The sequence below is a fragment of the Bicyclus anynana genome, chromosome 14, assembly GCF_947172395.1.
Source record: "Bicyclus anynana chromosome 14, ilBicAnyn1.1, whole genome shotgun sequence".
Taxonomy (NCBI): Eukaryota; Metazoa; Arthropoda; class Insecta; order Lepidoptera; family Nymphalidae; genus Bicyclus; species Bicyclus anynana.
Window position 1 is genome coordinate 12,437,477 of NC_069096.1, and position 256,415 is coordinate 12,693,891.

Here is a 256,415-nt window from a genome sequence, read left to right on the forward strand (position 1 = left end):
GTATTTAGTGTTATTATTATCCCTATGCAATAGCTTATGATGCTTTTTGTTACAAAAACAGGTGACCTTTGACTTGCATGATCTTAAGTTGTGAAAAAGTGATAAGCAATTTATACACCCATTTTTTGATTTAATAAATTCAAATCTCGATAAAGGATCATTAATTTCTATAATTTTTTTACAATTATAAAGATTCGAGTGACTTTGATTACATAATTCACAAGAATTTGTCGTTGCATTGTTACTTGAAAAATCAGTCTGTGCAATCAATGTTTTGTAGGTATTACGGGAATTTGAATTTGATGTTTTTTGAAGCGAAGTGTTAGAACGTTCGAGAATTTTTACTTGCATTTGAACGAATTCTACTAATTGCGTGTATGTAGGTATATCAATATTTTTCGATTGCAAGGACATCTCAAAGTTTTGTATTATTTGCGAATCCATCTTTCTTAAGGCACAGTGTAATAAAATAAAATCTGTAAGATCGGAAATATCAATTTGTTTAAGTGCGGCGACTGAAGAAGAAAACTTTTCTATAAACATATTTAAACTGTTTACATTATTAGAACAGTTTTTCAAATCGAAAATATTATTTAAATAATGAGTAGCTAATGCGCGTTTATCTTGGTATTTTTTCACCAAGTTATTCCAAATGATATTATATGTATCGCCATTTGGAACTAAGCCTGCAGTAAAGGTCAATGCACCTTGAGTCAATTTAGAAATAAGATATTGAACCCTTTGTGAATCTGTTAAGTTTTTATTTAAATGTACGTTCGCCTTAAATGTTTCGTAAAATATAGCCCAGTTTTGTGGTTTCCCATCAAAACAGGGAATTTGTATTGGGGCCAAATTAATGTGGGTAGCTGGAGCTTCATTCTTAGTATTTGACAAATTATTATTAGTATTTGACAAAATTTTATTCCTAACTCTTTTCACTGTTGAGTACAGATCCTCAAATGAATCCAGCGCCTGGTAGTCAGGCTGGGCTTTCGGATTTATTTGTAATGATAAATCATTTATGCTATCCAATATGTTTTCGAACTTCGCATGTAATGCATCGATAGTTTCAGACTCGTTCATAAAAGTATCATTTTTTCTAGACTCGAAGGTAGAAATGGCCTTTGAACTATCATATAGCCTATTTAGTCTTTGGAAGATATTTTCCTTTTTGCAAATAAGTATATTCAACTGCGTTTTTAATTCACTGTTCTCCATCTTATTGAAAAGAAAAGAAAATGAGAATTAAATAAATTATAACTAATCTCGTGATGATATTACACAAAGATTGCGTGAAGCGGCGCGCGCGTGGCGGTAGGTAGGTATCGAACTTAATGTCGATCGCGGAGTTTACGAGAATACTTAGATATTCTTTACGTAAGTATATATAAATGCGGAATGACTTAAATCTTCATAATAACAAGAGATAAGACATGTAATTAAGTTATAAGCGTTCTTTGGATATCACAAAGATGGCGGAAGAAAAAACTATATGAGTATGCCTAACGTATGACGTAGGTATGAATTTTAGTTACTGTTAATAGCTAGAACACTATCCTAGGCTCGAATGGACCAAACTTATGGTGTTACACGTGTAAATAGTGTCCCACCTTTCTTGTGGGGGTTGATGCGTTTTACAAACTTTGATTAGCGGCGGCGTATATTTGAGTAAAGTACACCAGTTGTCATTTCATTCAAACATTACACGAATAGAACAGTAGATAACAGCCAATGGACTTACCTTGCTTTTCGGCTTTCTGCGGGCGTCGTGACTGGCTTCTGGATGTCCACGCTGGAATGGCACCACTATAGGATTTCACTAAGTTTTTAGTTCTGCGTAATGTGTAATGACAACTGTCTTTAAACTTTTAATGCGTTGCGTTTGAAGTGCACGACCGTCTTCGAGAGGCGCGAAAATCGGTGTCATCCAACTCTACAGCGCGTTTTTATGTTTTCATGAAATGACAACAAGTAGGTATATACCTACTTGTACCGGCTCAAGCACACCTTTGTATAACTAAATGTAATGTTTCTTCCAAATAAATGATTCTTATTGTTATTCTTAAGAAATTAAACATCACGTGTCTCAGACTGTGAAGGAAAAGCATCGTGAGGAAACCTGCATACCGGAGAATTTTCTCAATTCTCTACGTGTGTAAAGTCTGCCAATCCACATTGGGCCAGCGTGGTGGACTATTAGCCTTAGCCCTCTCATCCTGAAAGGAGACTCGTGCGCAGCTGTGAGCCAAATATAGGTTGTTCATGATGATGATTTTTAAGGTCGACTATAGCCTAAACTCTGTATTTTACATTATACATGCGGGCGCTTGGCTGCTATCATGCTTGACAGTTGGTAAGCGATGATGCAGCCTAACAATAATAATCGTTTATTTGCAAGAATTATTGTTCTTTACAACATTCAACTAAAGTAATAGTGTGCAAATATTATACATGGTGAATAATAAATAAATACAAACAGTCACAATTACCAAAGTAAATGAAATGAAATTAAGAAAAAGATAAATACAATCAGTCACAATTACTAAATAAAATTACAAATAAAAAAGAAAAAATAACACTAACAGTCATAATAACCAAATTAAATGAAAAATAAAATAAAGTTACAATTGCAATATAACGAAAATGATTATTTTTACAATTGTTATTTTAATAGTTCTTTGACGTATAACGGACATCGTCGTCATTAACCCATATTCGGCTCACTGCTGAGCTCGAGTCTCCTCTCAGAATGAGAGGGGTTAGGCCAATAGTCCACCACGCCGGCCCAATGCGGATTGGCAGACTTCACACACGCAGAGAATGAAGATAATTCTCTGGTATGCAGGTTTCCTCGCGATGTTTTCCTTCACCGATTGAGACACGTGATATTTAATTTCTTAAAATGCACACAACTGAAAAGTTGGAGGTGCATGCACCGGACCGGATTCGAACCTACACCCTCCGGAATCGGAGGCAGAGGTCATATCCACTGGGCTATCACTGCGCTCGGAACGGACGATACGACGATAACGGACATAATAATAAATTAATAATTTTAACATCATAGTCATTAAGTAAATTTCAATAATTATAGTGTATTATTTGTATATATAATTTGCATGCTATTTTGTAGCAAATTGTATGCCAACATTTATATCAAGATCTGTATTTAACAATTTGCAAATAAAGAATTATGAATTATGAATAGGTTTCCAATGGTGGAACGCGCTTGCCTAGAAGATGCCTATTCACTCTGGACTTAAATATAATTATCCATTGTAAGTGGTAGGGAAAACGAAAACTGGAAGAGCATTCCTTAACTTCGCAGTGCGGATCAGAAACGAAGAGCCGAAACGCTTCTTACTTAGAGGAGAAGGGATATGGAGCTTCCACCCACCACACTACTCGAATGCGAGTTACCGGGTGTAATCTATATATATACTAATAATATAAACCGCGAAAATAAGTCTGTCTGTTTGTTACCTTTTCACGGCTAAACGGTTGAACCTATAAAGATGAATTTTGGTATTATGATAAAAGGGATCTTGGAGCAGAACATAGGCTACTTATTATCCCTAAAATAAAAAGAAAGGGCGTGAAATAGGCGTTAAAACTTTGTATGGAAAGTCGTAAATTTTTAGAGCAACAGTTTTAAAAAATTTCTAAACAAATATGAAATATAATGCGAATCAAGTTTTTTTTTAATTCAATCCTTAAAGTGGTGTAACGGACGAAGTCGTGAGCGTCCGCTAGTATAATATAATTTTACTGCCCATATTTTTTTCATACCGGGGGCTATATATGAAAATCGATACTTAAGGAGTCTACTCCATTTAAACTCCATTAAGTTACATTTTATTTATCACGATATTATCAAAGATAGAGGTAAAATAAAAACATATAAAAGTCATGAGGTATCTGTTAGTAGATAAAGAAAATTCTTACTTATGGTATTGACAAGATAGCGAAAGAATCACAATAACTCTGAATTCCTTCGCTCGGTTTTATCAACGTGCGTTAAAAAAGCATTGGAATGTAACAAATGGGTAGCCATAGATTTATTTACACGTTTGCGTATTTTTTATCGCGTAGTCGTATTTTAAGGTGCAAATCCTTTGGTAGATAACACAGAGAATACTTGTACAATACATATTTGTCGTAAGATACTTTAGATGGACTGACACAATGGCTATTTTGGTTGGCTATATTATAGTATATTTTTTGGAGTTTATTGAAATGAAATGAAATGGTAATATTAATCTTAATAATGAAATGGTAAACTTAATCTGGTACTTCCACACTAAATATAATAATTTCAAATGACCCGCGAATTGAAAATAGAAAAAAGAAACGAATGAGTTAAAAATTTGATAAGAACTTTTTCGAATTTGGAATTAAGCACGCCGATAGAGTTTTCAGAGGAACAATCTGCGACTGACTACGAACTTCGCGTAACTTCGCAGTTTGTTTGGAAACTGCTTGCTTTTAGAGCGTATTGTGTTTTATTCGGAAATGCGGTGTGTGGTGGCACATACAAAATTTTGGTGGTGCATGTTTTATTTATATTGAATAGAAACAGGTGTAACTTTACGGAAGTTTATTGTGAATAGAGATTTTTTTTCTTATCTTCTCGAAAATTCGATGAGTCCGTGATAATAGACAATGAACCATAAATAATATTGTTTTGCTGAAGCTATTAAGACGGTGTTAGTGTTTTAGTTTGATAGGCTCAAGACAGCGCAAAGATAGCTAGCTATTCTACCAATCTGTGTTTGTCGAGAGTTATTTTTTTTCTATGAAGCCGTATTTTTTATAAGCCGTATCATTTAAATATATTCCCATTGATTCTCCGATTTGTCGTTGTCTAAGTTAGCCCGCTTCCATCTTAGATTGCATCATCACTTACCATCAGGTGAGATTGTAGTCAAGGGCTAAATTGTAAAGAATAAAAAAAAATTAGAAAAGAAGAGAGAGAATAGAAAAGAAATATAGATGCTTTTGGCATGAACTTCATAGATGCAAAAATGTACCAAATTACAAACAACCCTAGTTATGGACCTTATACACGTTATATAGCAACCAGTAGGGTTGCTAAAACCCTTTCAATATTTTCAGTAAAAGCACGGACAGCCTGTCTACGCGCCATTGATATGAAGAAACAAAACGGGTCATGCGTCACAGAATACCGATTGCTCATATAGATCGTCAAAGCTGGTATTCGTATGAAAAACTGACCAGATACGACGTCCATTTGCACGTGCTAGCTGCCAACGCTTCAGCGCATTCGTTTTTCAAACTGAATAGATTTCCTCGGGAAGTACCTACAGTCCTGCATACTACAACTGCTGTGATATATCTATCTATATCTATTATCTATTATCTATCTATTATATATATAAAAATGAATTGCTGTTCGTTAGTCTCGCTAAAACTCGAGAACGGCTGAACGGATTTATCTTATCTTGGTCTTCAAATGTTCGTGGAGGTATAGGGAAGGTTTAAAAGGTGAGAAAAATTAGAATAATTGCCGGGAAAACCATAAAAACAACCTTTTTCTATTTCCCATACAAACGTTTAAGAGTCAAGGGGTAGGGTATGGTAGGGGTAGAGTAGTGTAGAGTAGGGATAGAGAAGAAGTGCACATAAGTCAAAGCGAAGCTTGACCGGGTCCACTAGTTCATAATAAAACTGTAACAGGACAATTTTCTGTACCTACATTGCAGTAATTTTGAAATGTATGTTTATTATGGGCATGGGCATAATAGATACTTACTGAAGCGAGAAAAAAAAATGTTTTTATCGTCTGTCTGTCTGTGTGTTTCAAGAATCCAGAAGCCTATTTTTTGTATTCGTAGGTATATAATGTGAGAAATGTCCTTAGACACTTAATTTATTGGCAATTAGTTGCTAAAGACCCTTCTTTACACGATTTTTTTAGTAGTCATCATCATTATTAGCAATTTATAAGTATTCGGCTCACTGTTGAGCACGAGTCTCCTCTCAGAGTAGGAGGGGTTAGGGCCTATAGTCCACCACGCTGGACTGATGCGGATTGACAGACCTAGAGAGTTAAGAAAATCCTCAGCTATGCAGTATCCTCACGATGTTTTCCTTCATCGTTTGAGACACGTGATATTTAATTTCTTCAAATACATATAACTTAAAAGTCGGACCTCGGACTGGGTTCGAACCTACGCCCTTCGTCTATCACGTCTCTCTTTTCTAGTAGTAATCTCACAAAAATTAAGGACCTTCAAGATAGGCCAATTAAAGAATATATCGCAATCTTTTTTGTCAATTTAACAAAAGCTTTTGTTTACAATCTTGACTAATTTCTGGATATGCTGGGGCAGATTTCCATACAATTTTCGATAATGTCCTCTAAGATAATTGATGTGTTTTTACAGAGAATAGTTAAAACGAAACATCATTAATTCACATTAATTCACACAAGCAAGAGTGGCTTAAAATCCCCCCGAAGTCGAAGCCAAAGGATTTCCAGCACCAAAGCACCTCATATATTATTCAGCCGCCGTCCGCGGGCGTAAATGAAAAAGTTCCAATGTTCAGCGACTATTGGAACACCGCCAAAATACTCGTAAACCGCAGAAAAGTTTCAATCAATCGAAAAATCAAAAGGTTCACAAATTTATAAGGATTTTTGTATTCGGCTCGCGTGAGGTTCTTGATGGATACGTAAATGGACTGACTGACTCATTAGATAAGGGATAACTTTGAATTGGAAATTGTTTGAGTAGAATTGCGTTTGTCGATGGATTTTTTTGTCTAAAATTCCCCAATGTTGCATGTTAAATGCGTATGGTAAAAGTAAATTGTCGATTGTTTATTTTGTTTGGAAATTCTGACCTTATTTGTTTGTGAATTTACTTTTCGGTTTAAAGATATTTATTTCTCATTACATTGTTTTTTCAATATTTTGTTCAAGTTTGTGAGGATGTAGGATTTAATCGATTTCTTGAATGCTTTTATGTTGTTTAACTCCTTAATGGAGTTTGGCAGGTTGTTATATAACTGAGCACCCTCACATAATATATTTTTATTTCCATAGGTTTTGTCCTTGGTCGCCAAATATTGATTTTATATTTATTCCTGAGATTGAGTTTGTTAGTCCTATGCTTAAATGTTATAGTAGAATGTAGTGTGTTGGTCATGATTTTTTTAATTATGAGACAAGTTGTATGTGTATAATGCGTGATATAGAATAGTTTCAGAAGTAGAACGAAAGTTGAGTTATGTTAACGTTTGTCTTCAATCGCTATTAATAATTACCTAACGGCTAATATCATGTCCTTTATGACAAGGTGTAGATTAACAATGGCCTGTTAAAAAGTGTAGCGTTGTTGCCTTTCCCATAGGAATCTGGGTATAATAATGTATAGATATATTTGAAGATGAAGCTTTTCGAAAGGTGAGGGAGTTTTTAAAATAGATTGAGTATGAGTAGAGTAAACAAATTTGACGTGTTATAATATTTGTTAAGATCAGGAAAAATATACAAAGTATAGTAGTTTATTGTTGCTTTGTTACTTAGAGCAAAAATAAATAATAAAAATCTGCAAAAAATTAAAAAAAAAATACCTCAATTAATAATATTACTATCATTGCTCCAGCAATGCAAGTCAATATCAAGTCATAATCAACCCATTCATCATTATCAACCCATATTCGACCACTGTTGAGCTCGAGTTTCCTCTCAGAATGAGAGGGGTTAGGCTAATAATCCACCACGCCCCGTTACCATGTTGCCATTGTAAGTAATAGATTTAATTTGACAGAGATGAAGGAACTCATAACTATTATCAATGTTGAAAATATCATATTTCATAATTCACATTTTTTTACAATTGAACAAAAGATTTTATTTATAAAAAAAAATTAAAATCTTAAAAAAATACTTTAATTAAAAATTTTTCTATCATCGCTCCAGCAATTCAATTTCTCCATATCCCGGCTCCCAGAGCTAGGCGATACATTAGTTCGCACACGGTTAAACAGAACTTCGATAATGAAATGAACGGACCGTAGGGAATTGTTTTCATTAGTCTGAAAGCACGTGTCGATTGTTTTCTACGCTCCATATTGAAATAGATTTTTGTTATAAGAAATTCTTAAAGTAATATATTTATAAAAATAAATATAAAATGTAAATGTGTGTAATGTTTTATATTTATAAAATGAGGTTTTAATATAAGTATTGATTGTACCTTTACATTTAATAAAGTGTGTCTCTCAGTCTGTTCACGCGGTTTTTCGTGCGGTTTTTACTAATATAAAATTCACAAAGAAGTTTAGTAGTACTCCAAGGTTTTCTTTCATTTGACAAAAATATTGAAAGTGCTCGAAAAAATTATGCAGCCTGGGAGTTTATACAAAACAAACATAGTTTTCCTTTACCAAAACAATGCATGATGATTACAATACTTTTATTTGTACAGCGATTTCCTCGCAGACGAAGTCGGTAGCGTTTGCCAGTAATATCTAAACTATTATTATGTAAGCCTGGCATTTTAATGTTCATATACTATGTGCTTGTAAATCTATAAAACGAAAGGCGTAAAGTGGTCAACATCATCATCATTATCAACCCATATTTGGCTGATTGCCGAGCTCGAGTCTTCTCTCAGAATTTGAGGGGTTAGGTCTTAGTCCACCACGCTGGCTCAATGCGGATTGGCTTCATATACGCAGAGAATTAAGAAAATTTTCTGACATTATGCAGGTTTCCTCACGATGTTTTCCTTCACCTATCACGGATCAAAAAGTCACGTAAAGTTGTACCTAAAAATGGCGTTAATTCGTAGGCAAAAGACTTAAACTGTGAATACATCCTGAGCTTTAGAGCTAGATAGTTTAAGTAAAGCTATCAAGGAAGAAAACTGCCACAATGTTTTCCTTAACTACGCGATTAACTTGGCAAGTAAAGCCGCTAAGGCTAACGGTTCCTCAATGGCGATAAGTAGTTAGTACTTAGTAGGTAGGTAATTACCAGGTAATTTAAAGCTAAGGTGTGATAACTAGCACTAATTTTTATTAAGATCATAAGTGAAAAAAGGGGAATTTAAAAGTAAAACTTGTTGCAATTTATATGGAGTTTTTAAAGAAGTTTTGTCTTTGTACTAGAGGACGCCTACGATTTCATTTGAGAAAAGCCTCAATCGGTCTTCTTTTTATACCCCTTTTTACAATTTAACAACAGACAATTTATTTGAAGTCTCAATAGCTCATCTATATCTATACCTATAATAAAACTGGTCGAATTCTATACATTTGTTCGCAAATTGAGATTTTACTTATACCATTTGTAACACCAAACTTTGCCGTGGCATAACGGACGCCAGCGCCATTTAGAATTCATACCTATAATACGAATTCTGTACATTCTGTACATTGAAGATATTTAAATTTAAAAAAAAATAAATTTTTTGTTGCAGGGTATTTATTATACAATCGATACTGAAGCCAAAAATATTTTTTTTTTATTTTTTGTCCGTCTGTCTGTCTGTCTGTCCGTGTTTTTTTGTTATTCGGGCATCACGCTGAAACTACTGAATGAATTCATATGAAACTTGGCACGATCTAAGACCATAATATTATGGAAAAGGTAATAGGATACTTTTTATATAAAATAAAATAAGAAGGGGGTGAATAGGGGTTGAAAGTTTGTATGGAAAATCCTTCATTTTTTAGAGTTACAGTAATAAAATTTTTATCATAAATCATAAAAAAATACGAAATATGATGTGATTCAACATATTTTAAAATTAAACCTCTTAAGTTTTAAAATAGGGCTTGAAAGTTTACATTGCTGTTCATCAGGTTAAGACCTAAAGAATAATGAAGGATTTTTGTACAAATAAAGCAACGGCGCGACTTAAGAAGACAAAACACAGTGTAAATACCGGACTAATGTATCAAAGGAGGAGACGTCGCTAATACCCACTGACAGCGAAAAGCGGTAATTGCAACACAAACACTCGCCGACTCGCAAAGAGTGAAGCTGTAATACAAAGAATGTAGCTGTAATACAAAGAGTGTAACCGACCGTGACTCCAGTTCAATCTATTGTTCCAGCGGTTTTTCATTTCACTGGAGACAAAGACACTTTTATTGTGGGAGCTTCGATAATTGCAACGAAAACACTACGAACGTTTAACACTTCCGACTTGTTTGAGTGAAAAAGGAGTGTTTGCTGTGTGTGTGCTGACCATTATTTTAGTTAATCTTGAAAACATAAGTTGATAATATTATTTACTAGACTAAGGAGGGTGTACTTTCTCTAAGACTACGTACCAGACTCCTGCAGTGTTACATATGGCTGTGAAGCATGGACCCTAGTGGAAGACCTACGTAAAAAGCTGAAAGCACTTGAGACGTGGGCGAACCGTAGAATGCTCCGCATAAGCTGGACGGCGAAAGTGTCTATCACTGAGGTTCTTGCCAGAATGAGGAAGAAGACCGAGCCTGTTAAAAACATCAAGCAACGGAAGATCTCGTATCTCGGACATATTTTTCGACGCGAATACTTCAAACATTATGAAGGGCAACATTGCAAAAGAGGAGTAGGGAGAAGGAAGAAGTCTTGACTACGAAACAAGGGAGTGGAGTGGCATAAAAACAGTCGAAGAACTTTTAAGCCTATTAATGGGCTATCAGAAATTTAGAAAGCTGACCACCGATCTTCATAAATGGAGGGACACTTAAGGAAAAAGAGACTGGTATATATGTTAATTTGTTCTCTTTTTTTTTATTCTTTACAAGTTAGCCCTTGACTACAATCTCACCTGATGGTAAGTGATGATGCAGTCTAAGATGGAAGCGGGCTAAGTTGTTAGTAGGAGGATGAAAATCCACACCCCTTTCGGTTTCTACACGGCATCGTACCGGAACGCTAAATCGCTTGGCGGTACGTCTTTGCCGGTAGGGTGGTAACTAGCCACGGCCGAAGCCCCCCACCAGCCAGACCTGGACAAATTAAGAAAATCTCAATCTGCCCAGCCGGGGATCGAACCCAGGACCTCCGTCTTGTAAATCCACCGCGCATACCACTGCGCCACAGAGGCCGTCAAAAGCTTATAGCTTGCAAACTATTTACGCCATAGGTATGTAACTAATGAGGTATTGTTGAACCTAAGCGTTGAGATTTTTTGAACTAACTATAAGCTCTCTGTTGTTACGATAAAATGGTAAGTGGCGTCTTCTTAACGGCGACTGCCCATTCCGAATAATTTATACATAAAATTTTCAGATAAGAAAATATTTTTTTGTTTCTAGGTATTTTGTAAAGTTTGTGAGTTTTGCAGTTTGCAGGGTTTTATTTTAGAACTTATTGTTATTTTTTTGGTCAAACCGCCTTGAGTTTTGAGCTCGAATAACATGAACAGAGTAATTTCGTTGAATTTTTTGAAGATTACATTGATTACATGGTATTTTACAGTATAAGATGACATTTAACAATTTTTCAGGCATCTAGCTATAAATTGTGTTTTTTTTAATTTTGTGAATGATAATAATCAACAACAAGGGACGAAAGACAGTGGTGCCAACGGAGTAACTAGGTACAATGCACCTAACCGTGTCTAATTACGCGCTGTACTGAAATTACCACAATTTTCCAAAACAAAACAAACTCTGGCCGGGTCACAAGAGGCAAATAGTAATTACAAAGAGTGCACGTACCATGACTCAAATTTAATGTACGATATATTTCTCTCCGTTTTGTATACCAGTCATGGTAAGTCAAAGAAGACTATATGTGCGCCGCGGTTTTACTCGCGTAGACCCCACTTTTGTGATAATATAAGGATAAAAAGTAACTTCTTAGCTACGAGTATGTAAAAGAATATCTCTGAGCCAATCGAGCCAAAATTTTATCCAGATCTATTCCGTTAAAGCGGTGGGAAGATTCCTATCGGGGTGAAAATAATTCGACAATTTCGATTATTGTCTATTGGACAGGTTTTCATCACCGAAATGAAGGCAATCAAGAACAAACACACAAGAATAACTCTTGGCCGCGGCATTGTTAAAACCACAGATATAAGTGGTAACTAGATTTATAAAATGTCACTTATTTGTATTGAAACCAGCGTACCCAGGGGCGTGGCCTAAATGGCTGTTTAATATTTAGTGAAAAATGAAATATGTCACCCTTACTTTAGAGTTCAATATTATTTATTCCTTTTGTCACAGAACAAAACAAGACTGCTAGTACATGCGCGGACACGCTTGCGATGTTCCGCACACCCGGGTGTACGCGAGCCACGCCCCCTTGCTACTTCTATTGCTAAAAGCGTTAGCTTTTAGCGTTGTCTGTTCTGTGGTTAAAACAATTAAAGTCTCTTGCCCATTACTTACAGTCAATGTGATTCCTTCAAAAAGTGCCGATTTACACTTTGAATCTCGTAAATTTGGTGTTTAGGTGGAAGCAATCGAAATTATTGCCACATGTTTATTTGTTATTCTAAGGCCACACGAATACAGCGATCGTCTCGAATAATACTAATAATAATAATAATAATAATAAATAATCTTTATTACCATACTTATTACTAGGCATACATAAACTCTATTTAATTTTAATGATTGTGCTTAAGCTATAATGCATAAATTAAACAAAAAGAAAAGAAACTAATTATTATTACTCGCCTACCTAGTAACATGGCAACTGGTCGCAAACTCAGCCTTTTGCTGTGCATAGTGCACAGCGCTGATTTTCAGTTTGCTCCGTTACAACGGTCTAACGTGCACCGTGCTTACTACTAAATTATTTAAAAGAAAAATAGAATAGGATAAACATAAACTCAATAAAATATACTTTACAAAATCTACACTATAATAATATACAATATACAAAAATATTACATAAAAGTATAAAATAATACATAATAATACATATATGTATAATTACACATATCTACACATATACATACCAATAAAAATTAAAAATAAAAAATTTTAATAAAAAAAATTCAACCGACTTCCAACTCAAAAATTAACCTAAACTAAAAAGCAAAAAATAACATCTTACCTATGTGCTACCTTCTGATCAGTTTGAAGGCGGTGCCAAGCCAGTGATGTTTTAATTGAAGCCGTTTAAATTACAAAATTTCTGTGGTTCTTTCAGAAACGGCTTTAATTAAAATATGACACTAGATTGGCACCGCCTTCAAACTGATCAGAAGGTAGCACATAGGTAAGATGTTATTTTTTGCTTTTTAGTTTAGGTTAATTTTTGAGTTGGAAGTCGGTTGAATTTTTTTTATTAAAATTTTTATTTTTTAATTTTTAGTGTTAGCACACCTACAGAGTGTGAACAAAAATTAATAAGCAATTAGTTGAAACGTTTTTTTTTTATAATAAGTATCTAAGTCCTACAATCCCAATTTTAAAAATACTACCTTAACTCATATACAAAATTTTACTCCCCCTTTATCCACACGTAATATGAATATTCAGAAAAACATGAAAGGTGACTGTACTCCGTTTTCATCACCAGACCCCCTATGCAGTCACAATCCACATGGTTGGAAAGTTCTCATCAATATAAAATTTATCAAGTCCAAATACAAGGTAGCTACTGTGAACCATCGAGGAGTTCCCTTAACTATCCTTCATCTTCGTCACCAGACCCCTAATACAGTCACAACCTATCCAGGTGGAAAGTTCTCATCAATACAAAATTATCAAGTCAAAACACAAGGTAGCTACTGTGAACCGTCGAGGAGTTCCCTTAACTATCCTTCGTCTTCATCACCAGACCCCTAATACAGTCACAACCCACCTAGGTGGAAAGTTCTCATCAATACAAATTTATCAAGTCCAAACACAAGGTAGCTACTGTGAACCGTCGAGGAGTTCTCTTAACTGTCCTTCGTCTTCATCATCAGACCCTTAATACAGTCACAACTCATTTAGGTGGAAAGTTCTCATCAATACAAATAAATCAAGCCCAAACAAAAGGTACCTGCTGTAAATCGTTGACGAGTTCCATCGTCTGTGTTTTGGCTCCATCATCAGACCAACTCCAGACCTTCATAAAATTGTAGTGGTTTAAAATACCTTATGGAAACACTAACAAACGCACTAGCCGTCCCTACAACTTTCAAAAGATCCCCTCGATTTCTCCAGGATGCCATCATCAGATCCTGACATGAAAAAAATGGGACCACCCTGGAATCAAACCCTTCAAAACAAAAAAATAATTTTCAAAATCGGTCCACAAATGACGGAATTATCGCTGGACATACATAAAAAAAAAAAAAAAAAAAAAAAAAAAAAAAAAAACATACATACAGTCGAACGTAGAACCTCCTCCTTTTTGGAAGTCGGTTAAAAATACAAGTTAAATAGATATTTATTTCATAAATTATTATAAACAAATCGTGCTGCCTCTATTTGAGAATTAATGTAAAAAATTCTCACTTTGTATTTAAAGGTAGCTTCGCTAACAATCTTACCCTGATTACGGATTGGAGGTGGGAGGTCATTCCAAATCTTAGCCGCAGCGAAACGAAAGCATCCCTTATCGCTGCATTTCTATAACTAGGAATCACCAGTTTGCATTGGTTGATCACCCGCGTCACTCCTCGATCCTTCCGCCAAAGCAGTCGCTCACACAGGTAGGTGGGTCGCTTACCTTGCAATTTTCTCCGTATTAACGAATAGACGAAGATTGAATTCAAATGGCGGCGTCCAACGAAAGACGGGCGCTCGAGCGCGGTGAGGTGGTTTTTCCAAATGCACTCTCAAAATCGGAGACAAAAGAAGCTACATTGAAGAAATTTCGAATGACGAATTAAATTAGGGATATTTACGAACAACCATGATTGAGTAACAAACATCCATAACCGACAGGCCGTAGTTTTCTGAAATCCTGTTAATTTTTCGTTTCAGAACCTTCACCCTACAAAGTACTAAAGAAGAATGGCGAGATTTCATGTATTTTGGGACTAGCAGATAGAAGTAGCGTACATAGTTGAAACCTATTAATAGTTGTTTATCGTGATTAAACTAAGAAAAAAGCAAATGGTAAGCAGTCTTGAAAAGCAGGAAGATCAAACATTAAAAGTAGGTACCTTAAAAGTAGGTACCCTATCATTAACATTAACGTGAAAAACACCGCCGCTGACATACAACTGCGTGATTGCTTCATAAATACAACAAGGCGTTTCGGTCATAGGCAACAATATTTATTAATGAAATACACTTTTTTTTCTTTTCATTCCCGTTATGTAAAATCTAAATATTTTTTTACAAGCATCTTACAAAATAATTGTTTTATCTAATACTATCTTACAAATGTATGGGTGTACGATACTTCAGAGTGTGACTCCCACTTTCGCCAACCTCCTTTTTATTAATGTATAACTCAAGCAAAAGGTTGCCATGGGGTTACGAACAAAAATACATTCTATACTTGGACAGTTAGGGATCTGGAGACTTGAAATCTACTTGCTACCAAAGGCACGACGGTGTAAGCTCTACTCCATATTTCGCTACCGAACTTATATATGGCACGAGCATGAGCTGACAGACTTTCAGCCTTTCTAAAATGAGGTATGTCTGGCTATCGCAGGCATTTTTATCTTTTCCGGTTATTACCGAGTCAAAAAGAGTGAAGTGAAGTTATGATGTCACAAAGTCGAGGGAGGGCAATCGAGCATGAGTTACACAAGTTAGTCTTTTGTTTTACGGTTTCATTTAACTGCTGACAAAGTGAATTTTAGTTTTTAAGCTGAATTTTAGAATGGACAATTTATAAGGATGAGGACAATTTACAGAACCGTGCGACGCCACACTAATGTAGACATTATTTCGCAGACTCGTACGTGTTGAATCTTTAGTCAAGTACTCCATACCTCAATGGTCCCGTGGTTAGCTGGTTCAGCTACGGGCAATGAGGGCCAGGGTTCATATCCCGGGTCAGGCCCAACGGGTCAGCCAATTTTCTTACAAGAAAAATCTTAATAGCACCCTGAGTTGGGAAGTTGGTACACCCCCGTGCCTCGGACAGCACGTAAAGCCGTTAATTATGCGCCTGCTCTCTTATTGGTCTGCCGTCCCATCGGAATAAGAGAGTGAGGAAAAAGAGAGTGAGAGTGCCACCGCACACACTTGTGCACTATAATATCTCCTGCGTACATCTCTCACCAAAAGATAGGCCGTGGCCAAAAAAATAAGAAACAATTGAGGCGGTAGTATTTATTAGCCTATGCTGACCACGAGATCCTAGATAAGAGTTCTAGAGCGGCCTATTCTAAGGAATAATCACTTAGCAGCCTGGGGTTAGTATTTCAATGGTATTAATGGTACTCCAAGGCAGATAGGCCTTGAGTACACCGGAGTACCGTGTTGTAAAGTAGCGGGCTGTTTAAAAAACCTAATGTAGAAATCAACTCGGTTCAGTAGTAGTCGGTACTTTAACGTCATATGCTAAATATTGACTGGTATTCGCATCAAAGGAGTATCATTGTAATTTTATGTAGTATCATCATCATCATCGTCATCTTATCAGCCCATAGTCTTCCACACCAGGACACAGTCCTTTTGTAGGGACTTCCAAACATCACGATCCTGAGGCGCCTGCATCCAGTAAATCCCTGCGACTCGCTTGATGTCGTCAATCCACCTGGTGGGGGCTCGACCAAAACTGCGTTTTTTGGAGCGGGCTTAGCATTTCAGCACCTTGGAACCCCACGTTCATCGGCTCATCAAACTATGTCCGCCGTCTATCGCCACTTCAGCTTGCGCACGTTGACTTGTGTCGGAGGCTTTGGTTCAAGGTTGTAGTAATCAACTTTTTATTACAAAACTCACAGTGTTAGTCTAATGAAAGGCATGATCAGATCAGCGGGCGTATTATGTATCTCGGTGTATCATTGATAGCCACTACATCGTATATCATCGTATTTTCGTTTTTGTGATCGTCTAATATAGTTATTTCACGAAATAACCTTAACTGCACCATTTTACATTAAGCGGTAACGTTTTTTGTGTCTACGATCATCTCACATGACTATTTCAACGAAATTACGTAAATACCAGTTTTTCGTCAAAAGAACATTTATTACCTGCCATTACCACTATACTAATGTTATTTTACGTAAAATGACGACAATTGTCTCATACCATTAAAAATACAATGTTAGTTGATTTCAAAAGCGAAAATACGATGAAAAATGATGTAGTGACTGATTACTTGAATGGTACACCGATGTACATAATAAACCTACAGATCAGTTTGCTTAGTTTCTAGGTAACTTTAAATTGAATTTACGATATCTTTAGGCACAGTGGTATGCGCGGTGGATTTATAAGACGGAGCTCCTGAGTTCGATCCCCGGCTGGGCCGATTGATATTTTCTAACTTGGCCTGGTCTGGCTGGTTGGAGGCTCCAGCCGTGGTTAGTTACCACCCTACCGATAAGCGATTTCGCGTTAAGGTACGATGTCGTGCAGAAACCGAAACCGAAAGTTAATCCGTTTCCATCTTAGATTGCATCATCACATACTATCAGGTGAGATTGTAGTCAAGGGTTATCTTGTAAATAATAACAATAATTTATATTTCTATGACATGAAAGCATTCTAGCTTGTCATTAGTAAAGAAATCTAACGAGTCATAAAATGAAAGAACCATTTACAAATCCAACATAATGCTTTATTTTACAAACACTACTGTACGAACTAACATTACGCCATCGCATTATAGTACAGGAGACATCGCTTAATATGTACAGAAATTTCAACATTCAAATACAATATTACGTAAAGATATAAGGCACATTTATAACGTCTTAACCCAAGGAGAATAATTGTAATCTATATTATGTTTTTCGATTTTTACGTTTTTATTTAAACAAAATATTTTACTATGGTCGAAGAGACGAGATCTAATAGCCAAGATTTTAGAATGGAGGTGGCTTTTTCCATATGATTATATAACTTTTTCTAAAAATATTATTAATGTCATAATTTAATTAAGTCGGCCGGTGCGTAGCTTGGTCAGAAACAAGAATTTGATACTCATAATTTAAATTACTATTGTTATAATAATCGGAGATTGCTATAATAATAAAATGATTATCTTAACAAAAAATGGTAATTTTACTGGTGCTACTAAACTAGGTAATTATAGAAAACTGAAATTTTCTAACACACTCCTAAATATGATAGATTTGTCTATTGGTTGGATAAGAAGTTTGACACCAATCTTTTTGCATCAAATTGAATCTAGAGTCATACAAAATACTTTACAGTTATATATGAATGTACTTCGTCCCTCCGACTATGTTTATTAGATTTCTAATACAAAGTTACTTGTAATTTTCAATAAAGAAATTGATGTTTTCATGTAATTTAATAACTTTTAATAATAGCTATTTGAATACCTATATTTTGTTTTGATTTTCGTTTTATGCAAAATTATACCTAATGTTAAAAAGAAGAAATACAAAGATAAAGTATTAGAACAGTAAATTAAAGTAGAGAACGAGATTGAAAATATCTGTAATAGAGGAAACGGGTAATTTTCACAAAAATCTGTGAATAAATTATATTATTACTGTAACAGAATATAAATACTAACACAATGCCTATTGTATTATTAGCTATCACATATAAGGCGTGACAACTGAATAATACCTACACAGATATATAAAAAAAGGTGAATGAATAAAACAATGTAATACAAAAATCTTAAACAAAAATACTGGCACTTTAATTTCTAATCATTAATATTTTACAATGTGATATGATTCCTGAGCAAAGACAGAAAAATTTATAACACTAAAATTTACACTTTTTATTTTACTTAAAACGTCATTTTTATCCTATTTTTGCATACAACTGGCAGTTTTTTTCTACGCATAAAAATACTATATATCCATACATAAAATCACAAATTGGAATGTTACTTGTAATCAATCTATTATCAGTAAATAAAAATAAATGAAATACTTTAATAAATAATATTTTCACAGAAATACCGATACTAAATTTCTGAAGAATAATCATTTTATGCAAACAAACAAGATCAAACAAAAAGTATACCTACCAATATGTACATTTATTTAAAATTAGAAAAAAAAATAACGAAAGAATAAAATCAAACTAAATCAGTCATATTATTTTAGTCAAACCTTGTTTTAATATCGTACAGTACAAAATAGATCGAGACAAAAATAAATTCGCTTAAATTCATGAACCCTCGAATAATACAAAAATATATCCTTATCATAAATAGTAACTAAAATATTAGACATTTTCATTGTTATTGTAATAATCTACAATATTATGTTATAAATATATTTCACTAGATCCATTTTCTAGGACAAATTTTAAGACTAATATTTAATTGAAGAAATCACAATTACATTTAGCGAAATATACGCACAATTTTGTCGCGTTAACGTTGAATTCATCGTAGTTTCGCCACGATTTTGAAGCGAATATCGAAACGAAACTGATGTTGCCTTTTATAGCGTAAATATTTCACTATGATTGTATATTTTTCCATGCAATTAAGGTGACGATATCGCTTCTCTTTCGAATTTCATAAAAACCCAACGATCGACGAAACTACAGAATTTCGCTATGTTTATTTTATTGCCTTGGAATATTTTATACATTATGATTAACAAACCGTGGCATTTGAGAATAACAATTCAAATATAATATGTAGCAAGATATGTACAGTACAGTTTCGAGATTAATTCTAATTAGTATATTTTATTTAATACTTCACATAGAATACTATTACAATGTTGATATAATATAATTGAAAACTAATACAGATTCGTTATAGTCAATCTATTCTGGGAAGTCCGTTTGAGATTTGATGTAGGTAAGGCCGGTGCTACACGACCAGCTCGAGCAGTTAGCCAGTGATCAACATACATGGACTGCACTTGCTATCAGAGGCAGTAGCTTGAAGCTGCCATTGATAAGTGTTCAAGCAGTTGGCAATTTAAATTTTAATTCAAACCAATAGCAACATGGATTGAACAGTAGACAGCTTGAGTCAGCCTGGCAACTGCTTGTTGGCACGATGGAGTATCACCGTGCTACCAACTGCCCGAAGCATTTGCAACTGCTCGAGCAGTTGGTGTATGTACGTATGAAGAAATCTGTAGTTCATTATACAGCCACAGTTTGAAGCAGTCAATCCTGATTGCTTCAAGCTGTTCGTATATAGCCGGCTTAAAACGACCGACTTAGCGCGTTAGTGTGTATAACTGAAGGTTCGTTTCGTAAAAATCTACATATCCGCACCGATAAGTATTGAACCCATCGCATTGAATAGATTTTTAATTTTAAATTCATGCGATCCGTACGATGCGGATCATTGGACGCACATCTTTCTATACAAAGAATAGTACGGTATCCTTTTGATGCGATGCGTCCGATACTTACGAAGCGGATATATGGACGTCCACCATTCAATAAAATTTCTTCATCTATACATAGATGACTTGTCTGTAAATTGTTAATGTCAAACGTCTTTACCATCACAACTATTTTTTTATCACTACATCTAAATCAAAACAGACTTTCAAAGTAGACAAACTATACAATATAAATTTTACAAAAGACAGCTGATATGTCACAAAAGTATTACATTTTACAAGGGAAACGTTTACTAGTAAACAATTTAGTAAAGATTTAAAGTCACCAAGTAAAATGAAAATTATAAAGTCTACATACACAGTCGCAATCGAGCTCATTAAAGAGAGAGCAAACTTAAACTGAGAAATAGAGAAGGTTTTCAAATGTATTACAAACCTAGCAATTAAAGTCTGATATTGAAATAACAAATTAGGCCAAATTGGGGTCAATCTAGGGGGTCTAAATTTTAAAAGTAAAAGAAACAAACAAAAACGTCCATCACTCCATCAAAAGTCGCATACATTAAAATTCACTTAACACACAATTTTTTAATAGACTATACACAAAATGCGTTTAACAACAAGTGATACTATGCACTCACATTTAGTAACTTGTCCGTGTTTCATTATTTCTATAGAAGTCCACTTCAAATAATAAACTATAGCTGAAACCTGTGGAGTCTTCAGTCAGTGTATCCCATCAACAAGAGCAAATATGGACAGTAGTTCAAAAGTATTTGAACAAATATCGACCATGATGTCGGTTTTAGCTATAATTTTATTCATAACTAACAAAACACTCACAATTCTTGAATAGTCCGCTGCATAATAGTCCTATAGTCTTTATTTATATGAACATTATTTCATCGTAGGCCTCCCGCTACTCGACCATGAGTTCTGGACTGAGTCTGTCAGCGTTGAAATTTTCCATGTTCCACATCTGTCTATTCTCGGATTCATTGCACGTCTCCATGACTATCTTATCTTTGTTCCGTGATATCGCCATACATTTTTCACTGGATCCGTGTTTTATTAACTTCGTCTGTAACAAACAATCAATCAATCATTAGGTAAGTATTTTATTTAAGTCGAGCTCAAAGTTCACAAATGTTTCGTTCAACTCCATAGAAAGTAGACAAAACCATAGTAATATTTTGTAATATTTACAGTTCTGCATAAGTAATTAACAGCGTAGTAATTTTTCGCAAAAAGAGAACAAAATAATTTGGTAAAATTAATTAAGCTTTTAAAGTTACTGTAATCTTAAATTCCAATTTTCCTGGGCTGAAGTTCCTTAAAAGTTTACACAAAAACTTTTATGCTACCAACATATTCAAGCCAAAATTATCTCTGAAATAAAATACATCTACCATCTTCGTAACCATTAACGTGACGGCAAAACAAGCCTAAACATTAATCTTTATGGAATACCATGAAAAAATAATAGTTAATATGTATCTATAAAAGATATACTTACATTGTGGTCATAAAGCCATAACTGATTGCCCTTGGCCCCATGACAGGGGTACAACACGACGTCGTGGCCCGAATAATCCAGGCAAGTCTCATCGCGGCGTATCTCACCATTCTTTGAGTACATCCAGTACTGAAAAATGTAAAATAAATGTTATAGTATTGTTATTGATCTATGCTTGGAAGTCCAGGCTTTTGATCAAGATGTTAGACCAAGCGCGTTTGTGTGTACAAATTGAAGGTTATACATAGGCACGCTCCCGACCGAAATCGGCCACTTTAGCCAATCTCATGTTGAGACCAACCTGTACGTAGGTGATATTATAGTGCACAAGCACAGGTGGACTCTCTATTCCCTCACTTTCATAGTTGGAAGGTGGGGAAGTTACTTCACGACTAACTTCCCCATTTCCCGAGTGTATCAACACCGCCAACTTCCCCATTTCAAGCTGTTATTAAAATTTTCTTGGAAGAAAAATCCCAATAAGGTTGGTCTGCAGCGGGATTTGAACCTTAGACCTCATTGTCCGTAGCTGTATAGATTAATAATAACAATCAAAGAAAGTTCCTTCAGTTTTACACACCAACGCGCTGTCTGTCAAACGCCAAACCTTATCAGATGTAACCAGACTTCCAAAAGTAGATAACATATAACAAAATATTATTGCACAAAAACAGTCAATAGTTTTGTTTTGTAACATCTGAACTAAATAGTATCTACCCAAACCAACCCAAATAAGAGATGACACAAGAAATTATTATATTATCTGTGAAATCTTTGATAAAATTATATTGATATAAACCCTCCATCCATTGGCATTATCTAAAACAGTTATACAATATGCATAATGAAATGGAGATAAATATAGTATTTTGATGAAAACAAAGTGTGGTTAATAGATCTTCGCGTATTTAATAAACATGTAGGTGATGGAGAATTTATAAAATATGCGTAATTTATGCAAGAAATTATAAATTATTAAATAAAAAAATAAATAATTCATTTAATACAATTTGTTAACTAAGCTTACATACTATAAAATATACCTAGCGGCAGTACCAAGAGTTTAAAAAAAATCATTTAAAATGTGTACCAGATGATAACGTCGGTTAATAAGGAGAAGTAAGTATTGATTTTCCACCAATAATTTTAACGTGTATGATAAACCACGATGTAAATACTAAAAAAAATATGTAAAGACCTGAATGAGTGACGAAAAATATTTCGTTAAAATTATCTTAATATTGCATTAGTATAAATGAAAAATACGTTCCAAAACGTATGCGTGCGGAATAAACAACAAATTTATCAACACGCAACAGTTTCGTGGATTAGTTATAACAAAGTGGTGTGATACAAAACATAATAAGGGTTATTATTTTTCTAATAAATTATTATTAGCCACTCGCGGCGAGCACCGCAACCTAAAATATACCAAAAGCAAAAGCATAGAGTAAATCAGTCTCGGCGTAAAATAGACAAACCTGGTTGCCGTATTCTCCGTGGCACGGCCATACATTTACAGGCTTCTTCATATCTTCCGGCCCGGCTGCCGAGTCGACGCACATATCCGACGTTGGATTCGCGATCTAATGTCATCCATAATTTAGAAAGGCGTGCCAAAGCAAGCGTGCTGGTGACACTATTACTTGAAGCATTTTGTTAAAACTTCGCTTACTCTACAAGTAATAATGTCCGGGTGAGAATGTAATGAATGATGATTGAAACAAAAGTGTGCCGCTTATTCATCATACAGGAATAAGTTGAGTGGTGAATTTCGATAAAACCCATTTCTATTGAACACGTCACTCGCATTCCGATACCGATAGTACCTGCTTGCCACCTTCACCGTGACACGAGTCTAACATTAAAGGAGCTGCTGTTTCTTGAAATTCCTCGAAGGATACACCGTCGATGCAGTAAAGGAGATCGTTCGCTTCGTTTCGAATCTAACGATTCATATAAACAATATACTAATAAAAAAATGTAATGAAAAGTACGTGCAAACGACTGTGCTATCAGACAAAAAAAAACCGTGCGATTTAAAACATGCTGGAAAATCAGTGTGCAGACAAATTTAAAACAATAAAGTGGTCGAAATGATTTTTCAACGTGGTACTGCCGCAACAGGTGAAATTTTAAACGACAGAAGACCTGATTTCCTCCCTGCCGGTGACACGGGTAAAGTCCGACGGGCTTATGATGGTTGGATTTGTGGCCTGGCGAATCCAGACATGTCTTATCGAAGCCGACATTTCGTATCTGCACATGTAATAATTTTGAAAGAAACGTACACTTATAGCACAGTTAATAAAAGTACAATAACTATTTTAACTCTGAGTTCGAACATCAATTCAACAAGAAACAATTCATCAGTTCCAAAAAAGAGTAGACAAACTTGACCTACTTGAAATAAATTAATTATAATTGTTTTTTAAGATGTAACAAACCATAAAATAAATTCAATCTAAAAGGAATTCGAATGTATTTTTTACCATATCCTTTAGGGACTTTAAATTATGAACTGGGTGAATTGAAAACAATTAGGCAAGTAATCGTTTGATGGAAGCAAAAATTATACAAACCTCGCCATGGGCGACAGATTCTCCCGGGATGAAAAGTTCTGGATAAATGTTTTTCAAATACCACTCAAAGGATTTGCATCCAAGTTTTTCTCTCAACGCTTTCCGGCTACTTATGTCACCGTAGTCACCTTTGTCGTTACCAACTCGCTGATAATAGTATTTGGCATAGTCATCCAACCAAACCTAAAATACAGAAAACTTAAATAAAATATAGGTACATTTTCGGAAAACAGTTTTAGTTGTAATTTTAAAGTGCAGACAAAATGAGGACTGGCGTTTTGTCTGTGAAACTAAAGGTAAAACAGAAACGTGTTTAAAAATTATCATCCGTCTGTGTGTGGTAAAAGGGGTTTCAATGTCACACGTTAACAATGGGTTTCTGATAGCCTGATATTCCTTTAGTACTTTTATTTTTAAAAGTAAAACTTATTGTCGCGGTAGTCTGTCACTTTGCTATTACATACAAATCCAATCTGTTTTTTTTTAATTACTATAAAATATATATAGGTACATAATATAGAAATTAAGTAATACAATCATGACACACTTGAAAGAAGAAAAATATTCAAAGTCTAAATTAAAATCATACCTCAGCCAATCTAACAGAATTCTTCTTGAGCACATTCACGCCAGTCCGCCATTTGTAGGGCGATCTCTTTCTGAATATGTGACCAACGTGAGAGCACGGAACGATTTCCAAAGTTCCACCACACATCCAACTCTTGAACGACAGTTCTAAATTCTCTCCACCCCAGATATCAAAACCGCTATCGTAAGTACCAAGTCTTTCGAAGAAGTCCTTGTCAATAGCGAAGAGTCCACCAGCCATTGTTGGGGAGTAAACTGGTTCAGCTGTATGTTTGTGTCTAGCTCGCTCACTGGCAGGGACGGGATGCCAATTGAACTGTAGATTCCAATCGAAACCGCCAACGTTGACTGACGACGAGTCCCGGTAGTGATACTCTAGGGTATTATCATCGATAACGTCAATTACTGGACACACTACTGTCGTTTTGTTACGAGCAATTCTATCTAACAAGGGCTCCAGCCAACCTGAAAACAATTTCTGATAAATTTTCTTTTTTGGCTATCGTAAATTTTTATCATTGTAGCATTGCTGCAAAGGCATACCTAAATTAAGTAAACAATTATATTTCTTGCAAGGATATTTCTTTAAAGGATACCTAATCGAGTAGTCAAGTACAAGGTATACGGATATAGGGGATACGGATAGTACCTGTTTAGCCTTAAGGTTGCTGTTAATTACCTTGGTGATATGATTTCATATTCCATCACCATCTGATAAGTGTCAGAGAGCTATATATGCACAAGTTTAGTTTTTGTCATTTGACATAAAGGAAAAACGTAACAAAACTTACGGTTAGACTATCGGAAAGAATCAGAAAGGGGAGAAAACGGTCCTTAATGTAATATAAATGTCACTTACCCTCCGTGCATTCGCAATGGCTGTCTAGATACGTGAGCACAGGAGCGGTGACGTACCGGGCCCCGAGCAGCCTCGCTCTGATGAGCCCCTCTCTGCGGGTGGCGCGGACTATCCTGACTTTGGGCAGAGACGACATGTAATCGTCTAACTGTTGCATCAGGTGTGCTGGAATCAAGATTTAATGCATTTTAGTTGTAACTATACCATCCTTCACGTTCTCACTTAGCTATATAGTATGGGAATATTAAATGGATGGACATTTTTAGGGAAATTGAAGAAAGATCATAGGGAAAAGGTATGACAAAAATTGGATAAGCTTATCAGAAAATGTCAACATATTTCCTTTATTAAGATGTTGAAAGATTGATCATTCTAACTAAATTACCACTTGATCATTTAGCTACAATGACAATCATTAATTTAAGGTTTATAAATATAAAAAAAGAAATATTCAAATACAAATTCCATGCTTAAAAATGCAAAATACAAAATTGGTTGAACCAGCAATTAGCAAAAATCTTGAGATTTTGTGTTTCTACTGTTGGATATTTGCCTGCAAAAATTGTAATAAAAATATTTCAACAACATTTTTAATGTTATTTTTTTTTTATTCTTTACAAGTTAGCCCTTGACTACAATCTCACCTGATGGTAAGTGATGACGTAATCTAAGATGGAAGCGGGCTAACTTGTTAGGAGAAGGATGAAAATCCACACTCCTTTCGGTTTCTACACGACATCGTACCGGAACGCTAAATCTCTTGGCGGTACGTCTTTGAATGTGAAATATGATGATGAATCTCTTGTTCCACGACTTTCCCAGATATGAAAATAAATTGAAAGAGGAACAATCAAGTATACATACGCATGTCCGAGAAGTCATCAACAAGGATGATTTCCTTTATCAAATGCGCCGGTGACCTGTCGATGACGGAGTGCACGGTCCGGAGCAGCACCGACCACGCCTCGTTGTGGAAGCAGATCACCACGGATGTCTGGGGGAGATCTTCTAAGTAGCGGCCTGGTTGCTTACACCTGGTAAATACACATATCTATGGTTATTTCACATATAGATTACCTAATAGATAATAGTTGGATGCAATCTTTACGACGTCTCTGATATAATGTATTGAGCGTTTTAAAGTGATCCGTGGCAGCGCCGCAAATACCATTTAAATCCCTGTAGCTCCGAAAGTAATGATCGCACACACCCTGTTACTTTTTCAAAATTGCTTTACTATTAACATACTCTTAATTTATATACAATTTAAAAAAACTGTCATCATCCCTATTTCCATACAATGATGAACGTCCTCTTAAAATATTATAAATGACATATATAGAGTCAGTATTCCTCAAGAGCGGGGATCTGGAGCTTACACCCACCACGCTGCTGAACAAGAACTGCTTTATTATCATTATCAACATCCCCGCGTAATGTGATGCAATTCTTATTGCCTACGATGTGTAATGGCATCTAATTCAAATATATTCCGTATGCTATACAATAAAGTGATTCGCGTTAATGAAGTCGTGGTCAAAAGTTATACATAATTAATATTAATTAATCGGAAATTAATTAAGTGCGTCCTTCACACCAATTAACTCAACACGGTGAAACAACGAGTACCATTAATAATCTCTCACCATTCATCCCTCGGGTCAGGCAACTTCCTCTTGATCGATATCAGATCGCTCGCGTACTGATTGAAGGCGTTCTTCTTCCACCCTTCTGACACGGCTAGTTTCGCTTCCTCGCTCATGTTGGTCGGTAAGACGACCGGTTTGCCGAGTTCACCAGGCGCATTGTCTGACCCTGGGGCAGCTATCACTCCGAGACCTGCATAAGGATATGTTATTTGAACTTCTAAAAAGTTACGATTTGATTTACTGCCTGTTTGTTAGTTAAAATCCACAGCTACTGGACCGATTTTTAATTTTTTTTCACCGATATAAAGCTATATTTCTTCCACGGGAATGGGATCTCTGTGGATAAAACCGTAGGAATCTGCTAGTATACCTGCTTTATTTGCTAGCGCTTGACTGCAGACCCGCTTGATGGGAAGCGAAGATGCAGATTAGAAGAAAGAGTTGTACCATAGATTTAGGAATGAACAGTGTCACCTAGTGACTCATTATGCGACACAGATGTTTTGAAGATACCAAAAATCGAGGCAGTATTTTCGTTTCGATTTTTTGTCTCGTTTACTGAATACTGATGTAATATTTCTTCAACTGGGTCCACAATTCGGTCCTGTATAACTCGTGCGCATTGACTTGACACCTGGCTACCAAACGCAACCAATCTAACAGTACAAACATCATTCAGGCCAGTTCAGTGTCAAGGTAACCCGCACGAACTGTAAAAGACGATGCCTGATTCTATTTTTTTTTTCGTTTTTACTGTCCATTTTTTAAAAGTTTATCATAGTTTACAATATACAACCCCAAAGTTTCACCACCACCACCACCATCCTGTTTTCCCTTAGTAAAGTACATTACAGTAAGCCAACGTTTATTATAATAATTAAATTTAAAAAAAAAAAAACCAATTATTTATTAATCACACAGTAACAAATTTCAAAGCAATTCTCTTTTTTTTATCCAATATGGTGCTACCACACAATTATAAATTTATAAGCGTACAAGTAAAAGAATATAATTGTACATTTTTGTTCAATATATAATTAATTAACGTTTAATATAATATATCATAATTGAAATGATTTTATGTTATGTTTGTGTGAATCTAAAATTTTATGTTAGTAAAAGATGATATTAGTATAAATTAATGATAATTAATGTTTTTAAACAGCTAGTAATTACTAAATTGCCATCAGCATTAAAATAAGATCAACAAATTACATTTATTGTTAATATATTTTTTTAATTTAACCGGAAGGTACTTTTTTCTTATCTGTCCATAATCCACATTGTGTACTGTTTATATTGTTACTTTTTTCACAGAATTCAAAGGGGATTCTTTATTTGATTACCTAATATGTTATGTAAGTCCGCAATTATCTCAAAAATAACTCAATCAATTGTGATGGTAGTTCTTGTTATTTAAATGCACATCTTTTAGCGCAGGTTTTTGACACTACATAGAGACAGTTGTTTTTACAAGTTAGCCCTTGACTGCAATCTCACCTGATGGTAATTGATGATGCAATCTAAGATGGAATCGGGCTAACTTGTTAGGAGGAGAATGGAAATCGACACCCCTTTCAGTTTCTATACGACATCGTACCAGAACGCTAAATTGCCGAAGCCTTCCCACCAGCAAAACCAGGACCAATTAGGTAAGTCTCAATTGGCCGGGCGGGGAATCGTCTTGCAAATCCACTGCGCTTGGCTCTGAGTCACTGAGGCCATCAAAAATATAGGTAGATATCATAATTATAGGCCAATTTACACGGCCCAGGCCTTCCTCCATAACAGCAGAAGTAACTATTTACATAGGAGTCGTAAAAACAAAGAATGGATAAAGGAACATTATTATGCATTAAGAAAATTCGTAGATATATATCGTATTAATATAACTATATGTTTGATACAACCTGACCATTAACTAAGTAGGCATTTTCATGTCACGCAAGGACTTATCGGCGGATACGGTGGATACGGTGGAACCTAAGCACTGGCCCATATTTCAATCGGAAATCCGTCAACATGTCACGTCCGATACGTGTGAAATAGGTCTAATGTCGGCCATTAATAATATCCCATACCCTCCACCTACCACTAGGATACCGCAGTATTAATTGAAGTTTCAATTTAAATTACGGACAGCACTTACAATGATGTTTCTCTGAAAGGCATTTAATCGCTTAAGTAAAGATGGGTTAATTGAATTCGCTTCTGCTTGAGATTATAGTCTAGTCGATGATCGTTTAATACAACAAGACTCCGCTGTGTTATTATTTTTAACCAATTTTATAACCGGACTTTCGTTATTTGTATGTAGGTATGTATAAGTACATAAGTTTGTTATTTACGCGATTTTCCTAAACTACTGGTTCGATATCCAGCAGGCTTAAGATAAAAAGAGAGAATTTTAGGTACGTATCACACTCTTTTTAATTCTGTCTCTTTCGTTGCGATGGGACAAACAGAGAGAAAGTATATAGACAAATTTAGATCATCGACTCTTGTTGGGTATATCTTACGCGGAAACGTTTAAAGGTACGAGTAAGTATATAAATTGTTGTTTTTAAAATATGCGGACATATACTTTACGTAAATACTTTAAAAAAAGTTGACATTTACATTCAGTTACCGTAAGCTAACTAAAATACATAATGTAAATTGTACATTATCTTTGGGCATTGAATTTTTTAACAAAACCTACAGTACGCTAAAGAAAACGATCGGCAATGTAGTATTGAATTAACTAAACTTCGTTATTGTACTCTATCTACAAGCACTAAAGATGACTTATTGCACTATACAAGTAACAATACAAGTTACATAACTATTATATTAGGTATCTAGTATCTAGATATAGCACAGGCATATTATATAGTATACTAAAGTATAAATGTTTTGCTTTTCACAAAGCTAAAAATCACTATTACAAAAACATAACAAAAAAAAAACTACAAAGAATATACTGAATGCCAAAAAGCAATAAGAATATTACCTTCTCTCCCCAAGATCCGACCCATCCAATCGAGGCGCGTTGATGCTGTGGTGGATAAAGGAACATTATCATGCATTATATCTACAAAAACTAACAGTGAGTACATAATTTTACTAGACTTCTCATGGTTAAACATAAAAGTATGTGCTCAAGGAGCTCATTCATACGTATCCAGTATAATTATGTACATGTGTGTTTTTACTATTCAGGGGTAACAATCTCAGAAGATAATGTAACATTGAGATAATTTGAAAACATAAAACAATAAGAGCAATAAAAGAAAAATCTGCTAATGTCTAATTATTAACAGAATGTGCAATAAACAGTTAAATAGTGAAACTAAAAAAAGATGGAATACTATGCAACAAATTTAAAGTTTCTGGTGCCTTAACTACTTGGACATGTTACACAAGACCCAAGTAGTAGAAGAACCAATACACCGTGTATGGTATATATAACTTTGAATTCAGTAAACTATGACGCACGAGCAAAGCAAATGTTGGATCACACAGTTTTAATTTTCAACTGGCACCTTGAACTAGACGAAAATCCAATACTAAAACGAATTACAATAAAAAAGAACGTGTATCAGTAGGAGTGTTTTAAAGCCCTTGGGATAGTTTCGTTTAACATTCATTGGAATTTGTAACGTCTCTACTCATTACCATTTCTATTGCGGGGGCAAGCGGAGAGACAATCGCAGAGTTTCTAAGGAACTAGGGACAATACGAGCCGGGGAACTCTAATGGGCCCGTGATTTACAGCGGTCATAAAATCGTGACAGGCGATATAGCTTACGGAGATAGCGGAAAAGGTGAAATTTACAGTGATTAAATTACATAAAACAGACGTGGCGTCGACATAAAAAATAATGTCTTGAGCAAATAATATAAAAAAAAACTAAATTGACACAGATATCACACCAGATCGAATATGGATGAAATCTAGTTTCGAGATAGATTGTAGTCTGGAATAGTACATATTACGGATAATATGTTCTCGAGAACTGGGTGAAATCTCGAGGTAAACTAGTAACATAATAAAAAAAACTACAAATCGCAGATTTTAAACTTAACATCAAATATAAAGTTTATATAATATACAAATGTAATAGTTAAAAGAAAACCTGTATTTGTTAGCAATATATAAATTCATGCGTAACATAAAATGTCGAACAAATATATTATTAGTGTTTAGTACCTACACCAAGAGCTCATGCAAATTTAGTCGTTATTAGAGAAATTTCTTACCATCGGACAAATTATTGCCATATGACTCGCTTTTCTTTTTGGTCGATGTTGGTTTTGCCATTTTTAGCGGCTTAGCCTCGGGATCTTCATATTCGATGGGCGGAGCGCCAATGGCATTTCTTGCTCCACCATTAGTCGTTAGCAATGCTACCATAAACCATAAAGCTGTCAGAATCAGTACAGCTTTCAATATTAACGTCCTCCTTCGTAAAAAGAACATGCTGTAGTATTTCATTTTATATTTTAATTAATTCTTTTATATTTACTACGCTTCTTATTTGTCTATTTGCCTCAATATATCAATAATTATATTTCAATTAATATCTAATAGAATAATGATAGAATATATTTTACATGTCTTTTGAGCAATAATGTTTAAACTATCTATTATAATCACAAATAGGCGACTAGAATCAAATAATGAGATATGTCCAAGATATTAAGAATGATATTTGTTAGGATATGTTTCAAGGTAAAAGTTATTCCTCTTCACATGCTTTGGCAATTTCAGATTCTCGGCTATAAATTTGCCTTATCGTGGCCTTGATTAATAACTTTCTTTCTAGTTTTTTGATTCATCTCTAAAACCTCTTATCGTGAAACCCTCTTCCATGGCATAAAATCTGAAAATTAAAATTAAAAAATTACGTAACAGCGCAACAAGGATATCAGTTAATTAATGAAAAAGTATTGTTCAGTGGACAACTTTACTTTGAACTCAACAAAACACAATACTCGCTAGTTAAACAAAAAATAATAAACAAACGCAAAGCGAAATAACGAGGAGAGCTTGGACGTAAGTAATAAAGCCTTGATGTTTTTGTTTTCAGTTCAGGAACATTATTATACATTTAAGCATTGTTCTTTAAATTGAGACTGTTGTTCGAGCATTCGATATACTTTCTAAACATTCGCTTGTGAAATAAGAGAGTAGAAACCGAATTTTGAATATAATTGCTAAAAAAAATTTTGGGGCAATGAAAAAAGACCAGCGAAATACAAAAACAAAACCATTTTCTTCAATTTTTTGTCTTATTTGCCTTCGGATTTTCATGCAGTTTTCACAGACTAAGAAAAACATAGTGCAAAATATACAATTTTATTTAATCGAAATTGAAAGTAAACAATTATAAGTTTGAATTATTTTTAAAAAGCTTATTGTTAACTTACGATTAATAATATTGGTTTTCGTCGTAGAAAACGTCACTCAGGTGGATTCTGAAACAAAGAAATATGACATAAATATCTAATTGTCTAAAGAATAAAATGAATTCCACCAAATCCAAATAGTAGGTACATATAAATTGTAGTCAAAAACCGAGATAGTGGCAATAAATTCGATTAAAATCTTTACGACTTCCAATGTAACGTAAATAACGCTAAATCGAGTTTATTTGAAGAAAACATTTTTCAGTGATGCAGCATTTGGAAAAATATCACAGTTTTGTATGTAATTCAAATGAAGGTAGGAGGATTTACAGATTAAGTTAGTGATGTAACTGATGAATAAAAAATATCTAGTCAAGAAAGTGATTGAAATGAACTCAGACAAAAGATATTAGAACAGGTAATATATCTTTTAAAGCAAATATATGGAGATACATAATTGTACAATTCCGTCTCCGCAAGGGTGTAAACGCTACGGCACTTAACGACCCCATTAGAATTCCATACGATGTCCGGGAATAGAAGATATATACTAGAAACACAACACCGCAAATATATAGGAACGATTAAAACTATTCAAATACGTTTCCAGAAACGTTTGCTTATTCTACACCGTATAATATGTTAAACAAAAACGTGCTAAAATTAAATTTATTAAATTGACACAATTTAATTTTGTTTTCTAGGTTAGCATTGCACAGAGCGATGAAAGTCACATTACAAGAAGAATGTAGAGAGGAGAAGTAGAATGTGGAAGTGGTGATCTGTCTAAAGAGAGCAGATAAATGGTCAATGTGAATCAAAGACAATGACGTATTATGCCAACCCCGCTTATGTGGGCTAAGGGCAAGGAAATGAATAGATTTTCCAAGAACTTCTATTACTTTGATTCTATCAATTGTTTGGAATTCCTTAGCTACTCGTATAATATAACTCAACTACTTACTGACAAAATCTTTTTAACAAAAAAACTTCAACTGACTTCAAAATTACAAAAATAAACTAAAAATCGCCTTCAGAAGGTAGCACATACGATGTTATTTTTCGATTTTTAGTTTATATTTGTGATTCAAATTCAAGTCGGTTGAAATTACAATCCTAGCAAAGTAAACGAAAGCGCCACAGAACAGGCAATTACGTTATTTTAATTTTACCACTTAATTACTGAGCCGATGTTCATACAAATTAAATGGTACTTTCGGGAAGGGGAAGCATACTCTTTCAAACAAAAAAATAATTTTCAAAATTGGTTAAAAAATTACGAAGTTATGAGGTAGCAAACATTAAGTAACATACACATCGAATTGAGAAACTCCTCCGTTTTTTGAAGTCGATTAAAAATTACATAAAACTGCATCAACAAATTTAAAGTAAAAATTACAAGGAAACAAAACACCTAAATATTTTAATTTTATATTTCACTAATTCGAAATGGCTTCTTGGGGACTCGGGACGTAGTTTAAAATTCGTCAAGAAACAAAAGCTAGAGCGCATTCAAGTTTAGTGAACTCTTGATATTATTCTTGTTAAACTACCCACAGTAACCACGCTCTAGCAGTATATTATTATTAATGAAGAGTAAAGAACCACCAGCGTATCTATATGCATTACACTGAGACTAACTAGCTCATTAAAATAACAACCTAAACTTTGCAGAGAGAGTGATTTTCATAATTCAAAATTCATCGAGTTAAGAACAACGCTATATAACTCGACATTTCGACGACGATGTCATTAACATTTCTTATCTTCTTCTTCTTTTTTTTTAGACTCCATTACTGAAGGTCGTTGGTCAGCTTTCTAAGCTTTTCTTTGTCCATGGCTAGGAGGAAAAGTTCTTCGACTGTCTTTATGCCAGTCCACTCCCTTATGTCTCGTAGCCAAGACTTTTTCTTCTTCCTACTCCTCTTTTGCCTGCAATCTTTCTTAAGTGGGCTACATATGTTCAGTTTTAACTGAACAATTCTACTGTAAAAAAGTCCATCTGTTTTCATCATTATCAAAAAATTGCACAGTGCTCAGTTGAACTGTCAATCTAATCGAAATAGCATCAGATAAGACTGTACAGTTAAAACTGAAGGTCTGTAGCCCGCACTCTCTATAAACTCTGTTTCAAAAACTAAGAATATTTTAATCTGCATCACTATCTCTATCCATATTTATACATGTAAAAAGAGGTAAACTGATTGACTGTAACAGTTCATCCCAAACTACTGGTGTTCTAGCACCATAAACATTCGCACACGTGGTTTTGTTTTATAAAGTGAAGTGAAAGTTTTATTATGTTAGAACTAACGAAAGATTTTTTTCAAAATTTAACCCCTACTGTTTCTATGCTAACTGATAGTTGCTTTTATTTAATTTATTTATTATGTTTATTTACAATCACTTACACTAACTAAAATAATAAACTGTAACTAAATTATAAATCACTATAAGTGTAGTGATTATTAACGAATAAACACAGCATGAAAATTGAAATAAAGAAGAACAGTAAATAAAAGATAACTTAAATATCACAAATAAAGAACATTCACACTAGTATTATTAACTGAAAAAGAAGAAGAAAGAAATGAAATAAGGTGAGCACATTTAAGTCATAAGAGTACCAAGTAGAGATGATTTCTTTCCGAAAACTATATAATTTAAGTAAGGATAAAACTTATTCTCGTACATACTACGCTTATTTATTAACTTTCTACAATTTTCAACGGGATACTGATATTTTCAATTTTCTCGTACCGTTTGATTCCATTACCATCAGTGACTGAAAGATCGACTTCATTCCGCTGTCCATAATTTACTTCATCGTGATTTACCTCTTACAGACAACTTGAAGCTGATTGATGTTTATATTTCCAAGATACCTACTTCATGTATAGCTACTTAAGTTATAAAGATATACTTAAGTTATAAAGAAGTTTGGTTGTTCACAACTCCCTCTGAAACTCTGAAACTATTAGACCGATTTGAAGAATTATGTCACCAGTGGAAAGCTGCATTATTAGGGAGTAACAGAGAGCCGTGATAGCCCAGTGGATATGACCTTTGCCTCCGATTCCGGAGTGTGTGGGTTTAATCCGGTCCGGATCATGAACCTCCAACTTTTCAATTGTGTGCATTGTAAGAAATTAAATATCGCGTGTCTCAAACGGTGAAGGAAAAACATCGTGAGGCAAGAGAATTGTCTTGATTCTTTGCGTGTGTGAAGTCTGCCAAACTGCATTGGGCCAGCGTGGTGGACTATTGGCCTAACGCCTCTCATTATGAGAGGAGACTCGATCTCAGCAGTGAGCCAAATATGGGTTGATAATGGTAATGGTGAACATAAGCTATATTTTGTCTCTGTACTACCACGATAATGAAAACTACGCGAGTGAAACCGCGGGGTTCTAATAAGGAACAAATGAGTCAACATAAAACTATTCATAAGTTTTGCTCGTAACTTTCATGTTGATTGTAGTTTTTCGAATGTTCATTCTAATAAGCAGTATACTTAACAGTTTCTAACTATATAAACCATTTGTACACCTAGATAGGACATTAAAAAAAGTTTCACCATGTCTTTTAATACAAAATCACAGTTTCTTTATAACATATTATGTATCTAATATGTAAAATTCACTCATCCCAAATCCATTAAGCCTAAAAAGATATTACAAGTCAAAGAGTACCCACAAAAATAGAATTATACGCACGTAAAAAGCCTCAAGTAAAATATAAAAGCCAAAATAATAATACGAAAGTTATTAGCCCAGAAAATTTGTGAAACGATTTTATAATATTACGAGTTTTCTGTACTTCAATAGAATATTAAATTACATAATATTTTATAACACATATTAAATTGTTAAAACATCAGAACACAATGTAGACGCGAAACTCATGTAATTAATACAAAAGCAATAAAGTATTCAACAACTTTGTGAACGTAACGAGAAGGTATTGGAGCGGAGCCTGCGATAGCGAGATCTTTTTTATGAAGGCTAAAAGTGAGCATAAAAAAGCAAAATAAATGGGCTAGATTTGCAATAGATATAATTTAATGAAAAGGGATGGAGGAAGCCTATGCCTAAAAATCACTTCAATAGGTAACACAAAAAAAAAACATTAAAAAAGATACTTATAAGAGTATTACTAAATTGACATTAAAAAAAATGTATGTATTAAAAAATTCATATTTAATTCTTTATCATTTATTGTAATATGTATTGGTTATTGAAATAAAGGCTATTATTACAATTATATTAAAATTGTGTCAGGCCATGCTCATTGCTCAGCCCTATTTAGCCAATTTTTTACGGGGTTTTATCAGGTAGCCCTACGCGAGAGACCCTTAAAGTTTCATCTTGAACGTCCACCTATAACATTTCATCGTAATCCTGGAGGAGGTACAACACATTCTAGCCAAGAAACAGCAGCTGTATCTCGCGGCAACCAGTATTGAAGAAGGGTTGCCACGAAAGTAACTGACTGGCGACTAGGGAAATGACTTCTCGTATTATACTAGTGCCAAAGGAAATGTTAAAAAAATACGTTTTACACTGGACGCTTGAGGGTCTGAACATTTGAAACCTAATGCAAAACTCAAAAATTGATTTTCATACTTTAGATGTGGTTGAAAATCAGGCTTTCTTCATTAACAACCCATATTCAGGTCACTGTTGATCACGAGTCTCGTCTTACAATGAGAGGGGTTAGACCTTAGTCCACCACGCTGGCCAAATGCGGATTGGCAGACTTCACACATGTAGAGAATTCAGAAAATTTTCAGGTATGTAGGTTTTCTTACGATTTTTTTCCTTCGCCTTTTGAGACGCGTGATAGTTAATTTATTAAAACGCACATAACTGGAAAGTTGGAGGTGCATGCTCCGGACCGGGTTCGAACCCACACCCTCTGAATCGAAGGCAGAGGTCATATCCACAGGGCTATCACATCATAATGAGGAATGTCTGGTTATTTCAGGCTCTCAGTCCATATTGAAGTTATGAAAGCGAAGTTTTTGCCACAAGCTCGTCTCGCGGGTGTTTTAATATAATACGTTAATTCGTTCAGCCAGCTAAAGAGTTGTCGAGTACCTCGATTAATTATGATTTAAGAGAGACACTTGGCTCGCTAAAATATTAACATTTTGGTTTTCGCGGCGTTTCGTAAAACGTCAGAATTAAGGTTTTGCTTTTGAACTCTAATAATATTAGTATTATTTGAGTCCTAATATTATAAAGACCATTTTATTTATCGTTATTTGTTTTACTTTGTTATATACTTCGATAGTTCACTTACAATGTATTGATTTGCTGGTAGCCCATAATGCTAAATGTGGAGCGTCGCGATTTACGAGTACGTACTATAAGATTTGGCAACAAAAATAGAATAAAAATATTATTGTATATTATTTTTGTTATACACAAACATACAAGTCAAGTAGAAATAGAAAGAATAAAATACAAAAGTAAAGAAAAACAATAAATAAATCCAACTAAAATAAAATTTTGAAATTATTTGTATGTAAACTTATTCCAGCTATTAGATAATCCGCCTTCAATAAATCAAAGAATTATTTCCTCAGGTTCTGCATTTCACGCGACATACGTACGTATACCTAACAAGTATGTGACATTGAATCACCAATGACCAATCTGAAAAAAACTCTTTAAAAAAAAAGGATTTTTAAAATGGGTTAAGAAATGACGAAGTTATGCGGTAACATAATGTAATTTTAGGAATCATTCAAAATCGAGAAAATTGCGTTAACATCGACACAAGAGTGCACGAATTATCTGAGAGGTCGAACACATTACCTGACCGGGCTAATGATGGCCATATATCAGCACACCCGTAGAATCCCCGGTAATTGGCCGTGCGGGTCGGAATCGTGTAATTCCATTAGTTCACTACCTAAGAGCTATCGATTTTCTGACTGGTAAGCCGATTAATTTATCTAATTGTCAACTGTATTTAGTTCGAACATCAGTGGCTTTCCATTTGCTTATTGCTTACTTAACTAAAAGACTCAGAATTGATATACGATTAACGATAAATTATATAAACCACGCACATTGCGTTTCGCTATTTACTTACTCACCACTTAAGTACATTGCGATTCGTTATTAAGTCATCACTGATACATTGACCAACTTAACTTACTAGGGTACGCCTGCGACTATGTACGTCTCAATACACACGCCTGACAAGTGAAAGGTGCGCAACCGAGGAGCAGCGGGCCGCGGCATGCACATGCGTGCGGGCACGCTGTGCTCGCTGTTGGCGGCAGCGCACGGTGAAAGGTGCGAAGACTAGGTTGCGCACAAAAACGTAACGCTGTCAATCGTTCATCGAATTTTACTGCCCATATTTTTTCACACCGGGGGCTATATATGAAAAATCGATTTTTAAGGAGTAAATTTCAAAAATAGAATATTAGTGATGGTAACAATAATTACCTAACTAATGAACTATTTGATGTCTCTAATGGCTTGCCTAAAAATATAGTCAACTAAGTCAAGTTTTTTACATTAGTGGCTATAATCTTCTATGAAAATCCATTACATGTCAACCGTGTTCAGCAGCTTTAATTTTCAAAAAGCCGGATTAGTGACCAGCCCAGCAGACAATATCATCCAATATGGAACACCGAAATTTTTCAAAAAATCCCGCTCACCGAACCGTAAGAGATTGCAAGACACAATACTCGTATGTAACCTTAGACGATAGGCGATATATCGCACATGCAGTCTAGAATGCAACCTGCTAGTAGGGTTACCAGATAAACAAATCAAAATGTCGGAAAAACAGCCGATTGATTTCCATTGAAATCTCTTGAAGATTTTTGAAATTATGGGAGGGTAGACCGTTTGTAACTGGTGCCATTATATTACGTCAACATCTGGCTTTCCTTTCTCTCACGCATAGGCAGCAGGTTTGATTTATACCTTCTGTCGAACGTTAACAAACGGACGCGTTACTTATTTTTGAAAAATTTTATTTATTACCTATTATATTTCTTATACAAAAAATTACACTGATTAAACACTAAGTACTTGAATGAATAAGTGTTGATTTTAGTTTTTCATTTATTGCCAAATATTATTTTGCTGTTTTTTTTTATTGAAAATGAATGAATCCAGCCCTGAGAAGGGCCTAAAAATTCGGAAATCCTAGGACAAATTCTGAAATATGGTAACCCTACCTGCAAGGCAATACGAAAGGGCAGTGACCGCCCCGCTGCCCGCCTCCACTCCCCCGAGAACTCTGCTAATGACATTTGTGAGGTATTAAACCCGTCGCTGCATCGAGCAAATGCAATGCCCTTTTTCCCCCTAGTCATTTTTACTTCGACGCTCCTAGCTTTTTTTTTTTCAAATTGGATACGAGGAATATGTTTTTGTTCGCATGTATGCATTTTAAAGGAGAAACTCGGTGTTAGACACTAACTTGACACATTGAGTCAAATCATGACAACATTATACAGTACAGTACATTTTTGATTTCTGTATCGTACTGAAATTTGTTCAAAAGTGGATCCTACTTCGGACATCTTCTTTGTTGGTTAGTATATTTATTGAACTTCGTGATATATTCAAGAACATAATATTATAAACAGTAATACATAATAAAGTATTTGTCCTAAGTTTGTTCATACACTACCGTACATACGTAATCATCATCGTCACATGATACCGCTGTCCGTCTTATCTTTATGCTTTAAAATTAATTCAGCACATTTCATACTTTAAATTCAATTTGAAACAGCAACGTGGTGGGTCTAAGCTCCGTATCCCTCTCCTATAAGAAGGGAAACCTGGCCCTGTGGGAGGCCGTTAACATAGGCTGATAATGATAACGTGTTACAACTTTCTCGTTTACAGATGGTGTTAACATTCATTTTTTATGTTATTGTAGATGGGAGCTATCAGTGTTGGTATAAATTGAAATTATAACTTAAACCAACAATGATACCCCTGATTGGACTTGAGCTCAGTTGTTTTTTAGGCAGTGTAGACACCGTCACGCTGCAAAAACAAAAACTGCTGAAAAAACTATCATTCGTTGATTCATTCACCTATTACAGTTTCCATCAATCAAAGTGTAACTGCATGTAATAAGACAATTACACGGTCTTTGATTGTGCACGATACGTCATCAAGCATCCGAGTTATCTCATCAGATGTCGAACAATGGCTCGATACATTGAATGGCGCGAACGCACGCCACCAATAATAATTAACTAGTGGTTAATATACCATTGAAACCAATAACATTATTACCATACTGGTACGTTCTCACCGCCATAAAACCCATACATCTATAGCAGTGGAGTGCACAAGATTTTCAACTAGGGTAAAATTAGCAAACTGAAGTGGCAATGGGCGGGATATATCTGTCGTAGAATAGATGGCCGCTGGGGCAGACGTGTTCTGGAGTGGAGACCACATACCAAAAACCGCTGTTTAGACAGGGCCGGCCCCTCCATACGGCGAAAGGAGCAGTCGCTCCAGGCGCCAAAGCGCCAAAGCGCCTAAATGATAATCTTAGTCAACCGTAGACGGTACAGCGCTTGATTTTCAATTGGTCACCCCAGAGTATGGTCAAGATTTTCGCGTTCCATTCTTACTTTACTCTCATAATTTGGTATAGATATCTGTATATTATTAGGAGCAAACAGGATAGGCGCCATAATTGGATCAGAAGATGGTCCGACGACATCAAAATGGTAGTGGAAAGTTGCTGGATGAGCAAGGCGGAGCGCGCTCTCGGGCAGGCCTATGTCCAGCAGCGGACGAATACAGGCTGTTGATGATCAATGAGGCCATTTTACCGACCTCTTTCCTTCGTGCCTCCTGTAATAAGCTCGATAGTGAAGTGCATCATGCATTTATCCTAACTCCGAACTACCAAAAGCCAAAAACAAGAGAAGAGGAAGACAAAATTGTGCATTATTGTATCGTGTTTCTAGTTAATAAAAGGACGAATTAATTAAATTATAACAGCATCATTGGCTTCCGAATTCATTTATAATAACGTTGTATATCAATCAGTTCGATCGAGTTATCTCACTCGCCAATTGAATAGCGTGTGTACATGCAATGACAAATTACAGAACGATTAAATTGCAATCGAAATATCCAATCTCATTGACGCTGTGTTCATGTTATTGATTCGCTAAATCTATATTACTACTTACTGTGTATTAATGTTCTAGAGAGGTAAAGTTTGTGGTATTGTAGGGATGTATCTGGATCTACTGAACTGAATTGGAAAAATCTTTTACCATTAGAAAAATACATTTTCATTTACATAGGCTAAATTTTGTCCCTGTAGGGTACTGTTACAGGGACGGGAACCGCGGGATCTGCTACAGTATAATACTAGCGGACCCCCGCGACTTCGTCCGCGTGAAAATCAATGTAAACTTTCAAGCCCTATTTCACCACTTTATAGTTTGAATTTGATGAATGATTTATAAGAATATTTTTAAAACTGTAACTCTAAAAAAGAAGGACTTTCTATACAAACTTTCTACCCCTATTTCACCCCCTTTTTATTTTTGCAATAAAAAGTATCTTTTAACCTTCTCCATAGTATGGTTTTAAACCATGCCAAGTTTTATTCGAATTCATTCAGTAGTTTCAGCGTGATGCCCGAATAACAAGAAAACACGACAGACAGACAAACAGACACAAAATCGAAAAAAAACATTTTTAGCTTCAGTGTCGATAATATAATGTCCTGCAATAAAAATTTTCAAAATATCCTCAATGTACAGAATTCGTATTGTAAGTATAGATTCTAGATGGCGCTGGCGTCCGTTATGCCACGGTAACGTTTGGTGTTACAAATGGTCTAATCTCAAATTGCAAATAAATTTATAGAATTCAACCAGTTTTATTATAAGTATAGATAGATATAGATAGGCTAGTAGGCTTTACTTTTACTATCTGGATCTATTTTAGAATTTCATAAGACTAAATCACGTGCATTTGCCAAATCATTATTTAATAAGCGTTCAGTTTAGTTAATACACATTCGATTAATTAAATTAGTGCCTCTTTTGTTTTTAGTTCGTTGCTAATTCGAGGCAGGTGTTAGATGTGTTGGCACTAGTGAGAACATATACATGAGAGCATAGTAGGCAGTTGGGTACACGTGGAATGATAGGCACAATAGACCCAGAGTTGTCCTTCAAACAATTGTTTAGTAGAAACAAAGGTGCTGTTGAATTTTGAATTTGAGAAATTTTGAAGGTGACAAATGGCAATTTAGTAGAAATTAATAGGATTCAAGAATCAATGCGACGCTAAGTAACAAAAGGTTAAAAACAACTATAATGCTTATGGTAAAGGAAACATCGTGAGGAAACCTGCACACCAGAGAAATTTCTAAATTATCTGCGTGTGTGAAGTCTGCCAGTCCGTAATGGGCCAGCGTGGTGGACTATTGGCCTAACCTCTCTCATTCTGAGAGGAGACTCGAGCTCATAGTTAAAGAATGGGGATGATGACTAGGTTTGAATATATTGATTTTTATGATACATTCGGGTAAATAGGGTCAATGTTAACTAATTTATACATAAAAAGCAAAGATTGTCTGGATATTTGCAAAATAAATGAGATTATAAAATTTCAAAAACTACTAAATTTTTTTTATCGTAATTAGATGAAAATTCATACAGTTTTAGCTTCCTTACATTAATTGTGACATTTTTTAATATATGAACTATAACGATAAACGCACAAATAACAAAGATATTAGTAATTTTGTTTGAACGCGCATACAAATCTAACGATCACTACATTGCCTATGACGTCATTTTTTCGAGCCATTTTGTATGGGGCGTTTTTCAGGGATCCGCGGCAGCGCCGCAAATCTGACCCTTTAAATTCCTGTAGCTCCGAAAGTAATGATCGCAGATACCCTGTTACTTTTACAAAATTGCTTTACTATTAGTATACTCTTAATTTATATACAATTTAAAAAACTGTCATCATCCCTATTTAAACCTCATAGTTAAAGAATTTAAATCTCATCTTAAAGAATTTAAAATACTCATCATTTGGGTCATTTGGAAGAACAACCATTGTCAAAAAAAATTTTAAATGAGATTTTTGTGTCTACGGTTTCATTGTAATGATTGATGCCTATAAAACATCAAATGTAAATCACACTTTTTCGTAAAAGCGCCTTAGTGAAGCGGTATTTGTCTTTAAACTTTCTTTGATATATGGATAAACAACCAAGGTCAACAGGGTTTTTTGCTTCTTGTATAAAATTTACCAGAACTGACAGAGGCCGTTTTTCCCAACAACCTTCTAATTATCACCCTAAGCTCGCCAATCCGCATTGGAGTATCGTAGTGGGTTTAAGCTCCACAAACCCTAAACGAAGAAGCTTTAAAGGTTAAAAAGGCTGATAATTATGAAATCTAGTGTTCGCCGCCTCATTATTTTCCCAAGAAATTAAGTGTCATAGCCAGACAATAGGTTTTATTTTAAAAGCAGATAGCCTTGTCAAGTAAACAATTTTCATTTTACATTAAATACAAAATCTCCTCACGAACAATAGATTTGCGTAAGCAACATAATATTATAAAAATCTCTTCTATTTTATCTGTTTTTGTAATTTTTCTTTTATTATGCCAAAGAAGTTTAATCTAGCTTAAAGTTTATCAAAAATATCTGTTATATTATAGAGTCAAATTATCACCTTCACCTTAACCTGGTACATGTACTTAGTCTCTCAACCCATATTGGAGCAGCTTGATGGGTCTACGCATAGATTTTTTACTATTATATATGTCACTAGCGCGTCGAAACTGTGGCAAAGAAAAGTGGCTAATTGTCTTAATTTGATTTATACGCATAGTAAACAGCGAACGTTATTTAAACAAATAATATCTAACTATTGTTTGTTCAGAATAAAAACTATATATGTACATAAATATACATATATGTAAGTAAACACAAAATTAAGCTTTTGCGCTCTCAGTGGAGTAGCTAGATTCGGATCACTTTTTGAGGTATTTTGGTAGGCAGGTAACATGTCTAATAGTATAAAATCGTTGGGTCTACGCTCCTAATGTGTTATTAGACTAGTAGTCCGTGCCTTATAGTAAGTAGATATACCGCGCATTCAACATCATCAACAGCCGATGGACGTCCACTGCTGGACACACGCCTCTTGCATAGATTTCCAAACAACACGGTCTCCAACCGTCCAGCATCCAGCAGCTTCCTATAATCCGCTTGATGTCCACAGTACGCTTAGTGAGGGGTCGATCAACACGCTTTCCGTTGCTGGGTCGCCATTCCAGCACCTTGGGACCCCAACGTCTATCGGCTCATCGAACTAAGTACCCTGCCCATTGCCACTTTAGCTTTGCGACTCGCCGAGCTATGTCAGTAATTTTGGTTCTTCTGCGGATCTCGTCATTTTTGATTTGATCACACAGAGAAACTCCCAACATAGCTCGCTCCATCGCCAGCTGAGTGACTTTGAGCATTTTTATAAGGACTACAGTTAGCGACCAAATTTTGGTTCCGTACCTTGCATTAGGGCTTTTAAAATAGGCTAATGGTGATGATGGTTTATTTATTTCAAACGTTAAGACTTACTCGTAACACTATTATCTCATAAAGGCAACGGGCATGACGTCAAAATAATTTACGAAGGACAATAAACGGTATGATACCTACCTACTCATAAACTGAAATTGTTACGTCCTTAATAAAACCCACCCCGTAGAAGCTCGGGGATGACATGACTAAAATTGCTTTCTTTATTGTAGTACACTTTTATTTCTTACTAGCGAACTTCCGCGACTTTGTCCTTTGATAATTATACATTGTACATACAGGAATTCAATAAAATGAAGGTGAGAGGATGGTAAGCTAGAATTGAAACTGAACTTAATCAATCGGTGAAAATTAGTGTATAGCCACAGGAGAAATTATTCTTTACGATGTTCACAGCCCTGAATTAGGCTGTAATACTTAAGCTATATGTATATGCAATTGCCTAAAAATAAACACAAACGTCTGTACCTACTTTGTACTCATACTTATTACAACCAACGGCAAATTGTTCTTCGCACCTACGTGTTTTTTAAATTGAAGATTTCCCATATCTTCTAAATACTTTTCCATAAAGTCTTATACAAATTATATAGAGGTCTGCCCCGCTACATGTTACCTCTCTGTTAAAGTATAAGATCTTTGATCTAACGCGTTTATGAAAGTTAATATAGAATCGATGTTTCATTGTTCTAATAGTTCTCGTCGTGTTAGGGTGTCCGCTCACTTACAATTCTTAGTTGGTCGACTATCAAACAACTAAATTGCAAACGCTTACAATTTAGTTGGACAACTTTTTAATTAAGTATTGTACGTGATCAGAAACGATTGGTGTCCAATTTATTAGTTGGACGATTCAGTTGAAGAAGATGTCTTAAATTGCTATACCTGATAGTATACACTGCGATTTAGTGGACCAACTAAGAATTTTGTAGGTGATCGGGTGTTCTATAACGCTCCCTAAAAAATCGGTTTGTGTATAAATGGTAATGATATAAAAACCGGCCAACAACTTCAAATTTACTAAAAGACGAAGTTACATTTAATTTGTAGTTATTAATTATTTCTAACTTAATTTAATATAATATTCGATTGATCTGATCAATTTGATTTGATCGATTCATCTGCCGGAACCGCAAAGCATCGATCAAGTAATCGAATATTCCGTGTACCGATTCTACACGATGTATTTGTTAGTCTGTGTAAAATTTACGTGTATGTTGCGAATCTAATTAAAAGTAGTGTGTAGTCTATGGACTCTAGTTATATTTAAAAAAAAGCCTTTTATTCGGACCTTATTAAGGATATCTTACAATAGTTTATATAATACAAAATATTACAGACATTTAAATATTATATAGTTTAAACATTTAAAACTTTTCGTATATTTCGTTCTTTTTTAGTTTCTGTAGGTCCGTTTGCCAATCGGCAAAGGCCTCCTTCAACCTTCTCCATTCAGTTCTTTATCTGGCTACTCTAGTCCAGGTTTTCCCAGCAACCTGTCTGATATCATCTTCCCATCTTTTTTATTGCCTTCCTCTGTTCCTTTTCCCTTCTCTTGGATATCACTGTGTAATTATTTTGCTCCACTTGTCCTTACCTTTGATCATGTGTCCCGACCACTTCCACTTTAGCCTTTTTACTTTTAAGGTCCCATCCTGTATTTTGGTCTTTTTCCTAATATTGCTGTTTCTTATTCTATCTGCTCTTTTTACTCCTATCATGCTCCTCTCCATTGCTCGTTGGCAAATGGTAAGTCTATTGGCTATGTTTTTCAGACATTGAATAATTTGCTCTTTGTTGCTATTTATTATAGCAGTAAATATAATTAGCAAATAATAAAAATTTACTAATTATATTTACTGCTGTTAAATATTTTCAATGTGTGAGTTTCTCGTCACCTTTGAAAAACGACAGAACGTTGGTGAATTTGTGTACGATGCAACTCCTCAGTAAAGCTTATTCCTCTATGATTAAAACACTCACGACTCACGGAATAACGGAAGCATGTGCGGGTAAAGGCCATTTATTCCGTCTTGTTAGCTAAAATAAGGGACTTGTTGGAAAAAAAAAATACTCAACATATTTCTCGCGTATTTGTCGAGCCAATTGCTCTACGCGCAGTGTAATTGGAAGACAAGAAAATTGGAAACAGGAACATCCAAGGACATCGCCCGCTGACAAACATAATATATAAATCTTGTTCGCCGAACAAAATTGAAAATAGAATCATACTTACTTTCCGTGTGTAAGTAAAAATATATAACGCAAAAGCTTTCGATGTTATAAATATAAAATACCTTTAGACGAGCAATTCTTGTAAACAGAGTATAAACAGTCTCCCGTAAATAGTACAGATTGAGGTAGGTACTCTATAGGATGATAGCAGACATCAAGGCTATAATATAATAACGAAATATAAGTACCTATGTTAACCGATATTTAGCAGTTTTTAAGTAAATATTGATTTTTCTACAAAATACGAAAAATCCCTATCTTCAGTACAATTTAGTCGTACCCAATATGTGCTGAAAATTTACCGAAGCGTAGATTTTACACTCAATAGTAATTAAATAGTTGTGCCAACTAATGAAATTTTAGTTTTTTTGTTTTACTACAAGGTATGTTATTAATAGTTTAAAAATTAAATTGGGTTAAGTGTTAGTCAGTTTTCTTTTGTTGCTACATCTAAATGACTATATCGGGCACACATGAATTAAAAAAAATTGGTTTGTATTTATTAACATAATCCTACATACGGATGCTTAAATGTCATTATTATATAGTGACCTTTATGAAGATAAGAGACATGAATATCATTATGATACACCAAAATTACACGTTGTTTTACTCTAAGACTGACTCTATAATACGTATTTGTAAAATAAAGCGATGTAAAGCCGGGTCCAGACGAGTGTAACGCGTAATGTAATCCACCGTGTAACGTAATGCGAAATCTTCTTTAAAAAAAAAATCTTACATTACGCGTTACACACGTCTGGACCCGGCTTTAGACTCACGTTTTTGCACATCGAATTTCCGTTTAGCTTTTTTGTTTATTTCTATTATATTAAAATGACGTCAGTTAGGAAGTAATTTTCTGCTGTTCAAGGACTTTGCATACCGTTCTCCGTTGAAGATGATCTCATATAAGGTGTATTCGTGCTAGCAGCGCAGTTTATTCACTTAATGGAAATTTTTGAGTTAATTGCATTACATTGCTCGCAATTACGAACGAATTCTGTGCATTTATATTACTAAAACAGGCGATGTGTGCGTAAACAAGTTTTATCTAACGATGGTATTTCTTATCCTTAAACGTATATGGGACCTGGTTGGAGTCAACTCGCTGTCGGTACCATATGTGGTTATATTTACCTTTTATGAAATATATTCTTATTCTATGTCTCTATTATTAAATCTGAATCACTTATATAAATAAGTGGGTGTTTATTCTTATTTATATAAACTAATTATTCTTCATTTGTGTTCGAAAATAAATATTGGTTGAAAAAAGGTTGGAATTTCTTTCTGCTGGCTAATAGTACAATAATTCTAAGGTGAAATAATGAATTTCACGTTTTTTATTTCATATTTTAACTAGAGTTGACACCTGCGGATTCGTCCGTGTGAATTTCAGTTTTTCACAAATCCCGCGGGCACTATGGATTTTTCCGGAATGAATGAATTCCAATGTACTTATGTGTTAATAAAACAAAATATAAAGAAAAAAACAACATAAGGAGAAACAAACATACACACTTAAACACACACACACACTTACGCACAATGTGATAAGTTAACCTACTTAATACTACTTAAATTAATAACTCTTAATAATAAAATTGTAGACATATAACAGTTAAACGTTTAATTTAAAAACCACGTAGATTTTTCTAAATCTCTTTTTATTTGCTTAGAATAAATAACACAAAAAAAAACATACGATCCAGAATAATAACACACAACATAGGTGGTTTAACATAATCTAAACGTATAAAGATTATGAACTTTATTAAAAACAAATACAAAACCTTATGTGAACCAGGAGTGTCTTTTTTTTTTGTTACAGTGTATAAACGAGGTTTTAATTAAAAATTATAACGCAAGTAATAATTTACTTGATATTTTTAAATTAATAGCAACACTACCGAAGACTACGGCCAAACCGCGGGACGAATAAATTGTGACAGTATGTTTTCATAAAAACCTCCGCACCACAATTTTCATGCGAACTTGAACTTTACGACTGTCGTAATAAGATCTACAACCAGTTTATTCATATTACGAGTGTACAGCAAACTCTAATTCATAGCATGGTCACATATTTTCAAATAAAATATGAAGGTGGATTTTGCTATGTGAATAGAATGTACGACTACTGTGGATGCGGTGTAGGGCGGAGATTTAGGGTCAGAGCAATCTTTTGCACGGTGGGGAAAAGATTTTCACTTTACTCTAATATTATCTAATGTAATTTTATTATATTACATAAAATGTTTTTAAAAGAAGGTGTGATTGTAATAATATTAATAATCAGAAATAAAAATAAAATTGTTGTACACCACACTAGGTTTAAAATAGTAATTCTTTCAAGGGTAATTGCATAAGTTTTTATATTAAACTGCCATATGAAACCACGAGCATGTCTCTCAATAATATTTTGTTAAACGCAAGCTTATTAGGAAATTATTCATTAGAAAAATTTTGTTTAAGTATATTTATTTATTTATTTATAAATGCACTATACAATTGTGTTCTAGATAAGATTGTAAAATGGTGGTAAACAAAAAAAATATATAAACCTTGGCCATTATCACCATTAAATAATGACATAACTTAATGTTTCAAAAGTGCTTGTGAACTAAGTCTAATTGATATAAATGAATTTTGAGTACACCGTAAAGGCTTGTCCATACAGGTAAACTAGACCAACGTAAGGGTAAACTAGATCAACTCAAGGGTAAATTAGACCAACGCAAGGGTAAACCAGACCATCGTAAGAGTAAACTACTTCAACGCAAGGGTAAACTAGATCATCGCAAGAGTAAACTACACCAACGTAAGGTTAAACTGGACCAATGCAAGAGTAAACTACACTAACGCAAGGGTAAACTAGACCAATGCAAGGGTAAAGCAGACCATCGCAAGAGTAAACTACACCAACGTAAGGTTTAACTAGACCAATGCAAGGGTAAACCAGACAAACGCATGGGTAAACTAGGCAAACGCAAGGGTAAACTAGACAAATGCAAAGATAAACTAGACAAACGTAAGTATAAACTAGTCCAACGCAAGGGTAAACTAGATAAACGCAAGGGTAAACTATTAGATACACAGAACTAATGCGTTTCGGTAACTGCAATTCGCGAGGTCAGTAGCACTGTGACGGATGTTTTTTATTAACAACTAAAACATTGAATTGATAGCGCTTTTCCTGACAGCTGCATCCGCGCCGCGTTTAATATAAACACCGTTATAAACAAATAACTTCGACTAGACGTGTACATTATGTATGAGTTAGTAGATAGTTAACAATAACACTCATTTTTGTACTTGTAAATATTTTATACAAATTTTGCACTTCACACGCTTGCAACATGCTTTTCGAAGTTTGTAAAAATTGCTAAAAAATTAAAACAATTTACAAATACAACTTTTAAGGGTAGGTGTGCACCGACTTTCTGCAGCGTAATGTTACATGTAACAAAGCCAGCGTTCGCGCGGTCTGAGTGTACATAGTAAACAATTATCCTAGTTGCGAATGTTACACCTGCTTCGAAGCGTGACATCGGTCAGTATCAACCCTTATGATGCAAGCATGTTTTCACCACGTAATTAAATAACTTCGTTTCCAAGCAACTTACCAAAATATTACAGATTAATAGGTTATATAAATCAGCCTTTATCAAGAGATCGGAAAATTTAAAATAAAAACATTTCCACTTCAACAATAAAGCGGCCCACAACGACTTTAACGGGTAATTTAAATCTCTTACAACAAAGTCACTTCGAGCATCTATCCAGATAACGAGAGACACTATAAAAGCAGTAACACAACCACCGAGTCGCTGGTTGCGATAGGTTTTAGTGAGTGTAGTGTTTTACAGGTAAACAGACTGTAGAATGCAAGTCATAGATTAATAAGTAAACGAGTGTATGGATGTAGTCCAAACCAAAGAGATTATAGAGTTCTAAGATGACCGCCGGGGGTATCACGTGAGAAATACGTTGACGTTTGCCGGAGAGTCAGATGCCCTAAAAAAAGGTACATACGACGGAACACCGAGCGAAGCGGGATTAGTGAACCATTTTTATTATTCTCTACAAGTTAGCCCTTGACTACAATCTCACCTGATGGTAAGTGATGATGCACGCATGCTCGATTTCACACCCGCGCAGTGTTTCCGCCCGTCGCTCCGCCCGTCGCCCGCATATCATAGGAGTGTTATCAACAAACTTGCCAGACTATAGTAGCTACTTACCAAAATATTACATACTAGCGGTCGCCCGCGACTTCGTCCGCGTGAAACTCGATGTGAACTTTCAACTATCCCTACCCCTATCCTACCCTACCCTAATCCCTAACCTACACTACCCTACCATACCATACCCTACCCTACCCTACCCTACCACTACCCTACCCCTACCCAACACCTACCCTACCCCTACCCTACCCTACCCCTACCCTACCCCTACTTTACCCCACCCGCACCCTACTCTACCCTGTACCTTTCCTACCTTACCTCTACCCTTAGCAAAATCGATCCAGCCAAGCGTGGTGGGATGCTAATATTATAAAGGGAAGAGATTGTGTGGTTATAGGTGGTAATCTCTGGATCTACTGGACCGATTTGGAAAATTGTTTTACCAATAGAAAGCTACATTATTTGCGAGTGTCATAGGCTATGTTTGATCCCCATATTCTCACGGGAATGGGAACTACGTAATTGAAAGCGCGGGGCGTCATATAGCGGAATTTATGCGTCTTTTAGAAATTTTGTATTATCTCCGAAACTATTTAACTAATTAACATACTATAAAGGGCAAATCTTATCTCCATAATATCCTTGTGATTACTAAATAATTTATTTTGATAAGGATTTAAGTTAAGTAGCATAAATAATGACGCAAACCTAAGTATATAAAATTTATAATTTTTAAAAGACAAAAGGTACTATATCTACTAATATATAGAAGATAGATATATGGTGTCGCGGACTTTTTTGTAGAACTTTTAAAGATACATAAAGCCTCCATACATTAATTTCAATTTTACACAATGGTTAAGGCAGCGCATGCGAATAAGTCTGCTTAAGAGGATTTTCGGTCCGACCTGTATGACAAAAACTGTGTTAACTCGGCGAATATATATAATACTAATATAAAATATAGCCTATAGCACTCCCCGATAATGTAGCATTCTACTGGTGAAAGAATTATTGAAATCGGACCAGTAGTTCCGAAGATTACCCCATTTAAAAAATGTGACAAACTTACAAACTTACAAACTTTACCTCTTTATAATATTAGTATAGATAAATGACTTATTTACAACAGTTTTAACAAGACATCGGAAAATAAATAAAAACATTTCCACTTGAACAATAAAAAGCCCACAACAACTTTATCGGGTAATTCAATTCTCTCACAACAGAGTCACTTACGAAATTAAACCGTTTACCGTTTAAACAGAACGCTATCCAGTTAACGTGAATACAAACACTGTAAAAACAAGAGCAGTAACACAAGCTGACCACAACGGTTCAGTGCGGACCGTTGCAAAAGACGTTAAAGGTAAGGTCACACATGCGACTTTTTGTTTGAAACTTTTTTGCAATCTAGTAAAGTCGTCATCGTCGTTATCAACCCATATACGGCTCACTGCTGAGCTCGAGTCTCCTCTCAGAATGAGAGGGATTAGGCCGATAGTCCACCACGCTGGCCCAATGCGGATTGGCAGACATCACACACGCAGAGAATTAAGAAATTCTCTGGTGTGCAGATTTCCTCATGATTCCTTCACCGATTGAGACACGTGATATTTTATTTCCTAAAATGCACACAACTGAAAAGTTGGAGGTGCATGCCCCGGACCGGATTCGAACCCACACCCTCCGAAATCGGGGGCAGAGGTCATATCCACTGGGCTATCACGCCTATCACGGATCTAGTAAAGTAAAAGATCCGAATTAGATTTGACCTTCATCCATTTGTTTAATTGATGAAAGTGTTGTATATCAAAATTAAGAAGTTGAAAAATATTTTGAGTTGAGTTGAGTAGGTTGCCTCCAAAACTTCCTGGCCAAACTATAATAATTAATGATAAGTAATAAAGGTTTGACCAGAAAATTTTTACCTAACCTACTCGCAACATATTTTTCAACGTACTTTTGATATACTTCTAGTACTATTCAGTTATAGTAGGGGAAATTGTGAAATATTATCGCCATGTCTTTTTCTGCTCCAAGAAATATTGCTTTAGTAGTAGCCATATAATAAATTATACTCGTTGAGCTAGTTCTAGGTAAGGTACAGGAGCAAAGGCTTAAAAGAAGTTGCTATTTTGCTAATGTAGATGATGTTTTAATTAAAATAATGAGCGCATTCTACTGTAAAGATATTTTAATAAAATAGTCTATGCCTTTTTGGACAGACTAGATCGAAATAGAGACCCTCATTACTACAATAATCGTGTTTTATAACAATATATTAACAAACACCTTCACACAGTATCAGGGAGTTTATACACACAAATGATGTGCCAGATTCAAAAAACAAAATGTTTCAATTTGACTACTGTTTGGATATAGCCGTAGCTAATTAATACACTGAATAACCGCAATCAATTAGCGGTCTACTAAACCAATTTAATCCTAATAATAGCAACACTGATATAATTGTATCGAAGCTTACTACGAATACAATATATTGCTTGATCAAATTGGGTGGTATACCACTCTACGAAATAAACGTTAAACGTGATGAAAGGATTCAAGAACTTTCTTCTTCTTCTATTCTTTAAGCATAGTGTTTTTTTTTAAAGTCGCTGATTAATTTAAAAAACCTACTTTTGGATACAGTACCTTCGAATAAAGGACGTGTGCTTATATCAAACAAGCTGACGTTAATTCTTTGACCGGCAAATTCTCTCTTCTTTTGCATTGTAAGTTGGCGTGGATGGTATCATATGTATAAGCTCATATTTTTACTACTGTAGTAGTGTTGTATGATTTGGTTTATTATTTATTACATTGACCAATACATTATACAGGCTGTCCCGTAATTAATGGATAAAATGCAAATGGTAGACACCACCTAATTATCTAAAAGTAATTTGAATAATTTTGAAAAAATCCCTGGGGTGACCAAGTTTTATTTATTTTTCAGATTTTTCAAATTTTTCTATCTAAAATCAATTTTTTTGTCGTGTCGAACGCATCGCATTAAACGGATTTTTATTGTACGGTAGATTCGTGCGATCGGATCAGTGGACGCACTTCTATGACTTACTATGCAAAGAACACTACGATCCGTTTGATGCGATCCGTCCGATAAGTACGATGCGGATCTACGGACGTCTACCATTTGGCACTTACAGGGAAAATAATATGTTTGCAACGAAACTTTTTGTCGAGCGACATACAGTTTGTACGATCGTACTATTATTTCACACACGAGTTGTGTCAGTTGTCCAGATGTTTTTTTAGCGTATTGTAAAGTGGTACTATCAAGATACAAGATACCTATTTAATAGAAAACACGTCTCGTTTCGCGAATAATACTGGTATCCGGTACGAAAAAAGAATTGCATCAAAAAGTACCTTCTTTGGCTACAGCCTTCATACCTGGTTGATTACGACACTAAACAGTGTTATTTTTTTTTAACGCCGTCACGTTTCAGTCACGATTTCTTTATTAAATATCAACTCCTATATATGAAATAGGTATTAAAAATAATTTTAAATATCATGGGATACTTATCAATTCAAGCTTGCATCCTCTAAACCAAAAATTGTTTTACATTTTAGTGAGAATGTTTCAAAGACAGACTAACGGACTAACAGATACCTACATCATCATCATTATTAATAGCCTATTATTAAGGGCCCTCTCCTTACAGGAGATGATATGGAGCTTAGACCCACCACGCTCCTCCAATGTAGGTTGGCAGGTTTAGGGTGTTAATGTTAAATTAATTGTTAATGTTACGTTAATGATAACGACCGGGACGAGGGTAGAGGGAGGCGCGGGACTGTAACACCACCAACTTCCCCACTTCTTGCTGAGAATTACAATTGAAAATTTCTTGTAATATTATTATCTTATAACCCGACCCAGGATTCGAACTCACGACCTCCTGATCTGTGGCCACAACGACTAACCACTGAACCAACGAAACAGTTTATATCTATACTTTTAGCAGACTCAGAAGTGGATGACAAAAATAAGAAATCCAATGTCGAACAAAGGTTATGATTTACAATATTTGTCAGGACAAGTTAATAGACAAATCAAACTGTAACCAAAATAAGACCCTAGAACAGCAGAGAATGATCTTGATTTGAGTTACGCACTTGTGAACATTGTGGGTAGGGTTAAGGGCGCCTTTCGTAGTTAACTCTCCTTTTCCACTCAAGTAACTCTCCCCGCCTATCCCAAGTAACCCAAAAAATGTGGACGGCTCGAACGCCACGAATATACTTAAACCGACCACCTTACGAGCGCCTTACATCGCAAGTCATTCCCGCCAACCGATCGGTACCCATCTCTAACTCCCCACTCTTTACGGAAACAAGTCGCGCCACCTGACGTCATATCCGTCTCAGACTACTATTTCCCACAATATGATAAACAACACAAAGAAGATGAATGAAGGTACGGTGTCTGTCTGATATCTAAATGACGTCCCAGGAGAGGCTAATAACATCACCCAACCGACAAAACGCATCAAACAAAATTTAAAAGCGATAAAACCCATATCCCAATGCGATCGTGTACAGTATAAACGATCGTGTAAACGTCGTCATCCTGTCTATGCCGGTAACCTTGCAGCGGTGCAACATTCATCTACGTCTGTTAAATAACATTTTTATTTTCGTTAAGTTTGACCTCGTTTAGTCACAGTTTATAGATCACAAAAGGATTACTGTAATTTTATTGTGTGCAACAATTATCATTATTATTTACTAGCTGACGCCGCGCGGTCTCACCCGCGTGGTTCCCGTTCCCGTAGGAATACGGGGATATTATATAGCATATAGCCTTGCTCGATAAATGGGCTATCTAACACTGAAAGAATTTTTCAAATCGGACCAGTAGTTCCTGAGAGAGATCAATCAATGAAAGAAACAAACTCTTCAGCTTTATTATATTAGTATAGGTTTTAAACAGTAGAGTAATAAATTGTAATATTACAAATTTTGTGTGTTTTATCCGTTTCAGGTCGGTTGGGTAGTAATTTATATTATTATTCTTCTGTTAAAAATTTCAATTCTCCCGCACGGTGAGTCTATGGAATGCTGAGATATCCGTCTCGCAAAGTAAATTCATCTACCTAAATACGTAACTCGATGGTTAATAAGTTAACTGGCTGATTGATTTTGTTCGGCAGCTGTGATAATTATCACAGTAGACGAGAATTCTTTCTAATAATTGTGAAGTCAGTCAATCTTATCGTTCCGGTAGGATGTCGTGTAGAAAACGCCAGGGCTATGGGTAGAAATGAACTTATAGCTCTTCCAAGTATCCTCGCTTCCATCTTCGACTGTATCACCACTTAACATCAGATGAGATCGCCGTCAAGGGCTAACTTGTCATAGTATATAAAAAATATATCTTACAAGCCATTGGCACTCAACGTTTACAAGCATAAGGGTGCTTTTCCACCTGAGATGTGCTACGCTACGTTGCTATGGATGCGTTTGATATCCAATCATATTCATTGATACACATAGATAGCACTGGTGGAAACGGATTCAACTAAGATATGTTTTTTATATTGAAGGATGCGTGCTATGGAAGTGTGCTATGCATGCGTGCTATGGATGCCTGCTATGGATGTGTGCTATGGATCTCGCATACATAGAGTATTGGTGGGAACGGTCACATATTTTCGTAGCTTTGATTTCACATCTTCAAAGCATAATTGCATAGCACATCTCTGGTGGAAGAGCACCCTAAAGCACCGATGGAATATAAACCATTGCATGCCCCATTCAAAATTACGTGTCCAACAAAAGTGTACGCGTCAGGCATTTAATAGGTAACAATTGAGAACGGCCAGGATTTATGGCGAGAGCACCATTAAATTTATCTCGAAACCAAATCGTCCCCATTAGGCGCAACACTATCGTTAATAACGGTTAAAGTAATGATTCGGGACTCCCATAGTCCGTGCTCTCAGTTACCCGACCCGCCTCTGGTTGGGTCAATTGATTGAATCCGTGCCCCAATGGCCCCGGCTTTATGTTGTTCGCAAATTAGGCGCGATTAATACAAAAATGGGAGGATATACAGTGTACACTCATTTCTCTTCCATAAATTAATTTTGTTACATAGATAGGTAGTATGAATATAGATTTTAGTTGATACTGTAACTTTTCATCACAAAAATTGCTTATTGTGATTAAATTCGTGCTGGAAAATGCCGCCATATTTATTTCGGTAGCATTTAACAGACTTAAAAAAGGAGGGGATTTTTAATTATTTTTTTATAGATTGGAAACAAATTTGTCTCTTTTAGACGCAACTCTCAATCGGTATTAACGGGAAAAGTAATGATTCTGTACTCCCACAGTCCCGCCTCAGGTTAGGTCAATTGATTGAATCCGTGCCTCAATGTCCCCGGGTTTATGTTGTTCGCGAATTATGCGCGATCAATACATTATAGGGAAGATATACAGTGTAAACTCATTTAATTTACTTTCTAATGTACTTATTAAAGTCACACGCATAGGTTTATTTCTTTATTTATTATTCTACAAAAAACATATTTAAATTAAGCCTAACCATGATGCAACACAAAGCACAGTTGGTTTTACTGTGCCCTGGTTATTATTACACAATACAATATTTAAGAAATAATTAAATAACAAACAAAAAGAGAAGAAAATCAAAGAACAATCATTAGCGGGTAGTTAAATAAATTTCATAATTATAGTGTGAGTGAATCGTTGCTGCGACAGTACACAGGTACAGTCAAATAAAGCTTTAGTTTTAATCTATATAATTGCTAAATCTCAGCCAAATCGGCTAAGTACCCTAGTAAGTAGTTTCGGCGTGAAAGAGACCAACAACACACAATCTTTGCCTTTATAATAATAGTGTGATGGACGAACGTCAGTAATACTGGGAATGCGTACTGATGATGTCACCAAAATTACGGGTAGTGCGGGAATTCTGAGTATGTATTGTATAATTATAATGGGCCTAGTCATCAATGTAACGATGCCATTAATAAATTACTACTAATGCGTACTAAAAGGAATGTAATATTCGTCATTGTTTCGTGGACAAAACGAAGTATATGGTGTTAAGTTATTCGACAATTAGATGTTACTTATTTATTAACATTATTATCAACCCATATTCGGCTCAATGCTGAGCTCGAGTCTCCTCTCAGAATGAGAGGGGTTAGGCCAATAGTCCACCACGCTGGCCCAATGCGGATTGGCAGACTTCACACAAGAAAATTCTCTGGTATGCAGGTTTCACAACGATGTTTTCTTTCACCGTTTGAGGCATGTGATATTTAATTTCTTAAAATGCACACAACTGACAAGCTGGACGTGCAAGCCCCGGCGCGGATTCGAACACACACCCTCCGGAATCGAAGGCAGAAGTCATATCCATTGGCTACCATGGCTCTATTTATGCTTTTTAATAAAATTACTTTGTTGAAATTAGCAATGCAGTTATCGTAAATACAAAGACAATTCCATATCAAATAAAAATATTTATGTGACCCTCCCTCAAACCCTCATTCGTCGATCGATTCAATCCGTATCCCGAAAACCCGACGTCGGTAACATAAATTGCTTCAGTATTTAAAAGGTATACAAGTTTATAAATTTTTCTATTGTAATTTGGTATACAAACCAAACAATCTCCATTAATCGACGTTAAAAATAATGAATCAAGCATCCCTAAATCCGTGCCCTCAGTAGCCCGACCCGCGACTGTTTGGGTCAATTGATTGAATCTCTGCCCCGATAGCCCGACGTCACTCACAATAGGTGAATTAATGGCTGAAAGAAAATGACATCAATCGGCCTTTATTGAAATTGTTTAATGGTATTCTCTAACGTTACCCGTATTTTTTCCATTTCCATTCCATTAAGGCCGGTAATGTGTTTTCTTGCGATTCCTATTTGTATCCCAAACAAAAAAAAAGCCACAAACTCACCTTTTTGTTTATTCCGCCACGGAATCTGTGGACAAAAGAGAACATTTATCAATAAACACAATAACGATTTATACACACACATACAATGTAATTATTTACAGTAAAAGCCTGAACTTGGCAAACTAAACTCACAAAATCCGGAATAACGGGAGCGTATTTGATACGTGTTTGTAAATCTAGAAAACTGACGTTTATGTAAGTTTGAACTGTAGACAGAGAAGTAAATAGACGATTAGATAGGATTCGTATTCCCTAAAAAAAGAGAACAACTTGTCTGAGGTTTCTGTATGAAATACTCAGTGTCTCTCGTTATGGTTAAACTTGTTTCACTTGTTATTTATGTATGAAATAACGAGTGAAACAAGTTTAACCATTGTCATTGAGTAATAGATTTTTATGCTTTAATTAAAAAATATATTATGAAATAAAAGTAAACACAAAATTACAGTCACAACTTGATGCTAATTATTATGAGTGACCAGTAAGCTTAAAATATATTGGTGAAACAATGAATCAGTGTAATTTCAAAATCAATTATGTTATCGCTTACTTATAGGCACGACAATCAGTTGTCTTGGTTTTGGTCAAATAACTACTGGATGAAAGCATTAGGATGCAGTATGAGGCACTAGCCCAAAACTAAAATACACATTCACCGTTGTCTAAATTTCTATGAAACTGATTTACCTACATGATATCATCATCCATCATTATAATGAAAATGTGAAAATAAATTGTGTAAATGTAAGTGGAGTTTATAAGATCATAGTGTTAAATTCCTAAAAAAAAAATTATTTATAAGTTAGGGTAATAATAATTACCATGAAAATGTTAAGAAGATGAGTTAAAAAAAAATATGCTAGACAAAGTTTCCAAAAATGGTTTTATTGGATTTTTAGATTTCACGATAACGGTATTCCTAAAGTTCATATAAATTATTATCAGTTTCTTATGAATTTATGCGAGGGCACTTTTCGGACATCTAACTTGACCGGACTAAATCAATTTAATAGGTATTATCAATGTTCTCCTAACATAGCCAAAGAGGATTAAATGTAGTTACTTAGGTAATTATTTGTAATGTTTGGTCAGATTAGACCTTGGAAAATGAGCGGATCGCCTTTCAAGTTAACCTTTTGATTCAAAGTTGTTTCGGGTAAAAAACACTTTATTAAATGTTAATTATTATGTACTTAAAAGTGACGATTCACGGAAAATCATTTATTTTAATATTTATAGAAGCAAAAAATATCTCATTACCAGATAGGGAGATCATATTAAAATGCCGATATGAAAATATATTCAATATTCTGAAGGGCATACAATCCATTCGTATAGGAAGTTAACTACTTTTAATAAATATTACTGTATTCAATAATAATTAATAGGTACACTGCATTACCTATCTGATATTCAGGAAAGAAAATCAAATATACGTAATCTACATTACTGTAAGGATAAACGTTAACGATAAAGATAATTCGTTTATTGGCCGTATACACTACAAATAGAAATGGACTCACTATTGAGCCCCGTGGTACGCCTATTAAGAAAGTAAAAATGTGATATTAGCTAGGACCTAATGACGGGTATGCTACGAGTAAATGATTTACGGATTTTTTTTATCGATAGGTACATATAAACATCTGGGTATCTAGGTGAAATAAACTATTATTATACTCAACAAAATGCAAATACCGTCCAGACTTAACCTTTACAGAACCCCCGGCTTAACCCAATCGCTGCAGAGTCAGGTGACCGAAAATCATGGAGCACTCAAAGGATCTCGCAAAAGACCCTTGAGTTACTGAACTCGTTTAGAACCTAGCGGTTAGCGGACGTTTGTAGCGTAGGGCTGACACAAGAGATATATGACAAAATTTTGTTAATTAATAATTACTAAACTTAAAAAAAAATAATCGACTTAATTCAACTCGAGATACTTTACAAAAGACGCAACTTGCATAATGCAAAGAATAATAGGCAACAATATTAATTTGAAATATCTAAGTATAAACTAGTTGCCATCATTGCACGGTGAAAGAAAAGGTAAGAGCAATATTTACAATACCTATTTCAAAAACTGCATTTTAACTTTTTATTCACCTATTTCCAAAATAACATACCTATTTATCCTAATAATTTAATAAATAATGTTTTAATATTTTTCTAATTGTACGTTTTTTAAAATGGTCATGATATACCATTTTAAATTTGAGGTTTTTGAATTTGATACCCATATCGCAATATTCAATCGTTTTTACCTCGAGTTTATACCGTCTTACTGTTGTCGTATTGGTTTTTTAACTTTACCTATCTAAGAACACTTGGGTTATTAAGACACTAACGATATCTTAATTATGTAAAACCGTTCAGCGGTTTGGAAAATTATTAGAATATTACATACATAAAAGATACGCGCGAAAAACATAACCCTTCTTGCAGTCAGGTAATAAAATTTACCTCGTTGTGATTCAACTTCCTTTCGTAAATCTATAAGTCTATAAGTTATTGTAATATAACAATATCTGTATGGCAAATGATCTGTCGAGTACCATCAATTCAGATTCCATCGTACAAAGCGAGCTTGGAAACCCAACTAAAGCGCTGGATGGTGCTTGTCCCGCTCGTTATTGAGGGACCGAATCTACGATCTATATTCTGTCTCGACTTTTAAAACATAGAAAAATTATTTTTACATACTGCGAAGACAATGTGAATTACGTTGTTATCAACGTAGAAATCGAAAAATGATTTTTACATAATATACTCTTGGCTCAAGAACTTACGACAATGGTCAATATGAGTCCTAGATCACTGTTTCGGGAAGCAGTGAATAAAGGTTAATTATAATTAGCTCTGATAGGAGATGGTACTATTAAAGAAGAAGATTCTTCGAAGACAAGGTTACGTTGTAAGCCACCTAGGAACGTACAATTTTTGATTTAGGATCAAGCTAATGGGTAATTTTTAATATAATACTGAAATTTTTTTTACAGACCTTATGCTTTACATAAGGAAGAGAAGGAAAGTAAGTCTATTTTGCCCTATTAAACAGATATTTCTGGTATAATGTATATAGGTTTTAAACTAAATGTAACTGTATGTACTTTATAGAATAAAAGTTTATACGAGACATTTCCTATTGTTCTAAATAGGTAATCAATAGAAAATCTATGATACTCCTATAATAGTGTGAAACTTATTTATTTTTAAGAGTGCGGGTGATTTCAAAATTTATTTCACTGTTGGGAAGCTACACTATCCCCGGGTGCTATAGGATATATTTCATCCCCGTATTCTTACGACAGCGGGAAATACTCGGGTGAAACCGCGTTGCGTTTGCTAGTTATTTATAAATCTTGTACAATAAAGTCATAAAGTCAAGTTTAAATAAACGATGTGTATTTTTAAATTTAAGTCACAACGCCAGACAGAAACGCGGGTTCGAGACTTAACGAATCAATTATTATTTGAGTACCAACTTTCGAGATTCTCTTAATTAATGTAGAGATTTTGGCAGCCCTGCCGGCGCGCTCGAGGGTGCTCGGCAGCGCTCGTTACAGCGGCACGGGTTGCGCGGTCATACTATTTCTAACTGTGTGTCTACAAACCTAGATAACATACTAAAACATGAAAAAAAATTACAAGCTGGAGCCAGGAACTAAATATTTATTCAAATAACACATTACATATTAAGACCCGATGTTTGCAGAATCGATAAAGAAAGATATTTAAAATCAAGTAGTAACCTTGTGCGAACCTGCACCGGAAAGACCAGTGACCAGTGTTGGTCTAACCCCCATTAGTAGAACAACGACATCAAGTGAGCTACAGAGAGCCGTTGGATGGTGGTGGCTAATGACCATGGAAACTGCAAGTATTTACAGATCCTGTTTAGACAGTGCTGATAATAATGATGATGGTGATGATGGTGATGATGATGATGATGATTATGAAGATGATGATCATGATGATGATGACGATGATGATGGTAATCTTTTAATCTATCAAACACTAACAACAAAATAACACAGTCAAGTTCAAGAGGGTGATGCTGACATATTTCAACGTTTACCCGTTATTAATCCTATGTTAAGTCAATTAAGTGCCGAGGCCCTTATTAGGAGCGGATGTAGAGGATACGGCGCGGGTTATAAGGGCCTTGAGGAGCGTTGACTCGGAAACTCGAATGGCAAAGTTGCTCCGAGAAATGGGAAATAATGGAGAAATTATGATTTAGTAAAAAGAGACAGTATTTAGCTCTGCTTAGATAATATCTCTAAGATCCAGGTTTGCTAAAGACTGTATTGCATCAAAAAGAAAACTGATATTTTCTGAATTGGTTCCAGTCTAGTCTGGTATAGGGCATCGACTACCCGACCAACAAAGACGTACTGCCAAACGACTTAGCGAAACGAAAGTATGGGTAAAATAAACTAGGTACAAGTCTTTTGTTTGAAGTAGGTAAACCTGCTACTTAGATTGCATCGTCACTTAATATCAGGTAAGATTGCAATCATGGGCTTTATTTGTCATTGAATAAAATATAAAATCTTTTTAAAAAACAAAATTGAACCGACTTCAAAATCACAAATAATTAAAAAGCTTAAAAGAACATCGTATGTGTATTTTCTAATCACTTTGAAGGCGATGCCAAGCCAGTGACATATTAATTAAAGCCGTTTCAGAAAGAACCACAGGAAAGAACTGTCTGTGCATCCTAAAACTTTATGATTTAATCGGCTTAAGTTAATGCATCACTGTGTTGGCACCGCCTTCAAAATGATCAGAAGGTAGCACATACGATGTAAATTTTCGCTTTTTAGTTAATTTAAGCGATTTTGAAGTTGCTTAAATTTTTTAGTTAAGAAGATTTTATTTTTCTGTTTTTAGTGTGTCCTAACATAGTGAACGCCAGTACGGGAAGTTTCATTTTAACACAAAACTACTGAACCAATTTTCATGAAAATTTAGTAGGCCAAATCTAAAAGTATACTTTTTCAAACAAAAAAGTATTTTTCAAAATTCGTTGAGAAATGACGAATTTATAAGGTAACAAACGATAAAAAAGTACATACTCGTTGAATTGAGAACCTCCTCCTTTTTTGAAGTCGGTTAAAATAGGTATCCAAAGGCCACCTTGAAATCGGTAGCCTCCATAAAACTAACTGCCTCGTTGGTCTAGTTGAGACCTTGGAAAATACATTAAGCTGTCGATCCCGGTCATTGGCATTAAAACATCTGATAGAGGCCATAAATAAGAGAGTTTAACTATATTATCCTTATTTCCTTCAGCGATTGTTCAATTCCGTCATTCACGAGGGCACGACGCCTGAGGCGTGGCATAGGAGCGTGGTGGTTCTGTTCTTCAAAAAAGGTGACAACACTTTGCTGAAGAATTACAGACCCATCTCACTGCTAAGCCATGTTTACAAATTGTTCTCGAGAGTCATTACGAATCGTCTCGCTAATAGGTTTGACGACTTCCAGCCTCCCGAACAAGCCGGTTTCCGAAAAGGCTTTAGTACCATAGACCACATCCATACGCTGCGGCAGGTTATACAGAAGACTCACGAGTATAACCAGCCACTTTGCTTAGCGTTTGTGGACTATGAGAAAGCCTTCGATTCGGTGAAAACCTGGGCTGTGCTAAGGTCATTGCAGAGATGCCGAATTGATTACAGGTATATCCAAGCGTTGAAGTGCTTGTACGAAAACGCCACTATGTCAGTCCGTATTCAGGATCAGACTACGAGGCCAATCCAGTTGCAGCGAGGAGTGCGTCAGGGAGATGTGATCTCTCCGAAGCTATTTACCGCCGCACTGGAAGACGTCTTTAAGCTTCTGGACTGGAGCGGACTTGGCATCAACATCAATGGCGAGTACATCACTCAACTGCGGTTCGCGGATGATGTAGTCATCATGGCACAAACTCTGGATGACCTTAGTACCATGCTCAATGACCTCAGCAGCGTTTCTCAACAGGTGGGCCTGCAAATGAACATGTACAAAACAAAAATAATGTGTAATGCTCATGTATCGCTCCACCCAGTTATAGTTGAGAACGCTGCACTCGAAATTGTAGACGAATACATATACCTAGGACATATGATCCAGTTAGGTAGGTCCAATTTCGAGAAAGAGGTGAACCGTCGAATCCAACTCGGCTGGGCTGCATTCGGGAAGCTTCGCGACATCTTTTCGTCCGAAATTCCTCAGTGCCTGAAGACAAAAGTCTTCGAACAGTGCGTGTTGCCAGTGATGACCTATGGTTCCGAGACTTGGTCGCTAACTATGGGCCTCATAAGAAGGCTTAGAGTCACACAGCGGGCGATGGAACGAGCTATGTTAGGAGTATCTCTGCGTGATCGAATCAGAAATGAGGAGATCCGCAGAAGAACCAAAGTCACCGACATAGCTCAACGAGTTGCGAAGCTGAAGTGGCAATGGGCGGGGCACATAGTTCGAAGAGCCGATGGACGTTGGGGTCCCAAAGTGCTGGAATGGCGACCCCGCACTAGTAAGCGCAGTGTTGGCCGACCCCCCACCAGGTGGACTGACGACATCAAGCGAGTCGCAGGGATTCGCTGGATGCAGGCGGCTCAGTATCGTGATGTTTGGAAGTCCCTACAAAAGGCCTATGTCCTGCAGTGGACGTCCATCGGCTGATATGATGATGATGATGATCCTTATTTCCGCCAACCAGCATTAAGTGAAGGGTCTCCTATATCTCTTCTGCAATAAGTCTGATGTATATGATGATAGTCTGCTGATGATGATGACACTCATCATCATTAGCAAACTATTTTTAATCAAAATTATTTTTAATCAAATCATTGCTCTAATATTTTTCGATTGGTTAATTTTGGAACTATTAACCATGCAGTTGCAGATATCTTTTATTCAACTTCTAGTTCACATTCATTGTTCTTACTTCATATCTTATTTAGAATATTTTCAGTTTAGACTTTTCACAAAAGTAAATTAATTAAACGAGCGCTCCACCACAAAGTTACCTACACATTAAATTACCAACATCCACACACGAAATTCAAAGGCGCAATTGTCTGAGGCCAGTCCATTGTAGCATTACGGAAGGCCATATAACCTAATTAAAGCACCTTTACGTTCGCATTCAGCGCCTATTCTGCTATGCAACGTAATGGACTCTGCAAAAATTTGGGTTACTCACCCAAAGCTTACTGGAAGGGGGAAATGACTCCCTCGGTATTAATGTTTGAGCTAAACGTGACTTGACACACCTTATCTTATAATAAGCAGCTTTTTTAATTTTTACCAACACAATCGTCGTCATCAACCCATATTCGGCTCACTGCTGAGCTCGAGTCTCCTCTCAGAATGAGAGGGGTTAGGCCAATAGTCCACCACGCTGGCCCAATGCGGATTGGCAGACTTCACACACGCAGAGAATTAAGATAATTCTCTGGTATGCAGGTTTCCTCACGATGTTTTCCTTCACCGATTTAGACACGTGATATTTAATTTCTTAAAATGCACACAACTGAAAAGTTGGAGGTGCATGCCCCGGACCGGATTCGAACCCACACCCTCCGGAATCGGAGGCAGAGGTCATATCCACTGGGCTATCACAGCTCTTACCACCAACACAAACCACCAACCAACCACCAACACAATAGATAGATATAACATTACAATATACAGCCTGCGGTTCAAATGGCTAAATAACTTGCGCAAAAGAATTTTTCATTGTTTTAAATTTATCGGTAGTGTCATTATCCGCATTGCTCTATTAGCGATTGCGACACAAAATCGCGAAACGAAAATCATAGTTTGACGTTGACAGAATGTATTAACGCATTGAAATCGGCATTTCGCAATTGAGCTACTGCTCTTAGTTCTTTATGTTAGGTTCTGTTAAAGATGGCCACAAATCCCACAGTCGATACTCCGTAAATTTGGAAGTATAAATTAATTAAGCTATTCTCTTTCAACTATTTAAATGTGATTAATTATTTGTTAGATTTTTAGACGTAAGTTTACTGTAATCAGCCAATAGCGTCGACGCAGAGAAACATTGACCAATCAGAGCAGAGAGAGTGACGTAGTCGGTCGACGAGTTGGAGGGAAAGGATATATGGTACAGAGAGAGGACAAAAGAGAGATCGGTGTGAGGAAAAAGTCTATAATTATATGTAAAAGTGCATAAATACCCATGTATTGTCATTGATTATTCTTATGTATTATAAATACAATAGATTATATGCGATAATTCTGGTGAAAAAGGCAGTTGTGTTTTTATTCCCGCTGACTCGGCTTATATTTATTTGATCTGTATTATAATGTATGTATGTACGACAAGGCTTTTTCCCCTTCTTACGTGTATGTGTTTGTATATCCGCGATTTTATCTAAAATTACTGATACGATTTGGGCGGGACATACGGTATTAAGATGAACTTTACATTTCAGGGAATGTTTTGTAGGTACATAATTTGAAGGCGATTCGTTTCCCATGGAGAAATGTTTATATTTGCAATTCATCATTCATTAAAACTTTTTTCTTTTTACGAAAAGTTAAATTGGAATTTCTCAAGTGATTAAAATGTTCACCGGTAATAATTGATATATAATGGGGGTGATAATGATCGACCCTGTTACAATCACTATCAATTATTAATATAAAAATAGTAAAGTATTATTGTATTTACTTAATCAATATGTTTAACCACTAGGTATGTATTGATTTTGAAGAAACACATTAATTTATAATAATTGAAGTAATTAAATTATATCCTGCTTCAAACACGATTTATAAAGTGTCGATCATTTTTATAATATTAAACAATATTCTAATTAAGACAATTGATCAATGAAGTACAGCTGCACAAATTCCATCAAGTAAGAGACCTTACACATTGCTTATTAGTAACTACGTAAAAACAATATCAATAGGAAGATGTCAGAACAGTTTTTTTAAGAATCATTGATCATTGTTACATTATTCATAATTAATTCTGAACTACATTACAATGTATAACAGTAAAATAAAGGAGAGACCTAGCTTCCATACAAAATTGGCCCCAAAATATTCAAACTATACAAAGCTAAAAATTGACCATAAATTAGAACATATTATATTGTTCAGTTCAGGTCACTTGAATTATATGCAGAGATTGAGTAAAATTTTTAGAATAATCTAAGTTGGTTACTCGGCTAAATTACTAAAGGTACATTTTTTCTAGGCATTTGACATTAATTTGACACATTTTCTCGAAATCTCTAGAAAATCTGTCAGTATGACAAAGATAATACATAGAATGAATTTACTGTCAAACGTATCCGATGACATTGACTTTCACATTCTTCTTCTTCTTCTTTCTTGTGTATGGCACTTTGTAACTTTCACATTCAAAGACAGGGCGCATTTTCAATTTCAGATTATATTCCCCTCCAATTAGTCGGGAAAGACTGTAGAAGAGGGTACGATAATACCCACAGGCGGGCGGGGATCGAACCCATGGGTGATGAGTCCGACCGCTTTACCGTTGAGCTATTGAGGTTTTTAAGTTACCTGAATAACGACTGTAGAGAACCAAGTACAAGAGTACTACAACGCAATGGAAACTTTTCACTAGTTCAACAGATAGAAAAATTGTCAACTAACATCGCCACTGGGCAACGACGCGTTGTCGGGTTGTCGGCACAATCCAATGGTTGTGATTGAAAAATTGTGAAAAATGTCACGTTTTTCGCTCGCAAACGGCTCCCGATATATAAACGTTTAACTTAGCGTCGTCTTCTGCTACGAGATTTTATCCTTTCACTTTTTCTTATACTTTTCCAAGTACATTCATTTCGCTCACACGCTTTATTTGTTTTTTCATTCTATTTTGTAAAAAGTTCGCCATGAATTTGCTTGAAACAATTATAATTTCAACAGTTATTGTTCGTATGCTTAAAAAACATAACTTATCTATCTATTGCAAGTTATGTAAAAAAGTAAAGTCTAATGTGTCAGTACCTTTATCTAATACATGCAAATCGTGCAGGACTATTAGGGCACCTACTAATACCTGACCGGTGATCATGACATGACCTTAACATGCTTTTAACATGAATATATTGACTGCATTTAAATAATAACTTGTATTAGTTCCCTAGTGGCATTAAATATTTACCGTCATATTATTATAATTGTAATAACAATATTCTCCCGACAAATTTAGCAGACTATTAGGTTATATAAGTACTTATGTACATATTTTAACCTAGACCAATAGTCGAACCCGAATTACATCATGACTCGTAGATAACTGAAAAACGAGTCATTTAGTCTTATCAATGCGTTTATTTCTTCGAATAATCTGATATACCTAGTGTATATGCATAAGTTACTAACGGAATATCTATAAATATTAACCAACTTGCATCTTTTGGCAATGAGTCAAAAAAAAAACAACCTTTTGAATACCCGTATTAAAAAGCTCAAGACCCTTATGTACTAAATACTTATTACACGGCAACTTTTCATAAAGCTCAGACTCATTAAAGTCTACTTATCATTACAAAACATCCCCTTTTTGAAAAAGTTACAATACAAACTCATACAACCTATCAAAGGCCGCGGCAACGTGTAAATCCCTCAAACGATTTCCATCAAATACTTTTACTTATAATATCGATTTTCCCCTTAAGCTGTCGACTCCCGATATTGCACATCTCGGGGATCATTTTGTGACCTGTAAAGTTAATGAGGGTGCCGAGTATGCGACGGAGTCTCCTCCGGAACGTTTTGATAGATTACTCCTTCATTGTTCATGTTTGCATAATGCCATCCATAAGGAAGATGAAGGCGTTGAATGAATCATGGACTTTTAGCATGTTTTCGTCTTCACTGATTCACTTTCTTGCTTATGTTTTCCTCTAAAGAGATAGATGTCTTTTTAAGCCATTGTAAAATCGTAAATATCAAAATATAGATGACCCGGTTAGGATTTTAAATATTTTCTTATTATAAAGCTGATTTTACTTAATATATTGAACATACCATAAATCAATTAAATTGTATACATATATATAGATACAAACATATTTACATTCTGATAACAGGAATTTATGTGTTCATATGTTTTTAATATTAAGAAAGCTTTTTCAATTAACTATTCCCGTTTTCTTAAGAAAACATCCAGGTATTTGCCAACCCATAATTCGGTAGTTTTACGCAAATTTTCTTCTTCCACGACAAGACATGAATTGAGTGTTTATAATATGTATTGCCTTCATCCCTCCTTTTGTCCTACTAACCAATTTTAAAACAATAACCACACCTATACTAATATTATAAAGCTGAAGACTTTGTATGTTTGATTGCAAAATTCTTTCAGTGTTAGATAGCCCATTTATCGAGGCTATATATTGGCTAAGACCAATAGCAGCGGAGCACCAACGAAGAATGTTTCAAAATCGGGGGATTTTTTCCTATTGAGAGCTTACACTGCGTAAACGGTTAAAGTTTCGCAAAAATCATGTACGAGTATGACAGAATTGTTCCCCTTTAAAACTTCTAAGAAAAACACCGCGACAGTTCTCGCGGGATTTGTGAAAAACTGAAATCCACGTAGACGATCGCACGTCCGCTAGTATACAAGAATATTTATACAAGAATACTCCTTTAAATATCATCATTATCAACCCATATTGGGCTCACTGCTGAGCTCGAGTCTCCTCTCAGAATGAGAGGGGTTAGGCCAATAGTTCACCACTCTGGCCCAATGCGGATTGGCAGACTTCACACACGCAGATAATTAAGAAAATTCTCTGGTATGCAGGTTTCCTCACGCTGTTTTCCTTCAACGTTTGGGACACGTGATAATTAACCCACACCCTCCGGAATCGGAGGCAGAAGTCATATCCACTGGCCTATCACGGGCACGGCTATCCTTTAAATATATTATCAATATTCCACCTAACAGTATCTATATTTTAAAGGCTAAAGCTTCTCGTCTATGTACAACGTAGACGAGTGAGTACATAATGTAGTTTGCAGCAACACGATCAAACGTGAGCGCTAAGCGTTCAAAGGAGCAACTAGTCAGCCATTGTTCGGCTTCGATTAACACTTGATTAGGTGTTATCGATTGACATCCAGCTCCGCCCGTAGTCTAAACTATTTCAGTGTAGGTATAGGTCAACGGTTTTAGGGCTTGTACACAAAACTGCGATGCGACGCGACGCGAATTCGCAACGCAGAAAATTACGACACGAATTGCTGCGATGCGATTTCGTGCGGCAAGGCAACTCCCAGGGTGACCATTCCTTCGACAACCATCAACCGTACTGAACGTATTTTGAATAGAAAACTAGGTCGTGACATGGATCGTAAAAAGAAGTGTGCACTTCTGTTATTGCTTAGGAGACCGTGCTAAAAATGGCGTCAACAAGTGTGACGAAACATCGCAGGAATGCGCATTGCAAATCAATTCGCAGGTTCTTGCGATGCGTTGTGCGACCTCGTAGATTTTTATGATGCGATGTCGCATCGCAGTTTTGTGTACAAGCCCTTAGTGTTGCGCTAACACTGAGTGGAGCGATAAGTGCTTGTTCGCATACTACTAGCGGCCATTGCAAACTATTTCAGACCGATGCAAAACAAAACTATGCACGAGGCTATGGCAGACTAAAACCATTTTGGAACGATGCACACATAACCGATAGGTTCATTATAAACGATACTAACTTTTTCTACGTAACCACACATCAAACTACTCTTGATTACGCTTGATTATTATCAAACTTGATCATTAACACTGCGGGGCATTTTACTTAAACTGATATAAAGGGGCTGATGGGGTAATTAAACATCATCATCATCATCATCATCATCATTGAGCACCTTGGGACCCCAACGTCTATCGGCTCTTCCAACTATGTGCCCCGCCCATTGCCACTTCAGCTTCGCGACTCGTTGAGAGATTCTCTTTGTACAGTGCGTGTAATTAGACATACTTCTATTTATTAGCATTATTCGCCTCTACAAAAGACAGGACAACGAAAAGTGAACCTATATGTATTCCCATTCAGAGACTACGGAACCCGATAAAGGCTCGCTTTATTAAACAAAATTGCCCCATAATCGATTTTCGATGTTCACAGCAAGCGGCTGAGGGCCAATAAATCAAGACGCGACGCCGACGCCGAGTAAGCTCTTTCATCTTTTGAGCGCCACCGACGATTTAAACCTCTTACGACCAAAAAGCCCCTGCCACTACGGTTTCCTTTTCCGTGTTGACGAAAAACAAGCTAAAGATATGTCTTCACGCTAATACTTCCACGATGCGCTTAGGGCACAGTAAAAAAAAATCACGAAGCAAGGTAGCATTTGAGCGTAATATATTTGCGATTTTTAAAGGTAAATATTATTTTGCGAAAACATTTCGTCTGTATTTAATTGAAATAGAGAACCAATGTGATTGCGATTGAAAATAATATAATGAATGAAATTTCATGTTCATAAAGCTCTAGGACTTGTGAAGAAGTCATATTATATTTTCTCGTAAATTCGTGCGATTAATAACCTAAAGAATTGAAATAGGTAAAAACTTCGAGAATCAAGTACGTAAAACGTTGCGTTACAATGTTTTTACAAAGAAATCACAGATTTAACACCAATGGATTGGAAGGCACAATAATTCAAGACGCTCACAGTAATGTTAGCTTTCTTATCATTGGAGTGTTTCAGTCAATTGAAGCTTCTGCAGAATAATGTAATACGTTCACTCTTTTTTTTACATATACATGTAACATATTTAGTATAACTGCCTCGTCGTCTCTAGTCCTGGATGAGGTAAAAAATATTGATCCGCCCTTTATTTCAAACAAAAAACAGAGTTACAATTCTCAGCCTGGAAAGTGAAAAAGTTGGTGAATGTACATTTCCGTGCTTCGGAGAACACATAAAGTCATCTGACATTGACATCTGATCACAAGAGTACCTAAACATTATCACCCTGAGCTCATCAACTCACATGGGCGCAGCGTAATGGTTCTAAGCTTTTAATCCCATTTCCTACACGGATGCAGGTCTGGAACTATAGTATTCTGGCTGTATAGTATGTTTCTTCTCCTATATGGAAGTAGGCTCTGAAATCATCATCCTCAAACTCTGCCAATGGACGTCAACTGCTAAATATAGGCCCCCTGAAAGAACTTCCAAATACAGAGCATCTAGAACATCTAGCGTCTTCCAGTTTTCTTCTTTCTTCTTTAAGCCCATTCACACCTAGTGGTGCATAGGGCCGAAACTAATTTCTTCTACCCAGGCTGCATTCTTAAGTGCGCAATCCAGGAGAGATCAGCAGTCTTCATTTCTGCTTTTATTGACCGCTTGCAAGTAAGCTTTGGCCTTCCACAACTCTTTTAAGATACCATTTGAGGAGTTCTGTGCAACACCCTATGTTAGGCGTAAAAGGTGACCTATACAATTCCATTTATTGCGTTTTATTAGGTCAAAGATAAGGTGTTCCTTAGAGAGAGTCCAGAGTTCACTATTGGAAATATTGACACTTACGTAGACACTTGTTAACGAGGCCTTTCAATTTTATTTAAACCGTTGAAACAGCGAAGTTTCGGATTAAAGCTGTTAAGAGAATACATAAAAGTCTACGGGAGATATAAATATTTCGCGATGAACAAAAAGAATTTACGAGAAAATATAATATTATGAGTAATCCACTCTCAATGCTCGCAGCAAGCAATCGTATATATCACAGGCAGTGCTACGGAGAGGCAATAAATCAGGCCGCGATGCCGACGCTGATGCCGAGTAAGCACCTTCGTCTTTTGAGCGCCTTCAACTTAAACCTCTAGCTACCAATAATGTGCAATGCTGCTGTACGCCTAACATATTGTGTCTTACGACATACCTGGTGAAGATATATTGTCGACCAATAACGTCGAACCGAAAATATCGCTCTCTCTCTTTGATTGCGATAGGACGATAGAGATAGCGATGCATCCGGTTCGGCCGCTCATGACAGGTTTTTCTTGAAGAGGTATGTCGTGGGTAGCATGCTAGGCCTACCTACTGGTTGTATTTTCGATATCAGAAACGTTTGAGAATGTTTCACGTGATTTAGTTGAGTATTTACAATATCTCAGCGACCGGTGTTTATTTTTGTAAAATGTTACACTACACAAATATAAAAAATACAAAATACTACTGACTTTAAAAACCTAATTTTGGTTTTGGAAGGATAACTGACTGACTGTTAGAGCAGAGTCATCTGGTATAATAGAATATGAAAAATTGCATACGGGAATTTTAACACGGTTCTGCTGGCCTATTCTCTAACTTCGGGTAGCCATTATTCGGTCTAGTGATTTAGTATTCAATATTAATCAATCGTTAACTAACCAAAATTACTAACCAGCGTGTCTGATATTGTGATTTTCATTAACAATGGAATATGAAAAATGCAGTTGTTATTGATTTGATGTCAATTATATTAGATTGCTAAAAAACCAAAGTTACTGATGAATAGGCCCTCCAGTCAGTTCTAAAGGGGTACTGAGGTACTCTAAAAGAGGATGAATATACAAATCTTTCAAAGACGGACGCAGCCGGGGGTGTTTATTAAATGAGTTAAAATTATATCCAAAATTTCATGAAACTCAAGAGCAGTTAAATAGTAACTCGTGAGCACAAGTAAAATTTATATGACGTTAAAATGAGATTGCGAGACGGCAGACCTGTTATCGCAGTAGCGGGATTCCACGTGATATATTCAGTCAGTCGCGTCTGCAGGTACGAAGTGGCTTGCTCTTGGATAGTTTCCAGTCAACGCCAGATGTCGCTTTGCCGGAAACACCTGATTTCGGTACGGTTCGCATGGATCCGACGCGAGATTTATAGGACGAAACGATAGTGTTCTATTAAAAATTCGATTCCGTTTCGGCTCGTCGATTTACGTATACCGAGAGCACGCATAGCCAGACACACTTCATTTTAGGAAGCCTCAAAGTTTGTCAGCTCATGCTCACCATTTATGTAGTTTGGTCTATGGTGGCATTGATAGCATGTCTCAAGGATCAAGACCGTTATCTGTTCATGTATAAAACATATTTTAGTTCTCGGCACAGAAATCGTGAGTTTTCTTAGACAGCATCGTCACTTGACATCAGGTGAGATTACAGACAAGGGCCAACTTGACATTGAATAAAAAAGAAATGTTCCCAAATCGTTTAGACTCGCGACAACCCTTTGAAAAAACACCGTTAAAGGTTTATTTTTAAGAGAACTTTAATGGTCTCTAGTGGAGGGCCGTTACGAAGCTAACGATCTGGCGACTATAGACAGTTCATCGTGATATCATGTAGAAAATATCATACTTGCACAACTGAGAATCTGGGATTCTGAAACTTACTACGTTTCAGAGCTACCACGATCTTCGAATTTCATCATCATCATTATCATTCAGGCAGGTAAGTGTGGCTACTGCAAGCTTTCGGCCCACAGCCGAACACTACCTGATTTCGTATTGAAAACTGCAATGTATTGAATCCGCGCCGGACATTTTTCTAACACGTGTGACATTTTAGAGAATTGCATTCGCAATAGAAATTCCGCTTTTCCGCTTCTATTTAAATCCCCTTTTCCAACGGAATGACAAATGGCACCCAGAGTTGGTTTTAATGTAAGCTTTTAACCCCCGTAATATAATTTGAACTTTCTAACTTAACCGTGCAACTATGCACATTTTAATCTGGTTTAATTGAAATCTTCATACGATTTTATATATAGAAACTTTGTGAAATGGTGGATTTAGAGACTTCGTCTTGTTACATTTGTAGTGATATGAAATTATTTTACTATTTTGTATTCTATGATGCTTTAAAACTTAATTGATTAAGAGTATCAGTAATTTTTCAAGGGTTTTTTATTTTTAGCTTTTCATCCACTGCATATTCTACTTTACTGCAATTATGTCTGATAATAAGAAGCTTACGATGGAGCACACTTGCCTATTTACTCTTGTCTTGCGTTGAAGTAGATAAAGTAGCAGCTAGAAAAGCATTCCATATCTTCCCATTACAAATCGGGAATGGAGAAAAAACAAAGAGCCGATGACGTTGGGATCCCAATGTGTTGGAACGGTGACCCCGCACTGGAAAGCGTAGTGTTTCGTAGCGCAGGATATACGCGACTAAAGATCGTGTTGTCTTACTAGGAAGTTCTTATAAGCAAGCAAGTTCTTACTAGCAGCAGCTTATCGGCTGATATCCCAGATGAAGATAATGATATTTTGCGACGTGACGGGTAGCAGCGACAGTGATTGTACCATTATTTTGTGGCAGAGGAAACACCTCGAGCAGGTTCCAGGACTTGTGACCTTGGGAGTAGGTTTAAGTCATCTGAATCCTGCCCAACATGTTCTTTATGCCCACACTAAGCAATTTATGATGAACAATAATTACAACACAAAATATTATCAAAAATTACAATAGAAAACGTTATTGCACAAAGTTACTAACGCGACTGGCAGCGAGACGGTGTCCACGCTGCTTAACAACTAAGCTTAAGTTATCAAATACCTTGTTATTTATACAAACACTGATACCTCCCCTCTACAATAAAATAAATAATGAATGTGAAAAAAAAAGCGAAAGGTCGCATTTGAAAACCGCTTGTCGTACAAAGATGAAACATAGCAGAGAGGTAAGGAGTGTTAGTAGACACCCGCTAAGAACGAATTTCCCAACAAGGGCGGATTAACGAGGTCTATGGGCGGACAAAATCGCGAGCGTCCACGAATATTTATGTTACTAAAAGGCTCAGCTAAATTTAACAATCCATCGTATTGTATATCCAATGGCACGTGCTCAATCCAATCTGATATCAGAAATGTCGACGTAATAAATGACGTAATCTAGACGCCGCTTGACACGCATTTGTCTTGCAAATGTGTGACGCGCGCCGGAATCGCGGGCTATAACTTCACCATAAATTATGACCTATATTATTTACCATAGGGCCCATATTACAATAGCAATCTGTTCACTATCCAAACGGGAATTTATCCTTGTAGTTTTTGAATTGCAATTTTAGTGCAAAATGCAATGTTTCAACTTTTAACCTTCGTAAGGATGGACTATTTATTCTAGAACAGGCAGGTATAGGGGAACACTTATCCTACTAATCAAAGATTTTATAATAGAGATATGTCACTAGTGCAACAAAACTGAGGCGAACAAAAGCGGCTAATTGACCGCATTTTATTAAGTCGCATAGTAAACAACAAAAGTTATTTAAACAAAAAATACCTAAATTTACATATACACTGTCGAGTTGTGTTTAGGAATTTTAAAAGCTGTATATGTATACATAAATATAAAATGGAATGAAACACAAAATTGTGCTTATGTGCGCTCAAGTACCTACTTAGCTAAATGCGGCTCACATTTTGCGGTGATTTTGTAGACATGTAACGTTTATAGTAAAACTAGCTGACGCCGCGCAGTTTTACCCGCGTGGTGTCCGTTCCCGTAGGAATACGATAAATGGGCTATCTATCACTGAAAGAATTTTCCAAATCGGACCAGTAGTTCCTGAGATTAGCGCGTTCAAACAAACAAACTCTTCAGCTTTATAATATTAGCATAGATATCGTTGCTACTAATATCATAAACGCGAAAGTTTGTATGGATGTAAGTATGGTGCTCTTTCAATTAAAAATTACAGAAAACTTCAATTAAAAATTGTATTCCTTAAAAGAAAGTTGTAAATATACTTAGTTGCCAAATATAGAAAAAAAATAATTGAATACTTTTTTTGTATTTTCACAAAACCTTTTGATCATAGATAAATCATATTTTGCGAAGTCGAATAATTATTTGATCGATTTTTAATGAAGTCTAACTTATAGTATACATTAAAAAAGACCGAAAAAATACTACTAAAACGTTACAAATTTCACCAGATGAACAATAAACAAAAGCCCGAAATATGAAACTATAAAGTAACAAAGTCTAATTCAAACAAATTGGCCATACATGAGCAAGCGTATTATCTGTAAGAGATAGGGTATTGAAGTAACTTAATAACAATGCGAAATCAAGCACATTGCAAAATATCGTTAGCGAAATTGGCTCCCAACAAAGCCGCTACCCATGAGCCTACACACAGACGTAATAAAAAGTCCAGACACCGTCTCCTGAACTAAAAAGTGACGTTAAAACTTGCACATTTCAGCACATTTGGAATCCTCAAAACTTTAATTTTAATTTTTCGACTAATTATCACAATTATCCAATAATATTACCTGACGTTTCAAAAGTACTTGTAAACTAAGTTTAATAGAAATAAATGAATTTTGACTTTCACTTGGACTTTGATTTTCTGCCAGTTTGCATATATACGTATATGCCGACACGCAAACAGACGCACAATTGCATAAGTGTATTATGAAGACAGAAAATTTAATTTCCCATATCTAGCAATACACTTCACTCACACATGGGTACCGGGCAAGATTAAGGTGACTCAGTTTTATTTTTATTTTTTTTATATTATGGCAAGTGATGATGCAATCTAAGCAAAAACTGGAAGCGGGCTAACTTGTTCGGAGGATGGAAATTTCACACCCCTTTCGGTTTCTACACGACATCGTACCGGAACCCTAAATCACTTGGTGGTACGTTTTCGCCTGCCACCAGCCAGACCTGGACCAATTAAGAAAAATCCCAATCGGCCCAGCCGGGGATCGAACCCAGGACCTCCGTCTTGTACGCCGCGCATACCACTGCGCCAGTCGAAGGCTATCGGAGGCCGTCGAAAAATGCAAATGTTTGACAGCGAGATACCGTCTGCCTATTTTATAAGTCTAAGCCTACACAATAAAGCTTCTTTCGAACTTCGCCAGCGTTTCGGCGGACATAAAACGTAGTGGGGATACTTCAGGAAACTATTTCGGTACCCTCGTTTACCGGTCCGTAAGGGGTTTGGTGAAAACATTTTGTAACATATTATTTGAAAGAGAAGTTTTATCACTATCGGTAAGTATTCAATTTATTTATCATGATATTTATATGAAGCTACTGACTGGAGGATTTATTATTTTATATCCCGGAGAAAATATATACTATGGTATGACAATATAGGCACATACTTCGAAGATCCGATAGACGTTGCGGTCCCAAGGTTCTGGAATGGCCACCCCGCACCGGAAAGCGTAGTGCTGGTCGACACCCCACTAGATGGACTCAGGGCATCTAGTGCGCCTACGAGTACTTGATGTCTTGAGTTGGATGCTCTGTTTCTGTTTGGAAGTCCATGCAAGAGGTATATGTCCTAAGAAGTAGTGTAAGAATAAAAAAAAAAAAAATATGTCCAGTCCTGGATGTCCATCAGCTGTTAATGACGATGATAAACAATCAGGTCCAAGGTTCGAATTCCGGGTCAGGCTAACACCAAAAAATACGCTAATAGGATTTTTCTTACAAAAAAAATCTTTGTAGCAACATGGAGTTGGGAAGTTGGCGGTGTTGGTACACCCTCGTTACTAGCGGACGCCCGCGACTTCCTCCGCGTGAAACTCGATGTAAACTTTCAACTACCCCTATCCTACCCTAATCCCTACTCTAACCTACCATACCCTACCCTACCCCTATCCTACCCTAATCCCTACCATACCCTACCCTACCCCTACTCTACCCTACCCCTATCCTACTCTAATCCCAACCCAACTCTATCCTACCCCTGCCCTACCCCTATCCCACCCGTACCCCTATTTCATCCCTATCCTACCCCTACCCTACCACTTCCCTATCTTACCTTGGAAAATTGTTTTACCAATAGAAAGCTACGTTATTTGCGAGTGTCATATAAAAATAGATGTTGGCCTATTCTCATAGATACCGGATAAGCACAAAAAAATTCATCAAAATTGGTCAAGCCGTTCCGGAGCAGTATGGCAACGAAAACTGTGACACGAGAATTTTATATATTAGATATGTTTGGCTATAACACGCCCTCAGTTTAGAGTAATCACAATATCAACACTGAGCGAATTCTCTTGCACTTGCATATTAATAAAACAAAGCCTCCAAGAGCCTTATCGATCGTGAGAGCCGAAGCCCTGAATAGTTCACAAGGCAGACTTTTTCCACCTCGTTTTGCAACCATAATGCGAGGCGGCTCGCAAAAGTCTATATTATTAAGCGAATCGCGATCTTCCGAGCGCTTTTTTGTGCTTATTAAAATTGATGGTATCAAAAAGAGCTTTTTCAGTTCCTCTTTTTTCAAGTTATGCTGGCGTTATTTGTTTAATTGCTTGTTTAATTGACATAATCTTTTGGTTTATGAAATTAAAATATTTTTATTATATTTAAAAAAAAAATACCTTACGTAGATATTTAATCAAATCGTATATATACCCTTTGTGGTTAGAATAATAAGTTAAATTAAGAGCATTAAAATATTTTAAGTACAATTTGTACAGATATACGAGTGCCTAAAACAAGTCAAGTACGCATCAACATTAAAGTTACATTAAATAATTACTTTGTAAGTAATTAAAATTTTACACAAAAAAAATTCCCATTTAAAATTAATTTGAAATAAATTAATATAATAAAACAAACATAAATTACCAAATTTTCAATATTAAATCATTATACATCCAATAATTTTCAAACTATTATTTATTTAAATCATTAACTTCCTACTATTGCATATTTACTTAAATCAGGTAAAACAAAATAGTACTACTTTAGTATAAAAATAATACACAAGAGCTGTATAATATTTTAACATAATTACCTACAAATCACAAACTGCAAAGGCGAATAAAAGGAATGTTTGCCCAGCCGAAACAGCTTTAAGCCTCTCAAAAGCTTGAATCCTAACTGCAAACATCTTAAGCTTCAGTGTCCTATCTCCCGAGACGCGAAAGAAAGGCATACATCATGTAAACCACATTAACTTTGTATGCCTCGCACAACAAAGATTGCGGAGAAAATTCTTTATAGGCCCCGTTCCTTTAAGGGGCAACGAAATAAAAATATAGAAATAAATATCATATAAGAGATCATAAATCAACGATGAACATGTCCCACTCGACGACGCACACAGTTGCGAATATATTTCATTGTTGGCATACCGACTACGACAATTTCAAAAGAAAACAGTATTTAAAGAAAATAAAAGAAGAAAGTAAGACACAAAATGCCATACACTATTGCACTGCCTGATGCACAAACTAATTATAGTAAAACAATTGTAAAATTCATATTTGTCAAGAGACCTATAGTAAATAGCATCAGCTCAGTCTATTTGGCAAAGCTCAGGTTGAAATAATTAAGGTTGAAGGTAAAGTTGGAATATGTCATCCTCATCATAATGTAAACGGGAGACAAGTAAAGGTCTTTTGTACCGCTTCGTAGTTAATTACAACTCTGACGACAAAAATGTCCTGTCAAACAATTTATGATAATTATTTCAACGTGTCAAAGATTGGCACGTAATAATAATGTTGAAATTATATTTGGAACTGAAGGGGGAAATGAAATGAAATGTAATATAATAAATGAAATAATGAAAAAAAATGAAAAAATGTGAATGAAAGTCAGTTCTTTAAAATTCAAAAAGTATCACATAACGCAGAGAAATGTGCGTGTGATTTATAACTTGATAATTATTAAGAATACTTTACGATTACTATTTTGAAATATAAAAATATAAAATGAACCTTAAAATATAAGTATGTACTGTGGGGACGAAGCACATCCAGTATGGCCAGTATGTGCCAGTTGGTTGATAAACTGTATCAACATTAACTTACTACCACTTAACATCAGGTAAGATAGCAGTCAAGCGTTAACTTTTCGATGATAGAAAACCTCTTACCTACTAACATTACTATTTCGTAATGAGTGAGCAGTCTTTGACGACTCATATTACTTGAAAATACGTACGTCGTTTTCATCATTCAAAGATGTGGATTCGTCAAAGGAGTCTATATTGGTGTTAGTGAACCCGTTGGAACGTCATATCACGTTTGCATTAGACGCAGATTACCTACCTCTTCCAGCTAAACATTTCGGTGCAACCGAATAAAGTACTTAATGTGTCAGACGTAAGGTAGACATTGCCAGAGCAAAATATTCAATGGAAAAACTAGCAAAATATTATTGCATTTTTGCGTAGTCATGAGTCTTTTTACCGGAACCGTATTTTGCTATAAATGCACGCGCCTGGATGATTTTCTAAAAAAAACATTTTTATACTCAAACAATGTCGTATACTCACGAATTTTTTTTTGTAATTTGTGAGTCTTGTTGTAGTATTTCTATCCAACATAAAATCTGTCTACCTGTAATATCAATTTTTTAGATCAATGGGTTTCGATGATGTATAAGCATTTTCGCGCCAGCGCTTAAAAATAAAACAATACAACAGCATTCAAAAATATTGAATACGTTCTAGGTATTCAATATTTTTAACGACCAAACAGCTTTGCACAAATGACAAAGACAAAAAACCTAAAAAAAAAAGAAAATGATAAAGTGAAATCGTAGCAAGAAACCAAACGAGAAAATACAGTCAGTTTTATTGCGAGTGAGAAGTTTGTTTTTAGCTGAGACACACCTGAGTCTTGAAGGGCTCATAAATAAAAGGGGGAAACGGCTAAACTTGCGGAAACATCGCTACGGATATCTCAAGAGGGACGTTTTATTCTCGAACTATATTACGCTGCGGTGGACGACGAAATTGTGCAAACATTTTATAGTGTAATGAATACTATAACGACGGGATAATTTAGGCCTGAGAATAATAAATTTATAGACGCAAAACTCGAGTTTTAACTATGCCTTTACTTTCGGTACATTTACCACTGTTTTTGAATGATTTTGTGAACCTCAGCAGTGCCATGGTTAAAAAGGCGGATTTAAAAAAAAATAACTTTATATCATTTTATTTTAAAATGATAAATGACCAATATTATACTTCATTTTTAAAATAAGTCAGTAATAAAATAAATTACATACATAAAAGTAAACAATAGCGGAATGTTATATAATAAACTCTACGGTATTTAAATTAAAACACGATACCAAAAGGATGAAACGAGAAGGGTGGAAACATGATCACTCAAGTGAAACAAGCAATGATAACAGTCTGAGACCAAATTGAGATTTCAGTAGAAAAACGAAAATATCAAATTTATCAATTTTCCAAAACGAAAACTCGCGGTGCGTTAGCGGCGGTGACTTTGACCGCGTGGAAACTCTAGAAGAAAGTCAACAAATAAATAGATATTATGCTGTCTCGGACTTCTTTTAACAACTTTTAAAGGGAAACAATTTAGTCATTGACTGTTTTTGTGTACACAGCGCATAAAGGCAGCTCTCAAAAATAACATTTTTCCCCATTTTTCATTGACACTCCGCATCTTTTAGCGTGAAGCTCTAATTATAGCCTATATCAGATCTCAATAATGTCTAAATTATTTAGAAAACCATGCACACGCTACCCTGAGACAAAGATGCTAAGGCCTCATTTGTCTTTAACTACAGCGGCTACCTCACAGTGATGCTACCTACCAGCAGAAATATGTCAGTAGTTAGTATGGTAAGCATAAAGCCGTGACAGCTCAGTGGATATGACCTCTGCCTCCAATTCCTAAGGGCGTGGGTTCGAATCCGGTTCGGGGTATGCACCTCCAACTTTTCAGTTGTGTGCATTTTGTGTCTCAAACGGTGGAAGAAAAACATTTGCATTTGGCTAGCGTGGTGAACCCTTAACCCCTCTCATTCTGAGAGGAGACTCGAGCTCAACAATGAGCCAAGTATGGATTGACAATGATGAAGTATGGGTAAGTAGTAGAAGCTTCCTGAATGAGCTTTGGCAAATAAAAAACTCTACAACTACAATGCTACTAGAATACATGGTGATATCTAGAGTCTAATACACACTCGTATGACTCTAATAGACATTTTCAACATCCGTTTTCCTCGCCACCTTCAGTACGGGGTAAGTATCTTCAAGTCAAAACTAAATAGGCACTTTCAAGGCAAACGCTTTGCACCATAAGTTGTACCGTCGCTTGCCATCAAGATTGCAGCCAAGCTACAAAAACAAAAGATTTAGCTTGCAAAAATAATAATAATTAAACATTCATTCAAGCAGTTCTATAATTTTCCGCTTGCGTACACGAGCAAGCAAAATATTATGTTATTGCCGCGATAGTAACTGTTCTGCACTGTGAACAATGTCAGCGCCAGGGCAAATTGTCGTGACAGCACTACAATCGTATTTATTGTGAGAACACGCTACAGTGTCGCTCTCTGCACAATACCTACGATAGTTTTACTAGCCCCGAGTTAGCGTACACTGGGAATAAGGGCTAACTTACACAAGGCGAAAGCTAGCGATGGTTTATTTCTAGGCATTAGGTCCAGGATCCGGGAAATTTTTTCACAATTGATACAATTGATTTTTATAATTTGACGACCTCCGTGCGTGGTGATTTTCTTAAATGATCCAGGATTAACTTTTGTTTTGACAATTGGAAGCAAGTTACGTAGGCCGACGCCTTCGAACTCGAACTTCGACGATCGAGGCAGATATTTTCCTTATTGAATTCCAATTCGTGTCAAAATAAAGGTCACTTCCATTCAAAAATTTACCTCTGCCACTTTCACTGTTCGACCACGTTCGACAGTGTGGCACCACTTGTACTTGCGAGTCTTATAGAATACGAATCTCTAAAAATTTGCAATCTCGCCCCGGATTCAGACTTCGAATGATGAAATTGTCCTTCGTGAATAGCTCTGCAGGTCTGGCTGGTGAGAGACTTCGGCCGTGACTAGTTACCCCGTACCGACAAAGACGTACCGCTAAGCGATGTAGCTTTCTGGTACGATGTCGTGTAGAAACCGAAAGGGGTGTGGATATTCATTCTCCTTCTAACAAGTTAGTCCCCTTCCATCTTAGATTGCATCATCACTTACCATAAGGTGAGATTGTAGCCAAGGGCTAAATTGTAAATAATATAAAATAAATTGATAACTATCAAGCTAATTTTCCATTGGATCAGCTTCCACCTTCAAACAGGAAGAAATACAACTGTAGAGTTTCTTGCCGGCTCTATTCAGCAGATCCTGCCTACCGAACTACCGGCTAAGGTCACTAGCTCCTTGAGTCCTTGACAATTGACATCTGCATTACAGGTCCAACCCAAGTGGGCGAACATCTCACTCCGCCGCTTTTTAGTCGCTGGCGCCAGTTTCAGACTTCCTTCTTAAATTGTAAATCGATTGGGACAGAGCATACGTCCGGACGTTATGCCTGGAACGCGATAGTCACACACAAAAACAGCTAAGGATACGAACACGGTCGTATAGAAGTCCAGTCAGTTTAGCCTGAAAAAGGAATTAATTCAAAGTCGCTGCTTTTGGATATGTTGTTTATAATGCTAAAACTAGAAACGACAAAATATTGCAGCATCCTAGGGTGAAAAACGCGAAAAAGGGTTATTATTAATAACTTTGAGAGAATATATATATATATATATATATATTAAGATAAAATTAAGATTGTGAAACTAGTACCAGTATTTAAATAATAATAGTAAAGTATACTTACTCGCCCGCTTGTAGGTACACAAATACACGCACTAACGCATGCACACAAAATTTCTAACTAAAATGTTTTTTATTAACTATGTTATTTTTAGATTATTTTAATAATTATAACTATTTGAATATTTTATGTTAACTACATCATTTATGTCATTGTACCTATGAATATGTACTAAGGGAAGTCACTGGCCCTTAAGACACGGGCTTACGTAGTTTAAGGGCCTGAACGTCATATGAAATTTGTGTTCTGAGTTTTTTCAAATAAACTATTCTTATTCTTATTCTTTGAGTTAATTCTATTTCTAGGCTAAACTGACTAGAATATAGTAGTAAATTGAGTGGCTAGTCACTACAAACAGACAAAAGTGACATGACAAAAATTTCAAAAGTTCGTAAACTAAGGTTATATTTTGATTTGGAATTAGATAGATAAAAAAATACATTCGAGACACACTGTTCGATTTGTAAAATTGTTTCAGAACCGTACTATAGGCTATAACGGTGCTACAGCACAACAGAGAGTAGCTGGTAGGTATTATAGCAACTAATTGCCCGGCGACCAGTAGTCCGTGTGGTTCGCACCTTACACATACCCACCATAAATTGTAACCAAAACAATTGTTACAGAGAAATTTTCAGGCGTGCCGATAGCGTATTTATGACGCGTGGTTTCGCAATAAAATTGAAAATGCCTGCAAGAAATCAAGAGATTTTATCGTTTCAATTTTCTGTTTTATTGGCGATATATTTTCGCTAGAATTCCGATATTATTTTATCGAATTTATTGTTGTACTTTTTTTTTAATAAATGAAAGTAATAAGTTAAAAAATAATATGAATAAATTCTGATTTCAACATTCTTAAATTGTTTTCTTTATAAGTACGATATTGTACATACGCAAAATAATCAGTACTTCTATTCTGTAATGATATATTGTTACTCTATGGGTTCACACTAACCTCACAGATCCCTGCTTAGGCGACCGGTTTACCACCGATATGCCTACGCGCGCGCGCTTGTTTCCTCCATTGGTCGCCATGTCGTCCACGCGCTCCCAATAGATTTACAATTTTATTTCAAATTATATAGAGATAACTTTTGTATGAATTGAATATGAGGTTATTCTGTAATAAAATTCGAAACTATTGCAATGTCAAACTCATTCATTTTTGAACGAAATTTTTATAGTCAATTAATTCAGTTGCGCTCAGTGTCGACGGTTTTTGTTCTGTGATACTTTTGTTTTTTTTTCGTATTATAGACAATACGAAAAAAAAAACAAAAGTATCACTATGTAGATACAATTTTTATTAAAAAACTTGGATACTCTGTTGACAGTTTTAGTCTAGGGTAAATAAATTACGGAAATAATTAGTGATTGTTTTGTTACACGTTATCAAAATGATAAAAGTTACTTCCAATTTTATAGTCTTATATAATAGATAATACAACTAAAACTTTATAAAAAGTAATTTAAAGTGCTTACATAAATAATTATTAACATTTATCAGTTTACGAAGTGATAAAACATCGCTTGAAAATGTAATAATGATTGTTTTTGTAAAAAGTGCGTATGACGTCACGATACGGAGCCGCTGCTATTATTTGTAACGTATTTTTTATTCAAATCCACGTTGTCCAAGGGCTAAAAGAAATTTTAGCCACTGTAGTAAAGAAGTTTTTTAACTCATAGCTCTGTAGGCATGTTACAAAAACAACTTGTATTATGCATATACATATGATAAGAGCAAAGAATGAATACCTGAATACACCACATACCTAAAACAAATGTTCGCATATACGAGTAAAACGATATCAACTTGTATTTTTTCCTCCATTCTCCGCGTTTTCAATACAATCAGCCGTAGCCACACGGAAGACAATGTTTACTAAATATATATTTTCCCGTGCACCGTCTTGCTCATAAGTACGAAGACGCGGTGTTGACAAGGGTGCACTTCCCACTGTATTCTCCTTACATAATACATTGATAAACACAGTTTAATAATCGAACAGATGGCAAACACCGACTGCTACAGTTCTCTCAGCAAGTGAAAAAGTTGTCAAAACAGCGTCATTTGCATGCCAACTACATAACAATATTTTCGCGATGTGGACATTTTACAGTAACAACAACGTAAACTGAAAACTGAAAGCTCTGTGGGTACTTTTCTATACTTATAATAAAACTGGTCGAATTTTGTAAATTTATTCGCAATTACAGATTTTACTTATAATATTTGTAACACCAAACTTTACCGTAGTACGCAATATAAGATTTTTCACAAAACACACCATGATACCACCAATAGATGTTCCAGTGGTGGTATCGCTTAGCAAAGAGGCAAGGAGCTTATGCTCTTTGATAAGCAAAGAGCTTATTTAATGTCATAATTTTTATACAGGCTTTTATGATAGAAGGAAAAATACGATTCTCTATTACGAGTACAATGTTTATCCAACGAGGTCATGTTATCACCTCGTTGGATTTAGGGATTTTAACTAAAAATTACAATATTGATTATGGTATAGGAACTTTCAAACAAACTTATTGCTTAAAGCTGGTAGAAGATTTAGCTAAGCGCCAGGTATGAATTTTCAATAAAAGACATTGAGATATGGAAGATAAAAACGACAGATTCAACTTCAAATTTCAGTAAAATGTTTCAGTTGAAAGTAAGTAACTTATAACAACTCTGCTAACTTAGTAAAAACTATTGACACATCGTCGTTATCAACCCATATTCGGCTCACTGCTGAGCCCGAATCTCCTCTCAGAATGAGAGCGATTAGGCTAATAGCCCACCACGCTGGCCCAATGCGGATTGGCAGACTTCACACACGCAGAGAATTAAGAATTTCTCTGGTATGCAGGTTTTCTCACGATGTTTTCCTTCACCGTTTGAGACACGTGTGCATTTAGCACACAACTGAAAAGTTGGAGGTGCATGCCCGGGACCGGATTCGAACCCACACCCTCCGGAATTGGAGACAGAGGTCATATCCACTGGGCTATCACGGCTTATTGACACATGCCATACCGAAACTAGGCCACACCAACCAACTGTACGGTTGGTAAGCTATGCTAATACAGCGTATGCCCCTATTTGTATTCTTTGTGTAAAAACACCCAATTTTGTGTTACTCGGCGACATCGTCCCCGCATGGCGTGGCGCGACACCCGTGTTTTTATAAAGAGAACACGCGTGTAGAAACGGCTCACGTTATTTTTACCCCAATTTCTTATTTAATTTTAAATTCAAATACATATCAATCAAGATTATTTCTTAATTGATATGCATTCGAATTCTAGCATACAGAATAAGAGTTCATTCCCACTTATGCACCTACCTACAATCTACGTGTAAGAATAAACTTAAGGGTATTATTTACTTAAGCCGAACCGCACCACCACCTCTCGTGCGGTTGTACTGTATCTATATGATATGGACTTCTATGAAGATACACTGATTACATTAACTGTAATGTGGCCGGATTACCTCGCTGATAAATAACATCTTAATCGAAGCTATGTGATGAGGGTTTGTTGCAGAGTGGCTTTAATGAGTTATCACAAAATGATAAACATCGCATAAGTACGCCACGAGAACACTATAATAAACCATTGGGAGTAATGGATAATACAAAGCGTATCCATTAGAAACTAGTGTAATTTCACTTAAAAATACATTGTTTAGTAAATATTAGTTGAATCGCAATCAATCGCTGATATGCCGTTAAAAAACTATCAATAAAAATTTTAAGATCAATCTTACCTACGCATTTACTCATATTACCATAGTTTTCGCAATCCCAATTAATACAATGGGCTTATCTTAATCAAAACATAACATTATCAAACACAATTACTAAAATAAAATATAATTTTAAGTCCAATCGAATTTCAGGAAACAGTTCTAATTTACCTTTGAAGATTTGACCCCACACATGCTCGTACACTTTATTACAACTTAACTAAATTAAAAGAAAAAATAAAATAAAATTACGACCGGGAAAAGTATTCTCGACAACAAAAAACGTTATGATTTCAAAAGAAGATTCCTGATCAAACGAACGCCCGGCAGTAAAGACGTAGTTTCCGCAGGACAGTGTCTGTACGTGAGACGGTTTCTCAATATCGGTTCACACTCGCAGCATCCGCGCCATTAGCCGTGAAAAGAGCGATCGGGCAGAAAAGATTCAAGGGACATTACAAATTATTGAAGCTCGTGGAAGCTGTGGCGACCGGGTGAGAATTTCGAATAGCGCTACGCGAAGCAACGATATTTTATTTGATACAGTTTTTTTCAATCAGTTTACTATTTATTAACGAACTGGATATTTCGAAGTGATACAATCATAACTTAAATCTTCCAAGAACTCGACACGTCGTTCTATCACTGTTCGAAGATGTATTTTCATTTTCCTTTGAACACATCACTCACCGAGAAGTCACTCCCATAGACCGACTTGTACACGTAGTACAGGGAAAAGTTGAAAGCACCAGTGCAGTGGCAAAACTGCTTTTGATGCTAGTAGAGCTGAAGCATGGACAAATGGCGACAAATTAAAGGCATGCGATCGCTCCTCATGTGACCACGACCACTCAAATATGTGACAACGAAGAAGTTTAATAGCGTTTATCTTTTTATTTAGCTTTTACCAAATTTCATTCTAATCCGTTCTGTGTAAATTGAGTAACAAGCATTCAAATATACAAATTTTCGAAAAGCACCGGAAATAATATTTGTAAGAGGATGTAATTAAAACAAGAGATAAGATCACTGAAGTGCCCTCCGATATTCGAACTGACTGTAAAACTCGACTTCTGCAAAATTTAATAACGTTTAAAGGAGAAATTTACGAGCACCCGCAACACAGCAGCTCATAGTTCAATAACAAATTGAGGAGGCCCTTTAAAATAACGACGTTCTACAGTTGAATCTACTGTGTATATTTTCATTCTACCAATACGTCCAATACCAACGTCCAAGTTGTTAGGGAAATTTTTACACGCCCTAAATGAAATAGAAAACTAAATTTTGTTTATTTGTTCATATAAAATTCTATAATAAGGTATCACTATCAGGATTATTTTTGTAATCTAATTCTTTTAATAAACTAAAACAATAAAATTACAAATTTTTCGTAAGTTTACTGAATTTAGTACCCTTTTTATACTGAAATTTAAAATGCTAAAAAGCACGCTTTTTTTCGCGTAATAGTATTACGTTTGTTTATATTAAAACATTAATTAATACTAGATAATGATAAGAGAAATCTCCAAAAATATCTGGCCACGAAAAGGGAAATCTGGTTACATCGCAGTTCTCCAGTAAAACCTGCTCGATAGCCACCCTCAGTGCTTATTGGGAAGTGCCGAGAACTGCAAAGATCACACTGGTGTACGACTATGAAAGTTATACGTCTTCTAGGCTCCGTAATAGAAAGGAAACATTCCTGGAGATGCAAAATTATAGAAAAACTACACACAGATACACACTAGGGCTGAAAGTGAGCTTGTTTGCAAATATTACGTCAGGTATGTACTTTCCTCCACAGAAAATGGTCTGACAAAGGGGAACGGTGCTCGAGCGGGGGAGGTTAGTACAGATGGGCCTTATTTATTTCTTGCAACAAGAGGCGGGGTCAGACCGCAGTGACCGCACTCCCGCAGCGCGACAAATTAAATACATTTTACTATAATGAAGGGAAATTATTTCGACATTAAATGAGTGCAATTTTCAACATTAAACAACTCAGTCTGCTCTCGTAATGGCTTCTTTTGACCTAGGGCACTATCGAGCGCCGAAATCGCAATAGTAATTGGTAAAGTTCAGTTCTTTAAAAGAAGATATTTTTTTGGAATTTTGGATATAATATTTCTATGATAAATGCATTAAACACGGTTTTCGACACAATCCCGTAATTCGAAGAGCAATGTGAAATCGTCAGTCATTATTACGTGTATTAACGTTGGATTATGATCGCTACAAAATTAAAACATTATCCCCAAACCGTATTGGAATAGCATGGTGGATACTTTAAATATCTTCCTTTTAAAATACCTGGCCCTGCAGCGGGCTATTTAATTAGATTACATGTGATAGAAGCGAAATATCTTTATAATAAAGATCATAGCTCATTAGAGCAACGTGGCACCTAACTAACGTCACCTCGTCAATATACAGCTAGCTAGCAAAGCAATATAGTATTATTAATTACTTCTCAAGTTAAAGTCTTTGTAAGCATAATCAATAACAATATTTTTTCAATTCTTCTTCTGTTGATGCCATCTCCTATCGGAGGTTAGCATTATTTAAGGCTAATTTAACGTTGCTCACTGCTGCCCAAAACAGTGTCATGGTACTCATATTGAACATTGGCGTGAGTGTTTGAGCCAAGATGTACATCTAGGACCACTATACAATAATATCATCGCTACATGTAGGTAGGTACATATAAATAAGTGTGTTTTTGATTTCGAAATAATTATGTGTTTTCAAGTGCTTACACGATACTAAAACACAATCAAGCTTTTAAAATTTTTGTCTGTCAGTATGTCTTTCTGTTTGTCCGGGCTATTCTCTGGAACGGCTGAACAGATTTTAATAGGGCTTTCACTGGAAGATAGAGGAGGTTATGGAGCAATATATATGCTACTTTTTATCCTTGATAACTTATATTGTTTTCACGGAATTTGTGAAAAACAGAATTTCACGCTAACAAGGTCGCGGGCGTTCGCTAGTACCTATATCGTAAAACACGACGTAGCCGAAATAAGTAAAGTCTTCCAAAGATTCATATTATCCTCCTTTGACAAAGAACTCATCGCGTTTACAGACTTTAGCAAAGTTAACGGGAAATTTTCTCAAAACGGCTCTTTTATGGCTTCCTTCAGCGTGAGATTTGTAAAATTATTATTTCATACTTCCTTTACATATAAGAGTAGAACTTTTTGAATGAAAATTTTCCTACACCCGTGTCTTAATACTGTGTGTAATTAATTATAATACTCTGCTTAAAGGAAACTTTACATCGGCTTTACAGCTTTGAAATATGGTATTTTGAATGTTAATAAAAATCGCATAGACGGTATTTTAGCAGACTCAGTGATTACAAAAATAAGAAAACTAATGTCGAACAAAAGTTAAAGGTTGTCGTATGATTCACAACATTTATCAGGACAACTTATTTTACAAATCAAACTGTAATCAAAATGAGACCCTAGAATGGCAGAGAATGACCTTGAGTGAAGTCACGCACTTGTGAACGTTGTGTGTACGGTTAAAGGTACCTTTGACTGTTAACAAACACTCCCCTTTTCCACTCAATTCACTCTCCCCGCCTATCCCAAGTAACTCATAAAGAATTACACAACAAGAGATGTGGACGCCGCGAACGCTTGCAATGTGGCGATAACAGGTAGGTGGGTACACAAAGTTTTTGAAACATTATTTTCAAGCCGAGTTATGGCAGGCGTCCACGATTCGAATCGTACGCATCGCATCAAACGGATTTTAATATTCTTTGTATAGAAAGTCATACAAGTGCGTCCACTGATTCACATCGTACGGATCGCATCTACCGTAAAATTAAAAAAAAAGAATTTTTGAAATCGGTCCAGGCGTCTTTGAATAATCGGTGTACATACATAAAAAAAAAAAAAAAAAATACCGATCGAATTGAGAACCTCCTCCTTTTTGAAGTCGGTTAAAAATCCGTTTGATGCGATGCGTCCGATACGTACGATGCGGGCCAGTGGACGCTTACTTTTATAGGTTTATCACATTTCATACATACATTATAAATTCTAATCATCAAGCAATTTATAACTCGCAGGAACGTCTTACTCCAAGTCGACCTTAGTAAGCTTTGATGTAGGTAGACATTTAGGGGTCCCGGTTATTAAAGAGATGAAACCCCACAGTGATTGATGCCACACTAACAAGGACCTTGTGAATAAAGGTCTAATCACACTTGCGACTGTGAACATGTTTCCGGCGAACGTGCTTGGTGCGTAATAAACTAGTCGCGACGCGAATGTTACGCTTTTCGCTTTATAATCATCATCATGATTATCATGGCTATGTAGTTAGTCTGTACGCCGGGTGCGTGAGGAGGTGCGAGAGGATTACCAGCAAAATCTCTCTATAACTTGCTTAAAGACCTTGGCCTCTCTAGAAGTGCAGCTAGTTCTATATTAGAACGAGCATCCAAAGCTGCTCTAATAGGATCTTACCAAATTTGGGTAGGTAGGGAAGAACAACACGAGCAGAGAAGTGTTGATCGATCGTCAAGGAATTCCTTAACAATACATCCAGTAGTCACAAGTCCTGGACTTTGCTTGGTGTTTTTCTCTCCACGCGATGGACCCGGCACCTGCACGGTGAATCCATGGAATGCTAAGATATTCGTCTCCTTTCCCCCCTCCTTTTGTGTACGTGTGAGATCAATGGAGTAGCAAAATTCGGATCACATTTTGCGGTGATTTTGTAGGCAGGTAACATATCTATACTTAGTATAAAATAATCATTGGTTTGATAGCTACACTATCCCCAAGTGCTATAGGCTATACTTTATCACCGTATACTTACGGGAACGGGAACGACGTGGATGAAACCGCACGGCGTACCCATGCTTGTCATTTCATAAGATTTGAAAGTTTGCCAGTTTATGCTCCTAGTAGTACAGGTGAGTACGGTAGGCTAGTATGGAGTTTGGATCATAGTGGTTTTTGGAGGTAAGCCATGTTAAGGATCAGGACATCACAGCCTCTTAGATCAATTTTCATTCCTGTAATAGTTGATTCATTTGTATTTCACGAGTATACCTACAGTAACCTTGTATGTTTTAAGGCATTTTTAACTACAGTGTGATTGTGAGAATGGTCAGGAAAATGAAATTGTAGCCATTTTTGTTATAGTTTAATTCATCATCATACTTAATTTAAATATCTAAGTATATTTTCTTTATGGAGGTGAAAACTGATCCGATTAATTCCAAGCATCTTTCTTTAGACAGGACGGATAAGAACGAAGCTCAAGGGAAATTGCGTTACATCTAAAAACTAGCAAATCGCTAGTGTGATACTGCCCTTATGTGATACTATAAATCTGCAAGGATTGAGCTTGCCTGAAGTTTATGCCCGGTTTAGTCAAGACTATTATATTGTGTTATGGTCCCATTATTACTGTGACCTAATTTTAATAAGCAAGATATTAATGTTAAAATTTAGCACCAACAATATTGTCTACCAAATAAATATAATTAACAAGTTAATAATTAAGTAAATGTATATATAATTCAATAATTATATAGGTATTAAAATTTATTTATATATTTTTTTTAATTTCTGGAAATCTAATATTTAATAGTCAAACCCACGACTTCAATCTATGACTTAATAACACATAAATACATCTAACTATTGCATAAACGAGGCAATTAATAAATAATTATAACTTAATAAAAAACTTAACTAAAAAACAGATTTCCATTCAAAATGTAAATCACACAATGCAAAACACGACACGTAATCCAAAGATAATACAATAATCGTGCTCACAACAAGCTCCTGTGCAGCAATGTAGACCGAGAGTCTGCGATAGCAACACTTACTTCAATATTTTTTTATTCATTCAATTCATTATTACAAGTCCCGCACCGGAAAGCGCAGTATTGGGCGACCCCCCACTAGGTGGACCGAGGATATCAAACGGGTTGCAGGGAGCTGCTGGATTCTGGCGGCTCGAGATCGTTGTGCTTGGAGGTCCATGCAAGAGGCCTAACAACATAGTTGTAAAGTAATAATATAATGAAAAATATTTTTAGGGTACCTCCTCTTCATGTAAAGTGGGGATGATTTTTTTTACTCTTCTATTTCATGCGGTATCGTTGAATAGGTCTTTGAAAAATATGAGGGGTCTTCTACCAATATTTTTCGAATTGCGGATCCGTTTGTAAAATATTAAGAGTCGGTCACGGTTCACGGTTCATCACGGTTGTTTATGGATACGTAAAAAAATTCATGGGAGTAGTAGTTATTTAATAAGTAATAGTCGACCAACCTCAAAAACTTAATTGGAAACTATTATATAATTACATATGTATACTTTACTTATTACATGTGTATAATTACATACTAAATTTCGTTGTTAATTAATAGATAAAGTTTAGTGAGATAACTGAGTGTTTAGTTATTGTATCTATAGAATGAGACAAGTCTGGTTGTAGCAGGCTTTCGATCTACAACACAATAATAGCGCACACAGCAAACTCCTATGCAGCAATAGCTATAAACATTCAATTACGAAATTGAGTTCCGACATCCAACGCGGCATGAATACCCACTGCATTACAGTATGAAAACTTCATCAGCAAACTATCCGGGAGTCGACAGTCGACAACGATACTTCGAAAAGGGAGTAATAAAATTAAAACAGGCACGGGCGCAAAAAAATGCGCACTTCCGAAGGTAGAAAATGAAATTCGGTGCCACCGAGTGACATCGACGCGCGATATTGGCTTTTCTATTTTTACATTCGCTTACATGTAGCTATGGAGCGACGATACGACGTACGTATAACGGGCCTGCCACACTGCACGAGTGGCGTGAGAAGTAGGGAGGGAAGTGGGCAGAGATGTCGTGTGGCCACGTTAATCGTATTCTGCATTTCATACCGCTCGTCCTACCCATCGCTAATTTATTTTATTCTGATTTTGAAAGTGCCGTAGGCTTCTTAATAGGAGCTCAGCGGCGTTAGTACGTTTAGGCGAGCGCAGAAGCATCGCCTAGTCGCCTGGAGGGTGTTTTGTCCTGAGTGTATCAGTCCGGGCGTCCCCGGGATCGTGAGTTAAAAAGCCCACGTCCGGGTGACGTCATATATCGGGCACCTCGTCTGAAAGAAAGAAGAAGAGAAGAGAGAGAGAGAAGAAGCTGTGCAGCTTGTGTTTGTTTTGTTTGGGAAGACTTGTCGGTAGTTATTTATTTTTATATTTATTTACATGAAATATGCGCAGAGAAACATTACAGTTTCCCAATTCGTTTCCCGAGCAATCATAAATAGTATAAATATTAAATTAAAAAATTACTATTAAACAATCAAAATAAATTAAAAATAATCAATTAAAATTTAAAAAATTAAGCAATTCAATAGCAAATATATTAAAATTAAAAAAAAATCAAATAAATTAAAAATTAAACAATTCATATAAGTTATTAATAATAATTAAACAATTACATATTAAACACACCAAAAAAAAATAATTATAATATAAACAGATTCTATTCTAGTAACAATTTAATTCTATTTGCAAGCTTATATGTAGGAGTGTGAAAAAATTCTAATTCTAAATTTCTGTTAGTGAGGTCATTGAGCAGGCGCAGCGCTCAATGACTTCGTCGTATGTCATCGTCAGGATTGTAATGGACGTTTTTCGGGCGTCTAGATCTACAGTGTGGCTGCGGCTTAAAGTAAGTAGCTATAGGGAAAAAATATTACACGCTTACTTTTATGTTGTCAAGATTAAGCGAGGGGAGGTTTTTTTATCAGAGCCACAGCAAAAAATATCGCATGATCTTCAAATTCCCTTTTACAAGTAGTAATATAAAATAAGGAAATGACTTATTGCGTGTTGTAACTTTTTAAATATTATTATAAAAAAAAAAAATAACAATCTAGTAGCGCACGCTCGCGACTCTGTCCTTGTGTAAAGACGTGATGGTTTTGATTATAGTCAGGGGTAAAACATATCTCATATCATTCTCTTATTTTAGAAGTTAAAGGGGGAGGGTGGTTTGGGGGCACGCATTTTACTAGAAAAAAATGATATTAGAAACATCCATATTATTTTTGAAGAACTATCCATAGATACCTCACACGTATGGGTTTAATGAAAAAAAAAAATTGAGTTTCAGTTTTAAGTATACTCATATTTTTTTCTATTTTTCTTCTCTATAGTTTCTAAAAAAAGTGACTGTGACATACGGACGGACGGACAGACAGACAGACAGACATGACAAATCTATAAGGGTTCCGATTGTAGACTCCTTCAATAGGATAAAATGCGTCTTGACAGGCAGGCAGGAATCAGAACAAACAAGCGATTTTAAAAGTGTCCACGTTTTCCTTTTGAAAATAAAACAGTAAGAAATGAACAAACAACTTGTGCATATGTATGATAAATAACAAGTACAATTTAATTAATTTAATAACATAAATATCGTAAAAAACAGTGTACAGAGATGAAAGTTTGAAAACGTGCAAATAAGCGCTCCACTGAACAAAGCGAAAAAAAAACACACACACACACACACAATACCTATTAAAGTGGCTTTAAAAACTACATCCCATGATATAAACTTTATAAACAAAACTATGCGACAGGCGAGTCACAGAGTTGTCCGATACACGCGCAAACGAGTTAGGAGAAAAAGGAATTAACTTAAAACATGCTGCAGTAGCACACACGAGCGAAAAAACCCGGGTACACATTTTCGGAGATAAATGATATTCCAGTGTGAATATTTTACTTCAAAATATTGCATACGGTATAGTGGATGAGCCATGCAAAGAGTGGGCGCTGAATTGTTCTTTTTACTTCGATAGTCATTCTTCTTCAAGAAGTAAAATTCATTATGGACAGAGAAACTGCAACAGCCTGATAAACCTATACATTTTATGATGGCTGTTTGTCAACCTATATGCTCCTACGTACAGTGAGTATGGTACTGGTAGCTAATTCTGAGGTTTGGATTGTAATCCTTGGGAAAATTGTAGGTTTTAATGATCCACACCTTCAACCGTCCAAGCAAAAAGTGTATTATTATAATATATCCATCTGCATAGTATGAGAAATCGTGTGCCTAGTCGCTTAGCTTCCCTTCGAAAAACACCGTTGGATAATTTTTAGGATTACTTTAAGGGTATCTAGCGAAGCATTCTGATGAAGCTAAGGGTCTATCGACTGCAGACCTGATTCTTCATGAGATCTATGATATAATAATTTTATTCTTGCACACTTAAGGATCTGGATCATTAAAACCAAATATTCCAAAGCCACTACAGTCTCCATAATAGGCTACCATACTTCCATGGTAGCAGACTGACTGGTGATTTGACAGACTTTTAGCGTTCATAAAATAAAGTATGTCTGGTTATCACAGGCTCTCGGTCTGTCAGCAATTTCCCTGAAAAGAGAGTCATACCTATGTGTATAAAAGGAAAGTGTTGTGAATATCAGTCACAACGCAACGCTAATATAAAATCGGGCACCGAACGACATCAAAGCTTTATATTTGGGCGCCATTTTTATTACCAACAGATGGTGAAATATGCATACATTTTTTCTTTTACCTTATTTAAACTTGGTCTATTTGTCGATACTTGCAATGCAGTAGGTATGACGTTTTTACGGCTAATAGGTAATATAAAACTTGTCATACTAAACTTACGGTTAACTTTACTTGTTATAGCTGATACATCATCCTCTGAATCAGAAAGCACATACCTGTAACAATAAAAGCATAATGGTTTAATATATTAAAAAAAAACTAGCGCTTGACTGCAGTCAGGGCTGATGATAAGCAACGATGCGATCGCGGAACGCGCTTGCCTAGAAGATGCCTATTGACTTATATTTATCAACACAGTCGTGGTAGGAAAACCGGAAACTGGAAGGGTATTCCATGCCTTTGCAATGCGTATAAGGAATGACGTTATCAATACTAATATTATAATATAAAGAGGTAAAGTTTGTTGTGTTGTAGAGGGTAATCTCTGGATCTACTGCTACTGAACAGATTTTGAAAATTCTTTTACTGCTAGAAAGCCACGTAATACGCGGGTGAAACCGCGGGGTTTCGGCTAGTTGTTTATAGGTGCATCAAAAATAAGTAATCTGATAGCGAAGAATTAACATCTCTCGTAATGAAGAAATTTCCAACTAATCTATAGTACTCGTAAGCTTTTGGAATTCTCGCCACAAAGTAGGGGCCGGCGTTGTTAGGGGGTCGTACTCTCGCAGATATTCGGCACATACGAGAAACTTTGATACATGACCGGGCTATAAAACGCAGCGCTGGTCCTCCGCTTGTGTCCTGTAATATATGGCTTAACGAAAACATAGCAACAGCGCATACGGTATGAAATTGTTTGTATGCCGCAATCTTAATACAATGGTGACTGGATCATTTATTGATACTGTTAATATACGAGTATCCACTGCATATTTGATTGGTTAAATAACAAATGAATGTTATTGGCCTATGTCATGTTATTCGGAAAACGAGATTCTGGGTAGGTCTGTTAAATATTGAGATTTTTTATTCCGAGAAATTCTCAACAAAAATTCTCAGCTCGGAATTGGGATGCTGCTTTATACCCACTATCACTTGCATGATGAGCTCTCAAATCAGTTCATTATGTCATCTGAGTGATATTTACAAAATCGAACATGATCAGCCTAAGCCTACCAACCCGCATTGAAGCTGTTTGGTTCTAAGCCTTATAATATCCCTCTCCTGTAAGGCCAGGCCTGGCTCTGTAGTGAGTCGTTAACATAGGTTTCTTAGAAGATAAGCTCAGTTTTTTATAGGCCGACAAAGGCTTCGAAATCAGGACCTCGCGATTCAAAGCCATGTACGCTACCAACTGCACCAACGAAGCGATTATTATTTAAACAATCTTTGTTACTAAATAATAATTAATTTATAAGTCCATCAAATTGTACAAAGCGTTTCATAAAGTTTTCCGCAGTAAAACGTTACGACAGAAGAAAGGAGTTCAGGAAGCTCTAGGTGGCTCACTTATTACAACAAAATTTTATACAACCAAGAGAATTTCGCCACTGTTCCTATGCAGTGGCAGTTAAGTCAAATCGAGCGTGGCGTAGTGCCCCGGAGACGGCGCGGAGGCGCTCGTCTCGGAAGCTATGTTATAATTTGCCTCATTTCTTCAAAATTACTCAGCCCGGTGTAATCTTCGCAAAACTTCATTTTCCTCGAGTCAACGCATAACGTCCTTGCTTCTATACTTTGCTGGCGTACATTCTTTTGCTAATAGTTTCAAAGGCCATCGACATCTTGATCCTTTACCATCTATTGCTCGTCATTGAGTTTCGGAATCAATATAACAATATGCCTCATTTTTTCAATTTTATACTCCCGCCTTCCCAAAACTTTATTTTATTTTTTTCCTCGATAATAACAATAGCCTTATTTCAATAACAGATACAATAAACAATACAAATAACAATCAAATAAACAACTATAAAATATATATTTTTTTTGTCAATAAACAGTCTATTTTTATGTATGACACATAGTCAATTTAGCCATAATATTTATTTTTGTTTTTTAATGTATTATTGGTACAATGTCAATTTAATAGTTTACGACTATTCTATTTCATTAACAGATCCATTACAACAATACAAAGTACGTTATAAGTAAGTTATACAATTATTAATATAAAAATATTACAATTAATAAAAATTACCAATACAATTTTTTGGTACATTATGTCAATTTGATTGTTTACGATTATTAGTATGTCAATATTCTATTTAATTATTGAAGCGCCCATTTTTGGGCATAGGCCTCCTCCATCCTTTTCCATACAATTTTATCTTTCGCTATTTTAGTCCTTTTTATACCCGCAATGTCAGTAAGATCGTCGCGACAGTGGCGCCGCCGCCTGCTTCTCGGACGGCACTTTTCATTTTCCTCAAGTGAACGGAAAATATCCTTCTTATATGTATTTGCTAGTGTACATACATTGTTTTACAAATAGTTGTGATTCTTATGAGCCATTGTCATCTTAATCTTTTAGCGTCTACTGCTAGTCATCGACTCTCAGCAGCCTATCATTGCTTTTGCCTTATTTCGTCAAAATTATCCAGCCCAGTAATATTCGCATTTTACTGGAGTAAACGCAAAATATCTTTCTACGCTTCACTGGTGTAAATTCTTTTGAAAAAAAAATGTGGTGCCTAAATACCATCGATATTTTAAACGATCGATGTCTTTCTTGAAGGAAACGTTATAGATAAGGAGAGATCGTATTCACCAAAGAACAGACAACGCTAAAAGCTAACGCTTTTAGCAATAGAAGTATCAAGGGAGCGTGGCCCGCGTATCCTCGGGTGTGCGGAACATCGCAAGCGTCCGCGCATGTACTAGCAGTCTTGTTTTGTTCTGTGACAAAAGGAATAAATTTTTATAGAAGAAGAAGAAATAATATTCAACTCTAAAGTAAGGGAGACATATTTAATTTTTCACTAAATATTAAACAGCCATTTAGGCCACGCCCCTGGGTACGCTGATTTCAATACGAAGAATTGACACTTTATAAATCTAGTTACCTCCTATATCTGTGGTATTTACATATAAATTTCAATCCAAGTACACAAACAATAGACACAATAACCTAGATCGCATCTAAAAATAATATCGAACAGAAGCTGAAGCCTTACAATACAGATAAGCGCATTTTATATAGGTACGGCTTTCATCCCGATACCTTTCAAGTCTTTGTTTAATTCAGTGCATATTACTGTTAGTTTATTGTCTAACACAGACAGACAAGACAGCGTTCCACCGATTCATCATTTTTCAGACAATAATGGAAGGTGTATTTATTATTTAGATTTATTTTAATAATCATTATCAGCATATTATTAACACTCCGTTACCTACAGGTACAGCTGACCTAATCACTAACTTTGTTTTATTAGTCACCTAATATAATTAACATCAAATCAATAACCACCGCATTTATCATATTTCGTAGAGCCCATTGTTGTATAAAATCACAAAGTCAATCACGCTGGTTAGTAATTTTGATCAGTTAGTAATAGATTTATAATGAATACGATATCATGTGACCCAAGAATCACTAACAATAGCTAATTGGTAATTTTCATGTATATCCACAGTTAGAGAATAGGCAGGCATGCCTCCGTTCTTAAAGGGAGGGGACAGGATTTTTAACAATTATTCTAATAAAAGCAAATTCTTGCCCTTACTCTAGTTTCTTTGGAAACTAGTTTTAACTTTGTTCCTCTAGCTTCTATTTTCCCTGAAAACTTGAGGAGAGCAAATTACTATCATCATTATCAACCCGTTTGTTTATTTTCCACAGCAAGACCTGGCCTTACCTTATATAAAGGGAGATTTGAACTATTCTGCTATTAAGCGATTCCATTATAATAAACATTCGCGTTTATTTGTATTTATAAAACGTGTATCGTTTTTATACAAAGATTAATAAACTTTACCAACAATTAGTTTTCAAAAAATAACGGTCCTATATTCAAAGGTATGCTATATTTGACATGAGATGTCAGTGACATAAACAACAGATTTCAACCATACTATCTCCATAGACGTAGTAATTATAGTAATTTTACAGAGAGCAAGTATATTCTCAGTTTGTAACAAGTTTCCCAACTTTGGCAGCGTAAATACGATGCTTTATACCAAACTTCTAAGTACATAATTTGTTCTTAAGCCTGTACAACTAGTTTCGGTAAGATATAAAACTTTACCAATTTATCTTATTACACCTGCGATGTTTAATTTGTTTAAACTTGTCAAAACTTGTCCGACGTCGAGGATACGTTGGAAAATCAAAGTTAGTCATAGTAGCGAAATCTGTTTTAGTACTTTCGTAGTCTGCCTTAGTCATAAGAAAAGCTAAAATGTAAAAGCATTTTTCGAAATAATTAAAATGCTTGCGAAAACCTACAGACTATTTGTTCATAAATATTACTAACTAAGTTTTAATTTTCATTAAAATGAAAAACTAAGACGTTCCCAGGCTAAAGGAAGCAGTTCTAATAAGGCTTTCGAAGATAAATTCCGCTTTTAGTTGGAAGACAGAAAACCATTTTTAGTTCAGGCAACCCTTTTATTAAACAAATAGTTTGAATTGTTGCCAGCCCTCTTCAGAACATCAGATCAAAGCGTTCACATTATGTACCAAAATTTGATTGTTGCTTAAAGAAACTATGCAAGATCACAGGACCATTTAAGTTAATGTCTTATGTACTTGCTTCTGTAATTTATTTTGCCATGAATTTGTTTTTTAAAACAAAGGTATTAAGTATTATGTTTGTTTTTTAAAACAAAGGTATTTTAAGGTTTCTTTGTTTGGTTGAACGTGCTAATCTCAGGAACTACTGGTCCGATTGGAAAAATTCTTTCAGTGTTAGACAGCCCATTTATAGAGGAACGTTATAAGTTACATATTATTTTCATATTACTACGGGAACGAGAACCACGCGGGTGAAGCCACGCGGTGTTAGCTAGTTCCTTATAATATGAAAGTTATCAAATTTTCACTTGCTTGGTGAGGTGAAAGAGTAATATTATTCAGGTCTTAACGTATACCTTACTATATAATAATAATAATGATTGATATACTAAGCAGGTGGTCCACCTGAGGACCAAGCAGGTGACCATTGGCAAACAGAATCCATCACCTAGAAACAGAGGAACGCTTTGCAGGATTTGCAATAAACACGTTCTACAAAGTGCCGTATGGTGACCGCCATCCAGGGCGTAAGTTACTTTTGAAAATATACTCTGTCGTTATCATTTTTACAGTTTGAGCACCTTGTTCCAAGCCGTTAAAACTGTCAAAATGTGTGAAAAAAATGGAAAAAAAATTACTTTTGTGTCACAAGAAAGTGCTGCACATATTTATCCTTTGTCTTGTAACTAATTGAAAATAACTGATTGAGTTTCCAACGTGAAAGTTGTATCTACTAATTTAGATATTAAAATAATTACGTGAAAATATTTTGATAGATATATATTTGAGCTATATATTTGAGCACGAATTTGTGATAAAGGGAATCCATTAATGTCTAAAAGCAGTGCAGTTCAGAATTTCGGTGCAGGTATTTACGTAACGGTTAATCGAGTGATGGACTTTGTAACTAAAACCGTGGCGGACGGTCCCGTGTAATAGCGACGGGAAACTTTCGAGCATACGAGAAAATTTTCATACGTAGATAGGTACACTTTGGTTTAATCATAGTTTACTTGTACGACTACACACATTAAATAAAGCCTGGTTTGCTTCGTCAGTCCAATGGTTGGTTAAATTCAGATGATGAAGAAACAGGTTCTGGATAGCTTTCTTTTCTATTGAAGAAAATTACAATAGTATAACAAGAGAAGCACGCTAAACTTAAAGAGTCAAACAATAATGTCATTAAATTAAAAGCTCCAAAGGTGTAGTGTACACCTCTTAGCCGGGGTAGGTCTCAAAGCTCCAACTCCCAAAGATTTTGAACCTTTAGTACAGTATTCGTAGTTTATTAACGTTTATCACCGCCACGCAACTTACCCTGGAATTCATAGTCGTGAAGTGAACAATCCCCCACAAACCAATATTCAGTATTCACCCAGGGGCTGACTATTGAATCATCCTTCATTGCATTTCATAAACAAACTACTGGAGAGCCCCTAGGTGACTGGAGTTTCAAGCAAATGTTGTCTATGATTTTACATTAGATCTTTGAAAATTCTGTGACAGAACCACAGAGAGACGTATTTTGTTAATTCTTTGACATTTTACAAAATAATTGAGTTTCTATTTTCTAATATTTTCATTTACTTTTTGTTTTTATTTATCATAGTAAAATTTAATTCGTTCAAGAGTACAATAGATCAATTTTATCAAAAAGTTTCTTTCTCACAAGAAGGAGTTGTTAGAAAAATACTGAAGATATGTGGACGAACATGATCATAATCAAAATTATCAGCCGATGGACGTCCACTGCTGGACATTGCAGGGAGCCGTCTTGCATGGACTTTCAAACACAACGGTCTCGAGGCGCCAGCGTCCAGCGGCTCCCTGCAACCCGCTTGATGCCCTCGGTCCACCTAGTGGGGGTTCGACCAACACTGCGATTTCATCGTCTCTTCGAACTATGTGGCCTGCCCATTGCCACTTCAGCTTCACGACTCGCTGTGCTACCTATGTCAGTTACTTTGGTTTGTCTGCGGATCTCCTCATTTGTGATACGATCACGCAGAGAAATCCCAAGCATACTATTTACTGTATAAGTAGTTTGATATTTCATAATTTTGTAATGTGGAATCCTACTTGAAATAAAAAAATTATTGTAAGAGGAAATTTGTTTATTTTACTCAAAACCACCTACCTGAAATAATTACAAGTAGGTACTATTATGCTGTATTTTCTTACAATTTATAGTAAGTGCAGTAAATAAATATAAGTGTAGCTTATCCATAGGAATAGTGGTAAAATTGCATTTCACAAAGCTTTAGATCACATAATATTATATATTTAGGAGGTAGGCTTGGCCCGGTAATGGGCTGATAATAATAATGAACCTCACAGTACTTATTGCAATTCTAAAATCAAACCTATATCCTTTTGATACAAAGTTTAATTAATAACAACAATAAATACATAATTTACATATATCTTATAGTTATTATTGTATATTTTTATAGGGCCAGACTTAAATGAAAAATGCAGAAGTAAACATTTAATAATTATCTTTATTAAAGATGTGAATCAATAAATTTCATTCAATTAAGATTTGTATATATTTTCTATTGTTATGGACTTCAGAGTGAGTGACCACCTTACAATACACTGCACTCACTCCTACTACTTCGATATTAAATGCTGCTGACTTTTCAAGGTATGAGGGTCTTCCAATTACTGTGATCTGTAAACTCAGATTTTCAAGGACCAAAGTATTCTCAGTATTCTTGGTAAAACAGTATTCTCAAAGCTCATCACTGCTATTCCCTGCCATGATAGCCGGTTTCTTTAAATCTGTGTATAGGGTCCTCCGGGGTTGTTTATATGTATTCCTATGCGTGCCATCAATACAGCTTGACTTTTGGCATTTCTGTTATTTCATAGAATGCTTGATGGACTGCACCTACAGTCTGAAAATAAACATTATGTTAGTTACATTTATGTAGGTTATATATTTCCTAAATCAAAACTAGATAGGTATACCTAACATTTATATAGGTTAGATTACAAACAAACAAACTAATTAAATTCTTCATCATGAGTATGTTAAGCATGAGTCTCCTCTCAGAATGAGAGGGATAAGGTCCACCACGCTGGCCCAATGTGAATTGGCAGACTTCACACATGTAGAGACAATGTTTTTCCTTCACCATATATACATTTAAATTCATAAAATGCACATAACTGAAATGATTTGGAGGTGCATGTTTCAGACAGCATTTGAACCTACACCCTCCGAATAGAAGGCAGAGGTCATATCTACTGGGCTATATGGATTTTGACCTACTCCTAATTTATCTATACTAATATTATAAACAGGAAAAATTTGTTTGTTTGTTTTGAATAGGATCTGTAACTACTGAACTGATTTGAAAGATTCTATCACTGTTGGGAACCTACACCATCATAATCAAAGGCAGGGGTCATACCCACTGGGCTAATTGGTTTTATATCTACTCCTAATTTATCTTTACTAATAATAGAAACAGGAAAGATTTGTTTGTTTGTATGTTTTGAATAGGCTCTGGAACTACTGAACCAATTTAAAAAATTCTTTTACTGTTGGGAAGCTACACTATTCCCGAGCTCTATAGGCTATATTTCATCCCCATATTCTTACGGAAATGGGAACCACACAGGGTGAAACCGCGCGGCGTCTTCATGAACAAAAAATTATTGATAATGAACAAAGGTACGTACCTGATAACATCCCGTTTCATAGAATCGAAGTGCTGCTAGAATGTATAATACTAGCGGTATTGGTATTCCTCTCTTGGTCTTCTGTGTTCATTCTTCATCAAACAGAGGCATATTATGCATAATATGAGAATCTTTCGTACATTCCATATCGCCATAGTATTATACTGGGTTTACGCAATTGCGAATATATATCTTGGGCACTGATATAACTCGCTGTTTATAACTTCACTTATAACGATCCGAACGTCCACTTTCTAATAAATAAATCACGAATTACAACAAAAAAAAATGCCAGGGGATGGTTTGGCTGACAAATATCGGTAATTCAGCAGTCAGCCGCCAGCTCCTGTCAAATGAGGGGTTTCTTTTGTCTATGAAACGCGTAGGGGTTGAATTCGACACATAGCGGCTGAATAATCCCCTTAGGGGCCCCCTACTACGACTATGAATTCCACCGTTAGCCACCGAATACCCAGCATGGCTTTGTGCCTATCGGCCGCCGGTCTAAATGATATGTAAAATGAAGTAAAAGGCACGCGTGGCTTAAGTTTCTATGCTTGAGTTTGACAGTAAGGGTAGCATTTGGTCCTTGGCGACCGCGACCGACGTCGTACCGTCGTAAGAACCGACTGCTATCCCAATACGATTAGTATGGACTTATCGCATTGAGATAAGTATGTGATGTGGTTTCGATCCGATTTTTGAGTCGGTTTTCTGTAAATATCAACAAAAAACAGAATAAATATGTTAGCCGCCACTTATCCATGATAAAAAAAGTTTTCTTGAACTTTATTTCCACATTTTCCTCGAAATTCAAGCTCCGTAAGAGCAAGCCGGGATTATGCTCGTCTCTTACAATTAGGATGAACAAATATTTAGATTGTCTTTGGGGAAGTAAACAGTTATATCTGCTAAACTCTTAATTCAGCCCTCCAATCCAGCCCTTTGATCAAGGAGTTTTCAAAAACAAACGATTAAAATTTAATGTAAATAACAATACTCACGAAGATATGCCAAAATATGTGAAGGCAGTTTGAAATAGTGGATTTTCGTAGTTTGAAATAGCGGAAATTTAAAATATCTTTGTTAATTGTTTAACAAAGATATTTTAAATTTACTTAACTACTACTTAACTACTTACTTACTTTACTTAACTTTCAAAAAGTAAATAATACATTGGATAAAAGAAAACAGACGAACTCTGTTCAAAACCAAAAAAAACCTGTTTGTATTTTAATATCATGTAAATAACTATCAGCACTTTGTAAAACACAGTTATTTTGAAATCACAGACAGACAGTTCAATTTAATTTATATGTATTGAGTATTCATGTAATATTCTTTATGTGTAGATACCTACCTAACATTCAGAATATTATGTATTCTGTGAACTTAGTAAGATCGTGTTACATTAATAGCGCTTACCTATTTTATTTTTATACGAAACTTGGCAATATAATTTTACACTCACATCAAAGAAAGTAATATAATACACGTATAACTTTTTAAGACGTTAAGGTGGGTACACATTCGCCCATCTCATATGAACATAAATATTTATGGATCGCCGTAACTCGAACGGTAGGTACGCATGTGAATGGGCATTAAAATCGTTCGTTATATCTCATACACGGAAGATGATCCGAAAGTCATCGTGTATCCACCTTATCTTCTAAACGAGAACGAACTAAAAGAGAAAGAACGAACCCGCCGCATTCAAACTTGCAACTAGGGTTGCGACTTGCTTCAAATAGTTTATATATTATATAATCATACATTTTGTAACTAAATTAAATAAATAATGAGACTTATTTGGATCTTTTTTTTAAGTCTCTCATTATTCTTGCAATTCATCGTGAAATATTCAGCTGGATTTTAAGTATTTTGTTAGGTGTGTTAGGTGCAAAATCCAGTGATTTGCCCAGATATAATATAGTGTCTATTTCATGACACGTGGTGCTCGTCTCTTGAGCATATTAGTATCTAAGTGCCTTACTAGCATTAGACACTCCTATCTACCTAGATTCCCAGCTTACAAAGTCTCAACTTCCTAGGTCATAATCAATAATAATGGTACTTACTCGTACCATAAAATTGTGTAAGACGTCGTTACAAAATGAAAATAATTACAAAATACTATTTACGAAAAGCTTTGTCACGAAGATCTTAATCAGTAATTATGTTTTTTTGTACGGAATCTCGACGGTACTCCTATCTTTCTGGAGTAAAAGTATCTTTTGTTTCCAAGCCGCAATCTAAATCTGCGCTAAATCTGAGCTAAATTTCGCCCAGTTGGATACAACTATGTTGTCTTATAATAAATATTTCTTAAATTGGTAGTATATTGTTGTCTTAAAATAAATATTTCTTAAATTTATTTAAATTGTTAGTTGTGACAAAGTAAATTAAAGTATACTATAGGATACACATAATACCTTCGTGACAACCCTGTCCGACAAAGCGAGGATAAAGTTGAAATCGAATTGGATGAATTGAAGTCAGCAAAACTTTCGACATTACCGTGTTTTGTAGATCGATATACACAAACCTCTCTAAAGTTATAAGATATATTTCAATATAAAATGTTTTTCGAAAACAAGTACCTACAACTAGATAGGTACATTAAGTTCGTAATAACGATTACATGTTGGATCGTATACTTTAATGTTAACATTTAGTACAAGACAATAAACATAAATGTGGCTAAACTTGGACATGTTTTATGATAACTAGTTGAAGCCTCGTGGTTTCAGTCGCGTAGTTCCCGTTCTTGTAAGAATGTGGAAATAAAATATGGCGCTTGTCACTCACAAACAACGTGGCTTACTATTAGTAAAAGAATTTTCATTTATATCCAGAGATTAACCCCTACAATACCACAAACTTTACCTCTTTATAATGTTAGTATAGAATAAAAGTAGTACAACAAACATAGAGTTTAATACCTACTTTGTAAATAATTCACGTGCCGTGATAGCCCAGTGGATAAGACCTTGGCCTCCGATTACGGAGGGTGTGGGTTCGAATCCGATCCGGAGAATGCACCTCCAACTCTCCAATTGTGTGCATTTTAGGAAATTAAATATCACGTGTCTCACCGGTGAAGGTAAACATCGTGAGGAAACCTGCATACCAGAGAATTTTCTTAATTCTCTGCGTGTGTGAAGTCTGCCAATCCGCAATGGGCCAGCGTGGTGGACATTCTGAGAGGAGACTCGAGCTCAGCGATGAGCCGAATATGGGTTGATAAAGACGACGACGAAAGAATATTCTTGTTTTGTCTTTTAATCTAGAAAGCAGACATCATCGTTCTAAAGTCACCTTCAAATGCAAATGAAAAAGTATCATGTATTTTATCAAAGTTTTCGCGGCAAAAGCTTCCAATATTCCGATATCAATAAATTTGCATTCAAATGGTCGTTTCTCAAACAGGCCGACCGACTGTCGAAGAGAGCCGATGTTACACCTACAAACTGATCTACACCCATAAAATGCGTATCGGGCCTTAGCATAGAAGGGTTCCGTAACAAATCACTATTGGTTAAATAGCTCTGAGGTGCAAGTGTTAAGTCTCATGAGCCCGAAATATTCATCAGACCAGATCCTCATATGTTTAGCAGAAAAGATGTTTTAATATAAATATTCATGGCAGTCGCACTTCCCCCAAATGATTTTTGACGCCAATATAGTTTTTATTAGGTACTAGCTGATGCCGCGCGGTTTCACCCGCGTGGTTCCCGTTCCCGTAGGAAAACGGAGATCATATATAGCCTATAGCCTTCCTCGATAAATGGGCTATCTAAGACTGAAAGAATTTTTCTAATCAGACCAGTAGTTCTTGAAATTAGCGCGTTCAACCAAACAAACAAACAAACTGTTCAGCTTTATAATATTAGCATAGATCTTTACGTATAAATTTACTCTCAGTTACATTTATTTTACGTTTCACGATTATTTAGTACAAAAGGCCTCTGAGCTGTCTGACCAAACGGACCCACTTTGTCAGTGATTTGTCGTAAACTCGTTCGTTGTCTTTGTTATTTAACCAAGGAACGCTAAAACTGAGGCCGTTCACCAAGACGAACCGTGCCAAACATCGACGCTAGTACTATTATGCTAAACAGATAACGGTGCGATATTGGCATTCGTGTCTTATTGGTAACATTTTCTCTGCAATTCATCTTAGGTCCACAGCCGAAAAAATTAAATTGGTACAGACGTGCCTTATTCATATTAGTTATAGTATATTTCACTACACTACACTACTATCATAAGCATAGGGGTGCTTTTTCACCAAAGATGACGCAACGTTGCTATGGTTGCAACATTTTAGACTGCATCATCATCAGGTGAAATAGTAGTCAAGGGCTAACTTGTACAGAATAAAAAAAAAGAATGCACCCTTCCGCCTCATTCACTGTTGTCATCAGCTCGCGCTTGCAGTAGAACGATGATGAACAACTTAAGATCATTTAAAAAAAAAGTATGATCCAGCTTATTCACTTCCATAATATATTCTCTCAATAGGAGAGAATATTTTATCCAAGTTAATTCCGCATGTACAAAGCCACAGTCTAAACACATAGAGCTATAAACTCGATGTCGATCCGGGACGAGATGACACGTGGCTTTACGATCTCTCTCCCGCAACCCGACGAGTTACCTGGCAGGTAACAGCGCTGTAGCGTGGATATTGCTTTACTGCGGACAGCCAGTTGGTTTACCGGACGTTTTGATGTGCAATATTACCCCTGTTTAATACTCGTATCTACTCAGTACGTCTGCTTTTACGTCTTAGTTTCCGCAATTGTTATAAATATAGTATAGGTACCTAGCAGTACCATACCATATAAATAGGTAGGGAGTAGCCCTACCTATTTACAGATATGGTATGCGTAGTGTTTGCGTCTATATCCGTATGAAAAAAAAAATTCACTCAGCTTTGTTGGAATATAAGCCACATCAATCAATTCCTACCGGTTAAGTAGAATATTGTCACAACCAGGTTTGAGGTTAGGTAAGTATTCCGTTTTTATATGGGAAAGAAAAACTAGCCATGTTTCAAAAAAAAGTAGCTAATATATTTAAAAAAATAATCTCTACTTACACACTGATTGTTGACCAATAGTTTCGTTTTAAATTTCAGAAGAAGAATATGTACCTACATCAATAAAAAATTAAAAACTTATCGGCGTACAAAAACTAATTACTCAATCTGACATTAATTGTGTCTGCACTAACAATCGATTCCAAACAATTCATACACTAGCTTCAGAACTTCCAACACGAAATTCCAAATGATCATCAACTGATTATGTTGATTACCCGCAGCTATCCGAATAAACATGTTATAACAACGTTGTATGCAGACATCAAACAATCGGATAACGCTTCTAAAATTCCAACATGGAATTCCAAATCGATCCAATTCCACAATTGAGTTACTCTCTCCCGCCCGGCAGATATTACCGTGACCACGGACTACGAGTACCTACGCTATGTACGCTGCGCTAATCCTATTTTTGCTAACTCAATTCTACTCGCATACGTTCTACTATAATACGAATACTATATTTAATCCTTTGCAGCAGCGTATCCCATCAGGTGGGTCGCGAACAGGCCAAAAATAAAATATCGGGTAGCAGCTCTATGGATGCAATGCTGCGACTTTAAATAAGTACTAGGAGATGGTCGATTTTATTTCTTGACCAACGAGACAATAATAATCGCTTGACGAGCCGATTGCAGGTATTATGGGTCCAAAAACTCAAGTGGGTCATGAATTTTACGTGGTATGAAATTTACCGGGACACAGTGGAATAAAGTTTCGGAAACGCTGCCTTACAGTATACCTTTGGTAATATATTGTTGCAGATATATATACATATAGAAAACGATAGAGTAAGTATTATACATTTTTATTATAATACGATATACGTACTTTATCGTTATTTATTTATTTATTTAGCCTCCATACTTAGTAGTGGCGTAGCATGCTTTGGATGCCCTGTATTAAAATTGGTTGGGGGGCGGGGAGGGGGGACAAAATATTCTTTATGTTGTCTGCCACGGCACGTGTCTGGCAAGCTAAATGTATGTAGATATAACACCTAATGCTAGCCACAAACGGTCAATTATTCTCACGTTTCTGTAGCAATCACGACTATAATTGATCGTGTGTTAGTCACTGCGCGAAGACTTGTATAGTATGCCGCGTGGGTACTGCCGTTTGCTTTTCAGAAACGTGAGAATAATTGACCGTCAATGGCGACCTTAACAGGTTTAGTCATGAAAAATCCCCAGCTGTAGTTCTCAAATCACTTTTTAAATGTGATCGTGAATTATTTATTTCCAGCAAGCAACAATCAGGCAATAAAATCGTGACATTAAAAACATAACTAATACTATCATAAAGTAGGCACCGGCTGCCATATATTACGTAGAATCTCAATTTCAAAGTTTGTAAAAATTAGCATGCAGATCTGAGTATTGTCACAGAATAGGTAGGTACATATTACTAAGTAGACGTATTGTTGTATATTGGCGAATTGCTTCGAACAATCGGCAACTTGGTTTACGAAGCCAATTAACAACTCACAGTTAATTGCTTATTAGCTTGTTTAGGCTACTTCTAAGCTTTCACAGGTTTCCTTTTAAAGTTAACACTAAGGCGATTAACGAGGGTTAAGGAGATTTCCGAAAAAAAAAGTCTGCTTGTATGAAAAAAAAAAATTTAGCAGCCCAAGTCACGCGTGAAGACCAAAAAATAATAAACTGTAATATCCCTATCTACTTATCCAATAATGAGAGCATGCTACATTCAAATTCGTTGCGTAGTTTTAAAAGATCTAAGCAGTAAACATCTTGTTTTATACTATGAAAGCTCAGACCGATTATAGAAGGACCTGTATCGCACTCATATTCACGAACAAAATTGTCTGTCATTTTCTGAGGAAAACGAGCTTAGATTTTGTATACATCTTATACTAAACAAGAAGTTTTTGCCCGTTTTTTACACAATTACACAAAAAGGTATTTTTACGGAGCTCTTTAATCGACGAACACGATTATAACTATTTGACATTGATTCTATAGACAGTTTTTATAATCGCATTAGATCGTTGATCATATACTTTGACAGAAGAGTAACGTCTAGCGAGGCAGGTCCTATACAATAATTGGTCTGAGTATGAAAGGAATAATACCAATAAGTATAACGCAAATAACAAAAGCTTATAAATAACATCAATCACGATAAACAGAAACGTCCTTACTCCATAACCAAATCGTGATATGCAAATAAGGACACGTCATACGTCGTGACCACGGTCAAAGGAACCCAAGACGCGCAGGTCACGCGCCACTTCTTATTGCATTTCCTATTCCGATCGACGGGGGGGTTTTTGCCATTCCACGGATATATCCGTGTGTGGATTAACTCGTATCTGACGCCGCGGCTTTGAATTTTAATGGGCATTACGGTCATATGGCTGGCACGCGATCTAAATTTAAAATGGAGCCGTTAGCGTTACTGTTGTTACGTCATTAATGGAAGCCACTCAATCCGATGATCGTGCTTACTCGTACCTATTTACTGAGCTAGTTGGATATAGTATTTAGGGCCAGGAGCAAAATATTTATTCATGACTGTTTGACGGCCTCCGTGGCGCAGTAGTATTCGCGGTGGATTTACAAAACGGAGGTCCTGGGTTCGATCCCCGGCTGGTGCAGATTGAGATTTTCTTAATTGGTCCAGGTCTGGCTGGTGGGAGGCTTCGGCCGTGGCTAGTTACCATCCTACCGGCAAAGACATACCGCCAAGCGATTTAGCGTTCCGGTACGATGCCGTGTAGAAACCTAAAGGGGTGTGGATTTTCATCCTTCTCCTTACAAGTTAGCCCGCTTCCATCTAAAACTACATCACCACTTACCATCAGGTGAGATTGTAGTCAAGGGCTAACTTGTAAACAATAAAAAAAAAATAAAAAACTTAGTTTGCCCAGTTGCCCACGTAGTGTTTGGCTGCTCATACTTAGATACTTACCTATATACCTACATAGTTAATAAATATAGTATACACCTAGTATATATACATAGCATATACATATAGTATATATACATAGTATATGTATACCTATATACCTACATAGTTTTTTATATATTTTTTTTTATTGTACAAAAAACAAAAAGTGTTATATAATTAGGTACATAAATAGCTATCATAAACTCATAAACATGAGGATGTTAAGACTTTTACTAGTGACGTCGTTATGGTTTGTTTGTTCAGGAACATTAAAACATCACCATACTGCTCAAACTATTTTTATGTTATATACAGGATGCTCGGGAGTATTTCCCATAACTTCAAGGTGTTGACGAGTCCACTTATAGGAGCCGAACTGCCTGAGCACCCTGTATATATATTATGACAGATTCGAACCACGGTGACAAGCTTGTTCCAGTCTATGGCGCATCCGCCAAAAGTTTGTAAATGTTTTCATAAAATAGGTAAGTACCTACGGATTCAACATAATAAAATGAAAATATTTACAAATTAGCCGATTTTTGCATAACAGTTAAAGTAAAATATTTAAAATCAAGTGGTAACGTTGTTGGAAAATTTTTACTATCGAACTAGGCACGACCGTAGCCGAAAATAAAACCCTAGTACTAAATAAACTGGATATTGAACGGGACAGAATTGAGAGCCTGTGAACTAAGTTTACTGAATAGCATTCAATATTATTTTTTTTTTTTTTATTCTTTACAAGTTAGCCCTTAATTACAAGCTCATCTGATGGTAAGTTATGATGCAATCTAAGATGGGAGCGGGCTAACTTGTTAGGAGGAGGATGAAAATCCAACCCCTTTCGGTTTCTACACGACATCGTACCGGAACGCTAAATCGCTTAGCGGTACGTCTTTGTCGTTTCCACGTAGGTTAATAGGCATACATAAAATAGTATCAACACATAAAGAAATTTAAATCAATTAACAAACGCAAAAAACTTACGTGATTTGCGTCAGTGTTGACATTTACAAAAACACGAGTTGTGCACATAATCGATTTATTTCAAAATCAAAATCAAAAATCATTTATTTCAAGTAGGCTCAGTTTACAAGCACTTTTGACACGTCAGTTGACTATTTGTAAAGATTCTACCACCGGTTCGGAAGGCAGGTTCTGCTGAGAAGATACTGGCAAGAAACTCAACAGTTGCTCTTTTGAAAAAGTCATACAGTATTATAATTTACAATTGATAACAATTAGAATTTCTTATAGTTTTATTTCCTGTGTGAAGGTGGAAGCTGATCCAATGGCCTCCAAGCTTATATCTTTAAGGAATTCTTTATCTTTAAGGAACTCATCAATGTTGTACTACAACATCAACCTCCTCATTTGTAAATAAAAATACGTAACGAATAATTATATAACGTATGGCCTGATTAAAAACAATACCTACTGATACTTAATTAATAGAATAATCTCATACGAAGAACTAGTTAAACAACTTCCTCACCGAGCTGAGAAAAAAAGACTATACAAGAACCATAGAGTTATGAAGTATCTAGAAAGCTTACGGCGGTGTCGTGACTGCCATATTGCTGTTGCAGACTTCATTTTCCCACAACCGCGTGCAAACACAACTTCATAATCCCCGTCCGACATTATTTGTATCACTTCGTTAACCCCAGAGCTCTATGTTAATAGGCCAAGATCTGAGACTGTTTTTACAAGCCGTAACTTTACTTGTTACTTTAATACCTAGTAATTTAAAAGACATTTTTTTGTTTTTTTGTATATCTGACTATGATAATACTTAAATTTATGTTAAAATATCAATGTATAGAGGTTATTAGCAATGATATTTTTTACTATATATTGGTTACGATATATTGGTCCGAATAATAGGCTACGACACTGAGCGCACACATGCACAATTGCTTTTAACAATTGTTTTTAATTCCATTATTTAAGTATATGTATATATAGTTTTTCTTCCTGAACACACAACTCGACATTGTAGACAATGTATAGGTATTATTTGTTTAAATAACGTTCGTTGTAAATTGACACAACACACACTAACATTGATTTGACTATAAATTTCATCTTTTGAGCGCCTCATTTTTCATGCGCTAGTAAAACATCTAACAGTATTTAATATCATTGGTTATTAGCTTCTTAAGTTAAATAATGAAGGCGTTTTAAAAGTAAGCTTATTTGTAGTATTTTGCTGTACACTTACTATCAGAAAAGCCAAACGAACTGAATTTAGTGATAGGAGTTTTTCGAGAGATCGAATCGAATGTGGGTTGTTTATGTAATATAATATGTGTCATGCGATCAATTACTTAATAGTATGACGTTACACATCAAATCTACAATCAAAATACAATTAAGATACACTTTAACCTATATTAATATATGTGTAAATGCGAAAGCATCACGAAATCTCGAAAACCACTTGATGTGCAAAGATGAAATTTGGCTGGGACGTAGTTTATTTTCAGTAGGTATCCATTAAGAACGGATTTTGCGATAGAGCCGGGTTAAGAAGATCTAAGGGCGAAAGAAGTCGCAGGCGTTAGTAAATTACAGTATAAAAATAATGTAACTTGTATAAACGCTTCGTATAAATTACTCACCAGCTCCTAGACCGGTGACTAAAACTTGAGGCAAATTTAATTATCGTCTACGTCGCGCAGATGCATACACGAGATAGGTACGTGCATATACATATAACACATATATGAGGTCGTCAAGGTAACCCGCAACATCTTCTTGACACTTATGAGTCCCAAAACTGGCAAGTTTGATATTTGAGGTTGATGTAACATCACCGCCTCACGGCTTACGGCGTTAATATGTTGGCGAACTAGTTCGGTACACATTACGCACGTCGCGGTGTTTATCTTGAAACTTTCAAGGTGCGCGATATTGAGCAAAGATTAAACTAAACAAAGCTATTGATAGTTTTGGGGCACAGTATAATTTAACAACTAGGCACCGACTCTTATAATATATTGGCGGCCGCGTGGCGCAGTGGGTAGTGACACTGCTTTCTGCATCCACGGCCGTGGGTTCGATTCCCACAACTGGAAAATATTTGTGTGATGAGCATGCGTGTTTTCCAGTGTCTGTGTGAATTTATACATTATATACGTATTTATATGTAGTATATAATTGTATATTAATATTATAATATCAACTATCTTAGTACCCATAACACAAGCTACTCTGTATGCTTACTTTGGGGCTAGATAGTGATGTGTATTGTTTAAGTATATTTATTTATTTATTATTATATTCTTACTTCTTATAATTATATATTCTTACATTGTTAATTTCGATTACAAATTCAATTTTTATTAATATTAGATAATATTTTCCATATAATTTTTAGGTATGACCAATACTCCTGTTCTCTTCTGACTAGTCGAAAGAAGACCGTGATAGGAGTGGAACAATAGTCCAGAGATCGAACCACAACCTCTCAATAAGTAACTCAGAGCCCTATATCGTGAGTGAGTTATTGAGTAATGTAAAGGTACTGTTACACATGCTCTAAGATAGCATGCTAAAACGTGCTATTAAATATGTTCCATACGAGCATGCTTATCATCAGTTTACATTTACTAGCAATAAACATGCTATTTTTAAGTATGCTCCTAAATAAGCATTCTCAAGGCAAACATTCCAATTACTCATACTAATTTGTATCTATCGCTCTCTGTCTATAGTATCGTGTTAGACAGGGAGAAATGAAGGTGAAGAGAATACAGAATAGCAATGCTGATCGACTAGCATACTCAATAAGCAAACCTGTTCAGACGCGCTAAAAGCACGGCCCCTTCCACCCGCACAGCAAGTAGCATGCTCATTATTAGCAATGTTGCGATACACATGGTAATAAGTAGCAACTGCTCAATAGTAGCATGCTTTCGTGCTTGAAATGAGCATGTGTAACAGTAGCTTAAGATTGTGAGAAGATTGACGGACGCAAGAAATGTCGGGGACAGATAAATTGTATGCAATCATTGTTACAAAACAAAGTGAGCTCATAAGGCATGAACACCATTATATTATCCTTAATCTGTTTGTTTAGGACTAACTTGCCAAATTAGGGAACAAAAACGGTCTGGATGAATAAGACGTCTTGAAGATTAAGCCAACAAAGGCAATGTGACGTCAACAATCATAGAAATCGACAGTCAAGCAACAATATTTTTTTTTAAGTAGGTACTAAAAACCATAGACAGAGAAATAATTAGACATATAGAAAGCATCCATCGTATTCACTTATTTAACTGAAATAATAAACAATAAAATAACTTACGCATGAACTTTGTTAGAAAAACAAAACAAAAGTATTGATGTTTGGTATCATGACGCGTGTTTTTTTCCAGGCACGACGAAGATTAAAACAAGTAAGTATAATATATAATTCATACTAATATTATAAATGCGATGTGTAAGTCTGTCTGTATGTCTGTTTCCTTTTCAAAACTACTAAACTAAACCATTGAACCGATTTGGCTGAAATTTAGAAAAGAGATAAATTGAACCTTGCTGTAGAGCGTAGGCTACTTTTCGTTCCGTAAAATGCATGGTACCCGCAGGATTTGTGAAAACTGAATTTAACGCGTCCGTTACTATATAAAAAAAATAATAAGAGCACTAAATTTCAGGATCAATTTGTTGCAAATTATAAGTTACCAGTTAGTAGAAAAAGTGTATCTTTTGACGCACCGTTCAATTGTCTATTATCTTCTCTGTCTACGAATACAACTGTACATGTTAGAGCATTGACATTCCTAATTTGCAGCGGCACAACTCGAGAGCCTTGACATACTGGCAAGATGCTCTGACCATTATACCAGTTTGGTCACAATATACCTATGTATTGTAATCTAAATTCATATTATCGATTGGTATCGGTAAGGTCAGACCAGTGTCCGATCACGATATGTAACCACGCTACAACTATCCCGGATCCGATCTATCAAACCCATCTAAAAGTTTTACTTATCAAAATAAATATGGAAGTATGATGATATTCTTATACTTTGAAGAGGAAGAACGAATATGGTTTTCCTATGAAGTTGAGTGATAGTTTTATTTTATTAAAAACACTATTTTTTACTCAAGATCAATAAAAATATGCACTTGCCTTGTATTTCACACACACATGTTAGATTTCATCAGAAAACTCGACAAGAAAATTAAATAAACCTTCAATATATTTTCAACACTATCTCTTAAATCTTAAAAGTACTAACTATCCCGTAAAAATAGAACAAGGTATTTAGTACACCTTGTTTATTAGTGGTATTGAAACTTCTAAAGACGTACCGTAAGGTATATGAAACACGAATTTACAAACAGCTAAAATAAATGAAAGTGCTAATCGATGCGAAAAATTAATTAGATAACTTATAACCTACCTACCTTACCTACTACGTGTTATTAGTAGATACACGTGTTTAGACTTATTAACATTAAACACATAATTATGTGTTTAGGTTACATAGAAAATAACTTATTTATTTTGCCATTCTCTGAACAAAATCGATGTATCTAAAATACAAAGTCACCCAGATCCGGCAGAAAATCCGCTACAAAACGTTTTACTCCGAATCCGGCACCAGAAGATGTTGACTCAACAATGTTCCATTGCGAAGCACAGCAACACAAAATCACTCAATTATTCCTTATTCATTATTCGTAATGAACTTAAAGCTGCTTTATACCTACCTACTTTCAATATTTACTCTAAAAAACATTTCCTCATAGTGCGAGAAAGTCCAAAATGGACCAAGCTCGCTAAATACCAAAACAAAGATTAAATTATCGCGTAACATAAACACAAAAAAAATAGAGAGCCTCACCCTTTTTTAAGTCGGTTAAAAGTGATAAAGATAGTGATGATGATGAAAATTCGTCCAAAGCAATTAGTTCCTCTCGCCTACAATCTCTTGGAAGGAACATTGCGCCGTCTGATAATAGCATCGCGAGACCGCATTACGTGTTACTAATGACGTCACACTCCATTTACTTCGCGATATTCAACACACGTTAGTACGGGCTTACGAGTACAACTAGTGTCTAGTCAGTCTAGTAAAGAAATGTGGGTGAATTGTAATGAAAACATCAATGACATTACTATACGTAGAGCCAGAGCCTACGATAGCCAGACATACCTACCTCATTTTTAAGTTTTTTACTTTAATTAATTTAATTAATTTGATTATTTATTAATTTAATAAATTTATTTTAAAAACACAATTTTGAAACGTCAAATAGACAACGCTGGCAATTTATCGAAAACTTAAAATCTATATTACGAGGGTTCCAAGCGTGCTTTGGTTCGAGAAAAGGCCGCAGCCAACTCAGCCAGGGGTTTTGTTGTTAATCACTATTTATGTAGCCAGTCATATAATATAGTGCTTTAATTTCCAAGCTTTTTTTATCGTTTATATAATTAACAATAACACTATAATGCGATTTTTTTATAAGTCTCAAAGTTTTTATTAAACGCAAGGTTTAATAAAAACTTTGAGACTTACATAACTTCACTTATGACATAACTGTATTGTCTGTGTTTCAAAAGTGCTTGTAAACTAAGCCTAATTGAAATAAATGAACCACGACTTTGACTCTATCAAGGCAGAAAGTTTGGAAAGGCTTTGGAAGGTACCAAGTTTCAAGGGTCCAGGTCCTTAATTGTCCAATTATAAAATATAGTTTTTAGATATTTCATAATATGAGGCATCATGTCTTTTATCGCTAGACCCTTTTAACTTCGTAGCAACCCTTCGCTAGAGGCCTTTTTAAGTTTGCTCTTTAACAAATTTTTTCAAAGCGGCTTATCTGGCGACTAGGAGACTAGGACATGATTTCTTATGTTATACGCCGAGGAAAATATACAAAAAAATATCTATCTACCTACGGTACCTTTGATCTATCTATCTGTAGTACCTTTGATTTATCTATCTATGGTACCTTGGTTCTATGATAGGCACATAGTGAGGCATGTCTAACTGACACACGCTCGCAGTCCACTATGTTTTTATTTTCAATGTTCGATCATGTATAACAATTAGACGCAATAATATCGTATTGTGTAACATTTGAGTTTGTTGAAACGTATCGTGCATACCTAAGTAATGCCTAAGTATTACGTAAGACTATTTATGCCAATTTTTATTTATATTATTAAAAAGAATAAAGTAGCACTCAGAGAAACATTCTAATTACTAGTAATATCAGTGTTCAGACGCTCGATTAGTTACGCAAAACCTGTGCCTAATTAGGCAATGGTTACAGTGGTAAAGGCCGTTTACATAAATTAATAAAAATAAAATAAAATAAATATTTCCGCAATCTCAGAAAAATCTTCCAAGTCCAATAATTTAAAAGCTTGTCTATAAGATCCTAATTTCTTATCTAAATTTAACGGTACATTGAAGAAAATTAGCAAGATTTTGGGATCGAAACGTCCGAATAAAAAAACGGATTCCTTACCTACCTTATGTGGTGCTGGAGAAGAATATTCAGCAAATAGAATGTATATGATAATGTACTATATGGTCACATATATGACAGTGTTTCGGTGCTAAGACAACTTAATATCTCAAAGAGGCTGTCCACCACCTGTCTTTAGAGGATCCTCGAGTACTTCGACCACATTTTTTTTTTTTTTATTCTTTACAAGTCAGCCCTTGACTACAATCTCACCTGATGGTAAGTGATGATGCGGTCTAAGATGGAAGCGGGCTAACTTGTTAGGAGGAGGATGAAAATCCACACCCCTTTCGGTTTCTACACGGCATCGTACCGGAACGCTAAATCGCTTGGCGGTACGTCTTTGCCGGTAGGGTGGTAACTAGCCACGGCCGAAGCCTCCCACCAGCCAGACCTGGACAAATTAAGAAAATCTCAATCTGCCCAGCCGGGGATCGAACCCAGGACCACCGTCTTGTAAATCCACCGCGCATACCACTGCGCCACGGAGGCCGTCAAAACCAGAATGCCAGGAGAGAAGAAGACAACTTAGAGAAACTAGTGATCACTGGCAAAGTGAAAGAAAGAGACCTCGAGGACGTAGCCCGATGCGTTGGTCCGACCAAATCCACGCCACTCTCGACACCAAAGTACACGAGGCTCTACAAGTCGCAAAAAGCCGAGCCACATGGCACTACATCGTCAAGAAGCAATCTTTTGTTAGGGGTCACGACTCTCAGTAATGACGAATAAAATAAATACAAGCAGGAAGGAGAAAATGGGACCTACCTTACAGTCAAACTGAATCTACTCCGAATCTTAGCACACTTCAACCTTTTAAGTTGAGTAGGTACACGTAACAATTGTCTAGTACTAATTAACAAACAATTTCCTAATAGAGAAGCGGTGATAACGTATACGGATACCAGTATTGTAAACGCACTTAAAAACAAGTGATCCAACTCTAAGTAAGATCAAGTGAAGTGAACAGGTGGATTACCTAACGGCCATTACATTACATTACAATACAATATCGAGTCGTGGGAGCGTCTCGTTGTCTTGAATCATCGCTAATTGTCTTTGTTGAGAGCTAGTTTATCACGGCGTAATTGCTTTCTTAAAAATATATTTTTTTAAGTAAATAAAACAACAAAGCAAATATTATGTAGGCCATGACTAGCTAACGTGTGCGAATTTTCAAAAAAAGAACGATGTTTTGCTTGCTGATATAACATCTTACCTATGTGCTACCTTCTGATCAGTTTGAAGGCGGTGCCAAGCCAGTGATGTTTTAATTCAAGCCGTTCAAATTACACAATTTCTGTGGTTCTTTCAGAAACGGCTTTAATTAAAACATAACACTGGATTGGCACCGCCTTCAAAGTGATCAGAAGGTAGCACATAGGTAAGATGTTATTTTTTGCTTTTTAGTTTAGGTTAATTTTTGAGTTGGAAGTCGGTTGAATTTTTTTTATTAAAATTTTTATTTTTTAATTTTTAGTGTTAGCACACCTACTGAGTGTGAACAAAAAATAATGAGCAATTAGTTGAAACGTTATTTTCTTATGATAAGTATTTAAGTCCTACAATCCCAATTTTAAAAATACTACCTTAACTCATATACAAAATTTCACTCCGCCTTTATCCACACGTAATAATATTCAGAAAAACGTGAAAGGTGACTGTCCTCCGTCTTCATCACCAAACCCCCTATGCAGTCACAATCCATATGGGTGGAAAGTTCTCATCAATATAAAATTTATCAAGTCCAAACACAAGGTAGCTACTGTGAACCGTCGAGGAGTTCCCTTAACTATCCTTCATCTTCATCACCAGACCTCTAATACAGTCACAACCCATCTAGGTGGAAAGTTCTAATCAATACAAATTTATCAAGTCCAAACACAAGGTAGCTACTGTGAACCGTCGAGGAGTTCTCTTCACTGTCCTTCGTCTTCATCATCAGACCCTTAATACAGTCACAACCCATCTAGGTGGAAAGTTCTCATCAATACAAAATTATCAAGTCAAAACACAAGGTAGCTACTGTGAACCGTCGAGGAGTTCTCTTCACTGTCCTTCGTCTTCATCATCAGACCCTTAATACAGTCACAACCCATCTAGGTGGAAAGTTCTCATCAATACAAATAAATTAAGCCCAAACAAAAGGTACCTGCTGTAAATCGTTGACGAGTTCCATCGTCTGTGTATCGGCTCCATCATCAGACCAACTCCAGACCTTCATAAAATTGTAGTGGTTTAAAATACCTCATGGAAACACTAACAAACGCACTAGCCGTCTCTACGATTTTCGAAAGTTCCCCTCGATTTCTCCAGGATGCCATCATCAGATCCTGACATGAAAAAAATGGGACCACCCTGGAATTAAACCCTTCAAAACAAAAAAAAAAAATTTAAAATCGGTCCACAAATGACGGAATTATCGCTGGACATACATAAAAAAAAAAAAAAAAAAAAAAAAAAAAAAAACATACATACAGCCGAACGTAGAACCTCCTCCTTTTTGGAAGTCGGTTAAAAATACAGTGTCGTCGATATTCATTTCTATAACTAGCTGATCTCTAGATCGATAGCTAGCAAAAGTTGTTTTGCCCTATTTCGTGAAAAAAAACAATAACTAAGTATAAAAATAACAAACACACTTGTACACAAACTTTCGCCTTTAAAATGATTCGGCCCTTTAATTAAAAAAAAAACGCAACGTACTGTACCCAAGTATTTACTATTTAATGTTAATATTTAAATAAGCACGCTTTGCCTGAGATTTTATTCTTAGCTCGTAACTAACTTTAAACAAATAATCCATTTACTTTATTACATGAATATTTATAAAGGAATAAATAATGCTTGTCATTTATTATTATTTCGGTGATGATTATGTATGAAGGCCAGAAACAATACGAGTATAATCCTACTAATATTATAAACGCGAAAGTTTGTATGGATGTTTGGATGTATGTTTGAATTTTTGGATGTTTGTTACTCTTTAACGCCGCTACTACTAAGGTGATTTCGCTAAAATTTGGAATGGAAATGGATTTTACTCTGGATTACACATAGGCTACTTTTCATCCCGAAAAAATCCATGGTTTCCCGAGATTTGCGAAAACTGATGATTTTAATGATATGAATGTTTGTTACTCTTTCACGCCTCGACTACTTAACCGAAATAGCTGAAATTTAGTATTGAGATATATTATGGCATGGATTAACACATAGGCTACTTTTTATCCCGGAAAAATCCATGGTTCCCGAGAGATTTGTAAAAAACTAAATTCCACGCGGAAGAAGTCGCGGGCGTCAGCTAGTAATTGATATAAAACTCGTCTTGTCAGACAGCAGACCCATTACAACCAAGCGTTTACAGACAACGACCATGGGCTGCATGTAAATGCGATGACCGGTTACGATATTACAACAACACACCCGCATGATGTTCTCTGACCAATGTTGTACAGGAACACTTGTGCACTACTATCGAATCTTCCACGAAAATTCAGTGTCGGTCAGTCAGACTTCAGTGTGCCTAGTGGGAGTTTTCAATATTTTCATACTGTTACTATCACGTTGACGTAAACGCAAAGGAGATGGTCCAAAATTGTATGGAGCCCAGGTCCAGTCATTGTACCCTGACGGAAATAAAAGAAATTTTTTTTTTTAACTTTTTTTGATGTTACAAATCTACGAATTTACTTTAATTCTTTCGAAATAATATTCATTATCTCCCAAGAAATGCAACACTATTACGGGTAATAATGGCGGATTGATGACGTTTACAATGCAGTAATCGATTTGACGTTTGCTGTCAATGTCAATTGTCATGTCATAGTTGCTTTAAGGGCGCCATCTTGATATAACTCAAAAACTTGGGTTTTAAAAAGTATTTTTTTCTTTTTATTTAGTTACATTTATTCACTTTAATAAATTTTAATAAGATCCTTGTATTTTTAAAATTTTAATGATGGAATATAATAATAAAATTTTAATACAAGAGTGGACCTGAAATGGACCATCTCCTTAATATGGAATTGAAACAGTTGTGCAGCAGTGCCACTAGATGGCGCTGTTTCAATTCAAATTGGAAATTCGCGTTTACGTTACGTGACAGTAACAGTATCAAACTGCCACTAGGCCCTCAGATGTCGCTATAATACCCAACGTCATATTATATATCAAAATGATTACATGATATCTAAAATTTTTTATAAGTGTCATATCTGGTGGGTTATTCGTTAACACTCGAGTCTTTCAAAGGATAAAGTCAACCGAGTTTAATTTACATTAATAATTACGTAAATACATAAAATGCATTGGGTACATTCAGTGGCGTGCACTTCATGCATGCGTTGAATCACTGCATACCCTAACAAAATCCAGTGCACATTTTCCCAGTTTGGTTAAATTGTCTTACTAGTCCATACCCTAATGCACTCCACAGATTGCATTGCAACCTTTATTTATACCAAAGACTATATATTTGCTTTATTATTTTCTAAAGACAGAACTGCACTTCATTTGCAGAAGTGGTAATAAGTTAAATAAAAAAAAATGTTTTGCATCAAAGAAAATTAAAATTATACAATAGTTTAATTTAGTGGTCAAGTTTAAAATACTAATAATAATAATAATAAAAAAATCATAAGACATTGAATGATTTTTATTTTAAAAACCATAATAAACTCGGATTGGATGCAGTGCACAAGCGTTCGATTGTACGAGTAAGTGTGCAATTATTGGAGGCGATTGGCGTAACCGATTACTCTCATCCGAGGCCGTATCGATAACACCGAAACGACGTGCTCCTTGCCGCAGCGAGCGACGCTGTTACGCCAAGTGTTGACCGCTTATACTTTACTGCTTGGACATACAACGCTTGTAGACGTTGTAGACGATATATCGAACATAGGACCATTATAACGATCGATAAAAAATTATAATAAAATCCCGAAACATAATGATAAGACATTTAAGCAGAAGGGTAGGGGTAGGGTAGGGGTACGGTAGGGGTAGGTGTAGGGTATGGGTAGGGATAGGGTAGGGGTGGGTACAAGTAGGGTAGGTGTAGGGTTGGAGTAGGGTATGTAAGGGTATGGAAGAAGTGCACTAAAGTCAAAGCGAAGCTTGACCGGGTCCGCTAGTCAATTTATAAATAGCTTATTTATCCCCATTATTTTGACAATTGTAATTGAGTGGATATGTTTATTTAACTTTATTAGCGTTAATTAATCTATTATTATGACATTACTATACTTGACATTTATATTATTTAAAATTTTGAACATTCTAATTATAGTATGCGCATTATCATCTGAGTCGTCCGGTCATAAAAGTCAAAAAAGATAGGAATGTGCAGCGCGCCTACCTGCGCACCCTAATTATCGATAAACGGCTACCTGCGCACGTGCTAATGATGAGTCAATAATGATTTGGACGATTCTGATTGGTCGGTTTCTAATGTAATTGCATTGCGTATTTTTTTTGCTATAAATGTGTTTACTGCAATTAAATAAATACATTCATGTGTTACTCGTTGCGCACTATGGATACTAATATATAATAAATTTGGCAGAAGACGAAGATTCTGATGATGAAGACTCAGATGAAGATTAATTTTATTTAGTTAATAATTATATAATATGAAATATGTATTATATTAAATCAAATATTGTTAATTTTTTTAATTTTGTGAACAAGATACGATAATAAACTTTACTTATCGATAATATGTCTTTCATTGTTACACCCTTCACTATAGTATGCGCATTATCATCTGAGTCGTCCGGTCATAAAAGTCAAAAAAGATAGGAATGTGCAGCGCGCCTACCTGCGCACCCTAATTATCGATAAACGGCTACCTGCGCACGTGCTAATGATGAGTCAATAATGATTTGGACGATTCTGATTGGTCGGTTTCTAATGTAATTGCATTGCGTATTTTTTTTGCTATAAATGTGTTTACTGCAATTAAATAAATACATTCATGTGTTACTCGTTGCGCACTATGGATACTAATATATAATAAATTTGGCAGAAGACGAAGATTCTGATGATGAAGACTCAGATGAAGATTAATTTTATTTAGTTAATAATTATATAATATGAAATATGTATTATATTAAATCAAATATTGTTAATTTTTTTAATTTTGTGAACAAGATACGATAATAAACTTTACTTATCGATAATATGTCTTTCATTGTTACACCCTTCACTAGACGGCTCCATAAGACCCATAAGTGCAAGCGAGATAGATATAGAGAAATGATTTATGGCCCTAAGACTCAGTTGTTAATGCTATTAGTATAGACGGCTCCATAAGACCCATAAGTGCAAGCGAGATAGATATAGAGAAATGATTTATGGCCCTAAGACTCAGTTGTTAATGCTATTAGTATAAATTCTATAAATGTTCCGCTCAAGTTTCTACTTTATTTTTATCTTATTTTAATTTTGTCCAATGAAATGTAATATATTTTATCTCTTAATTATTATTGCATGTAACATTATTATTTTTAGCAATGCCCTGACAGGGGCTCATGTGACATGCATGATAAGCTTATGTATTAGTTTGTAAGTGCATGGATGCTAAGTAAATAAATAAATAAATAAAAAAGCAGGAATTATCCGTTTGTATATTTTTATCAAAAGCCGTAATAACCCAGTAGACCTCTGCCTCCGATTTCGGAGGGTGTGGATAAGAATCCGGGGCATGCACCTTTAACTTTTCACTTGAGTGCATTTCAGGAAATTAAATATCACGTATCTCAAACGGTGAAGGAAAAACATTGTGAGACCTACATGCAAGAGCATTTTCTTAATTCTATGCGTGTGTGAATTCTGCCATGCCGCTTTGGGCCAAGTTCTGACTAAATTATTAAGGTAAGGTCATAAAAACTTACCCACCCCCCACCTCTTTTTCATTTACGGGCGCCATTTTGAAAATATACATGTCACTACCACAATTCCAACGAACTCAATGACACCTCATATTACGTCAAAATCTGTCCAACCATTTGGGCTGTAGGGCGTGCCAAAGAAATGGACATACATACAAACATACACACATACATACTAAAAACATCACCCTCCTTCTGACGCAGTCGGGTAAAAAAACAGAATTGCACCAGTCGACCAGTATTAAATAAAATGTAGACAGATCTTACGCAATAAGGCGGGATATTTCATATAACACGATCGGGACCACCTTTTCTATATATCACCCTCTAACGTTCCGTGAAGCGATCCAAACTGTACGTACATTATTATGCCATGTGCGGACCGCACTGATGCTATTGGTCGAACGCCAAACGCCTGGGGATTGTGGCAGGACTTCACTGTTCGCAGATCGTGTGAAATTTATAGACTTGCAATTTGCAGCGTACGTACACATAGTGACAGCGGTTACAGATAATCGAACCTATGGACTTAAGCCTGCGATAGCCAGACATACCACATTTTATAATTGACATATGGAAAGAAGAAAGAAAGAATATATATTTATTATTACATTATGCCACACATCACAATTATTTAAGAATAATACCGTGCGATATGTGGCATAAGAAAAAGAAAAAGGTCCCAGCTCAGCATATTGCTATATGCTCCCCATAAACAAAGAACATACAGCGCTGATTTTCAGCTAGGACCCAGTTCCAAGTGCTACCACGAAAACAGGCAACATAAACCATATGGCATATGGCATACTCCGATGTTGTATCAAGTGAATTTTAACCATGTGTTTTATAGTAAATTAACATTTTATAAAGGCCGAAATTGTCAGCCTATGTTCCCCCCCCACGCTAAAGGAGTACGGTAGCCAATTTATTTAGTTTGGACCCTCTTAACTTTAATACCTCGTAACTTTAATTTTAAGTTTTCGACTATTTATAATCATAATTATCTTGCAACTTGACGTTCCGAAATTGCTTGTAAACTAAGCCTTGTTGAAATAAATGAATTTTGATTTGATTTAATTTTATTATAGTGATAAGAATTGGTAGCCGATTTTAAAGGTCCAATCCTATTATTTTCCTCAGCATAATATGAGAAACCATGCCCCTGGTTACCAGTCACTTAGTTTTAACGCAATATTTCGAAAAACATCCACAAAACATAATCTTTAAGGGTGTCTAGCAAAGGGTTGCTACAAAACTAAGGGTCCGGCGATTGGAGACATGATTCTTCATGATATCCCATAGAATATAAAACGTACGTGTGAGGATGTGGACAATAAGCTAGTTGACACTTTTTTTAATGGTCTTAAATTTTTCATTATCGTGCTACTAGATTGAAAAAAAATATCATATTTTTAAGACGTGAAATTTTTTTTTTGTGACAATACGAGCTAAAAAAAATACGAGCTGTCGGCCATGATGATCTATATTTCAACTGTTTCATGACGTCACGTTAACAAACCCTTTACAAACGGAGCGTTTGACAAAAATATTAGTTAACAATTATTTTGACGTTTGGTAGATCAAGTAACATTGTGACGTCACAAAATGGACGACAGCGTTTTTTTACGTTTGGAAATTTAGAAAAAAAAAATTTATTATTTTTAAATTAAATTTTCTATGAAATCCTTAATTTTATTAATCAATATTAATTAACTTGTATTAATCAATATCGATATATTTTGAACCCTTATTCCATGTGTTACACGAATTTAATATTGTTAATATTGTACCCTATTGAAACCAGTTACCTACCAAAGCCATCACGGTCGAAACTACATAATTAGCTACCGTATTTACATATGTTAGGAGCATGCGCTGACAAAATTCCAGTATTTTTTTAAATAAGGTTTGTCTGGCTATCGCTGGCTCGTTTTACAGCGCACATATACTCGTAGTGACAGCGGTTACAGAATAATCGAACCTAACTACCGATGGTGACACAAATGGGAAAATTCGAATGGGGTCGAAACGGGTAGAGAATAGAAAATTAGACGCGAGCCGATAATAATGTCGTCGGACCGCTTCATCGAAAAGCGGTCGACGGCATTATTACCGGCTTACTAGTTGAATCCCGCGGCTTAACCCGCTTGTATCACTTGTGAAAATATCGGGATAAGAATCCTGTGTGATATTCCAGACGAGTATGTATCTCAGTTCTCAGTGCACGATACAAAACATGGAACTACCCAAAATAGTTATTTCATTCAACATAATACAAATTCATCCGCGGGGGCCGGGAGGCGGGTAGCGATAACTGATAAACCCATAACTGATGCACCCCACTTCCAGCCTCTGCCCCGCGCGCACGACTTCACACCCGCGTACCGCGCACAAATCATACAATTGATGACAACATTACAATTTATTTATATACGTAGATATTTGTATAGGTAGGTATACCAGGCCAGTAAGTTGAACCAAAACGACGGTTGTATGAGCAGGTACAATTAAAAACAAAAGTGTTAGACTTGTGCTCCGGTACATTAAGGATTGACATCTTTATTGTCAATATTTGATTTATCTACCGAATAATTCAAAATTTCGTACAGTTGCGTACAAAAGTTTACCCTAAAATGTAGCACATGGTACAACCTACAGGCAGTGGCGTGCACTTCATGTAAGTTTCTAAGAGTTGTCTTGTTAGTGCTTATTAAATACAGATTTTTCCAGTTTGCTTAATTTTATTACTAGTGCATACCCTGATCGACAGCCTTATGCACGCCACTGCCTACAGGTCGCTTACTATATCTCATTAAGTTAATCCGTACAAAATTGTAACGAAACAATTTCCTACTAATACTTCATTCACGTTCCCAGTCAATACATCCAGTGTCGATGAAATCGAAGCTCACATACCAGTGGATGTACAACTGCAGGAAAGCTTAGCAATAGTCACGTCCGTAGGAACATAGCCGGTGTGTAACCGAGTTGAGTTCACCACTGGCTCTCGTTGCACGTAGTCACGTCAAGGTATGTCCGATTAAACGCTATGAGCTATTTCACGGAAGTAAATACAATTGGGTATTTCATGTAAGTAAATACAAGGAAGGAGGGTCCGAAATATATCGATATTATACATCGAATATTTATTATGATATATCGAATTTGACGGCCTCCGTGGCGCAGTGGTATGCGCGGTGGATTTACAAGACGGAGGTCCTGGGTTCGATCCCCGGCTGGGCAGATTGAGATTTTCTTAATTTGTCCAGGTCTGGCTGGTGGGAGGCTTCGGCCGTGGCTAGTTACCACCCTACCGGCAAAGACGTACCGCCAAGCGATTTAGCGTTCAAGTACGATGCCGTGTAGAAACCGAAAGGGGTGTGGATTTTCATCCTCCTCCTAACAAGTTAGCCCGCTTCCATCTTAGACTGCATCATCACTTACCATCAGGTGAGATTGTATTCAAGGGCTAACTTGTAAAGAATAAAAAAAAAAGATATTAATTACCTAATAAAAGTTCTTTTTTAAATATTTTTCGTCGTCCATTTTGTGACGTCACAGTGTTACTTGATGTACTAAACGTCAAACTACGATTGCAAGTCGATAGGCGTTTTGGCTCCTATTGTCAAACACATATTTAGAAACTAGCTGACGCCGCGCGGTTTCACCCGCGTGGTTCCCGTTCCTGCAGAAATACAGGGATAATATATAGCCTATAGCCTTCCTTGATAATTGGGCTATCTAACACTGAAAGAATTTTTCAAATCGGATCAGTAGTTCCAGAGATTAGCGCGTTCAATCAAACAAACAAACCAACAAACAAACAATTTTTTTTTCATTAATTTAACCGAGTTGAGTTCACCACTGGCGCTCGTTGCACGTAGTCACGTCAATGTATGTCCGATTAAACGCTGTGAGCTATTTCACGTAAATAAATACAATAGGGTAGTTCATTCATATCGAATTTAATATAAGCAATATTATTTTGCCATAGTACATGGAATAAGGGTTCCAAATATATCAATATTAATTCAACGACGATCAGTTAGTAATCTCACATACCTGCAGTGCTAACGGCTTGACGTCCGATAAAACTGTTCGTGTGTTGGTCGCGATCGGCATGATATCATGCACATCGCGACCAACGCGCGATTTGTTTTATCGGCTGTGTCTAACATTACAGTACCAATACCGATATTTATTTAAGAAATCTTACACACATACACGTCATGTTTATATATATACGTATATATACAAATTGTAAAAACGTGTCGTCGGTATGCCAGTCCAAGCCGCAGCGCCACAATTTATTTGGCACCAAATATGTGGCCCCTGAATATTTTAATACATAATTCACACGAAAAGGTTTTGTAAGGGTTAACGATTCTTTTAAAAGGCCCTTCTGAGTAAAATAAATATATTTTTGTGAGTTTTCACATCATTTAACGGAATTTCGGGTGATTGTTTTATTATTTGAATTGTAACCACGTGACGATTACAACTTTTACAACTTTTTGAATCGTTATATCTCAAAAACGGTGGTTCGTAGAAAAAAAAATTAAATTCATTTTTTGTAGATAATTGTGTGATCTACAATTTTGTCTAAGGTATTTTTATGATAAAACGTAGCGTTTTGCTGAAAATCACGAAAAACCCATTTTTTTGACCTTAAATATTATTTTTTCCTTAGAGGGGAAAAATGAGGAACTTTCAAATATTGTTTTTAATGATATTTTAAACAATCTTACCGATTTTCAGCTTGGTAGGAATTTAGGTAACTTTACTCTTATTTTTTGGTTTAATTTGACCGGACTAAAAGCTATTTAGAATAGACTACAAGCTCTTGAAAAAAAATAACCTGTGAAATGAACCAAAACCAAAGTGAATAACGCTTAGAAGGCTGTCACTGTAATATCAGAAAATAACTCTGAGCAATATGCCGTCATTTCTGAGCGGTACAGGTGAGTACGTGAGTGACTGGAGTATCTCAGGTACAAATGAGGAATAACGACTAATTATTATTAATGAACGGCTTCATTATAGTGTACCCACTAAAATGTAATAATTTGTAAAGACTAGCAAAGACTATAGTTTTTTATTCTTTTAGAAGTTAGCCCTTGATAACAATCTCACCTGATGGTAAGTGATGATGCAGTCTAACATGGAAGCGGGCTAACTTGTTAGGAGGAGGATGAAAATCCACACTCCTTTCGGTTTCTACACGGCATCGTACCGGAACGCTAAATCGCTTGTACGTCTTTGCCGGTAAGGTGGTAACTAGCCACGGCCGAAGCCTCCCACCAGCCAAATAGTGGATTCAACATTGGTGAGAAATAAATCGATATCAACCTTTACCGGATATTAAGTTAATTAATCAACGTTAAAAGTCGATCATTAACATACGTGAGTTTTAACGATGCGAACAGTCATTAGCTCATACGCGATTCGATGTCATTGTATCAAAACAACAGGGTTGGCCATTAGTTTCATTTCCTTACATTAATCTAGGCTAATCTATAATTACTATTATGAAGCTGAAGAGTTTGTTTGTTTAGTTGGTTCAACGCCCTAATCTCAGGAACTACTGGTTCAAAATGAAATAATATTTTTCGTGTGGATAATCCAAATTTTTGCCAAGCCAGTGATGTTTTAATTCAAGCCAAATATAATACAAAATTACTGTGGTTCTTTCAGAAACGGCTTTATTTAAAACACAACACTGGATTGGCAACGCCATCAAACTGATCAAAAAGTAAAAAAATGGTAAAAAATATTAAAAAAAAGAAAAAAAAAACATACATAGAGCCGAACGTAAAACCTCTTTTTTTGGAAGTCTGTTAAAAATATAACAAAAGGACAAGACACTTGTACTATTAATATTCTGAGACGATAGTTCAAGTGGATTTCTAAGTACAACCGCACCCTATCTTTAATTACAAAAAAAAAGGGTTTCAGTTTAAATGATTTCTTATCAAGCTAAGTGGCCATGCTTTAATGGATGGGCCCGATGCGAGCGGTTTATAGCCTTCATCGGAAGTCAGCCGTTAAATTTATTTGAATGCATAAAATATGTTTTAACACACTTGATTTAGTTCGATTAGACGTAATGTAAAACATAATGTAAACATTCCAATATTTGATATTTGTTGTATTTTTCTTTTATTTAAAATTATTTCCCTTCAGCGTATATATACTCAAACATGTTGGACTAAAATGATTGTCAATACGCACTCTTTTGACCCCAAACTTGTTTACGATTTCCTCCAACCACTTTTCATAAAGTATTGCATCTGGTTTAATGATTACACATTGCCATGTGGCACCATGGACCGGTACTATAATATTATGGCGTTGCCATCAATAGTCTGAAAGTCGTCCTAATTTAATTTAAGAGAACAAGTTAAACAAAAAACGCTTGTAAAAAAGTTACTATACATTATTAGAATAAAAAAAAAATAACTCAACTTAACAAATGATTACAAAATGGCGGAATATCATCATATACTGTTATTAAAATATGATATTTAGAATAGAGTCCTTGCCGCTGTTGCAAGCTTGTTTAGAATTGTTTTAAGCAGACTTTTATTATATTAACAGACAACGCTCTTCTATATTTATATTAAACAAGTTTTATATTATAATACTTTTATATACATCAGAATAGCAATGCGCTTGTTAGTTTTCTTCATTCCGTCTCTAAATCTCATTATAATAAAAATTGATGCTGAGGTCAGAGCAATGCATAAACCAAAAGCAACCCTCTATTATTTTATAATTTTAAATGATGCATCATTAAAATAATACGGAGTATTCTTATTTACTTTATTAAGATATTCGTCGTTTGATTGTAAAACTTTTATATAGACATACAATCATGTAAATATAATATGTGTTTAGATGGCAATAATATTTAGTAAATGTAAAAAATAATAATTCGAGATTGTTATTTTAATTTCCTTTTAGGCAAATTCCAGCTATACTTTACAATAATTGTATTGATAAATCTTTTAACCTAAACATGCAATTCAATTAACTTTATGTTTGTATTGATCGAGTTAAAAGTATAAATAATAATAAAGTAAGTTAAAATATAAGTGATACATGAATCTGAATCCATATCGTTAGGTACCTAACATGTAATATAGGTTACATAAATAAATGAATACTGAAGTATACATCTTCCTCGTTCATCAATCAGATATTGATAGAATCGACGAGGCGTAAAAATATAACTGATTTATAAATACAACTGTTGCAGGAATTAAAACCGATTTTGGTTAGATAACAGCATTTTCTTTTCTACAACTTGTGTTAAGGTACTGTTACACATGTTCTAAAATAGCATGCTAAAAACGCGCTAAAGAATGATTCATACGAGCATTATCATCAGTTTATAAGCATGCTCTTTTTAAATTTTTTCCTGAATAAGCATGTTCAAAGCAAACATTCCAATTACACATGCTAATTTGTATCCATCGCTCTCTGTTTATAGTATCGTGTTAGACAGGGAGAGATGAAGGTGAAGAGAATACAGAATAGCAATGCTGATCGACTAGCATACTCAATAAGCAAACTTGTTCAGACGCGCTAAAAGCACGCCCCCTTTCTTCCGCGCAGCAAGTAGCATGCTCATAAATCAGACGACTGACTTGATTCTTGAGCAAACTTTAAATAGACGTGCTCATTATTAGCAATGTTACCATACACATGCTAATAAGTAGCAACTGTTCAATAGTAGCATGCTTCCGTGCTTGAAATGAGCATGTGTAACAGTAGCTTTAATCATCAGTGTTTATTTCTTTTATACTCTGGTTTAGGCATTATGCAAATATAACTATGCATAATTGTATACATTAATGAAACAACAACGACGTCGTTCTAATTATGTCGTAAATTGAATTCAATGACTTAAAAATACATTTTAACTTTTTTTTGACTGAATCATAAATGGTTTACATTCTATTTTTACTCGTAATGCTCTTTCACTTTCTCTGATTTCGTTCACTTTTGATGTTTTATCGTCATCATCATTAACAACTCATATTCGGCTCACTGTTGAGCACTAGTCTCTCCAAATCAGACGGGTTAGGCCTTAGTCCACCACACTGACCAAATGCAGATTGGAACACACACACACACACAATTAAGAAAATTCTCATGTATGCAGGATTCCTCACGATGTTTTTCCTTCACCGTTTTGAAACACGTGATAGGTATTTAATTATTAAAAGAAAATGTTTCAGGTGTTTATCAATAACAAAATCATTTTTATGTAAACTGCTCTTATAACTAATTATGTGGGACCCTTGATTCGAGTCTTAAGTTGTGTAATGGTGAAAAATTGCTATTTATACATAATTTGCTTTAGATTAATTAGTCGTCTTTCTTTCTATGACCTAAGTGTACCAGCAATGGAGAGCGTGTCAGGTCAAAAATTTAAAGTCAAAGTCAAAATTCATTTATTTCAAATAGGCTTTTAAATATTTCCAGAGACATAAATGAAAACCTATGACCTTAAACACACAGATAAAGGCTAGTTTGAGACAAAAGCCTATAGAGAAATCAGTTACCGCGACGAAGGTCTAACCCCCATAAGCAGGTGTAAGCCCGGGCAAATCTTAATCAAGGAATACTCACACCAAATTGAATAGCATTAGCCGTAAATAGCCCGACGTGGAATTGGAACAATGCTGGCATTCAGAGTTCCAATTAGAACCTAACTCCACTCAAGTTTCCGAGAGGGGAATTTGTATTGTTTTGTGCGTATTAGAATTTTATATTGTTTTAATATTGAAATGGAAATTCTTTTAACTCTATTTTTAATTAAACTAGCACGACGACGTAACGGTAATGAGTTAAAACACTACCAGATTTATAATTATAATAGTGCTATTGTACAGTTTGTTATAAACTGTATGACCGTTATATTATTGAAAATACTTTTTTTTTATTATTATAATTTATAACTAGCCTAGCCTGCGGATTTTTTGCGTGAAATTGAATTTTTCACAAATCCCACGGGTACCATAACTTTAATAGAAAGTCCTATTAAAAGATTAGTCCGTACAAACATACAGAAAGACACTCAATTCAATAACTTAGATGTAAGTTAGCTATTCTATTCGGTAGAACAGAATTAACATCAAATGAATAACAACAGCATTTTTCGTAATCCGTAAAGTCTCATTGTTAACATAATTTCCAATATCAACTGGGAAATGTCTTCTACCTAGCTATAATATCTACTTTACGATATCCACGATGGGATGTATTCAATATTGATGAATTAACATTAAATAAACAGTGAATCACGTGACTTCATTTTAGTCAATTTCGTTTCGAGCTATTTGGTCAATTTCGTATATGTCCACTAAGTGTTCATTTACACGAACGGCAGCTGCTACCGACGACTGCAGTCGGGGATGTCTCGACGGCAGGCGACGGCGTCGCCAACTGCAGTCAGCGACGTCTCAGCGGCAGCCAACGTAACACTCCACACGTAACAATTTATGCCACTGTCATGTAATGTAGCCGACTGCAGTGGGCGACCGCCGCCGGGAGTCAACTGCAGTCGGTGACGCCGTCGCGGCGGCTGGCAACTGCAGTCGAGTGCCGTTAGCTGCCGCCGAGACGTCGCTGATGCAGTCGAACCCTAAAAAACGCCAAAGTTGACGGCACAGCATTGAATCTGGCCAGCTAATCGTGGAGACGGACTCTCGAATTTGACTAAAACAAGCACCGTCCGGCGTCCAAAAATAATAATTTCACGTAGAATTGTAGTCCAAATCTGCGGCCACCGAATAATTTCCCTACACACCAGTTCCGCGCAAAGCCCTCTCCCGACATTGGAACACGTCCAAGTTTCACTCGTAATTTCACTCACTAAAATCTATAAATCCATTTATTACACTCAACTCAGTCCGCACACGGTAAGAAATTTCGTTATCTACGTCGACTTACACGGCCATTTTAAATTTAAATCGCTTACCTACTTGAAATTCGAACGGGTTTCTTTTACCCCCTTCGCTCGTACTGTAGTTCGTACCTGTGACAAAAGAAATAAATTATTTAGCATTACGTACACAGTAACTGTTTAAAACGAGTTGAAGGGCTACTTTGGACACATAACCCTGAAACGTTTGAAATTCCTTAAATAAGAAACAATGTAAAGGAGATCAAATAAAATCAAAGAAAGATTTATTAACTTTTTGCTTTCGGTAATTTTACACTTCAAATGGACAGGTACTTACTTATATTCTAAAGCTGAAGTTTGTTTGTTTGTTTGATTGAACGCGCTAATCTCAGGAACTACTAGTCCGATTTGAAAAATTCTTTCAGTGTTAAATAGCCCATTTATCGAGGAAGGCTATAGGCTATACTTTATCCCAATATTTCTACGGGAACGGAAACCACGCGGGTGAAACCGCGCGGCGTCAGCTAGTTCGTTATAAAACGTACTACAAGTAGCACTAGATGCTGGGTAATAAGTCTACAAAGATAAAAGATTCTGCAGGAACTTATATTTTTGAGATTTCTGACTTTTTCCAAGGTATTAGGTACCTACACACAATCTATCTTCATGCCGAATTAATTCAAATTAACTCGGCTGTGCGGTAGTAGCCTAAATTTTAAAATAATACATCCACTTCATAAATATAAGTAATAGGTACCTACTTAATAATAAAAAAATATACCGAATATATTGATGAAATTTTTCGATTAAATTTGCGAATTTCACATTTTTTCTTATACCTTTACAAGTTAACCCTTTACTACAATCTCACTTGATGGTAAGTAATGCACACCCCTTTCGGTTTCTACACGACATCGTACCGGAACGCTAAATCGCTCGGCGGTACGTCTTTGCCGGTAGGGTGGTAACTAGCCACGGCCTAAGCCTCCCACTAGCCAAGCATGACAACAAACAAACAAACCTTGTAAGTTGTATTAACACGGTGACCAAATTACTTATAGACACCATTACAATTACAATCTATACAAATATATAAAGCTGAAGAGTTTGTTTGTTTGATTGAAACGCGCTAATCTCAGGAACTACTGGTCCGATTTGAAAAATTCTTTCAGTGTTACGGGAACGGCAACCACGAGGGTAAAACCGCGCGGCGTCATCTAGTAAAATATAAACAGCCGAACAAACCTGCAGTGCGCGCGTTCGCTAATTAAACATTGAAATTAATTTGTCCGAAGGCACCGTGTGAAATCACTCTGATCTCCGCAACACAAATGTTTATCAGAAGCAACTAACTTTGTGACGGCTCTTAATTGTTCCAACAACCGCGGCTTAGACGATAGCAATTACGTTGCAGTCTCGAAATTTTGTTTCGGGGCGAAGTAAACCATTCACTTTGATAGTTTTTATAATAGTACAAGAGCCAGTGATCGCCAGACGTTCGTCCTTTTATACACAAGTTTCTCCTGCCATGCTTCTTCTATATGTTAGTAGGTATTGTACGCAACTGTGGCTCGTTGGATATGTTTGAAAAACACCGTTAAATTAAAATTTAAGGGTCTCTGGTAAAGTGTAGGTACGTAGACTCGATTTATAATTTCTCCAAAGAAAATACAAAAAATATACTTTTTGTACTCCAGTTTCTTAATCTACTCGATACAAAACCTCAAACCATATCACAAAGCTATTCATTCCTACAGATCGTTTGGGATTGTTCATTACCACACACATAATTTTATTATGCTCGTAGAAAATGTATTGTATGCCACTGTACATAATTAGCAATTGTAGCACTCGTGCTACAATGACCTCCATTACATGACAATGGCATAAATAAATGGCATGACAATGGCTATTATACTTGTATGCTTCAGGGCCACGACCATACAAACCAGCTTTTTCCAAAATTCACTACGGTTCCTTAATTGTCTTTCTACTTACATATGGCAGGAGTAGCCGAACAATCTTTCAGCTCTTATTAAATGACGAACGTCTCACGATCACAGTCTCTCGGCCTATAAGTCTATGTACAAATTGTGTGTGAACTGTGTTAAGTAATTTCTTAATTTGTTATCTCATCTTAAGGTGCCACTTCTAACGGAGATCTGCTAAAAATTGTAAAATCTGAATTTGATACATTGGCCCTGAATACCTACTGCCTTGTTTGTTCAGAGGTTCGAAGTATGGTTACGGATCACGAGATCCTGGGTTGGAGTCCTGGTTCGGGCAACAAAACATTGGGATTTTTTTTTAGTATTCGACATCATTGGTATCATAATATATGTACTGGATAGTATGAGAGTGGGTTGAGCCATCGGTTTAGATCTTCGATTCCCAAAGTGGTCCAGATATCCCCCAAGCATTTACGGAAGACTCGGCTGGGTCTATGTTGACGTGATTGGGGGTTCATGATTCGTAAGCGGGGGTCCACTAAAATCTGGTTTTATACCGAATGGGGATTTTTCTAAGCTAACTAAGTAGTTCTTACTTTAAAGTTCTTACTTTAAAAAAAAAACTTTGTGGTGTCTGTTGAGACATGTTCTGGGAATCGAACCCAGGACCTCCGTCTTGTCTCGTCTCGTCTTGAATTTCCACCGCGCATACCACTGCGCCAAGGAGGTCGTCGTAACAGAGGATCTACTGAACCGATTTTGAAAATTCTTTTACCATAAAAAACCACGTTATTTGTGAGTGTCATAGGCTATAATGAATCTGCATATTCTCATGGTAACGAAAACTATGCTGATGAAACCACAATTCGACGGTGGCTAGTCTATTATAAAGAGACTAGCGGACGCCTGCGACTTCTTCCAATCTTAGACCTCTTTAATCCGGCCCTGTCGCAAAATCAGTTCTTAGTAGATACCTACTAACTATAAACTACCTCCATGCCAAATTTCAGCTTTGTACATCAAGCAGTTTATGAGATTTCGTCATGAATGATCTTTCGCATTTATACATATAATTATGATAAAATATAAGAGAAGTAAATTATTAGTATTATACAATATACGAAGAGGAACGTCCAAATCGTTTCGCCTAACAAACCGTACACGGGATATGTTTATCTCTTCACGCCCACTAGCTCTGATAATGCCCGGGTTAAATTACTGTTGCCACAGCATTACTCCGCGGCGGCAACAAAATGCTCCCCCGCAATATGCTTGGCTTGGTATCTGACGTCCTCAGGGAATCGCGCTAAATAACCAACAAAACTTTTGACATTCTCATATTAACATGTTATAAATATGAGACTATTTATAGTTGCTCTTAGTCCGATTATAAATAGCCTCATGATAATAACTGCGATGACATACCTAAAGAAAGAAAGAGCAGAGCAAGAGCAGCAGACAACAAAATAAAAGAAAAAAATATTTGAAATAAATAAAGTTAAAATTAAAAAAGATATTAAATAAATCTAAAAATGATGTGTGTGGTACCAAAATGGTCACTACTCAGCATGTGCTACGCTAGTGATGGATGCACCAGCGCAGCGCTGGTCTTCCGTGGAGCCATGTGGTGACGCGGGCGGAAACAACAAGAAGAAGTGTTACTGAATAATAATGAATAACCTTATTTTATAAAGGCTGAAAACCTTTATGTTATTGATGTTATTCAACCAACCTATATGCTCATTCTATAGTTAAGTATTTACGGTGACCAACTATTAAGAATAAAAATAAATAAACAAATATATATATAAATATGTATATATAGAATGGAATGTGATAGCTTCAAAAAGTAGTTTAAGTCTCTAGAACCGACTAACCAAGCGTATTTTTTATGACTTCCTAGGCATAATTATTGTGACAAATCAGTCAACTAAGAAGACATCCTTTAGTGAGTGCTAAAAGCCTTTGCTCTCTTATACCTACTCCTTCACAATTCTATATCACTGAATAGCGAGTTGCCCAGAGCGGTGGCATCCAATCAACTCGCACAAAGCCTTTTCAAAGAACCGCCAAGGTGTGGAAAGTTTATCTCTACAACGCATGTTTCCAGGCACTTATAACTGCAGTGCCTTCAAGGCAAAGACAAATAGATACGTATCTTCTCAATTCTTATAACGCATGTTTCCAGACACAACTGCAGTGCCTTCAAGGCAAAGACAAATAGATACGTATCTTCTCAATTCTTACAACGCATGTTTCAACACATTTACAACTGCAGTATCTTCAAGGCAAAGACAAATAGATACGTATCTTCTCGATTCCTACAACGCATGTTTCTAGACACTTACAACTGCAGGCTCAAGGCAAAGACAAATAGATACCTATCTTCTTGATTCTTGTAACGCATGTTTCCAGACACTTACAACTGCAGTGCCATCAAGGCAAAGACAAATAGATACCTATCTTCTTGATTGATTCTTATAACGCATGTTTCCACTTTTCCAGACACAACTGCAGTGCCTTCAAGACAAAGAAAATTAGATACCTATTTATCTTTTCGATTCTTACAACGCATGTTTCAAGACACTTACAACTGCAGTGCCTTCAAGGCTAAGACAAATAGATACCAATCTTCTTGATTCTAATAACGCATGTTTCCAGACACTTACAACTGCAGTGCCTTCAAGGCGAAGACAAATAGATACCTCTCTTTTTGATTCTTATAACGCATGTTTCCAGACACTTCCAACTGCAGTGGCTTCAAGGCAAAGACAAATAGATATCTTCTTGATTCTTATCCCTGCGTCATGATTGTTTTTTAGTAGTGAGGCCCTTTTAGACAAAGCTTGTCCGGGGTGTAGACCTGCCTAGTAGCATCGTCATTTGTCATTATGGGATACCTTTTTGTAAAATCATTGACACAATATGACCAACGTAGTAAATTAGCTATTTTGACAGTGCTTGTCTGAGGAAAAATATTTATTTTCATAGGTGTCGCATTTTTTGAGCAAAAGGATGGTTTATAAAAATAAAGAATTATTAATAAAATCTTAATTTTTGTGCATGTTCAAAAATTTCTAAATTAGCTAGGCAAGAAAAATAAAAACCCTGGAACGTTCCAAGGGCGTCCCGTGTATTTTAAGCAGTCTGTGCTTATACCACTCTAAGTACCTAATAGAAGAAATTAGTTGTTTTCCACGTCATGGCAAGGTTTTTTTTTTATAATCGGGTTATATAGATAGGTAGACTAGGCTAACGCACATATTCATCAACATCATCATTGTCAACCCATATTCGGCTCACTGCTGAGCTCGGTCTCCTCTCAGAATGATAGGGGTTAGGCCAATAGTCCACCACGCTGGCCCAATGCGGATTGGCAGACTACACACACGCAGAGAATTAAGAAAATTCTCTGGTATGCAGGTTTCCTCACGATGTTTTTCCTTCACCGTTTTTGAGACACGTGATCAGGTCAGACCCACTGGGCTATCACGCACATATTAAAGATTACTAATAGCAAATATTACCTAAATAAGTTTTCACTATGAGTCCCGCATCTAATTCATCATCACACTCAACGTTCTGTGTTTAGTATCGAATACACTACACGTTAGTTTCAATCAATTCAACGGGCAGACCAACAATAGCCACGCTGCGAGTACTTAGTGCGGCTACAGAGGACTTAGTTGTTTGCAATACACGTCTCAACGGCTGAGCGATACACTAATCTGGCCTGAATCGCTGTTTGCGCCTAATGCACGTACTCGGCCGGAATTGCATTTGATGAAATTAATAACGTTTGTGTACCTAATGCTATTGTCACTGAACGTTCCGACCGTTTGGAGATTGTCGCAAATGTGTAATTCACTTACGGGTATGATGAACTATGTACCTATACAGGTACAAGATTACTGTATAATATTAGTCTATGGCATCTCGCTCCAGTAGAGTAGGATTTTAGTAGTATTAGAGCTTTTTGTGCATGAGCTCGTCTGAGAATTATTGTCACACTTATATTGATCACCAAGTAGTACTATTCCTGGTACTATTGTATTTCACATGGTTGTCGTTGAAATTGTAAGCACCTGTTCCTTAAGTAAATGGTTAGGTTTTTGAATATGGCCATGATATACCTATTGACCTCCGAACAATAGGTCGCGAAATATTTGCAAGAAACTGATTTTCGTAACCTTTTGCCCTTTGTAAGCCGGCACGATATCGATGTCTTTTTTCACATCTTTATAATAACACCGTAATAAAGGTGTATACAAAAATTCAGCTCAAAAGGAATTTTTCTCCAGATAAAACCTAAGACGCCTGGACTATAAAGACTGCTTTCATAATTTGTCAACACTCCCTTTCTTTGTTCGTGTTGTTATCCCTGCCCAATCAAATTTGGTAAGGTCTTAGTAAAGCATTAGTTAGATGATACACTGACGTGCATTTCATAGATGCCAAAAAATACAGCCTACTCTAAGGACTTAATAGAAACCTGTTAGACCACATAACACATAGTTGGACAAGGAATTTTCCAACTTTTACTTGTAGTGCGTATAGTTAAAAACTATATGCACGCCACTGATGATATATTATGATGATTCATAGCTTGTTAGATAATAATTTGTATATTATACATTTTGTATTATTCTAGATACTTTACTCGTAACTGCGATAAGTCACATGAAATATTCCGACAGCAACACAGTAACACAAATAGCAATGCACTGGACACAGCCTAGTCGTACACGCCTGTGTACATCGGCGGTATGACCGCGGTCGAGACGGCAGTAATCTGATGCGATCACTGTACGTGTCCAATAGAGCTTGATGTCGGCCGGGGCGAACGATTTGATTGCAGATTGAGTTGTGTTAACGCGACCCCTTTGTTTACGATTTGAAGTTGCAGCAGTAACTTTTATTCAACAATTAATAATATATCTAGTGCCAAACTCGCAAATTCATTTACTAATTTATATTCGACTTTAATAAAACATTAAGAAACGCCAAAAAAACTTGAAGTGTAAACAAAACGAAACAAACGTGTATAGATAACGATATTGTACCTAGTAGAAGACATTAAATAGTGGGATAACAATACAGTTACACAAATACCGACGCACCGGACACAGCCTCGTCGTACACGCCTGTGTACATCGGCAGTATGACCACGGTCGAGACGGCAGTAATGATGCGATCACTTCACGTGTCCGTTAAAGCTTGTTGTCGGCGGGACGAACGATTTAGTTAACGAACGAGTTGTGTTAACGCGACCCGTTTGTGCACGATTTGAGGTTTCATCTTTGGCTTTTATTATTTTTTTAAATTATGTTAAACAACATTATGACAATCGTAATGAATAAAACATAATATTACTCGTATAAAAGAAGTAGAATATAGTGGTCTTATAACCATACTGTTACAGATGTGGCAATATCTGATATATCTATATCATATTATCGTGGTAAAATGTGTGTTTTGTGTGTTTTTGAGTTTATAGTGGTAATCTCTGGATCTGTTGAACTTATTTATGTGAATATCACGGGGTTATTTTACGGGGGTAAAACCACGAAGCGTTTGCTAGAGAAAATTGCAAGTAATCTTTGAAATAATAAAACTTTGCCCCAGCTAAGTCAGTCTGTTTTAATAAATCGTCGTTTTCCCTACATAATGTGAAATTTATGTCTCTCTCACGAAGACTCATGCTATTCATGTGACGCACGGCCTATCTACCATTTGTACATAAAACGATGGTTATTCGTAATCGTATTTAAATTATGCGAAGCGTTCAAGTGTTACGTTACGCATGTATACGAGTAAGTTGGTTACCGATTACGGGTCGTCGTTTTGTTCCCACACGTATAATTGTGTGTGATGTAAGTGCTTGTTCACATACGACACGCGGACGCGGGCGCGGAGGTGGGAGCGGTGGACTAGATGTCGTCACCTTGGTTGCTAGGCGTTTACGCGACGTACTGACGACGTACAGGGTATAAACTTATCTGACGTCACGAGATAATAATTGCTAGTTCGACGTGAACACACGGACGACATCATAAGTTTCTTATATCTGCGAGCACGCCAGTCTCTAGTTTGTCCGCTACTTAACCCCACGTGCGAATCACGACGTTTTTTTTTTGTATTTACTTTTGCAATCTGTTCTTTCGATATTCAGCAAATGCTATGAATGTAATATTTGACTTGGACGACAAGTGGTCCAGAGGCTTGAGCCCTAAATATATTTTATTTTGTCTACTAAAGGTCAGCAGGAGCTTTTCTTTTCAATAATTTAAATTTGGAGTAATTCTGCACTAAGAACGTTGCTAATAAGTTTGTGGTTTTCCAGTCTCTTCTTGTAGCTTGTCATAGAATGTCTGATTTGTTTTTCGGTTAATCTAATTTCGAGGTGGTGGTGATTCGCTTCGCTTTGACTTATTCAACTTGACAACTTTACATGACATGACGGTTATGCAAGCAAGCAAAGGTTCAACCTATCGGCGACAGACATTTTATCCGCTTATATTGTTATATATTCGCGGATACTTGTATATTTTGTTATGAGTTTGATATTTCGTGACCGCGACTCTACCGCACCCGCTACCGCTTCCGCCTCCGCGCCCGCGAGTCAACGTGTACAAGCACAAAGGCAAAGCGCTCGCGGTGGCGCGCATTGTCCCATTCTACTTCGATCGTATCGAGGCAATGTGGAGGTAATCATGTGCACGCTCATTCAATTTGCGAAGACGCCCCCCCGTACGCTGTTGCGTGGTATATGTATTGCCTTAAACTGGTGGAATTTGACACACCTACCTACACTACAGTATTGGAGTGGATGTGCGATGTTTAAATATAAAATGGCGTGACTAAAAAATTGTTTAAATTTATTTCATTCTATCAGAATGTACAAGATTATAAGTATCGTAAAAAAAATTGTATACCTTTGTCAATCGAATATTGTTCTCCAAAGTAGCCATTTTTATCTCTTACACTTACACATAAACACACACGCACACTTCACCAGCATAAACTCAATCTACACTTATTTAATATTATAAGGTAAGGTTTGTGGTGTCTTAGGGGGTAATCTCTAGATATACTGGACCGTTTTTTGATAATTCTTTTACTACTATAAAGATATATTATTTGTGAGTTATGACACTCACAAATAATATAGACTATATTTTATCTACGTATTCTCACGGGACCGGGAACTATGCGGGTGAAATCGCGAGGCGTGGGCTAATAAATATGAATGTACACGTATTTCAGAACATACGAGTATCTACTTCGCTATCGTCAAAATATAACTCATTTCGATTCCATTTCGTCCGTTATCTTATCTACTCCAATACTATCAGTGTCGTTTCAGCTGCTCTGTAATAGAGATTTATAAATATTTGACATTCATGGCGTAGTTGTTAAGGCATTGGTTTAAGCCAATGAGGTCTTAGGTTTCAATCTCAGTCAAGACAATTTAAAATCATTTAAATGCTGCACCTTGTACTGTTTTACTAGCGGACGCACTCCTTAATTCGGCCCTCTTGCAAAATCCGTTCTTAGGTGAAGTCTGCTAACTGTAAACTACTTCTCTGTCAAATTTCATCTTTGCGCGTAAAGTGGTTCTCGAGATTTCGTGCTGAGTGAATGAGTAATTAATAAATTTCTGCGAGCGTTTTATTTTTAGGTTTTTACATATATTTTTTTTGTGTTTTAACAATATGTACACATTATACTACACTTTTCTTATCCAGCCAATTTCGACTATTACATGTCTTAATAGCGCAGTTTTGGTTGGTACCCCACTAGGTGGGCCGAAGACATCAAGCGGGTTGCAGGGAGCCGCTGGATGTTGGCGGCTCGAGACCGATGTGCTTAGAAGTCTATGAAAGAGGACATAGGTGTCCAGCAGTGGGCTTCAGTGATAGCGATGAAGATGAGTACAATGCGTGTGAAACCACAGGGCATCCGCTAGTAAATTATATAACCATCTATGCTACCATTTTTCGCGTTGATATGAATATTAATAAGCATTATACAGCGGTTTTACCAAACAGTGCAGTCATAAAACTGGCCGCAAATTAGTAAACATTTGAATATGTTGATATGAAAGTTTACAACCCGTCCGATAAGTTGCAAAACTAGCCCAGATTTCGCTACAGTAGCGTAAATTCTGTGTTTTTGTAACTCGACAGTATGAATGAAAAATTGGTGTTTCTGTATTTATTCATCATCATCATCATCATCACATCAGCCGATGGACGTCCACTGCAGGACATAGGCCTTTTGTAGGGACCTCCAAACATCACGATACTGAGCCACCTGCATTCAGCGAATCCTAGTGCGGGGTTGCGATTCCAGCACTTTGGGACCCCAACGTCCATCGACTCTTCGAAGTATGTGCCCCGCCCATTGCCACTTCAGCTTCGCAACTCGTTGAGCTATGTCGGTGACTTTGGTTCTTCTGCGGATCTCCTCATTTCTGATTCGATCACGCAGAGATACTCCTAACATAGCTCGTTCCATCTGTTTTTATTATTGTGTTAGAATAGGAGAGATAGAGACGAGTTGTAGAATCACATTGTCAACTCATCGTTACAAAGTATTGGTACGTATGTTGGATCCCTATGTTGGATGCCAATGTTGGATGTTGACTGTAGGGGTATTGGTAATCTACAATAATGATCAGCGTATTCGATTGACCTTGCGGGGTGAGAAATAAGAGTCCTTCTATATTCACAGTAATTCACTTTATTGAATATGTCTTATGCGCACGCCGGTACATTAAGGACTGACTCATAGAATTCCAGTACACTCGCATTACATGGCGGTTAAACTAAGCGCTGCGTCAGCCCCTACACGTACTTATTGTACAATAGTTTTATTTCCACCCCTTCGCAATCCTAGATCTAATTGTAGGTCCAAGAGAGTGTATACTCGATGGTATGAATCTTGAATCGGTCTTTACATCTTTTTGTTTTTATTATTGTGTTAAAATAAGAGAGATAGAGACGAGCTCGAGATTCACAATATCGAGTTACAATTCATCGTTACAAAATAGTGATATTGTAGAATAGTTTTATTTCAACCACTTGGCAATCCTAGATCTAATTGTTATAATACAAGAGAGTACAACTTGTATAATACCAAGGTGGTTCAATTTGAAAGGTGTGATGTCTAGCTTTCTCAGAATTTTGCAACAAAATTGAAAGTATTAAAAAAATCTAAATGTACCGTCTCAAATGAACGTACAGGAAGAACAAAATATAAAACTAAAGTAAGTAAGTAAAGGTAAAAGGCAACATTAACTAAATAATTTAATAAATCAGGTAACAGTAATACTACAATCTGTTGAATCATAAATGATATACCTACCTATAAATGTAATATAAGATGAAGCTACTTCACTTTACCTTACAATTCTAACAATTAACTATAACAATAATATGAAGCATACAAATCAAGAACACCCAAAAATCGCCCACGACCTCCCAGAATGTGCCTCATCAAAAACGAAGAACAGGAAAATTTGACAATGTCGATATTCACAATCGGTATCGGCAGATTCGCCTCGCAACAACCCGGGTCGCTGACAAAACAAATTTACATAAATCCCGACGAATCCGTAAAAATGACGCGCGGCGGACGAGTCGATAAGCCCTGGATATCATTAGCCGGGACGTATTGTAGCTATCGCTCACTTGTGCGGCCTCGCTGGCCCGGGGCCCGGATAAAATCCAAAATATCAATCTTCCCTACCCCGCTCCTTACCCGGCTTGGCCGGTCGATTCTAAATTGAAAAGCCTTATAGATATACTCGTACGTATTTTGGGGGATAGAATCCGCAGGCTTTAATGCCACTTGACTTTTCAACTAGCCTGTGGATTATCCTACTAATATAATGAACGCGAAAGTTTGTATGGATGTTTGTTTGGAAGTTTGTTACTCTTTAACGCCGCAACTACTGAACCGATTCAGCTGACATTTGAATTGAAAATAGATTTAACTCTGGATTAACACATTTTCGTCCCGGAAAAATTCATGGTTCCCGCGGGACTTATGAAAAACTAAATTTCACGCGGACGAAGTCACGGGCGTCTGCTAGTAAAAACCTTGGCTCAGTTTGTTGTGGGCTCTTCTCGTACCAAGGCGCGTTTGGAACCCTCGTAACTTTAGTTTTAAGTTTTCGACTATTATTACAACCATTAGATTAAATTAAATTATGATCTTATATAATCTTGACCTTTCAAAAGTGCTTGTAAACTAAGCCTAATTGAAATAAATGAATTTTGACTTCGACTTTGACTATAGATATCTTTATGTGTATAAACTTTGGGCTTATTTAACCCGATAGCTGTAATATATCAATACATGAAAATTAAAAACAAAAAATTTAAATAATTTTAAAAATCACCGAAGGTTCCCGAATTCAGTGCGCTTTCATTTGAGACTCCGCTCACGTATATTTGCAGACTTTCGGTTATTCTTACCCACTTACAACTCCCACAACTTTTAAACGGCTTAACCGATTTTCATCAAAATCATAAGTCATAAAAAAAAACTAAATTGAAATCGTTCCATCCGTTCGGGAGCTATGGTGTATACATACGGACAGACAGACAGACACGTCAAACTTATAACACCAATCTATTTGCGTCGGGGATTAATAATCAATGAGATCAAACTATTTAGATAACTTGTCATCAAAAATATGATATCCCAGAGCTACCCAGTTATTAAATTCAATCCATGCGCCGTACGGAAGTTTCATAACAGCTGATAGAACTTCTAAAACTGTTGGACTTCTGTCGTATCTTTTTATTGCGAGAGACAATCAACCTGATTTCCCCTTAGTGAATTTCCCGGCAGTTTTCGTCCGTGCAGCAAATTTGAAAATGCATTTTACTTACATTTTTACCGAAGTTCCTCGTCTCGTCATCGATTTTTCTGAACATAATCTTGTATTTGATATTGCTCTACGGTTTCTATACATTCTGTTTGTCCAATATACATTTCATGGATTAAAAAAATATTATTAAAAAACAAAAAACCCGACCGCTTATGTGTAACGAACTGAAAAGGGAAAAAAAGAAGTATCACACTATCTATATAAAATGAAATACTTTATGTTGGCTTTATGCGATGACAAATATATTTTTGGGACATCATTCTTTCTCCGTATCTAAGAAAGTACTCGTATTGTTTGTCCGAATAGGTTTGTTTATTGAGTATGCTAGTCGATCAGCATTGATATTCTGTATTTTCTTCACCTTCATCTCTCCCTGTCCAACACGATACTATAGACAGAGAGCGATAGATACAAATTAGCATGTGTAATTGGAATGTTTGTTTGTTTGGAGCATACTTAAAATAAATAAATAAATTAAACAAATAAAAAAACTCGACTGCATAAAGTATAAAAAAACTGAAAAGAAAAAGAAACAAGCTCAGTCCAGAAGTGTAGAAAGCAATTAGAAAACAGTCGGGACCTTAGATATTGAATAGAATGATTTTCTTCTACATTATTTAATAGGTCTACTACGATAGATGGTTAATTTCGGATTTATTTATTACGTTTATTACAAAGTACCTACGATAATTTATACGTCCAACCGAGGTTAAGCAAATATTCAAAAAATTCTACGGAACGCTCGGTGGGCGAATCCGACTCGCACTTAGCCGATTTTTATAATCAATATATTTAATTTAGTCTATTACTTAAAACTTCACTTCACAAACCTGCTCGCACCTATAGTCATCCGCCTCGCGTATTTTAAAAATTACGTTTTTCTAATTGTAGTTTTTTTAAACATGATAATGATTTACTATTTTAGAATCCTCACAAAAAGCTCTTGAATTTGATACCCATATTGCAATATTAGAAAAAAAAAAATTTTTCACCTCGAGCGTCTCACAGTCATCTTGTTATTTTTATTTTTAGGTTCACCTATCTAAAAACACTTGGGTTATTGAGACAAATTAAACGATATCCTAATTACGTAAATCCGTTCAGTGGTTTGGAAGACATGAGGTAATAAAGAATATTACATACATACATACATACATACATACATACATACATACATACATACATACATACATACAAACATAAATACAAGATACGCGCGAAAAACACTTCTTGCAGTCGGGTAAATAGCATGCTTATTGCAAGCAAATGTATACTGATGATAAGCATGCTCGTATGGAGCACACTTAATAGCACGTTTTAGCATGTGTAACATATTTATATAGACGCGAATTTGTTATTAATAATCAATATACAACCTCAAAGAGTTATAACTAACTGCATTTGCTTACAAAGGAAACTCTCTCGGTAGACCATTCACCGCTTTTAGATGAAATGGCAAAACGTTGCCACAGTCACTTATCCAAATGTGCTCCTTAGATCTCTCAAAGTGTTCTTTGATAAAGCGAACGGGAGGTATTATATTATAATTTCAAATTCGAACCAATGACTCCAGAATATATTCTTATATATTATAATGTATTTGATCTTAGCTTTGAATACGTTTGTACTTAGATTTCCATTTATCTTCGTTCATTTAACTGGATGTGTGGCAATGATTAATAATATTGTTTGTATCTATACTAATAATATAAAGCTGAAGACTTTGTTTGTTTGATTGAACGCGCTAATCTCAGGAACTACTGGTCGATTTGAAAAATTCTTTCAGTGTTAGATAGCCCATTTATCGAGGAAGGTATAGGTTATATATTATCCCCATATTTCTACGGGAACGGGAACCACTTTTTTAATCCTAGAGTTATGGGAAATACTGCCGAGCATCCTGTATATAAATATATATATGATGTGTCTGTCTGTGACTTAAGGAAATAACTGTATTTTTCAAGTGATTATAGCTGTATACACGATACTAAAACATATTTATAGCTTTTTTAAAATTCTGTTTGTTTTTCGGTTTGTCCAGGCTAATCTTATAATGGCTGAACGGATTTTCATGATACTTTTGCTGAAAGATAGAGGTTATAGAGCAACATATATGCTATATTCATCCCGAAAAAATTCTTGGTTCCCACGGGATTCTTGAAAAACTAAATATCACGTGGACGAAGATAGGGCGTCCGCTAGAGAATTAATTTAGTTACAGTTAGATTATTTTTCGCCTTAAAATATTTTCTCTCAATATACGATTACGAGAAATTACTCTGAGTAAATAATAAATTCATATAATAAATGAAAAAAATAAAAAATCCTAGCAGAATAAATATAAATATCATAGTTAGACAATTTATCCGCTAAAATATTTCCAATCGTTACCAGCTGAATAAATAAAACTCTCGCGGAAACGAATCCTTGCAGAACAAATATAAGAGTCAAAGTCTCAATAGATTTTGCAAGTTATGGATTACCGACAGCGATATTGAAACACCGCTCCCCGTAACTCAGATGACCCGGTGTTTTCTATTTTGAATGCAGATATTCTCTCGAAAGTTCGCGCTTTCACTGCGTTTAATTTGTTATCTCTGCATCTGTATAGCGTTTATGAATTTTTAAATTTATGACCACCTCGTGATACAATCGCATACAGATGTACGTTTGCTATTTGATGCTTTTGTTTTTATACAGCTACTGTATTTTTGGAGTTAGTTTTTGGCATCCGTGGTATGCACGGTGGATAGACAAGACGTCCATTGAGGTTTTCTTAATTGGTCCAGTTCCGGCTGGTGCGAGGCGTCGGCCGTGGCCAACTACCACCCTACCGACAAAAACGTACCGCAAGCGATTTAGCGTTCCGGTATGATGTGTAGAAACCGAAAGGGGTGGGGATCACCCTCCTCCTATCAAGTTAGCCCACTTCCATCTTAGACTGTATCATCACTTACCATCAGGTGAGATTGTAGTCAAGGGCTAACTTGTAAAGAATAAAAAAAAATACATGGTAGTAAGCAATTGTAAAAACACCCTTTATATTGAAATACAGCAAATTATTAAAGCAAGACATTCTCAAGTGAGTTAGAATCTTACGCAATTGTAGTGTAGAAACATAGAGTTAAAGCAAGTGCACTTCCCTGGTTTTTACTCTATGTTACACTACTCTATACTACACTCAGAATTTTAAGGAATGGAATTATATAACCTCAATAGCTCAACGGTAAGAGCGGTCGGACTCATCACCGAGGGGTTTTTTTTCAAACGCTAACGCTAAATCGCTTAGCGATACGTCAGGACCTCCGTCATGAAAATCCACCGCGCATACCACTACGCCACGAAGGTGGTGGTTCGATCCCCGCTTGTTTATTGTCTAATGTCGTACCCACTCCTACAGTCTTTCCCGACTTATTGGAGGGGAATGGGAATATTGGTCATATTAAAAAAAAAAGATATGGCTAATATTTAAAAAAAATATGTGAACTTGTTGTAAAGCTAATTAACTGATGTAAGTAGGTTAGTCTTTTACCGATTCTAAATAGCAAGTTTTCTTTGTATCTGTATCGTCACTTAGCATCAGGTGCAATTACAGTCTCACGATGTCACATTTAATAGTTACTGTGTAGTGAAGTAAAAAATCGTCTGCAAAAGGGAACCAACATAAAACCATCTATATATAGACGGTTTTATGTTTGTTTGCATATGTACAAAGAAAAAACAATTAACCGACTTAATGGAAATGGGTTGAAAAAGCCTCAATTTCCCGCAATGGCGAGTAATTAAGGCTTCGGGTATGGCGATGTGTGAAAATAACATTTTTCCATAGATTAATAATAGCCGTAACATTTTTCCACAGATTAATAAGAGAATCGTGTCGAGTTCAAAAGAGAGAGGCCGCTCGTCTCATCGAGGCTAAAGGTTGCCTAGCGTCAGAGATCTTGCGAAATGACTCGGATTTCACTATACACTAATGACGTATTTAAAATCAATTAATGTTGCCAACAGGTTGTGTGTTGAGAAAATTATTAGATTTTGTGCTATTAATCGAGAATTACGATGTTAAATGTAATTTATGTTAATCTTAATTATTTCACCGTTCTTTATTAATTTTGGAACTGATTCTATTTCCACTCATTTTTTTTTTATTCTTTACAAGTTATCCCTTGAGTACAATCTCACCTCATAGAAAGTGATGATGCAGTCTAAGATGTTAGCGGGCTAACTTGTTAGGAGGAGGATGAAAATCCACACCCCTTTCGGTTTCTACACGGCATCGTACCGGAACGCTAAATCGCTTGGCGGTACGTCTTTGCCGGTAGGGTGGTAACTAGCCACGGCCAAAGCCTCCCACCAGCCAGACCTGGACAAATTAAGAAAATCTCAATCTGCCCAGCCGGGGATCGAACCCAGGACCTCCGTTTTTGTAAATCCACCGCGCGCATACCACTGCGCCACGGAGGCCGTCAAAACTCAATTTGAAATATATAATTTTGCTCGTAACATAACTTTCTGAGTTATAGCTAAATCTATACTAATATTAAATAGAAATAAAGTCTGTTACTTTGTATACAAATCTATTGAGCCAATTTTGACGTCTCAAACCCGTTGTATAAAACAAAAATCCAACAAATACTGCAATTACTTTGTTATAGAAATAGAAACCGATATTGATCAGTGAGCTTGCTATTGATAGTAGGAAAACGTCTTTAATTAAAATCGCATCAACCTTAACCCAAACACACACGTAGTTGGCTTGGCAAGGCTATCTCAGATAACACGAATAAGCTTCTAAGTTCAGCGCATCGTGGCCAACTAATAGTTCACGAAGATTGCGAACAATTTCAAAGACATGACCTCGTGCTCTTTGGAATACTGACTTACGGTATGTTCCGATGTAACCCACAAAGTGCCGTTGGATTCTGCGGTTTTGTCTACATTTACCTAAACGTGGTGTTTCACTGCAACTGCGAGTATGCTAAGGTCACAAGGAACTAGGATGGAATTAATATTTATCCTACAAATACTTCAATTGTGGTGTATTTTGACGGCCTCCATGGCGCAGTGGTAAGCGCAGTGGATTTACAAGACAGAGTTCCCCAGCTGGGCCGATTGAGGTTTTCTTAATTGGTCCAGGTCTGGCTGGTGGGAGGCATCGGCAGTGGCTAGTAACCACCCTACCGACAAAGACGTACAGCCAAGCGATTTAGCGTAACGGTATAATGTCGTGTAGAAACCGAAATTAGAAACCGAAAGGGGTGTGGATTTTCATCCTACTCCAACAACAGGTTAGCCTTCTATAGTTAGATTTCATCATTACTTACCATCATGTGAGATTGTAGTCAAAGTCTAACTAGTACAGGATAAAAAAGGTAGGCTCGCTTCTATATTAGATTTCATCATCAATCACCATCATGTGAGATTGTAGTCAAGGACTAACTTGTAAACAATAAAAAAGTAACGAAAGCAAATCGATTATTTTGCGAAAGTCTTTTGTCACCCAGACCTAAACAAAAATTCTCTACGTGGGTACCTACGTCCTACAAAAACACCGGTGGATCCTCAGGACGACATTAGACAATCATCAATCGTTAACTAAATGCCGTTTTAATTAAGATCCAACCCATCATTATTATAAATAGTAGGTAATATATGATGTATTTATCCCCACATTCCCACTATGATAAAATAGAACGTAAAAACTATTTTTAATCGCCATCTCAGCCGATGGATTTCCATTGCTAGACGTAGTCATTCTGTAGGGGCTTCCAATCATCAAGATCATAAGTGCGACCAGCGACCTATTTTTTTCCTTCAGATATCATCGATCCACTTGGTGGGAGTTAAACAAATCTTAGTTTTCCGGTGCGTGGTTGCCATTCCAGAAGCTTCGAAACTTCTTTTACACTCTACAGTAGGTACAGTTCGTAAGTATATCAAACAATATAAGTATACATCTAAGGAATCTTTATTTCCACATAATTACACAATAAGGTCACATCTTGACATTTAAAAGGTTCTGCGTGTGTTAGGTTATTTATAAACTAATTTAAGGTTTCGTAATGTGAATATCTGTCGTGATAATTATGTAGATACCTAATGATTACTTAATTAATTATTATTATAGAAACAAAATTAGGAATCCCACTATGGTGTATGCACGCAGAAACCCTATTACAATTTGTTGTACTAATCACTAGCACCCAATCGCATCTCGCGCATAAAAATATTTTTATCTTTTGAAAGGATTATATTTTCTTATGGATGATGTTCTTTTTTTATTTTAATTATACATAAGTCTCTACAATAAAACGCGGAAATATCGACGAAAACAGGCTTTTCAGGACGTACGTGTTGACAGTTGGAATTGTTATTCTTGACCGAATGATTGATTAAACAACTTTTCAAAACTGACAGTTTCTCCTTGTACATTAGGTATATACATGTCATGACACTTACATGACATATGTCTACATGATACTTACAAATAACGTGGCTTTCTAGTGGTAAAAGAATTTTCAAATTCGACTCAGTAGATTCAGAGATTAATTACACCCTAACAGTACCACAAACTTTACCTCTTTATGATATTAGCGTAGATTAGAAAATATTAGAACCCATTGAAGCGCAGAAACCACATTTGACATAATGGCGGTTAGTATACTTTCCAATAATTTCACTTTTGTTTTACATCACTTTTTAGGGTTCCGCAAAGTTGCATTTGACGTTGAACTGACGTTTTTCTGTTACAATTAATACAAAACGCATCTACTCATAATATCCCTAATAATATAAAATTACATACAGACACTATAAAAATTGTATTTATTTCTAAAAATTTAAACATATTTTATACTGACGGGTATCATCATCGAATGCCAGTTTTGCATTTGTTATTTAAATGCATGTTTATCTAGTTCGGTCGAACTATGTAGATCGAGGTTGCGATAGATATTTCACAATATATAATAAATATTGAACATTATGTCGGTGTGGGAGATCAATTTATTGATAATGTTAAATTGTTTGTCACCGAAAAAAGGCTTCAACCTTTTGCAATGACAAAGGTCTAATTTTATAGGTTGTATTTAGCGCGCACACCTATTCTAAAGCAAATGGTATGCGTAGGTTTATAACCGAAAGGAAATTAATTTAGAAATACATAAAGTCACATATTTTAGTGTACATATTCTAATATATGATTATATATATGTTATATTAGTCTAGTATATGATGATATAATAGATTTTTTTATAAAACTATATATTTGCCATATTTTTTTTATTATGACCAATATTCCCATTACCCTCCAACTATAGAAACTTTGATTTCTGGGATTGGAAAAGTATCCCATTTGCGTATCCAAGAATGTATCCATATTTATAAACACAATACATATAAACACGAGTATTTTCAACTATATACCTAATATCACAATGGGACTCTAGCTAAGTGGCACATCGATTCTCTTTCTACGAACGCTAACGCTTCGAAAACTAACAAAATGTATAAGTATGAGTAAGATCCGATCGAAAAATCGATCAAGTGACTTTTCGATAGCAAATGTCATTTCTATACATTTTTTAATTTTGGAAGCGTTAGCGTTTAGCAATAGTGATTGTAACATCATTTAGTGGTAAAGGAAACAACTCGAGCAGGTCTCAGGATGTAAGGACCTTGGGTGTAAGTTTAAAGGACCCTTTCAAAATGTATTAATACTCACCTCCCCTACCCAACGTATTCACCATGCCTAAATTAAACAATTTATGATTAATAATTACCTTCAACACAAAACATTGCACAAAATCACTAACGCTAGGCAGCGTGACGGTGTTCAGGCTGCCTAACAAAGAACAGAACTCAAGTCAACATTTGCCCTCTTATTTTTACCATCACTGTTGCAACAACTGCGTACAAGTACCTACCACCTTTTAATTAAATTTTTATAATGAATATTATTACCATCCGTACTCGAGGAACTCTTGACAAGCCTTAAAGCCAATAATAAAAAAAAATAATCAATTGCTCAAATAAAACTATGGAACCCTCATAACATATAACAAAACGCGGGTCATAACCGATTCATTCAATATCATCGAGGGAACATTTCGCAGGCACAATTTATTAGGATCCTTTAACAAAAGAATTACATCACGTAGCCGCGTAGCTCCGGTGTGATGCATCGCGCGACCTTTACACACAACCTCCTGGTGCTTCAACATCCGGGTCACGAATCACGATACGTTTGCACTAGGTACGAAATGTTGGTGCGAGCCTTTACTGTGGATGGAAAAGTTTTTCACTCCTTCATAGTGCTCGACTGCGCCAAACTAAGTGCTCTGAGTTTTTGTAGGCCTATTCAATTTCATTTATATCATAGTTGTAGTGTTTGTGTATACTAAATAGATACCTACAATACTACATACACAATCCCATGTACATTGGTAGTGGGGGCAATGGGACAGTCTGTCACCGGCGCTTGACCGGGTTGGTCGTGTGCGGTGTGCTTGCCATACCAGTGTAGAAATGAACTAGTGTATGTAGTATTGTAGTCTTCTATTTAGTACACAAACACTACAATAGTCTTAGGAGATTCAGGAGTGTGGTTTTAAAAATGAGAACACCAATGTCGAAGAACAATTTAATCAACAAATCAATTGAAAATGTAACTAAAATAATACAGAGAAGTGTACTCTGTATTATTTTAGTTACATTTTGCTTGAATTTGCTTGAATCAGAGAGAGATTCTTTCTAGTCATAGTCATAGTCATATTTTATTCATAATTATACATATTACTTGTCACAAAATCATTATTATTATACTTAATTATAAATTGTTTATATCAATAAATTATAAAAATATTTTTAAAATCATTATACATTACAGTACTTACTAACAATATATAACAAAATAAATGTCACAAAAGTTTATTTTCTAGAAATTTGTTGTAGCTATAGAAAGTCTTCTCGACAAGCCAAGCTTTCAATTTATTTTTAAAAGTATAAAAAGTATATTTGTTAATTTTTTTATATTTTGTGGAATCCTATTGAAAACTTCTGGACCCATCCCTGTTACTGTCTTCGACGCTTTTTTTAGTCGGTGATATTACAAGTCTATTGGGGTATCTCATTCGCAAGTTACAATCGCTCCTCTTGACAAACTGGCTTTGATTCTGCGCTACGTATATCGCTATATTATAGATTAATAGGCAGGGCAACGTTAAAATGCCTATACAAGAGATCGACCGCCACCGGAATACTGCAACCGACCGTACGGTGAGCGCTTTCTAACACCGTCCGGTCACCCAAATCCAAATCACACTCGTTTAAATAAGTGGTAGCAGCCCTAGACCAACGTTACAGACCGACACAAAAAATATTTTTCGTGTGTCATCGTCATTGAAGCGACAACCCTATTGAGACAATGGACAATTATGTACTTACCTAATACTTATCAAAACAAAAATTGACGAGATTCGTGATTGTTATCACATGTTACCTCTTATGACTGCACGCTGTCTTCGTAAGTGACATAAAAGGTGATAATAATATACCCACATAGGTAATTAGGGTAACTGCAGACGGTGCGTGACAAAACATGCCACACTGTACTTCTTCAGAACACAAATGTTAAATATTTTTTTTGTCTTTAACTTGAAAAAATTAAATACGTTTTTTTAAACAACTATTGCTTTAAAATATATAAATATTGAAAAAAAAAATTGCCACACTGTTGTAGCCTCCTCTTTTTTTAAGTCGATTTAAAATAGTTAATAGTCACAGTAGTGAATGAATTAAAAAAAAAGTGGCCAACAAAGCGCTTCGAGGGAGCAAGCGAGACAACGAACAACTTGGAAGTGAACGGCGCTAATACTCAGAAGTTACTATTGGAAGGAAACTTGAACAAGCTCTAATACTTCAAAGTTGCTAGAACATCTGGTATCGTAAACACATTTAAGAACAGTAGCGCTATTCTGTAACTGTAGTTCTCATAACCAAAAACAAAACTGACTGTCTCTCTATCGATAGTATCGTGTTTGAAAGAGAGAGATGGAGGTGAATTCGAGACTCACGTTGTCGAATTGTGAAACAGTTGTACAGTGAGAAGACACCCTTAATGCGAATCTTCATTTCGCTTACGGTCAGATGCGCCGTTACACAAACGGTTATATAACACCTTTCACCAGGAATACGACTTATACTAGTTCATAACCGCTTTATACATAGCATATTAAGTATTTCAAAGACAAAGGGGTTATAGACGCTAAAGACTACTGGGCCATCGATCACAATACAGAACACCTGATTTATTAGGGTTCTGTATCTTGAAAGAAAAAAAAAAACGGAACACTTAATCACTTTGTTGCCAGTCTGTCTGTCTGTCCGTTTATCTGCCCATTCGAGGAAAAACGTTGTGGTATCGAGTTAATATCAAGTAAGATATCGCATAATAGTGCGCAAGATAGTGCGTGTTGCCAGTGATGACCTATGGTTCCGAGACTTGGTCGCTAACTATGGGCTTCATAAGACGTTGGGGTCCCAAAGTGCTGGAATGGCGACCTCGCACTAGTAAGCGCAGTGTTGGCCGACCCCTCACCAGGTGGACTGACGACATCAAGCGAGTCGCAGGGATTCGCTGGATGCAGGTGGCTCAATATCGTGACGTTTGGAAGTCCTTACATAAGGCCTGTGTCCTGCAGTGGACGTCCATCGGCTGATATGATGATGATGATGAAGATATCGCATAATACGCTGATTTTGTCACTCATTCAGATTATTTCAACGGCTCACGACGAAGTCTTCTTTCTTATAGGAGAGGGGATATGGAGCTTTGACCCACCTCGCTGCTCCTATGCAGGTTGGCGGGCTTAGGGTGATAATATTTTTTTAACGATCAAATATTAATGCTACTGATTGGGACCGATAGATGACCGTTCTCTCCGATACACAAGGCAACATCACCAACTGTCCGCTTCCAATATAGATTGCATCACCACTTACCATCAGGTGAGATTGTAGTCCAAGGCTGACTTGTAATTAATAAAAAAAAACTACGGGCTGAGAACGATAAGAACGAAAAGCTTAGTATCTCACAGCCCGACTCGAGACTTGAACCCAAGAGTCGTATAAGAAACGAAGAACCGAAACGCTTCGTACGCGTCCAGGGGACATCAACTACGTATAGATGCAGACCTCTGCGATGCCTGGCAGTTCTGTGGTAAAAAGGTGAAGAGGGAACTAGATCGAAAGGTTCCTGAGCGCACTCTTCGAAATAAATCCTGTAAAACACAGACACCGACAGACAGGCAACTTTCGGCGATGCTCCAATGATTGCAATTTCGCATTAATTAGTGCCTCGTTACCAATGAGCATTCTAGCTCGGCGATCCACCGAGTCCAGAGCAGCAAGCTGGTATTTGGTTGATCCATCCCATAAATGGGAGCAATACTCCATGCACGAACGAACCTGAGCTTGGTAAAGAGTAAGAAACTGTTCCGGCGTGAAGTAGCGCTTCACCTTATTTAGGATACCGAGCTTTTTTACCAGCGGGTTGCACAAACCGATCTTGAAAAAGACACAAGTAATGTTAAATGAAACACTTGCCAAGAAAAAACAACACTAATCCTAAGAGAAAGAATAACTGACAATGTAAGTAAGTGTCTCTTCGGACGTGGAAATCGTGTCAAGGGCCATCCGAGACACCGCAGGCCATGTCTCGTGGATATGAAATAAAAAATATATATATTTTTACCAATGGTGAGCAGGTCTTTATCATTATCATCTGATAACAATCGTAAAAAATCGATTAACATCACCCTAAGGCCGCCAACACGCATTGTAGCAGGTTGGCGAGCTTAAGCTCCATATCCACACTTTTATAAAAAAAGTTTTTTAATTAGTTCATAAATGAGGATTTGAGGGAGTTATGTGGGTAACAAACATTCAACAAAAATAAACATAGGTACACGTCGAACTGAGACCTCCTCATTTTTTTGAAGTCTGTTAAAAAGGTTGGCCCTTCCATGTACCTACTTAGTGCCATAAAAATAAACTGTTAACGATGATGATATTTCGAAAAAAATCTGTCATTAAATACTTATTTATCTTACCTTTTCCGTAAAACTGCGTTGTCAACGATTCACCACCTTTACACCTGAAAAAAAAAAAACATCATTTGTATTACTGTCTCATCATCCTACAATCGATGTGGCTTCAGAGGTCCTGAGTACAACTCCTGCATGGATGGAAGTTGGTGGGCCTACCACCACGCCAATAGTCCACCACGCTGGGCCAATGCGGATTGGCAGACTTCACACACGCAGAGAATTAAGAAAATTCTCAGGTGTGCAGGTTTCCTAACGATGTTTTTCCTTCACCGTCTGAGACACGTGATATTTAATTTCTTAAAATGCACACAATTTAAATGTTGGACGTGCATGCCCCGGACGGGATTCCAACCCACACCCTCCGGAATCGGAGGCAGAGGTCATACCACTTGGCTATCACGTTCTCATTTATTATCATTAAAAAGTGATCAAACGTGGAGTCTTACAATATGGGGTGATATTATTAAAATGGCAGGCGTCCACAGATCCACATCGCAAGTATCAGTTGTATCGCATCAAACGGATCCTAATATTCTTACAAGTGCGTCCACTGATCAGCATCTTACGGATCGTACGAATCTACCGAAAAATAAAAAATCCGTTAAATGCTATGCCCCCGATACTTACGATGTGGTTAAGTGAACATCTACCTCAGACTAACTAAACCACCTTGAAGTAATATGTTGGGTTTAAACCCCAAATCCCCTCTCCTACAAGGATAGAGCCCTAACCCAGTAGTGGGCAATCAATTGACAGATTATGTTGATCTGTCGCTGATTAGGTACACATCATATTTAAGTATCAAAGATTACAAGCAAACTAAAAACAAATGAAAAAAATCAAAAATTCGTTCTAACTGTAACTCAGTCGAAGAATTTTCATTCCTTTTAAGCTTTCAAACATAATTAATCCAACTGAAAAATATATTAAGAAAACAATTAAAAAAGAATTTGATATTTCAGCTCATTTTAATGAAACATTCGGTCGGAGACTAAAACTTTACTGCCACTTTTGCAGCACTCCTAATTTCACTTGTAGAAAATCAACTCGGGAGATATTTTCACAAAATTTACTCTTGCGGAATGCCTAAAGCCGCAGAGCATTTCGAAATTCCACCGAAAATAATCGCTCTCTGTAATTCCAACGAACAAAGTGGATACAGAACTATAAAGTGCAATGAAAACGTAAATTACTGAAGACACTTGTGTGTTGTTTAAATATTATTACTTATTCCTTTAATCCTTTATTAAAAGACTCAAATATATTTACGTTACTCCGTCGCGTCTATTTATCAGCTTGGAATAAACTCACAGATTACAGATAACAAAACGCATTCATCATCATCATGAACAAACCAGGCTTAACTCACTGTTGAGCACGAGTCTCCTCTCAGAATAATGGCTTTAGTCCACCACGCTGGCCAAATGCGAATTTGGCAGACTTCACACAAGTACAGAATTAAGAAAATTCTTAGGTATGCAAGTTTCCTCACTATGTTTTTCCTTCACCGTTTAAGACACGTGATAGTTAATTTTTTAAAATTCACTTATCTGAAAAGTTAGAGGTGCCTGCCCCGAACCGGATTCGAACCTACGCATTCATGCGGAAAGTAATTTATTAACTAGTGTAATTTTTAGGTTTATATTTGTTGATATTTTATGTATATTAATTAAAATACAACGACAATTAATTGTTGGAAGTGCTAGATAAAAAAATCGAAGCGTTAGCGTTTGTATAAAGAGAATCGTTTAGCCACATGGCTAATACAGGCCCAGATATATTGCACGTAGAAGCTACACCTATTACGTACCTAGCCTTTGTCGGCAAGTGTTGTTATAAATTTTAATGACCAATTCCGACTAGCGCAATCCAACTGCAACTCCGCCGTGAATAATGTGTATTGTATCAATTAAGTTTACAAATTAATATCGCTTATCGAATTTAATAATTAAGTATCGGGAATCATCTCATAATTCACCGCGGCAAATGGGAATACATTAATATAATTAATAATAATATGATGCCCGGTTATATGCGCATTGCTATAAACACCTTCGATACAAAATTTAATTAATTTCGAATATGATTAAAATCAATCATAATTCGAAATGCGATTTTAATTAACTGGTTGACTGACAATCGCTACCTTATTTGCTTGAAGTCAGGCATATTTATTATGGGACGCACCGAAGTCTTGAAGATAGGTTGAAAAAAAAACAAAACGTCCCACCGGCATGTTTGTCTTTGTTGATCATTTAGCTGACAACATAACGTAGCGTAACAACCGACAACGCTACCCAAATAACACAAAAACAGCGTCTTCGCTGGCAAAGATGAAGAATATCTAACTTCAACTGGCCGGGCTTACGATCTCAGGAGCGCTCGGACTGACAAACTAAGGTCAAATGACCACGTCTCAGAAGAGACGACATTAGAGCCACCCATCTCATCTGTTTCTGCATTTCTTCTTAATCGTGCACTCTTGGCAGAGTGGTCGTGGTTGCAGCGATGAGCGACGCCTTCTGTGCAATGCTCCGCCACTTTTGGCGATTGGCTGCATTTTGAGTACACTCCGCCAAAGATGATTGTGTAGCAGCCCTAACCAAATCCGTCCAGCGGGTTGGAGATCGGCCTCTGGATCTTTTGCCTTGGACTTGCCCTTGCACTACCAACCGTTCTGCATTTGGGATTCATCATTTAAACTCCCGATGACGCCACTAAGGTCTAATTATAGAACCTACAGCACTTTAACAGTCAGATGGAAAAATCAATCTTGCTTGTTTTTACGTGGCGAAATCTTCATGGATACTTTTTCATCACCAGGAGGCTAGAAGGATATGTCAGGCTCTTATCTGCCTGCAGTAATACTGAAAACCGTACTCTTCAGACCGGAATGCTGAAAGTATAGGTACTTTCTCAGACGACTCAGAAATAAGGATGGCAAAAGTTCTTTGCCCGGAAGACTAACAAAATGTATACAGGGTAGTCCATCTTAATAAAACACTCAAAAGAAAACAAATGTTGCCAACACAAAAACACATGTTACCTTGTAATATTGTCTCGCGTTATGTAAACGGGTGTACCTAGCTCGTCGGAATGTACGTGATCTCACGCCTCATGGGATTTATTGCTAACTCGGAAAAAATATTGCCTACATTACCGTTGGTAGGCGCAGTGCGTATATTATTAAGTCACTTGGGTAGTCAAATATGGGTGTTTAACCCGTGAACGCCCAAAACTAAACAGCTCATAACATTTAGGTAAAAGAACTTGTGATTTATTGAATCCTTCTCTCAGAATGAGAGCGGTTAGGTTAATAGTCCACCACGCTGGCACAATGCAGTTTAGCAGACTTCGCACACCTAGATAATTAATAAAATTCTCAGGTATGCAGTTTTCCTTACAATGTATTTCCTTCACCGTTTGAGACACGTCATATTTCATTTCTTAAAATGCTATGCATAATTGAAAAGATGGTGGTGCATGCCCCGGAACGGATCCGAATCTGCACACTCCGAATAGAAGGCAGAGGTCATATCCACTGAGCTATCACGGCTCTTACTATACGGAGTATAATACTAATAATACGTATGACCAATGGCCGATGATGATGATTAATCCTAGTTATCTATCATCATCATCCATCGGCTTATTTTCATTTCTTTTGTAGAAACTGCGTAGTACCAATTCCAACTGAAAAACTACTGATGACATAAATAAAAGGCATGGTATTTATGTGAAACATCTAAAGCTCTATACAGACATGGCAACTTTAACCAAAACAAAGTTACTATAAGCTTTTTGCTGTAAAGTTCAGTTTGCAAATTAGGTTGAGGTTGGGTGCAAACGATTAACTCTTTTTTTATTAACTTGTATGTTGTGTTTAGGTTAATAAGTTCAACGAAACATGTTACTATGTTAGGCAAAATAGACTAACATCCAATAAATAGTTCATCTTACATTTAATTAATTTGATTTTGGTACAGCGATTACACAGCTCAACGACTTGAAATTGTCGATTTTAAAAAACATGGTATAAAATCTATCTAAAACTCCTATAACTAGATTATCTGATTTTATTTTATTTCATTATAAATGTTGTTTAAAAAACATCTAGGTTGCTTTAAGTTACATACACTGCTGCGAATTTAAAGCAACCTAGTTCCTATGTGCATACAGTGCATAGAGTGATTTAGTAAAATTCCTAAGCGTTGTGTGAAATTTCCGACATTGCTATGTTAGAAATTTGAAATAAAAAATATAAACTCAAACTTATTACGTAGGGCGCTCGGCAGCAAAACATCCAATCAGCGATTAACCGCGCTGTGTGGAGAGTGCCTAATAGTTTCGGGTCACGATACAGTGGGTACGTAGGTAATGTGGGTCAAGTGGAAATCGTCGATAAAAAACGGCCGGCGGTCAAGAGTCCATTCACACTTATCTGTGTGAGATCGGATTGAGTCCATATCATAACACCAGTAAGCCTGGATTTGTCGATCGAATTACGGTCAAGTCGGAAAATATAACCTTTTTTTTTTCAATATAGAAATCTTGCTCACTTTGAGAACTTGATGAAACTATCACTGACATCGCTTTGTTACGCAGTTGGTATTGATCGATACTACTTGAATTATTTATATATTGGCGATTTATTCTACGCGGTAGGCAATTGTCTTTGCAGAAGACTTATGAAAGTGCTACCATCACGGTATGTTGAGAGTTGAAGTTTCCGTGCCAACGGAACAAAAAAGATAACGGTATTTTCGATTTATCCGCTGTTGGTCGACATGTCTATTAGTCTGTCTCTCGTCTTGCTGCGTATCTTGTGCCTACTGAAGAAGGTACACGATAGAGGAGTCCCTGAGCAAGCTCAAGTCAAGCCCAAGTTACAAGTAGCCCAGACAAATGTGTGTAGTCCCCAAAGCACCTATGTTTTGCTTTGTAAGCCTATTACGTTACGGTCAGCGAGGGGTCGTAAATATGTTAACTAGTGACGGCGGCTAAGTGCCGGTTTGACGCGCTACTTTCTTTCAGGCGGGTGGTGTTTGCAGCGATCTATTACGTATTAGTAGACGCCCCGCGTAGTTTCAGATCCTGTGAGAATACGGGGATATATAGCCAATGACACTCAGAAATACCGTGGCTTTCTTGCGGTAAAAGAATTCTCAAAATCGGTTCAGTAGATCGGTAGATAGATAGAAATTATCACCTACAACACAACAAACTTTACCTCCTTAAAATATTGGTAGGATAGATTAGTTATGTCATGGTGAAAATAAATGAAAAGCATCAAGTGACGCTATAATTATGTACGTAGGCACACAAATAAAACAAATCATATTCTTAACTTAATGGAAGACCAAAGTTTTTTTTTTACCTAGAATTATACTTCCTAACTATACTATATTAAAATTTCGGTGGAAATATTATGAAACTTCGCAATGAATATTACCAAGTAGAAATGAAAACAAAACAATTATCAAAGCACTTCATCTACTAGAGTCAGGCTATACCAGGTACTATAAAGTTCTGTCTTGACGTACCTCTTCAATTCAAATATCTTGCGGTCGAAGGTATGACCTTCTGCAGTTCTGTATTATTTAGAGCATGATACAAAATCCTGGTTACAATACCTTCACCTGTGGTTTAATTAAATGACCTTTTCAGATCTGATGTATGTAGGTAAACCACACAAATGCTTCAATAATCCAGTGTTTAGCGAGTTTTGCTACAGACCATTAGGTCTAGAATTTAAGGATATTCAATAAAATCATAGTTAAGCCTAGGGTTTGGAAGTTTCCGAGTTTTTTCCAAGCACGTAAGCCAACGGTCCTAAGGTGGATTTTTTTAATCTTTGTCAAGTTATCACTTGGCTGCAATCACACCTGAAGTTAAGAGATGATGCAGTCTAAGGTGGAAGCGGGCTTACTTGGAAGAGACACAACTTTATTCTACCCGTCCCTCTGACGGTTTCTACGCGGCATCGTACCGAAACACTAGTTCGTTTAGCGGTACGTCTTTGCCGGTAATGCAGTAATTAGCCACGGCCTAATTACTTAAGCTCATACAATGTCACATAGTAGGAGGGTCGATACACTACGCCTTCTGGTGTAGGGTCGCCATGCACAGAAGTTATCGCCCACCGGAATTAAGTCCTTGAGTTGTTGACGCTTTTAGTGATCCCAATGCGATTTCAAGAACTCAGGCTAATAACGTTTCCGAGGCTCAGACATCATGCGACTAGTCGGAAAACCCTGGAGTTTTTGGTTGTGGAAGTTCGACATAACCTTCTTGATCCTGTGGCGAATAATATTCATTAAAGTTTCCTTACGTTAAAATAAAAGGTTTCACAAACACAACGTCCTTCAGCTGTTCAGAATCTGTACAAAAAAATCGGTCACTTTTACAATAGAAAAGTTGACAATATTAGAAACGGATAGTCAACTGTTAACAGGTTCCGCCTGGCACCAAAGGTCGCCAGTGAAAGTGTGTGATGGGCTTTCGTTTCGCGTGTCCCCAGCTAAAGGTCAATAGCCGCCGCCGCGGGTGAGGTATGCCAAATATGTGACCTTACACAACAATATGCAAATATTTTCTAGAGTCAATAATTTAATTAAACAGTACGGAATGTTTGACAAGTTTTGAACGTTAATTAATAATTCTCCAGCTTATAATAAAAACAACTGATTATTAATTGTGCAACAAGTATAATAAGCAAGTTCAATAATAGACTATAAATGGTTGGATTGAAAAGCTTTTTAAAAGACAAAACTCGCGGTAAATGCGCGTAGTCTAAAAAGTAACACACTTCCTTGACAAAATACCTGGTTACTCTTATTTTAAGCTTACAAACTTGTAAAAATCGGAAAATATATACCCAGACGAACATTCAAGTATGAGAAAAGGAATACGCAAAACGCTTTGAAAATCGGCTTGAAATTCATCGGTGTCTGTTGAAAACACAGACACCGGAACGGCATTCCACAATTTACATGTGCGAATTAGAAACAGTTATGTGCGAATTGCCTGAATTTTACCAACGTTTTATCTAGCTATACGAAAAAAACTGTTTCAAGCTAAATATCTAGTCATTGGGCCATACCGCAAAAATTGGAAAAGTGTCCACGTCAGTGTCACGAGCATGTTTGAAAAATGAAAGTAAAAGTAAACGGCACACGTAGATTAGAAAACCAGCGTAATTTATACCGCTCGAGGTCATGCGTGAATCTTTGTTTACGTCTCATATAACTGCAGATTCAAGAATGTAGTAAACATATTCATCGTCATCATCATGATCATTAGCTTATGTTAATGGCCTATAGCAGCAGTGACGTGCACTTTGGAGACGCAAAAATGTACAGCCTACCTTGAGAACTCATTACGAACCTGTATTTTAGCGGGAACTTCCCATTTTGTACAATTATTACGTATAGTGCTTACCCTAGTAAACAACATTATGCACGTCACTGTACAGTAGGATCAGACCTTCGTCCTTAAACTTTGGAAAATTTGGAACTAAAAACCCCAATCCTGCTCCAGTGCTGGTTACCGATATCTAAACTAAGCTTTCTAAGATATAGGGGTGCCACCAACGATTTAACTCCAAATTTCTACTTAGAATATCTCGCAAGAATGAATAGTTCCATTCCATAAAATCTCACTATTCCATAGAACCAGGACTCGGACCAAACCAAGATCTAAATCCGCAAAGACTCACCATTGAACCAACAAAACTAACTACGTATGGCAAATCTACATACGAGTACAATATTACTATAGACTGATCTCTGATAGACTCAATTGATAACATCACTGTATAGACATAATAGAGATATCACAGCTATTCAATCAAGGCGATGAACCGTAAGCTCGCGATCCACTAAAATTTGATAACCAAGCGCAATCCCCGGATATATAATTCACATACTTGAAAACGATGCCATATACGAAATTGGGTCAAACAGCTCATACCAGGCAGCTCGTAGCGCGACTAATTGAGCTCAAAAAGTATCACAGAAATGAATTCTAGCACTTAGTTAATTAGAAACTTGAGGGCCTGGTACTTCATGAGTTTCTAGACAATTTATAGTAACAGTTGACGGAACAAGCAAATAAGCCACATATTTTTAAGTATAACACCATCGCTTGTAACAAAACTGCGTCGTTGGTACAGTGGTTTTCGAATGAAAAGTTCCTGGGTTTGAGTCCTGCGTCCGCCTTTGAAGTGGTGAGTTTTTCTTTCTTTCTTTTAAGAATTTTTTAATGCATATACCTTTTACTTGTGTTTTGGCAACTGCATCTCTCTTCTTAATCGTTCACTCTTGGCAGTGTGGTCACGGTTGCAGCGATGAGCGACGCCTTTTGTGCCTTTTTACTTTTGGCGATTGGTTGCACTATATTGAGTACAATCCACCATGGATCTCCATCCATGGTCATTGTTCGTCACTCATCCATGGTCCTAATCATCTAGTAGTACTCTATTATTTTAGTCCCTTAAATGCACTATTGTTTTAACTTGAAGTGAAAGAGGGGGCTGACTCAGTCGTTATTTGCCTTAAGCTTAAGGTTTTAAAAAAATTAACGTTGAATAAAAACCAATCCTGTTGCAATTGTGTTCCAAAAACTTTAAACGTTTTCATATCGCACCATTGCACGGGAGCAAAAACACAACATATTAGCAATAGCGCACGCAACAATGGCCCTTGCGCAACACCAAACAATAATTTTCGCCGAACAAAAGGTGGAACGAGCGCGCCACTGAATGAATTCATCATAATTCGACCGCAATGAGAACATCCAGGCCGTTCGCTATTCGATTATCCAATTGCCGTTGTTGGCAGATATAAATCTGTGCGTCACATATAAATCCATACAAATATTATAAATGCGAAACCATAACTCCACTTGATAGACTGAGCCATTGTCCGTTTAACAATATTTTGTTATATTTTATAGCTTTATAATTACTAACGAGTAACTGTAAAAGAAATAGGCAGAGCCTTGGACGAGAATATTATTAATTCAGCAAGCTATTTTTTATTTAAATTCACGCGGGTTATTAAGGTAAATTAGGAAAAAAATGCGATAGTAAATTACGAAAGGTCTTTTTTGAACTTAAAACCTCTACTCAGTTTCAACGGAATCAGAGAAAAGTGGACTTTAACACAAAACACTAAACTTTAACAAATAGCCTACACAACTTGCTGCCTACTTGTAAAAGTTAACAAACGCGAATTAGGATCGCTTTATCAAATAATCATCTAATTAGCACTTGGGCATAATTCTAGAAAGTTTGAAACGATTAAGATTCTCCTAATTCTCAATACGCTTCGTAGGCTGTGGTAATTGTAATGTAAACAAGTTACACGTTTAATAAGTTATATTGAAAGACAAATTGAAATCAGCCCTTGGGTTCAAACCCAAGGGCATAGTTCTATAGGCGTTCTCGCCTATAGAACTGTGTGATGCACACAACTAAATATGCATCATAGATAACAGAAATACGTATATCGACCAATGACCACTATTGGTCGATATGTGTATTTCTGTTATCCCGAGATTATATCGTGGAGCGCAGTCTAAGTTAATGTTAATGACCTGATGTTAATAATTTCAAGAAGAAGGAGAAGAAAGTTCAAGAAGCGGTATGATAGCGAGTTAACTTTGAAGAAGTACAAGTTAATTATACTGCTACTCCAGTCTGAGAAGTCACCCTTAGGAAGTCTGATATATCTAAAGGACTTTTTTCCCCCAGGAAAAGAAGTCTGTTTCCTAAACATAATAATGCCGAAATAATGTTATTGAGATAAATAAGAAAACAATTCTGGTCTAAAATGACTAAGACTCGGAAAAAATGTAATTTTCCAAAAGATTGCCAAAATGATATTTTCTCACTACCTCGCCTACCCTTTACTGCCAAACATTTGTGATTTTTACGATATCTTATTCGTGATAAAATTACATATAACCAATAAAGTTTGTTCCATAAAAGTCAACGACCTTATCCAATTAAGGTGATACTATAGTAAAGTATCTAATCAAACGACCTCCAGTAACGGTGTCATCTAACAGGTTCTCAACATGGCGTATGTCCGTGGACGTTCACTACTGATTACGTAACTTCTTCTTTTATAAATCTATAGGCATAGATATCGATAGCTGACTTGCCGAACTGATATTATATATAAAAATCAGTAGGTTGTGTTTATAGTACACATTAGTTATTTGATTAGTTGGCATTACCATTTATAGTGGTCAGTTGTAAGTGTTATTTTAGCAAAATAACACACATTCACTTCGCTTCGTTAAAATAATCATGTTAGGTGATCGCAAATAATAACAAAAAATCACTGCTACTTTATATAAAATTGTATAATTAACTTAATTTCGTTGAAATAAGCATGTTAGATGAAACAACGAAGAACTGTCTGTCACTGTCACTTGATGTAGTGATTCATGTATTGAATCAAACAGCGATATACATAATTACTCTCCTGATTTTAAGTGGAATTCCTTTAATATACCCACATTTCATAGGACATGCAAGGAGCTCATCTTATATTCCGCTAACCCAGGCCTATGTGACCTACTTGCTATCTAAGTCACTAACTTTGACGTATGTTAGTTGACAAAATTGAGATTATATTATGTAACAAATGTCATTCAATGCCTACTGGTGGATAACATACAGTAGATTGATGATATTTGTCAAATGATTTGATGTTTATTTTAATATGTTGATAATAAAGACCAAATTAGTGCATAGGCCAGATTAACGTTATGTGCCTATAAAATCAGCAACCATACTCTTAAGATCAGCTAGTCAATTGACTAATTTTGAAAGTTAGCTACTTATTAGAATGAATATCAAATCAATCACAACCACATTTTTAATATTCTTTTGTTAACAAAAATTACAATGTCAGCTAGTAAATCTACCTACTCTATGATATTTACGAAGATATTTTTCACCTTTAATCTCAATTTTGATCACTTGACATTAAAAAAATAGTCAATACGAAATCACGTGATTTAGGCATTACTAACAATAGCTAGTTGGCAAATTTTGTAAATGTTCACTAACAAACGTCATATTTACTGAATTGGCCTGCAGAGTACCTACAGTATTGCTGATTTACGGCAGAGATAATCATGGCAAAAAAACTACATCGAACGATCATAATCACAAAAACTACTTCTCTAATTTAATTAACCTCATTAAGTAAGTTATAATCTAAATTTAAACAAACAACATTATAAACAATTAAAGTGATCAAAAGTGAGATCCTAACTCAAACATAAACAAAGCTTAAACTTAAGCGTTCAAACAATTAATCTTTGGAATATAACCATCGAAATAATGTAGGTATACACTGTCTATTTAAGTTCAATATATTAATTTAACATTCATAAAGTCAAGTGAACGCTGGCATTGGCGTGCCCCGAGGTACAACTCTGACACCGCCCACATAACCACAGTGAACACACTCGGATCAATACAAACTCAATATTGTAAAAGAATTTCTGTGTTCGAAACTACTCAAAATGGAGACAAAGGAAACATGTCTAGTTTGTATTATTTATTATTTGCTTGTGACATTCTCTTTACCTTCATAATTATCATTTCGTAGTCTGTATTATCAGCTAATTGGATTGAAACTGATTTACGTTATTAGCAAATCCAGTGACAAGGCTTTGGTTTTCCAGTAACCATGGGATGTGCCATCCCCTATTCCAACAATAATGACTCTATTAAATTTAAGGGATAAGTTAAATTTATATTAGCTTAATACATAACAACTATATATTGTGTTACATTTTGTTAAAATATCCAATTTGTAATTTCATCAAATAAAGCATGTTAATCATCAAAGTTCTGTATCAATTGCACAAACAACACAATTTGGTATAGGTAAGTGTAACGAAAAAAGCTGTACGTATTTATTTAAACCATGCAGGTTATCATTAGCAGAAAAACATAAATAGTGTAAATGTTTATAAAGAAAATTTTCGAAAATTGTTCTACTACCTTAAATACTCAAGTATTAATTGTCTGCTAACCAACGAACCAACAATTTACAACGGAAACATTATATTGTCCGAGAATTTAATATGTGAATAGTATACGGCCGTAATAGGAAGCTATAAAGGTTGTTAATGCGATTTATTACGTCTCCAATACCACTAGATAGTGCCGCGGTCATTGGCACTGACCTTGTATAGAAGCCTTAAGCGTAACATTGATTATTATTATAGCACCTAGTCAGGTAGGTAATTTAATTACATCACATGATAAACCAATGCAGTAAACCATAACCCAGTCCACTGTAATAAACCTATGACATAATGTTACCATTTAAGTTTAATAAAGAAAATAAAAATAGAAATTCGATAAATCGCGAATTTTATTAACAACGCCTGCAACTTTATCCGCGTGAAATTCAGTTATTCTCTAATACCGCGAAAACTAAGATTTTTTTTCCACGATAAAACATTTTTCTATCTCCATTTCAAAAATTTTAACCAATCTGTTTGGTTTTTTATAACAAACTCACACACACACTTCTTACACTCACGCCAACTTCCTCTTATATGAGTTCAGTATGAGATGTGATTAGTAGTGTGTTTGATTGCATATTAACCAAAAACAACGATTAAAAATATTTGTCTATGTTTGACTGTATCACTCAAAAGCCACACAGATCTTGACAATTTGTGAAATAGCGGTTAAAAACTAGTTACAAATAATCTAGTTAGAATAGTAAACAAAGGGAACACTTTGTCTTTTCAAAACATGAATAAATATTGACAAATGAACCTGACTTAATGTTTGAACATATTGGTACTATAATTTGAAATGCTTGTTTTAGTTAGCATTTCCAAAGTACGAACCAAACGAATTCTTGCAATGATCAAACAAAGAAGTATTGAAACAAGTAAGTACACGTAAAGACAAGAGTTTGACAAACCAACCTGTTCCAATATTAAGACAACTTCGACAAATGTTTTTTGAATTTGCTACTTAGTGGATTAAATCCATCTAGTGATCTACAAATACAGTACAAGAGAAAAATACCTTTTTTTATTTCTGCTGTTTTCATAGTTATTAACGCCATGGAAAAAAATTACTCAATTGATACTTACTGAAGTAACTATACATTTGAAAATAATAGCCCTAATAATATCTAATCGAAATTGTTATAATAAATCTTGTTTATTATTTGAAGTTCACTTGTTCTTTGCAGTTAACTTACTAGTATTTAAATAATGTGCTATTGTTGGTAATTGTTCTTAGAACAATAACTTCGGACAAATTGCTGTATTTACAATATCTGCTGTTTTGTATTTTCAACTAACATTTCTGTTCGCTTCTGAAATAAACACAGTAAACTTTGTCTGACCGTCTCAAAATTATGCTTTCAGAAATTTAATTTTTCCATAGTGAACGCTTTTAACTTTGTAGACAAATTTACAAATTCAGTAGACAGGCTTTTTGGAATACCTATTTTGGTACAACTTTTCGGCGAGAGATAAAAACTATCTACAATTCAATGCGAACAAAAAGGAAAGAGAGTTTCGCATATAAATTTCACCATTCGCATATGAAAGGATTGGGAACGAAACGTCCGATATTTTATATGGCGAAGGGGATATAAGTAGATATAGCGTGAAATAGAGCTAGAACATTCGTACAAAACGTTATTTTAGGACTTATTCAATATATGTACGGTAAATAGCTGTGTTTTATAATTGTTATAATGAATATGTATGAATTGAATGATGCTAACAATAAAACTGAAACTCTTAATAATTTTATTCAAACAAGTGTATTAATAGACCTAGTATCTAGTAACCGTAGCTTCTACCATTAAAAACATTTGACGCAATGTATCCTTGTTATCATGACCTTTTGGTTATAGGGCCAAAAGGTGTAAGCTGTAAGTAGTTGCTTATCGATACATTACTTACTTTGTGTAAAGTTTATGATTGCTTAACCTGACATAAAATTTGTCTGAAATTTACATGTTATAAAAAGTTCATGTTAAGTAAATGCCGTTTGGCTCCATGCGGGACCATTACGACGTCACCGGGGGGTTTGTGCGAGCGCAGAAGCATCGCCTGATGAGACTCGAAGGCTAAAATAAAGATAGAGGATGAAACGACTCTCTAAGGGCGTCTCCTATGAGACTCGGACCTCGGCTTAGTGGGACATTCGGGAGGGGGTAACTGTGACCAGACACACAGTGAATCAGTCTGGACGCCCCCAAAATCGTGAGTTAGAAAACCTACGTCTGGGTGACGTTAGTTAACGGGGAATTCTTATTACACTCATGTACTTTAAGTGTTTTTAGTTTGTGTGTTTAAAATATTATATAAATAAATTTTTTTGCTGGCTGGTGGGAGGCTTCGGCCGTGGCTAGTTACCACCCTACCGGCAAAGACGTACCGCCAAGCGATTTAGCGTTCCGGTACGATGCCGTGTAGAAACCGAAAGGGGTATGTGTATTTTCATCCTCCTCCTAACAAGTGAGTCCGCTTCCATTTTAGACTGCATCAACACTTACCATCAGGTGAGATTGTAGTCAAGGGCTAACTTGTAAAGAATAAAAAAAAAAATGTTGCAAATTTAAGTACTACTTGTTTGACCTTTTGCGATGTGTAAAGAGTTAAGAAGAACGTAGATAGAAATGATGACAACAAAAAAGAAAGACGAAAAATTTTGATATTTTTATTTATGCCAATGCAGATAATTAAAGCCAGACTGACCCCAAAAGCTATTGAGGCTACGGTCAATTGGGCACCATTAACTTTTATTCTCAAGATGATTACAGTCAAGACATTTCTTTGAGGTTGTGACTTTTTATAATAAAGAACAATACGGTGTCTAGTATGAATGGTCAAGCAGTGTAACGGTGCGACCGCGGTCAATGTCGGAGACGCTACATGTTCTGCGGTCATAACGGTGCCCGTTTTTGTTAGAACTCGTACGTATATATGTAGAAAGTGCCTCGTCTGGTTGCGTTTTACTTCGAATGTGACTTAAGGTCGCAACATACGTACCTAACGGGAATTTTCCGTAAGTTTTTCTTTCATTGGATTAATCAACTATGTAGTAATAGACAGTACTGAATGTACTGAATTTGGTAGTCACAATCAACACGAATTTTACAGTGTTAAAACAGGACAGCTTGTGCGAAAATGAGATAGTATAATACAATTCGTTAGTAATACAAGATGTAGCTCATTCACCTGGGGGTCAAATAGTATCTCGATAGGTCGATAGTATTTCTTAAATAATTCCAAAACATAAAATCAGAGTAACTCAAAATTACTGAACTTATGATAAAATGATAATGTAAGAAACATAAATAGTAGAATAATGAATAAATTGACTACAAAGCATACATTATATACATTATAAGCTTATGTGCTTATAATGTATATAATGTATGCTTTGTACTCAATTTATTATATTTGTTTGTTATATACTCATAAAACAAAATAAGTCAAAGATTTCAGATATCCCGCTAATATTTTGTCCCGTTACGTGTATTAAAATCTCAAGTAATCAGAAACTGCGGATGAGATTTGTAATCGCAGAGGCGTTACTAATTATAACGCGTTGAAACAACTTGTACCTACATGTTTTTGTAATAACTTTTTATATTAATAACAACTTTTGCGAGCTGTGAATAATAATGTTAACTGTTGTTGTGGTAATGTCGTTATTAAAATGTGTTTCGGAGATTGGATGGCCTTCGTTTACAGTGAACAAGATGTTAGTCTTAATTCCAGACTCTAGGGTGCCTTAATATTCAATATAAACCTTCAATATGATACCATTCTCCACGCTAATAATCCTCCCATACAAAACACAAACCTATCTTAACTATAAAGAAGAAGAGATTTTTGTTTGTTTGTTTACTTGAACGCGCTAATCTCACGGACTACTGGTTCGATTAGAAAAATTCTTTCAGTTTTAGATAGCCCATTTATCGAGGAAAGCTATAGGTTATATATTATCCCTGTATTCCTACGGGAACGGAAACCATGCGGGTGAAACTGCGCGGCGTCAGCTAGTCAGTCTATAATCGACAATCTACTAATGGACCTTCAATAAGATTAAATGTGTCTTGAAAAGTTGAACTTGATACAAATAAAACAGAACCTACAAGTATAATGCTCGCGGGAACGGAAGGTAGTTGAATTTCCAGAAAATTGTACTGACTTCGCGCCTGAAGACGAAAGTTTTGCAAACAGTGCAAGTTGCCAGTAATGACTTATAAATCCGAGACTACGTCGCTGACTGTGGCCCTCATAAGTAGGCTCAAAGACGGGTGATAGAGCGAGCTATGCTTGGGAGTTTCTCTGCGAGATAATCAAGAATGAGGAGGTTCGCAGAAGAACCACTGACGTAGCTCAACGAGAAACAAAGCTGAAGTGGCAATGGGCAGGGCACATAGTTCAAAGAGCCGATGGACTTTGGGGTCCCAAGGTGCTGAAATGGCGACCCTGCACCGGAAAACGCAGTGTTGGTCGATCTAGGTAGACTGAGAACATCAAGCGGGTTGTAGGGAGCCGCTATATAAAAAATAGAGACTAGATTCTCTAAAAAAGTCTCACTTGAATAATAAGCTTATTTTGAGGTTAAGGCGTGAAATCGTAGTATATCTCATAAATAATATTACTGTAGAAGAGTATTTATCAAAGCACCTTACAGAGTTCATAGACACCGATGAAATACAAAAAAAAAACGCGAGAAGTTGAAATACGATTCGAGTGAATCAACACTTGATATCAACAAAAGGGAACGGATTCGACGCACAATCGCACCGGAGATGAGAAGCGAGAGCGCCCGAGCTCCATTTATATCAATTGTTGTAACTGGACGTTCACAATGAGCCGTACTGTACTGCACAGTGCACAGCAATGAGCAATGGACAAGTACGTAGCATTTGTGAGAAAGAACGGTAAGTTTAAGAACACCGTTATACTGGTAAAACTTGCTTAAATCTATACTTGTTGTATAATAAAAAACTAGAAACTTGTTGCAATTTATGGCCTGATGGATGGGTCGATACAAGAATGGCAACAGAACACTAAAAGTAACATTTTTGTAGGAGTAAAATTTGACGGACCAAGCAGTTGTACCTCCTGATGGTAAATGGATAATCGTCTCCTATACCACATGCCATTAAGATTGAAGGAAGCTGTCTAAGTTAGAGGACGCTTGCCTAGAAACACAAGGTGAAGTAGCTAAATTCGGATCACATTTTGCGGTGATTTTATAGGGACTAACATATCTATACTAATATTATAAAGCTGAAGAGTTTGTTTGTTTGTTTGATTGAATGTGCTAATCTCAGGAACTACTGGTCCGATTTGAAAAATTATTTCAGTGTTAGATAGCCCATTTATCGAGGCAGGCTATAAGCTATATATTATCGCCATATTCTTACGGGAACGAAAACCACGAGGGTGAAACCGCGCGGCGTCAGCTAGTCTATAATATAAAATATCGTTGCATACGCCGGAATGATGATGTGCGAATTAGAACATCAATCCATAACGATCCTTATCATATAACTCAATATGACGTGAGACTTAGCTCTTAAGCAAAATAAATAATAACTGAGGTCGCCACACAATGAATGAGAGACGTTTCGCAATGAATAGAAGTGAGTCATTATTTCCAAACACTCTTTGATAACAAGAGGCGAAAACAATGGCGTCGGTGAATTGAACCAAGTCATAACAATAAATAACAGTAACCAGAAGCGTGTGGACGGACAACCTGAACTGTGAACCTCAAACATCGTGAACATAAAAAAATTCGAAAGTATCGAAAGTTTTTAAGCGATGATTGCTTGACATTCTCGTATATACAAAATTACTATTGATGATGAATATGACGATTTCTCTGCATCAAGTGTTGATTGGCGTGTTCCTATTCGTGTAATGAACGCCGTAATAGAACGACAGCTTGCGACAGCCAGACATACCTCATTTTATTAAGACTGAAAGTTTATCAACCCATGCACCTTCCATAAGTAAATATGGTAGCCAATCACAGAGTTTTGGATTTGAAAGTGGCAGATTTCAATAATCTGGACCCTCAATCATACAAGTAAGTATAAAGCGTATTTTTAAATATTTTCCTCAGCATAATACGAGGAAAATCGACATTGTGTGAGCGTGGTAGACTATTGCCTGGAATGATGAATACAAAAAAACTTGTCCCCATTCGCCCACCACTTAGCTCTGCAGCAATCCATCCAATCCAATTCAATTTTTTAAAAGCTTTTTAAAGGTATTAAAAGGTTGCCAAAAATCTAAGGATCTGGTGATAGACGATTCCTCATGATATCGCATAAAGAATATTAAAAAATTACACGTATACTTGAACTATATATAGCCTGCTAAATTCCAAAGCCTGTCCAAACTCAATAACTGGTTACCGTACATTATATATGGTAGTGACATAGGCTGACAAATTTTCAGCCCTCATAAGATGAGGTAGGTCTAAACATCGCAGGCTCTCAGTCCATAATGACACGCCGCATCGTGTGTTAGGAGTGCACAAATAAGAGTGGACCATTCACTATTATAATACGTACATATTTACTCGTAAGTATACAAATAAATACTTGTTTAATGCATTTCTGATCTTGTCTTTCTAAAGTACGGATAAAGATATATATGACTAGCTGACGCCGCGCGGTTTCACCCGCGTGATTCCCGTTCCCGTAGGAATACCGGGATAACATATAGCCTATAATAATTGATTATTGAAATAGCCTTCCTCGATAAATGGGCTATCTAACACTGAAATAATTTTTCAAATCGGACCAGTAGTTCCTGAGATTAGCGCGTTCAATCAAACAAACAAATAAACAAACAAACTCTTCAGCTTTATAATATTAGTATAGATATTGAAATAAAGCTTTTTTGTTGCTTTAATAGCGAGTCGAGTCGCCTGATGTGAAGTATTTATCTCCGCCTTACACTTATACACCACAAAGAAACATTTTACTGCATTCTTCGGCAAAAATGAATGTATTAATCCAACCAAAAACCAAAAATCATGTAGACCTTGTAACTATGGATCTACTTTATTGTGAAAACTTTACTGTTTATCTCCTAAAATCCTTTAAAATTATGTAGAATGCATTATTTATGCTGTTTGTAGTCCAAAAAAAATAAAAATATACATAAATATAGAAATACTTTTACATTTGACTAAAACGATGAACATATACCATTCGTTTAAAATTAAAATACAATTTTATTTCATATAGTAAACAATTAACAAAATACTTACTCAAATAGTTATTGCTGTTCATTTGGCAGTTTTATCGGTAATTAATACTATGAGCAAAACATATAATACTCCGATTATATGTATAATTAAAGTATTTACCTTATTATTTGCGAGTATTTCGAGGATAGATTTGACGACCTCCGTGGCGCAGTGGTATGCAAGCTGGATTTAAGAGACGGAGGTCCTAGGTTCGATCCCCGGCTGGGCCGTTTGAGGTTTTCTTAATTGGTCCAGGTCTGGCTGGTGGGAGGCTACGGCCGTGGCTAGTTACCACCCTACCGACAAAGACGTACCGCCAAGCGATTTAGCGTTCCGGTACGATGTCGTGTAGAAACCGAATAGGGGTGTGGATTTTCATCCTCTTCCTAACAAGTTATCTCGCTTCCATCTTAGACTGCATCATCACTTACCATCAGGTGAGATTGTAGTCAAGGGCGAACTTACAAAACTATACAAAACACTATTTTGCCCTATTAACATAAATAACACTATTTTTAGATGGGGTTCTCAATTCGACTATAAGTTTTTTTTAAAGAACGCATACCGATGACCACATAATACCATAAATGTGTGTAGTATTGGATAGATATTTTTTTTTTAAAACAATAACTGTATTTGTGTCACCAAGTTACGATATTAAACTTCTACGGAATTAGTAAAAAAATGACATGTGGCTTCGTCACGCAATAGCGTGGGAATACACTGATTATGTGTAATAATGGATTGAAATAAAAAGTTTGTATGTGCTATACGCAGTTAAGCGTCTTACTAGATTTATATATCACAAGGAAATATTATTGTAGCTGTGATAGCCCAGTGGATATGACCTCTGCTTCCGATTCCGGAGGGTGTGGGTTCGAATCCGGTCCGGGGCATGCACCTCCAACTTTTCAGTTGTGTGCATTTTAAGAAATTAAATATCACGTGTCTCAATCGGTGAAGGAAAACATCGTGAGGAAACCTGCATACGAGAGAATTATCTCAATTCTCTGCGTGTGTGAAGTCTGCCAATCCGCATTGGGCCAGCGTGGTGGACTATTGGCCTAACCCCTCTCATTCTGAAAGGAGACTCGAGCTCAGCAGTGAGCCGAATATGGGTTGATGACGTAAGGAAATATTAGTATACTAATATTTCCTAATCCTACTGACATTATATACGCGAAATTTTGTATGGATGTTTGGATGTTTGTTACTCTTTAACGTTTAACTACTGAAGCGATTTGGCTGAAATTTGGAATGGAAGATTTTACTCTGGATTAACACATAGGCTACTTTTTATCTTACTTTTTATATTTATTGATATGAATGTTTGTTACTCTCTCACGCGTCGACTACTCAACTGAATTAGCTGAAGTTTGGTATTGAGATATATTATAGCCAGGATTAATACATAGGCTACTTTTTATTCCGGAAAAATCCATGGTTCCCGAGGGATTTGTGGAAAACTAAATTCCACGCGGACGAAGTCGCAGGCGTCCGCTAGTAATGTTATAAAAGCGAAAGTTTGTATGTATTTTGAATGTTTGTTACTCCGCAACTACTGAATCGATTTGGTTGACATTTCAAACGTAGATAGATTGACACATAGGCTACTTTTATCCCGTAAAATCCATGGTATTTGCGAGATTTACGAAAAACTGAAACTTTACTCTTTCACATCGTGACTACTGAACCGAATTGGGTAAAATTTAGAATTGAGATAGATTACAGCCTAGATTAACACATATCCCGGGAAAATTGCATATATATTTTTTGCGGATAACACCGCAGGGTGCAGCTAGTTATCTAATGTATATATATTTTTCATGTTACATACTTTATAACCAAACTCCTCCGAAACGGCTTGACCGATTATCATGATGTGTATTATTGGTAGTTTTGAGAATAGGTCATTTATTAATTTTCCAATTCCCAAAGTCCCCATTTTAAATTACTATCCAACTTAATAGTTTGGAAAAAAAAATAAGTTGATATGTAAATATTTATAGGTATAGGTAACCCACGCAGTTATTATCGTCCGACATCAAAGCATAATAACAACGTTGCCGGGAGCTAAATATAATTTTCAACTTTCCACATAAAAATGAATGTTCCGCACAAACTTAGAAAAAAGTTAAATTAGGTTCGTTATTTTATAGCCATTACCTTTTTTTTATCTGAAAATCTACAAACGCTTAAGAGAGGGGCCACTTAAACGGAACGATTTTCTTTACGCCTTAACAAGGTAGGTAGCTTGATTACAAATTTATTAGGTAATGCTATTTATAGTTATTAAGGAATAGAAGCAGGCGTCACTTTGCGAAAGTTCATTATGAACCGTATAACCGTCAATAATACATTATTATAATTGATTATGAAGCACGGCTAAAAGTCACGTGATATAATATCGAAGTATGCCTGACTAGTTTCGAACCCATACGGGGCTCTTCGTCATGAGCTGGCTCTTGCAATCACTGGTTTATATCACGTGAGTTTTAGTTGTGTTTCATAATCAATTAATATGAATAACACTAGTTTAAAATAAAGTAATTATTAAAAAAAAAAAACAAAAAATAAAGAGATGGTTTGAAGCTTAGACACACCACGCTGTTGAAATGGCATAGATGCAAAAATTCACTGCCTACCTTGTCGCGGACCTGTAAATGAAAAAGAATTTTCCATTTTGTACAAAATGTACGTACCTATAGTTTACCCTATAAACCTAGCTGTAAACCTTTTGCACGCCACTGCTCCCAAATACCATGGTAATGTACTACCTTTTTTTTTATTCTTTACAAGTTAGCCCTTGACTACAATCTCACCTGATGGTAAGTGATGATGCAGTCTAAGATGGAAGCGGGCTAACTTGTTAGGAGGAGGATGAAAATCCACACCCCTTTCGGTTTCTACACGGCATCGTACCGGAACGCTAAATCGCTTGGCGGTACGTCTTTGCCGGTAGGGTGGTAACTAGCCACGGCCGAAGCCTCCCGCCAGCCAGACTTGGACAAATTAAGAAAATCTCAATCTGCCCAGCTGGGGATCGAACCCAGGACCTCCGTTTTGTAAATCCACCGCGCATACCACTGCGCCACTGAGGCCGTCACAACTCCCTGCGTCCAACTCCCTGCGGCTCGCTTGATGTTGTCAATCCACCTACTTTGGGTATCGACTAACATAGTCCGTGTCACTATTTATCTTATCAGCAACCCTAACTTCCATCGGCTCTTCAAACTGTACCCCACTATTTACCATTTCAACTGTGTGACTCATTAAGCTTCGTCGAAAACTTCGGTTCCTCTCTGTATCTCCTCATTTCTCGTTCAATAACGCAGATATTCTCCGAGAATAACTAGCTCCATTACTCGAATAGGTCTTTCTACCCCCGACGCAAAAATAGAGGTGTAATAAGTTTGACGTGTCTGTCTGTATGTCTGTTTGTCAGTCTGTCTGTGGCACCATAGCTCCTGAACGGATGAAGTGATTTCTATTTAGTATCGTATCAAAGGTGACGAGTGTCCTTAGATATATTTGATGAAAATCGGTTAAGCCGTTTAAAAGTTGTGGGCGGTGAAAGTGGGGAAGAACAACCGAATATCTGCACATATACTCGAGTGGGGTCTCAAATGAAAGCGCACTGAAAGACAATATTGACGACTTGATCGTGACTGTAATTAATAATTTCATGACATTCGGGGGTTTTTCGAAATTTTCAATTTTATGTTATACTAGCGGACGCCCGCGACTTCGTCCGCGTAAATTTCGATGACAACTTTACTACTACCCCTACCCTACCCTACCACTACCCCAACCCTACCCTACCACTACCCCAACCCTACCCTACCTTACCTACACCCTACCCCCATCCTACCTCTACCCTCCCCGTACCCTATCCCTTTCCTACCCCTATCCCACCCGTACCCCTATCCCACCCGTACCCCTATCTCACGCCTATCCTACCCCTACCCTACCACTTCCCTATCCTACCCGTACCTCTACCCTACCACTACCCTACCTCTACCCCTACCCTACCACTACCCTAAACCCGGCCCTAAACCTACCCTACCCCTACACTACCCCTACGCTTCCCTGCCCGTACCCTACCCTACCCTGTAACTTCTCTATCTTACTCCTACCCTTAGCAAAATCGGTCCAGTCCTTCTATGCTAATAATATAAAGAGGTAAAGTTCGTGTGGTTGTAGGAGGTAATCTCTGGATTTACTGGACCGATTTGGAAAATTGTTTTACCAATAGAAAGCTACGTTATTTGCGAGTGTCATAGGCTATGTTTGATCCCCATATTCACACGGGAACGGGAACTACGTAAATGAAAGCGCCGGGCGTCATATAGCGGAATTTCTGCGTCTTTTAGAAATTTTGTATTATCTCCGAAACTATTTAAGTAATTAACATACTGTAAAGGGCAAATCTTATCTCTATAATATCTTTGTGATTATTAAATAATTTATTTTAATAAGGATTAAAGTTTAGTTGTATAAATAATGACGTAAACCTAAGTATATAAAATTAATAATTTTTAAAACACAAAAGGTACTATATCTGCTAATATATAGAAGATAGATATATGGTGTCGCGGACTTTTTTGTAGAACTTTTAAAGATACATAAGGTCTCCATACATCAATTTCAATTTTACACAATAGTTAAGGCAGCGCATGCGAATAAGTCTGTTTAAGAAGATTTTCAGTCTGACCTGTATGACAAAAACTATGATAACTCGGCTAATATATATGATACCAATATAAAATATAGCCTATAGCACTCCCCGATAATGTAGCATTCTACTGGTGAAAGAATTTTTAAAATAGGACCAGTAGTTCCGAAGATTACCCCATTTAAAAAATGTGACAAACTTACAAACTTTACCTCTTTATAATATTAGTATAGAAGTATAGATAGTATAGATGAAGCCCTTTTTAATTCAGTGACAAGTTAGCCTTCGACTGCGATCTCACCTGATGTTATATGACAGAACGCTAAATCGCTCGGAGGAACATCTTTGCCGGTTGGGTGTCATGGCAACTACGAGCCACGGCTGATGCCCAATCACCAGACAAAACCTAGTCTACAGTAACCAACCAAGTAAAGAGTCAGTTACAAAACATATCACTGTGGTAAACCTTAAACCATTAATGAATAGATCGTGTCAGAGTTAGAGCCGTATAGTTAATGAACCGATAGCTTCCACATGGAACGGGTCACTAATGGGGTTACGGAGTCAATAATTCACTGATCGGGCCCTGTGGGTCGTAATGTATGTAATTGGTCCCTAAACATTTAACTTCCAAGACCGATTTCTTGTGCGTATTTCATTCGGTCAAGACTGGAGGGAGAACTGAAGAAAGGGAAACCTTTTTTTACTAACTTTAAAAAAGAGTTATATAGATTCTAACCGTACATGGTAAACGAGAATATCATAAAGGGGAATTGCCATCCCCGGCCCAGGCTTACCCCAACCACCCGTTAATTTACTTATATCTACAAGCTACAATGTTTTACGGCATTTTTAATTCATCTTTAATTTGTCCACAACAGGGACAAGCTAAGATTGTTGACCATACAGCTATTTTTATTTTACGATATTTTTTAAAGACTTATGATTGGTTTGCTTGTTCGTTTTCTTGTTTGTTAAGCTTGTTGATAACAGAAAAAATAATACATAAAAAAATCAATGCAGCTTCAAATGTTACTTTGCCGCTTGGTACATCGGCGAAGATTTTGCCCTAGAAGAGTGATACAAAAAATGTATTTTTCTTCAAGATAACTACGTACTTTTATTAAGCCAATTATTTAACCAGATCCTTATTTATACATCATAATTATCATCTTCATATACTTTTATACGGGAGTATAATGCTCGTACCTGGGTTCTCTGGGCCGACGTTGTACAGGCCGATGGGCATTCCCCATTATATGTATAGATGTATCACCTACCAACCTGCATTGGAGCATGGGTAATGGGTCTTAAACCCATGGACCTTAGTGTCCGTGTCACATTTCTAATAAGGAGGCAAAGTTTTGTGTCGACAGTGGGCCGTAAAATAGACTGATACGATATGATGATGATGACATAAAGTTTGTTTGTATGTCCATGGATTTCTCAAAACTTACCTACGGAAAAAATTATAAGTAGGCCTTCATTATTTTGTGTAAGGTTCTGATATTTTTTTTCAAACTTTTCGGCGCCACAAAGTATACGTATTTCTTGCCTTATGGTATGAAACGGATTGTAGTAGGTATTCTTTGTATAGAAATTCATACAAGTGCGTCCACTGATCCGCATCGTACGGATCACATCTAACGGATTTTATCTACCGTAAAATTAAAAATCTGTTTGACGCGATGCGGATATGTGGACGCATACGTCTACTTTTAGTAGGCATCCGGAATATGACTCTAGCCTATTTAAGAGCACAGGCCATTGACTATTTTCAACTGAAAAATAAAAAAATAAAAACTGTAATATAATTCTGTGAATTTCCCATTATTTTTTGGTCAGGTTATAATTTATAATTTAATTTTTGGCAGTTCAGTTATTACTACTTGAATTTTCACTAGTTTAATTTTGGAACACACGACCAGATATATCGGTAAATTTTCTTAGCTTTCAAATACCGTCTGATTCATGCAATCATTAATTACTATAAGTAAACTATAATACCTACTGCATACTATAATGACCGTTTAACAGTTGAATAATTCGTTAATTAATGCTAATCGACTACCTTCCGTTTGACCATGAATTACCTTCGCTAACGCAACATGGACACATCGAAAACGAATTACGTCAGAAACACATTAGTTACACATCACCGGACCCAGCAATGTTAAGTCCAATGTAATTCCTAGTAATGGCAAGCGTACATTGAGCATCTTAGGCACAGAAAAGATATTACAACCAGTAGTTGGACTTCATACTAGAGATCGAAACGCGAGCTATACCTACGCTCCTTGAACATGGGGTGATCGTAGGGTGAAGACAGTCGCGACTGTGCCGCGGTGACGAACGAACGCACGGTGTATTAACAGAGTAAAGTGTATTAATAGTATTAGATTTTTTTAAATATGACCAGTAGGAAATACTGTGTCGTTTTTGGATGCATGAATTCAAAATTATCCCATCCAGAGATAACTTTTTTTAAGTTACCTGGAAACTCTGAAAGGTTAACTTTAAAATAAATTTACTTATTAGTAGGTAGGTACATAATCTTGTATTTTTTAATGGATAAGGTATTTCCTTTTATCTCCAGAATAAAGGTAGGTATCTGGATTAGTAAATAAAGTGAATAGAGTAAAGGAAAGTGATTGACACGATTGAAATATGTAGCTATACGCGGTTCATGAATCACGATACAGTAGTAGATACAGTACGATAAGCTTGTGTTAAAACCTCGGCTGCTTGTACAATGTTTTGTGTGACTGTACTCGGATCATTTGTGTTTTGTTACCCGACTGCGGCGAAGCCCAAAGGAGGAGTATGTGTTTGAATGTTATGACTTGTTGTTGTATGCGGGCGACGGGAGGAAAGGACTGCGCGGGTGTGAAGTCGTACGCGCTGGGCATCGTTACCCCCCTCCCGGACCGCGCCGACCTTCGGGAGTGTTACGAACAAATTTGCCAAGCACACATACTGATAAATGATATGTCATTAGACTCGTCTAGATAGGCCGAGTGTCACTGGGTAACTTAGTTCTTAAAAAATCAAAATGGCGGATTTTATGCACTTTAATGTGCAAGCTCATAAAACTTTAGCTCAGCTTGGCATTGGTGACAAGAATTTTAACCGACTTCCAAAAAGAATCGTATCGTATTTATAGCGATATTTCCGTCATTTGTAAACCGTTTCTTTTTTGTTTGGATGAATATTCTTTCAGGTTAGTCCCATTTTTTTCATGTCAGGATCTGATAATGGCATCCTAGAGAAATCTAGGGGAACTATCGTATCGTAGGGACAATTAGTGCGTTTGTTCATTGTTTCATTATCTATTTTAAATCACTACAATTTCATGAAGGTATTTATCTTTTTTTTTTATTTGTTCACGTAGTGTGGAGGTAATACCTAGATGGCATCACCGAAATAAATATGTTTAAGAATACGACCAATCCTTCAAGATCATTGACGTAGTATCAGCCTTAATTAAATCAACCAATCAAAAAACACGCATTTTTATTTATCACTTCCCATTTTACTACAATTTACAAAGTATTTTATTTGTTTATATAAAAAAAGTTTATTTACAATCACAAAACTAAGTGGAAACACAAAGTTAGCAAACGTAATTAAATTGCTGCATGCGGGCAGCCCTATGAAATGTTTACGTACCGCGCGGCTGTAGGTATTTATTTCAAAAATACGGCCGAGTTATTATACTGCTTGTAATATCTTTACTGTGTCTTAGGTACGTATTGGACGCATCGCATCAAACGGATTTCATTATTCTTTGTATAGAAAGCCATACAAGTGCGTCCACTAATCAGCATTGTACGGATCACATCGAACGGATTTTACCTATACTAATATTATAAAGCTGAAAAGTTTGTTTGTTTATTTGCTTGAATGTGCTAATATCAGGAACTATTGCTCCGATTTGAAAAATTATTTCGGTGTTAGATAACCCAGATACTGTCGAGAAAAAAAAATGGAATTGGGATTTATTAAGATTTACGAACACAATTATTAATACAAAGAATTTAGACGGCTTCCGTGGCGCAGTGGTAAGATCCGTGGTAAGGCCGATTGATTCTTAATTGGTCCAGGTCAGGCTGGTGGCAGGCTTCGGCCGTGGCTAGTTACCATCCTACCGGCAATGACGTACCGCTAAGCAATTTAGCGTTCCGGTACAATGTCGCGTAGAAACCAAAAGGTGTGTGGATTTTCATTCTCCTCCTAACAAGTTAGCGCGCTTCCATCTTAGACTGCATCATCACTTACCACCATGTGAGATTATAGTCAAGGGCTAACTTGTCAAGAAAAACTAAGTTGTGAGCGCATTTGTTTATGTTTTCTATTCACTCTTGCCTTGAAGGTGTTTCAAATAGTCCACATGTATCATAACCATTCACTCTCACTTTATAAATCCCTTTTGTTAGTCGCCTTTCATTCATTCTACGTGCCCAAAACATTTAAGCATCTAATTCCTTCACTTATATATAACATTGATATACGGTCAATTACCCACACGCGGGCTATATCCAGGGAAATTTCCCTATTTACATAACCTATCCTAAGTACGTTTACATCAGGTTTAATGTTAGTTTCCAAGTTTGCTCACACACTTCAATATCAAGTTTGGGCCCTCGGGCAGCCTGTGTTATACGGGTACAGTGGTGAATATAAAAATCTATACTAATATTATAAAGCTGAGGAGTTTGTTTGTTTGATTGCACGCGCTAATCTCAGAAACTACTAGTCCGATTTGAAAAATTCTTTCAGAGTTAGATAGCCCATTCATTTATCGAGGAAGGTTATAGGCTATATTTAATCTCCGAATTCCTACGGGAACGGGAACCACGCTGGTGAAACCGCGCGGCGTCAGCTAGTTAAAGATAATATTGGTAGCGTATATCAATCAGCAAAGTACATAGGTTTGTTTCTAATAAAAATGAAATTGAAATGTCTGCCTGCGATTCGAAATAACTCTTATCTAACAAATGCATAATATACAGGATGTCCCGTAATTAATGAATATCTTGATTCCAGCAGCCACAGCATTGAAAAAACTGATTCAAGATAGAAAAATTTTAAATCCGAAAAAAATATATAACTTGGGCACCCTAGGGATTTTTGGAAAATTATTCAAATTAGTTTTAGATGTAAATACAAATGCGGGCTATGCAAAAACGAAATTTAACACACGAAGTCGCGTGCGTTCGCTAGTTTATAATATTTCATTTTACCTATAAACCTTAAGCGCTCATAAATTCTCCTAATTATATTTCATTATTAAATTGACGAGTATATCTTTGATAATGATAAATAAGACGAATGGAATTCGAATTAAACAGGTAATATTAACAAACAAATTCAATACAAAGAGATCAAAAGGTTCAACTGAGTTACAATTCCAAGTATTGAGATGGCAATTACGTGAACAAAATGTAGCGAATCGACTTTGTGAGATCAACACAACTTACAACAATGGCACAGTTCGACATTTCGCTTTTTTGGGTAAATAAATATATAATGTACGTAGGTACTTTGAAAATTACTGAAGCAGAAGAGACAATGCAATCAATATATCTTAATAGCGGACGCCCAAGACTTCGTCCGCGTGAAATTTAGTTTTTCACAAATCCCTCGGGAACCATTTTTCCGGGATAAAAAGTAGCCTATGTGTTAATCCAGGCTATGATATATCTCAATACCTAATCTCAGCTAATTCGGTTCAGTAGTCGAGGCGTGAAAGAGTAACAAACATTCGTATCATCAAAATCATCAGTTTTTTCCAATCTCGGGAAACCATGAACTTTTTCGGGATAAAAAGTAGCCTGTGTGTTAAATCAGAGTAAAATCTATTTCCATTCCAAATTTCAGCCAAATCGCTCCAGTAGTAGCGACGGTAAAGAGTAACAAACATCCAAACATCCATACAAACTTTCGCGTTTATAATATTAGTAGGATTCTGACTGCATTTTAGCCAAAAACTTCATAATGGGGCCGCAGCAATGTCACTAGGGAAATTGCTGGAGAAGTTTTCATCTTTTATGGAAGAAGTCTTTATTTAAGTACTTAATCCACTTAAATGATGCGTGGAGGATGGATGAAGGTTTTTCATAAAAGTATCTACGAAAAACAGTTTTTCACGCGTACAGAGACGCAAGACAGTGTCCACTAGTAGTTAAATAAATGAATCAACCTCGGAAATATAAGCTAATAATAAGATATCGCATAAGAACTATATAGATATGTTATAATATTATGTTAAACTTATATAATTTAAAAAAAACTAAGTACTGTGTTTAACTAACATTTATTAATATTATTTTTACTTATTGAAAGCTTTTGTAAATAAAAATATTTTACGTCTACTTAATAAGAGGTTTCCACCTTTTTCTGTTTTTTTTTTTATATTTAACATACAATGTTGTTTTGGTCAAATTAAATTAAGTAAACAATTTAACATTGAAAAGGTTTTAAATGGCCGTTTAAATATTATTTATGCTCGTATTAATACCACATAACGTCGTTTTAAGAGTCATTATTTGAATAAAAGTAATAATTATTCATATTATACGGCGCTTAACATGAGTTATTTAGTAATTAAATATAATATTCGTGACTGAAGGCTAATAAATTTAGGGACATTATCGAAAAAATTGTGAAAGCACATTTTTTTTCTAATAAAAGAATATTTGCCATAGCTTTTAAATATGACCAATATTCCCATTCCCCTCCAACTAGTCGAGAAAGACTGTATTAGGAGTGGGTACGACGATAGACTAAAAGGGCGGGGATCGAACCGCCACCCCTCCGTGATGAGTCTGACCGCTCTTACCGTTGAGCTATTGAGGCTCTACATTCAATATACATTGGAAGTAACTTGTATTTGATCGCCGACTTCGTTCGTGTCTAAAAGTGGTTTTTCTTTATCATTGTAAAAAGAGCTTAATTTGCATAATTGTAAACTTACCAAAAAAAATAATGTAGGTAGGTAGTAAGGAGATAAGTACGAAAGTGTAGTAAATATTTTAATTTACTTAATTACAAGATATTCATAGATAACCGTTTGTTTTGTAGAAGTACCTGTAAAAGAAATAAAAAATTAAATTAAATATTTGTTTATTTTTAGCATTACCCTGAAATTTATGTACCACATAAAATACGAAACATAAACTTATGTACCACATACATTGACCTCTTATAATAAAAGGACGCACAATCATGTAGAAAATTTTACTTAAAAACTTTCCAATTATGCTTTGGCAGTTTTAGAATTATTGGTAAAGATAATATACTTAAAGGCCTTTATAGATACTCCAATATTCAATAACACTCCCAATTCAGAGCAAATACAAAATTAAGGATTGAGTTTAAGGTTGAATTTGCAAATGCGACTATTAGAATTGAGTGCCAAGAAGTTCTGTTTGGCACTCTGATGGTAGTCAGAGATGCACTAAAACAAGAAGACTTTAAAATACGGTTTCATGCTGTCTTAACATCAAAATCCTTATCATTATTAACCCATATTCGGCTCACTGCTGAACTCGAGTCTACTCTCAGAATGAGAGGCGTTAATCCTATAGTCCACCACGCTGGCCCGATGCGGATTGGCAGACTCATACACACGCAGAGAATCAAGAAAATTCTCTGGTTTCCTCACAATGCTTTCCCGTCACCGTTCGAGACACGTGACATTAAAATCTTAAAATGCACACAACTGACAACTTGGTGGTGGATGCCCTAGACCGCATTCAAACCCACACTCTCCGGAATCGGAGGCAGAGGTCATACATATAATAATAATAATAATAATAATAATAATAATAATAATAAGTCTTTATTTTAGGCTATAATCCCATTTAAAATATACAGATAAACAATAGTAGGTAATTAATTATCATATAGTAAATCTACAGTAAAGTACCAACCTAACTTAAATAATTTGGTACGTTAAAACATTTCTCTAGAAGAGCAAACATTTCTTATTTCCTATTACCGTCGCGATGTACGGTAAGCCAATACTTTAGAATCGGGTTTTCAGGGACATATATATCACTGGACTATTACGTGTCTTAACCCTAAATCAATCCAAATCATAGACAACCCGATATACCTCTGTGTGTGTACCTCTACACAACATACACCGTGCACCACAATAAGTTACGAGTACGACATGTTTGTATTAAAATCGAAATTGTACGTTGATAAGAACGGCAATACAATGGTCTGCGGGCGAACGATAACCGCCGGTGGAAGCATACGTCCTGTATTTATGGGACACGTTTCATATTTTTGTATATAAAAGAGTTCGTTGCACATGCAACGCGGGCCCAGTGTTATCGGCAAGCAGAAACTTATGACTTTTAATTACGAAACACATAAAACACTGCATCGTCGGACTGTATGAAATTTTTCTCCTATTTTTCTCTCTCTCTGCCTTGAATTAAATGTTTAACATTGTTCAACCAATGCATTTTATAGACTGAGAGCCTAGGATATTTCACTTTTCACAACACTAGGAAATTGTTGTTATTCTTTCCTAACTTACATGATTTCGCATTCACTATGACGACCTCCGTGGCGCAGTGGTATGCGCGGTGGATTTACAAAACCGAGGTCCTGGGTTTGATTTTCTTAATTGGTCCAAGTCTGGTTGGTGGCTTTGGCCGTGGCTAGTTACCACCCTACCGACAAAGACGTACCGCCAATCGATTTAGCGTTCCGGTACGATGTCGTGTAGAAACCGAAAAGGGGTGTGGTTTTCATCCTCCTCCTAACAAGTTAGCCCGCTTCCATCTTAGACTGCATCATCACTTACCATCAGGTGAGATTGTAGTCAAGGGCTAACTTGTAAAAAATAAAAAAAAAAAAATAGTTATTTGAGAGCCGTGATAGCCCAGTGAACATGACCTCCGTCTTCGATTCCGAAGGGTGTAAACCATATTCGGCTCACTAGCAATGCTGAGCACTAGTTTCCTCTCAGAATGAGAGAGGTTAGGCCAATATAAAGTCCACCACGCTGGCCCAATGCGGATTTGGATACTTAGCACACGAAGAGAATTAAGAAAACGCTCATGTATGCAGTTTTGCTCACGATGTTTTTCCTTCACCGTTTGAGACACGTGATATTTAATTTCTTAAAATGCCAAAAACTGAAAAGTTGGAGGTGCATAGCCCGGACTGGATTCGAACCTACTCCCTCCGGAATCGGAGGCAGCGGTCATATATAGCCACTGGGCTATCACGGCTCATTTATCGCTAACTGATCGAAATTACTAACCAATGTGATTGCCATGGAGTGGTTATGGAATACGAAAAATGCGGTTGTTATTGATTTCACGTTTAATTATATTAGGTGGCTAATAGTCCAAGGTTAGTGAATAGACCAGCTGGTTTTCTGTATATGTAATTTCTGAAAATATTATGCACCCAAATTGATAATGCATTTTAATTAAATGTTATATGTTGTAGCAAATATCGCGCAGGTGCAACAACAAAAATGGTGTCGTGATTAAAATGCAGTGGATCGTTTTTCCGATGATTAACATAACATTACATTACACAAGTCTATTATCATGTAATAATATATACATATTTGTGCAATCTTGTATATACATATTTGTGCAATATCGTCATTTACCTAGATCTACATAAATAACATTACATAGCTGGTGTTCTATTACAAAATATATGAGATACGCTAGGAAATTATCATACTGCATACTTCGCTATGTTCAATTATATATTTTTATACTAGTTGTGCTTTACTTTTTTTTTATTATTCTTTACAAGTTAGCCCTTGACTACAATCTCACCTGATGGTAAGTGATGATGCAGTCTAAGATGGAAACGGGCTAACTTGTTAGGAGGAGGATGAAAATCCACACCCCGTATCGATTTCTATACGACATCGCACCGGAAATGCTAAAACGCTTGGCGGTACGTCTTTGTCAGTTGGGTGGTAACTAGTCACGGCCGAAGCCTCCCACCAGCCAGACCTGGACCAATTATGTAAATCTCAATCGACCCAGCCGGGAATCGAACCCAGGACCTCCGTTTTGTAAATCCACCGCGCATACCACTGCGTCACGGAGGCCGTCAAAACTGTTTTACAGGCACATCCCGGTTCCGTGAATAAATCAGGTTAATCACTGATCAACAAGTGCTTTTTAGGTCAAAAGTTATACACAACTGTTACTTATATCTCAAAAAAATTTTAATAAAAAAAATTCAACCGACTTCCAACTCAAAAATTAACCTAAATTAAAAAGCAAAAAATAACATCTTACCTATGTGCTTCCTTCTGATCAGTTTGAAGGCGGTGCCAAGTCAGTGATGTTTTAATTTAAGCCGTTTAAATTACAAAATTTCAGTGGTTCTTTCAGAAACGGCTTTAATTAAAACATGACACTGGATTGGCACCGCCTTTAAACTGATCAGAAGGTAGCACATAGGTAAGATGTTATTTTTTGCTTTTTAGTTTAGGTTAATTTTTGAGTTGGAAGTCGGTTGATATTTTTTTATTAAAATTTTTATTTTTTTATTTTTAGTGTTAGCACACCTACTGTGTGAACAAAAATAAAATAAGCAATTAGTTGAAACGTTATTTTCTTATGATAAGTATCTTAGTCCTACAATCCCAATTTTAAAAATACTACCATAACTCATATACAAAATTTCACTTCCCCTTTATACACACGTAATATGAATATTCAGAAAAACTGAAAGGTGATTGTCCTCCGTCTTCATCACCAGACCCCCTATGCAGTCACAATCCATATGGTTGGAAAGTTATCAATATAAAATTTATCAAGTCTAAACACAAGGTAGCTACTGTGAACCGTCGAGGAGTTCCCTTAACTCTCCTTCATCTTCGTCACCAGACCCCTACTACAGTCACAACCTATCCAGGTGGAAAGTTCTCATCAATACAAAATTATCAAGTCAAAACACGAGGTAGCTACTGTAAACCGTCGAGGAGTTCCCTTAACTCTCCTTCATCTTCGTCACCAGACCCCTACTACAGTCACAACCTATCCAGGTGGAAAGTTCTCATCAATACAAAATTATCAAGTCAAAACACGAGGTAGCTACTGTAAACCGTCGAGGAGTTCCCTTAACTCTCCTTCATCTTCGTCACCAGACCCCTACTACAGTCACAACCTATCCAGGTGGAAAGTTCTCATCAATACAAAATTATCAAGTCCAAACACAAGGTAGCTACTGTAAACCGTTGAGGAGTTCTCTTAACTGTCCTTCGTCTTCATCATCAGACCCTTAATACAGTCACAACCCATCTAGGTGGAAAGTACTCATCAATACAAATAAATCAAGCCCAAACAAAAGGTACCTGCTGTAAATCGTTGACGAGTTCCATCGTCTGTGTTTCGGCTCCATCATCAGACCAACTCTAGACCTTCATAAAATTGTAGTGGTTTAAAATACCTTATGGAAACACTAACAAACGCACTAGCCGTCCCTACGAATTTCGAAAGTTCCCCCCAATTTCTCCAGGATGCCATCATCAGATCCTGACATGAAAAAAACGGGACCACCCTGGAAACAAACCCTTCAAAACAAAAAAAGAATTTTTAAAATCGGTCCACAAATGACGGAATTATCGCTGGACATACATAAAAAAAAAAACAAAAAAAAAACATACATACAGCCGAACGTAGAACCTCCTCCTTTTTGGAAGTCGGTTAAAAAAAGATTTAAAACGAAAAGGAAAATTGCTAACAAAACTGTAACATTTATATGTCTGACCAAATATTTATATGACTAAATGTCAAATAAATATTTGGTCAGACATATAAATGTTACAGTTTTGCGCTGAAAATTGGGTTCCGGGTACCGCTAAAACATGGTCATGTCACCGCTAGGCTATACTTAGATATTATTTTTTTCGAGTACTAAAAATTAATTAAAATATCTTAACTTATCAATAAGCTTTTTGAAATATAGATAGAGAAATTAAACTTACTTTTTTCATTTCTGTATTGTTCTGAAAGGTTTCCGAAGGTGGACCTAATTTTGGACTGCTCTATTAGTGAATAGTCAGCAGATAATGATTTAATGATTTTAAAGAATAACGACGTTTCAGAAGCCAAACATAGAAGAGTTCAATAACCTAATCGACGTTCTCAAATAGATTTTTTGACGTGAAGTATATTTTGAGGTGTGATTTTGATATATTTTCTGATTGCAGTAAGCTTTTCCTAATTCCTTCATTGGCGTCACCGGGGCCTGTCGTTCACACAATATAAAGTTTGTCTGAAACCAGTTGTTAACTAGACTAACAGGCGTAACACTAAATTTAATGTGGATCTCACAAAAATAGATAATGTACCTATTAATTTTACAGTCCGCTAAAGCTAATTGTTTCGCAATAACAGCGAACGAAATAACGTTACAAATATTCACACAGCCAGATCTTTGACCTCTCCCACGATCTCAAACTGGATCTTCAAAGTACGTATTTTGTACAACCCGAGGCGAAATACTCAGCACAGATTGTCTTAACGAAACGTCCGTATTTAACGTAGACTACAGAACGGTGTATCTAGATTTAGAATGGAATTGATAAAGCTTCATTTTTATACCAGGTCATGTGAATATTGAGTGTGCATAATTCGAGGAATGCATTCTGTTTACAACAGTGTTGAACTCAGAAAAGCATGCAGGTTACGATTCTGCACGTTTCCAGAAGGTTTGTTAGTTCATTAATTTCTCCTACCCTACCCTCATAATAATGCACACTCTGTACCTTACAATTCTTTTTCCTCTTTAGTTACATACGATTTTTAAATTTCTTAACGTTCAGTGGGACACCGCGACTAACATGCAAGCAAACGAAGTATTTCGAACAGAGAAATAGACAAAATATGTCAACCAGTAAGCTGTGCAACCGGTAATATCTCTTTCATTGCGTTGGGACAAAAAAAGATGCGACTGTGACTACTGCGCCGGCATTGTTCTTTATTTTATCTATTTCTGTTTACGATATGTCATTGGTCGCATGCTAGGCATATTAAGGAGCTATCTTCATCCATAGGCAGTACGTATCACGCAATTTGAAGGACAATGTGGCTTAGAATCACTCGGCGCGCGATGGAGCGAGCTAAGATTATCTCTGAGCGATCGACAACCAGCTCAAACAGTCGCAAAGATGAAGTGGCAATGGGCGGAGTACATATAGTACGAAAAGTTGATGTACTCATGTGTTGGACTGGCGTACCCGCGCCGGAAACCGCAGTATTGGTCGATCCCCCATTAGGTGGACCGACGACATAAAGCGAATTACAGGGAGACGCTGGATGTAGGCGGCTTAAAAAATGTTCGGAAGGCCTTACAAGAGGCCTATGTCCAGCAGTGGACGTCCATCGGCTGATAATGATGATGATGCCGCTGTTAAAATACCTACCTACGAGTAAGTAAGCAGGTTTAAAACAAAACAGTAATAAAATTTTCAGGTTAGTAACATTTTGATAATCGATACATGATGGGAGTATCATCAATATCTGCCTACTTTGTAAACCCTCTACTAGAAGAGGCCTTCTCCCTTCTAGGAGACGACGTATAAAGCTTAAAAACATTATGCTACTCGAAAGAGGGTTGGCAACTCTCGTCCTCGAAGAAGGGAACACTCAAAAGAACTAGCTTGATAGTAATTAATTATAAAAATATTTCACGGATTCTAGATATCTATACTAATATTATAAAGAGGATAGATTTGATTGTTTGTTTGTTTATTTGTATGCATTGAATAGTCTCCGAAACTAGTGACTCGATTTGAAAAATTGTTTCACTGTTGGGAAGCTACACTATCTTCGGATGCTATAGGCTATATTTTATCCCGTTACTCCTATACAGGACCGGGAACTTCACGGTTAAATATACATTTTAAAGAAGTACATTGTGTAAGCATGGAGAATAAAAACACTGGCGGAAGGTACGTACCTATGGTACATATAAGTAAATAAACGGTGAAACTTGCGGTCGAATATATAGTAGGTGCCTACCTACACTTGACCGACCATTGGCCTCCTATGACATAGTCAGGTTTCACAACCGCTAGATTGTTCAAACAATGTCAAACTACATTACCTACCATAAGTGTTACTACAATTTTACAAGCGTTTATTTAACTTGTTCTGTTGTTATGTGGGGGTAGAAGAAGAAGAATGTGGGGGTAATCTTGAAAACTATCTTAGAACCTAGCGTTCAAAATTATACTTGCTTATCTTTGGTAACTATGCAATAATATAGTTTTAAGTATGACAACGGTATGAAGGTAGCCATATAGAAACTCCTAAATTAAAAGCATTTTTAAAAGAAATTTTAGACAAAAAAAATCAAAGGAGATGGTACATTACAGACCAGGCGTGTGCAAGTTAAGTTAAAGTATATAAATTAAATTAAATAATATGTAAAACCATAAAAATGCAATTCAAAGTGTTTGATTTGTGCTTTCAGCCATAGAAAGGACATCAATTTGTAATATTATTTATTCGTCATTAAATCATATTTTCTGTCATAAAATTAGTGTCACTTTTATGACAGAAAATAATTAGATACGCGTTATTAAAATAGGTAATGAAAAATAGGTCAATATTTTGTTATTTTATTTCTCTATCAACAAAGGGCAACTCAGCTCAGCTTCATACCATTTTGCTCCATCTATTTCTTCTAAACGTGTCCTGATAAAATCTAAATTCGTTAATTTCAAGTAAACTCAATTTTCAAGTTGTTCTTTTAAGATCCTGAATATTAAAATGGACAATCACCTATTTAATTTAATAATAATAATATACAAAATAGGAATTGTCGGTTACAGGTGATATTCGTAATATGCGGCACATTATGACTTTAGTTACGACTACTACGTGATTTTACATTCTAATATAAAAGCTACAATAACAATAAAAAGTATAATGTATGCAATACATAGGCCTGCACTCAACAGCAGTCATGCAATCGAAGACAAAATCGAGTTATCTTCATTCACTATCAACGAAGGGGACGCTTGATTGATCGAGTGATCAGTGAACGTGCACTAAACCAGTTTTAAATGCAAGCCTTGGCAAAGTATTCGTTTCTTACGAGCCTATCCATATAAAAGTCTGCGCACACTGCATTTAAATAAACAAGTTTACAAAACGCTTGCTTTTACAAACGCGATAAAATTAAATATGATAATAAGGTGCTCGTTACACGGGCTGTTACACATTCGGAATAACAATAATGATTTTAAATGAAAGAAAATATTTTTTACTTAAAAAATATTTCAACACATTTTAAATGATAATATTTACGTAAAACAAAATCCTCGTGTATAAATATTACGTAATAAATATTAGCCAATAGATGTTATACAAGAAAGTAGTTTTCTAATCGCTAAAAACATGTGTCGAAATATAAAACGCTTTTTTGCTATAAAATTTGCTCCAATTTAAATGTAACTGGGCCATGAAACGAGTGCTATCTGGAATTTCATTAATAAATGATTCAACGATTTCTAAAATTTCTGCTATTTAACAAATAGGTATACAATATTCACATGTTTCTGATGACACGGTGATTTAACTAAATGAATATGTTTTTATAGTAATAGTACGATGTAGTAAGTTATCACCTAGCCTTTATTAAACTTCTGTTTTCTTGCATTTTTCCATGATTAATATTATGCTTATTATATTAAACTGTTCATTTTGGACCTGTCCCAATCCCATGAGGATCCAAGATCCTGGTAAGACCAGACTTTCCTCATATTTCAAAAGCTAAAAATTTGTCAGCCCATGCTGCTATTATAATTGTAGGCAATGGATGCTCAGCCAAGATGATGATGATTCAGCCAAGACGAAGGGTCCACAGGATACTCGACGGAAGTCTACGTTGGCATGACAATAAATTGGGGTTCAAAATCATGGGGGTTGCACAAAAACATCGTATTCGTCCATAAAATTGTAGGTATTTAGTTTTACACCAGATGGAGAGTTTTCTAAATAAAACGAGAGAGGTTTTTGGTTTCTTGTCTGTGAATAGTATAATTGTCACATATTTTTGAGAAACGGCAGAAATATACAAGTGGTCTAAGAGGAAAAAAAGTTTGGAAAAACCTCTAGGGTAGACACCATATTGTAAAATTTTCAGCTTTTATAAAATTAGGAAGGTAATTTTATCGCAAGCTAACCTAGCTACTGATCCTAAAAGTCCTATTGCATTTACTGATCGATATTCAAAAAAAGACACACAATAGACCTGTATGTATCAGCACTTACGAGTAACTACGATCTCTTGTTAACTATAATGAGAGCTCATGAATCTTATATGCAGTATAAATAAGGCGCCATACACACAGGTCCGGTTTTTAACCGGTTCCACCCTCTGCTATAATCAATCATCTATATTTGGAAGTTTCAATAGCTGAAACCTGAGTACTGTTATACTAAGTATAATATATTGTAAAATATGAACTTTTATTTTAATTTCTTGCATAAATTAAAACTGACAAAGTCATCAACGGAGTTGAAAAAAAAGAGTCCCAATTCTAAAATTATGTGTTTTTTTTAAGTATTTCTATATTTTTTACCACCGTTAAATCCTTCAGCTTTACGGTCGAATTGAGATATTATCACTATTGCATTGTGATATAATCGTATCTCAAATGTATATGTTTTTATGTGGATAAGCGATATTTCATAGTCATGTACATATATTTTCTGTGGTCAGGTTAGCGTAGCAAATTAGATTACCTATACATATTTAAATAATATATAAACTGCGATTCATGTCATTTTGTACACTTTACTTTGACATCGGAATAAAACCGGGTTGTACATGTCCAGCCTAAGATAACCACCAAGTTTTATTTACACAAACACATCCAACACTAGGTACCTATGCGTCAAGTTCGTATTTTCGTAGGGCCGATTTTACAACCGGATTTAAACCGGCATGTATAGTCTTAACCTAATACGAGTAAAGTGCTCATGCATCTTAAATGCAGTATAAATAAAGGTATTCGAAGAGGCGCCGGCCGTTGAATGCATTATATTGTTTTTTTTTTTTGTATTCTAGTCTGGTCGGAATGAAACCGGGATTCTCCTTCGTTTTTTAAAGCAGCTGCAAAGGTTTACTTACAGTGCAAATAGCTACCCACATACAGGTTTTATGTATTTTTATGGGCATGTTTTTATCTCAGTTCGTTGGAACTTTATTACCGTATCGGAAAATTATAGCCGCGTAGAAACTAATCTACACACAGCACTATACTTAAGTTTCTCATAAACATATCCACCAGTATTTTAACGACTATACCTATTTATATTTAAGTACTTATTGTACCATCTCAAACCTATCAACTTAATAAGAACTGGACTAATAGCGAAAGATTCCTTTTCTACAACTCTAAGCCGTCGTGCATAAACCTAAACATAGGCATCATAAACTTATCTGCGTCGTACCTAAGTATCGGACGCATCGCATCCGATAATTATATGGTAAAAAAATCGTTCGTAAATGCGATGCAGGTAGCATTTGTTTGAATTTCTATACAAAGGATACTAAAGTCTGTTTAATACGACGCGTACCTACGTCTGTGGGAATGTGGACGGCTACCATAAATGATTGGTTATTGAATTAAACCAAAATTAATAAATATTAGGCTCTATTATGTCATCTAAGAATGTTTTTATCATGACGCAAGACATAGAATTTGCTTTTAGATTTTAGCATTAACCCTCTCATAAGCTAAAGTTTTGCATGCACATCTAACTCTCTTACGGTAGTTTCGACCCTCACTTGAGGGTCATTGGTTACGTCCACTTTTAACACTAATTTTATTTCCACTAACCCCAATGTAAATAAAATTAGCGTTCACAACAGTAGACACCCATTAAGCAGGCCGTAAATCAAATATTAAAGCGCAAACAATAAATAAAACCCAGTTAATGGCTTCAAACAAAACAGGGCGTCCTCCCATTGTTCGAAGTTACTCGAAACGGCTCTTAAGATTTAAACTCGGCGGAATCCACAAACTCTTATCAAAGTAGTATAATAGTGCTTAAGTGCTGACCCTTGTAGGTGTTTGTATATTGATGTTACAGCCAAAGTTCTAAGAATCTGCAAAGTCGATTCTACCCGGACAATAACCTACGCAGATACATTAACAGCGGACGTCCGCAACTTCGTATGGCGCAGAATCTTTGAGATAAAAATTACCGTGCTCCTTAACTAGAATGCATCTCTATGCAAAATTTGTTTCGTCGTCAAATACAAACTCAATTCCTTATTTATTGTGATGATTTTATTATCAGTATACGACTAGGATAGATAAAAATTCAGCAATGAAAACTCTTTCTAAACACATAATACATACAGTTAAAATACCAAAAAAAATACTTATAAGAACACAGTTTTTTCCTCAGTTAACACGATTATTGACGCATATTTATGTTTATAAATGTAAAATATAAATATAATAATAAGACCTACCTAATTCATAATGACAAACTCAAACTGTTGAGTTTTCAAAAGAACAACTGTTGAATTTCTTATCGGCTCTCCTTAGCCAAACTTGTCTTTCGAACCGGTGGTAGTTTTTACAAAAAGTCAAACTTGACGTTTCAAAAGTGCTTGTGAACAAAGCCTACATAAAATTATGATTTTTGATTTTAATCAGGATTTAATGGTTCATCACTATCTGTTAAAATTCGATCTTAAAGATGAAAAACAGTACCTACCCGGAAATAATAGACTTTGGACACTTCGGGACTTTCGTCGTAACATGTTATCTATATCGGAAACACTGTTTTGATAACACACGGCACTTGTAAAATATCCTTTTGACCATACAGTAGTACTTACAACTCTTATCTGTTTTTATTACCACTTAACCCTGCATCAGTCTGGGTAGGGTAGGTGGGTCACAAAGGCCAGAATGTTTAACGTATCGCATCATACTGTAACAATGAACGTTAAGCAGTTTTAGTGAGATAAATCATTGAAGAATTAATTTTAGTTTCAATATTTCAGTCTCAATAAAAATGAATAAATAAAACTAACATATTATAGTATTAAAATAAATATAGTAATATAAAAATTTAGTTTTTATTAATCAGCACACAAGACAAATAGATAAGTGTGACGGGACGGGTAGCACCGACTTTGACCTTCAGAAGTGGGATTCGAACCCACGTCTACATAAGATCAAAATATTGAATAGTTGGGGGCTAACTTTTCCGAAAATTCATATCTATAGTTTCGGATTCAGAGTGAAACATAATTGTATTTCGTCGGAATTGGTTGGTCACATGAGAGACGTGTGAATGAGAAAATAAATAATATTGCTTAGATCAAATTCATACACGTGAGTACTACAGTGAGAAGATATTTATGGGCAAGTTTTCATATTAGAAAAATATATGCATTTTTTAAGTAACGTGGTCTACTTTGACCCAACCTGATAGTAGACCGGTTGAATTTACGTACTTTTATGATAGCGGTAAAACAAATACCCGTAAATAAGGATTGAACAACTCCAAGCACTTCTTAAGTTCTTCTTAATTACTTCTTAAGTTTCTCAGTCAATTTAATATTGATTTTGTTACCGACCTGCGAGTTAAGTCGTTTACATGTTGACGTTTCAAAAGTGCTTGTGAACTAAGCCTACTTGAAATAAATTAATTTTAAATTTCACATAATTGAGACCGACAATCAGAACATTTTATATTTATTTATTAATTTTTTTATAATTATTAAATTATCAGCAGACGCCCCGCTTCACCCGCGTATAATATATAGCCTATGACACCCACAAATTGGTGATTGGTAAAAAAAAATACAAAATCGGTTATGTAGATCCAGAGATCCCCACAACCTCACAAATTTAACCTCTTTATTATATTAGTACTAATAAACAAAAGTAGGCATATTTGCTTTATTATTTTTATAATTACTATACAAATGCCACTTTACGTAAATGGATTATAATGATGTTTACTAAACAATTCTTTGAAATAACCATGTTGGATTAGATGATCACAAAATGGAAATACCTACGATGAAATGTTTTGAATCGTACCTACAGACTCATAAACTAATTTATTTACCAATTTGACAGACAGGCAAGATCAAAGTAAAACGTTTATTCAAAAAATAGACATATTGTCTATTTATTACTTAGTGTACCTTTCATTTTTATTGTAAAACTGTAACACAAAAGCACTTTCACGCGAATAGAACAGTTGCGAAAATACACAAAAAAAAAGGAAATTTTCCGCCCGCATCATTGATACGCAATCTAAAAATAGGTACAACACCTACACACAACAGTATGCCGTGCAAAACCCCAATTGTGGTCCTTCCACGGTAACTGTAAAACACACATTGGCTTAATAGAATGTAACACAATAATGTGGGCCAATTTCCCCTTTGAAATGCCTAACATCAATTCAGTTCAGATGCTAACAGTACGTGATTGCGTCCGAGTGTCAATTCTACAATAACAGTTGTTTTGTTGTCGTTACACGCATGTTACTGTTACCTACACACAGCACAGATTAAAGAATAATAGGCAGATAGATCCCCCCACCAGGTGGACTGACAACATCAAGCGAGTCGCAGGGATACGCTGGATGCAGGTGACTCAGTATCGTGATGTTTGGAAGTCCCTGCAAAAGGCCTATGTCCTGCAGTGGACGTCCATCGGCTGATATGATGATGATGATGAGGCAGATAGAGCAAACGGAACACGACAGGGATGCCGCTATTCCAAATACAAATTCAATAACGAATACATTCTCGAGTCAGTACGACACGAAGCGTCGCATCAGTACGTTTCAATATTATTCAAGAAAAATGGCGTCTTATGTTTTTAAATATTTTAAAAACTGTTCACAAAAACTAACACAATAAGATGGAGTATTTTTTATAGGTCTTTTCATTGATTTAGTATATTATGATATCAATTAACTTAATTATTGTTAGTGTTAAATACATATTATGAAAAAAGTGTGTATATGCGGAGACGCGTGTCGTTTGTTTTTTTTATAGGTTTCACCGGCCTCACCGCGCTGCTTGTATAGACTCATTCTGTATCATTCTTTATTCTGTGACACAGAGCTTAAAAATGTTACAAAAACCGGAGTAGTTATCTACACATGACCGCCAAACTTCAGTTTAAAGAAGGCACCCAATTATGATGCATGTTACTGTTGTATGATAGACATGAAAGTGCAGTTTCAGTGCAGACACCAGCAATTTATACTAACTCTTACTCGAATTTTGACAAAAATGTATTTTTATGTCAAATGTATCAAAATGATTTTTTTTTTATATATTCACATAAAAATATCGTGATGAAATATGCAAAAATAACAAATTTACAAATCTTATACTACGATAAGGGTACCAAATTTTAAACACGTAACAATAAAACCACGTAATAGTAGTAATATACGATTTTCACTTTTATGAGTTACCATGGTATAAATTGCTAGTGTCGAGTTGCTAGGCGAAGTCATAATTGGCAATCTGCTAGCCTATTCACTATTTTGGTCTTTATTATCAACCTATTAAAGTAAACATCCAATCGATTGGGATATGTCCGTAGTCACCGGCTGAAATTTAATACATATAACTTCAATTTCATATATGTCAACTAGCATACGTCAAAGATAGTGAATAAGCTTGCTGATTTATCATCCATAAAGGACGATGTCATTTTAAGATCAAGGAGCCGATTTAGACTGTAAAACGACTTCATAAAGGTATTTTATAGTCATTGAACTCATAACGTAATAGTAGGAGACGATTTAGACTATAAAACGACTTCAAAGATATTTTATATTCATTGAACTCGACTTCGCGCCATGAAAGAAGTACCGCGGCTAAAATCTAAACTAAAATTAACAGTGCCTTACACAAATGACAATAAGACCGCCATTACCAAATGACAATGATTGCCATTGAGATATTAGCACCGCGTCTATGGGACTTGTTTCGTGGCGCGGAATATAAAAAGCCAGATTTCCAGTTAGGTGTTACTCCTCAGAAACGGCGGTCTTCTTCTGCATAATGATGAATCGGCGGCAGACTCGTCGAGAGGTGGTCCAACTCTCCGTCGGTAAATCGAAAGAGTTTCTTTAAGACCCTATTTCGATTTACCGTTGAAGAGCCGGACGAAGGCGATTTGCTCACGGCCACTTCTTGCTTGCCACCTTGAAATTCTTCTGGCGATTGATAAGAGAACTCCGTTGTTTGCTGATATAACACGCATTATCACAAATATAGAAAAGTATGCTCACAATCTTACAAGAAATTAGAAATTTACATGGCAATATCATGATAAAACCACGGAATATTTGTTAGTCTAAGGTGTGAATTATAGAAACGGTAGTCCGTTGTCCGCTGATATGAACACAAATATCATTACAAAGATTTTAGAGACAAAAACAAATTAAAAATAAACTCTATATCACAAAAAGTCCGAAATGTACATGACAATATCATGACTAGACCACGGTAAACTTGTTACTCAAATGTCCAAATTACAAATGACCTCCACCCATACGTTTTTGATGAAAAGTATTTAAAAATATATAGGTATTGCGAGTAAAATATACTGGTCAACATTGTAGCAGCTGTGACCATTCGCAATAATAATTAGGCCAGCAATTTTTAGGCAACCTGCCACACAAATTATAAATATACAGGGTGCTGGGGAGTATTTCCCATTACATCTGGGGTTGTATTATTTACCGAAAATTAAAAAAAAAATGTTCAAGTAACTTGTGTTCTAAAAATAATATTTCATTTGTAAATAGATCTTAAAATGTGTCCCATATACGCATCCTTATAATTATGACGTAGCCAAGTTTTACATATTTTAAAATGAAAGGATGGATAAAGGCGTGTGTGTTGTTGTGTGTGTGGATAATCGGAATTATTTGAATTACTTTGTATAAAAACAAAAAAAAATATTTTTTAGTTAAAAAAAATATTAGTTATGCAGTTCGGCTCCTATAAGATGGCTCGTCAACACCTTGAAGTTATGGGAAATACTCCCGAGCACCCTGTATAGATATGCCTAAAAATTTACAAAAAAATACTTTTCTTTCATTAAACAGATGGGTGAAGGTTTCCAATTCGATTCCATTACAACATGGTAAATAACGCAATATCCAAAACTAACTTTAATATAAATTGGTAAAGTAAATACAAAAGAAATTTAGCATAACATACAAAACTGTATGTAATATCTGGACTTTAATAACATTACGTATCTCCGCCGTTCTCCATATTGTTACGTGAAATTTATGAAAACTATAATGCACATTTAGCACAATAAATTCATACAAATTCGTGCACAGTAAAATTCGCAAGCACAAAAGGCGACTTTGTGCTGTTTGCAACATTTGCACCAGTAAATAAATGCGATTGGGTGAAATGGTTTAATACAATTTGTTCAAACGATTTACTCTCCGCATGTGTGATTTAGCGACCCACTCAAATGGAACTTCCATATTATAATCATTATTATAATCATCAGTGTATTTCATATAATACAATACAATGACTATTTTACAGTATAGATATGTTACGTGCCTACAAAATCACCGCAATAAGTGATCCGAATTTAGTGACTGTAAATGAAATCAAGACAATTATGCACATTTTTCCGCCTCAGTTTTGATGCACTAGTGCCCCATCTGTAGTATAAAATATAAATGATATAACCCTTGCTCATACCAACTTTACTAACTTTTAAAATCAGATTATTGCGATGCGTCCGATACGTACGATGCGGTTATGTGGACGCCTACTATTACTATCTAATAGTGACCTTAAATGAGTTTAACATTAACATCCTGAGCCCACCAAGCCGCATTAGAGCAGTGTGGTTGATCTTGAGCTCCATATCCCCTCTCCTATAAGAAGGGAGGCCTCATATAGTGGGCCGTAAAATATGCTAGATAGCCTAGATAGAGGTCTGCACAACCGCATTGGACCAGGGTGATGGATTATTTGGCTGAACTCCTCTCATTCTGAGAGGAGACTCGAGCTCAGCAGTCAGCCGAATATGGGTTGATAATGATGATGATGATGATGAATAAAGATAATGATCTTTGTAAAGATCTTTATCATCACCATTATTATCAACCCATATTCGCACGAGTCTCCTCTAAGAATGAAAGGGGTTAGGCCTTAGTCCACCTCGCTGGCCCAATGCGGATTGGCTGACTTCAGACAAGTAGAGAAATAAGAAAATTCTCAGGTATGCAGGTCTCATAAAAGTCTATACATATATCCGCGAACATCTCGTATTCGGTGAACGATGAAACTAGACAGACAACCGGATGAGATGAGAAAAGAAAGCTAATAAGATAAATCATCGCTTAACATAATTCACCACTCGAATCTTGCATAAGTAATGTAATATTAACAGTTTTCGGCTTTCTATAGTTTCTTTTAATTTCACCGTGTTTTTATTTAACTGTACGATAATTATGCCTCTAATTAAATTAATACTTCAGTTCCGCATTTACCTATTTTAACATTGAAAATGGGAAGACACTGCCTCATGTAAGACAGTAATAACTAGTGCAGGAGGCAGATCTTCAAACTAATTGTGATATGTAGTTTTGATAAATAAAGATTAATTTAAATTTATGCCGTTTTCAATAGAACGAGAGCTTGCAATAGCCAGACATTCCTCATTTGAAGGCTCATAGTTTATCAGACCATTACACAATAGGTAAGTATAATCTAGTTGCCAATAATCTAGTTGACACTTTTTTATTTAAATTTTAAATTTTTTTTTTGACAATACGAGCCAAAACGCTGTCGGCCATTGTGGTCTATATTTTAACTTTATCATGACGTCACGAAAACACTGAACCTTAACCACACGGTTTAGGGTTTGTCAAAATTATTAGTTATTAATTTGTTTGACGTTTATTCCTTTAGTAACATCAAGTAACATTGTGACATCAAAAAACGGATGACAGCGTTTGGAAAAATCGACAAAATAAAAAATACATTATAGATGAATAATTGTATAAATATGCTAGCTAACCCGGAAAATGTTGTTTTGAATTAAAAATTATTCACTTAGGGATATGAAAAATAGATATTGAAAACTTGTGCGCGTAATATGTAAGATATTAAATAAAAAATCGGTCCAGCCATTGCGGAAGAATTTGGTAACAAAAACCGTGACACTAGAATTTTATACAGGGGGTCCGATAAATAATACGACTTACTCTACATGCTGGTAGCTGCATTAAGGCCTACTAAAACAACGCAGTAAGTAAATATAATTAAGTTAAGTAAAGTTATATTGATTTTGTATTTCAATTGTTAAAAAAAAGCTATATTGATTTTTAAATTTTGTATTTTGTACAATAATCAATATAATTTTAAAAAAACCGTAAAATTTTGGCTAACATAAATATTGCAATATTTTAGTAGGCCTTGATGTCAGCTATTACCCTGTAAAGTATGTCGTACTATTTACGGTACACCCTGTATATTAGAAAGATATACCTACCCGGATGTGCAATACAATGATTATCAGTCAAACTAAACAAACAGTCCGGTATTAAAAAATAACAGGTCCAGTCAAAATCCATGAAAAGATAATGCGATAAACAAATTATTCTACAGTAAAACTTTATTAGCTAGCCACATTACTGAATAAAGCGTTTTATCAGTATAAATAAAACAAAAATAAGCTAAGAGCGAGTCGGACTCGAGGACGAAGGGTTCCGTATCATTATCTCATACGTCTATAAAAACGGCAAAAATCATGTCTGCTGTATTTTTTTTTTCCTTTTACCTGATGGAAAGTGATAATGCAATCTTAGGTGGAAGTGGACTAACTTCTCCTACTCCTAGTAGGATGAAAATCCACACCCCTTTCGGTTTCTATACGACATCGTACTGGAATGCTAAATCGCTTGGCGGTACGTCGTTGCCGGTAGGTTGGTAACTAGTCACGCCCGAAGCTTCCCACCAGACAGACCTCACCAATTAAGAACACCTCAATCGGCCCAGCCGGGGATCGAACCCAGAACCTCTTAATCTTGTTAATCCACCACCCATACACCTACGCCACGGAGGCCGCCAAAAACTACAACACTATACTATATTTTATAACAACAAATACTATATCTTAGTATCTGTTGTTTTATTGACAACAGAAATACCTTCATCATGGTCTAGTGACAGACGGACGGACGGACAACGGAATCTTCGTAATAGGGTCCCGTTTTACCATTTTAGTACGGAACCTTAAAAACTATATTTCACGCCTGCCACGTTTTAATAATGTTATCAAAATTTCACACTGATTACTGCCACGATTATTAACGCAAACTCGATAATGCCACAGTTTAATATGTATACTTACAAGTAAAATTAAAATGTTTATGCACGAAAGCCAAGGCCTAGGCCTAAGCGTAGGCCTATTACTAAGCTTAAAGCTACAGACTGTATTATAAAACTGAAGAGTTTGTGTTTGAACGCGCTAATCTCAGGAACTACTGGTTTGAATTGAAACTATTCTTGTGTGTCCATTTATTGAGGTGCGTTATAGGCTAGTAACATCACATTACGACCAATAGTAGCGGAGCATCAATGAAAAATGTGACAAAAGCTGTTTAAAACTTTTTCACGGAAAAACTCGCGGTCCTCTGCCAGTAAATCATAATAATTTTTGGATTATAATATCCAACCGTCAAGAAAAGCGAAAGCAAGTACACGGAATAACAGCTCTTTTTTTAAAATATTACACAATATATATTTTTATAGCACTTAGTGTCGCCGCACACGGGTCACACACGACACCCACAAACGCCGCTACAAGAAGCAAGAAGGGGTCATAGAAGTAGCTGAAGCGCGTGACAGCCATTTGTGGCTGGTGGTCGACATTTGTGGTCGGTGGCTGCAACATTTTTAACCCATACATGCATTATCATAATCGCGCGAGTGGCGTGTGGCGGCGTTTAGTGGCCGGTGGCGGGCCACAAGAAGCGAGCAGCGACAATTGTAGCGTGTGTCGGCCACCGGCGTTAACCGTGTACGGCGAGTCCATATAAAATGTATGAAATCTACAGGAAATATGCCGATAGCCGCGTTCTGTGGTTGTGGCCGGAGGCCCGTGTGCGGAACCCCTTAAAGTTGTGTGTAAAGATAACGACTTGCGCCAAAAATGTTTGACCCGACAATATAATCAGACGTATTGTGCGGCAATCACACAATACATCCTCTGGCGGCGCGGATATGTGCCTGCTTATCGGACTTGTCCTTTCGCGGCGCTGTATACAAATACATACACGCACAAATGAGTGTATATAGAGTAATATAGTGTCTAAACTCCAAAACTCCAATGTATGAGTAAGGCCCCATTAGTGTGTTGCATCGTCGCAGTGTCGACGCTGTGTCGTTTTCTATATTATATTTTAAACGGCATGTCACATTAAATGTCAAAGTACTACAAAGTTACAAAGTAGTAGTACAAAGAACTATTAAAATAATAATTGTGAAAATGTTAATTGTAAAAATAATGAATTTTGTATATTGTATTGCAATTGCTACTTTATTTTATATTTATTTTTAATTTAATTTGGTAATTATGACTATTGGTGTTATTTTTTCTTTTTTGTTTGTAATTTCATTTAATTTAATTTAGTAATTGTGACTGTATTTATCTTTTTCTTAATCTCATTTCATTTATTTTGGTAATTGTGACTGTTTGTATTTTTTATATTTGCACACTATTAATTTAGTGGAATGTTGTAAAAAACAATAATTCTTGCAAATAAACAATTATTATTATTATTATTATTATTATTATTAAATCGTTATATTATTGAAATAAACAATTATTATTATTATTATTATTATTATTAAATCGTTATATTATTGAAGGCATCGTTTTAACGGCGTTAAAACTGTTAAATGTTAAAACGGTTGCTTAAATATAATACCTACCACCTACTGTGGTTTGACGGATGATAGACGAAACGTGGGAAGTGATGCGCTACGCTGTTGGACCTGCGACAACGCGTTTGTCTATACTAATATTATAAAGTCTGTGGCGTTGTAGGGCATAATTTCTGGATCTCACTAGAAAGCTAGTGTCATAGGCTACATTAAGCCCATGACAATAGCCTCAAAGTAACGTATGAGAGTGCGGAAATAAAATATTATTTCCGTATTCACACACGAACGAAAACTACGCTGGTAAAACCGCGGGGCATCTGCTAGTTTTTTTGACATTGTTGAGACTGACTGGTTGCGTGCGTGCTTTTGCGCTGTGACGTTGTGCGTCGTCGCAACGATGCAACGACGCAACGTACTAATGAGCCACCGTCCTTACCTCACTTAAACATAGCCGCGAATATACGAGTGTTCCTACTCCCTACTAATATATTATATAGCCACGCATTATAGGCACGTCATGTTGTTATGTTATCATTTGATATTTGATACCCCGTATTTTAGGGACTTATCTGTACAAATATTAGGATATATTTTATGAACAACGATTACGCAGGTAAGTATATGAATCAGAGGGGAAAGTGTTTAGTCACAAGTTTGGCTTTTACGAATACTTCTTACGACTTTGCAGTGCGTAGGCGACCCTATTGTTATTTACGTGGGTATTGCAATATAAGTAACTGTAATATAAATTATAGATGAAGAGATCCGCAGACGAACCAAAGTCACTGACATAGCTCAACGAGTCGCGAAGCTGAAGTGGCAATGGGCAGGCCACATAGTTCGAAGAGCCGATGGACGTTGAGGTCATAAGGTACTGGAATGGCGACCCCTCACCGGAAAGCGCAGTGTTGATCGACCTCCACTAGGTGGACTGAGGATATCAAGCGGGTTGCAGGGAGCTGCTGGATGCTGGAGGCTCGAGACCGTTGTGTTTGGAAGTCTATGCAAGAGGTCTATGTCCAGTAGACGTCTATCGCCTGATGATGATGATGATGATATAAATTGCTATTGTCATGTAAGTTACTAACCTACATAGAAGTATGCTACTGTAAATGTTACACCAACCCTCATAGAGGCAGCCAGGTGGGTCTTAGCTTTAAACCCGGTACATTAAAATGAGGACAGTAGTCTCAAATGGACTATTAAATGTGAACCGATAATGATTCAAAGGGTAATTACATCACTTATTTATTAATTTTCCAATTTTCCATTACAAACCTATGACTCACCATGCTGTTTCTGTGGCAGGTTGCGGGTTAAGTAATGTATTAAAATATATATACTATACTAATAATATAAATAATATAAATGTGAAAATAAGTATGTCTGTCTGTCTGTTACCTTTTCACGGCTAAACCGATCTAGATGAATATTGGTAGCTATAATGGTGACCTATAATATTTACCGCTACAATTTGACCCTAAAATAAAAATAGAAAGAGGTGAAATAGGGGTTGAAAGTTTGTATGGAAAGTCCTTCATTTTTATATTTACAGTTTTAAAATTTTGTTTTATGAATTAGCTTTAAGAATTAGGTTCAAGTATAGTATCTATACTAATATTATAAAGCTGAAGAGTTTGTTTGTTTGTTTGATTGAACGCGCTAATCTCAGGAACTACTGGTCCGATTTGAAAAATTCTTTCAGTGTTAGATAGCCCATTTATCGAGGAAGGCTATAGGCTATATATTATCCCCGTTTTACTACAGGAACCACTCGGGTAAAACCGCGCGGCGTCAGCTAGTTTAAAATAAATGTAACGATATCGTTAAATAAATATTATTGACTTTGAATTTATGTTCCCATATTAGCTTACCTACCAATTCCAAGGGAAAATAATTACTTAATGCTGATATAAGGAAAAAATAATTAGGAACGGGACATTAATATGTAGCTAATGATAAGATAACAAGATATTCCACGCGGTCAAATTAATATATTTAGTAATTAAAGATACGACCGTTTGGTTCTCAATGTTATTAATTAATAGTAGCAATAGCCTGCAATGGCTAGACCTTTGTCAGTTTATAAAAGCTCAGTTTGTCAGCCCATACTTTAGACCATAATTAAGTACCTAAGTACGAAAACGAGACAACGTCTGGCTAGTGGGAGGTTTCGGCCGTGGCTAGTTACCTCCCTGCCAACAAAGACGTACCGCAAGGTGATTTAGCGTTCTGGTACGATGTCGTGTAGAAACCGAAAGGGGTGTGGATTTTCATCCTCCTCCTAAAAAATAGAATCAACCATACCATAAATTGTCAGTAATAAATAATGAATGTGCGTGGACATACATACATACATACATACAAAAATACATTTACGTATATAGATATAGGTGCATTCGGTCTGTATTACGAACCAACCATGTATTTTTAAATATGAGCACAAATAAAGATTTTTTCAAAAGTACTGGAGTAAAAATGAAGCGATCCATTTTACTTAAACGCGTCAGAACAAAAACTTAATAAGCTCATTACAGAGAACGTTCCCACGTACATCGTTCCGGGCTGAGAGGAAATGTTTGAAATAATTACCCACTCCCTCAGTACATAGTCCAAGAGGCAACCGTAGAATATCGAATGAATATAATATAATTAAAATACCTTACTAATAGACACCCTGCGATAATACCCGCATGGGTTTTAAAATTTTACGGTAGACATAATATGTTCGACGATTTAACCTGAGTTTGTTGTGGGCTCTTCTCGGACCAAGGCGCGTTTGGAACCCTCGTAACTTTAATTTTAAGTTTTCGACTATCATTACCACCATTAGATTACTTTAAATTATGACATAACTTGACTTTTCAAAAGTGCTTGTAAAGTAAGCCTAATTGAAATAAATGAATTTTGAATTTTGATGCGATCCCTACAATGCGTATCAGTGGACGCACTTGTATGACTTTTTATATAAAGAAAAATGCGTCCGATGCGTACGGTGCGGACCTGTGGACGCCTATCATAAGTCGTCGGTCGCGGTTACTATTATAATGATATATATATAAAATAGCCAAACATTATCACCTCTTTTTTTTATTCTTTACAAGTTATCCCTTGACTACAATCTCACCTGATGGTATGTGATGATGCAACCTAAAATGGTAGCGGACTAACTTGTTGGAAGGGGAATTAAAATCCACATCCCTTTCGGTTTCTACACGACATCGTACCGGTACTTCTTTGTCGGTAGGATGATAACTAGTCACGGCCGAAGCCTCCCACCTCCCTAAATCCAGCAACCGGTTTTGGAGAGTGGTCTGCTGCTGACGACCTCTAAGACTCTGGTGCGACGAAATTATCTTCAAATATATATTATAACTAGCTGACGCCGCGCGGTTACACCCGCGTGGTACCCTTATCCGCAGGAATTCATGGCATAATATGTAGCCTATAGCCTTCCTCGATAAATGGGCTATCAAACACTGAAAGAATTTTTCAAATCGGACCAGTAGTTCCTGAGGTTAGCGCGTTCAAGTAATCAAACAAACTCTTCAGCTTTATAATATTAGTATAGATATGTAGTATCTTTTTGTTATTTGAAATCTAATCGTAAAATTACAAGGCCAACGCTTTGATTGCAATTACAATAATTTTTATCGGCGTTGCTAATGCACTAAACTGCACGTTTTAGCTAAATGTAGGTAGGTACATACCTAAAAAGTCCATGACACAATAAAAAATTACTCTTCGAGTTACTGCATCCCGGATGCAACTATCGTATAATGATAACTGTCATTTTAGTATTTACGGATATGATTATTTTCTCTTCATCGTAATTATATTGAAATGAACACATAAATACAAATCATTAAAATTATATTTACATTTCTGACACTTTTGAGTATAAAAACAATTATTTTTTACTGAAAAAGTCGGCTGTTTTTAATTTTTTTGAATTAAAATATTCACAAAAAATTCGTTTTTTTTTATTTTTACAGTTTCAATTTTTGTAGATTAGATAAAGAAAGATAGTATCTTATATCAAGTGATAACCTTGTAGAGCCGTGATAGCCTAATGGATATGAGCTCTGCCTCCTTATTCTGATCCGGGGCATGCACCTCCAACTTTTCAGTTGTGTACATTTTAAAAAATTAAATATCACGTGTCTCAAACGGTAAAGGAAAACATCGTTAAGAAACCTGCATACCAGGGAATTTTCTTAATTCTCTGCGTGTGTGAAGACTGCCAATCCGCATTGAGCCAGCGTGGTGGACTATTGGCCTAACCCCTCTCATTCTGAGAGGAGACTCGAGCTCAGCAGTGAGCCGAATATGGGTTGATAATGATGAATGTTGTCCGGACAATTTTCAGGGATCATTTTATTATAATCATCGAAGTCTGAAAAAACCACCATTTTTGTCCGGTTCACCAAGAATAGAATAAGATACATAAATTGAGCAGAATGATAATAAAACAATGTTTTATTTCTAAACCCAAGAATCATAACGAATTCACAAATTTCAAATTAAAAAAAATATTATCTTTTTTCTTTATAAAAATATTTTTTTTTTTAGAATTATGATTTATTTCAAACTAAAATTGTATATTATTAGTAACTTACGTAGGCACAACCAAGTAAAGTGAACTACAAGTCGTTTCCAAATATTTATAACCCGAAAAAAATCCAACTTAACTTTGCTTTCCTTGCAGTATAATATGATTTGAAATTTATATTTCTGGTTTAAGATCTTTATTTTCTCAAAAGAATTACATTAAATTCGCTTATATGAGAAATACTCACTAAGGCAATTATGCACGTGTGTACCTACATACTATTAAGACTTAAATCCTACATACAAAAAATCAAAATAAATAATTGCTAAAAATTGCGGGTAGATTTTAAATTACATGTTTGTTACGTAGAATAATCGACTAGTTTTAATAAAACAAAGATTATAGCTTACTGGATGCGGCATGTGTTACAATGACATGTTATACAATGACATGTTATTCAAAAAATTTAAAATAAACATAGATATGTATCAATCCCAAGACACTTTTTGCGACCAACTCTAACACTATGTCCACGTCATAAACGTAATGCCATACCTACTTCTATTCATGTAATTAGGCAGAGGTTTGCGTTTTACCACACCGCTGATTAAGGCTTTGCGAAGGTGATTGTCGTAACACAATTAAAATAATGGCGTACGGAACGTTATATCATTAATGTTTATTTTAGTAATTAAAAAAAGATGTTTGTCGGTTGTGTTATGCCGATTAAAGTGATTGTAATGTTGGGACCAACCAACTTGGTCGCTAACTATGGACCTCATAAGAAGGCGATCGAATCAGAAATGAGGAGATACGCAGAAGAACCAAGTCACCGACATAGCTCAACCAGTGGCAAAGCTGAAGTGGCAATGGGCGGGGCACATAGTTCGAAGAGCCGATGGACGTTGGGGTCCCAAGGTGCTGGAATGGCGACCCTGCACTACAAAGCGCAGTGTTGGTCGACCCCCAACCACGTGGACTGACGACATCAAGCGTGTCGCAGGGATTCGCTGAATGCAGATGGCTCAGTATCGTGATGTTTGGAAGTCCCTACAAAAGGCCTGTCAATGTCCTGCAGTGGACGTCCATCGGCTGACATGATGATGATGATGATGAATGTTGGGAACTCACGGAGTGATCGCCATTGCGGGACCACGCTGGACGGTCGATTACAGCACTATCGGACGCCCGCGACTTCGTCCGCGGGAAATTCTATCACAAATCCCGCGGGATCCATGGATGTTTTCGGGATGAAATATAGCTTATATATTGCTCAATAACCTCCTCTATGTTCCAATGGAAGTCCCGTTAAAATCGGTTAAGCCGTTTCAGAGATTAGCCCGGACAAACAGACAAAAAACAATGTTCTTACCAACCGTAAAAACTTGAGAAAACATAGTTTTTACACGCTTATATTAACTTCACGTGTAAAATCTTGGAATCTTAATTTGACCCACTTCCCAGTCTTCGATTAAGATGAAATATTTCTTATATATTGAGTATTGATTAATAAAAATGTTTTTTTTTGATTGTCGTTCCAATCAATGTGCCGAAAAGGTTCAAATAACACCTCAGAAAGCTTTCGCTTTGCTGTTGGATCCAGGGTCGAATACAGAAGGTAGTAATTCTTCACTGAGAAAAAAAGCTACTTACCTTCATAAAGTTAAGGACATTCCCAACGTACAGTTGACAACATATTTTGGCACAGTCAAGTCGAAATTTAAAAACACGATAGAAATATTGTGACTACTAAGAACCGGTGACATCATCATCTTTAAAGTATCTCATGGCTCGTTCACAAATTTTGTTTTTGCCTCTTGACAAATAAAAAGTTTAGACTATCAGAAGTTCTCCGAAGAAAACAGCTCTAAGTATTACCAGCCTACCAAGTCCACCGAACCAACGAAGTCGTTGTGGGGGCGTTAAAGCAAAGCTTGCACTGGTGACTGCAAGAGTGATTTATAATCCGCGGTCCGTTTATTATGCAGCTACAATTAACGTATGCGAAACCGCAAGCTGTACCAAGATGGAAATATTGTGCGGCGACATTATTTATTGATACGGTAGCCCCCTCTGTGTAAACCCCTAGAGTCGAACATGCGATTATTAACAATCCCTGTATTCACAAACTTTGCTCTCAAAGTGCTTCCGTTCGCATGTTCAAATAATAGGTGTATTACCCATGTTCAAAAAATTATTAATATTAATTTATGATTCTGGTATATACTAATATTATAAAGCTGAAGAGTTTGTTTGTTTCTTGAATGCGCTAATCTCAGGAACCAGGTCCGATTTGAAAAATTCTTTCAATGTTACATAGCCAATTTATCGAGAAAGGCTATAAGATATATATTATTCCCATATTTTTAAGAAAACGGGAACTATACGCGGGTAAAACTGCCCGGCGTCAGTTCTTCTTAGTAAAAGATATACTATAATGAAAGAGTAAACCAGAATGTAATCTATTGAATTATTGATTAACAAATATTAAGTTTATAAATTGTATGAAAAAAAGATGATTTAAAACGTTCTTCAGATATTATGACTAGATCAAGAGAAATAGGTTAAAATATACAATGATTTGATATATTTAGATATTAAAAAATCGGTTTAGTTACGCCAGTGGCTTCAACATGGTAAAATTACAAAACAAGAGAGTCCTTTTTGAAGTGGATTACAAAATGGACCAGGACTAATTTTAGCACGGTGAGAGATCTTACTCTGTGATAGCACATTTGCTTCTTGTTAACACTACGATCCCAATCCACAAATCTACCAAGATTAATTAATCAGAGGGCCTAGTGGCAGTTTGATACTGTTACCGTCACGTAACGTAAACGCTAATTTCTAAGGAATTGAAACAGCGCCATCTAGTGGCACTACTGCACAACTGTTTCAATTCCATATAAATTTGCGAAAGAGGATCATCAGCACCTATGTTCGTTCCCGATTGACGTATGCGGCTCCTGCATGGTACGCGCTGTGCTCCGCATACCAAAAACAGCGACTGCAGATCCAGCAGAACAAATGCCTGCGCCTTGCCACAGGAGCTCCGAGGTACGTCAGAAATGACATCATTCACCGTGACACCAGGACGCCCTCCGTGGAGGAGTTCGTCCGAGGTCTAGCGCGCCGAATGTTCGCGCGAGCGGATAACGGACCGCACATTCATCTACATGGTATAGCACCGCACTGCGAAAGACCACCAAATGGGCGTCCTCTACCTCGTGAGCTTCTACAAATGGCCATCTCAGAAGACGTAGGCACCGGAGGCAGCGGAGACGACGATATAAATGACGCAAGCACCAGACAAGACATCGCCGCGCTGAAGGATAATAATAAATAAAAAATTCAACTCATAGGCCAAGATGCCTCAGCCCCGAAAGGGGCTGGAAGAAATCACCGGGGGAGCAAGTTCCCCTGCGTCTTACTCGGGCAAGGAGGCAAAGCCTCGAGGCCCGTACCCCCTCACCCGACACTCTCGGGAGGAGATGACCCCCTCATCATCAATTTGCGAAAACGTCAACGTGACAGTAACAGTATGAAAATATTGAAAACTCCCACTACGCACACTGTACACACAAATAAAGTGAAATTACAAAAAAAAAAAAGCAACACCGTGAGATAAAATAAAAAAAAGCAAGAGTAAACATATAAATAGCCACTAATTCCGGCGGTGACAGTCGACAACTTGTCACGGGGCATTAAACTTGCGCCCGCTTGTGCTGCATTGCAGATTTGTGACATGTGTGGTCCAAATTGAGAGCATTAATTACGAGCACCAATTAAATTGTAATAAGTACGACTATTACACGAGTTACAATGATCCCACTTCTGTAATTATTTATCTTTTTTTTTCTGCAATTTGGTGTAATCCGGTAAATCCGGTGGTGAAACCGGCCCCTAGGCTGCTCGGATAGTCTAACTGTAAGTTTTGTCACTTACTTACCTTTATTAAATGACAAACACAACAATCAATAATACAAGCTATCCGATACATTTACAGAAAGTGGTGAAATCGGCGATTGTTGATATCTTTGTGACTGAATTATAAAGGAATAGCCACAAAATTAAAGAAAATGGTACCTATCTTTCTTTCGCAGGGGGTCACTGAATGCAAGCGACTGAGGAACGTGGTGATGATGATGATGATGACGACGATGATGATGATGATGGTGATGATGATGATGATGATGGATGAGGTTATTTTTTTACCTTTTTCTTACATTCAACATGTAGTCGTTTATTACAAAAGAATGAACAGAGTTTATTAAGTTTATTTAGTTATATTTGTCAATGACAAATGCATCGAAATAAAACAGAAAAGAAAAAGTATTTAAATTAATTACTTCACATTTTTACATAATAGATAAAATATGTACGATGCCACAGAGAAACTATTAAGCCGTAATAAATCACATTCAAATTTGCTAAACTTGTATATGTTAGCTAAATGGAATACTAAATTAATTAGATACTCGTCTAACTAAAACATAAATTTGGAATTAAAATTACAAGTCGAGCAATTAATAAAACACCTCTCCAGTAATACAGGGTAAATTAAAATGGAAATCGTAAGATTAGAGAGCCGGAGATAAGAGACATCGCCTTAAATAACGATAAATTCAACGAATGTAAGCTAAATTAATGTGCACTTGAAAACAATAATACGAAGTTGTAAGATTAAATTATGCGTACAAGATAAATAGCTCCATGACTGAACGCGTAGAAGCTTCTGAGACTCGTCTCATTATGTAAGGGAACGCCGGGGCTTTGAACCAAATTTATGGCGATTGTATAATGGACCCACAAAGGGATATTTCTACAAATGTTCGGACTAAGCCCCCAACGCAATGCTATGTTGACAGTCTAAATATATGGATTAAACGCCTGTTATAGCCAGACATTCCACGTTTTATCAAGGTTTATAGCAGTGTATGCTCCTACCTCAATTAAGCCAATTATAGAGTTTGGACTTAGACTTTGGCAATTGATTTGTTGATGATTGATTTCAAGGGTCCATACCCTTAAACGTCCATGTACAAAGCGTACTTTTTTAATTTTGTTCTCTGCCATAATATAAGAAATTGTGTCCCAAATCGCCAGTCTCTGAGCTTCACGCCAGTGCTAAGAAAAACAAAGTTGATTTTTTTAAGGAGAAGTTGCGATTTACGATCTCATGCAATGGGTTGCCCGCAAAGCTACACGTATCTAAAGGTCAGCACAGAGGTAAGGTAAGCACAGAGGTAAAGTAGGTACAGGTACGTTTATCAAAGTAAGCACAGAGTATGGCGATTACATGATATCCGATATTAAAAATTACATTTTATACTTGGACAACTGGACTTGGACAACTGAGGATTTTTTTTATTGTCAACATGTTAGCCCTTGCTGATGCTAAGTGATGATGCAATGTAAGATGGAAGCGGGCTAACTTGTTAAGAGTATGATGAAAATCCACACCTCTTTCGGTTTCTACACGACATCGGACCGGAACGCTAAATCGGTTTGCGGTACGTCACCAGCCAAAGTAGTGAAATAAATCCGGAATTAGGTCCATGAACTAACGAACATGCATCTTTCATAAAACGAGGTAGGTGTGGCTATCACAAGCTCTCAGTAAAACATAGGCGACGGTACATATTATTTTAACTGTTTCAAACTCAGTCGCAAATTAGGGTACACGTCATCAAATAGTTGTTTGGGGACCAACAGTTATTTATGTAATTACCGTTACATCAACCCCAGTTTATTAATGTTTATTTAGGCCTAACTATACCCTATGCGCGGTGATGATTTCACACACATTTTTAATCACAGATTATAATGAATTTTGTAATCGGTTAGTAAACCTTTGGTCAAGTATAAAATAATTCTGAACGAAAGACAAAAAATCGATCGAATATCTTAAAATAGATTTTATTGTATACTTGCTTACTGAATAGATTGAATAATCACGCCGCCACCAGTGACATTATTCGTTAAAAAGTCGAAATTCGAAGGCTCTGATTTATTGTTTTCCACAAATTTTGGTTTACCTAAATAAACCAATAATTTCTACAATTATTTTTATGAAGACATTTAAATCAGTAAAATCTAATGAATCTACGAAGCGCGGAACGATAGCAATAATACTATGCAAAAACAAATAACAATGCATTTAGGCTAAAGAAGAGAAGCTCAAGGGAGATACGCCCAATTGCCCAAGGGCGTAATAAATAGGAGCATAAGGGAGAAATGCCCAAGGGTGTATTGGCTGCTTTTATGACCATTTGCAAATTTTGTCCGAACATAATAACAAAACCATACATCAAACGTGCAGAAATAAATTTTGGTTTTCTTTTAATACAAAAAAATATAACACACAAGTAATTAAGTAGGTACTTAATTATCTTAAACTTCTTTATATAACTGTACTTAGAACACCGAATATAATATTGAAAAGAATTCACATTATCAAACAACTGTTTCTTTAGTACAATCTGGCTAATGTCTAATTAAACGCCAATTAAAAACCGCAAACTGTTACACTAAAAACGGATTTTCTCATTAAAATAGATTTATAAGCAGAATGGTAATTATCTTTTATCTGTTGTCAATCAACATAAAGGCCGACATTGAATAAGGCCCCGAAGTTGTTGGAAATTTGGAAACATCCGTCGGAAACTTACTGGCACGAAACTGTAAGTCATTCCTTCTAAGACACGGCCCCATAGCAACCGTTCGAGCTTTGCTCTTAGACAACTATTTCTCTATCATCTTCTTCTTATCTCTAAAAATCAATCAATCAATCAAAATCCATCAATTAACTATTTCTCTATCACCTACTTTGAGGCTGCCAAATCTCTACTTAGTAATAAATAATTATAAAATTACTAGCGGATGTCTGCGTCAAATTTAATTTTTTACAATTCCCTCGGGAACCATGGATTTTTTCGTGTAGCCTATGTGTTGTCTGCTATTTATCAGAGTCAATTTACTCTGGATTAACACAATTGGAATGGAAATAGATTTCCTTTCCAACATTAAGCCAAATCGGTTCAGTATTTGCGGCGTTAAAGAGTAATATACATCCATACAAACTTTCGCGTTTATAATATTAGCAGGAAGTATGATAAAGTGATTTTGTAGTATTTGTTACGCTTTAAGTTCTGAACATAACATTGTCATAACATTTTGCGTACCCTTTGTGAGGATTGCAAAGAAAACATAGAATAGCTATTTTCATCGAGAAATGAGCTGTTCCCAAGGGGGATAAAAAAAACATATAATATACGCTGTATTTTCTGTTTTATTTACAAATACAATTATTGTGTTTAAATACCGTTTATCGTTGGCTCTCCTTGACATGTCGGCGACCTCAGCAAAAGCCTTCCATGCGCCGACGCATCATCAAAGCCTTATAATTTCAAAGCTAAACAATGGTTCTTGGTTTATTATTGCCTACCTACGTCCTACGTAATATTAATTGTTGTAATCTACACGTTGCATATTTACTTAGGTACATACATTCAAAAATTAGGTAAAATGAAAACGAAAACTGAAAACGGCATGAAAGTCCTTTCAGTGGTTTTCAAGATTAATAATAATAAAACAGTCCTCTGCGGTGTCACTCGGTCTTTTCGCAATAAAATTTTCAACGGAATTTCTTTCCGTTTTTAGCAATAGTAGAGCTATTTATGAGGAAGATTATATTTTATATTTTATCAAGGTTTTGTGTAAGTTGGTTGAATCATGACGATAATAATAATCTGGATCTGGGAGTTTTCATCGAGAACGCTGCCTAATATAATAACAATAACAAAACAATGATCGATGGATTATTCCGCTTATAAAGAAGGATTTCACGCGGGCGAAGTCTCAGACGGGCCTGTTAGTGTACAGTAAAATTTTAGTAACATTAGCTTAATTGTTCTTTTAATTTCGATAATGAATATGTTTGATAGTTATCTAAATAATGACAGGATGTTGTAAAAATATAATATCGTGTAGATTAGGCACAATTCGATACGTCCAAGGGTAACAGATCGATTCCAATCAATTATAAATAATGCCCCTTTTATAAATGGCCGTATACACGTAAATGTACGAAAATGCTTATCTACGAAATGAAGTAGATAAAAACGTAATTATCATTATGACATTTTATCAAGTCGCTTATCTAGATTGAGGAATTACATGTTTTGTATTTTATATTCGGAAATTGTTAACAACGTCAATATAATCACAGTTATACATATATTAAGGCGAAAGTTTGTGTGTATGTGTGTATGTTTGTTACAATTTACTCCTTCAGGCCGCAAATATTAAATCGACTTGGCTGAAATTTGAAATGGCTACCTACTCTTTTATCATCACGCTTAAACCACTATATGAATTTAAATGGAACTTGGCACAATTTCAGACCATAATACGAAGAAGGTATTTTTTATCGCGAAAATAAAATCAGAAGGGGTTGCAAAATAGATTGAAAGTTTGTATGGAAAGTCCTTTATTTTTCAAGTTACATTTGTAAAAATAGTTATGAGTAATACCTACCAGAAAATTATTAAAAATAATGTAATTCAAGATTTTTCAAAATTTCACCTCTAAAGGGTTGAAAAAGGTTTGAAATTAATTTAAATATAAATTGTTCATGTTTGATTTACATTTTTGTAAAATGATTAAGATAAAATGATGATAATTATTGTAATACGAGTATATGTCAACAGCGTAGGATGTCAATAGATTAGTCTATAAATACAAGCCTCGGACAAGAGAAGGGGGTTGCAATTGAGTGTTACAGTAGTGCGTATAACTAAGTAGATACAGTGTTCTACTTAGAGGAAGTAATTAACCAAGAGATCAACTGATCATCAGCAAACATTACAATAAGTAATGATTTTAGAACACTATTTAGTAAATATAAAACATGCGAAAATATAAATAAAAGGGGGTGAAATTGGGGTTGAAAATATACATCGATTTTGACGTGACGCGAGCGTCCGCTTATAACAATGATAGAGCGGTAGAAGGTGCCCAGTCCAGTTTATTTACTTACACCTTTCGTTTCTACGCGTCATCTTACCGGAACGTTATAAAACTTTGTCGGTAGAGTGGTTACTTATCACCAGAAGTGAGCCAGTTTAGAAAATAATAAAATCTTATCAACCTGATCTGAGAATGGAAGCCAAGACCTCTCTTGGAAAAAGCAAGGTCTTATAAGACACCTAAGTAAGAGTAAGTTAAAAGTTAGAATAACTTGTAACTAGTACTTAACTCTTACTCGTTGTTTATTCTTACTAGTCTTTCTTTAAAAGCTTTAAATTCATTGTGCACAGCTTATTGTGTAGAAAGAGAATAGACAGGTAGGTAATATGGAAATGAGTAATTTTGTTTTCCTATGAAAAATATTCATAATAGGTAGGTAGGTAGGTAGGTAACAGCAAACTTTTTCCTTAATCAAAATATTGCGTAGTGAATGTATCATAGGTAATATCTATTGTAAGAACATTTTAATATATTGGATAAAGCGGTTTATATAAGAAAACGTACAGCATATGAATTCGTCATTACTTACAGGATATTGAACTTTGTTGTTTTTACCATTAAAGACGAAGCTCCATTGCCGGCTCCAGCAAACGTTACTTGAATTACAAATCGCCAACCTCTTTGACGCAGAAGTCAGTAACTTGCGAGGTGACTTATTTTGTGATTAATGTTATTTCCCCCATTTTGGGATTCTGTTCATGATCAATCCTTCCGATAACCTTCGGTGAATTCAACGCGTATAAAACATACGTGTCTTCCACTTACGCAGTGGTCTAACAAAAAGTAATTAAACAAAAAAAACTATTCAAGTTTCCCCGAGTCAACGAACCCGCCGATACAAGAAATGAAAACACTCGGAAGTGGTCGAAATTATCAATTTATAAGTCCAGGAGAGTTCATTAAAAATACCGGACAAGTGACATTCCGAATGCATCCAATAGCATTTACTTACTATTCGCGAAGCATAAACGCAGAGTACTAACCTTGAATGAACCAGAGGTTTGCCGGTACAGATACCAATCCAGATATAACCACAAAATGTTATTGTGTGTATTCAATAATTAGTGCACTTGCCACAGAAAAATCCACAGGTAAAAATTCGAAAGCTCGCGATCGTGTTTCGCGGACGACGAGCGTACGTCTGCCCACAACGGCGCGTCGAATCCAACTGAGGAGGACTGAGGACTGAGGTATAGAGGTCCGTTGTGCCGGAGGTCGGAGGCGATTGGCTGAGGACGTGAAACGGGATGCGGCATCGAGATGTGCGCATCGCACCCGGCTTCCGTTTGTGGCGTTGATAATATTCGCAACAGAAAAACTTAGTTGCGTTGCGCAAGGTAGGTTTATTAGGCCTTTAAATCTCAAACAATATACGAGTATCTAACAATAACAATCTATTGATAACTAATATAAAATCATCAGCTTTAGCGTTTTCTATGTTCCGTGAATATAATAAATAGATTTACAGAACTTAGATGACACTAAAATTAATCAAAGATGTCAATTTCATTATTATTTATAGCAGTAAAATCGTTTTGCTCTTAAAATACCATTCCTACACTCTTTTAATTCGAACTTTTGACCACACCACACATTGGGAAACTAATCCGGGACTTCACAATTCATTTCCCAAACTGCACTGAAAAATCAAAATTCAAAAACCAAACGTTTTTGTCTGTTCATAGTGATTGTGTGTGAATTAATAAATCTTACATGAACAACAGCTCTTTTGCAAAAATCATTAATCACAACAATTTACATTAATTATTCGAGAAAACAATTATTTTTACTTCCTGTTTGAATATAACATCCTGATTATCCAATCCCAAGCAAGCTTATTTTTATAATAGAGCAAAATAATAATTCAAATCAAACCAAAAAAATACTTACATTGTCAATGTAGTTTTTTCTTGGTCTTCTTTTACTAGTTTCTCAATCAGTTATCAGTTAGTTATTATAATGGGGCCGTGATAGCTCAGTATGAATGACTTCTGCGTTCTATTCGGAGGGCGTAGGTTCGAACCTGGCTAACAGTATGCACCTCCAACTTTTCGGTTATGTGAATTTTAAGAAATTAAATATTACTATGTTTTTTTTCTACACCGTTTGAGTACACAAAAATAACCTGCATATCTTCTCATAATTCTTCTGTTTGTGAAGTATTTTAAGTAAGTTAGGTGGACTTTTATAACTCCTCTCATTCTGAGAGAGCACGATGCTTCTCTCAGAATGAGAGTTAATGATGATGATGATGATGACGATGATGATGATGATGATGATGATGATGATGATGATGATGATGATGATGATGATGATGATGATGATGATGATGATGAATATTAAAACAGGCTGTCAGTTCCTTCTTCCTTTATTACATTTAGATATGTAAGCGTTCGAGTATCACATATGCATTATCAATGACCGAACATCTGGTGAAACCAGAGTATGGAACACTTGGTATATTAATTATGACGTTTCCCAAACTGATCATGGGATAGTAATAACTAATTTTGTATGGAGTTGTTTTAGCGAAACAAGAGTAAGTTGACTCACCCACTGTTAACTTTACTCTGTTTATATTTAGTATCTACCTACTTACTAAATTTTTCTATTTTGAATCAGTTTTTTCAATGCTGCTGCTTTAATTATGATTTTAAGGATTAGATTTTTGTTAAATGTTACGAAATAAATTAACAAAGTATTGTTACTATACGTTTATTTTTATAAATAATGTTTTATTTGTTTTGTAGAAGAATCTTAGTAGAAGAAAGAACAATAATTATTGCATTGAATGCAATAATTATTGTTCTTTCATTAAGATGACCGATTTAAATAAATGTCCTGTAAAAAAAAAATATGGGAGTGAAGTGTACTATCATTTTAAAAATTTGCACTCTTATTGAGGTTTGTAAATAAGTATAAAATTTGTTTCAACTTTTTGTGGTTACAAAGTGGCTGGCAAAAATGTATGGGGTGGTCTGATTTTTCAATACAAGAAAATTTTTGAAGTGTCCACATTCTAATTTTTTTTCTTCAAAATATGTCTAAATATGTATTAAATATGTATTATAACATCTGCTTGCCTAAATTTAATAATGTAGTAATTTGTAACTCAATTTAAATAAATTTAAATTGAATATCCACAATGTTTTTCTTGTATTAAAAATTTCACAAATAACCGGTTAAGTGTGTCTTGGGCCACGAGCAGTGTATGTTTCCGTTTAATAAATACATCAGCACTTTAAGTCCCCAAAATGTAAAAAAATAACCTTATAATATCAGGTAGGCCCTGATAGTTTATTACGAACCTGTTGCCATATGGCACGTCGATTCTCTTTCTACAAACGCTAGCGCATAAAAAAATGTATGTGAATGACAGAATTGGAGTATCAATTTTCTATTTTGTACAATATAAACGGATAGTGCATACCCTAGTTAAAAACCTGGTGCACACTACGGTGTGTACAAAGTAGAATATCAGAATAGGCAGAGCATTTTTGTACCTTTGAAGTAATTCAACTATGGGCCATCATTAGGGATGATAACAGTTTTTTAAATTAGGAGTAATAGTAAAGCAATATTCTAAAATTAACAGGGTATCTGCAATCATTACTTTCAGAGCTACAGGGATTTAAAGGGTCAGATTTGCGGCACTGCCACGGATCCCTTAAAAAAGCCCCATACAAAATGGCACGAATTAATGACGTAGTTGATTCACTGATCGTTAGATTTGTATGGGCGTTCAAACAAAATTACTCATATCTTTGTTATTTGTGCGTTTATGTTTAAAGTTCATTTATTGAAAAATGTATGAATTTTATCTTATTACGCTAAAAGAACTTTAGTAGATTTTGAAATTTTATAATCTTATTTATTTTGCAAATATCCACTCAATCTTTGGTTTTTGCAAATTAATTAGGTAATATTGACCTTATTTACACGAATGTCTCATGAAAATCAATATTTTCAAACCTAGTCTTACAGCTATAAAAATATCACTATCTACTTGAATAACTTTTTAGAAAATTCCCTCTCTGCCGTTGTTCGCAAAACTCAACTATCAAAACAATTAGAGGCCACCGCACAATAACTGGATCCATTAACGTAATTCTGTTTCCTGAATGCTGTCTCTTTATAGCTTTAGGTGGTGGAAATTTTTCTTATCAGACAAGATTTTTTCTTATCTACAGTGCTTAAACGGATTTTTTTTTATTATTCTTTATAAGTTAGCCCTTGATTAGAATCTCACTTAAGTGATGATGCAATCTAAGATGGAAGCAGGCTAACTTGTTAGGAGGAGGATGAAAATCCACACCCCTTTCGGTTTCTACACGACATCGTACCGGAACGCTAAATCACTTGGCGGTACGTCTTTGTCGGTAGGCTGGTAACTAGCCACGGCCAAAGCCTCCCACCAGCCAGACGTGGACCAATTAAGAGAACCTCCATCGGCCCAGCTGGGAATCGAACCCAGGACCTCCTTCTTGTAAATCCACCGCGCACACCACTGCGCCACAGAGGCCGTCAAAACAAGGATTTGAAACAAAGGAGGTTCTTTCAATTAATAATTCAATTTTCGAACAAATGGTAAAGCCCTACATACTGACATACGTGATATACCTAATTGCAATTTTACGACAGGGCCAGATTAAAGAGGTCTAAAGGCTCTCGGAAATTTGAATTAAAGCCCCTAATTTTTATGATATAAACTGAAAAATTGGCAGGGAGGTGGTTTAAATTTTTTTACGCGAATGAACTCGCGGTCGTCCGCTAGTATTTATAGTTTTAGGATAAAGTTTAGCTCATTGTGTGATTCAAATAAATATATTTATGGACTAATAGATATTTAAAGATCAAAATGTGTAAGTAGATGTGGTATAATCGAGCGCAAAGTGATACCTACAACAAAATTAAATTCTTATTTTCGCTCTCCTGAGTGATGTACATCATCACGTACTTATTTAATCAAAAGTAGGTAGGTAACTTTAGTTAATAGCTTTGGCCTGATCACAAAATATTTTGCGGTTGAATAAAAAAACATATTTTTTCCATAGATCCCAAAAATTGGGATGAAATATACCAAGATATTCTAAATTATAATCTATCCCTGATCATTATCATTCATCATGAAGGTCCATGTAGCCGTCGAGCCTTAAATTATTACGGATAAGTATAGAACATCCATTAATACATCCAAACTTTTCTGTTTTAATGACTACATTTTCTTTAAAATCCTTTAGATCACTCTTTGTTGTCGACACAAGTATTCAAAAATATTGCAAATATTAAATAAGTAAACTTGTCTTAATTTGTAAGTTGGCAACATATAAATTTCGAGATTTCCGTGGGAATATTAAAAGTTTTTAAAGGAGCACCTTAATTTATTAGTATACGTAAAATTTATTCTCAAACGGACTGAATCGTATTAAATAACGAATAGGTACCTAAATGGCGTTAAAATGATACTTATTATTGTGGTTTTATGCTTTTGTGAATCGGTTATCCTTGACATTTGTATCGAGTTATGATTCAAGGTGCATCTTTTATTTTTGGACTCCTTTAATTTCATACAATTAAAAATTTAATTGACTGTTAAAAAAAACAACAGAAACTTTTGTTATTTAATATTATATAGACAACACAAAGTTATTTTTAATGTTATTTTAACAACAGATAATTAATTGGAGGAAAATAGATTAAAATTTTTTTTTTTTTTTCGTAAACAGGAGAGGCTTATAGATAAAAAAAAACTAGTTCTTGACCCCGTGAAACAACTAAAAACTTAAAAAAATCCGTTGTATTAAGGAATAGTCACTTCGATTTACTTAATTTAAAAATTTTGTAATTTACCTATTTGTGAAATTAAGTAGTCCTTCGTGGCGTTTGCCGTACGTATATCAATTTCTACACTTATTTCTAGAAATTGGTCTATGGCTGGCTAAGTCTGTCGGGTCAAGAAACATACTTAAACTTCATGTTCAGGCCACAGGCCAACCGCACAGTGCTTGTTGGCCTGTAGTCTGAAGGTCCCGAGTTCAATTTAACCTCTATAAATCCACCGTCTACCGTAAATGGGGGAGGCCTATACCTGATGAAGGATCCTCATAATTTTAAAAATGTGATTTAAAACTAAAAAAAAAAAAGGAAAATTGTATTTTTAACAAACTAAAATAATGTAAATACTACATATACTAACACTAGACTAGGAATTATTGTAACTAAATTATTAAAGCCGCCCTATGTCGAGAGGACTTGGGCAATGTTCGATTCACGCCTGGACCGTTGACCGACTACTAACACAATCTTTTCCAACATAGTGGAGAAGAAGGGGAATATTATTCATATTTAATAAAGATATGGCTTCATCTTTTATACAAAAAAAAAATGGCTGTGTCGGATTACACTTATCATCACCATCGTCATCACAATCATCATCATCAACATTATCATCAGCCTATTTCACCGGTTCACTATAAAATTCTAAATTCTAAATTCAAGTAGGCTTAGTTTACAAACACTTTTGAAACGACAAGTTCCACTATTTGTAAAGACTCTACCACCGGTTCAGAAGGCAGGTTCTGGTGAGATGATACGATGAAAAAATTAAATGAATTGTCTATAAAAATTCAACAACTTGGGGGGCGTAACACTGATGCATTTGTTTCTGCATGACCGATCATATTCACGTGTGCGGTGATGCATAATTCACTAAACAATATAATATTTTATAGTTATTAATTGAATTATCGATTGCAGCGTGCACTATAGATAAGCTATCAACAGGTCACTCGGAGTTCATTATCATATAGACCGAGGGCCTGCGAAAGCCAGACATACTTTTTTTTATTCTTTACAAGTTAATCCTTGACTACAATCTCACCTGATGTTAAGTGATGATGCAATCAATCTAAGATGAAAGCGGGTTAACTTGTTAGGAGAAGGATGAAAATTTACTCCCTTTCGTTTTCTACACGACATCGTACAGGCACGTAAATCGCTTGGCGGTACGTCTTTGCCGGTAGAAGCCTCCCACCAGCCAGACTGGGAAAATCTCAATCGGCCCAGCCGGAGATCGAACCCAGGACCTCCGTCTTGTAAATGCGCCACGGAGGCCGTCGAAACTTCATTTCATGAAAGTTGCCCATGCACCTCATGCTGCTGAATGGTAAGTTTTATTCTATTAGTGCCATCTCATATCGTTAGCGTTAATAGTTAAGGCTAATTTTACTTTCAGCCATAATAATTTTTCCTGGGATTTTCATAATCATCTAAACGCTGTGTTTTAGAAAAAAAAAAACACATAATAGGACTATTTTCCACTCCAGCAAGACAGGTAATATGTGTTGAATAAATTACACAGCGTCGTAGTAATCCTCTTGCTGGAGAGTGAAAGTCTATGACATAGACAACAGATGTGTCAGGCATCCTTCTGTGTTGTGTGGAAAATATTAAAAAAAACACATTATACTTGGATGGTTGAAGAGTCTGGACCCTTGAAACCTTCTATCCAAGGCCACCACAGTTTGTACTCCATAATCGGCTGCCGTACTTATTTATGATGGGAGCTTCGTAAAATGAAGTATGTCTGGCTAGTACAGGCTCTCGGTCAAATACATTATTTGCTCTTCGTCAGTTGTCAGAGGGTCGCCGACCGCCGATGTAACGGTCTTTTTTTCTGAAGTGTTTGTTTAGGATGTGAAGTGAGTTTTTAGGAATGTTAATTTGGACATGCCTCGGTGATTTTTAAATATTAAGACCGACGATTTTTTTAACACGTTTCATTCATCTTGTTAAACGTTGCGATCAATGGATTGGCTAGATGATTTTTAGCGATTTTATTAAACGCCGATGTCTGATGAATGTCCTACTCGTTGGCTAATTCAACCAGAGGGCTGCAATGTATTAGGTTCATATTACGAGTATACAACAAAGTCACCTCGGCCGTATTTGGCTAGTTGTGTATTCTTTTTTATTATTATTATTATTTACAAGTTAGCCCTTGACTACAATCTCACCTGATGGTAAGTGATGATGCAGTCTAAGATGGAAGAGGGTTAACTTGGTAGGAGAAGGATGAAAATCCATACTCCTTTTCGGTTTCTACACGACATCGTACCGGAACGCTAAATCGCTTGGCGGTACGTTTTTGTCAGTAGGGTGGTAACTAGCCACGGCCGAAGCTTCCCACCAGCCAGACCTGGATCAATAAGAAAATCTCAGTCGGCCCAGCCAGGGATCGAACCCAGGACCTCCGTTTTGTAAATCCACCGCGCATACCACTGCGCCACGGAGGCCGTCAAAAATTCGCGATAAACTGAAAAACTACTGAAGGGATTATCATATAGTTTTCAGCAATAGATAGTGATGTATGAGTAAGATTAAACTCTATAATAAATTGTCTAGATTTTTTGTAAATCGGCTTAGAGAAAGATCGATCTGCGATCTGACACAGCTCATTTTCTGAAAAGATGAAACCTTAGGTTTTCAGTAGCGACTCATGTGTTTCGAGTACCTGCGTCTTTATAGAGATTTGCTTTGTGACACCTGGAGGCCTATTTTGTAATGATGTTTTGTAAAACTCGCAAGTGCAAGTTTCGAATTCACCTCTATTTCTCTCTGTTTAACATGATAATATAGACAGAGATGGCTAGATGCAAGTTTAAAGCTCACACTGTCGAAGTGATGAAAATATCGTTACAGAATAACCTCCCTGGACAGGCAGGTGAGAACGTTAACTAAGAAAAAGTATTAAGTAGCTTAATACACACACACATGGTTGACTTTAATATATATTTTGAAGAATAATATTCTGAAACAGTATCAAAAATGTCAGACACTTCATTGACCAGAACTTTTGTCAGACACTTTATAAAGCTCCACTAAATATGACCCTTACGGCAGATGTTACGCAAATACTCGATGACGCCTAAACCGATTTGGATAATTATTGTTTTGTTCGAAAGGGTATATTCTTGAACCCATTGTTATCATGTCAGAATCTGATGCTGGGATCCTTGTTGATTTTTTCATTTAATATTTTAAAGCATTACGATGTAATGAAAGTTTGGAGTCTATCTGATGGACCAATAGTCCACCACGGTAGCCCAATGCGGATTGGCAGACTTCACACACGCAGAGAATTAAGATAATTCTTTTCCTCACGATTTTTTTCTTCACCGATTGAGAGACGTGATATTTAATTTCTTAAAATGCACCCAAGTGTAAAGTTGGAGGTGCATACCCCGGACCGGATTCGAACCCACACCCTCCGCAATCGGAGGCAGAGGTCATATCCACTGGGCTGTCACGGATTGCCAATGCCTGCAATAGAATATTGTCTAATCAATATCTCCACGTTCCTTTATAACATTATAATCCACCACAAAATAAAATTATCGTTGTCTGTGTTTATTAATTCATACAAATATGCTCGCACACATTAAGCTCACGCAAACGATAACTCCCTAAGGTTATAACCTAAATTTTCCGCACCTATTCAGCTCCAAATCGGCCGAGTAGAGCCGAACATTCGAATCGCGTCCCCGGCTTTAATTTTAATCAAGCCACCGACTAGAGAGTGGTTATGCGAATCACCCTAATTGAACGAAATTAACCGCAGTGGGAGAAGACTACGATCGAGGGAATGGGACCTAATTGCCGGATCTGAACTGTTATGTGTACCGTTACGCAATCAGACTTGATTGAATTATAAAACTGTGTTTATACACCTTCCAATTTGTGTTACGGAGCAGTCGCACGCTGTGCCCCGATCCTATCTTTTAGAATTTAGATAATCGTTTGATTCAAAAGTTTACTTTCAAAACTGTTTTGTTTTACTGCACAGTAGCAGAGGGAGTTCTTGACAGAAATATTAAGAAAGAAAACATAGCAGATAAAATACCTCGCAACACAATAATGGCAGGCTTCTTTTTTACTAAGTGACAAGACTACAATTACGAATGATGGAAATCAGTAATGCGGTCTTAGTTGGACTAAGTTTCTTAGAAGATAGGCTATTTATTCACTCTTGAAGCTATAAAGATGAAGTTCAGATTAAGTTGGTCTTTGACAACGATCTCACCTGATATTAGGTAAGTGACGATACAGAGATGGTGACGCACTTACTTGGAAGAGGTTGGTACAAATTTATTACAAGGTTGTCTTTTTCGTGATTTTAAACTCATTTAAAAATGTCTATTATTCGATAACTAAGTTACAAGGCATTATTTTCTTACTTTTTCCTCAACTGGTGTAACTTGGCCTCTCACCCGGCATCAGTTTATCATATACTGGCGGACGTCCGCGACTTCGTCCGCGTGGAATTCAGTTTTTCACTGGACCTGGGTGACGTTGTCGCATGGGTTCGCCGAATTTTCGCGGATGATAGCAAAATAAATAAATCATTATATAATGGTATATTTAAAATTAATTAATCTAACCTACTTAACTATTTACTCGTTATGTTTGCAATATAATATCTTTCATAATTTCAATTTAAATTATACAAACTTCATTATCTGTGTCAGTTGTTTTTAACGTGTACCTAGATAATGTACACTAATTACTGATATGTGATAACAATGCAAACAGCTCCGGGGGAAATGCATGAACAATAATGAGATCATTTCACCGGCGAAATTACATTAACACTTTTCATATTTGCACTAGCTGTGGCCTAGTGCAAATATGAAAAGGGTGTTTCATTTGCGTCTACTCCGTTCCTGTGTACTAATCGAGATATCAACCCATATTCGGCGCACTGCTGAGCTCGAGTCTCCTCTCAGAACGAGAGGGGCTAGGCCAATAGTCCACCACGCTGGCCCAATGCGGATTGGCAGACTTCACACTCGCAGAGAATTGAGAAAATTCTCTGCTATGCAGGTTTCTTCGCAATGTTTTCCTTCACCGTTTGAGACACATGATATTGAACTTCTTAAACTGCACACAACTGAAAAGTTGGATGCATGCCCTACACCGGATTCGAACCCACACTCTCCAGAATTGGAGGCAGGGGCCATAACCACTGGGCTATCACGGCGGTTTTTAATATTAGTATAGATATAAAACTATAGATGGATGAAGAACTTTTAAAGTGCTCTCAAAGGGAGTGTGATACCACCAACTTCCCAACTCTAGGCTGCTACGGAGAATCTATACTAATATTATAAAGCTGAAGAGTTTGTTTGTTTGATTGAACGAGCCAATCTCAGGAACTACTGGACTGATTTGAAAAATTCTTTCAGTGTTAAATAGCCCATTTATCGAGGAAGGCTATAGGCTATAGCTTTTAGGCCTTCCCGTTCCCGTAGGAATACGGGGATAAAATATATTTTATCTCTGTATTCCTACGGGAACGGGAACCACGCGGGTGAAACCGCGCAGCGTCAGCTAGTATTTTAGAAAATAGAAATGCTCTACATATCAGAGCCCGACCTAGAACTAGAACCCGATACTTCATGATCCGCTAAATAGGCTATCCACTAGACCAACTAGGTAAACACAAAGGCTCGAGAATCGATATAAATAATAAAAGAGCAAAAAATTCGTTACTGCATATAATAGAGTTACATTATCTAAATCTTACAAACCAGGGTTTCTCAAAGTGGGGCACGCGAACCCCTAGGGGTTCGCCATTCGACAGCAGGGGGTTCGCGACAAAATTTACTATATTTTTTACTTTAAGCACGACTTACTTTAAGTAATGGTGATAACTGATACCGAGCCAGAATTAAGGTTAAAATTGTCCAAAATTACTCATAACTTTGAATCCATTTGCGACAAAAAACAAGCACACCCATCTCATTAATATTACAAAGACAATGGTACTTTATGTGTTAACTTTTATTCAAATAAAAAAACTTATTTTCTTCAACAGTATTTTTTTTTCTTTTGATTCATTAGTTAGTAAGGGGTTCGCTGTCACTTGGAAGTTTTAACAGGTGTTCGTGGAGCCGAAAGTTTGAGAAACCCTGTTATAAACAAAGTCAAGCTATCAGATTGTCGCCTGAATAAACAACTAAACGACAGCGCAATCAAAATAACGGATTCAATAGCTACGCAAAATGTAACAGTCGATTCGATAAGTCGACGAAACAATAGTCAAATCAATCGAATAAACCAGATAGGAAGAAAACAACCATCAACTTCTCGTCGAAACAGATAAGTAAAAGTTGAATACGGAGGAATGAAAAAGTAGTGCAAGCGACGGTTGCAACATTTAATTTAATTCGAATCTATATTTATTATTCAAACTAGCGGACGTCCGCGTGGAAATCAATGTAAACTTTCAAGCCCTATTTCACCACTTTAGGGGTTGAGTTATAAAAAATTTTGAATTACTTAATTAATTATTTCGTATGTTTTTTATGATTTATGAACAATGTTTTAAACTGTAACTCTAAAAATGAAGGACTTTCCATACAAACTTTCAACCCCTATTTCACCCCCAACTTATTTTATTTTCGCAATAAAAAGTATCCTATAACTTTCTCCATATTATGGTCTCAAACCGAGCAAAAGTTTTATTTGAATTCATTCAGTAGTTTCAGCGTGACAGACATACAGTTGTTATAACAAATGATATAAGTAAAATCCTTAATTGTGAATTAATGTATAGAACCAATTTTATTATAAGTATATAATTTAATAATAATAATAATAAAGCCTTTTATTTCCCGAAATATATACAGTTATTAGCAAATACATTACAATAATTAAAAAAAAATAAAAGTAGGTACACATTAAAATTCAAACTACACTATAACTATAGAATGTCTCTTATTTCAGTGTGCCTTACGGCAAAGGCCTCCTCCAACTCCTTCCACTGTTTTCTGTCTGCCGCTGTCCTCATCCAAAGAGGTCCTAAAGTCATTTTTAGGTCATCCTCCCATCTTTTTGTTTTCCGACCTCGGCTCCTAGCACCATCCCTTGGATACCAAACTGTCACCTGTTTGCTCCATTTTTCTTTTGTGCAGCGGAGCATATGTCCAGTCCATCTCCATTTCTGTTGATCAATACGTGTCAGTACGTTTGTTAGTTTAGTTTTATGCCTGATATCTGTACTTCTGACTTTGTCCATTAATTTCAAACCTAGCATACTTCTTTCCATGCTTTTCTGACATCTTGCTAGTTTGTCCCTGAGGTGTTTTGTCAAAGCCCAGGTTTCGCACCCATAGGTAATGCATGGTAGGATACAGGTATCGAAAGTCTTTTTCTTTATCTTAATGCCCAGTTCCTTACTTTTCATTATTTCCTTTAAGGTCCAATACTTTTTCCACCCAGTCGCTATTCTTTTGTCTATTTCTTTCTGCATTTGGTCATTTGGCGATATTATCTGGCCTAGATACACATATTCATCTACGTATTCGAGTTTCTGTCCGTTGATGGTTATGTCTATGGGTATTGAGTTAGTCATCATTTTAGTTTTGCTCATGTTAGTTTCTAGGCCTACTTCTCTACTTCTGTCTACTAAGGTTTGAATCATGGATTGCAGTTTCATTGGGTCCTCTTCCAATACAACCAGGTCGTCCGCAAATCTTAGGTGAGATAATCGTGCTCCGTTTATGTTTAGCCCCAGATGTCCCCATTCAATTTTTCTGAACATTTGTTCGAGCACGGCGGTAAAAAGCTTTGGGGAGAGTGGGTCCCCTTGCCTGACGCCCCTATCGATTGGAAAAACATCTCCTGTAGATTCTAGCCTGATTCTAGCTTTACTTTCACTGTAAATATTTTTGATGATATTAACATAAGTGTTTTGGATCCCCTGCTCTTTTAGACTTTGCCATACGGATTCGTGTTTAAGGCTATCGAAAGCCTTAGAATAGTCTATAAAGGCCAGATAAATGTTTTTGTTGTATTCATTGTATTTTTGTATGAGCTGTTTGACTGTATGTATGTGATCGATTGTACTAAAGTTTTTCCTGAACCCTGCCTGTTCCACAGGTTGATTCTCGTCAAGTATGAGTGATATTCTGTCCAGGATCACTTTAGCGAAAACTTTGTATACATTTGAGATAAGTGAGATTGGTCTATAATTTCCTATGTCGTCTTTAGGACCTTTCTTATGTAGGAGTATTATGTGTGATTCTGCCCATTGCTTTGGAATGCTGCCGGTATATAGAGTTTCGTTGAAAATCTTTGTTAATATTGGGCTTAATTCTTCAATAGATCCTCTCATAAGTTCGTTTGTGATTCTGTCTGGACCAGGAGCTTTTTCCATCTTTTGGCTTTTTATAGATTTTTCTACTTCCGTCGCTAATATTTCAGGTATAACTTCCATTTCTTTGCTCATAAATTTTTGTATATTATTTTGTTCGCTATATGGAAATAGTATTTTTGACTCTTTTGGACTTTGTTGTTTGTACAATAAGCGATAATAGTCTGTTGCTATATTTTGGATTTCGCCACGAGAAGTAGTTGGCAAATTATTGTGTCTCAACTTTGGAATCCATTCTTTTCCCCGTTCTCGTAGTTCCTTAAGTGCTTTTTTCGTACCTCCCGTTCTGCTAATGTGCTTTTCCAGGGTTTTGATTCTTTTATTTTGCCTGTCTTTCCTCATACTTTCGCGAATTTGTTTACTGAGATTAGATATTTCTTTTTGGTTTTCTTTCTTATTCTTCTTCTTTATTAAATTTCTTCTGTCTTCGATTAGTTTTAAAGATTTTTCACTTAGATATGTTTCTTGGCTTTTGTTTGTTTTTATACTTGCCTGTTTTCTGAGCTTGTTTTCTATCTTATTATATTTTTCGCTTAGTTCCATATCTGAAGTAACTACTTGCATTAGGTCTTCTGTGGTGTCGTTTGAGGTCCTTTTTTCAGCAATTGTTTGTAAGTAGTTCGTTAGGACTGCTTTTGGTCTAGGTTTTTTTGTACCGCTTTCAGTTAGGCAGCTGCGTACCATACGATGGTTAGTATTAAAGTTTAGGTTTTGTATTATTCCTGTGTCACTAAATGAGCGAACCCTATTTGTAATTATGTAGTCGATTTCGTTTCTAGTTTTTCCATCTGGAGACATCCACGTCCATTTACTTTTAGGTTTTTTGCGGAACACGGAATTAAGAATTGTCAGGTTTTTCTCTAGCAGGAATTCTACCAGTTTTTCTCCGTTTTTGCTTCTTTTACCATTTCCGTATTTCCCTATTATATGTTCTTCTCCAGGTAGTTGAACGCCGACTCGAGCGTTAAAGTCACCCATCAGCACTATATTGTTTTCTAAATATTTTTCAATAATTTCACTCAGTTTGTCGTAAAATATAACTATGTCCATTTTTGTTGCTTGCTCTGTCGGCGAGTAGACTTGGATAACTGTCCATATGTTCGAATTAATGTTTATATGAATTGCAGCTATTCTATCGGATATGCCTTCAAAACCAATAATCTGGCTTTTAAGGTTTAGCTTTACCAAAAATCCTACTCCTCTTTGTCCAGCGATTTCACCTTTGTGGTACATAATAAACTGGCTTCTCTCTTCTATTTCTTCCCCTAGTCTTCGCATCTCGCTTATGCCCAAAATGTCCCACTTGATGTTTTTAATAGCTAACTCTAGCTCTCCCAAACTTTCTGGTGTTCTCAGGGTTCGGGTGTAAGTATATAATTTAGATATAGATATAAAAGCGAAAGGTCACGAAATATCGATTACCACTTGTCGTATGGCAGGAAGATAGCTTATAGTTACTAGAAGTTCGCGAAGAACGGATTTTACGACAGGGCCGGATTAAGGATGTTTACGGGCGGACGCTAGTACACATCCTTGCTCTTAGGAGCTTGCAAGACAATAGGACAATTAGAACAATTAGAACAATTAAGAAGAACTCAAGAGGCCAATTTTCAATGAAATCTATATTTGCCTAATCAGTTAAATTACTTGTTATAGGTGGGCAATAATTCGTATCATTATATCGATCGATATAAAATTCATTTCATTGTCAAACTGACAGGCGACCATTTTAATAAGGATTTGATAATAACTTGACACAGTTAGTCAAAATACAACATTGTATAATGTCAATTCCTTAGGAAAACTGTCAGTTTGTTAAACAGAACATCTGACATAATATCTTATTCATTTGACTTTGACATTGACAGCCCGCGTAGGCAAAGACAACTGACAATCAGTCAATTAAGCATCAAAGAGATAACATAAATCGCTATGATTGATGTGATAATAATGAAATCAGCTTATTTTTCCTGTTAGCAAATATTATTTCGGCTAATATTTAAGTAAAATATACTAGATTTTAGTACATTTTTCATTTCTGTATCGTTTTGAAAAGTGGGCCCAATTTGGGACATCTTCTCAGCTCGGCTGAAGTCAGTCTTAAATATGAAATTCAACAAAACGCGACTACAGCTTTGTGTTAAACCTGTTTGTCGTGTGTTGACGAAATTCGTTTGGGCGTTCAAATAAAGTGTCAGATTTACGCCGACGCTAATGTCACGTTTGTTTACTTGAAAACTGACACTAAGAATAATGGGGCCGTTTGAAATACGCGTGGCTTTCTTTTGCACGTTGACGAATTATTTTTAACAAATAAATATAGCGATGTAAAGAAAGAAAAATAGCGATAGAAAAAAATAAGAAAACCTCAAGAGCTCAACGATAAAGGTGTTAGACCAATACCCACAGTATTTTCAGACTAGTTATAGGAGAATGGGAATAGTTACAGCTATATTTAGGTAACATTTAGAAAATATTATGGTGGACATCAAATTATTTAATTGACTTTTGCAAATTCAAATGAATTTGAATTCACTTTTACAAGTTAATTTTTAAATAACTTTGAACGTTAACGCTTTAAATGATATGTACTTAAAATTGCTATCGTTTAGTAATACATAAGATACTCGCAAAAGCCGTTTAAACCTAGTTCCCTTTACTTTAACATTCGGTGATATTAAAAAGGCTCTTTTAACAGTTCAGAAGCCTCATAGCAGGCAAGCAAGGCAGTTAAAAAAAAGAAAAAAAAAGTTACTATTGCGGTATTAATAGCTTAATAGATCGTGATACTGCCTCCGGACCTAAAAGAATCAATTTGTGTAAAGTTAGCCCATAGAACGTTGTAAACAATAAAAGTTTCCGTATAACTTCTTCGCTTCTTGGGAAGGGTTGGTGGGTAATGAATAAAATAGGATAAATTATTCAGAACACAATCGCATTATATTCGAGGCGAGTATGAAATTTTATGGCGGCACGGCGGCCGTAAAGTTTGCGCTCTCCGCCGATTTATGGATTTTGTTTTGTTTGAAAGTTAATTAAAAATCAAGTGGCTGAGATAAGATATCTGCGGTATAACATGACGCCGGATTATTCTTACTCAGACTAATTAGATAAAGACCTGGCTCGCAAGACATTATTCTTCTGTCAAAGTATATGATCAACGATCTTATGCGATTATAAACACTGTCTCTATAGAATCGATGTTTCATAGTTTACAATCGTGTCTGTCGGTTAATAACCTCCGTAAAAATACCTTTTTGTGTAGTTAAATGGTGTAAAAAACGAACAAAAACTACTAGTTTAGTATAAGATATGTATGAAATCTAAGCTCGTTTTCCTTAGAAAATGGCAGAAAATTTTGTTCGTGAATTTGAATGCGATATTAGTTCTTATGTATTTAGTTTGAGTATTCTTACGTAACTTTTATTCAAAATTGGCAAATTATTATCGTAATTTCCTGTACATACTGAGGGCCTAGTGGCCGTTTGATACTGTAACGATCGCGTTAACGTAAACGCAAATTTCTAAGATATTGAAACAGCGCCATCTAGTGACACTACTGCACAACTGTTTTAATTCCATATAAATTCGCGATTACGTTTACGCGATAGTAACAGTATAAAAATATTGAAAACTACACTAGGCACTCTGTTCTATATAATATACTCGTATTATTCTTCGTATTATACTTGAAGTTAGAAAATCAATGTGTCAAGTTAGCACTATTTTCAATATTCTATTATTAGGGTTCCGTAATCAACAAGGAAACTTTATAGTTTCGCCATATTCGTATGTCTGTCTGTCTACCGTGTCTTTCTCAGAGATTATTACTACTAGAAAGCTGTAATTTAGCATGAGTAAGTTTAAGAAATTAAATATCACGTGTCTCAAACGGTGAGGGAAAAACATCGCGAGGAAACCGTCATACCAGAGAATATTTTTAATTCTCTTCGTATTTGTGCGTCTGCCAATCCGCATTGAGCCAGCGTGGTGGACTATTGGCCTAACCCCTCTCATTCTAAGAGGAGACTCGAGCTCAATAGTGAGCCGAATATGGGTTGATAAAAAAAAGTATAAATACATTAACAAAAGAACATTTCCATCCGACCCAGTCATAAAATTTTTAATACCTTTGTCAGAGCCAGTGATTAATGTTTATTAAAATACGGAATAAAATACCTACCACACAGTTTATTGCCCAGTCCCACCTATTTGGGCATCGAAACACATTGCAAGCTCATGACTAACAACCCGTATGCACTTACAGTCACGCCCTCAGTGGCTTGCACAAGGTTTTCAATTCGGGTAGGCATTTTACGCAAAAATTGTACAAAATGGAAAATTCCTCCTTCAATATTACAAGTTCTTATGAGACGTCAGGGTAGGTAGTGCATTTTTGCATGTATGAAGTGCGCGCTTGTCCTTAATCATAAGCTTTAACGCGACACAGTGTAAAACAAACTGGCAGTAGCGTGACATTAAAAAGAATAGTAAAAATACATATGTAAATTTTGACGGCCTCCGTGGCACAGTGGTATGCGCGGTGGATTTACAAGACGGAGGTCCTGGGTTCGATCTCCGGCTGGGCCGAATGAGGTTTTCTTAATTGGTCCAGGTCTGGCTGGTGGAAGGCTTCGGCCGTGGCTAGTTACCACCCTACCGACAAAGACGTACCGCCAAGCGATTTAGCGTTCCGGTACGTTGATAACAAGTTAGCCCGCTTCCATCGCTTCATTTGAAACAACTAAATTCTGATTTGTTGAAGGAACATGATGATAATGAAGAGGAACTGAGGAATATTATTACTAAAAACTCACAATTAAAATCTGAGCTCGCCGAACTACACAGCACTCACTCTATGGTTTTAGAGGAGCGCAGCCAGCTTCAGGAAGCAGTTGATACATTCAACCAGTGTATACAGACTTATGATGAAGCCCTGGCTAGAATATCAATGTTGGAAGATGAACTGAATAGTGCACACAAGACAATTGATGACCTACAGTCACAATTACAACATTTTGAAACACAAAATACGAACAATCTTTATAATGAACTGCTTGCCTCTTCCACATCAGTCCCGGCGCCAATGCTTTGCATTGATCTGACTTGTGACAGCCCATGTGCAACCAAAACTTCCGCTATACCACAATCTAGGTATAATTTGTTTAATAGCCACAATAAAATTAAAAAATACATTAAAATTAAAAAAATTATCAAAAAGACTCAAAAACTAATTAAATTTCATAGTACAATTAAAAAAAACCTGGCTTTAAGAAAAGAACGGTCACTATTAATTAAAAAAGTAAACACTTACTGTTCTTTACTTGAAAATTCCAGGGAAAAATATGAAAATGAAACACAAAGTTTACAGCATGAACTAAATCAGATGGAAAATACCTTGCAGGAAATAACTGCTAAATATGAGTTGTCTCAAAGTCAGATCCATGATCAAATCATAGCGGCTGAAGAGTTGTTAGCCTTAGGTACATACAATATGGCCCGTTTTGAGTCATTAAGTAACAAATGCCAATGTTCAAATCAGGTACCTTCGGTTACTCAGGACTGTAGTGTTTTATCTAATTCTGGATATATTGACTTGAGCCATAATGAGCAATGTAATAATAATGTTGTTCCAATTCCTTCAATCTCAGATAATAATTTAAGTTCACAAAGTTTTAATTTGCCAAAAAAGGCTCAAAAAAAGACTCTAATAATTTCTGATAAGTTAGGTAAGGATTTTGGTTCCATTATGAGCCAATACCTAAACCATTCAGTGACTAACAAATGTTTTCCAGGGGCTAGTTTTAATTATTTAATAAATAGCATAAGTACAGAAAATGTAGTTGGTTACTCAAATGTAATTTTGATGTTAGGGAACAGTTTGAAAATTAAAAGGCATCAAATCATAAAATGTGTTGAAAAGCTTTTGGTATTACATAGTAGAACCAAATGTGAATTTACATTATGTGGATTTCCATACTTTAAGTCAAGTGCTAAAGAAAATAAGCATATCCATAATTTGAATCTATTGTTATACAACTTGACATACCATCACAGCGATGCAATTTTTTATTTTGACATGAATAAGTTTACCTCATCTTATTCGTTGACTAAAGATAATTTATATCTGCCAAAAAAATGTAAGCAGCATGTTGCGTCCCTGTTGGCTTACAACTTAAATAAGTCAGTTACAAATGTTGTAACGCAGTCTATTGACACTAATTCGACTTGTAAAAATAGTTCTTCTGTTTCTATTGACCAGAGTACGAGTGATAGTACTGTCTCAAATGTTAATTTTTATATAAACGATCCAGTTACAAGTAGTGTAACTCAGTCTATTGACATCTCTACAAACTGTAGTAATAGTACAAATATTTCTATATATGACTGCAGTACCAATCCTAGTACTGTTACAATTAAAAATTCTTTAAACTAGAAAATATGACAACGGAGGTGCACTGTAACTTTAACATTGTACACCAAAATATACAGAGCATCAACGGCAAGGAATTAGAAGTTGAACTATTTGTAGAGAAATTCAATATACACATCTTATGTATTACGGAACACTGGCTCACAAAGTCACAACTATCAGTACTTGATATTAAAAATTTTTCATTGTCAAGTGTATTCTCCAGAAGGGCTGGACATGGTCGCTCTTTAATACTCTTACTTAATAACCTAAAATACAAGGTTAGAAAAGACATAGTTAGTCTTTCTGTGGAATGCATTGTTGAACTATCTTGTGTGGAGTTGGAACGAATTGTTATAGTATGCGTGTACCGACCCCCTCCTGCTGACTTTGATCAATTTGAAGAGGTAATGGAGGATGTAATGAGACGTTTGTGCACATCTTCCAAACAAATACTGATTTGTGGCGATTTTAATGTTGATATTCTAACAGAAAACTCAAAGTCTGTTAGATTTCTTAACTTATTCAAATGTTTTGATTTGACTCATGCTTTTAATGAACCTACTAGGATAACGGCTACTTCAGGGACATGTCTGGATAATATATTTTACAATTGTGTGATTGAAAAAAAGATGATAATAAATAAATTAGGCTCTGATCACAGTGGTCAAATAATGACTATTTTAAACAATAAATCCAATAGCAACCAATGGTTCAAGTATAGGCCGATAACTGAAGGCAAATTAGAGCGATTTAAAAGCATAATTTCTTCAAAAATTCCAAGTCTTTCATTTGAAAATAGTCACCCAGACAGGCTATTTGGTACGCTGTTCAAGACAATAGACAAAGAGTTTTGTAAAATTTTTAACTATAAACGTATTAATGTTACTCAAAAATTAAAGTTTAGCGAATGGGCTACTGTAGGCATTTACAAAAGTAGAGACAGATTGTACGAGTTGTACGAGGAGAAACAGTATAATCAAACGCGAACATATTTAGAACATGTAAAAAACTATTCAAAAATTTTCAAACGTGTTTGTATTCTTGCAAAATCATTACACATCAAAGATAGAATAATAAAATCTGAAAACAAGGTACAAACAACCTGGAACATAATTAATAAAGAATCAGGCAAAATTAGACCACGTGATATGAGTTTTGAATTAATTGTCAATGATAAAAAGATAAACACCGATAACGAGGTTGTTAATGCCTTTGAAGACTTTTTCCAGAATGTTCCTATCTTGTTAACAGATTCACTGGACTCTTCTGCTACGGAAGCCCAGAGGATATTAAGAGGCCATGTTAAAGAGTGCAACGTTCTTTTTGAATTTCATCATATAACTGTATCAGACATTAAAAAAACTTTTAAACTGTTAAAATTAAAAAGAACTGGAGACATGTGGGGCATGTCAGTGAAAGTAATATCTAACATCATTGATGTCATTGCTCCCCACTTAGCTATTATTTTTAATGAATGCGTGGATTTGGGTATCTTTCCGAACCTAATGAAACATGGCAAACTGTTACCACTTTTTAAATCAGGTGACAAAACTGATGTTAATAATTATAGACCAATTACAATACTGCCAACACTTAGTAAGGTTTTTGAAAAAATCATTTTAAATCAACTTTTAAGTCATTTTAATTTAAATAATTTATTTCACCCTGAACAGTATGGTTTTACTAAAGGTCGCAGTACAACTGATGCAGGTGCTAAACTTTTAAAACATATATATGATGCATGGGAAAATGCTAAGAATGCTATTGGTGTATTTTGTGATTTGTCCAAAGCATTCGATTGTGTTGACCATAACATTCTTTTACTTAAGTTAAGCCACTATGGCATAAAAAGTGTTGCACTCGATCTCATCGCCTCTTATCTTAGTGATAGAACACAAAAGGTATGCATAAATGATTCAAAGTCTCGCGGTTTTTCTAACACAATGGGCGTCCCACAGGGTTCAATTCTGGGTCCTTTTCTATTCCTAGTGTACATAAACGATTTACCACACCATGTTAGCGGCATCTGTGAGATAGTACTGTTTGCTGACGACACATCCCTAATTTTTAAGAGTGACAGAAGTAAAGATAATTCCGACGATGTAAACCGTGCCATATCGCATGTGTCGCATTGGTTCACTGTTAACAACTTACTTTTATATGCAAAGAAAACTAAATGTATTGAGTTTTCATTACCAAATATTATAAAATTAGATAAGTCTATAATGATCAATGGTGAAACACTAGAAATAGAGAATTCCACAGTTTTCCTGGGAGTGACCTTGGATTCTAAACTTCAGTGGGGTGCTCATATAGAAAAACTGTCAGGTAAACTCAGCTCAGCTGCTTTTGCAGTGAGAAAAATAAGACAGTTTACTGATGTTGATACAGCTAGACTTGTTTATTTTGCGTACTTTCACAGCGTAATGTCTTACGGTATTTTGTTGTGGGGCAAGGCTGCTGATATACATTCTATATTTGTACTTCAAAAAAGAGCAATTCGAGCAATATATCAACTAAAATCACGCGAGTCCCTTCGTCAAAAGTTTAAAGAAATAGGCATTTTAACAGTAGCCTGTCAGTATATATATAACAGTATAGTTTATGTGAGACAAAATATTAATTTGTACAAACGAAAAGGAGATCTAAACCCACGTCTTACTAGACACGGGCATAAGTTAGTTATTTCTGCATATCGTCTCCAAAGAGTTAAAAAATCTTTTGTGGGTTTGGGTGTACTCTTCTATAACAAGATCTCCAAGACTGTGATGGACTTGCCAATGCACAACTTTAAGCAATGTGTTAAAAAACATTTACTTAGTCGAGGTTACTACACTATTGATGAGTTCCTTAACGACAAAGGTGCTTGGAGGCCATTGGATCAGCTTCCACCTTCACACAGGAAATAAAACTATAAGAAATTGTAATTTAATTGTTATCAAATGTAAATTGTAATACTGTATGACTTTTTCAAAAGAGCAACTGTTGAGTTTCTTGCCGGTATCTTCTCAGCAGAACCTGCCTTCCGAACCGGTGGTAGAATCTTTACAAATAGTCAACTGACGTGTCAAAAGTGCTTGTAAACTGAGCCTACTTGAAATAAATGAATTTTGAATTTGAATTTGAATTTTGAATCTTTGATTGCATAATCTTAATCACTTAACGTACGTAACGTAACGTAAAAATTAATATCGTTGCTTCTCACAGAACAGACAACGCTAAAAGCTAACGCTTTTAGCAATAGAAGTAGCAAGGAGGCGTGGCCCGCGTACACCCGGGTGTGCGGAACAACGCAAGAGTGTCCGCGCATGTACTAGCAGTCTTGTTTTGTTCTGTGACAAAAGGAATAAATAATATTCAACTCTAAAGTATGGATGACATATTTCATTTTTCACTAAATATTAAACAGCCATTTAGGCCACGCCCCTGGGTACGCTGGGATCAATACAGATAATTGGGACTTTGTAAATCTAGTAACCTCTTATATCTTTGTTGCTTCTAACCATATTTTGACTACAAGCAAATATACAAAATTTCGGCGCGCCTCATAATAAAGGCCTCATTGTTGCCTCTATCGCGACCCTCTAAATCAAGAGGCAATTGTCCCCATTGGCACCCAACGACATTTAGGGCATAACCCTATCGCTCCCACCGCGGCATCTTTACGTCCGACCTTTGGACAAAGGAAAATTAGTCCGGCTAATGTACAACTAGGGTAAAAGTGTCCCATCAAAAGCCTGAAAGGGAATCGATTTTGTTTGCGGTTCGTGTAACTGGTTACTATTTTGTTACGGAAACTGTCAATGTGTTTTTTTTTTTTTACTTTTAATGTTTTTGTACTGGAACCCCTGACTTAAGAGCTCGGAAACAGTATTGCCGACAAGTTTATTCCACTCGCCAAGTAGGATAAATATAGGTCAAAAGTATTGTTTTCTCGTTAGCGTGTTTTGATTTTAACCAAGTTTTGAACGATTGTTTTCTAGATGATGCTACTGATAATGATTCTCATTAGAATTTCAGAATTACGCAACGTTTGATAATACGTATCAAACGTTGCGTAATATAAATAAGTATTTACTCTTTTTCTAAGCCAAATTCTTTTTATGACAGCCACTGACGATCAATTAAGCTCACACGCTTGCAGTGCTAACGGCTTGACAGCCGATAACACGGATCTTGTGTTGGTCTCGATCGGCATGATGTCATGCATATCGCGATCAATACAAGATCAATTTTATCGGATGTCACATGATGGTAAGATGAAAGCGGGCTAACTTGTTAGGAGGAGGACAATAATCCACACCCCTTTCGGTTTGTGCACGACATCGTACCGGAACGCTAAATCGCTTGGCGGTACGTCTTTGTCGGTGGGGTAGTAACTAGCCACGGCCGAAGCCAGACCTGGACCAATTAAATAAACCTCAATCGGCCTGGGGATCGATCCCAGGACTTCCATCTTGTAAATTCACCGCACAAACCACTGTGCCACGGAGGCCTTCAAAAGTAGTGAATTTAATATTCAACCCTAGCCTGACAACTCGTGAGCAGCATGGGGGGTCAAAGCTCCATATCCCCTCTCCTTTATGGAGGGAGACCTGGCCCTGTAGTAAAATAAGCTGATTATGATGAATGATGATCAATACTTTGTTATAATAGGCAGCAAATCGTAACATATTA

The 256,415-nt window shown here is 36.0% G+C and overlaps 1 protein-coding gene across 7 annotated transcripts; it reads right to left on the minus strand.

Moving 5' to 3' along the window:
• Positions 1–17,658: 17,658 nt before the first annotated feature.
• LOC112054984 (putative polypeptide N-acetylgalactosaminyltransferase 9) lies at positions 17,659–232,287 on the minus strand. Of its 7 annotated transcripts, none has more exons than XM_052885432.1 (15): positions 232,092–232,287; positions 165,601–165,644; positions 140,718–140,770; positions 59,949–59,973; positions 32,973–33,020; positions 31,803–32,425; positions 30,553–30,597; positions 27,558–27,750; positions 26,776–26,945; positions 25,912–26,076; positions 25,054–25,517; positions 24,465–24,647; positions 24,034–24,141; positions 21,883–22,011; positions 17,659–21,447 (listed from the first exon to the last, which is right to left on the minus strand). In XM_052885432.1, exons 6-15 carry the CDS (start codon positions 32,035–32,037, stop codon positions 21,286–21,288), a joined length of 1,854 nt encoding a protein of 617 aa, XP_052741392.1. In that variant the 5' UTR covers positions 32,038–32,425; positions 32,973–33,020; positions 59,949–59,973; positions 140,718–140,770; positions 165,601–165,644; positions 232,092–232,287; the 3' UTR covers positions 17,659–21,285. The 7 variants fall into 7 exon arrangements, with proteins under 7 accessions (XP_052741392.1, XP_052741391.1, XP_052741394.1 ...); XM_052885431.1 differs by having other exon boundaries at positions 140,714–140,770; XM_052885434.1 differs by lacking the exons at positions 24,034–24,141; positions 140,718–140,770 and adding an exon at positions 23,364–23,468.
• Between the last annotated feature and the right edge of the window lie 24,128 nt (positions 232,288–256,415).

What these genes read in the sequence shown, in the direction of transcription:
- LOC112054984 (XM_052885433.1), bottom strand. Translation starts at nt 32,037, where the DNA reads ATGAAATACTACAGCATGTTCTTTTTACGAAGGAGGACGTTAATATTG. An exon ending in TCGGATCTTGGGGAGAGAAG is followed by an intron (nt 27,751 to 30,552) that starts GTAATATTCTTA and finishes ATCCTTATGCAG; the next exon opens with GTCTCGGAGTGATAGCTGCC. An exon ending in TGATGACTTCTCGGACATGC is followed by an intron (nt 26,077 to 26,775) that starts GTATGTATACTT and finishes TCTTGATTCCAG; the next exon opens with CACACCTGATGCAACAGTTA.